A 231,505-nucleotide genomic window follows, 5' to 3' on the forward strand; every position below is an offset into this window, starting at 1 on the left:
TGGGCCAGTAACCGAATGGATGCTGGATCGAATCCCTGAGCTGACAATGTAAAAATATGTAATTCCACCCCCACTGTTGATTGTCGATTAAGGCAGCCCCCTGCACATTTCTGATTCAAATGGTTGGGTTAAATGTGGAAGACCCATTTCAGTTGAAGGCATTCAGTTGCACAACTGACTAGATATCCTCCTTTCCCATTACAACAGTAGATTCAGCTTTCCATTTATCCATTGGTTAGACCTTACGAACTGTATTTTTCAAATTGCTTTGCTGGCTTAGTCTGGAGTCAATGAACAATAGAATAATACACTACTGTAGATGAATATGTTTTTATGTTCTCACTTACGGGCGTAAGGTGTTGAACATGGTGATTTTGTATCCATTGATTTCTGTATCCCCGATAAGCAAAATTAGGATAATCTCTGTTCCCCCAACCATTTGTGCTAACATTTTGTAAATATCAAATCCTCCAATGCACTCTCTCTCTCCCCTTGCCCTTTCTAATCAAAGGGAATTTGTGAATGGATTTTCCTCTCTATTGTTGGCGTGAAGAAGCATAAATCCCAATACTGGATCTCCACTGGGTCCTGCAGGTCTGCCGTCTGTGTTCATCTAATAAATCATATCTTTAACATCTAGGATACAGCTTGCGGCTAACTGTAGACACAAAATACCCCTCTGTATTCATAGTAGGGTAGACCGGGGAACAAAGTAACACTTTTAGGCTTTTTCTTATTATGAAAAGATTATTTAAGTTAGAATAATAATATTTTTATACAAACAAGACACATATTTCAGCTACCATTACACACTGAAATTATGTTTTTAGGACATACCAGTCGTTTACATTTCAAACCCAAAGTGGCGGAAGTTAAATGTTATGTGATGCTGACTGACTTCAGGTATTTTATTATTACTGTCTTCAATTATAAAAATTCACCGTAATTTAAAAAAATTATGATGTTAAAACTTGGATGAAAATACAATAAATTGAAAGGTTTTTCCATTTTTTATTTTAGATGTCATACATATATAGTCTATTTTATATCAGTATTCAAAACTATTAATTTTTCTAAGGCATTAGTTTTACCACTAAACTTTATGTAAAGAAGTTAAATGTGAATGTGTCTAAATACCACATAAAGGTTTGGGTAGTGTGTTACAACTAACCCCCCACATAGGAGCCTATAATAATCTGAATCTTGTGTGAAAATACAACAATAATTATTGTCATCAACTATACAGATGTAGGATCTTAATTTGAGTCAGTTTGCTACAGCAGGGGAAAAAATCCTGTAGTAAATGGCAATGTCCAGACCCTACACTTTTAGTTTTCGAGTTACTAACAGTTCAAATCGAATTAAATCAAATGTCTTTGGTCATATACATGTGTTTAGCAGATGTTATTTGCGGGCGCAGTGAAATGCTTGTGTTTCCAGCTCCGACAGTGCAGTAATATCTAACAATTTCACAACAACACACACAAATCTAAGTAAAGGAATGGAGTTAAGAATATATAAATATATGGACGAGCTATGTCAGAGCGGCATAGACTAAGATACAGTAGAATATAATAGAATACAGAATATAGATGAGTAATGCAAAATATGTAAACATTATTAAAGTGACTAGTGTTCCATTATTAAAGTGACGAGTGATTTCAAGTCTATGTATATAGTCAGCGGCCTCTAATGTGTTAGTAATGGCTATTTAACAGTCTGATGGCCTTGAGATAGAAGCTGTTATTCAGTCTCTCAGTCCCAGCTTTGATGCACCTCTACTGACCTCGCCTTCTGGATGACAGTGGAGTGAACAAGAAGTGGCTCGGGTGATTGTTGTCCTTGATTATCTTTTTGGCCTTGCTGTGACATCGGGTGCTGTAGGTGTCCTGGAGGGCAGGTAGTTTGCCCCCGATGATGCGCTGAGCAGACCGCGCCAGTCTCTGGAGAGCCCTGCGGTTGCGGGCTGTGCAGTTGCCGTACCAGGCGGTGATACAGTCCAACAGGATGCTCTCAATTGTGCATCTGTAAAAGCTGTGAGGTGTTTAGGTGCCAAGCCAAATTTCTTCAGGTTAAATACTTGAGGGTTGTGGGATTTGATCCCCGATGACGGGGCAACACCTAGGCCTTGCGGGTGCCAGGGCTTATGGCGAGTTTGCACCTCGTAGTAGCCCCACTCTGTTCCAGGTCGACCAGACAGGTACCGATGCAATTTCAGAAACCTGCTTTTCGACAACTAGAGATCCGTGGCCTAGACTCTTGAGGAGGATCAGGTTATGTTACCTGTGTGCCGATATTAGGAAACAGACTATTTTGAAGGTGCTGGGTCCTTCACACACACGGTTCTCACCCCATAAAGACAGCCATCCCTTAGGCGACCTCTAGGTCGGTCAGTTTCTCGGGCTGTGGTTCAGCGGGCGGCCATTTTGGGCTGGGCGTCTCAGCTCAGGTGCATCTGGCCATTTGGGACTGGGGATTTTTGGTTCCCATGTCCTTGATGAAAAATACTGGGCCGTCCTTAGCAGGGCTTGAAACGGCCTTCATGGCTGTTTAGGCTAACACTCTACCTGTTGACCCAGCAAGCCATGATGAACATAGAGGGCCTGAGGTAAGCTACGATTCCAATTTAAACTTCCGCGAGCTGAAATTTTGGGCTGGGCTGGGATGGGTGTCCCAGCTCGGGCGCGTGCGACCATTTGGGACCTGGGATTCTGGGTGCCCAGGTGCTGGATAAAAAATACTGTGTCATCCTTAGCGGGGCTTGAACTGGCCTTCATAGATGATTAGCCTTACATGTTTACCCAGCGAGCCGTGTTGAAAGCTGAGGGCACCGTATGATTATTATAATTAATGGACATTTTTGTTGGGGATGATACATTTTTCGTAAGGAATAATCAAGCCTGAAATTTCAAAGTGGAAATAACAAACATTTAATTTTACTAGGCAAGTCAGTTAAGAACAAATTCTTATTTTCAATGATGGCCTAGGAACAGTGGGTTAATTGACTGTTCAGGGGCAGAACAACAGATTTGTACGTTGTCAGCTCGGGGATTTGAACTTGCAACCTTTCGGTTACTAGTCCAACGCTCTAACCACTAGGCTACCCTGCCGCCCCAAAGAGGCATTTTTAAAGCTCAAATAGACTACAGGTTTTACATTTCCTGCATTGCTGGAAAGTTGTCCTGCAACAGGGTGATTAAGATCCAACATCTGTATTCTGTACCAATCAAAAGACCCCATCTTACTGATAGAAATTATAAACAGTGCTCTCCAAAAGTATTGGGACAGTGAATTTTGTTGTTGTTGTTTTGGCTTTGTACAATCATTACGAGGCTAAAGTGCAGACTGTCAGCTTTAGTTTGAGGGTATTTTCAACCATATCGGGTGAACTGTTTAGAAATTGCAGCACTTTTTGTACATAGTCCCCTAATTTTTTGTTATTGTTTTTTTTGTTGGTCCCCTATTTTAAAAAGTATCAGGAAAAATGTACTTACATTACATGACCAAAGTATGTGGACTTCTGCTCATCGAACATCTCATTCAAAAATCATGGGAGTTAATATGGATTTTATCCCCCCCTTTGTTGCTATAACATCCTCCACTCTTCTGGGAAGGCTTTCCACTAGATGTTGCAACATTGCTGCGGGGACTTGCTTCCATTCAGCCACAAGAGCATTAGTGAGGTCCGGCACTGATTTTGGAGCGATTAGGCCTGGCTCGCAGTTGCCGTTCCCATTCATTCCAGAGGTGTTCGATGGGTTTAAGGTCAGGGCTCTGTGTAGGCCAGTCAAGTTCTTCCACACCGATCCCAAATTTCCCATGCTGAAACAGGAAAGGGCCTTCCCCAAACTGTTGCCACAAAGTTGGCAGCACAGAATTGCCTAGAATGTCATTGTATGATGTAGCGTTAAGATTTCCCTTCACACATTAGCACATTTAATAACAGCATTCTAAGTGGTTTCTAATTTGGTTTATTAAGCTCCCTTAGTCCTTTAAAAACTGCCTTGAAAAGGGTTCAAGTAAGTTCAATACCCATTATTGAAAGCTATTCGATTCAAGCCATAATACTTATCCACCCTTTAAAAACATATAAAAGGTTGGTTAGAATTCTCATACTAATTGACTACATACGTGGTACTACATATGTGGTACTACACATGGGTATGTATTCTGCTGAGCAGAGATGCCTTAATCGACATTTACACATTTTAACAGTCATGACAGCCAGCCACAATAGACTGAGAGACCCAGCCAGTGCATACAACTGGGTATTTTTGGAATGAGGAGAGCATCAATCATGCATCAAGGACAAAGTTTAATTCTCAACATATTTCAGAAACCCCTCATAGTCGCTGCCTGGTGAAAGAACGATATGCAATATGAACAATAATGGCCAGAGATTTGAAATACAACATCACAAGGATTTACATAATGTACTCCAAAATGAATCCAGACCTTGGCATGACAGAAATGAATCACTATCTAATAGAAAATTCCATCTTGAAGTATAGTCTACTTCCATATAAACCCCAGTACAGCACTGACTTTTTTGAATATCTCCATTTGAATATTGCCCGTTACATTTTGAGGAGAACAAAGTTGACAGACACACCTGGTTCCCGTGGTGCTCCTTAGTTCAGATTTATTCCAATGTTTCTATGGGAACAGAAGCTCCCTGCCCTGGGGGAATGAAGGGACAGATCACTGCACCCTGTCACATGTCAACAGTGATCCTCTCTAACCCACCATCTATGGCAAGTTTCTCTGATTAAACCCACAAAACAGACTGCTGTCTGAGAGCCTAGTGGTGCCACACCAGAAATGTAAACTGCTACAAACCTAGCCTGTTTGTAAGGATGGGACAAAACACACACAGACAGACAGACAGACAGACAGACAGACAGACAGACAGACAGACAGACAGACAGACAGACAGACAGACAGACAGACAGACAGACAGACAGACAGACAGACAGACAGACAGACAGACAGACAGACAGAGAGAGAGAGAGAGACTAATCCGCAAAACGGAAAATTCCTATGCAGTTGAGTCCTTATAATTACTCCACACACTGACCTAAATGCATTGAATACCTCAATATCACTCTTTTACCCCTTCCCTAATGGATATCCAAAACCACACTACCATGGAAACATTGTAGGATACTGACTAAGTGGATTAATATGATTTTATCTTGAAGATTGGCATCCAATAGGGTTGACCTACTGAAAAAATGTATTTGTAAATTAAGTTATAGTCCTACTTGGCAAGCTCAGACTCCAGCTCCCTCTATTACCCAAAACCTGGCCAAGATGCCTTGTTGTTTTGTGCTGTTAAGTCAGGAACCCTGCTGAATGTTTAGTGTAAAAGTAAAGAATAAGATCCGCTTTAGTCTTTACCTTGGATTAGGAACATAATCATGATGAAACAATTATTTAGCATTGGATTCACGCCGATATTGTACATTAGACAGTACCTTAATAGTGGCTTGAAGACAGATGGACATGAACGGATTATTGGAATTATTTTGACATAGTTGTTTTCGTGTTATACCCATGTGAGGTACACTACCGGTCAAAAGTTGAAGAACACCTACTCATTCAAGGGTTTTTCAACATTTTCAACATTGTAGAATAATAGTGAAGACATCAAAACTATGAAATAGCACACATGGAATCATGTAGTAACCAAAAAAGTGTTGAACAAATCAAAATGTATTTTATATTTGAGATTCGTCAAACAGCCACCCTTTGCATTGATGTCAGCTTTGCTGACCTCCACAATCACCCGACCTTAACCAAATTAAGATGTTTTGGGATGAGTTGGACCGCAGAGTGAAGGAAAAGCAGCCAACAAGTGCTTAGCATATGTGGGACCTCTTTTAAAACAGTTGGGAAAGCATTCCAGGTGAAGCTGGTTGAGAGAATGCCAAGCGTGTGCAAAGCTGTCATCAAGGCAAAAGGTGGCTATTTGAAGAATCTCAAATATAAAATACATTTTGATTTGTTTAACACTTTTTTTGTGTTACTACAAGGTTCCATATGTTTTATTTCATAGTTTTGATGTCTTCACTATTATTCTACAATGTAGAACATAGTACAAATAAAGAAAAACCCTTTAATGAGTAGATGTTCTTAAACTTTTAAACATGAAAACAAGTATGTCAAAATAATTAAATCTGTTCATGTTCTGTCTTCAAACCACTGTTAAGGTACTGTCTAAGGTACAGTATCGGCATGAATCTAATGCTAAATAATTGTTTCATCATGATTATGATAACTGTGGCATAGAGTGCTATCTGATATCCTGATCTCAAAGTGTACAATGTAGTGCAGCTATCATAACAGTTTATTTTTTTTACTGAGTGGGGATGAAAGCCTTGGCTGACATTCTGGATTTATTGTAAATGAGAGTGGTGGAGGAGGAGAGAGAAAGAAAGAGAAAGAGAGCTCAAAGAGCCTGTATGTCCCTGGTGGTGTCAGCAGCAGAGTTGAGCTGAGCTGTGTGCTCAGCAAGGCTATTTATAGAGCATCGGAAACAGGCAAAAGTCGACCAGGAGCACTGCAGATAAGAGAGCAAATTTATGGGGCCTAATCTGCCATTACAATGCGGCTGATTGCTCTCTCTCTCTCTCTCTCTCTCTCTCTCTCTCTCTCTCTCTCGCTCTGCTACTATTTCCCCACTGATAGATGGCTGCACAGTCTGGATTAATGCTACGTTTAATATAAGGATGTCTCTGGGTTTACATAAAATTGCAATCAATAGTGCATTGCAGAATATGCTGCTAAATGGTGCACATTACAGCGACTGGTGTTGCTAGGAAACATTCGCAGTAGCAAAGCAAGTCAACATTACAGACAGAGTTCTAAAACATTAAATTAAAATGGTTATGTAAGGGCTAGGGTTAGGGTAATGCAACGGTTATAGTATGGTTAAGGTTAGGGTAAGGGTAGTAACGTCCCAAGGACCCCAGATAGCACTAACCCTGAAAAAGGGATCTTACGGGTATATTTCAGTTAAATAGGTTTCATCAACAACACAGAAGGTGGTCTGCCCCTTGCACCCAGTTAGACTTTTGACTGTTGACCAGTGATGACTGCAGAATCACCTGATTGTCACCGGAGAGGACAACACACCCGGGAGCAAAATATGACCACAGGACATGGGCTTTAAGGCTATAATTCAGAGCCACAGTGCACTATTTACAGCTGGTTCAGGTAAGCTCTCTCGCTCTCTGATGGCATCCCTGGAGCAATGAAACAGAGTGTCTCTACAAAGTCATTCAGAGAATTTACACTGCATGATAACTGGACCGAGAGGAACTTTGCTGCATCTGTTATCACCGATTATTTTTAGCCTTAGCTTTAGTGGATTACACAACCGCCTCTGTCTGTCTGCTCCAGTGCTCAGGGCTCCCTTTCATTGGCCTGCTGTACTGCCCGCTGTCCTTCTTCTAACTCAGTGGCTACAGCGGACAACCATGGCATAGCAGTCTACAATATAGCTGCTGTCAGACCTCCAGACTACAGCACCCTTTTAAGTTGACTGGATCTTAATTACTCTAAAAATGGCCCAGGGCCAAGAGCATGGTGGTAGACATAACATGTTGGCGTAGACCTCTACTAATTCCCTTTAGAACAGCCCCCGCCCATCCCCCGACTAGTCGGGCCAGTCAGAAGCAATGTTTCCAGAAGTCACTCACCATTTTCAGGTTCAGAGAGCAGGACAGAAGGTGAAAATAGCCCCACGTCATTCATCAAGAGCACACAACTGCACTCAGTGCTCTCCGGCTACACAGGCAACACTGGAGTGGGAAGATGACCACTGTATATATATATATATATATATATACAGTATACAAGCGGTATACTGGGATTGAATACCCATTGGCTCAAAGATGCTTGTATAATTTGTGCTTTTGGTGAGGACAAATTAAAGGCCAACAAAGAGATAAGAAATGTCCTCAGATGTTATTTTTTATATGGTGGCTTTTCTCACCATGGTTGATCAGTTACAGGAGCGGACAGTTAGACGGTGTGAAAAATGACTGTTTCATTACATTATCACTCTGCTGTTGCTCTGGACATTCTAAGTCACACTTGGACTTGCTAATGGATACTCTGGTATTTTACACACTGTCCATCTGCTAGACGTATTTATCATGATGAAACCTAGGTAAAATTCCCATTGATTCACAGAGCAGTGAAATACAGTGCATTCATTATGCAGTTAGATGTCCAGTACAAAGTATGTGGAAATAAATCCAGCTAGTTTCATGCAGCATTCAGCCCTCGGGACCTCAGAGGCCAGTGGATTGCTTCTGGAATATAGCTTTCCAGTTCCTGAGAACCCTAAGATACTGACAGCAATAAATGGCACTAGGAAATCAACGATGGCACGATCTCAAGCTTAAATGGAGGTAAGCCAATGGACGTTTTAGGACAGTGATATGCAGGAACATTGAAGCCATCTGCAAGGTGAGGAAAATAACATTATGATATTGGATGAATAAAATATGATGCTGGAGGAACTCCGCCAAGCTCTGAGATGAAGAAAAATGTCAGGGCAGGATGAAGAAGAGAGCAGCCTACTCAAGCCAAACCCTGAACAATTTACTGCTCTCTAAATCTTCATCCAATATACTTGTATTTTGCAATTCTTTACAAAATAGTTATTTTTTGTTGACTTAAAAAAATTATATGAACATGGTGTTTTCCAAACTGTGTTTGGTTATGATGCATTATGAGTGCATTTTAGTGCTTATGGTGAACTAAGTAGTGGATTATACTGCATTATAGCATGTTATAAGCAGTCATAAACATTTGAAATCGATGTAGAACACTTAGCTTGGATGGACAAACTAGTGTGACTAATCCCATAGAGTTTGTACAAGAAGTATGAAACGGTGCCTGGTGTGTGTGCATATGTATGTGTGTGTGTGTGTGTGTGTGTGTGTGTGTGTGTGTGTGTGCGTGTGTGTGAACATGCATATACTCTATGTGAGAATGAATGTGTGGAGTGAACATTGACATAATAGCATGTGACAGATCCAGGCCATACGCTAGCTATCATAAAAGAACAGTCAGTGCTATTGATCCTAGTATTATCGCTGGGGCTTTTCTGCTCTGGTCGATGAGCAGACATCTACTAAAACTGTGGGAGAAGGAGGCTGCACTGACGCCTGCTCACACACTGTGGGTAATGTAAAGACTTTAAAAAGTGGAATGAAATGAAATAATATCAATCATTGGCATAGTTTTATTAAAATAATGTCAATAACTGGTTATTACAGATGAGGAGTGTTATGCATGACACTAAATGATATAAGCTGCCTGCCATGTTGCTATAACACTGCTAGGTACAGTGCCTTGCGAAAGTATTCGGCCCCCTTGAACTTTGCGACCTTTTGCCACATTTCAGGCTTCAAACATAAAGATATAAAACTGTATTTTTTTGTGAAGAATCAACAACAAGTGGGACACAATCATGAAGTGGAACGACATTTATTGGATATTTCAAACTTTTTTAACAAATCAAAAACTGAAAAATTGGACGTGCAAATTTATTCAGCCCCATTACTTTCAGTGCAGCAAACTCTCTCCAGAAGTTCAGTGAGGATCTCTGAATGATCCAATGTTGACCTAAATGACTAATGATGATAAATACAATCCACCTGTGTGTAATCAAGTCTCCGTATAAATGCACCTGCACTGTGATAGTCTCAGAGGTCCGTTAAAAGCGCAGAGAGCATCATGAAGAACAAGGAACACACCTGGCAGGTCCGACATACTGTTGTGAAGAAGTTTAAAGCCGGATTTGGATACAATAAGATTTCCCAAGCTTTAAACATCCCAAGGAGCACTGTGCAAGCGATAATATTGACATGGAAGGAGTATCAGACCACTGCAAATCTACCAAGACCTGACCGTCCCTCTAAACTTTCAGCTCATACAAGGCGAAGACTGATCAGAGATGCAGCCAAGAGGCCCATGATCACTCTGGATGAACTGCAGAGATCTACAGCTGAGGTGGGAGACTCTGTCCATAGGACAACAATCAGTCGTATATTGCACAAATCTGGCCTTTATGGAAAAGTGGCAAGAAGAAAGCCATTTCTTAAAGATATCCATAAAAAGTGTCATTTAAAGTTTGCCACAAGCCACCTGGGAGACACACCAAACATGTGGAAGAAGGTGCTCTGGTCAGATGAAACCAAAATTGAACTTTTTGGCAACAATGCAAAACATTATGTTTGACGTAAAAGCAACACAGCTCATCACCCTGAACACAACATCCCCACTGTCAAACATGGTGGTGGCAGCATCATGGTTTGGGCCTGCTTTTCTTCAGCAGGAACAGGGAAGATGGTTAAAATTGATGGGAAGATGGATGGAGCCAAATACAGGACCATTCTGGAAGAAAACCTGATGGAGTCTGCAAAAGACCTGAGACTGGGACGGAGATTTGTCTTCCAACAAGACAATGATCCAAAACATAAAGCAAAATCTACAATGGAATGGTTAAAAAATAAACATATCCAGGTGTTAGAATGGCCAAGTCAAAGTCCAGACCTGAATCCAATCGAGAATATGTGGAAAGAACTGAAAACTGCTGATCACAAATGTTCTCCATCCAACCTCACTGAGCTCGAGCTGTTTTGCAAGGAGGAATGGGAAAAAATTTCAGTCTCTCGATGTGCAAAACTGATAGAGACATACCCAAAGCGACTTACAGCTGTAATCGCAGCAAACTTAACTTAAGGGGGCTGAATAATTTTGCACACCCAATTTTTCAGTTTTTGATTTGTTAAAAAAGTTTGAAATATACAAGTGTCCCACTTGTTGTTGATTCTTCACAAAAAAATACAGTTTTATATCTTTATGTTTGAAGCCTGAAATGTGGCAAAAGGTCGCAAAGTTCAAGGGGGCCGAATACTTTCGCAAGGCACTGTATATATTGAGGGCTACTGGCAATGTGGTGATATGATGTTATAATCTATCATCACATGTTATGTCAAGCTCTAAGTCATGTTTATTACAACCATAAGTGGGCATTATGACAGATCATTGAAATAAACAAATCCCTCCAGCATGGGGCCAATAATTACTCTCTGACTATCTGTCTCACCTCCATCAGTGTCACGCCTTGGTCTTAGTATTTTGTGTTTTCTTTATTATTTGTTCAGGCCAGGGTGTGACATGGGGTTATTGTATTGACATATTGAGGTTTTTGTAGGCATTGGGATTGTGGTTGATTAGGGGTGTGTCTAGTATAGGCTTGGCTGCCTGAGGCGGTTCTCAATCAGAGTCAGCTGATTCTTGTTGTCTCTGATGGGGAACTGTATTTAGGTAGCCTGGGTTTCACTTTGTATTTCGTGGGTGATTGTTCCTGTCTCTGTGTAGTGTTCCCCAGATAGGCTGTAATAGGTTTCACGTTCCGTTTGTTGTTTTTGTATTTTTAGTTATTTCATGTATCGTTCTGTTTTTCTTCATTAAAGACATGAGTAACCACCACGCTGCATTTCGGTCCGACTCTCTTTCTACAAATGAAGAACGCCGTTACAATCAGGCCTTTAATTACACTGCTCCAACATTTTATTTGTGTCACTCGTTTATTGCCCATAATGGAGAGATGAAGCTAGTCTAGAATAAATCTGCCAGGCAGTTACCAACAACGCTGCACTCAACACACGACTAATCCCACCATTTCCTTCTCTAAACATTACCTTCGATTGCTGCTTTGATTGTCAAGAGCCCCTCTCCCTCCAGCTGAATCTCTCAGGGAAGTACTTTCGTACAAATTACATTTACGCACCAAATATTTTCATCTGAGAGAGGTCCTTTAAATCTGGGTAATTCCCAAGGGTAATGTTGACAACAAAAATAGCCTATTACTTTCTGAGGGGTGGAGTGGACCCATAGCTGTCCTGCCACTTCACTATGGTAATAACTCTTACACAATCCCCTAATCTGCACACAGGTGACGCAGACTCTATTTTGATTATTACTGAATGATGAAAACAACTCAAACAAGTACATGTATACTGAACAAAAATAATACTGAACATAAGATTTTACTGAGTTACAGTTCATATCAGGAAATCAGTCAATTTAAATAAATAAATTAGGCCCTAATCTACGGATTTCACATGACTGGGCAGGGGAGCAGCCATGTGTGAGCCTGGGAGGGCATAGGCCCAACCACTTAGAAGCCATGCCCACCCACTGGGGAGCCAGGCCCAGCCAATCAGAATGAGTTTTTCCCCACAAAAAGGCTTTATTACAGACAGAAATACTCCTGTTTCATTAGCTGTCCAGGCGGCTGGTCTCAGACGATCCCGCAGGTGAAGAAGCCGGATGTGGAGGTCATGGGCTGGCGTGTGATGTGGTTGTGACGTGGTTGTTACGTGGTCTGCGGTTGTGAGACCAGTTGGACGTACTGGCAAATTCTTTAAAACAACGTTGGAGGCAGTAGAGAAATTAACATTCTCTGGCAACAACTCTGGTGGACATTTCTGCATTCAGCATGCCAATTGCATGCTCCCTCAAATGTTGAGACATCAGGGGGTCTCCCGAGTGGCGCAGTGGTCTAAGGCACTGTATTGCAGTGCTTGCGGCATCACTACTGTGTCGCAGCCAGCAACGACCGGGAAACACATAAGGGGGCGCACAATTGGCCCAGCGTCGTTTGGCCGGCCGGGATGTCCTTGTCCCATCGCATTCTAGTGACTCCTGTGGCAGGCAGGGCACATGCACATTGACATGGTCTCCATTTTTATGGTGTTTCCACCAACAGATTGGTGTAGCTAGCTTCGGGGGGAAATCGAGCAGTAAGTCAAGAAGCAATGTGGCTTGGCAGGGTTGTGTTTCAGAGGACGCATGGCTCTTGACATTTGCTGAGTCCGTACAGGAGTTGCAGCGATGGGACAAGACTGTAACTATCAATTGGGGTAAAAAAAAAAAAGACATTTGTGGTGTAATGATCATGCTGTTGAATCAGATTTTTGAAATGCCACAACTGTCGGATGGATTGATTATCTTGGCATAGGAGAAATGCTCACCAATAGGGATGTAAGCACATTTGTACACAACATTTTGAGCGTAATAATCTTGTATTTTTTATTTCAGCTCATGAAACATGGGTCCAACACTTCACATGTTGCGTTTTTCATTTTGTTCAGTGTAGTACTGGCACTGCTCACAGAGAGATATCCGATTCAAGCCACTTTAAGCCACTGAGGTTACAACCGTGACCTGCATAGAAGCATAAAGGGCAGCTAGCCTTCGGGGACAGCCTAGGCTGTAGATATAAAGCTGTGTAGTATACGACAAAGCAGAGACACTCTGGGGGAGGAAAGTTATTCATTAAATTATGAAAACTACTCAACCCAGAACCTCCCTGTGCATCCATCAGATCTGCTGTTTGTTTGTGAAGAAGAGGGTCTGCACTGGGATGATCATATAGGACAGGCCAAAGGGACTTAAAACCTAAAAAATAATAGATAAAAGACAAGGAAGTGAGAGAGAGTTTACAGATTGCTTACCACTATCCCCCTCTCTCTATCTCTGACTGTCTGTCTCCTCCATGCTTGCTGCAGGGCCAAACTGGTCAGACTGTTTCCTTGAGGTTTAATGGCATTGCTGTTATGTTGCCGTGTCCTTATGTAACGCCCAGTGTTCAGTAGCAATGTCAGCTATAAATACCCTCTCACCACAGGGCTGCCATGACATGCTGAAATGCATCTCCACCACCCGCTGACTAGTGTGGGGTGTACACTGGCTTCTTGCAACTCAAGCTAAGAATAAATCATGAAGCATTTTGTGTCATGATTACAGAAGCCTGCTGAGACCATTAAGTGTCAGTACTTATTTTGTTATCTGGAAAATGCTCAGTATACGGTGTGGAATATGAATATTAGGACTCAGCATTAGCAACCACTGAGCCACAAGAGGAGGAAAGTGGTGTGCTGAGTCTTCCTGTTCATTTGGGAGAGTGCAGAATTAGAGTACTGACATTTTTTATGTGGTAGCGTAGGAAGCCAAAAGAAAGAAGGAATGGTAGGAATGGAGGTTACTGTTGAATATTCAGGAGAAAAAAACATAAGCAATTGAAAAAAATGCACTATGCTTTAGTTCAAATAAATAAAATAAAATAATAAAGTTATATTAATACATTTACAGTGTCTATATTGGGCACAGACGTCAGTTAAAAGTCTAGTTTTGATTGACACTTGATTGATTTTTCAACTAACCTGAATTCAACATGAAATCAACAAAACATGTAATTGGATTTGGGTTAAAAGTTGGGTGAAAAAAATGAAAAAGTTCCCTTACGTTGATTACTTTTTTCAAATCCAATCAGTTTTCCATGTTGACTCACTGTTATCACAAATCAAATTAAATAAGTTATTACGTGGAAACAATGTTGATTCAACTAGTTTTACCCTGTGGGTAGTTACTTGTTCAGACCAAAACACATTGAGCAAAGCACTTCCATCACTCCTGTTTTTTCTCTCTCACACAATTTCAGTCTTCAATAACTTACAATCCTCATTTTGTATTCAGAACACTGTTTGGAGAAGTATTTATTGATCACACAAAAAATCCTGATATGATCTCCTGATTTCCCCCTCACAACATCATATTTCACAGACTGTGTCAAAGCAACCCATGGGTTATTGGTCATGAATTTATAGGCCGCCAGCAGCTAAAAAAAAAGCCTGAAATGCAGTGACATAGATAAGTTCCTCATTAGTAATCACTTGAAATATTAATTAGAGCGGGGCGATGCAGCAGGATGGACAGAATGTTTGAAAATGCCCAGAGGTCAAGTCACTCAGACTGTTTCCTTTTTCCGGCACATTATTATTATTATGTTTTTAATTGTACCTTTATTTAACTAGGCAAGTCAGTTAAGAACAATTTCTTATTTTCAATGACGGCCTAGGAACAGTGGGTTAACTGCCTGTTCAGGGGCAGAACGACACATTTGTACTTTGTCAGCTCGGGAATATGAACTTGCAACCTTTTGGTTACTAGTCCAAATAAATAGTGTATTCATTTTTCATTTGGAAATATATGCTCATCTTCATTTTCACTGTATGGTATTTCTCTGCTCTCTCCTGCCACTCCATAGTCTAGCCTGACATCCGCTCAGTAAATACAGAGACCGCAACCTGGAGACCAGATTCTGCTGGTGCTTCTAAACAGGACCATCTGAACCAGAATCCTGTGTTTGCTATCTGACAGACACAAAGTACTTTTTAATACCGCCACTAATCAGGATCTTTAGTAATGTTTTGGCCTAAGCCTAAGCAGCTGAAAGATTAGTGATATTTGAAGTCAGTCAGTTTCGGTTAGATTATTAAAAAACAATCATGTTTTTTTGTAAAAATGTTTACATTAAATGCATTATATACATAGCCCCCTCAACATGCAACTTTTCAGGGAAGTTAGCAACCAATATACACAGGCGGTTAGGAAAGCAAAGGCTAGCTTTTTCAAACTGAAATTTGCATCCTGTAGCAAAAACTCCAAAAAGTTCTGGGACACTGTAAAGTCCATAGTGAATAAGATAACCTCCTCCCAGCTGCCCACTGCACTGCGGCTAGGAAACACTGTCACCATTGATAAATCCACGATAAGGGAGAATTTCAATAAGCATTTTTCTACGGCTGGCCATGCTTTCTACCTGGCTACCCCTACCCCGGTCAACAGCCCTACACCCTCCACAGCAACTTGCCCAAACCTCCCCCATTTCTCCTTCACCCAAATCCAGATAGCTGATGTTCTGAAAGAGTTGCAAAATCTGGACCCTTACAAATCAGCTGGGCTAGACAATCTGGACCCTCTCTTTCTAAAATTATCCGCCGCAATTGTTGCAACCCCTATTACTAGCCTGTTTAACTTCTCTTTCGTATCGTCTGAGATCCCAAAAGATTGGAAAGCTGCCGTGGTCATCCTCCTCTTCAAAGGGGGAGACATTCTAGACCCAAACTGTTAGCGACAGTCTATCCTACCCTGCCTTTCTAAGGTCTTCGAAAGCCAAGTTAACAAACAGATCACCGACCATTTCGAATCCCACCGTACCTTCTCCGCTATGCAATCTGGTTTCCGAGCAGGTCATGGGTGCACCTCAGCCAAGCTCAAGGTCCTAAACGATATCATAACCGCCATCGATAAAAGACAATACTGTGCAGCCGTATTCATCGACCTGGCCAAGGCATTCGACTCTGTCAATCACCACATTCTTATCGTCAGACTCAACAGCCTTTCTCAAATGACAGCCTCGACTGGTTCACCAACTACAAAAAAAGAGCGATTAAAATGGGCAAAAGAACACAGACACAGGACAGAGGAACTATGCCTAGAAGGCCAGCATCCTGGAGACTTCTTCACTGTTCACATTGAAACTGGTGTTTTGCAGGTACTATTTTATGAAACTGCCAGTTGATTTGTGACGCGTCTGTTTCTCAAACTAGACACTCTAACGTACTTGTTCTCTTGCTCGGTTGTGCAGCGGGGCCTCCCATTCCTTATTCTATTCTGGTTAAAGCCAATTTGAGCTGTTCTGTTAAGGGAGTAGTACACAGCATTGTACGAGATCTTCAGTTTCTTGGCAATTTCTCGCATGGAATATCCTTCACTTCTCAGAACAAGAATAGACTGACGTGTTTCAGAAGAAAGGCTATGTTTCTGGCCATTTTGAGCCTGTAATCAAACCCACAAATGCTGATGCTCCAGATACCCAACTAGTCTAAATAAGGCCAGTTTTATTGCTTCTTTAATCAGCACAACAATTTTCAGCTGTGCTAACATAATTGCAAAAGGGTTTTCTAATGATCAATTAGCCTATTAAAATGATAAACTTGGATTAGCTAACACAACGTGCCATTGGAACACAGGAGTGATGGTTGCTGATAATGGGCCTCTGTACGCTTATGTAGATATTCCATAAAAAATGAGCAATTTCCAGCTACAATAGTCATTTACAACATTAACAATATCTACACTGTATTTCTGATCAATTTGATGTTATTTTAATGGGCAAGAATATGGGGGATTGGAAATGATGCAGACAATTACATTGATGGAAGCAAAACATCTATCTGCAATATAAAAGCTAATCCACCACTTAAAATATATATATATTTTTAAATATAAATAAAATACAAATAAATATATAACATTTAAATAACTACAAAAAATATATATAAGTTTGACATTCTGTCTGTCTGTCTGTCTGTCTGTCTGTCTGTCTGTCTGTCTGTCTGTCTGTCTGTCTGTCTGTCTGTCTGTGTGTGTGTGCGCAAAAGTAATAAAAAAAGGTTGACTCACCCTACTTATAGACTAGTTGAATGTCAATGCCATCCTCCTCTCTTTCATGTTGGCAAAACAGTCTGTGGCTCTGTCATAGAGTACACTATTAGTTTTTGTTGTCATAGGCTACCTAGCAAAAATGCTTGCTAGCCTCACTTCTTCGCATGGGCAACACTGAAACAGCTAAGTCAGCTAGCTAGTTACGTAACGTGAGCCTACTAGGCTACATATTGAACTTCAATTGCCCCAGCCAGTGGCACAACATATGAATTTATGGTTAGATCAGAATCGGCATCATAATCATTGGCCAGTACAGAGAATGAAGTCAAAACCACAAATCCAAATCTCCATCTCCAACCAAAGGAGGCCAAATGCTTGCTGGCACCAATCAATCAAATGCTGCGACGGCAACATGTTTTATCTTTTGGTCCAGACAGCATCATATCCTAAGTGGTGCAGCGGTCTAAGGCACTGCATCACAGTGCTAGAGGTGTCACTATAGACCCGGGCTGTACCACAACCGGCCATGATTGGGAGTCCCAGAGGGCGGCGTACAATTGGCCCAGTGTTGTCCGGCTTAGGGGAGGGTTTAGCTGGGGTAGGCCGTCATCGTAAATAAGAAATTGTTCTTACAGTTTTTCTCAGTCGCTTTGGTGCATTTCTTAGATCAAAAGTGCAATTCTTGATACTACTTGTACAAATTCCAAATCATCTAGTCACTTGTGCACATCATTAAAGCAATTTCTTATTCCTTTGAACAAATTGCAATTGATAATGTACAAGTGTCAGCTTTTTTCCACATTATCTATTGCTCATGTCATGTTGATCAAAATATAGTAGATGGTTCTCTGTTGAATAGTCTTAGCCCTCAAAACATCTAGGCATTAGTTCCTTGCATAAGCCATTACATGCAAAATTGTTGAACTATTTGACATAAACTGTCAAGCATAGTTTTACACATTTCTATTAGACCTTTTGTACAAAAACGTGAATTGATGAATCATGCAGGTGAAATTGACCCTCACTCATGAAGGAATGTAAAGTGTTAGTTCAACCAACAATCAACCAGTTGTCTAAGGTGCATCTCATGAAGAATCAATTGACAAGCATATATAGACAGACCACAACACAGAGTTGCAATTTTCCAATAATGGATGGACCAGGAAACGAACAGGGTCAACAGCCAAGAGGAGGAAGAAGAGGAGCAAGGATGCGTGGTGGAAGGCAAAACAGAGGAAGAGGCAGCAGAGGACATAGGCGCATATCTGATGACATAAGGGCCACTATTGTAGACCATGTTGTCAATCATGGCCTTACAATGGCTGAGGCGGGTCGAAGGGTGCAGCCGAATATTGGGAGCTCAACCGTGTCCTTAATAGTTTAAACATTTCAAAGAGAGAACAGGTATGTCCACCAATGTACTGTATATAAGCAGTATACTGTATACTTCCTACAATGCTTCCTATTACAGTAGTCCACTTGTATTTCACAGCATACAGAAATATACTCAGATACATACTGCACCCACCTGTATGTTTTACAGTAAAATGTGTGTTCGCATAGTTTTTGTCGATGTGAAAGTGTGCGATGCATCACTGCATTTTTCCCCACATAGGACTGCAAGATTACCTCAAACCGGTGGCAGAGGACGCTTTTTCACACCTCAACAGGAGGAGGCTATTTGCACCATGGTCCAAGCAAACAATGCCATGAGAGCAGGGAAATACAAAGGACCATTATAGAAGACAACGATGTCTTTGAAAACATCCATACGGTTAGCATCTCAACCATCGACAGGGTGCTGCATAGAAACCAGATGAGTATGAAACAGCTGTACCGTGTACCATTCCAAAGGAATGAGGACAGAGTTAAGGAGCTACGGTACCAGTATGTACAGGTAAAACATATATCTATGTAACTACTTTACAGCAACATTTTATAGTGATACATAGTACAGTAAGCATAAACTGCACACATTTCCATTGCTGTGGAAGGAACATGCAATATATGTACATTTTATGTCACTCTTCCTTACCAAAACAAATTCAACTGTGTGTTCTGGGATATAGTGTATAATGGACAACTTTGTATACATGGATGAGGCTGGCTTCAACCTGACCAAATGCAGAAGGCGGGTTTCGGAATATCATCGGTCACAGAGCTACTGTGGATTTGCCAGGCCAACGGGGAGGAAATATCACCATGTGTGCTTCTATTTCGGAGCATGGTGTCCTAACCCATATCCCCCTTATAGGGCCATACAACACCCAGCATCTACTCAACTTTTTAGAGACTCTCTACAGGGCTCTCATCCCTGATGATGAGAGGGGTGTGTTTAGAGAGGATTTCCCAAAGTATGTGGTCATTTGTGATAATGTGAGTTTCCATCGATCGAACATCATAAGGCAATGGTTTGTGACCCACCCGAGGATGCTCATAGAATTCCTCCCACCTTATTCACCATTCCTTAACCCAATTGAGGAGTTATTTTCAGCATGGAGGTGGAAGGTGTACGATCGTCAGCCACACACACAGATTACCCTGCTGGCTGCAATGGATGCAGCATGTGAGGACATCACAGTAGATGCCTGCAGAGGATGGATAAGGCATTCCAAAAGATTCTTTCCACGTTGCATTGGAAGGGAAAATATCCGGTGTGATGTGGATGAGAATATGTGGGCCGACAGACAGGTGCCTTAGGGGTGGTTTCCTGTTTCTTTCTCATTTATTTTTTTTTCCTTTGTGCCCCTTGGGTTGTCCAGTCTCTTTCAATCAATAACCCACATACAGTAATATGTAAATAGTACTGTTAAAATTGATATATGCCATAGAAGTGCAGCCTTGTGCATTTTCAATACAGTAACTGTCATCCAAACTGTAGCCTAAGTTTCCATCAGGTAATACTGTCGAAGTACACAATTACATTGACAACATGCCTAAACATTTTGACGACCTTGTTCGTGAACAATGACTCAATGACGTATCCTTCTGATGACACTGACATGATCATTGGCATGAATATTTACTTTTGAGAGATGTACTAAGTATTTGTAGTGACTGACTAGCTTTAGAACAATATCTATTGTATATTGCAGTTTGTACAAATTGTTCTGAGAAATGCACTTATTATTTTGCACATGTGAGGGATGATGTGAAAAATGCACCAAAGCAACTGAGAAAAACGGTAACTGAATTTCCTAGTTAAATAAAAAAAATACATGGGCTACACATACTGAGACAGAGGGGTGTTCATTTCCTCTGCTCTGATGATTTCTTCGGTGAGATTCAGCCACTTGTGAATTGACTGAATATTATGCAAACACAGAGAGATACGAAATATATTATTTTATAATTTATCATTTAAAACATGTATGGGTAAAATATTTGGGGAAACCTGGCTTCCCTTGCCAAGCATGAAAACACAACATTGGTTGGGCTCACCAAAAAAACTAACTAAGTGGAATTCAAGTAATTTAACTGACTTCGGTCAATTAGTTGTTTAATAACTGGGGTAAAATATGATTCCTTCATAGCACAGCACTACTAATATGTGAACATGTTATTATTGGCTTTGTTGATCCAAGGTCCTCGTCATGTCTGGATGTGAATTGGAGTGTTAGGGAGGATGGAGGTACAGACGGAAGGAACACAGTCAGGGGATCAGAGCCACTACCTCAAACGGCACACTGGAACTTCAGGATTTTTTTTTTTTTTTTTTACATTTGTTTCTAGTTCATCTAAAACAAAACACTGTATGATTATGTTACAGTATCTTAGATGCATTCACAGATGTAGGATCTTCATTTTATCCAGTTTGCTACAGCAGGAAAATAGTCCGTCTGAAAAAGGACATGTGAATAATTATGGGGTTATAATTAATGAACATTTTTGTAGGGGATGATGACATGTTTTGTAACGGAGGTTCAAATCTGAAATGTCTAAGTGAAAATTACAAACTTCTCCTTCAACAGGGTGATCAAATTAAGATCCTACATCTGTAAAAGCAAAGCACCAACAGGCTAGCTAATTTGCACAGTTTCGTTCATATCAAACCTGTCTAATCCAGTGTTTGGTAGTGGTGTTACAGGTTTAATAAGGGATGTCCTGAAGGCATTATGGAAAAATACCTCTAATCCCATCAACAATATTCATACATTGCCAGGTTCCATCCTGGGAGTACAATGTCTTTGACCACAACAGGTTTACCCACACTCTGTTATTGTCTCTCTTTAGAGTTGGACAGGGGACTATAAATAGAGTGTTGCTATGTACCGTAGGATCCTAAGAGCTCATGGTGACAGGGAGTGTGTGTGTCTAACAGCATGTTCCAGGAACCAGCGGCTTAGAGGGCTGGCCTGCTTATGGAGGTAACCAGGTTCTGCCCCCAGACCCCAGCCTCACCTCATCTGCTTTATCTCCCTGAACCATCAGTAACAGGGGATCAGAGTTCTATGACCTCCCTTGACATGCTGCAAAGGCCTCATGAGCTACGTGTCAGTAGCCCTTTCCTACAGTCAAATGCCTAGTGGCTTCATGGTTGGAATGTTATTACTATGTTTTATGGTTTCATAATTAATAATCTGGTGTTTCTATGTCAAATGGTTTTGTTATACTTCAGTCTTCTGTGATGTATGTAAAGTGTAATATTGGAATGGAAACTCATCATTTAATACATTTGAACTTTATATATTATTTTTAAACCCCATAACCATGTGTGAGGTGTATACTTCTGTTTCAAAGTAGATTTGTTTAAGACTACCAAGAAATACTCTGTGTGACCCTGATTTAGCCCAAAAGGTTTTAAGGAAAACACAATGGAGTGTATGTTGGGTCAGGCTTAGCAAGGTGATTCAAACACACTGATGCATGTTTGCTGTATAATGAGCTATGGATACACTGGAAGACTGAAATGGGTTTGCACTTGAGATTTGTAATCTGAGGAGTTGTAGCTTTAAAGGTTTAGGGTAACTCTAATCACAGTTGACACACAATAACAAAGGAAAGGTATCCTTGAGATTAGAGGCAGAATTCAATCAATGTGGCACAGTCACATTGTTATTCTTCCCCTGAGCAGATTTACCACAGTGCTGCCAATCATCTTAAAGTTAAACTCACTGCATTGTGAAAGCAGTATGGCCATGCATAACACATGGATTCAATAGTTTGCTCATCATAATATACAACAAAACACATGACACTTCAGTAAATTATCAAATTTTTTAAATAAAAAATAAAAATAAATGTTTTATTTTATTTTACCCCCTTTTTCTCCCCAATTTCGTGGTATCCAATTGTTTTAGTAGCTACTATCTTCGTCTCATCGCTACAAGTCCCATACGGGCTCGGGAGAGACGAAGGTCGAAAGTCATGCGTCCTCCGATACACAACCCAACCAACTGCTTCTTAACACAGAGCGCATCCAACCCGGAAGCCAGCTGCACCAATGTGTTGGAGGAAACACAGTGCACCTGGCAACCTTGGTTAGCGCGCACTGCGCCCAGCCCGCCACAGGAGTCGCTGGTGCGCGATTAGAGTTTTCTCAATATTATAAATTTTCATGTCAGCTCTATGCCCGGAAATGCCCTTATCCAGAGCAAAGAATCTCAATTCAAACTCTCCAAAAGTGTTAAAAAGGATAACAATAATGAATATTAACTGGACAATGATCTTATAACTTCAAAGAATACAGTGTTTCTCTCAAAACTGTTTATTCACTAGAAAGTATTTCATATGGGTACCTTCATGTGTGTAAAAAATATTACTGTTCTCAGATTTTTTATTTATTGAATTTAGATGTGTTTTTTTTGCAAAACGCTATATATCCATTGTTTAGCTGGAATGGAATGTTTGTATTTGACTGACATTTGGTTGTCTGACCTAACAACAGTGGAAGTTGGAGTCAACATTGATGAATACGCTGATTCGGTGAGCGGGTTTATTAGCAAGTGCATCGGCGATGTCGTACCCACAGCGTCTATTAAAACATTCCCAAACCAGAAACCGTGAATTGATGGCAGCATTCGCGCAAAACTGAAAGGGCAAGGTGACCGGAAACATGAATACCGAATACAAACAGTCTAGCTATTCCCTCCGCAAGGCAATCAAGCAAGCTAAGCGTCAGTATAGAGACAAAGTAGAGTCGCAATTCAACGGCTCAGACACGAGAGGTATGTGGCAGGGTCTACAGTCAATCACGGACTATAAAAGGAAAACCAGCCCCGTCGTGGACCAGGATGTTTTGCTCCCAGACAGACTAAACAACTTCTTTGCTTGCTTTGAGGACAATACAGTGCCACTGACACGGCCCGCTACCAAAACCTGTGGGCTCTCCTTCACTGCAGCCGACGTGAGTAAAACATTTAAACGTGTCAACACTGTGTCAACGTGTCAACACTGGGGCCCCAAAATGGTGCGTTCGCAGACCTCTCCTGTACTCCCTGTTCACCCACGACTGCGTGGCTATGCACGCCTCCAACTCAATCATCAAGTTTGCAGCCGATACTACAGTGGTAAGCTTGATTACCAACAACAATGAGACGGCCTACAGGGAGGAAGTGAGGGCCCTCGGAGTGTGGTGTCAGGAAAATAACCTCACACTCAACGTCAACAAAACAAAGGAGATGATCGTAGACTTGAGGAAACAGCAGAGGGAGCACCCCCCTATCCACATCAACGGGACAGTAGTGGAGAGGGTAGAACGTTTTAAGTTCCTCAGGGTACACATCACGGACAAACTGAAATGGTCCACCCACACAGACAGCGTGGTGAAGAAGGCGCAGCAGCACCTCTTCAACTTCAGGAGGCTGAAGAAATTTGGCTTGTCACCAGAAACACTCACAAACATTTACAGATGCACAATCGAGAGCATCCTGTCGGGCTGTATCACCGCCTGGTACGGCTACTGCCGGGGGCAAACTACCTGCCCTCCAGGACACCTACAAGACCCGATGTCACAGGAAGGCCAAAAAGATCATCAAGGACAACAACCACCCGAGCCACTGCCTGTTCACCCCGCTATCATCCAGAAGGCAAGGTCAGTACAGGTGCATCAAAGAAGGGACCGAGAGACTGAAAAACAGCTTCTATCTCAAGGCCATCAGACTGTTAAACAGCCATCACTAACATTGAGTGGCTGCTGCCAACATACTGACTCAACTCTAGCGACTTTAATAATGGAAAAATTGATGTAATAAATGTATCGCTAGCCACTTTAAACAATGCCACTTTCATATGTTTACATACCCTACATTACTCATCTAATGTATATACAGTGCCTTGTGAAAGTATTCGGCCCCCTTGAACTTTGTGACCTTTTGCCACATTTCAGGCTTCAAACATAAAGATATAAAACTGTATTTTTTTTGTGAGGAATCAACAACAAGTGGGACATAATCATGAAGTGGAACGACATTTATTGGATATTTCAAACTTTTTTAACAAATCAAAAACGGAAAAATTGGGCGTGCAAAATTATTCAGCCCCTTTACTTTCAGTTCAGCAAACTCTCTCCGGAAGTTCAGTTAGGATCTCTGAATGATCCAATGTTGACCTAAATGACTAATGATGATAAATACAATCCATCTGTGTGTAATCAAGTCTCCGTATAAATGCACCTGCACTGTGATAGTCTCAGAGGTCCGTTAAAAGCGCAGAGAGCATCATGAAGAACAAGGAACACACCAGGCAGGTCCGAGATACTGTTGTGAAGAAGTTTAAAGCTGGATTTGGATACAAAAAGATTTCCCAAGCTTTAAACATCTCAAGGAGCACTGTGCAAGCGATAATATTGAAATGGAAGGAAGCAGAATGTTTTGCTATTTTATCAGTTTAAAAAAAGTGAAATATCACATTTACCTACGTATTCAGACCCTTTATTTAGTACCATGTTTAAGCACCTTTTACCGATTACAGCATTGAGTCTTCTTGGGAATGACACTACAAGCTTGGCATACCTGTATTTGGGGAGTTCTTCTCTGCAGATCCTCTCAAGCTCTGTCAGGTTGGATGGGGAGTGTTGCTGCACAGCTATTTTCAGGTCTCTCCAGAGATGTTCGATCGGGCTCAAGTCCGGGCTCTGGCTGGGACACTCAAGGACATTCAGAGACTTGTCCCGAAGCCACTCCTGCATTGTCTTGGCTGTGTGCTTAGAGTCGTTGTCCTGCTGGAAGGTGAACCTTTGTCTCAGTCTGAGGTCCTGAGTGCTCTGGAGCAGGTTTTCATCAAGGATCTCTCTGTACTTTGCTCTCTTCATCTTTGCCTCGATCCTGACTAGTCTCCCAGTCCTTGCCGCTGAAAAACATCCCCATAGCATGATGCTGCAACCACCATGCTTCGCCGTAGGGATGGGGCCAGTTATCCTCCAGACGTGACACATGGCATTCAGTCGTAAGAGTTTAATCATGGTTTCATCAGACCAGATAATCTTGTTTCTCATGGTCTTTGAGTATTTAGGTGCCTTTTGGCAAACTCCAAGCGGGCTGTCATGTGCCTTTTACTGAGGAGTGGCTTCCGTCTGGCCACTCTACCATAAAGGCCTGATTGGTGGAGTGCTGCGGAGATGGTTGTCTTTCTGGAAGGTTCTCCCATCTCCACAGTGGAACTCGAGCTCTGTCAGAGTAACTATTGGGTTCTTGGTCACCTCCCTGACCAAGGCCTTTCTCCCTCGATTTCTCAGCTCTAGGAAGAGTCTTGGTGGTTCCAAACTTCTTCCATTTAAAAATGATGGAGGCCACTGTGTTTTTGGGGGTTCTTCAATGCTGCAGAAATGTTTTGGTACCCTTCCCCAGATCTGTGCCTCGACACAATCCTGTCTTGGAGCTCTACGGACAATTCCTTTGACCTCAGGGCTTGGTTTTTGCTCTGACATGCACTGTCAACTGTGGGACCTTATATAGACAGGTGTGTGCCTTTCCAAATCATGTTCAATCAATTGAATTTACCACAAGTGGACTCCAATCAAGTTGTAGAAACATCTCAAGGATGATCAATGGAAACGCACCTGAACTTTCGAGTCGCATAGCAAATGGTCTGAACACTTATGCAAATGGGGTATTCATTTTTTTTATATATATATATACATTTGAAAACATTTTTTTTTTAAACTGTTTTTGCTTTTTCATTATGAGGTACTGTGTGTTCAGATTGAGAAAAAAAATAAGGCAGTAACGTAATGTAAAAATAAGGCAGTAACGTAATGTAAAAATAAGGCAGTAACGTAATGTAAAAATAAGGCAGTAACGTAATGTAAAAATAAGGCAGTAACGTAATGTAAAAATAAGGCTGTAACGTAATGTAAAAATAAGGCAGTAACGTAATGTAAAAATAAGGCTGTAACGTAATGTAAAAATAAGGCTGTAACGTAATGTAAAAATAAGGCTGTAACGTAATGTAAAAATAAGGCAGTAACGTAATGTAAAAATAAGGCAGTAACGTAATGTAAAAATAAGGCTGTAACGTAATGTAAAAATAAGGCAGTAACGTAATGTAAAAATAAGGCAGTAACGTAATGTAAAAATAAGGCAGTAACGTAATGTAAAAATAAGGCAGTAACGTAATGTAAAAATAAGGCTGTAACGTAATGTAAAAATAAGGCAGTAACGTAATGTAAAAATAAGGCTGTAACGTAAAAATAAACGTGGAAAAAGTCAAGGGGTCTGAATACCTTCCAAATGCACTGTAATATTGATGTCACAAATGTATAATTTGTACATTTCTTTACAAAAAAAAATGTAGGTAGGCTATTTGTTATATTTGACTGTGTAAAGCCTTGGAGTATTGCTTATCTTTCTGAGAATGAGGCAGATATATAGTGTTTTGCTTAAAAAAAGTTTTCTTTCAAATAACAACATCAAGTGATAGATTTCAAACAAATACATGTCTGGTCATTTAACAACCCCATTTATTTATTTAACCTTTATTTAACTTGGCAAGTCAGTTAAGATCAAATTGTTATTTACAATGACGGCCTACCCCGGCCAAACCCTAACCCGGACCACTTGTGTGCAGCCCATCGGACTCCCAATCATGGCCAGTTGTGATACAGCCTGGAATCTAACCAGGGTCTTAGAACCAAAGTCTATCACTGAGATGCAGTGCCTTAGGCCGCTGCGCCACTCGGGAGCCCATGCCATGATTAGATAGTGGAAAACACACCAATCTCAGTCATAAGTTCTTTAAAACAATAAAAGATCATTTACCAACATTTCTGAAAATGAATAGATAGCGTTTTGTGATTGTCCTGTCTTTCAAGAATCCCTGAGCTAAAGATGTCTCCAGTATCCTGGTCTTGAGCTGAGCTCAACAATAAGACTCTCCTGTAGACCAATAAAAAAATATATTAAATAAATAAATAAATTGCACCTGTAGTCGACATTCAGTAATCTCAACCTACCCAGCCATGATACCTGTCCTGTGGGCATAGAGAGCAGAGCGAGAGGAGAGGGCTGCTACATGGTGCTCCAGTCTAGTTAATCCTCTGGAGCCTGTGGCCATGGGAGGTGTCACTGGCCCTTTGTAACAAGGACTCTGTATGGGGTGGTGTGGAGGTGGAGGGGAGTAACACGACACAGCACTCCCAACATGGTGACATCCCATTGTGGCATCTCTCCACGGCCAGGGTGTCCCTGAGGGTGATAGCTACCTCACATTACCACCCCTTTTTTCTCTTTCCCCATTTTCCCTCCTTCCCCCTTTTTACAACTTGTCCGGCTTGGCACAGTACAGCATCAAACTGCGGTGCCGACACATAGCCGGAGAACATTCTCGGTCATTAGGGCTTAAATGAAAGAGGTCTGAGACTAGCACCCACACTGGCACAGTACATTGTGTTCCAGCCAGAAAGGTTGGTTTTGGAACAAAGAGTCATGATGGCACATTCATCATTCTGCACACAGCCTCTACGTCAAGCGACCCCTAAGCTATGGCCTTGTTCCCAAAACATTTTATATTTATGCAGAGTGTACGTGCGTTGAGACTACTTAATCTCATCAGATCCAGAGTCAAAACAGAGGACAGTTTTGGCATGTGCCCTGACAAAATAGGTTTATTTCCAGCGTTTTCAAAATCGGTAACAGGTGTGTTACAAAAATCCATAATTATCTGACTATATTACAGAGATGGGAAAGAGCTCATTTACATTGCTCTATGTCTCTTGTGTTGGAAATATCAGACAACTTTATATCCTCATCACAATCAAACCTGATGATAGAACATCCTGCTACTAAACATGTCCCAACCCCATCTGTCACAACCAACGTTCATTATGTCCTTTACCAAATGGCCCTACCCAGTAGTACATTCATTCCCATACTGTTTATAGAGTGGGTTTGGAGGTTTTGGTTTGTTTTGTCAGATGTTCCTGGCATGGTGCAGAATCTGCAGATGTATTCCCACAGCACTGCGAGGCCAGGGTGTTGTTCCACCTGAGGTGACCACTCTGTATCTCGATACTAGCGCTACACCAGCCATCTACAGCAGACCCAGTGTGGTTGTGAGGAGCATTGTTAGCCTGTCCCTGATGCCAACAATCAGAAGGCTGAAGCCAAGCTGCTACTAGAGAACAGACTCCTTGTGTAGGTGCCAGATGCACAAATGGTTCTTGGGGAGTTACTATGCTACGTAAAACAAAACTGAATAACAGTGTTACTGTTAGTCTGCCAGGGAACGATCACTGTTTAACCTCTTGGATTCAAACCTAACTTACAATGGAAATATATACTCTAACGCTACATAATTCACAATGGGCTTGTGAAAATATTTTAACTTAGTAGGCATTAATATCAATGATTAGCCAATTTACTTTACATTTGGGGATGTAATGATTTTTTTCTGAGCATTACATAAGTGCCTTCATTGTGTTCAAACGTGGCTTTCAAATGTTCTCCTGTTACGCATATGCCTCTATGCTATTTTATGGCCTGTCGCTGTGGATAAGAGTATCAACTAAATCAGAGAATGCAAATATTCCCCGGCAGGTTTTTCAGATTCAGGGAGGAGGCAATTTGATTTGCATCTTAGTTCCTATTTCCAGGTGTCCCACTTATAATTCATTGGACTTTCTCTCACCTCCAATATTCATAAAACAACACATCAAGATGGTCACATTTAACATTATACTGCTAACAACTGCTTATCAGACAAAGGTTCTCCAATTATATTTAATATGATAACTCCTCTGCTGTTGATTAAGAAGTAAATTGGGGTAGGCATTATTTGTGGTCGGCTTCTCAAAAGAACACATCTCTGTTAAGAATTTCTGAGTAATTTATAATAATATATAATAATTAGGTTTATATTATTGCTGCTCTTTCCCTTTTCTGAACACAGAACAATCATTCAGGGAAAATAGGTCATTCACAGCAGACCCAAATATGCAATGCACAAACAAATCCACCCTTTGGTTGGAGTAGCACAGAGCTCCAAGAGGAAAATGTCTGGGGCTCCAAAGCACTTCACTTTTCACAGAGATTTGAGGGAGAGGGGCACAGGGCAAGCAAACGTTTGAGAGGACTAACAGCACAATGACAACAATGTGTGTTTATACAAAGAGAAAACAAAATCCTGTGTGGCTACCCCTTCGGGGAGTTATCCAGTCCTACTCTCCTTAGTCACTGATCACCCAAACAAAACATTTGAAGATTATCCGTTTTTTTGGAGCAAGTGACGGAAAAAGGGAGAAGTCTGGCATGAAATATAACCTCTTGTCTCAGGGGTGACTGTAATTCTGGACCCAAGATTGCAACAGAACAATCAATGACGGGTGAAGTGGGTTTCTATGCACCATTCCCATGGCAACCAGTCACATGGCTTCTGGGAAATGGCAGCATGGTCTCTTATTTCATTATGGTGAGACAGACGGCCCCTCCTCCACAGCTCCTCTCTACACTCTCCTTAGCTCTCATTCAATTCTCATATTGATTCACCAACACAAAAAGAGCCACACACGTAAAATGCTCCTTTAATGCAGGAGATCAATTGTAAAGCTCCGTTACTTGAATTCTCTGAAATATACATAAAGATTCTAGACACCTTCCATTCATTATTTACATGAGATAACCCAGGGACATAGTGGTGAGTGAGACCACTATTGATCATACTAGTACATTGTTAATGTAAAAGACCTGAAGAGTGGATTCAAAACAACATGCCTGGTTCATTAACACCTGTGGCCAGTCCAACAAAATAAACACTGAATTAATTAATCATTAACGTAATGTGCTCTACTGAAAACCACTGTCTCGGGGGGCCAGAGCTGGAGACCACTGGGGTGGGAGAGGAAATTGTATAATTGCCTCTGACCTAATAACACATGATATGATTGTTGGTGGAGATGATGGGTGTGTATGTGATGAATGGAAAAGATTATCTCCTCTATAAAGACTATGGTTTTCAGATGTCAAAGCACCCTCATCCCCCAACAACCACCCCCTCCCTTCTGTGAAGCAATCCCCATTTCTCTGTATGGCATAACAACTGGTACTATGACAAAATATTGGAGTCCACAGCTGTGTTCTACTTACTGTTCATTATACAACGCGTGGGTCTGATCCTGAATGCTGATTGGTTAAACTACATTCCAGCCAGTGTCTATTCTTCAAGTTACCACCGGCTAAATCTATGACGTTAAAATAGCTTTTTTCATCTGTTCCATCTGACTATGCAATTCACTGTCTCATCAGCCCAGCGAGGCTACTTATAAACTTGATCTCCACTATAAAAAGCATCTATACATTATCTCACATTTCTTTTAGACTGACATTTAGTTTACAACAGTGGAGATTTGTGTTAACCTTGCTGTCTCTCCGAAATTTGCAACATTGTTTCAATATTCAAATTCGATCTCCAGCTGTCCCATAGTAATGAAGGACGTAAATCGGGACGAGACAGACAGGCAGGCAGCGTTTCTTAGCCAGTCGAAATCATGAATCAACTGACATCATTTTTATTGATATAAACAAAGAAATGTCAATTGAAAAAAGGTTAAACCAAACGAAGTGCAGCTAGTTTTCAGTCTTTCAAGCTTCAGTTTGAAGGGATTGTGTTAGCTGTGTTGTTGGTCAGCTCCTCTGAACAACAGTGCCCAGTGAGCACATTTTCTATGCCAGGTAAAATCACGCCTCATTACCTCATTGTTATGGATGCATCCAAATACACGTCACGAGAAAATAACTTCAACAAATGCACCTACTTTGCTGTTATTTTGGCTGCACTTTTGACATGACTGTAAGTTAGCTGTAGTTGGCTAGCTAGCGAGCAAGAGATAAGAACGTTGCCAGCCAGTATGGCAATGGAATATTTAGAAGGACCGACTGGGTCGCGTCTCTGGCAACCAAACCGATAGAACGAATGACCAGCCGGCTTGGGTAGCAACGCTAGATTTGTTTCGGAATATATCTTGTGGAAGGATGAAATTGTATTAATAAATTCATCAAAATGTTTTGGAAAGAAAATATGTCGATCATTATCTCAATATGTTGGTAACCCGTTGTATCATGTTCATGTTGCTGTCCGAATCATCTCTTGTAATTTATCTCAACTTGCATGTTATTGCCCCTTGCTTCCAGCCTAGCATTTAGTTTGGTACAGAGGGGGGGTGTAATTTAAGCCTCGCTGTCTGCCTGTCCGACCTCGGAAACAATGTTTCACTTTTGAATGTCGATCTAGAGAGTGAACGGTGACCAGATGAAACGAGACAACTTTTTCTGAACTAGGAAAAATCACCCAATAACGTCTATATCATGGAAAAATCAAAATAAATGCCAATGGAAAAAAACTCAAATGAAAATACAGCTAATGTACTGTCTATCCAGGTTCAATGTTTGAAGTGACCGAGGTAGCTGAAGTTGGATAGCTAGCTAGCAAGTGACAAGCCTGTATAGCAACCATTTTGTTTAGAATGGACGAGCAGTCATTTTGCATAGAAACTATGCAAAGAGAATTAAAGACTTGTGTCTGTAGAAACATGACCAAAAGAACAAACAACCCGATTTTAGTCCAGATCAGTGGCGTGTATTCATGAATGCCGAGGGAAGCCAGGCATCTCAAAAAATTGACCAAGAAAAAAACATACATATGTTATCCTTCATCTCTCTGTGTTTTCATAATATTCCTTAAATTCGCAAGAGGCTGAATGTATTTCACTGGAGAAAGCATCCGAGCAAGCAAAATAGCTTTGTATGTGTAGGCCATCTATCTTTGTATGTGTAGGCCATCTATCTTTGTATGTGTAGGCCTCCCTTGATAATGAAAAAAATATATAATAATAGCCTATCAGTATTAAGCTAAACTGAGTGAGCTCAACTGTGAATGGTCCTGGTGCACCAAAAAAAAGTGTCAAGGGAAGTCAGTTTGGATTTGGCTTCACTCCTATCACAGAGAAATATGTCATGATAGAAACATCTTGAATTGTTGCATCTAGTTGTGTTGGTGTTCTCCGGAGGTTAGCTAGTTAGCTAAAACGGGCTCTTTCCTAAATTAGCCATGGATGCAGATAGGGAATTGGACTTGTGGTTTCACTTAATTCTCCGTACTGGCCAATGATTATAACGGCAATTCTGATCCAACCATAAAATACATTGTGCCGCTGGGCTGAGAGGAAGGAAAATCGATATGTTGCTTGATTTAGAGGGATAATGTTAACGAGCTAACATTGCCCATGAAAGGAAGTTAGGATAGGGAGCAAGTATTTTAGCCAGGTGGACTAGGACAACACAAAATAAAAGCATGCACTGTATGACGAGTCATAGACCTTTTTGTCAACATGACGATGGCATTGGCGATTCTCCACGAGTAGGGTGAGTCAACATGTTTTTTCTAGGCTACTTACACTAACTCACACACACAAATCAGAACGATGGACAGCCACATCATATTTAGCTTACTTTGATTGGACTAAATTGTTTTTGGTATTTTTTAGTTGTCATTATATTAGACTAAGCATAGGTGATTCGATATTGAAATGGTGCTGAATATTGGAGGCAGCTCCTGTTTTCTTAGCGAATTGGAGTAACTCTTTGTGGTTCTAAATCAATAGTTGTTAAGTAGTCCAAAAATGTTCGAAACATGAACATTCTTTTATTTTTTTACCCCTTTTTCTCCCCAATTTCATGGTATCCGATTGGTAGTTACAGTGTTGTCCCATCGCTGCAACTCCCATACAGACTCGGAAGAGGGGAAGGTTGAGAGCCGTGCGTCCTCCGAAACACAACACAGCCAAGCTGCTTCTTGACACAAAGCCAACTTAACCTGGAAGCCAGCCGCACCAATGTGTCGGAGGAAACACCGTACACCTGGTGACCGTGTCAGTGCCCGGCCCGCCACAGGAGTCACTAGTGCGTGATGGGACAAGAACATCCCTGCCGGCCAAACCCTCCCCTAACACAGACGACGCGAGGTCAATTGTGCACCACCCCATGGGTCTCCTGGTCACGGCTGGCTGTGACAGAGCCTGGACTCTAACCAGGATCTCTAGTGGCACAGCTAGCACTGTGATGCAGTGCCTTAGACCAATGCGCCACTTGGGAGGCCAACATGAACATTCTTGACCATGCTGTAGGTCATGTAAGTGTTTGTCACTTGCAATATGCTTTGGGGTGGCAGGTAGCTTTGGGCCAGTAACCGAAAGGTTGCTGTATAGAATTCTAGAGCTGACAAGGTAAAAATCTGTCATCCTGCCCCTGAACAAGGCAGTTAACCCACTGTTCCCCGGTAAGCAGTCATTGTAAATAATAATTTGTTCTTAACTGACTTGCCTAGTTAAATACAGGTGACTTATTTGTTTCATTGTGTGCTTCACTGGACAGAGGTTGCTCTCCGGTTTCTGTGATGAAACAAAGGTGTGGTTGAATTCATTCTGCCTCTGTGTCTTCTTATTGTCTCGGCCTTAGGCATATATCATGGTTGCGAGGCATGAACTAACAGATTATAGAGCAAACAAAGTCATTATCAGAACACATATGTTGTAATATGTTTGTTTTTTCTATCTTGGCTACCCCAATGATTTTACTCATGCACTGCTACTGATCCAGACTATATCTTCTGGTGGAAGAATGAAATCGGATGAATTTACTTATCAATATAACGTTTAAATTAAAATGAAATAAAAGCAATAAGGCACACAAGGCAGTGCTTTATTGTGAATACAGTCACAGGTAAATGGGTTGACTAGCCCTCAGCTATTGCGTCAGGCTGAACAACGTCATGTACCTTACTTTAGTTTCCACACACACACACACACACACACACACACACACACACACACACACACACACACACACACACACACACACACACACACACACACACACACACACACACACACACACACACACACATACACACACACACACATCTTTGATAATAGAGCAGGCTTGACTGTGTTGCCATGCCGACAGGGTAGAACAAAGACTGGAGACATAATGCCAGCATTCATGCGAGATGTAACAACTATCGCTGTAGCCACCAGAAATAGAAAAGCAATTCAACCTTTCAATTAGTCTCTTTGCTTCTTAATCTATATTATTTATTTGCTTTGCATAGCCTAGATTGATTTCTCTAATATGTGTATTCTGTATTCGACTGTGACTTGAATGAGATGTCTTCTAATTAGTGAGAAAACCATTAATATGGTGGAGCTGTGAAACACCAAGAGCACGCAAAGAGGAATCGCCAAAGGCCTCGTCTTCCCCCATGCTGTTTTGAACTGGCAAATCCTAACAGGTTTTCCTTTCTTGCCTGATTAGTATTTAGGTCACTCCATTTAGAAGGCGGGGAAAGTGGAAGGGAGCATCGCCCTGCCACCCTCGCTGACGATTCGTTTTTCAGATGCCATTCACATCTCCCTGTGGGATAAGCCTTGTGTCCTCTGTTCTGTTCTGACTGCAGCAGCATCTCATCATCTATCACACGATACCACAGTTAAAGACCAACCCCCATTCAACAGCAACTAACCACTACTTATATATCAAACAATGACGACATGTTCATTACTATCTGAGCATGGCAAGCATGACCATAAAAACATACAGTGGGACCCTTTTAATGCCATACGCTGCAATGAGCACATGGCCTCCAGGGTACATTCTTATGCTCTGTGTAGGAGTCTTCACCGATACATCCTCTGCATGAGAGAGTTTCCGTGTCAAAAGTCCTAGCTATTTTTATTTCTTAGTCTCAGCTAGTTTTTTCAGTCCGGGGGGGATTTGCTGTTGTGATTTTTTATTTTACGCTAAGGCTGTCAGCTGGAAGCGCAGTGCCAATGCTAAACAGTTTGAAGTACAGTGAAGTGGCATGTTTATATAGATGCGGTTGCATGTTGTGTGTGTTTGTCATGGGTTAACAATGCAGCATATTATGTTTGGGTTTCATCCTCATCCATATCCAATCATATTATTTAATGTCCTGTAAATAATATAGTGTCATGAGATTTACTTCAAGCTGATGTGTAACAGTGGTACCAGTTATGCATTGGGCATACCCTCACCAGCTCTAACACAATGGGCCAAACCACACCATAGCAGAGCATGTTGAGTCAGCCACATGCAACCAAGGGAGGGAAGAGGAAGGGAGGGGCCTCTGTGGGTGTCAGAGTATGCCACACCTCCCCATTGGCATCACTGCCACAGTTTCCCTCCCGCTAGACGCTCCTTTACCTGAAAACAGACCCCGGGCCACATATGGTGTAGACAAAGCACTGCCAAGAAGAAAGTTAAACAACCCACATTGCAGCTCTCTGTACTCCCACTCTCTTACACCCCCCCACCCCCCCCACCCCCTGTCTCACACAGACACTCTCTACCTCCTCTGCCTCTCTTGCCCTCTTTCACTCCCTTTTCAGTCATGAGATTCCCCTTAGATGGTGGAGCCACTTGGTTGGTAGGTCGGCTTGCATTAATAAGCAATTGACTTTCCCTAGGCATGATTGTGGCTGGCCTATCTCTAGATTCCAGGCATTTTGGACAGAGGGCTGAGGGCAGGCATGTAAAAAGCAGCCTTATGGGTGTCTGAGAGGGGCCTGGCACTCCCTGCTCTAAGACTCCAAGTCTGAGTCCCTGGCCACGTGGCTCTCCCTTCACACTGCTGCTCCACTCCAACAATCTGACCTACATTCTCTGTAATACAGTACCTCTCACTCCCTCCAAACTGAGCTCTGTAATACAGTACCTCTCGTTCCCTCCAAACTGAGCTCTGTAATACAGTACCTCTCGTTCCCTCCAAACTGAGCTCTGTAATACAGTATCTCTCCCTCCAAACTGAGCTCTGTAATACAGTACCTCTCACTCCCTCCAAACTGAGCTCTGTAATACAGTACCTCTCCCTCCAAACTGAGCTCTGTAATACAGTACCTCTCCCTCCAAACTGAGCTCTGTAATACAGTACCTCTCCCTCCAAACTGAGCTCTGTAATACAGTACCTCTCCCTCCAAACTGTGCTCTGTAATACAGTACCTCTCCCTCTAAACTGAGCTCTGTAATACAGTACCTCTCGCTCCCTCCAAACTGAGCTCTGTAATGCAGTACCTCTCCCTCCAAACTGAGCTCTGTAATGCAGTACCTCTCCCTCCAAACTGAGCTCTGTAATACAGTACCTCTCCCTCCAAACTGATCTCTGTAATACAGTACCTCTCCCTCCAAACTGAGCTCTGTAATACAGTACCTTTCCCTCCAAACTGAGCTCTGTAATACAGTACCTCTCGCTCCAAACTGAGCTCTGTAATACAGTACCTCTCCCTCCAAACTGAGCTCTGTAATACAGTACCTCTCCCTCCAAACTGAGCTCTGTAATACAGTACCTCTCCCTCCAAACTGAGCTCTGTAATACAGTACCTCTCCCTCCAAACTGAGCTCTGTAATACAGTACCTCTCCCTCCAAACTGAGCTCTGTAATACAGTACCTCTCCCTCCAAACTGAGCTCTGTAATACAGTACCTCTCCCTCCCTCCAAACTGAGCTCTGTAATACAGTACCTTTCCCTCCAAACTGAGCTCTGTAATACAGTACCTCTCCCTCCAAACTGAGCTCTGTAATACAGTACCTTTCGCTCCAAACTGAGCTCTGTAATACAGTACCTCTCCCTCCAAAATGAGCTCTGTAATACAGTAGCTCTCGCTCCAAACTGAGCTCTGTAATACAGTACCTCTCTCTCCCTCCAAACTGAGCTCTGTAATACAGTACCTCTCTCTCCCTCCAAACTGAGCTCTGTAATACAGTACCTCTCCCTCCAAACTGAGCTCTGTAATACAGTACTCCAAACTACAGTACCCTCCAAACTGAGCTCTGTAATACAGTACCTCTCCCTCCAAACTGAGCTCTGTAATACAGTACCTCTCCCTCCAAACTGAGCTCTGTAATACAGTACCTCTCCCTCCAAACTGAGCTCTGTAATACAGTACCTCTCCCTCCAAACTGAGCTCTGTAATACAGTACCTCTCCCTCCAAACTGATCTCTGTAATACAGTACCTCTCGCTCCCTCCAAACTGATCTCTGTAATACAGTACCTCTCCCTCCAAACTGATCTCTGTAATACAGTACCTCTCCCTCCAAACTGAGCTCTGTAATACAGTACCTCTCCCTCCAAACTGAGCTCTGTAATACAGTACCTCTCCCTCCAAACTGAGCTCAGCACAACATAACTCAAATGGATCCCCCACAACTACCTCTCATTACTGGTCATGGCATTTGTTCGCTTACACACGGATTATGCTGGTTAGTGCTCTTAAAATGGTCTCCATAATGGCGAATGAATGGATATCTGTTGGGAGTTATCCATTACGGAGTCATTAAAACGTGTGATTCCACTATTCTTATCGTTGTGTTCATTCTTCCAGTGCCAATGTTTGGAGACTTTTATGTGAGTATGACCGCAAAAGAAGCCATTCTCATTTTGCGGTCCAGCTTTCGTGGCCTTGTTTTGATGAAAACAAAAAAACACCTTGAAATCAATGTTCATGGTGTGGTTTTTGAAAATAGAAGGACAAAATCAAGGGAACATTATCCCAAAGAAAAGAAGAGAAAGAGCACTTGAAGAAAACATCAGGCCACTGCTGGAGTTTTTATGTAAAACATCAGGCCACGGCTGGAGTTTTTATGTAAAACATCAGGCCACTGCTGGAGTTTTTATGAAAAACATCAGGCCACGGCTGGAGTTTTTATGTAAAACATCAGGCCACTGCTGGAGTTTTTATGAGAAACATCAGGCCACTGCTGGAGTTTTTATGGGAAACATCAGGTCACTGCTGGAGTTCTTATGTAAAACATCAGGCCACGGCTGGAGTTTTTATGTAAAACATCAGGCCACGGCTGGAGTTTTTATGGGAAACATAAGGCCACTGTTGGAGTTTTTATGGGAAACATCAGGCCACTGCTGGAGTTTTTATGGGAAACATCAGGCCACGGCTGGAGTTTTTATGGAAAACATCAGGCAACTGCTGGAGTTTTTATGGAAAACATCAGGCAACTGCTGGAGTTTTTATGGAAAACATCAGGCAACTGCTGGAGTTTTTATGGAAAACATCAGGCAACTGCTGGAGTTTTTATGGGAAACATCAGGCCACTGCTGGAGTTTTTATGGAAAACATCAGGCAACTGCTGGAGTTTTCATGGAAACAGAGACACCAAATTAAGGCAGCTGAAGCATAAACTGTTCAGAAGGTAGGACAGTAGGTTGTGCTGGAAGAGACAACACTGTAAATAAAGAGAACATATATCAACATACACCGTGAAATGTGCCATGTCAATTGAAGATATAACTGTTATTATGGCAGTGGAAAGAATGCTTCTAATGTAGCTATGTATCATGTGATACAATAAAGCAAATTGTATCTAAAAGCCTGACTTTGCCTTACTTATAAATGTATTAAACTTCAAATTGTATTTTGTTGTGTGCTACTTACATGATTTTTCAAGTTGCTGGTGAAACAGTCACTGGAAGAACAGGTAACCCTCCTGACCTGTATGAATCCATACATCCCCCTAGTGGACAACAATAAAATAACTATACAAAACGTTTTCGTTCCTTTCTTATCAGGTGTCTAACTGCTCCTCCTACTGATGAAAACAGGGCATTGAAGTGTGGTTCTTCATTTCCTGTAGCTCTTACATGATTTACAGCAGTGGAGGCTGCTGAGGGGTGGACACCTCATAATAATGGCTTTGAATGGAGTCAATGGAGTGGTATCAACCACATGGGAACCACATGATTAATGTGTTTGATACCATTCCATCGACTCCATTCCATCCATTATTATGAGCTATCCTCCTCTCAGCAGCCTCCACTGAATTACAAATGTTTAAAACAATAGGCCACCACTATATACACTATATATACAAATGAACGTGGACAACCCTTCATGAGTGGATTTGGCTATTTCCGCCACACCCGTTGCTGACCGTGTATAAAATCAAACACAAGGCCATGCAATCTCCATAGACAAACATTGGCAGTAGAATGGCCTTACTGAAGAGGTCAGGGACTTTCAACGTAGCACTGTCATAGGATAACACCTTTCCAACAAGTCAGGTATTCAAATTTCTGCCCTGCTAGAGCTGCCCCGGTCAACTGTAAGTGCTGTTATTTTGACGTGGAAATATCGAGGAGCATCAACGGCTTAGCCACTAAGTCCTTCTGTAGCTCAGTTGGTAGAGCATGGCGCTTGTAACGCCAGGGTAGTGGGTTCGATTCCCGGGACCACCCATACGTAGAATGTATGCACACATGACTGTAAGTCGCTTTGGATAAAAGCGTCTGCTAAATGGCATATATTTATTTTATTATTAAGTGGTAGGCCACACAAGCTCACAGAACAAAGCTCACAGAATGGGACCACCCAGTACTGAAGTGCTTAAAAATCGTCTGTCCTCAGTTGCAACACTCATTACTACCAACTTCCAAACTGCCTCTGAAGCAATGTCAGCACATGAACCATTCGTTGGGAGCCTCATTAAATGGGTTTCTATGGCTGAGCAGCAGCACACAAGCCTAAGATCACCATGTGCAATGCCATGCGTTGGCTGGAGTGGTGTAAAGCTCACCGCCATTGGACTCTGGAGCTGTGGAAACGCATTCTCTGGTGTGATGAATCACGCTCCACCATCTGGCAGTCCGACGGACCAATCTGGGTTTGGCAGATGCCAGGAGAACACTACCTGCCCCAATGCATGGTGCCAACTGTAAAGTTTGGTGGATGACGAATAATGGTCTGGGTCTGTTTTTCATGGCTCAGGTTAGGCCCCTTAGTTCCAGTAGAAGGGAAATCTTAACACTACAGCATACAATGACATTCTATACAATTATGTGCTTCCAACTTTGTAATAACAGTTTAGGAAAGGCCCTTTCTTGTGTCAGCATGACAATGCCCCTGTGCACAACGCGAGGTCCATACAGAAACTGTTTGTCGAGATCAGTGTGGAAGAACTTGACTGACTTGCACAGAGCCCTGACCTGAACCTCATCGAACACCTTTGGGATGAATTGGAACACCGACTGCGAGACAGGCCTAATTTCCCAACATCAGTGCCTGACCTTACTAATGCTCTTGTGGCTGAATGGAAGCAAGACCCTGCAGCAATGTTCCAACATCTAGTGGAAAGCCTTTCCAGAAGAGTGGAGGGTGTTATAGCAGAAAAGGGGGGACCATACTAATGCCCATGATTTTGGAATTAGATGTTGTCAGGTGTCCACATATGTTTGGTCATGTAGTGTATTTATCGGTATGATCAGTGAATGATTCATGTCAATAAAACAGTCCCAAAGAAACATAATTACACTCCGTTTTAACATGCAAACTGCATCGCTCATGCCTGAATGTAATCATTGAGTTGAAATGGGAGGTAACAGACAGTAAAAAATACAGTAAAAGATGATGCTGTACCAACAATGACAGACAATGGTCAAAGTCCACTGACAAATGCCCACTGGCAAATTTGGCTTGGAATAAAATGTGTTACCATGGCTCTTACTAGCGACCTTCCTGCATTAACGTAAGAACTTCCTCTATTTCTTCCCTCTTGGAAAAAACACTGGAGGCCCTGCCAGAGTACAACGCCATGAAACAAGACAGTTACGCAAGACGACATCAAGGGAGAGTGGGGTGAGCTTATGTCTTTCTTTCTCTATTTAGCCTTTCAGCTTTTGAAGAAATGACTACCCATAGACTTTATCTGTGATTGTGGCTCCTGTTCATTAACTTTTGTTCAGTCTAGCTGTCCTATGTTATTACTCTAGATCAGTGCTTAACAAGAGGGTACTAATAGATTCACAATGAGGACAAACATGATGAGGAATGTAGAAGTTACACTGTAACTTCCATTGTGTAATCACAATTTCATTTAGGACTTTTTATATATTTTATTTCACCTATATTTTAGCAGGGAGTCCCATTGATATTTTGATCTATTTTACAATAGATCATCAATAAGACTGATTTTAGGTGAGTAGACAAAAAACAAGTCGTTTTGAGACTCCAATCACATATACCTGACATACAGCCACTTATGAATCTGGGTTCATGATGATGTTCAGTTCCAGAACAGTGTCCTTCCTGGAGCACAATTGCACTGTCTCCTGTAACTCACAATTGCATTGGTGTACTTCTAACACTAGGTGGCAGTAGAGGAATGAGTGTAGGCATCCTCACATCATACATGGCACTGTGTTTATGCACCTCACAGTATACCCCGTTCAGTGAGTACAGTAGGAAGTTAGAATGTTTGGGATTGCTTAAATACGCTTGTAATTAGATATATTTTCTAACCTCTCTGTTTTATAATGTATGACTAAATCTACATTTCTGCAGTGAAAAAGTGTTTATTAATATTAAACAGATTCCTGACATAAGATCCAAACTAGAAGTCCAAAATATAAACTTGAAGAGACAATATTCAGACGACATTCGTTCTGCCAGATATCCACTCTAAAGACACAGACTCTCTCTCTCTTTCTCACACACACACCAAATAATTTGAAGCATGAGCAAGGGGTAGTCCATTGTGCCTGTCACTCGTATGGCTCTGTAAGGTATGTCAAATATTTTGAGCACACAGGCTTACAACAGGGGTTAGCAGGGCTATGTCACTAATAGCCTACTCCAGAAACTGGCTTCACCAATAGGACATCTGCAGAAAAGTTAAAACAACTGCTGACAGTCTCTCCTGTCCTCAACTTGGTAAGGGATTATCAATAAAAGAAATTTGCGGCAAAATCTGGACGCCTAAAGGTAGGACCTGACAAAGTCTCAGCACCAAAACAAAACACTGTTTCAACTGCCGTCTCCAACTGCTTTGGGGGACTAGATAGATAGATGAAAATTCTCTTAAACTGTTAATTGAATCACTGATAGATATGTAACTGATTTTCCTTCCATCAGCCCAGATTTGTATGATGTATTCTTGTTGTTGCTGCTTTTCCATGAATTGACAATGCCATATTTCATTGTCATTATGTGAGTTTAAATGATTGCTTGAAAGGAGGCAGAGAGAGAGCAAGTATTAATGCCGTTATGTGCATCCATGCAAAATGTTAACAGCCTGGAGATATGAAAGAGCAACTATTTTCCACTTTTTGCCCTCACATTTAGGATTCCTCTTCATCGTTAATTTTACTTAAAGAATACTTTGAAGGTCCCTCCTCTCCTCTGGTCTGCCATTGTCAGACGCTGACTCGACCTCCTGACCCAGAGTGAAGTCACTCGCTGACCTTTAGAATGACAGCGATCCGCCAGGTGCAGCTGTGGCTCTATTTTCAGTCCTCTTATGGTGCTTTCAAGACAACTGGGAACTCGGGAAAAAACTAGATCTAATCATGACGTCAGTGATCTTCAGGTCAGAGAATTCTAGAAAGATGATTGAGTTTCCGACTTAGAATTCCAAGTTGGATGACCATTCAAAACAATTTTCCCAGTCGGCGCTCTTTTTTTCTGGGTTCACAGTTGTCTTGAATGCACTGAAGTCGGATATTTCTGAGTTCCCAGTTGTTTTAAACATGGTATTACTGCACAGTCTGCCCAGATATCCAGAGTGGCACAGCCCATTAGTTCTTAGTACGCGGGGGAGACGCCAGCACTCTCACCACAGACATCATTAACACTCCAATCTGTCACTCCAGCCGGGGAAATGAATGCTTCAGGCAAATACAGCCTATAGAGGAGGTAATGCCTCCTGCCTGCCTGCCTGCCTCTTACTCTAAACTGATTCTGAATGGATTTGTTCGTCTGGGGTTGGTACTGTAGCTCAATTATATTCAGTCATGTGAAGAGTAAATTATATAAAAATGTAATAAAAGCCTGCTGGTGAATAGATGCAGTAATGGTCAAACTACAACCTCTTTTTTTCAAAGCCAAGTTATACTTCTCTTAAGGGTTCTTGATAAAAATCCAAAGATGTTATCACTTTTAATGAATAATGATAAATAATACATGCAAGGAAAAACATGTGTATGCCTGGACGAGAGCAGTCCAAGGAGCGCACCTACACAGCCGTGCTGCTTCATATGTCCCCGATATGCAATACAGCTGTCTGTACTGTCTTCACTGTTACTATTAGGTACAGTTAACTTACCAAATAACTTAAAAAGGTATGTTATTTAACGTATAACACAAAGGAAAGAAGATTGTCTCAAGGCATTTCTGAGTAAACAGTCATGTGCCTGTGCCTGTGCCTGTGCCTGTGCCTGTGCCTGTGCCTGTGCCTGTGCCTGTGCCAACTGCACAGCCAGCAGACAGAAATAGCACTCCAGAAACAGTCAATGACATCAATTCAAATCCAATTTTATTTGTCACATGCACCAAATACAACAGGTGTAGACTTCACCGTGAAATGCTTACTTAAGAGCCCTTTCCCAACAACGCAGAGTTAAAAAGTAAGAACAATGTGCTAAATAACAAAAGGAAATAGTAACACAAAATAACAATAACGAGGCGATATACAAGGAGTACTGGTACCGAGTCATTGTACAGGGGTACGAGGTAGTTGAGGTAATATGTACATGTAGGTAGGATAGACAATAAACAGAGTAGCGTATGTGAAAAGCGGGAAAGATTGGGAAAGTGTGTCTGTGTGAGTGTGTGTATGTAGTGTGTGTGTATGTGTCATTGTAGTATGTGTGAGTGTATGGGTAGAGTCCAGTGAGTTTGCATAGAGTCAGTGCAAAAGAGTCAGTGCAAAAAAAAGGGTGTCAATGCAAAGAGTCTGGGTAGCCATCTTATTAACTGTACAGCAGTTTTATGGCTTGTGGGTAGAAGCTGTTCAGGAGCCTTTTGATCCCAGACTTGGCCCTCCGGTACCGCTTGGAGCAGAGTGCAGGAGCAGAGAAAACAGTCTGACTTGGGTGGCTGGAGTCTAACATTTTTGGGGGACTTCCTCTGACACAGCCTGGTATAGAAGTCCTGGATGGCAGGGAGCTCGGCCCAGTACGCACTACCCTCTTTAGCGCCTTACGGTCGGATGCCAAGCAGTTGCCATACCAAGCGGTGATGCAGCCAGTCAAGATGCTCTCAATGGTGCAGCTGTATAACTTTTTGAGGATCTGAGGCCCCATGCCAAATATTTTCTGCCTCTTGAGGGAGGACCATAATGGGTTTTCTCTGATGGGCATAATGTGGGGGGGGTGATGAACATGTCCACTATGATAGACACACAGTTTTAGCATATGACAACACCTGTCTGTGCAGTGTGCATTCTGTGTGCCACCTGATGCTCAATGTCTTCTCGGAAAGCCCTGGGTTTTATATATCAAAGCGACAAGTGCTGGTGGGTTATTTGTTGTTCTTGTGTTACACAGAGGGGTGTCTTGGTCTCCTGACAGACCTTTTGGCAAAATAATAAGTGCATTCTCCACAGTATACACCCTGCACTGTTAAGAGTCAGCTGCCGCCCGCCATGCTGTGGTTTGGCTCTGCTATGAGGGGAATTCCTGTCCAACATGCAGACCATTTGAGTATTTGCCCACAGAGTAGTGCCGCCATGGCCCAATGGTATTACAGAAAGGCACATGTTGCCAGTGACCTTTTTAAAAGAGGTGAACATCTATTTAAAATAACATCAATCACCAATGAAACCCGATAATATCACGCTATCTGATATAGCTTTTGTGAAAGGCTATACATAGTATTGTTAGATACAATCATTCATTTATGCATTCGTTCACACACTCATTCCACAAACCATTCATTCATGCATTCATTCATGCATTCATTCTGCATTTTTGGAATCTACGGAAGATACTGTGGCATCTTTCCGTAATTGTGATTGCCACTATTTGAGGGATTGGGGTAGTGATTTGAGTGGAAATTTTCTTGGGTAATACAGGGGAAATACTGAACTATATCAAATAGATCTTGTGACAAAAGACAGAGTGGAGTAGATTACTGCTGTGGAGCTCAGAGAGGTTATTAATTGGTGGATGGTGCTTTTAATGATAGAGATTCTGAGAGTGGCTGAGTGGGAGGAGACGTATCTAGGAACAAACCGAAAAAGCAGTTACTTCAAAATAAAAAACTATATACATGGTCATAAAAGAAGAGATGGTGATGAGAAGGTGATGGGATGGTTTGTTTGTGTTCTACCTGTGTTTAGTATTTACTATAAGTGCTGTATGACTAATGGGAAATAGAGGATGGTATAATTGGCTAATTCCTGAGAGAGACTCAGACAAATTACTGTGAATCGGTCATTACGAACTTCTGACAAGCCAAACAAAAGAGCTGCAGTTCAGAACTAAATCAACCAAACTTTTCCAAGAGACGTATTATTCATGTTGCTAATTTGCTTTAGGGCTCTATAAAAAATCTAAATCGTTCATTCAACCTTTGCCTCCATAGAAAACCAGTTGACAAGGACAGTTGAGACAGAGGCAATTGTGCTTCAGAATGTAGTGGAAATAGTGAGGGATATGAGGCTTTCAGGATGCATATTATTGTCCCAGTCGTGATATAAGGTAATTGTCGGAGTGTCATTACCTTGTTGCTGCAGCGGGGCCTCTGTAAATGGGCCTGAAATTAGTGTTATTAGCAGCCTGCGGAGTGAATTCCTGCCTTGAGGCAGTGCCTGAGGAACACCACAACATTCACCAATGGACGGCTGCTGCCGTGCGCCACCTCTCTCCACTCACAACAATATTGACAAATACTCAGACTGCATTCACAAGAGTGGTGTGTAAATCTTGTTGCCAGTCGCTGTCAAATAATATCCTGGCAGACACTGCATGGGAAGTCCCAGTGGTAGTGTAGCAAGCGGCCATGTTGGATAACTCAACTGACCCCTGACTCCCTCTTCCCTCTTCAAATCAAATCAAATCCAATTTTATTTGTCACATACACATGGATAGCAGATGTTAATGCGAGTGTAGCGAAATGCTTGTGCTTCTAGTTCCGACAATGCAGTAATAACCAACGAGTAATCTAAACTAACAATTCCACAACTACTGCCTTATACACACAAGTGTAAAGGGATAAAGAATATGTACATAAAGATATATGAATGAGTGATGGTACAGCATAGGCAAGATGCAGTAGATGGTATCGATTACAGTATATACATATGAGATGAGTAATGTAGGGTATGTAAACATTAAGTGGCATAGTTTAAAGTGGTTAGTGATACATGTATTACATAAAGATGGCAAGATGCAGTAGATGATAGATTACAGTATATACATATGAGATGAGTAATGTAGGGTATGTAAACATTATATTAAGTGTCATTGTTTAATGTGGCTAGTGATACATTTTTTAAAATCAATTTCCATTATTAAAGTGAGCTGGAGTTGAGTCAGTATGTTGGCAGCAGCCACTCAATGTTAGTGGTGGCTGTTTAACAGTCTGATGGCCTTGAGATAGAAGCTGTTTTTCAATCTCTCGGTCCCTGCTTTGATGCACCTGTACTGACCTCGCCTTCTGGATGATAGCGGGGTGAACAGGCAGTGGCTCGGGTGGTTGTTGTCCTTGATGATCTTTTTGGCCTTCCTGTGACATCGGGTGGTGTAGGTGTCCTGGAGGGCAGGTAGTTTGCCCCCGGTGATGCGTTGTGCAGACCTCACTACCCTCTGGAGAGCCTTGCGGTTGTGGGTGGAGCAGTTGCTGTACCAGGCGGTGATACAGCCCGACAGGATGCTCTCGATTGTGCATCTGTAGAAGTTTGTGAGTGCTTTTGGTGACAAACCGAATTTCTTCAGCCTCCTGAGGTTGAAGAGGCGCTGCTGCGCCTTCTTCACAACGGTGTCTGTGTGAGTGGACCAATTCAGTTTGTCCGTGATGTGTACGCCAAGGAACTTAAAACTTTCTACCCTCTCCACTACTATCCCGTCGATATGGATAGGGGGGTGCTCCCTCTGCTGTTTCTTGAAGTCCACAATCATCTTCTTTGTTTTGTTGACGTTGAGTGTGAGGTTACTTTCCTGACACCACACTCCGAGGGCCCTCACCTCCTCCCTGTAGGCCGCCTCGTCATTGTTGGTAATCAAGCCTACCACTGTAGTGTCGTCGGCAAATTTGATGATTGAGTTGGAGGCGTGCATGGCCACACAGTCGTGGGTGAACAGGGAGTACAGGAGAGGGCTCAGAACGCACCCTTGTGGGGCCCCAATGTTGAGGATCAGCGGGGTGGAGATGTTGTTACCTACCCTCACCACCTGGGGGCGTCCCGTCAGGAGGTCCAGCTTTGCACAGGGCAGGGTCGAGACCCAGGGTCAGTGGGCAGTGTGCAGTGTGGTTGCGATTGTGTCGTCTGTGGACCTATTGGGGCAGTAAGACAATTGGAGTGGGTCTAGGATGTCAGGTAGTGTGGAGGTGATATGGTCCTTGACTAGTCTCTCAAAGCACTTCATGATGACGGAAGTGAGTGCTACGGGGCAGTAGTCGTTTAGCTCAGTTACCTTAACTTTCTTGGGAACAGGAACAATGGTGTCCCTCTTGAAGCATGTGGGAACAGCAGACTGGGATAAGGATTGATTGAATATGTCCGTAAACACACCAGCCAGCTGGTCTGCGCATGCTCTGAGGACCCGGCTGGGAATGCCGTCTGGGCCTGCAGCCTTGCGAGGGTTAACACGTTTAAATGTTTTACTCACTTCGGCTGCAGTGAAGGAGAGTCCGCAGGTTTTGGTAGCGGGCCGTGTCAGTGGCACTGTATTGTCCTCAAAGCGAGCAAAGAAGTTATTTAGTCTGTCTGGGAGCAAGACATCCTGGTCCGTGACGGGGCTGGTTTTCTTTTTGTAATCCGTGATTGACTGTAGACCCTGCCACATAACTCTTGTGTCTGAGCAGTTGAATTGCAACTCTACTTTGTCTCTATACTGACGCTTAGCTTGTTTGAGGGAATAGCTACACTGTTTGTATTCGGTCATGTTTCCGGTCACCTTGCCCTGGTTAAAAGCAGTGGTTCGGCTTTCAGTTTCCGCGAATGCTGCCATCAATCCACGGTTTCTGGTTTGGGAATGTTTTAATAGCTGCTGTGGGTATGACATCACCGATGCACCTTCTAATGAACTCGCTCACCGAATCAGCGTATTCATCAATGTTGTTGTTGGACGCAATGCGGAACAAAGGTGAGGTTCAAGCTGTTTCTATACTCAGGGTAGAGTTAGGGCTACCCTCAGTCTGGCTACACTTCTACTGCATGGTTATAAAAGGCTGAAAGCTTGATGAAACAGAACAGACAGGGCTTTACCACGAAGAGCCCGAGTCACCTGAGTGCACTCACCCTCAGACAAATATTTACAATGACCTTGCTTACATTGACCACACTCATTCTTTCAGCAGGTGTGTCTTTCATGATGCATTTATTAATGGAGTTATCGTGCTGTTGAACTGTTCAAAGGTTTCTTTGTTCAATATTTACTCCAACAATTTGACTCCTGTTCCTATTATAGCCAGGTGTGTACAAATGGTCCCAAAAGACCAACCATGATCAATGGGAACCTACTTGTGTTTTAGTCTCATGATGTCACATGATTGTAAATTGGGAGTGATTGTGTACTTTATTCAACATTGAAACAAACAAGGATATGCACTAAAAAAATAAAATTAAGTTAACATTATAGAATATAATCTCTGTGAAGAATCACCAAGCCTTGAGCATGGATGGTCCAGGGTATATGGAGAAGTTGCATGTGTTTGTTGTCTTCTACTTTAACAGTGTCCTGTTTGACCCAAATATTTTAGAAAATTTGTTGAACATCTACTGTCTGTGTTATGACATCCTACAGTATGTGATTCCCCAAAAATGAAATAAAAATATATGAAGAGTTAATTTGAGCTTTATGTATTCTCCCATAAAAAGCAGAGTCCTCATCGTCTTAAATTAACAACATCCCTTCTAGATATAAACAGATGCTATGTGATGTGATCTTTATTCACTCTATGTGCCTCATTACAAAAATAGTAGTGTATAAACTTAATTCCAAAAACAACTACAGTTCTTACCATGATTTCTTACTATAATAAATGCAAGCAAGCATAAATATTGGCACCGGAGGGGATGGCTAATGTTTTAAGAGCTCCTAACCAATTGTGCCATTTTGTGTTTTTTCGCATAGTTTGTAACTTATTTTGTACATAATGTTATTGCTACTGCCTCTTATGATCGAAAAGAACTTCTGGATATCAGAACAGCGATTACTCACCTGGAACTGGAAGAAGATTTTTTATTTAATGAGTCTGACGCGAAGGATATAATGTTGCTCCCAGACAAGGCCCAAATCCCTGTCATTCACATGAAGAAAATAAGGAAATACGGGGGGCAAAGATCGGGGTGCCTTGTGAGAATTAGTCGGCGAGTGGGTAACCTGCTTCTACCATCTGTTCTATTAGCCAACGAACTGGATGAGCGCCATTTGAGACTATCCTACCAACGGGACATTAAAAACTGTAATATCTTACGTTTCACTGAGTCGTGGCTAAATGACGACTCGGATAATATACAGTTGGCTGAGTTTTCCATGCATCGGCCGGACAGAACCGCTATATCTGGTAAGACGAGGGGTGGAGGTGTGTGTCTATTTTTCAATAACAGCTGGTGCGTGATGGCTGGTGCGCAATATTTTCGTAGCCGTCTATTTACCACCACAAACCAATGCTTGCACTTAGATCGCACTCAACGAGCTGTATAATGCCATAAGCAAACAAGAAAATGCTCATCCAGAAGCAGCTTTCCTAGTGGCCAGGGACTTTAATGCAGGCAAACTGAAATCCCTTTACCTAATATCTACCAGCATGTCACATGTGCAGCCAGAGGGAAAACAACTCTTGACCACCTTTCCTCCACACAAAGAGACCAGTACAAAGCTCTCCCTCGCCCTCCATTTGGAAAATCTGACCATAATTCTATCCTCCTGATTCCTGCTTACAAACAAAAGCTAAAGCAGGAAGTACCAGTGACTCGCTCAATACGGAAGTGGTCAGATGGCGTAGATGCTACGCTACAGGAATATTTTTCTAGCACAGACTGGAATATGTTCCGGGATTTATCCGATGGCATTGAGGAGTTCAGCACATCAGTCACCGGCTTCATCAATAAGTGCATCGACGACGTCGTCCCCACAGTGACCATACGTACATATCCCAAACAGAAACATGGATTACAGGCAACATTCGCACCGAACTAAAGGCTAGAGCTGTCGCTTTCAAGGAGCAGGCCACTAATTCGGACACTTGTAAAAAATCCTGTTATGCCCTCAGACGAACCATCAAACAGGCAAAGCGTCAATACAAGACTAAGACTGAATCCTACTACCCACCGGCTCTGACGCTCGTCGGATGTGGTAGGTCTTGCAAACTATTACAGACTACAAAGGGAAACTCAGCTGCAAGCTGCCCAGTGACGCAAGCCTTTTATACTCGCTTCAAGGCAAGCAACACTGAATAATATAATAATAATATATGCCATTTAGCAGACGCTTTTATCCAAAGCGACTTACAGTCATGTGTGCATACATTCTACGTATGGGTGGTCCCGGGAATCGAACCCACTACCCTGGCGTTACAAGCGCCATGCTCTACCAACTGAGCTACAGAAGGACCCATGCATGACTCTCTTTTCTGTATACATCAATGATGTTGCTCTTGCTGTTGGTGATTCTCTGATCCACCTCTACGCAGACAACACCATTCTGTATACTTCTGGCCCCTCCTTGGACACTGTGTTAACTAACCTCCAGACGAGCTTCAATGCCATACAACTCTCCTTCCGTGGCCTCCAACTGCTCTTAAACGCAAGTAAAACTAAGTGCTTGCTATTCAATCGATCACTGCCCGCACCTGCTCGCCCTTCCAGCATCACTACTCTGGACAGCTCTGACTTAGAATACGTGGACAACTATAGATACCTGGGTGTCTGGTTAGACTTGTAAACTCTTCTTCCAGACTCACATTAAGCATCTCCAATCCAAAAATAAATCTGCTGCCATGAGTGAAGGACCATCCTACCGATCGTAAAACTGACCATCCTACCGATCCTCGACTTCGGTGATGTCATCTATAAAATAGCCTCCAACACTCTACTCAACAAACTGGATGCAGTCTATCACAGTGCCATCCGTTTTGTCACCAAAGCCCCATACACTACCCACCATTGTGACCTGTACGCTCTCGTTGTTTGGCCCTCGCTTCATACTCGTCGCCAAACCCACTGGCTACAGGTTATCTACAAGTCTCTGCTAGGTAAAGCCCCGCCTTATCTCAGCTCACTGATCACCATAGCAGCACCCACTCGTAGCACGCGCTCCAGCAGGTATATCTCACTGGTCACCCCCAAAGCCAATTCCTCCTTTGGTCGTCTTTCCTTCCAGTTTTCTGCTGCCCATGGCTGGAACGAATTGCAAAAATCTCTGAAGCTGGAGACTCACATCTCCCTCACTAGCTTTAAGCACCAGCTGTCAGAGCAGCTTACAGATCACTGCACCTGTACATAGCCCATCTATCTACCTACCTCATCCCCATACTGGTATCTATTTATTTATTTATTTTGCTCCTTTGCACCCCAGTATCTCTATCTGCACATTCATCTTCTGCCGATCTACCATTCCAGTTTTTAATTGCTATATTGTAATTACTTCGCCACCATGGCCTATTTATTTCCTTAACTTTCCTCATTTGCACTCACTGTATATAGACTTTTTGTTTTCTTTTGTTCTACTGTATTATTGACTGTATGTTTTGTTTATTCCATGTGTAACTCTGTGTTGTTGTATGTGTCGAATTGCTACGCTTTATCTTGGCCAGTTGCAAATGAGAACTTGTTCTCAACTTGCCTACCTGGTTAAATAAAGGTGAAATAATAAATAAATAAATGAGAGCACCAGCTATTCCAGACAACTGTATGATCATGCTCTCCATAGCCAATGTGAGCAAGACCTTTAAACAGGTCAACATTCACAAGGCCATGGGGCCAGACGGATTACAAGGACCTATACTCAGAGGATGCGTGGAACAACTGGCAAGTGGCTTCACTAACATTTTCAACCTCTTCCTGACTGAGTCTGTAATACCTACATGTTTCAAGCAGACCACCATATTCCCTGTGCCCAAGAAAGCGAAGGTAACCTGCCTAAATGACAACTGCTCCATAGCACTCACTTCGTTAGTCATGAGGTGCTTTGAAAGGCTGGTCATGACTCACATTAACACCATCAACCAGGAAACCCTAGACCAACTCCAATTCGTATACCGCCCCAACGGATCCACAGGTGACACAATCTCAATCGCACTCCACACTATGTGAGAATGCTGTTCATTGACTACAGATCAGCATTCAACACCATAGTGCCCACAAAGCTCATCACTAAGCTAAGGACTCTAGGACTAAACACCTCCCTCTGCAACTGGATCTGGTGATGTAATGGACCGTGTTGAGAGTTTCACGTTCCTTGGTGTCCATATTACCAATACACTATCATCAATCAATCAAATGTATTTATAAAGCCCTTTTTACAACAGCCAATGTCCCAAAGTGCTGTACAGAAACCCAGCCTAAAACCCCAAACAGCAAGCAATGCAGATGTAGAAGCATGGTGGCTAGGAAAAACTCCAGGCCAGAACCTAGGAAGAAACCTAGAAAGGAACCAGGCTTTGAGGGGTGCCCAGTCCTCTTCTGGCTGTGCCGGGTGTAGATTATAACAGAACATGACCAAGATGTTCAAACGTTCATAGATGACCAGCAGGGTCAGACAATAATAATCACAGTGGCTGTAGAGGGCGCAACAGGTCAGCACCTCAGGAGTAAATGTCAGTTGGCTTTTCATAGCCGATCATTCCGAGTTAGAGACAGCAGGTGTGGTAGATAGAGAGGCCTAAAAAGCAGGTCCGGGACAAGGTTGCACGCCCAGTGAACAGGTCAGGGTTCCATAGCCGCAGGCAGAACAGTTGAAACTGGAGCAGCAGCATGACCAGGTGGACTGGGGACAGCAAGGTGTCATCAGGCTAGGGATTTTTGAGGCATGGTCCTAGGGCTCAGGTCCTCCGAGAGAAGAGAGAAAGAGAGAGAAGGAGAAAGGGAGAGAAAAAGAGAGATCGAGAATTAGAGGGAGCATACTTAAAGTCACACAGGACAACGGATAAGACAGGAGAAATACTCCAGATATAACAGACTGATCCTAGCCTCCTGACACAAACTATTGCAGCATAAATACTGGAGGCTGAGACAGGAGGGGTCGGAAGCCACTGTGGCCCTGTCCGACGATACCTCAGGACAGGGACAAACAGGCAGGATATAACCCCACCTGTGCCAAAGCACAGCCTCCACACCACTAGAGGGATATCTTCAAATCAAATCAAATCAAATCAAATTTATTTATATAGCCCTTCGTACATCAGCTGATATCTCAAAGTGCTGTACAGAAACCCAGCCTAAAACCCCAAACAGCAAGCAATGCAGGTGTAGAAGCACGGTGGCTAGGAAAAACTCCCTAGAAAGGCCAAAACCTAGGAAGAAACCTAGAGAGGAACCAGGCTATTTGGGGTGGCCAGTCCTCTTCTGGCTGTGCCGGGTGGAGATTATAACAGAACATGGCCAAGATGTTCAAATGTTCATAAATGACCAGCATGGTCGAATAATAGTAAGACAGAACAGTTCAAACTGGAGCAGCAGCATGGCCAGGTGGACTGGGGACAGCAAGGAGTCATCATGTCAGGTAGTCCTGGGGCATGGTCCTAGGGCTCAGGTCAGTTGAAACTGGAGCAGCAGCATGGCCAGGTGGACTGGGGACAGCAAGTAGTCATCATGTCAGGTAGTCCTGGGGCATGGTCCTAGGGCTCAGGTCCTCCGAGGGAGAGAAAGAAAGAAGGAGAGAATTAGAGAACGCACACTTAGATTCACACAGGACACAGAATTAGGACAGGAGGGGTACTCCAGATATAACAAACTGACCCTAGCCCCCCGACACAAACTACTGCAGCATAAATACTGGAGGCTGAGACAGGAGGGGACAGGAGACACTGTGGCCCCATCCGAGGACACCCCCGGACAGGGCCAAACAGGAAGGATATAACCCCACCCACTTTGCCAAAGCACAGCCCCCACACCACTAGAGGGATATCTTCAACCACCAACTTACCATCCTGAGACAAGGCTGAGTATAGCCCACAAAGATCTCCGCCACGGCACAGCCCAAGTGGGGGGGGCGCCAACCCAGACAGGATGACCACAACAGTGAATCAACCCACTCAGGTGACGCACCCCCTGCAGGGACGGCATGAGAGAGCCCCAGTAAGCCAGTGACTCAGCCCCTGTAATAGGGTTAGAGGCAGAGAATCCCAGTGGAAAGAGGGGAACCGGCCAGGCAGAGACAGCAAGGGCGGTTCGTTGCTCCAGAGCCTTTCCATTCACCCTCCCACTCCTGGGCCAGACTACACTCAATCATATGACCCACTGAAGAGATGAGTCTTCAGTAAAGACTTAAAGGTTGAGACCGAGTTTGCTTCTCTGACATGGGTAGGCAGACCGTTCCATAAAAATGGAGCTCTATAGGAGAAAGCCCTGCCTCCAGCTGTTTGCTTAGAAATTCTAGGGACAATTAGGAGGCCTGCGTCTTGTGACCGTAGCGTACGTGTAGGTATGTACGGCAGGACCAAATCAGAGAGATAGGTAGGAGCAAGCCCATGTAATGCTTTGTAGGTTAGCAGTAAAACCTTAAAATCAGCCCTTGCTTTGACAGGAAGCCAGTGTAGAGAGGCTAGCACTGGAGTAATATGATCAAATTTTTTGGTTCTAGTCAGGATTCTAGCAGCCGTATTTAGTACTAACTGAAGTTTATGTAGTGCTTTATCCGGGTAGCCGGAAAGTAGAGCATTGCAGTAGTCTAACCTAGAAGTGACAAAAGCATGGATTAATTTTTCTACATCATTTTTGGACAGAAAGTTTCTGATTTTTGCAATATTACGTAGATGGAAAAAAGCTGTCCTCGAAATGGTCTTGATATGTTCTTCAAAAGAGAGATCAGGGTCCAGAGTAACGCCGAGGTCCTTCACAGTTTTATTTGAGACGACTGTACAACCATTAAGATTAATTGTCAGATTCAACAGAAGATCTCTTTGTTTCTTGGGACCTAGAACAAGCATCTCTGTTTTGTCTGAGTTTAATAGTAGAAAGTTTGCAGCCATCCACTTCCTTATGTCTGAAACACATGCTTCTAGCGAGGGCAATTTTGGGGCTTCACCATGTTTCATTGAAATGTACAGCTGTGTGTCATCCGCATAGCAGTGAAAGTTAACATTATGTTTTCGAATAACATCCCCAAGAGGTAAAATGTATAGTGAAAACAATAGTGGTCCTAAAACGGAACCTTGAGGAACACCGAAATTTACAGTTGATTTGTCAGAGGACAAACCATTCACAGAGACAAACTGATATCTTTCCGACAGATAAGATCTGAACCAGGCCAGAACATGTCCGTGTAGACCAATTTGGGTTTCCAATCTCTCCAAAAGAATGTGGTGATCGATGGTATCAAAAGCAGCACTGAGGTCTAGGAGCACGAGGACAGATGCAGAGCCTCGGTCCGATGCCATTAAAATGTAATTTACCACCTTCACAAGTGCCGTCTCAGTGCTATGATGGGGTCTAAAACCAGACTGAAGCATTTCGTATACGTTGTTTGTCTTCAGGAAAGCAGTGAGTTGCTGCGCAACAGCCTTCTCTAAAATTTTTGAGAGGAATGGAAGATTCGATATAGGCCGATAGTTTTTATATTTTCTGGGTCAAGGTTTGGCTTTTTCAAGAGAGGCTTTATTACTGCCACTTTTAGTGAGTTTGGTACACATCCAGTGGATAGAGAGACATTTATTATGTTCAACATAGGAGGGCCAAGCACAGGAAGCAGCTCTTTCAGTAGTTTAGTTGGAATAGGGTCCAGTATGCAGCTTGAAGGTTTAGAGGCCATGATTATTTTCATCATTGTGTCAAGAGATATAGTACTAAAACACTTGAGCGTCTCTCTTGATCCTAGGTCCTGGCAGAGTTGTGCAGACTCAGGACAACTGAGGTTTGGAGGAATACGCAGGTTTAAAGAGGAGTCCGTAATTTGCTTTCTAATAATCATAATCTTTTCCTCAAAGAAGTTCATGAATTTATCACTGCTAAAGTGAAAGTCATCCTCTCTTGGGGAGTGCTGCTTTTTAGTTAGCTTTGCGACAGTATCAAAAAGGAATTTCGGATTGTTCTTATTTTCCTCAATTAAGTTAGAAAAATAGGATGATCGAGCAGCAGTAAGGGCTCTTCGGTACTGCACGGTACCATCTTTCCAAGCTAGTCGGAAGACGTCCAGTTTGGTGTGGCGCCATTTCCGTTCCAATTTTCTGGAAGCTTGCTTCAGAGCTCGGGTATTTTCTGTGTACCAGGGAGCTAGTTTCTTATGAGAAAGGTTTTTCGTTTTTAGGGGTGCAACTGCATCTAGGGTATTGCGCAAGATTAAATTGAGATCCTCAGTTAGGTGGTTATTTGATTTTTGTCCTCTGGCGTCCTTGGGTAGGCAGAGGGAGTCTGGAAGGGCATCAAGGAATCTTTGTGTTGTCTGTGAATTTATAGCACGAGCTTTGATGGTCCTTGGTTGGGGTCTGAGCAGATTATTTGTTGCAATTGCAAACGTAATAAAATGGTGGTCCGATAGTCCAGGATTATGAGGAAAAACATTAAGATCCACAACATTTATTCCATGGGACAAAACTAGGTCCAGCGTATGACTGTGACAGTGAGTGGGTCCAGAGACATGTTGGACAAAACCCACTGAGTCGATGATGGCTCCGAAAGCCTTTTGGAGTGGGTCTGTGGACTTTTCCATGTGAATATTAAAGTCACCAAAGATTAGAATATTATCTGCTATGACTACAAGGTCCGATAGGAATTCAGGGAACTCAGTGAGAAATGCTGTATATGGCCCAGGAGGCCTGTAAACAGTAGCTATAAAAAGTGATTGAGTAGGCTGCATAGATTTCATGACTAGAAGCTCAAAAGACAAAAACGTCATTTTTTTTTTGTAAATTGAAATTTGCTATCGTAAATGTTAGCAACACCTCCGCCTTTGCGGGAACCACCAACCTACTACCCTGAGACAAGGCAGAGTATAGCCAACGAAGATCTCCTCCTCGGCACAAACCCGAGCGGGGTGCCAACCCGGACAGGAAGATCACGTCAGTGACTCAACCCACACAAGTGACACACCCCTCCTGGGAACGACATGGAAGAGCACCAGTAAGCCAGTGACTCAGCCCCCGTTATATGGTTAGAGGCAGAGAATCCCAGTGGAGAGAGGGGAACCAGCCAGGCAGATATAGCAAGGACGGTTCGTCGCTCTCGTGCCTTTCCGTTCACCTTCACACCCCGGGGCCAGCCAGACTACACTCAATCATAGGACATACTGAAGAGATGAGTCTTCAATAAAGACTTAAAGGTCGAGACTGAGTCTGCGTCTCTCACATGGATAGGCAGACCATTCCATAAAAATGGAGCTCTATAGGAGAAAGCCCTGCCTCCAGCTATTTGCTTATAAATTCTAGGGACAGTAAGGAGGCCTGCGTCTTGTGACCGTAGCGTACGTGTAGGTATGTACAGCAGGACCAAATCAGAAAGATAGGTAGGAGCAAGCCCATGTAATGCTTTGTAGGTTAGCAGTAAAACCTTGAAGTCAACCCTAGCATTAACAGGAAGCCAGTGTAGAGAAACTAGCACCTGAGTAATATGATCAAATTTGTGGATTCTCGTCAAGATTCTAGCAGCCGTGTTCAGCACTAACTAAAGTTTATTTAGTTCTTTATCCGGGTAGCTAGAAAGTAGAGCATTGCAGTAGTCTAATCTAGAAGTGACAAAAGCATAGATCAATTTTTCTGCATCATTTTTGGACAGAAAGTTTCTTATTTTTGCAATGTTACAAAGATGGAAAAAAGCTGTCCTTGAGATATTCTTGATACGTTCATCAAAAGAGAGATCAGGGTCGCGAGTAATGCTTCACAGTTGTTTTTTTAGATGACTGTACAGCCATCAAGATTAATTGTTAGATTTATTTACATTTTTTTTTACTTTACTTGGCAAGTCAGTTAAGAACAAATTCTTATTTTCAATGACGGCCTAGGAACAGTGGGTTAACTGCCTGTTCAGGGGCAGAACGACAGATTTGTAACATGTCAGCTCGGGGATTTGAACTTGCAACCTTCCGGTTATTAGTAAAACACTCTAACCACTAGGCTACCCTGCCGCCCCAGAAGATCTCTTTGTTTCTTGGGACCTAGAACTAGTATCTCTTTTTTGTCAGAGTTTAAAAGTAAAAAAATTGCCGCCATCTACTTCCTTATGACTGAAACAGTGAGATTGCTAAGGCTAACACCGCCATGTTTAGTTTTGCCCAACCTAGATTGAGGCACAGACACAGTCTCTATGGGGATAGCTGTCACGTTCTGACCATAGTTCTTTTGTGTTTTCCTTGTTTTAGTGTTGGTCAGGACGTGAGCTGGGTGGGCATTCTATGTTTTGTGTGTCTAGTTTTCTGTGTTCGGCCTAGTATGGTTCTCAATCAGAGGCAGGTGTCGTTAGTTGTCTCTGAGTGAGAATCATACTTAGGTAGGCTGGGTTTCATTGTGTTTTTGTGGGTGATTGTTTCCGTGTCTGTGTTTTACACCACATGGTACTGTTTTCGGTTTTTGTTATTCACGGTATGTTTATTGTTTTGTATGGAGTGTTCAGTTTATGTGTTTAAATAAATACCATGGACACTTACCACGCCACATATTGGTCCTCCGATCCTTCTCGCCTCTCCTCTTCAGACGAAGAGGAGGAAAACCATTACAATAGCTGAGCTGATTACACTGACTATGCTAGTGGCAGACTCCACTAAGCTGGCAGGGTGGTCCAAACACACCAAGAAAGTCGTTAAGAGGGCACGACAACAACTTTTCTCCCTCAGGAGACTGAAAGGATTTGGCATGGGTCTCGAGATCCTCAAAAAGTTCTACAGCTGCACATTCGAGAGCATCCTGATCGGTTGCATCACCGCCTGGTATGACAACTGCTTGGCATCCGACCATAAGACGCTACAGAGGGTAGTGCTACTCGCTGTTTATGGTCTATGCATAGTCACTTTACCCCCCCTACACTGTACCCCCACACATTGACTCGGTACCGGTACCCCCTGTATATAGCCTCATTATTGTTATTTAATTGTGTTACTTTTTTACATTTTAGTTTTCATTTCTTACTCAAGTTCATTTAGTAAATATTTTCTTAACTCTATTCTCTTAAAACTGCATTGTTGGTTAAGGGCTTGTAAGTAAGCATTTCACGGTAAGGTCTACTACACCTGTAGTATTCGACACGTGAGAAATAAAATTCCATTTGATTTGAATTACTTCTTGTCGCATACTGTAAGTCCTCATGTCATGCTGTTAGGTTATGTTTAATTAATGTCTTACAGATTTGTCTCTAATTGAGAATGATTGATATCAAAATAACAGAAGGAATAGAAGGATCGTTTTAAGATGCCTCAGAGCAAAAAACACACAATTACAATCATCATCACAAGAAGTAAAAATATGCCCCAATGTACAGACCACAGATAGTACAGAACTTGCCTTTCAAACACACCCCCTCACACAATACTTTGAACTTGACAAACTGGTTATCTGAGAGGGAAAATCCCATACTGGATTCAAGCCATTAGAGTAAGAAAAATGTCAACATTGAGAGAGTAATCTCTTAGTCCAAACTGGCCCCTCGTGCAATAACAGGCAAGCAGACCTACTGTAGTTTAGGTGGACCCAGGGTAATGCTTATTAATATTTAAGCATTGTGGATTTATTTTTATTCGTGAGCACATTAAAGTCTCTCTTTGCGGAAGTTAATGCTTAATTAGAGGCATTTTGCAGGTGCAATGCTTTGGCCAAACTGGAAAGAACTGCAAGGTGACATGGGGCTTTTAGAAATGACAACAAAAACATCTAAATGCAGAAGGATGAGAGAGAGGGCATGGAGAAACCTCCCTCAATTTCCCAGAAAACAGCTTTATTGAAAGCCATAAAACATTCTCAGGGATCCCCATGTTCGGTTATTTTGCTTAAATGGTACAAGTCTGGCAGTTGATACACTTTAAATTCACTGCATGACTCATGCACTTTGGAGGCACTTTGAGTTCTGCTGAGGACACTATGGGAGATATGTTTAAGTCTCCAATATTAGCTAAAGGAAAGTAAAGTCCAAAAGGGACATTTGTTGGTGTTCTTCTTTCTTGGTAACAATTTAGTACCTTACTGTGATTGTTTTTAATTAAAATGGTCAAAAATAAACAAATATTGCTTCTTAGCAAGATAAACTTCTCAAGCAATAATTTTGCTAGGACTGTCTGAGAGTGGTTGAGTGGGAAGGGGGAAATTGAAAACTAGCTGTTATTGGCAGAAAAGTTTAGAACTCTGTTTCTTATTGGTCTATTAACCGATGTCACTAGGCAGGCCAAAACTCCATCCCACCACAACAGGTATGAATTTCAGGCGGTCTTTTCAAACAGCTCTCACACTGAAAGAACATTATCATAATTTTCACAATTTCACAATATTATTCCAACCTCAGTATGGAAATATATATAAAACACAGAAAAATCACATTTTTGACTGTACTGTGCCTTTAAGGTGTTAATTTAAGGACCAATCTGAAAGTCACTGTGTGAGGCATAATGGTGTCCAGGGAGTGTTGTTCAGAAAGCTCTGGAGGAGTTTCACCCAGCTGATCTTTCTGAATGAACAACATGGTTTTTCCACATGATCTTAAGGCTTAACAATGGCTAGTATGGCTAGTATGTGCCTGCATGTCAGCACCATCCGCTGTCTTAAAGCACTGTCCTTTTTTAGTGTGACACCCCCCTGAGTCATTGATGGTGGGCTCTGGCTGATGCCTCCTGGTAGGCCTCTTAAATCAGGGTTGTAAAACACACCTTGGTCATGTGTGTGGTGACACATGTGTTTCCCTATGTGTACCAGACAGCAGAGCTGTTGGCTGCTCTTGTTCCCTCTGCAGCCATCAGCCTCCCCAGATGACCAGATGACCAGCGGTGGATAAAGTTTCCATAATTAAATTCTAATTAGGCTAATAGACCTGAAAAAATGCTCCCATTAAAATATAATTATAATTGCCTGATGATGACAGTAAATGAATAAATGCAGACAGGACTAGGTTTGTTTCATTATTGTGTAAAACTAGTGAAGAGAGCATGACGCACCACAAGCATGTAAATTAAACGTAGTACTAGTGTCACAGCTTCTTTCAATTGATCATTCTCTGTAGAACACATTAAAAAATCTGCTTCCCATATTGCATATGTGCACAGACAGACTATAGTGAGACAGACAAGATAATGAGCAATCACATTCCAGTGAAGCCCCCTAGTGTAATTTATCTGTGATATTACCCAGACTCCTGAATTTTCTGTCACTATTTCATGACACGAGGCACAGACTCAAGATAAAGCAACAGTCTGTGATTTCTCACAATCATCTTCAGTGTAATTGGTATACTGTGAACAGAGATGGAGCTATTTCACAGTAGCCAGAAATACTGTCAGCATCTAAGAAGTGAAAGCACAAATAAATAATAGGTTACAATATCGCTTTATCTCTATGTTTTAATCTCATCAACAATGCTGTCCTATGTTTACCTTCCATGATGTCATTAGTTCTATAATTTCATGCAAGATTAGGCATGTAATTATGTGTTAAATATGAGAGGTGAGCAGATCACAGGGTTAATGAAGTCAGCTTTGCTAATGGGAAACTATGGACACAGCTAATCATGCTGCTGAAATACTAGGAGGCAACAGGTTGCCCCTTTAAAACAGGATGCATTGTTTTCTACATTTGCTCTGAGTCAACAGCAGGTATATAACTTGCCTTGTGGGTACACATTGTCAATGTGTATGTTGGTCTCATGTAACTAACCCCTCTTAATGAACAATCCTCCTTTTATAAAGACAGAGGTCATATGCAGGACTGTCCCAAACGCACTGCTAGAACCTCCTGTGTGCCACATCTGTGGGCCTTTGTGACATCCAGCATGTAGTTAGTTGAGGATAGTGCAATAATCTGTTCTCATTTCAATGTGTCAGTGTTCCAGAAGGCAGTATTATCACGTTTCTTGGCTAAAGACACAGTGACACAAAGGTACGCCCCCTGAATCCTATTGAATGTAGAGACTGTAAGGTGACATGTACTGCTTGGTTTGAAAGTTAACAAACCATGAGCATTCCCAAGGTTTGATAAACATGCAATGTCTCTCGATTTCATATTTATATCAAATTCTCATGAAATAAATTACCTCTATTTAAATTTGTTGAATCGTAACAGTCAAAACAATTGATTGATATTGAACATTTGGTCTGGTACAACAAATATGTTTATAATCCACAGTAAAAACTGCACCAATAATCCAGATGTTGCTAGTACTTTGCAGATGGTTAGAAAGCAGGGTGAGGTGTTGTATTTTCTACAAGGTGACTGGAAGGACAAAGTTCCAGCTTAGCAACCATGCTTTTGTGTAATTGGTATTTCCATCGAAAAGGACTCATGAGCACCAACATGTGAAGTTCATAGGAGCCTATCAAATTGGGTGTCAAATGAAAGCTGAGAATCTATGTGTTGGGGAAATGAAGGCATAGATACATGTTTCAACCATTTTCCATCCCAAAAAATGTGACATGAGTAAAGACTTTGATTTGTGGATAAACAGATGGAAAAGAGGTATTATAAACACCTACCAGAAAGTCTTAAGCGGTATCAGAAATACATCAAAACACAATAATGTTGACATAAAGACCTTTGCCAACTATTATCAACGCTTCTATTCCGTTTTGGATCTTTTTTTTACCTTCTGTACATTTACGAAAGATTGCCTTGTGCCTTTATCTTTAAGATAGTTTAAAATGTCTCTCTCTCATGAGGAGGGAGGATAATGAAGGTTCGCAGACATAAGAAGCAATGGTTGACCTACCAATTAGTTATAGTGATTTTACTGATATCAAATTTGTTTATAAATTAAGTCATTAAAACTCGTAATTCCGTTACCAACAATTGGTAACGGAATAACCCCAAAATATGTAATGGAATTACTGCAACTGAATTGGCTACAAAACCACAGTTGGGTCGACCGCTTGTGTCCTCCCTTCTACTGGCATACTGTTATGACTGTTATAACTGTTTTCTTTCTGTTTGTTGTCTGGTGTTCAAACCAAGAGTCTGGACAACCCCTCTCTCTCTCTCTCTCTCGCTCTGCCTTTCTCTTTCACTTTCCGTTTACTGTAACCAGCATCCTCACCCACTGAGCACCGATCCGACACCAGACGTCCATGGACGTTGAAAAGTAGTTCAAATTTGGTCAGTCCACCCTGGCCTTGATGCTAACATACCCAGACGGACCAGCCTGGCCCAAATCTGGACCTATCATAGATGCATATTTCACAAGTTTGGATAGCACAGTACAATAGAGTACAGTGAGTAGACAACAGTAGAGTACAATACAGTATAATACAGCACAATACAGTACAGTGAGTAGAGCACAATAGAGTAGAGTCTAAGGCAATACAGTAGTAGAGTACAATACAGTACAATACAGCACAGAAAAGTAGAGAATAGTACAGTACTCTACTTTACTGAACTCTACTCTGATGTGCTGTATTGTACTGCACTGTTGTCTGTCATATTATAATAGATACAGTAGAATGTATGCACACATGACTGTAAGTCGCTTTGGATAAAAGCGTCTGCTAAATGGCATATATTATTATTATTATTATCTAGCTGGTCTGTCATATTATAATAGAGACAATTTGTGAAACATGAAGAGAATGACATTCATATCTATAATTATTCATATCCATAGGGCGGCAGGTAGACTGGGGGTTAGAAGCATTGGGCCAGTAACCGAAAGGTTGCTGGAGCGAATCCCCTAGCCGACAAGCTAAAAATCTGTCATTCTGCCCTTGAGCAAGGCAATTAACCCGAATTGCTCCAGGGTTGCCGTAGATAATGGCTAATCCCATGGCTGTGACCCCACTCTCCGAGGGAGTCTTGAGGGGAGTGGGACATGCAAAAAATACATTTCCATTTCACACCATTTCAGTACAGGTTACCCACTTGTACATACAGTGAAACAAGACTATATAAGCACCCCCTGATGATTTATTATGCATTTCTGTGTAGTACAGATCAGAGACCCATTATATAATTCTGCTACCATAATTCCGTTACCCTAATTCCATTGCCGGATGTAAATCCACTCCACCTACTGTAGTTCAATAACCTTTTTTTAAATTATTTTTTTACTCAAGGTGCCATGTCATAGCTGACACCCCATTCTTTCTTCCGACATCTCTGAATCTCACTCAATTCAGAGCAGATATTTAAACAGAGTTTTTGGAATAAGTGTTTGCATAAAAACCTGAGAGAGATTTTACTGTAATTCTGTTACTAAAGTTTGCTTCTGCATAGTTCTTCCATTAAATTAGTTTTTTGTAAATTTTCTGTGGAAATTGTTAAGTATTTCTTGTGCATAGAGTTCTTTGGTTTGTTCAACTTTGAAATCAATAGTTTGTTTGGCATTCATTTTAAAGTGAAAAGTGAAAAAACTGAGTCAAACGTAATTCCTTTACTGTGGATTTGGCCTAGATCTAATCTGTAATAAAAGCCCCAGCAGTTACAGCCTACATCCTTTTGAGTCCCCATTTGTTAAATGGTTTATCATCATGTATAAATATTGCAGATTGCTTTATAGTTTACACATTCTGTAAATGTAAGAGTTCTGAGCCAGACAGATGAAGGCGAGAGAGGCGGTGAAAATCTAGCCGTAAGCTCTACAAGGACTTTAGCCCAACCAGAAGGAATCTACACTGTCAATCACCAGTAAAACCTGTCCACTCTTGAGTTAGATCTACCACGTCTGTCTCTGCAGATGTCTGCTCTACTATTTTATAGACATTGGCGATTCCCCCGCAACGTGGCCAAAAAAGGTATCTCAGATTGTTCTGGCAATAGCTTACTTTTAAACATATGCTTTGGAACAACATACTCTTGAAACACGTACATTTTTCACATTTCATGCACAAAGGGACTCCATCCTTATCTGTGACATCCACCACATTCTCCAGCAGTCTCAGTCCACACTCATTTAATATGGCTTATTAAAACCCCCCTCTCCATTGTGAAAATTCACACAACATTGAATTGCCCTGACACGGTGTGGAAGCAGGGTCATCGCACATGTCAACAAATAACCCAGCCACGGGAGCACACCTCTGGCAAATACAATTACACGCATCTGAAAACAGAATGCATCACTTTGCACTGGCACATGAACTGTTATCTCTCCTAAAAATGCAGCCAGAGATCCCATGTGTGTGTACATGCATGCTTTGACAGACCCAGAGGACTATGGAGGGGTTAATGAAATATTTACCACAGAGTCTTATCCCATGCCTTTAAGTTACAAGACACACACACACACACACACACACACACACACACACACACACACACACACACACACACACACACACATATTTTTTTTAACCTTATCTACATAATGAGTGGATGTTTGTGTATTCTTTTAAATCTCCTAATCTAAGGCAACCAAAAGGGGCTGGGCAATCTTACTACTTTCCTTACTATGCCGAGCAGTTAGACATTTTCCCTGAAAACACCAGTGCAACTACGTTGCTAGGGGGCTCTCCATCAAGGACAATCAACAGAGGGAAGTTGGGGAGGAGGCACAGGGTAGGGCGGCTTTGAATGCCTCTTGCCTCTTACTGCCTGAATAGTCGGAAGGGATCAATGCTGTTGCAGGTCCTCTCTGCCTGGAAACCTCATCATTATTCCACCAGCCTGCCGCTGTAGCTCGGACTATGAATAGTCAATAACAAATGAACAGGCAGGAAATGAAGTGCCAGACGAGTGGGCTTGACGCACACAGGGAGGCGTGTGTGCCATGAACGCTATGCGTGTGCCTCAGGTGCATAAGTGCTGCTGCTGCTCCCGCTCCAACTCTCCACCTCTGTGAACTCCAGCTCTTCAAACAGTCCAAGGATTATTTCTACCTTCACTTATCCCAGTGGGACGGTGATTATCCCAGTGGATGGCGAGTGGCTCTGAACTCTGTGGGAAAGTGGCTTTTCCTTTCTGCAGAAGTTGAATGGAATTGATTTAGTCCTTCAGTGAGAAAACTCTTGTCACTTGGCTGTGGGGTGTCCTGACCAGGCTCTGTGGGGGTGGCACTGTCAAGACAGGCGTGTGGAGACTGAGGGGCATATGGGTCACTGAGTGTGTGTGTCTGTCCTTTGGAAGGTGGTCTCAGCAACCCTGTGTGACGCCCTCTGTGAGTGGTGGCGGGCACAGAGTGTCCTCAGGGAGGATGTTTCTCTGGACAGGAAGTAAAGGAGCACAGGGATCAGGAGGTGAGAGAAGGTACGGTACCCTTAATATTTGACACAACACAAAGCATCATGGGAACAATGTATGAAAGTGAAAAGTTTATATTTTTGAAAGTCAAATAACAGACAACTTAACTTGTGCACTTAGCTTTCAGCAACAATAATTGTGTATAAAAGGGAAAAGCTAGTCAGTTTGTATTTGTAAAAACAGAAAGTGCTTTCTCGTACAAAAGATCTAAGGGAAAATAACAACTATTACCATACTAGCCTCCAGACATCTCATTATCTATAGGTCTACCAGTCATCAGTATTATTAGCTATGACATTTAGACTATTCACATTATTCATGAGGGAAAATGTATCACATGATCAAAGTGAAAAATGTGGAAGATAATTGATTGAAAGCGTTACATGTTCATGCCTAAGAGAAGAGTTAAATACATACCCATAAAGGGCTATTGATTATGCATTGATATGGCTAAGCCATTTGATTACAATTCTGTAATCACTAACTTGGTGTGGGTGTGTGTGTGTATGTGTGGGCCTGTGTGTGTGTGTGTTGTAATGCATGTGTCAGGACTATTTATCAGAAGGTTCGGGAGTATGACGTGCTAGACAAGAGGAAGACAGTGACAGCACTGAAGGCTGGGGAGGACAGAGCTATTCTCCTCGGACTCAGCATGATCCTTTTCTCTGTGATGATGTACTTTGTGCTGGGCATCACCATGGTGCGCTCCTACTCAGACAGGTAATGTGCGCTCACTCACCTAGTCACTCACAACGTCCTGATGTTTGTTTTTGCTTTTGTATCGGCTGTTAGATGCTCATCATATGCCATCATGTGTATTATACTTTTGCTATAAGGATAATGGCTCATATGCCATTTGAACTGTTACTGAACCACACCACTTAGCCAAACTGTGTTAATGTCAGTCAGGCTGTGATGTAAAGTGCATGGGAATCTTCATAATCCCCCTATATTCGCCCCTCCCCAGGAGCTAAAACTCGGGAGCTAAAACTGTGTATTCCAAATGCTGTTGATATGAGCCATGACCAGCCTTTCAAAGCATTTCATGGCTACAGATGTGAGTTATTTGTCATTTAGACAGGTTACCTTGGCATTCTTGGGCACAGGGACTATGGTGGTCTGCTTGAAACACGTAGGTATTACAGACTGGGTCAGGGAAAGGTTGATAATGTCAGTGAAGCCACTTGCCAGCTGCTCAGCACATGCTCTGAGTACGCGTCCTGACAATCAATCTGGCCCTGCGGCCTTGTGAATGTTAACCACATCAGCTACAGAGAGCATGATCACACAGTCCTATGGAGCAGCTGGTGCTCTCATGCATGGTTCAGTGTTGCTAGCCTTGAAGCGAGCATAGAAGGCATTTAGCTCATCTGGTAGGCTTGCGTCACTGGGCAGCTTGCGGCTGGGTTTCCCTTTGTAATCTGTAATAGTTTGCAAGCCCTGCCACATCCGACGAGCGGCAGATCTATTGTAGTAAGATTTGATCTTAGTCCTTTATTGACGTTTTGCTCCTTTGATGGTTCGTTGGAGGGCGTAGCAAGATTTCGTATAAGTGTCCAGATTAGTGTCCCGCTCTCAAGTGAAAATTAAGTCATTCAAAATAGATTACATAGATATTCAAAAGGGACGCACACTGCTGGATTACTAAGATCCATTTCCAAATATCCGTACATACACTATAAAGCATATTGGGCTACTCAAAAGGTTAAGAGACTTTGGAATTCAGCTAAAGATAATCACTATAATCTGATATCTGCTAGTGTGGTCAATAATTTCTCCCCTTTCTACTATTCAACTGATTCACAGTCTGCTTCACATCATGCAGTCCCAACTTCCTACCAAATTCCCCCTTTTCATTAAATCCAATGTTATTCATTGTGTTGTTGGATACAGTTGTTGTCGATGTTGAACTAATCTTGTGTGGCATCCAAACACCAATATTTGGAAAGGCACCTGGGTAGAGCTACAGTTGAAGTCAGAAGTTTACATACACTTAGGTTGTAGTCATTAAAACTCGTTTTTCAACCACTCCACAAATGTCTTGTTAACAAACTATAGTTTTGGTTAGGATTTGTGCATGACACAAGTAATTTCTTCAAAAATTGTTTCCAGACATATTATTTCACTTATAATTCACTGTATCACAATTCCAGTGGGTCAGAAGTTAACATACACTAAGTTGACTGTGCCTTTAAACAGCTTGGTAAATTATGTCATGGCTTTAGAAGCTTCTGATAGGCTAATTGACATAATTTGAGCCAATTGGAGGTGTACCTGTGGATGTATTTCAAGGCCTACCTTCAAACACAGTGCCTCTTTGTTTGACATCATGGGAAAATCAAAAGAAATCAGCCAAGACCTCAGAAAAAGAATGTATACCTCCACAAGTCTGGTTCATCCTTGGGAGCAATTTCCAAATTCCTGAAGGTGCCACATTCATCTGTACAAACAAGTATAAACACCATGGGACCACACAGCTGTCATACCGCTCAGGAAGGAGATGCGTTCTGTCTCCTAGAGATGAACATACTTTGGTGCGAAAAGTGCAAATCAATCCCAGAACAACAGCAAAGGACCTTGTGAAGATGCTGGAGGATACAGGCACAAAAGTATCTATATCCACAGTAAAACGAGTCCTATGTCGACATAACCTGGAAGGCCGCTCAGCAAGGAAAAATCCAATGCTCCAAAACCGCCATAAAAACAGCCAGACTACGGTTTTCAACTGCACATGGGGACAAAGATTGTACCATTTAGAGAAATGTCATCTGGTCTAATGAAAGAAAAATAGAACTGTTTGGCCATAATGACCATCGTTACATTTGGAGGACAAAGGGGGAGGCTTGCAAGCCGAAGAACACCATCCCAACCATGAAGCACGGGGGTGGCAGCATCATGTTGTGGGGATGCTTTGCTGCAGGAGGGACTGGTGCACTTCACAAAATAGATGGCATCACGAGGAGAGAAAATTATGTGGATATTTTGAAACAACATCTCAAGACATCCGTCAGGAAGTTAAAGCTTGGTCTTCCAAATGGACAATGACCCCTAGCATACTTCCAAAGTTGTGGCAAAATGGCTTAAGGACACCAAAGTCATGGTATTGGAGTGGCCATCACAAAGATCGAACCTCAATCCTATAGAAAATGTGTGAGCAGAACTGACTTCTCTGCCACCAGTTACGCACACCCCTTACAATCTGACTCAGTTACACCAGCTCTGTCAGGAGGAATAGGCCAAAATTCACCCAACTTATTGTGGGAAGCTTGTGGAAGGCTACCCAAAATGTTAGACCCAAGTTAAACAATTTAAAGACAATGTTACCAAATACTAATTGAGTGTATGTAAAGAAATACAATCTGAAATAAATCATTCTCTGTACTATTATTCTGACATTTTACATTCTTAAAATAAAGTGGTGATCCTAACTGACCTAAAACAGAGAATTTTGACTAGGACTAAATGTCAAGAATTGTGAAAAACTGAGTTTAAATGTATTTGGCTAAGGTGTATGTAAACTTCCGACTTCAACGGTATATGCAGGTCAGTAACTATTTAATTCTAACCCCTAACCCCATGTCATGTAGTGTGTGGACGGAGGAATCCAGCTGCGCTGTACTCAACTCCACCATCGTGGCGGAGATTAACTGTACCTACAGCTGCGGCTCCGAGTGCTGGAAAAGCTCCAAGTACCCGTGCCTACAGGTGTTTGTCAGTCTCAACACATCTGGGAAGGTTGTCCGACTCTCCCACAACGAGGAGGCACAGGACACCAACCCAAAGGTGAGACAGAGGACATGCTTAAACGTAACATTTCTAATAGTAAGCCTTTATTTCACTGTCCTGTTTCTGCTACAGTAATATATGCCTGGTTTTACAAATTATGTGGTAGCAATGTGCAATCAAATGATTCAACAGAAACAGTAAGTACATAATCACTGCTATAAAATATGTATCTACCATGTAATTAGTGTAACAATGAGAAAACAATATGGTTTAATCCAACCTAATTCACTACAAATAAATAACTTTATCACAATGCACCACATGAAAATAATTCTAATTAAGGTAAATTAATGATTCATTGATGATAAATGATTTGGCCTGTATTTAATTGTGAATCTGCACAACATTAACTTAAGATGACTCCCCCTCAACACATTACATGAGGAGAGGGGAAATGGAGGAAAAATCCTTGCAGCTGAATAACATTTCTAGAAGTAAAATTTCAAGTCAACTCATCCAAGACTCTTAATGAATCTGTCTTTGTTCTCTTAGTGCTTCTATGTGCCCAAATGTCGGAAGGACTACAACGCGATGCACACCGTAATCATGAACATCTCGGAGCGTCTGAAAACACAGCAGCAGGTGTTGTGTTACACGGACCCAGGTGAACAGCAGGACAGTGCTCTACTGACACGCATCTATGGCCGAGTGGCAGTGTTCCATTCACTCTTCTGGCCCACCTGCACCCTCATTGGTGGAACCATCATCATTGCCATGGTGAAGCTCACCCAGTACCTGTCTATCATGTGTGAACAGGTGGGCAGGATCAAAAGGTGAGCGACAGGGCACATAGGACAGGGGCCAGACTACAGTAGCAGCACAGCACTGGTCTTCATTCACTCCCTAGGAACTTTATGAAAACTCTTCATGTTCCATTTGCTCTAAAGAAAGCTGAGAGCTGAGTGATAGAGTGACAGGAGATCTGGGGGGTTATATTCCTCACATGATTCCTCTGGTTCTTCTGAGGAAAGCAATATGACTGATGTGTGCTTCCGGCAGCTGTGGCAAGGCAAGTGAAACTCAATGACTTTGGGGCACACAGATTTGGTCCTTTATGCACCTATACAAGTGGTACAATCATACAAGGTGATTGCTTTAAAGAAGTGGCCAACAATGGACCTGATCTGCCCTTGAACCCAAGTCAGCTTTGGTGATCCATTCACACCGTGACGACAAGGCAGTGACGACAAGGGAGTTTGACCGAGACAACTGTGTCGAAGCCTTCCCCAAAATACATCCAAACTTGGCTCCTCACGGTACTGGTGTTGGGTAGAGGGTTACACAACCCCAGGCGGCTGGGACGAGTCTGGTCCTCTAAGCAAGCTGTTGACTATCTATGTTGTACTCCTGGGTCTGTAGAGACTTCATTCCAAGCTAACAGTTCAAGATCAACACTTTCTTGAAGTATGGTGTAGCAGTAATCACATATCACAATAGGTATTAGTCACTAGGACGCTTAAGTACAATGCAACTTCCCAGGGCAAGTGGTCAATACAAAATGCCTTAATTTCAGGTCCCAACACTGTGGTAGATTGCTCAGAGTTTCAGAAATTAATTCCACAGGACTTTCTCTGAATGGGGTAAACATACTGTGAGGCCAACTACGTTTTCAGGGCCTGGAGCACAAGCCCATAATGGATGTGAGTCATGGTGTGTTTTACCACAAATATTTACAGAATGATGATTGATTGATTGAACACATTCAGACCAAACTAGATAAAAATGTCAATATTTCATTCTTGGTTCCATAATCACTATTATTAGTTTGTTATTATTTTGCTGTCACAATCATCTCATGTTGTCATCAGCAGTTTATCCATGTCTATAATGTTCTACGCTATTGACTGTTTGACTTGCTTTCTTATCAATTAATGCAAACCAATGTAAATGCAATTTTGTCTTGCATTAATAAATTAAAAGGCAAACTCAGCAATTACAGTACTTCACTGGTTTGGATTTAGTGATTGGGTTGGTCAAAGTAGTTAAAAGGTTCGAGATAGGCATAATAAACTTAGCCTTAGTATAAGAGCAATGTTCATCACCTGTGAAACCAAGTAGAATGTACTTGTATAATGCCTTATTTTATGATTGATAGCGTCTAGGTGAACAATTCATGTCTTTCCTCCCTTAACCCTATAGTCTACTTAATAATGCAGGTCAGCTGATGTTCTTTTGAAGCACAGGTCGGTCCTTGGGATTTACTCTCTCCTCAGCTCAGCAGTATTTCCAGACAGACCATTTGATTTGACCATCCCGGAGAGACGGATTTGCTGTGAATGGTACCAGAAGTGTCTTCAAAGGGCACCTTACTTAAAGTGCAATCAGCTGACTAGCTGTGATGAATCTGTAGTTGGGGAGTAATCAGTCACTGGGCCTGTACGTGCCTTCCACAGGGGGTTGGACCCAGCTCTGGTGACAGTAATTCCTCACAAATAGACCCTCTGAAATCTACCTAGCTATGTTGGTCAGAGGGACAATTTTCAGTGTAGTGACTTTAATAGGAATGATTAAGAAAGGGGAAATGCAGCCTAAGTCTGAGTGGTTGGTGGATTGAGAGGGAGAGAGAATGGTGGTATGGTATAATGTCTTTGACAGGGGATAAATGTCCCCTGATGGTCCCCTGATGCAGACGGTGATATGTTCCCGCTTCTTCTACGAGAGAGAGAATGGTAGTAAGGTATAATGACCATGTCATTTCCTTTTCTTTTTTTTGTCACGGGACAGACAGTCCTGCTGAGACCCAGACTGTGCTATGGGGATTATAGAGTCTGTGAAATGAGACACTATTCAAACCAATTTAGACCACATTTTATACTTTCAATCAAAAAGGCCCAAAAAATAACAAGAATACAATGCATTCAAGAAGTATTCAGACAATTTGACTTTTTCCACATATTGTTACATTACAGCCCTATTCTAAAATGTGTTAAATAAAATTACTCATCAATCCATACACAATAACCCATAATGAAAAAGCAAAACATGTTTTTTAGACATTTTCGCTAATTTATATAAAAAAATATAAAAAATGTATTTAAATAAGTATTCAGACCCTTTGCTAAGAGACTCGAAATTGAGCTCAGGTGCATCCTGTTTCCATTGATCCTCCATGAGATGTTTCTACAACTTGATTGGAGTCCACCTGTGCTAAATTCAATTGATTGGACATGATTTGGAAAAGCACACACCTGTCTATATAAGGTCCCACAGTTGACAGTGCATGTCAGAGCAAAAACCAAGCAATGAGGTCGAAGGAATTGTCCGTAGAGCTCAGTGACAGGATTGTGTCGAGGCACAGATCTGGGGAAGGGTACCAAAAAATTCCACAGCATTGAAGGTCCCCAAGAACACTGTGGCCTCCATCATTCTTAAAGACTCTTCCTAGAGCTGGCCGCCCGGCCAAACTGAGAAATCGGGGGAGAAGGGCCTTGGTCAGAGAGGTGACCAAGAACCTGGTGGTCACTCTGACAGAGCTCCAGAGTTCCTCTGTGGAGATGGGAGAAACTTCCAGAAGGATAACCATCTCTGCAGCACTCCACCAATCAGGCCTTTATGGTAGAGTAGCCAGACGGAAGCCCCTCCTCAGTAAAAGGCACATGACAGTACGCTTGGAGTTTGCCAAAAGGCACCTAAAGGACTCTCAGACCATGAGAAACAAGATTTTCTGGTCTGATGAAACCAGGATTGAACTCTATGGCCAGAATGCCAAGCATCACATCTGGAGGAAACCTGGCACCATCCCTACGGTGATGCATGTTGGTGGCAGCATCATGCTGTGGGTATGTTTTTCAGCGGCAGGGACTGGGAGACTAGTCAGGATCGAGGCAAAGATGAACAGAGCAATGTACAGAGATCATTAATGAAAACATGCTCCAGAGTGCTTAGGACCTCTGATAGGGCCGATGGTTCACCTTCCAACAGGACAACGACCCTAAGCACACAGCCAAGACAATGCAGGAGTGGCTTAGGGATAAGTCTCTGAATGTCCTTGAGTGGCCCAGCCAGAGCCCAGACTGAAAATAGCTGTGCAGCGATGCTTCCTATCCAACCTGACAGAGGTTGAGAGGATCTGTAGAGAAGAATGGGAGAAACTCCCCAAATACAGGTGTGCCAAGACTCAAGGCTGTAATCGCTCGCAAAGGTGCTTCAACAAAGTACTGAGTAAAGGGTCTGAATACCTAAGTAAATTAAATATTGAAGTTTTTTTTTTTTTTAATACATCTGCAAAAATGTCTAAAAACCTGTTTTTGCTTTGTCATTATGGTGTATTGTGTGTAGATTGATGTTATTGATGATATTTTTAGAATAAGGCTGTAACGTAACAAATTGTGGAAAAAGTCAAGGGGTCTGAATATTTCCGAATGCACTGTATATCTACTGTCCAAATTAGGCTCTTTCTATGTTAATGATCGTAACATGGCTCTGTCAATTACATATTATCTCAGAAGAGTGAGACTCAAAGGATGAGTTTTGATACATCTGGTATTTGGCTATATTGAACATTTCTTATACGTCACTGTGAATATGGAGTAACATAAAAGCCTTCTAGAAGAGGACCAAATGGCTCTTCAGCGCAGTTTGTTTTGTTGCATTGAAACAGATTAAATATCAATACAGATTTTTATGTTATTCCTGCTTGTTCACCTATCTTTATTTTCTTACTGTAGCTGAAAACAGTGGTGGATAGAGGAGGCTGAAGGGATATGAGGACATGCTATTGAAATAATCCTCATCAGTGGCCATTGTGTCAACTACCAAGGCCAATGCAAACAGCACAGCTCTAGGAAGCTGGAGGAAACTCAGCACTTCCTCTCCTCCCTCCCAATCAGCGGAAGAGAAGTTAAGCCAGTGCGAGACTTGCTTGCAAATGTCCACTTCCTCTGTATTGCCATGGGAACACTGTGTTTACTTGAGCTTTTTTCCTTATCTTTAAAGGAACCTGTTTAAAATCCAGAGTGTTATGCACTTACAGGCCAGGGGGGAATTTAACAGAGGGTAGATAGAGGATAGTGGGGAGGGTTAGCATAACAACAACTCATTTCATATTTCTAATGGTACTTCAGCCTAGAGAACAGAATTATCATGAAAACAAGTCCTCGTCTCTCATCCTAAATTGAACATATGGCACTCTCCAAGCTCAGATACAAACCCTTACACCCCCCTGCATGTCTCTTGGATACAGAGACCTTGGAGCCTGTTGGTTCCGGCTCTTAATGACTTAGTGTTTGTTTTACAGGACCCACTTTGCCTCTGTGTCTTTCCCTTCACCTTGGTGATCAAAAGTTTCCACAGTTAAACAGAACTAGCCGAGAGGTCACGTGTATCACCGGCAGCTGTTTGCAAGTCCGTGACTATGTATACAAATGCCTGCTGATGTATTGTCTGTTGACCAGTGTAGACTAGTGATGGCCCCCTCCTACAAAGGACTCATCAGGTGCATCATGAGGCCTCCATGGAGCTCAACGTGACCATCGGGCACCCTCTGCTGTCCAGACAAGAGTCAGCTATACTTCTTACATAACAATTCACATAGCTAGTTAGATTGCTTATCCATATCTAAAATAACACTGGAAGTAGTTTGGGTGTGAATCCTGCCCATGCATTTAGAACAGTAGTTCTAATATCTGATAAAGAAATGACATTGATGTATTTCCTTTTTATGTTTCACTGACAATATCTCAATAGGCATCCTTGCTCTTTCACCCTCATTCCCCCAACAATCTATATGGTCATTCCCCAACGGGCAACTTTCAGTTTGGGTAAAATCACAAGTATTTTATCCAGACAATAGATATGAAACATCTCTTTGTCAGGTTCCTGAGGTCACCCTTTGCTTCAGTAGGAAAATATTCTAAACTCTATCAGGGCTTTAATCTGACCAGCTGGCACTAGGCCCAGTACCCTCATGCTCTGTCATTTACTTTCCCTTTAAGAAAAAGTTAAACTCTCAGGAGACTTCAAAAGCATTTTTCAACAAGAGAGAATCATATACATTACTAGGAGGTTGCCTGGAACATCTGGGTATCTGAAACTTAAGTTATCTATCGTTCAGGAGTGATTCATCAGTGGTTTTCCATTATGAGTAGGCTATTAGCCAAACTAAATCCACAAGCAGATGGTGAAATGATATACACAGCCCATGTAGATCATGACAAAAGCTTGTTCCAACCTGATTTCCTGGGACTGCAGGTCTGAGGGTTCTTTAGATGGTTGATGGATGACTCTCTATGTAGACAAACACTGGATGGAGAACGATTATGCTTTTGCAGATTTTATGATGAACTGACCACAGCTAGAGCAGCAATGCATTAACTCAACTACTTCCTTTTCTCTTTCAACAAGTAACAAATATCTTACCAATCAGAATAGAGCAAAGTAGTTGCTAGGTAAATAATCAATTAGCACTACAATCTCAAAAAACTGATTCACCACATTATAGAACTAGACAACATTTAGAAAACAATGTATCCCATTAAATAGTCATTTCAATCATCCATTCAGAAAACAATATTTGCCATTCTTTATCTGATCAGTAGAGGGGGTAAAAAACCAAGATATTTGAGGCACATATTTTGGCCTCTAACCAAGTTCAACATTTCACCAGAGAGATGCTTTACTTTTCTCACTGCTGAACATTAGAACGGTTATCATGCCTGCAGGGCACACTCTGTAAACCACTATATTAACAGGGAACACAAGTTGGTCAGCTGACCCTGTCACACAATGTGCCCATACACACATTCTCTCACACACATGCACTCTCCAATGCAACTCCCAATCCCCCACCAAGTCTCTCAAGTAAATATATCCGGGCAAATAACAAGTATAACATTTTTTATTAAATAGTTAGCCAATATTGTACAGTGACTAAAATAAGTGTTCCAATAGTTTCTAAAACAACTGTTTTCATTCTGTTATTCTTCAAATATACATACATTCAATGCGTTATACAATTATTTTCTCTAAAGGGAAGTCAATCCAAATGTTATGAATTGGTGCCTTAGGATCACATATTGTTCATATTGCACCAGCAACGATAATTCTTCCTCCAATGGAAATTAAGTTGATTGTTCTGAAGAATCATGTTTGCGCCCAAGGCAGCCATGATATGAAATTGTGTGGCATTAGAAAGGCACTGCAGCTAACACTTATTTTATTCCCTTATCCCTAGATATAGTTTACTATCTCTGACATTTATAAAAACCATCTATCTTAGAGAGGTGATATTTCTGAGCAGCAGATAAAGAGATAAAACTCAGAGCCAGCCATACGTAGCTGAGGAGAGGAGGATATCCATAATGGCCTGAATACACAGAGCTCCATTTGGAGAGTGTTTGTTGTGCCTGTGTGGATCTCCCTGGGGTAAGTTCCCATGCCGGGTCACCACTTCCTGATAGAGCGGCAAACAGATGTGCTGCTGCAGCACTACACTACGCCCAGCAAGGAATGGCTCCTGACTCACGCCACAGAGGACAGAGCAGAGCCTGCACAGCTACAGCTACTAGCACAGCCAACACAGCCTGCACAGCCTAGTATGGATGGATGTGTAGCAGCAGTCAAACACAACTCCGCTTACTATAACAGAAATAGGGCATTGAATGAGATATGACTACTCACATTAGACTAATGAATTGCACTCAGACCCACAATATACACTCTGAGGAAGTTCCTTGAAGTTTTGGGAGATACACACTCCCATTTTAAGTGGTATGTTACATCATTGTAAACTAGCATAATATTATGACTTCAAAGGTATCATTATGAAAGTGGTTAATTCAGCTGCTGTGCTCGTTCCAAATAGAAAAAGCTTCCTTGCTCTGGGTGGTTAAATTGAGCGATGAACCAGATGAAGTAGATCACTTCATGTGTAACATGGTCAATGCAGCCCATTTAATTACATTGGTTTGAACTCCCAAGAAAAACACAGCCCTGGCTGCAGTCCATCACAAAAGTCATGTTCAGAGGCACTGAATATGTATTAAAGCAGCATTTGAAAAAAGTGGATTTAAGATGACTGGAAGATTACTCTGCATTGTTGGAAAAGGACCCGTAAGTAAGCATTTCACTGTTGTTTACGACGCATGTGAAATTTGATTTGAAGAGTAAGAATAGTAGAATCAGGTGCAATTTAGAAATGTGATTGTGCATCAGACATTTTTCTCTTGTTTATGTCAGTCACTCAATTAGACATGTTAGCTGACAGTTTTTAGATTGGTAGTTAGTTAGCTGACAGTTTTTAGATTGGTAGTTAGTCTAGCCAGCTATCTAAACTTGTAGTAATCATGGCCTAATACCGACTGGGATGCAGGGTACGTGCCCAGGGGCCCTGAACTCCAAGGGGCCCCCATTGATTTTGTTAGTCATTATCACTCAGATATATTAACATGGCACAAGTCATGGCAAAATGTGTAGAATTGCAAGAAATTAGCTTTAAAACAGCTAAACATTCTCTCCACCCCATGGCAAAATGAGTAGAATTGCAGTAAACTTGCTTTAAAACTGCAACATTATCTCTACACCCCATGGCAAAATGTGTAGAATAGCAGGAAATTAACTTTAAAACTTATTTTCTCCACCCTCAAGAGGAGGGCCACTAAAATGTGCAGGCATGAGGTAGGGGGGCCCCCAACCAAATCACGCTTAGGGCCCCTAGACCTGGCCCTGGATGGATCCAACATTAAATGTGATTGACTTCCCTTTAGACCACTCTCTGTAAACATTTGGTATGAATCAGATCGAGACGCATCAATAGAACTTCAACAAATAACATGAATCAAAGCAAATCAGTATAAAACTCCACCATCTCCTCTATAACAACAAGTGCAATACTAATGTAACTCATTCCCATTCAGTACTTTGTGTCCAATATAATGGTCCCGTCTCTATCTCTGGAAAATTGGCCTAGTTCCTACACTCCCACTAGTAGGATATTCTGAATAATTAAATATATGTATATTCTAATAATATCATGCACAAATGTAAATTTCACAAACATAATTTATACAGTGAAATATTATAACATAATAATTTGTGTACAAATAAAGTGATGTTGCACATGAAGCTCAACTACATTAGATAACAGTAGATTTTTTTATACAGCTAATTGTCTGGAAAAACAAACACTCATAAATAGAAAACGATATAAATCATATAAACAATTTAAAAAATATATATAATAATGATAAAAATACACTTCTTAAATTAAAACAAAGAAACTATGGTCAAGAGCAACAAAAAAGGCTATATTAAAATAGTTTACAAGGGAATTTATGATACAGAAAAGCAAATCATCAGAGGCCCAGTGTAACCCAATGATGAATGCCTCGATTTATTTGTTAATGTGCCAATCAGCAGTTGAAACAATAACAAAGTGTTTTCCGGGCCACTGTTTCGGCAATTTGTAAGTCGCTCTGGATAAGAGCGTCTGCTAAATGACTTAAATGTAAATGTAAATGTAAAAACACTGAGGAATGGTGCTAAAAAAATGTAATCTCTCTCAAATTCATGGATGTAAATGATAGTTTCAACAATGTTTTTAGGCTAAAAAGTGTTTGTTAACATTTACATTGTTTACAAACATTGGAGTAAAACAAGCTTATATGTTGGATTGTGATGGAGTACGAAAGCTAAATTAAGCTCATGAAGCTAAGTTATATTCTTCAAGAATCAATGGGTACATACAATTATTTGTAAGTCCAAAGATTGATGTAGCAACTGCTGATTGCCCCTTTAAGGGGCAGATATATAGGAATATGAACTCAAGCTTTGGTTGTGGTTCTCATCTGAACAAATTGGGCTTGTATAAAATCCTAAACTCCCTTTGCTCTAAATGAGACAGAATAGAGGCCTTGTGGAAATAACCCTAAGAACACCCAATTAAAAATAGTCCTGCTCTGTATTCTCCTGAGGTACTCTGCTTTCGGAGAGCAGACCTCCCATAGGGAAGTCAGGAGCTTACAGCAGCTGGCTTTTATAGCATCCAAAAATAATAAGGGACCAGGACAAAAGGCTGAGTTTACTGGGATGTTCAGGATGCTTGGAATCGTACCAAACCCATGTAAACATGCATAAGGAAAGAGAACAGTCAGTCAGATTTAGTAAATAAATAAAAAGTATACATTGTTTGTTTGTGCAAAGCCTGCTGGGGGAAATAATTGTCACCGCAATCACAGTACATTCACCTGGACCCTGTTTCCCAAAAGCATCTTAAGGCTAAGTTCATTGTTTGAACCATAGGATCCTACTGTAGTCACATCCCTGTAGTTCTCTAGAAACTATTGACAACAAGATGTTTTTGGAAAACTGCCTCCTGGTCTGGTAGAAGTCTGGTATATACATTTTCTTTCCTCAACTACAAATGCACTACATGACCAATAGTATGTGGACACCTGCTCGTCGAACATCTCATTCCAAAATCATGGGCATCAATATGTTGGACGATTAGGCCTGGCTCGCAGTCGGTGTTCCAATTCATCCCAAAGGTGTTCAATGGAATTGAGGTCAGGGCTCTGTGGAGGCCAGTCAAGTTCTTCCACATTGATCTCGACAAACCATTTCTGTATGGACCTTGCTTTGTGCACAGGGGCATTGTCATGCTGAAACAGAAAAGGGCCTTCCCCAAACTATTGCCACAAAGTTGGAAGCACAGAATCGTCTCTAACATCATACTATGCTGTAGCGTTAAGATTTCCCTTCCCTAGAACTAAGGGGACTAGCCTGAACCATGATAAACAGCTCCAGACCATATTTCCTCCTCCCACCAAACTTCACAGTTGGCACCATGCATTGGCATCTGCCAAACCCAGATTCGTCCGTCGGACTGCCAGATGGTGAAGCGTGATTAATCACTCCAGAGAAAGTGTTTTCACTGCTCCAAAGTCCAATGGAGGCGAGCTTTACACCACTCCAGCTGACACTTGGCATTGCGCATGATGATCTTAGGCTTGTGTGCAGGTGATCGGCCATGGAAACCAATTTCATGAAGCTCTCGACAAACAGTTATTGTTCTCACATTGCAGTTTGAAACTTCATCGTGTGTTGCAACCAAGGACAGACGATTTTACGAGCTACGCGCCTCAGCACTTTCCGGTACCGTTCTGTGAGCTTGTGTGACCTACCACTTCACGGTTGAGTTTTTGTGGCTCCTAGACGTTTCCACTTCACAATAACAGCACTTGCAGATGACCGGGGCAGCTCAAGCAGGGCAGAAACTTGACGAACTGACTTGTTGGAAAGGTGGCATCCTATGAAGTCACTGAGTTCTTCAGTAAGGGCATTCTACTGTCAATGTTTTTCTATGGAGATTGCAGTGTGCTTGATTTTATACACCTGTCAGCAATGGGTGTGGCTGAAATAGCAGAATCCACTAATTTGAAGGGATGTCCATATACTGTAGTGTAGAGATGTCCAGCTACTGAAACTCAGGTAATAACTAGGGCTGTGACAATACCAGTATAGCAATATTTTTTTAGTGGCAAACATGAAAACACAAAGCAGACCAAACTCTTTGGTCATTTAAAAACCTGCCGTAAATAAAATATGTGCTATAGCTTGGAAATAAATAAATGTGACTCTGGTTGACAACATAATGATGTTTGTTTCCAACATTAGGGTTGTTTTCCTAAAGAAGTTTAACCCACTTCATTTTTTGTTTCCTTGCCAAGCTATTAACAAGTATCGCAATACTGGTATTGTCCCTGGCCCTAGTCATAACAAGGTTTAAACCGGGGGAAAGAAAACCGATTGTGAGATCAAATCTTCACCAATATACCCCACAGCATGGTGGGTTCTTCATGTAGGCCTACTATGGGTCAAATTCAGCGTGAAATATGGACAAATCCCTGGTTTCATCTGAGATGCAAAATGCATGGTAATCACACACAGGCTTGGGTCAGTACAGGCAAACAGAATCCAGCAAGAGTGAAACATCCACAAGTGTACCAGCAGGTGGACATTCTGTGCACACCTTAAAAGATTTCTAGAAATGTCATTCAAATATGTACACTACATTAACAAACTAAAACAGGAACAGAAGATCAATAACTTATACACATTAAGGAAAAGAGTGGAAGAGTGTTTTATGTATATAAATTACATAAATGTACCCTCCTCTTCCACACATTTTAGTTTGCTGCAGAACATAGTCTCTACCCATTCTACTGGCCTCTAGCGTACAGTGCATGATGAAGATAGTCGTTGTCTCCCCCTCCCTCCCCCTCCATCCCCTCTCCTCCCCTGTGCTGCGGCACTGCCCTCCTAAGTGTAGCCCAGATTCTCCATCTCGCTGCGGTAGCGCTGCTCCGACACCTTGCTCTTGTGCTGTTTGCTCTCCAGGTGAAGGCGGAAGTCGGCCTCCTCGCTGGCCCCAGAATTGCACATGGAGCAGTAGAACTGGCCGCTGGGCGTCACACACATGGCCAGGTCCCTGGGGATCCTCTGCCTGGGCCGTGGGTTGTAGTAGGGGCCTGGGACACACACCAAGACATACACACCATCAGAGGAGTGAGCTCATTAAAGGAGTGATCTCCTCATTAAAATGATGGAGAGTGAGTGAGCTGCTGCTCACCAGTGAACACAATTCCAGAAGATGGGAGTGGCAGAAGGATGCCAGGTGCTACAGGGGATGGAACGCTGGCTGTGCATAAATAGGAGAAGCTTTCCACTGCCATGGTCATATGAATGTTACAAGAAGAAATACAAATGTGTCCCTCATAGAGTACCACAGTATGAGTCATAACACCCATAAAATCTAACGGTCAAACAAGGAAATGGTTCCAATCGTTTTCCACCATTCATTTTTCTCATTTTAGAAACACTTATAATAAGGGCTGTACTTTGTGTAGGCTTACGCTGGCGTGACATTTGGATAACCGTGTAAATCTCTCTAGGACAAGGTGACTTTTATCAATATTTGCCTGTATTACCCCCCAAAAATGAAATTATAATTAGCTGCTAAGATGGCTATCATAAAGAACTACAAATGCCATGATGATGTGGACGAGAATACAGAATCGAGGCAAAGGTAAGAATCTTTGGATTAACTATCTAAATGTTAGTTAAATGTAGTAATGAATAAATAGGCTACATTTCTTTAATGGACAATTCTGTAAACTGTCTTGTGCAAGTTTTAAATTGACACAATACCTGTTAGCAAAGTATTCAGCTGGAGATGACGTGCAGGAGCTTTCAGGGATTTGTAGTTTTGCATGTCTAATTTGATGCTAATTAGCCATTTTGAATCTGAGAGTAAACAGCCAAATATACTGATAAAAGTCACCTTGTCTGAGAGAGATTTACATGGTTATCAAAACATCATGCCAGGTTAAGCCTACAGAAAATACATTCCTTATTTGAAGTGTTTCTAAAATCCCCTATTGGAAAAATTAATGGTGGAAAAAACGATTGGAACTTATTCCCTGTTTGACCACTAGGTTTTTGGGGTATTATGACACCTCCACTGTGGTGCTCTCTTAGGAGAAGGGATGCATGTTGGATAGAGAATACATTCTCTGCTGTATCTGCGTGTATGTCTGGAGGGAACCATCACAGGCCTTTGCAGAGTAACTCCGATAGAGAAAATGTAGTTTGTCTCTGAGAGTTTTAAACAACTCTATTTCTGGAATTGTCCATAAAGGACATTTAAATCAGCAAAGTCTCTGAGCCCTGAGGGGAGGCAAGGGAATGGAGGAGAGGGGGTGCAGTTGTGTCCTATGATTCATCCAGAGGGAGCAGGCCATGGTGGAAGGTATGTGGAGTGGGGGATCGGAAGAGGATACTGGGCTGGACAATAGACAGTGAGGGGTCTGTCTAATGGACTCTCGCCACCTGAGCAGGCTGTGTGACGTCTGTGGGGCAGCAAAGCTGACGTGGGTTGCTGTATCGGTTTACATATCCAAAGCCCTGGTGCCGGGCCTGTGCTTAGTGAGTTCACACTGACTGACCAGCCTCAGCCAACCCCTTAACTTTCTTACAGAGCATTTCCCCTTCAAACGTGGTGATGAGAGGCGGCTGTTCACTGCTGCTACGACCGTGGAGAAGAAAACAATAGCCTCCACCAGCTGTCAAAAGCTTCATTGGAATCAATAAATAGGAAATGGGCAACCACCTCTGCTCTCAAACATACAGTAAAGTATACATTCTCAAGACTAGGAATATCCCTGAATCATCTGATCTTTATGAGCCGTTCTGGCTCGGTCAAGCCTTACTTACTTTACTTACATCTGATCTTTACAACAAAATTGTGGATTTACAAAAAGTTTTCCCCTGTAAAGTAATTTGCTGTTTGGTCAAACTTTATTACCGATATGTCTTTGTTTCAGTGTGCTGTACCTGGCACGGCAATAGGCACCTGTGGGGTCCTACGGTTCTTGATAAACCTGTACTCGCTCCCCTCTTTCCTCGGACGCCTCTGGACACACTCAGTCGACTCTCTGAAAAAGTGATGGATCACGTTACTGAGAGCAAAGTCTCCCATAGTTAGTTTATAAATCAAACGGCCAACCTAACAATAATAGTTACTATGATGAACAAAATAATGGAATGCATCTATCACATGCTATGGCATTTTCTCTTTAAACGGAAACATTAAACATACAGTTGAAGTCAGAAGTTTACATACACTTAGGTTGGAGCCATTAACTTGTTTTTCAACCACTCCACAAATGTCTTGTTAACAAAGTATAGTTTTGGCAAGTCAGTTAGGACATCAACTTTGTGCATGACAAGTAATTTCTCCAAAAATTGTTTACAGACAGATTATTTCACTTGTAATTCACTGTATCACAATTCCAGTGGGTCAGAAGGGTGCATACATTGTTGACTGTGCCTTTAAACAGCTTGGAAAATTCCAGAAAATTATGTCATGGGTTTAGAAGCTTCTGATAGGCTAATTGACATAGTTTGAGCCAATTGGAGGTGTACCTATGGATGTATGTCAAGGCCTACCTTCAAACTCAGTGCCTCTTTGCTTGACATCATGGGAAAATCAAAAGAAATCAGCCAAGACCTCAGAAAAAAAATTGTAGACCTTCACAGGTCTGGTTCATCCTTGGGAGAAACTTCCAAACGCCTGAAGGTACCACGTTCATCTGTACAAACAATAGTACGCAAGTATAAACACCATGGGACCACGCAGTCTTCATACTGCTCAGGAAGGAGATGCGTTCTGTCTCCTAGAGATGAACGTGCTTCAATGCAAATCAATTCCAGAACAACAGCAAAGGACCTTGTGATGATGCTGGAGGAAACAGGTACAAAAGTATCTATATCCACAGTAAAACAAGTCCTATATCGACATAACCTGAAAGGCTGCTCAGCAAGGAAGAAGCCACTGCTCCAAAACCGACATAAAAAAGCCAGACTTCGGTTTGCAACTGCACATGGGGACAAAGATCTTACTTTTTGGAGAAATGTCCTCTGGTTTGATGAAACAAAAATAGAACTGTTAGGCCATAATGACCATTGTTATGTTTGGAGGAAAAGGGGGACGCTTGCAAGCCAAAGAACACCATCCCAATCGTGACGCACTGGGGTGGCAGCATCATGTTGTGGGGATGCTTTGCTGCAGGAGGGATTGGTGCACTTCACAAAATAGATGGCATCATGAGGCAGGAAAATTATGTGGATATATTGAAGCAACATCTCAAGACATCAGTCAGGAAGTTAAAGCTTGGTCGCAAATGGGTCTTCCAAATGGACAATGACCCCAAGCATACTTCCAAAGTTGTGGCAAAATGGTTGAAGGACAACAAAGTCAAGGTATTGGAGTGGCCATCACAAAACCCTGACCTCAATCCTGTAGAAAATGTGTAGGCAGATCTGAAAAAGCGTGTGGGAGCAAGGAGGCCTACAAACCTGACTCAGTTACACCAGCTCTGTCAGGAGGAATGGGCCAAAATTCACCCAACTTATTATCGGAAGCTGTTGGAACGCTACCCAAAATGTTTTTGACCCAAGTTAAACAATTAAAGGCAATGCTACCAAATACTAATTGAGTGTATGTAAACTTCTGACCGACTGGGAATGTGATGAAATAAACAAAAGCTGAAACAAATCATTCTCTCTACTATGATTCTGACATTTCACATTCTGGAAATAAAGTGGTGATGCTAACTGACCTAAAACAGGGAATTTTTACAAGGATTAAACGTCAGGAATTGTGAATAACTGAGTTTAAATATATTTGGCTAAAGTGTACGTAAATTTCCGACTTCAACTGTATCTGGATTAAATTTCATATAACAGGGCTGAAGGGGCAGGATTTCTACGTTTGAGTATGGTTTTATTAGCCTTGCGCATGTTGCATCTGTTGTTTGTCTTCCTGCTGTTGGGTGGGGAACCAGTAGTGACACCACAGACTCACAGGATGCTACTGCTTTGCTGGGCCTCAGCCAGCCGCAGTCTCTTGGCATGGTTCTTGCCCTGGTAGTGTGCCTGAGCCACGGCAGGGGAACTGAACGAGGCATCACACAGCTTGCAGTAGTCGTTCTCCGTGGCTAAGATCACCCTGCTGGCACCCATGAATGACACCGGCTGAACAAAGAAAGAAAGAGTGAGTTTTTAAAAAAGGGCTCTTCTTTTCACCAGCCTAAATGATACTCCAGGCAGTTCAAAGCTACATACAGTATCAAAAGAGTTAAAACATACAGTGCTGACAGTTTTCTACAAACCATCATGTTGTTTCTTATGAGCCGATTCTATTTGATTGCAGTTCTCCAGATCAACAACAGAGATCCAAACCGTGAATGTGCTGAAAATTCACAGAACTTGGACTTGTTCATACAGTATTATAGTTTCCTGAACAATAACACATTCATTGCGTGCCAACGCCAAGCTTTACCTGTTTGGGAGTTGCACTGTCAGTTGGTGGAGTCATGAGGAGCTGCTGGGAAAGTGGCTCTATTACCTCCGGAATCCTGATGGCAGGTGGCTGCTGGCTGCCTGCATAGAAATTTCTCAGCTTCTTACTGTGGTTTTTTCCCTGGAAAAGAGACAACGGATGATTCAATCCCACAGCTCAGTCCACTCATTGCACTGTCATCACCATAGCGTCATATTGCGAATTATGAGCATCATCACCATCATCATCAGTGAGCACAACTTTTAGGGTTTTACATTTACACTTACATTCATTAGGGGATATCAGTTTTGGCTGATATGCCAAATAAACAAACATTGACATTTCATGTTTGACACAATGTAGTTGATGCATGATGAGAAGCATTTGCTGCCATCAAAACATACAGTTGAAGTCGGAAGTTTACATACACCTTAGCCAAATACATTTAAACTGTTTTTCACAATTCCTGACATTTAATCCTCGTAAAAATTCCCTGTCTTAGGTCAGTTAGGATCACCACTTTATTTTAAGAATGTGAAATGTCAGAATAATAGTACAGAGATTGATTTATTTCAGCTTTTGTTTCTTTCATCACATTCCCAGTGGGTCAGAAGTTTAATTGTTTAACTTGGGTCAAAAACGTTTTGGGTAGCGTTCCAACAGCTTCCCATAATAAGTTGGGTGAATTTTGGCCCATTCCTCCTGACAGAGCTGGTGTAACTGAGTCAGGTTTGTAGGCCTCCTTGCTCGCACACACTTTTTCAGATCTGCCTACACATTTTCTATGGAGTTGAGGTCAGGGCTTTGTGATGGCCACTCCAATACCTTGACTTTGTTGTCCTTAAGCCATTTTGCCACAACTTTGGAAGCATGCTTGGGGTCATTATCCACTTGAAAGATCCATTTGCAACCAAGCTTTAACTTCCTGACAGAAGTCTTGAGATGTTGCTTCAATATATCCACATACTTTTCCTTCCTCATGAAGCCATCCATTATGTGAAGTGCACCAGTCCCTCCTGCAGCAAAACACCCCCACAACATGATTCTGACACCCCCGTGCTTCACAGTTGTGATGGTGTTCTTCGGCTTGCAAGCATCACCCTTTTTCCTCCAAACATAATGATGGTCATTATGGCCAAACAGTTATATTTTTGTTTCATCAGACCAGAGGACAATTCTCCAACAAGTACGATCTTTGTCCCCATGAGCAGTTGCAAACTGAAGTCTGGCTTTTTTTTGGTGGTTTTGTAGCAGTGGCTTCTTCCTTGCTGAGTCACCTTTCAGGTTATATTGATCTTGGACTAGTTTTTACTGTGGATATAGACTTTTGCACCTGTTTCCTCCAGCATCTTCACAAGGTCCTTTGCTGTTGTTCTGGGATTGATTTGCACTTTGCTCACCGAAGTACGTTCATCTCTAGGAGACAGAACACGTCTCCTTCCTGAGCGGTATGACGGCTGCATGGTCCCATGGTGTTTATACTTGCGTACTATTGTTTGTACAGATGAGCATGGTACCTTCAGGCTTTTGGTAATTGCTCCCAAGGATGAACCAGACTTGTGGAGGTCTACAATTTTTTTCTGAGGTCTTGGCTGATTTCTTTTGATTTTCCCATAATGTCAAGCAAAGAGGCACTGAGTTTGAAGGTAGGCCTTGAAATACATCCACAGGTACACCTCCAATTGACTCAAATGATGATCAGAAGCTTCTAAAGCCATAACATCATTTACGGGAATTTTCCAAGCTGTTTAAAGTCACAGTCAACTTAATGTATGTATACTTCTGACCCACTGGAATTGTGGTATAGTGAATTATTAGTGAAATAATATGTCTGTAAACAATTGTTGGAAAAATTACTTGTGTCATGCACAAAGTAGATTTCCTAACAGACTTATCAAAACTATAGTTTCTTATTAAGACATTTGTGGAGTATTTTTTTTAATGAATCCAACCTAAGTGTATGTAAACTTCTGACTTCAACTGTATGTGTTGGGGTATGCCTACAAGTAAACTACTGCATATAGACAGCGACAGCCTGCTGGTGGATGAGATTACGGTACAAGCTACATGTCCAGTAAACCAGCTCACCTGGTAGTGGGCCTGTGCCTGCTGAGCAGAGTTGAGGGTGACGTTGCACAGTTTGCAGTACAGAGGCTTACACAGCTCCTCCAAGGTAGCGTCCTGGTCTGTGGCCCCGATCTGAGCATCTTTCTCCTGGGGCCTGCTGTTGAGGGTCACCTGGGCAGTGGGGGGTGGGACAGGGCAAGGGGGCCCCTGCACCAGCTGGAGGTGAGTGGGAGGTTTGGCAGACAGAGGACTGGAGAGGGGGAAACGGTGGGGATCTGGGGTCACTACTACTGGTGGAGGGGGTCCGAGGGTCTGTGGAGGGGGTCCAAGGGTCTGTGGAGGGGGTCCGAGGGTCTGTGGAGGGGGTCCGAGGGTCTGTGGAGGGGGTCCGAGGGTCTGTGGAGGGGGTCCAAGGGTATGTGTAGGAGGCATTGGCTGGAACAGTGGCTGCTGCTGGCCAAATAGGCTCAGTGAAGGCTTCAGCATAGACTCTGGTCCTGAGGGCCAATGCAATGATTGCAAAGCATTAGAATCAATCATATACTTTAAAATTTAGGATAGGCATGTAATGGTTATATAACATTTGGAGGATGCAATAACTATAGTAATCAACTGTGTTAATTTCTCCCTGGGGAAACAGACACTAACAAATAAAACAATAGTGGGTTTCACAGCTCTGCTCCTTGCGACAATAAGTTCCTCAAGCATTTCTTGATATGCCGCTGATTCAAACAGACCATTGCCTACTTGACCGGGTACATTTCAGGCACTCATGTGTGGCCAAATGTTTTCTGCATATAACGGAGGGGGTTGGGTCAGCAGCTGCACTCATGTCTGATGTTTCCACTGTATCAACTCCGATTGGAGACCCAACAACAGTGATTCATAGACCTAAAATAACAGTGTAGGATGTTTTGGATTCCAGCAGCCATGCACCAGCAGCCATGCAGTGACACCAAGTGAATGGCATGCTTAAAATGGAACTTTCCGATAACAACAAACCAAAGGATGCTCCGGCAATTGTAGGTCGACAACGTGTATATCAATGTTATTCTGATAAATGTCATAATGTATCCTTAACACCTAATAATACTTCAATATGAGTGTGAATATAAGGATTCAAGAAAATGTCTCACTTTCTAAATATTTTTTCTGGGTATTGCAATGAAGTAGAAAAAAAACACTAATCTGCTTAGCCTTAAAACGCAGTATGCTGTATAACTGCTATTATTTCCCCTTGCGGAGTAATGAGGAGACAAACCTGAATCACATGTTCACTGGAGAATATAGCCTAATCCCAAAAATAGTCCCAGGAACCTACATTGTCATAGCCCAAGGTCAGAGTCGAAGTCCTCTTTTCTCATCCTGGGTACATAACACTCCTCCCGAGGCTTAACCCTGGGATTTCACATAAAATGTAAGTCCTGGGGATATTAATGAGTAGTCATTGGCCATGTATCAAGAGGGATGGGCTTGGGTCTCTGAGTTGGAGAAAAGTATTTTAAGGAAAGGTCTTCTTGGGTCTTAAAGTGGAGGGTTCTAATTCTTTCATTTGGTATGTGTGCAGAAGAAAGAAAGAACCAAAAACCTTCAAAGGTTGAATAGCCCTTCACAAACGTATAGTTATTTCATGCCTTTTACACTGTGGTCCTCTGCCACATCAATTATGGAGCGAAGAGTATATGCCCCATGCACTGGAATGATGTGCATGACTAGTCTTTGAAGGGAGAAAGCTTGAAGGGACCTCATAAAGACTTCCTGTTTAACTCTTATGTTCAATGCCTTGCAGGGACACACGATGGAGACTTGGTTTTAGCATTGAAATCTGTTGAAAAACCCTGAGATTTATGGTATTTTACTAACACTCAGTCATGCAGATAAAACAGATGAATTGAGGCTTAAATATTTACCCATTAGTTAGCCTAGTTAGAAATGGCAACAAAGCAGTTAGGCTATTGACAGCTAGCCATCTGAAAGGACTCATTATTGCCAGTTCAAGAGAGGGATGGTTGATAATTAGACTATACGCAGAGTTCCCCTATAGGCAGCCCACAGGGCAAATTTATTTTATTTGGCCTGCCAAGCTTTCTGAGAAAATATATATATACCTTACATACTTGTTCTTGGACATAAAAGACTGTACGATCACCAGGAAATGAGCTCAAAGTGATTTTAATTTAGGGAATCTGTTCCCAAGTATTCATACACATAAATAGAGAGGCATATGGGCTGAAAGCAATTGGGGACTCTGGTAACAGGCTAAAATTAGTGTGTATCAATAAACAACGCTAAATTATCAATCTATCAATATATATTTTTACCAATAAAGCTACAGCAAATCAGGGTAAAGCACACAATGAGGCTGCTTATCAAACATTTATAACATCACCAAGGATGTAAACCTACCAGACTCAGATCTGTCAACCTATTTCAGTGGACAATGCCATTGTATCTCATTACAACAGACAGAGTATGCAATCTATACCTGGCTTAATTACTTAAGACAACATTGCTGGATAACAAGGTTAACTCAAGTCCAGACCCAAGCTGTTATTCATAATAATTATTATCAGCATCATCAACACCATCATCAAGTTCGCTGACGACATGACAGTAGTAGGCCTGATTACCAACAATGATGAGACGGCCTACAGAGAGGAGTTAGGCCCTCTGACGGTGTGGTGCCAGGTAAACAACCTCTCCACCAATATAAGCAAAACAAAGGAGCTGATTGTGGACTTGGGCACACCCCTATCCTCATCAACAGGGTGGTCAACCGCGTCAATTTTCCCGGTGTACACATCTCAGAGGAGCTGAAATGGTCAAACCACACAGAAACTGTGGTAAAGAAGGCACAAAAGTGACTCTTCAACTTCAGGAGGCTGAAGAAATTTGGCCTGTCCCAGAGGGCCCACACAGTGTTCTACAGGAGCACCATCGAGAGCATACGGTCAGGCTGCATCACAGCCTGGTATGGCAACTCCACCGCCGTTGACTGCAAGGCTCAACAGAGAATTGTACCTACAACACCAAGTGTCACAGGAAGGCCAAGAAGATCATCAAGGACCTCAGCCATCCGAGCCAGGGCCTGTTCTCCCCGCTTTCATCACTCCCCACTTCCCAAACAGACATTCACCCTGCCCCAACCCCCAATGGACATTTGTCATTGTTACAGTTGTAAATATGTATATACATTATTATGGTAGCCTAGTGGTTAGAGAGTTGGACTAGAAACCGGAAGGTTGCAAGTTCAAACCCCTGAGCTGACAAAATCTGTCGTTCTGCCCCTGAACAGGCAGTTAACCCACTGTTCCTAGGCCATCATTGAAAATAAGAATTTGTTCTTAACTGACTTGCCTGGTTAAATAAAGGTTAAATTAAAATTATTATTATATTATTGTTTCATTTATGACCTGCACTGTTGGAGCTCGGAGCTTAAGAATTCCACTGTACCCTGCAATTACATCTGTGACCCTGTGAATTTGATTAATAAACTAATCGAATCATCATCATGTGAATAACGTACACACAGCATGTTGTGTCAAGGAGCTTGTGCAATGACAAGAGTTGACAGAATTCAATTTCAAGATCTGGGAACAGAGACAGTCAAAGACCATGTTCATCCCTCTAAACAAGCAGACCATAATGTACACCCACTGATCTGACCATTATCACTTTGGTTGGTTTTACATGAAACACATGTCCACCGCATCACACCTTCACTGGAAGAAGCACAGAGGGTGCTGTGGATATAACAAATCAACTAACTTAGGTTCGCATATCTTTGGGGTTGAATTGATCGGAAACCTAACCTAGTTTCAGATGTCATTTCAACATGGCTGTTGTTGGTCGAATCTCTTCAAATCAACGAGTAGGCTCTACCTCAACTAAATGTATTTATATCTGTTTAGCCTACTACAACCTATAATACCAAGATGCCGGTTGGATAAACCCCATTCAATCAGCACTGGTTGTTGCACTGTAGCTGAAGGCTGCAAATATGCATCCATCAATTCGCAGTGTCACGGTCGCTGACAGCAATGAATGAGACCCTTTTCTTACCTGGTAATCGGGAAAAATAATAGCTGGTATCCCCATAGTTCAAAGGCTGCGAATTTCTGTAATAATCGGCACTCTGATAATAAGCATCTCTATTGTTGACATGTAACGCCATCATTGCATACTGGCCAACTTCGAACCAGCTGAGAATCCAGCAGCCTACCTTGCTTTCACCAGAGAAGAGGAGGGGTGAGTTTTCAGTGTCACGAGCAGAGAGGTGTGGGGGATATACACTATGCGAAAAAATAAATGGCTACATTTTAGTAGACTAAAGCCTATCATAATCAAACCCCGAGACAATAGTAACAATATATGTAAAACATTTAGGAAAAGGCGGGTCTTTGAAAAACATGTTTGTGAGTGTATTCTTCTCTTGTTGGTACAGTCCATGTACTGCATTCAAGCTATGCGACTCTCGGAAAGCCACGGTCAAGCTATCCGCGTCCGAATTGGTATGCGCCACTACACTACATTTACCGATCTGATATCAGACGGAACTCATTGGATCTGGAGGATATATTTGAATGACGTTTTGGTGTCATTGGAATGCCATATTGACAATGCTTTATACTCAGTATAACGGTAGTATGGGCCTTGGTCTTCAATAATCCACAAAGATTGTCAACTCGACTAGTCTAGCCTATTTGATGTGTCCATTTCGCCATTCATGGAGTAGCAGGCGCACAGATTCAGGCGCGGCTAGCTTGATCATTCAATTCCGGGAGTCGGGTAGCTTGACCGCGTGGTTTATTGCAATGGCTCATCTTCATAATATCTATACAGTTGAACACTTACAAGCTGCAAAATCCTATCGAAACCAAATGTTCATGCAATAAAACATATATTTTTTAAATAACTAACATAGATAATGTTATTAGCTATTTTCTATATTATGGTTTGAGGTTGTAACCTACTCTCGTCAAACTCATCAAAACTCGCGGGACAGCTACTCCTCTAAAACCAATTTGCTACCAAAATCCCCCAGTGCATGATCGTTGCAGCTGGTAGCAAATGTAAATGTTTTACTGACTGGCCGTCATATAATTGAAGCTAATGCATTTGAACAAAACATGATTGGTAGGCTTCATGCCTATGTATCTTGTTTTTGATCATGCAATTTCATTGCAACTGATTGCTATGGTAAAATTGTAGACTGTTTAAAAATAAAACACAAAATTCATCATGGTTGCTATAGCGAAATCTGCTGTCAAGTCGTAGGTAGCCTAAAGTCTGGCGCTGCATGATCGAATGTACACAGCTTGCGCCGCGGAACACCCGCTGGAACACCCTTGGAACCCCGCTGACACATCCGCTGGAACCCCGCTGGAACCAAGCATGAGAAGGTAGTTGGAAGCTAGCTAGCGCGAGCTGTTAGCCAACGAGGTCACATCGTAGACATGTCTTGGTAAGCGTTCTCGCATTTAAATAATAATAGCTACATTCTTAGTAAAATAGCTAGATATATTTAGATTTAAATGATAAATGGCTGACAATAACCAGACCGACAGGAGCCTAGCTAATGTTAGCTAACGTTATGTTGTTGGCTAGTTAATATCAAAACAGATTATGATTTGGAACGTCAGCAAATGTCTTTCTTGTAAATGCCAACTAACGTTAGCTAGAAGCCAGCTATAACGTTACCTAACGAGTGTTTCTTATGTCAATTCTTTACATTTTTATATTAGCTATAAAAACTGACTAAAAATAATAGACGTTTTACAATCGGAGACAATATGGACACTGGACTTCAAATTTAACTAACGTTATTTCTATATGATCTAGCTAGCTATATGGTTAATAGTCATACTGTAATTACAGTCGTGATTATAACGACTATACCAATCACAGTATCTAACTAGCTAACAAAAATGAAATGATGGAAGCTAAACAACTATAGATTACTACACAGCTTTAAGTAACGGTATGCTATAAATTGATTTGCTACAGAAGTATAACAGTCTCATCATGGACCTAACACCAGGGTAGACGTTAGTGAAATTTGCTACATGAATGATTGAAGCGTTATATATCTCCCCTTTGGCTACACACCCACACTCCTTGCTGCATGGGTTTTTTTGCTCGAGCTAGCTACATTTGTTGAGAGGTTGTAATCACATAATTTGGTTTACTGTTGGGCTTTTTGTGATAACGAGTCTCATGCTTCCTCTCTGTCTTCAGAGAATGGCACTGTGCTGATAGGTTACCTACCAATCAGCAGAAAACAACACTGGAGATCAGATGATCTGAAACATGAAGGGTGAGGGTTTTAACACAAGATAAGACCAGCTCTTTTAAGGTAGGAAGCAACACTGATTTGTCAATTTTTCAATCAAATATTCATATTTTTCCCGCTTTTGTTAACTAATCCACATTAGGTAGATAAAGTGTGGTACTGAGTTTCTATATCTTCCGTCTATATCCTCAGCCATACATGTTTCTGTATTCAAATAAACTAGGTTTAGTGTTTCCTTTATCCACATCCTGTTTGAAGAAGCTTCCTCATTTGCCTTACATCCTGATGACAAGACTGGATGCCTTTCATATCGAACAGACCATGGCTGTTTCCCTAGTTGTTATTGTTAGCTGCATGTTTACTGACATTAATGATGTTAGACAGTGATAGCAGAAAAAGTTAAGTGCCTTGTATAGCATAGGGCTACATGTTGTTGCACTCTCTGGTATTTGGTCACAAATGTCATTGGCTCTCATTGGCTCTCGCTGTATGTGGAGGAGAAATAACTTCACTCCCGGAGACAGAAATGCTTCTGTCTGTCATGTGACTGACTGAGTAGGCTAGATCATCATGGACATCGATGGAAATAAACATGATTTATCATCACAGTTATCATAACATCGGCTAGTTTATCATTAGGTGTTGTGTTTTGATGGGTCAGTTTCCACTGGTGAATTGTGGCTAGTTCCTATTCTGTCTAGTAGGGGTGAGGGCAAGAGGGTCTTAGGGTGGCAGGTAGACTAGTAATGGTTAGAGTGTTGGGCCAGTAAGCTAAAGGTCTCAAGTTCAAATCCCCGAGCTGACAAGGTGTCTTGGGGAGAGTGGGATATGCAAAAATAAATAATTACTATTCACATGTGTATTAATACACACTTGTACATGTGTGAAATAGGACAAATATAAGCGCCCACCAAATTATTATAAATTAAAATTAACTACAGTCACACGACAGCAAGAGGTGGGACTGCATATAGTCTACTGTATGATGTTTTTCTTCCATATAATTCTAATGCACTGTTACTCTTTTCCACTTCAGGAGATAAGGAACTATTTTCTATTAACTTTGTGTGGGAGGACTACAGAAATGCCTCCTAGACCTTCTTCTGGTGAATTATGGGGCATCCATTTGATGCCCCCCCGGATCTTTGTGGACTGCTTGTTGCCAAACGGGATGATCCTGACCCTCGAGTGCCTCCGTGAGGCTACGCTCATCACCATCAAACATGAAGTGTTCAAGGAGGCCAGGAAGTACCCCCTGCATCACCTACTACAGGAGGAGACCTCTTACATATTTGTCAGTGTTACGCAGGAGGCAGAGCGAGAGGAGTTCTACGATGAAACTAGGAGACTATGTGATCTCAGGCTCTTTCAGCCTTTTCTGAAGGTCATTGAACCGGTTGGTAACCGAGAGGAGAAAATTCTGAACAGAGAAATTGGTAAGACTTAATTACTACCCTCCTCTTTGTAGAGCGTAATGACATGCTTACATTTTCCTCCAAAACATACAGTATCAGTAAGTGAGTTTCTTTTGTTTTAGGATTCGCAATTGGTATGCCTGTTTGCGAGTTTGATTTAGTAAAGGACCCTGAGGTGCAGGACTTCAGGAGGAATATTCTTAACGTCTGTAAGGATTCAGTAGAACTCCGAGATGCCAATGGACCCCATAGTCGGGCTTTATATGTCTACCCTCCCAATGTTGAATCGACACAAGAACTTCCAAAGCACATCCATGGCAAACTGGACAAAGGTAATTCAAATCAAGCTATGTAATGTCAAGATGCTGCAATATGCCTAAGGCACATTTAGTGGGTGTCAAACAACAACCTTTTCTACTTTGTCAACACATAGGCTGACACTTTAATAGGCAACAAACAAAATGATCCTTATTCCTTTTCATGATAATCTATTTCAAGGCTGTTCTCAGCCTGTGTGGAGTAATATTCTGATTTATTCTCTTTTCTGTGGCTTATTTTATAGGTCAAATCATTGTAGTGATCTGGGTGATTGTCTCACCCAACAATGACAAGCAGAAATACACCCTGAAGATCAACCATGATTGTGTGCCAGAACAGGTGATAGCTGAGGCCATCAGGAAGAAGACCAGGAGCATGCTGTTGTCCCCTGAACAACTCAAGATGTGTGTGCAGGAGTACCAGGGCAAGTACATCCTCAAGGTGTGCGGCTGTGACGAGTACCTCCTGGAGAAATGCCCCCTGAGTCAATATAAGGTTTGTTGGGCCCTAGTGTGCATGTAACCAATGCATACACATTGAAGCCTAACATTAGTTCTGACTCAGGTCTATATTGCTTAATCATGTATCTTAATCCTATTCCTTTTCCCTTTCAGTATGTGAGGAGTTGCATCATGCTTGGCAGGATGCCCAACCTCATGCTGATGGCGAAGGATAGCCTTTATTCTCAGTTACCCATGGACAACTTCACCATGCCCTCGTACGCCCGGCGCATCTCCACCGCCACCCCGTACATGAACGGAGAGTCCTCCACCAAGTCTCTGTGGACCATCAACGGAACCCTGCGGATACGAGTGCTCTGTGCCACATACGTGAATGTGAACATTCGGGATATAGATAAGGTACTTGACAATGGTTATTGTTTTAGATCAACTTTTTCACATTGGTTTTCTATTTCTGTGCTTGGCTAGCCCTCAACTCCTCTTATAGCCACTTTTCAGTAATTCATTTTCTGTAAGACTCCTTGGCGTGAATGTCTGTCATGCTGGTCGTTTTCAGGGGGTTTTGGTGTCTATTCTTCCTGTTGTCCATGTAGATTTATGTGCGAACCGGCATCTACCATGGAGGGGAGCAGATGTGTGACAACGTGAACACGCAGCGTGTGCCATGCTCTAATCCCAGGTATTACAGACACACAACACACATGGTGTCACAAACAGTATCTCGCTCATCAAGAGACATCACCATATTGTGACTATTTATCCCATGGTAATGGGGGAGGAGGGTGTGTATTGATCTGTGATATTAACACTTGTAATGGGTTCAGGGTGATTCATTGTGGCTGTGCTTGTCTCCCAGGTGGAACGAGTGGCTGACCTACGACATGTACATTCCCGACATCCCCCGGGCGGCCCGCCTCTGTCTCTCCATCTGCTCTGTGAAAGGCAGGAAAGGGGCGAAGGAGGTAAGCACTCAATTTACTCGGACACCCCAGACCTTTAATGATATAAATGATACCCACTGGCTAGAACAGTGTTCAAAGGTCTTACCTGAATGGCCTGAGGTGTCCTCTGTGGATGTTGAATTACTTATCGACTTGTGGCATGGAGCGATCGTGGCTGTGTAACGTAGGTATGAAGACTGTAACCGACACCTGGGCTGAGTGATGTCACCTAAAGGTCGGGGAGATGGGTTTTCGTGCCCATGATGAATTAGAGATAAATGCCTCTAAAGGCCGTCCTTTGTGAGCAACCTACTGTACAGCTTGAAGCCAATTAACTGAACTAAAACAAAGTCTGTTTGCTTGCCTACTAATCTTTTCAATTCAATTCAGTACGACTTTTAATCCCCAAGGGGCAATTAGGATGATTGTGTTAGTTACACAAGTACCCCATATAAAATTCCCTCAAGCCTGTATTCACTGTTGTCTGTGGAAGGATGGCCATTCACAATTTGTGTAAATAACCAATGCCACCCTTTGGCTCTGATCCTCTACTCAGGAGCACTGTCCACTGGCGTGGGGGAACGTCAACCTGTTTGACTACACTCACACCCTGGTCTCTGGTAAAATGGCTCTGAACCTGTGGCCTGTACCCCACGGCCTGGAGGACCTACTCAACCCCATCGGAGTCACAGGCTCCAACCCCAACAGGGTAAACATGTTAGTTCGCATGTTAACATGACCAGTCTGTGTTTCTGTAGTCCTTATCATCAGGGTTTACAGTATAATGCCTCTCCTCCACACATACAGGAAACTCCTTGTCTAGAGCTGGAGTTTGACTACTTCAGCAGTCCTGTCAAGTTCCCAGACATGACCACCGTGGAGGGACATGCTAACTGGACCATATCCAGGGAGCTAGGTTTCAGCTACTGCCAATCAGGCCAGGTATTGGCATACATGGATGGATATATATATATATATACATACATACATACATACATACATACATACATACATACATACATACATACATACATACATACATACATACATACATACATACATACATACATACATACATACATACATACATACACACACACACACACAGTTGTAACTCAAATCATTACAAAGTATTTATTGAGACGGTCTAAGGATTCCTTGCTAAATAATGACTCCATATATGGTTGTTGATGTGACGTCTGATCCCCTGCAGAGTAACAGAGTGGCGCGAGACCACGCCTTAACGGACAGTGATAACGAGCAGCTGAAACAGGTGTGCAACCGAGACCCCCTGTCTGAGATCACAGAGCAGGAGAAGGACTTCCTCTGGAGGCACAGGTACAGGTCATTACTAGCTCTGTCACCATCATACTTCAACTTCTAGAGGCCTTAACTAACATGTCTACTGTCTCTCTTACTCACCAGGCACTACTGTGTAAATATACCTGAAATCCTGCCCAAGATCCTGCTGGCTGTGAAGTGGAACTCCAGAGATGAAGTAGCACAGGTGACTTATTTGTTTTTTAATTACTGAGACATTTTTTTCAAGAGAGCATTTTCTGAAACTCTTGTGGGAATTGTATCATTTTCTGCTGCAGCACTGCTGCAGTGGCGACGTGACTGTTGTTTTTCTTGCTCTTAGATGTATTGCCTTCTGAAGGATTGGCCAGCAATAAAACCAGAGCAAGCCATGGAGCTGCTGGATTGTAACTATCCAGACCCAATGATCCGTGACTTTGCTGTTCGGTGCCTTGAGAAGTACTTGACCGATGATAAACTCTCTCAGTACCTCATTCAGTTGGTCCAGGTAGGATTTATTTTGCTTTGGTGTCCAGAAACTGACTTCCTCTCACATTTCTTTGATTGTTTGGACTGTTGTCAAATATAAAATGTCATAATTTCCACTCTTGTCAGGTTCTGAAATATGAGCAGTACCTTGATAACCCACTGGTACGATTTCTACTGAAAAAGGCCTTGACTAACCAAAGGATAGGACACTTCTTTTTCTGGCACTTAAAGTGAGTGACTTAGAGTTACTTTGCAGAGTAAATTCCATTCTTTTCACAGAGTTGACTGACTGCAATTGCCTTTTAACTCATCCACTTTCACCGTTCACTATGTGCCCTAGGTCTGAGATGCACAATAAGACGGTGAGTCAGCGGTTCGGCCTGCTGCTGGAGTCCTACTGCCGGGCGTGTGGCATGTACCTGAAGCACCTGAGCAGACAAGTGGAGGCCATGGAGAAACTCATCAACCTCACCGACATTCTCAAACAGGAGAAGAAGGACGAGACTCAGAAGGTAACCCATCATTCCCTCTCTCTCCAATACACCCATGCTTATTGTGCAACATGATGATCTGTTAGAGAATCTCTGCTGTTTCAGCTTACTGTTCCACGTTTCTGTTTGACTTACGAAACTGATATCAGTGGCTTCGTTTACCTAATGTAGAGAGAACGAGGCTTCACATTTCTATTGGAGGCTTTATCTTCATTACAGCCTGCTCTGTGTGGTCCTGCAGGTGCAGATGAAGTTTCTGGTGGAGCAGATGAGGAGGCCAGACTACATGGATGCCCTGCAGAATTTCACCTCCCCCCTCAACCCTGCACACCAGCTGGGAAACATACGGTGGGCACGCCACATTGGAACTCCTATACCTTACTCACCCAATGCCTGAACATGGACACTATTGAAACTGTAGATGGGACAGTCTGATTCAATGGCTGCAAAGGCCCGCAATCACTCTTTAGTGTCCCTAGTGGTAATTTTACATTCATTTGACCTCAGAGAGTGGAGGTAGAGAGAATGTAAGTATTCTATTTCCCCATCATAACGTTCTGCTCATGCATGAACATGTGAAATGTTATTGTAACCGATTGTCAACTAATGTGCTCAGCCACTGGGCCCCTCAGTGCAGACCACTTGTATTCTAACACTGTTCATACAATTGATCAATGAAACTAATGTAGCTTGCCCCTCGTGATGACTCCCATTGTTGGCATGTATTCCTCATGGTAAAATGCCCAGGCTTGAGGAGTGCAGAATCATGTCATCTGCCAAAAGACCACTGTGGCTCAACTGGGAAAACCCTGACATCATGTCCGAGCTCCTCTTCCAGAATAATGAGATCATATTCAAAAACGGAGACGGTGAGTCTGAGTCGAGTTTTATAATCAAACTGCGTTCTAAACAATAGCTTTACCTTGTAAAGTTCTACTTGATTAGTTTGGACAGATGGAATGTATTTAAATCCTGCCATGTACCACTGAATATGACTTGTTTGTTTCAGACCTGCGACAGGACATGCTAACACTTCAGATCATCAGAATCATGGAGAACATTTGGCAGAACCAGGGTCTAGACCTCAGGATGTTGCCGTACGGCTGCATGTCTTTAGGTGACTGTGTGGGGCTGATCGAGGTGGTGCGGAGCTCTCACACCATCATGCAGATCCAGTGTAAAGGTGGCTTGAAGGGGGCGCTACAGTTCAACAGCTCAACACTACACCAGTGGCTCAAAGACAAGAACAAGGGAGAGATGTGAGTTAACTGTATATGTTGTGTGGGTCCTTTCCTGGTTTGAAAATTGTATATCATAGTGTTTCACAGCTCAGATTTGACGTAACTCTTGCCTGTAGGTATGACCTTGCCGTTGACTTGTTTACGCGATCCTGTGCTGGGTATTGCGTGGCGACTTTCATCCTAGGCATCGGTGACAGACACAACAGTAACATAATGGTGAAGGATGATGGGCAGGTAGGACCTGAGTTAACAACAAGATATTGTCATGATGCATATTTTTTGCAAATGCTATGTGTTATCTTTTCTATGCTAATCTGGGATGTTTTGCAGCTTTTTCACATAGATTTTGGCCATTTTTTGGATCACAAGAAAAAGAAATTTGGCTACAAGCGAGAGCGAGTTCCGTTTGTTCTAACTCAAGACTTCTTGATTGTGATCAGCAAAGGGACCCAGGAGTGCACGAAGACCAGAGAGTTTGAGAGGTAGCCATCTTCCTTTTCCCTTGTGTGAAAGGACACATCTGTGGATGTCTGTCTAGTGTTGAATGTAAAGGTTGTGGAGTTGGCAGACAGCTAGTGTCTACACAGTAGCCAGCTATTATATAACAATGTGTGCTCTGTCTCCCTGGGTGTTTGATAGGCTACTGTCTGCCAATTTTCCAGACCCTCTCCCATACTTCTGCTTTAACAAATGTACTGCTAAATCGACCATGTCCAGCCGAACACTATATATTTCAATGTCCAAATGTATGCTTTCAAAGGCTTATTTTGAGGCTATAGAGAATTCAGAAGGAACAATGGGAATGGTATATACTGATTCTTATGCATTTTGTCCTTCTCCTATTCGGTCTCAGATTTCAGGAGATGTGCTATAAGGCCTACTTGGCCATTCGTCAGCATGCCAACCTCTTCATCAACCTGTTCTCCATGATGCTGGGCTCCGGGATGCCCGAGCTCCAGTCCTTCGATGACATCGCCTACATCCGTAAAACCCTGGCCCTGGACAAGACTGAGCAGGAGGCCCTGGACTACTTCATGAAGCAAATGAATGACGCCCACCATGGCGGCTGGACCACCAAGATGGACTGGATTTTCCACACCATCCGCCAGCACGCGCTTAACTAAGTCCAGGCAGGACATCTGCCAGCCCTGCCCGGCCAAACACACCAGCCAGCTGTGAGTGGAACATCCAAACCTCATGAACTAATGGGTGATGCTTGACTATCCTATCGAGCACTTAACAATCCAGAGTGATTTTCGTTTTTTTTTACTGTATTGGTTTTCCCTGCAGAAACTTACCAACTAACTCGCCTTGTCTAAAACGGTAGTTTTTTTGCCTGTAATATTTTTTTTAACCTTTTGTGTGCTTTTTTTCTTCGAATATAAATCTTCCCTCGTTCCTTTCCTTTTTGTAAAAGAGAAGAGTTTGCCGTCCCCTTTACAGGGTCACGTGTATAGATGTCTTCCTGTAACGTTAATGCCTTTTGAATATGCACGGAACATCCCAGAAAAAAACGGTATGAATTCAGTCATTTTTAGATGTGCAGCCTACTCCACCTGTTGTAAAAAAAAATAAAAAGAAGATAACCCCCTGAAAGGCAGCACCTTGAAGTGTTACATTGTGGCCCAATAGCTCTATTGGCTGGTCATTTCTGGCACCACAGTTTTGAAATCCATTGTCATACTCCTTCCTTTGGCATCATATTTAGTGGTAACAGCAGGTTATATATACAGTATATTTTTAGAAACCTATACATGTATACCTCTGCATGTGTATACACACACACTGTGGGCCCAGCCTGTGATACTATGATAAAGTACAACAGTACAGAAAGTAATGAATGCACTGTCAAGAAAACCTTGCAGTTTAAAAATGAAGCCTTAATGTAGTTGACGTACAATGAGCAAGGGCTGGATTTCTCCCTCTTGTGTCTTGGAGGTCAATGGTAAAATACCTCTGTTGCTCAGTGAGACGTCATCATAATGAATGTTGAGAAGTGCATTAAGCTAGACAGACATAGTCACCTCGTGAAACTGATGCTTTCATCATGCATGTCAGTAGTGCAGTTGGATTGTGAACTATACGAATGTTACAGTGCTATGTGTTGGCATGGGGAGAATCAGCAGTACAGTATGTGAACATAAAACTATTTGTACATGTTGGAAAGTGGATGAAGGCTGTCCCAAGGCAGCTAGTCAGTGTTGTTTGTGTGGGCACCCCTCCCTCTCTCTGTGTGGAGTGGACCCCTCTGATTATTCTTTATTATGAGTAAACCTTTTGATAATTGTTGGACCTAGGCAACTCTGAATAGGAGCTGTGGGAAAGGTTTCTATTCCATAATGGCTTCTCAAAGTCCAAACCCCTTTCAAATGAAGGACATTAATTTTGGGGTAAAAACCCTGTATCCTCATTCTCCAGCGTAACTCTGTGATATATGCTGTTGAGAAATAAGGTGGCATTTTAAAGAAGTGTCTCCTTTATGGCAGATTTTCCCCAACCTAAGAAAATATACGCACTTTCGTTTTCCCTTTTCAAATATTTTTTGTTGATTCAATGAAAGCCAAAGTTAAGTCTCTCTAATGTTGTGTGAATCGCTCAATGGTTATCTGCATTACTATAAAAAGCCTAAGGACTAACGCATGCATATATTTGCCTCTATATGTATCAGTTATGTTATGAGGAAAGGGGCATGTAGTGAACAAGTGTTGTGACCAGAGGTTATAGGATTTTGGTGTTTAGATTGTAAACTGTCTTTTTAAACCACCAGAAAAAAATGAGCGACACTTGTGCCTGCTTAGTATTTCAGAATTCTAACTCTCAAATACAACATGTCACAATTAATATTTCTAATACCCTAGAGGTAATATACTTGACATGGCTTTAAACTGCATTATAAATGCCTATGTTTGCAAATGTTGTCTCAAAAGTAGACCTTTCCTCCTAAAGATATAGCCTGGGAATGAGGTTCTCTAAAGTATACTATTGTGGTGGTATTCCAGACTTCATATGCATTCATGATATGGGAGTAGCCTTCTGAAAACATATTGTTCCCTTATGCAGTAAACCAATCAACTGGTATAGAGATCGACAGTTGCTGATGCAGGTGGATTTTGCACTTTTTTAACGCCTTTGGTCCTACAGTAGTTTGAGTGCAGGTCTTTTTTAAGCATAAGCAATAGTATCCCTTTCTATCTGAGATTTGTCAGATGCATTAGACGCTTATAGTAGTCACCAGCCTTTTGTTAGCTCTTCAAATGCCATTAATTGCATGGTTGTATTAACTTTGTGTGTGTGCATTAATATGGATCTGTACAGGTTATAGATTTTCTTGGGCTGGACCCATTTAAAAGCCCATTCATAATGTCAATGTAATAGAGTGAGTGTGGTAAATGCTTTGTAAACCTTTTCCACTTGCTGAACAGCACCAGGGAAGATATTGTGATGCTGTACTTGAAACATCATTTGTTAGAAAAGATAACTTTTCATATTTCAGCTTCAAAAGTTTTACTTGAAATGTAATTGTTCTGAACCATGTTTGTATGTTGAAAACGAAGCTGTCATAGCCATGTGGTATATAGCACTGAGGGTTAGCACAGGCAAATCCATACCGATTGTGAATGTTAACATTTGGTCATCTTTCAAGTCTCTACAGTTGGAGATTCTAAAATACGTGTTGACTTGGGGCCATACGATGATGTAGAAGGAAATAACCAATTTTAATGTGTAAATGATGTAAACAATTTGTTATTTAAGAAAAGATTCAAGTGTCATTTTTTGTCTTACTGAAACATCTGGAGTGGTTAAATCTCTTCATTTAATACAGGTTTATAGATGTATTGAATTGTATTTTTCATATATTTTGTCATTACTATCAACAAAGCTACTATGATTGTATTATTACACAGCCATCCTGCATGAGTTTGTTAAAATAATATACTTTTATTTATTCTGCTAAGCAGCTATAAAGAAAGTTTGGCACTAGGAACAACTAATAATAATCCAACCTCTAACCCATGACATACTGTACCTGCATTATCAAATACAGTATTCTTTGTTTCTGTTTGCTTCTAAGTTAAATACTTGCATTGTATCCAGACTGACTACAATTATTTGAGTGTTACGTGACAATGTACAAATAAACTTCTCAGTTACAGTAAGTACTTACTTACTTTTGTGGATAGTATGTTGCTTTACAGAATAACACAGCACCTAGCACAATTTCATACATTTAGTTATTTATTTTTAGTATCAAATTGCCAAACAGTTAATATGTACTTTGACAAATTTGAGGAAATGCAAAAGTAAGATTGAACTGCATTGTCAAAAAGAGAATTAAATGATTATTTTTATTTCAAATCAGCAGGTGTGCTTATGATACAAATGCATTATACAGCATTCACTTATTTTTTCCCCAGCAAGTCTAAATCACTAAAGCACCCCTCTACCACTGTCGGGGGTGTTGTGCTTTTCTCCTGTGCAGGGCTGGGGATTGTTAGAGGGACTAAATGCGTCCAGGGCTTGGAGGGGCAGTGGAAAGGGCTCTCTGCAGTAGTGGTGGGGGGCATGGCTGGCTCTGGGTCTCTGCTAGCTGTGGTGACAGCAGTCAGGCTGAGCTCCTGAGAGTCTTCTAAAGACTCCTCTTTGGCTGAAGCAGTTGAGGCTGGAGTTGCTTCGGCAAAATTGTTGAAGTTCCTCAAGGGAGACCATCCAGGAGGCCTTCTTCTAAAGACTTCCTGTGAATGGAAAAATTTTCCTGGTCAAAATACTCCATTTAGCACAAATTTCCAAAATATATAGCTACACATCACTACCCTATTAATGTATCATATTTTCGGAGCATCATTGATATGCTATAGTAGTATAGTTTGCAGAATGTCTCACAAAATTCTGAAGGGGACCTGGTGCACATTCCACATTTGCTTCTGCAGTCTCATGTCTCCAAGGTGCCACATCTACTGTAGAATTGCAGTGAGCAAGTTCCTAGAGAGACGGTACACAGGATGGCAGGGACAAGCATTCATGATACATAGCATTACAATGGAATGTTATGATACCACATTGAATGGTATGGGTTTGTTTCTCTCCAAAAAGTATAACTATTTAATTTCCTTTCAGAAGTATTACAACAGCAGAATCATATTATATATATTGTAGCCTATTCAAAAAATACTATGAGCTCCATTGTGGTTTACCACATCTTCAGCATCTGGATGACATTCATCGTTCAGCTCTTTGTGGTCCGCTTTGGAGCAATTGCTTTTCCTCATATCGAACATCAGTCTATACCTGAATCCAGCAACCACCTAAGAGGAGCATGTGAAAGAAGTTACTCAAAGACATTAGTTTGAGCCGCCCTCCCCCCAGTGGATTCTGGAATGACACTCCTAACGCAAATAAGTACAGTGCAGTCCAAGGGTCACACCCATAGAGGTAAATATAGCCACACCACACCCACTAATTCCAGAGCCAAGGAGATGATTTGGAATATTTCCAGTGGAAAGGATGAGCAAAGACACTTAACTTCAATTATATTTTTTCAAAAGTAGGTAACTTTAAAAGATTTGTGTTGTTGCTAACTGTTCTAGGGCCTAACACCCCTGATCCCAACTGGTCACTCGGTTACCTGATTCACACTTTAGGGCTAGAACTGTACCGTACTGGCTCTGATCTTCTCTTTTCACATGGTCCTTTCCAGTATGGTTCCAGCAGCTATCGTAGATGCGTAACCAGATCAGCCCTGGCCTAGTTCAGCTCAGTTTGGCCCTACAGTGTGAATCAGGTTTGAATTGAACAAGGTATTTAGAGTCTTGCTCAACTTTCCACCAGGTGGCGTAGTCAACTAGCCTTTGTAGCATTCAATAACTCAGAGTGAGATTTGAAACGGATTTACCTGTCTCGTAGCAAAACCAACACTGTTCAGGACGAAGTGATGGCTGGAGTCAGAATCCGCATTGAACCTGGTGATGGAGTATGTCACAGGAGCCTTTAGATCCTCACTGTCCACATCAATCTCCCTCGGACACCCCAGACATGTGGAGCGTTCAGCAACAACAGGGGCCTCCACTGGAGAACAGAGAGGGTTGTCAGTATAGAAATTCATTTTAACCACACATTTCTTTGGTGATTCTAATCTAAATCAACAAATATAAATATTCCTCTACATGAGTCAATCTTTGGTTGACATTTATCTGGTTGTCTGCAAAAACTCTAAGTATAAATAGACTTGTATGTGGTCTTTGGCTTGTCCTACTTTGTGTGAAGTGAAAAACTAACCAACTGGGTCACAGAAAACTGCCAGGACCTCTTTATCCGTCTCTGACATGTGGACTGTTGCATTACAAGGGGTTGGCACCTGATAAATAAACAGAACAATATATTTTTTATTGTTATTTAAAAACCAGATTGCACAGAGATGTCATCTAATAACAATGTACCAGGTAAGTTACCTGGTTCCCAGTTGAGAGGTAGTCACAGTCTCTCCAGACTTTGTTTCCCCCTGCTGGACAGTCAGTGACCCTGCCATTGAATTCCACAAAGTACTGAGTGCCCGAGTCACTCTGAGCCTACAAGAGAGGAAAGCAATAAATACTGTGACTGTGTAGTAATGTTCGTATTTTCTCTTCATCAACACAATGAACTCAAGATGTATACAAAAAGGACTGGATAAATAACTAAGTATAAATAACAATGTTCTCAATATATTATTATTATGTCACCTACCGTTGAGGCCTCCAGAATCTGGTAGAGTGCTAGTTGATTTCCATAAGGAAGCTTCTCATTGTACTTGACAAGGGCCAAGTCCACAGCTGCCTCCACGTCTTTGTCATCACAGAACACAAGGACCTGCTCTGGCTCAAGCTCCTGTCTCTGTCCTAGAGCCCAAAGCTGGAGAGAGATCACCAGCACACATAGCCTCACTCCCAGCTTCATAACAAAGACATGTATGTCCCAGGTCCGGAGAGAAGGAAATGTGAGACCAGATCTCGTTCCTTACTGGACTCCTAACTCTGAAATGATTGGCTGTAGTCTATTCGCCTACACAGACCTGTTCAAATAAAATGAGACAGTGCACAATCAGAAAGGCATCCAGGTAGTCCCAGTGACAACAGAGTAAATGTTTACTTATCTGCTGTCACCACCATGCCTGCATTCTTTGAAAAATCTATATCAGTCTCTGAGTTGTGGAGAGTTTATGGCATGCAAGAAAAATGATGGACATGTTATAAATCATATTATCCTTCTACAGTCACTTGTTGTGACACCAGTTTGTTTTCGTTACCCATCTCAAAAGATCTATCAAGGAGTCAACTGCCTGGGGAGGGTTTATTGTCCTGTCTCCTCTATAATTTATGGAATAAAACCTTGAACGTCTCTGTGAATGTGCTGGTCAAATGAAACATCACAAATTAATTTCCTGTAATAAATAAACTTCATGACTTTATCAAAACTTTTTGGTCTAACCAAAACAAATGATTTATCTCTAAAGTAAACATACATATTACTTTAGTATTAGTGTGTGTCAGAAGGTAATACAATAGTAGAAGTCTGTGTTATTAAGATGTAAATGGAAGGCAATAGGACAACCTCTCTCCCATTATAAAGTACTTGGATGAGTGAACATGACCCTTTCCAAAAATGCTTGTCAGTTTGTCAATCCAAAATGAATCCTGACTTGCATTGACACATTGCTGCAGTAATGTGTATTTTAGGAGATACTTTGTCCCTCCCTACCTTTGACCCTAAATGCATCCAATGCCTGCTAACACACAGTTTGATTTCCCCAGCAGCGCAGCCATTCCCAGAATCCAACCACAGCTCCGGTGCAATAAACATGAACCAATCATAGAATCAGTGTATAAAGGCATCATGGTCCAGGTATGATACAAATACAATCTTTGATAAACCAATAGAAAAAATGTTCCTCATATTTTCAATTTAGAGGCTAAAGCCTGTAACTCAGGATTAATTCAAACAAGTAATTGTCATAGAAACTGCTCAATCAACATGTCCTTTGAACCAACCTACTTTAACGCTATCTTTTTAGATAAAGAGTTGAGTAGACACAAATAACAAGATATCTGACCTGCAACAGCACAAGGTAAAGTTAGTCACATCATATAGGGTATATCAGCCATTTAAAGATAGCTCATAAATCATTTAAAAATAAAACCCTCTTTGCCCCTCCCCCTGAAGGCACTCATCTCTTGAACAAGGCGTTTTGGTCGTCTGGAGATGAATTCCCCATATCACACCTCATACATTTGGTCACAACACAAATACTCAACTGAACACAGAAGATGACAGACAAACTCAGAAAAAACATGCATCGTGAAACAATACTTGTTCTACTGGTTGCGATCATAATGGGTGAGTTGCATGCACCTCTATCTAATAATGTCTAATAATGTCTAATCTATTCGGTGGTAGTGGTAGTCTGATATAAGTTGATACTGCAGGCCATTTGAATCTGAATTTGATTCTTAGATAATGTTAGAAAAGAGTAGAAGTGTACTCTTAAAAAGTCTAAATCATTGCAGGTAAAATTGCATGACATTTTACAGACATAATCATGGCTACTTCAAAACATTTTTACAATTATTTATTTAATTTTATTGTAAAAAATAAGATGAACCTAAGGGGGATCTGTAATTGTGCATGTGAATGTTGCCCTGGGTTTATGGTTTCTGTAAACTGTTTCACTTCACACTTCACACACTACACCGTTTCACAGGAAACAGCCTTATGACTGCTGCATTGGACCAGACCATCATCACCACAGATGAGTCTGGCCTAAACAACCCTGAGCCCACCGAGCAATCAAGCCTCCCTGTTCTTCAGCCCAAAGAGACCACTCCTGTCACCGGAAACTATGTGCTGAATGACACCGCAGGCAAGCCATGCATCAAGGTCTCCATGGGAGTGGAGTACATAGTTATTGAGAAGAAGGTAGGGACAATCACTTTCTCAGCACTTTTTGTTTGTGTTTCAGCACTTCTTTATCAGGGGTGAGACATCATGTGGTTTGTCACCTAAATTGTGAAGGAAAGAAAACGGCCATTCTCATACACATTACTATGTTTGGTCATGAGTTCAACCGTACACTCATTATGATACTATATTATTAAGTAGCTCTAAATCTATAACAATAATTACTTGTTCCTACATCATCACTTGTTTGATATTGCTTTTGTCCTTTTCCAATCCAATGGTATGTTGATCCTTTTTCAGAAAGCTTCCTATTTCAACTTAGACCCTTCCACCACCCTCGCTACGGGTAGATGTGGTCAAAAAGAGGCCGTTCTTTCCCTGGCTATTGTAGGAGAGGGAGGCTATCTGGATCTCACCTTTGCAAAGGTACAAATTCAGAAACTTCCATCTTCTCATGCCACACATGATGTCTAATGCATATGACCACATCCATCACCTTATAACTGGTCAAGTTTTTTCCTCTCCGACTCTGAGATGATAACTAAGAATAATCACAGGTTGACCACAACTGTTCCATATAACGATCAGAAGCAGAGCAATACATTATATCTATATATGGCTCTGAGCAGAAGCAAACTCATTCAAATGCATTTGCATGATGATTTGCATGTTTGGCTTATAATAAAAACAATGATTTATTTATTTAATGCACATCATTAACTATTTTTCCTCCCACAGGAAGGGAACATATCCTATGTGTCAAAGGTCAGAGCTAATTTGGCACCAAGCAAAGGTGAGTTGACCAACATGATCTCACAACTAGACACATTATTTGAAAAAAAATGCATGGATATTTTTCAACTGATTTTTCATTGTTAGAAAAACAAGGCTGAGCATATTCTTTCACCATTAGGAAATAAAAACTATCCTGGGGTGATAGAACATGAAAAGCTGTTCCCAACTGCTGCTGACCACAGCCTCAAGTGTAATTCTCAGACCGAGTTTCATCTGGCTGAAAACCTTCGAGTGAAGCTTGGGCCTCTTCAGTTCCAAGCCTTCAAACTCACCAATGGGAAGTTTGGAGAGGGTATGTCGATTTTTACATTTTGTGGACCTTTTCATTCATGATTTACGAAAGCCTTCTGTTTATTATTTTTCTGTAAGCATATTTATGGTATAATGCTCTTTTAAATGTAATATTGTAACGGTAATGTTTTACCGTTTTGGCCCCTCAGAAACAATTATCCAAGTGTTAAGATCCAGATTAAATACTATTATTTTAAAAAATATTGTAAAATGTAACAGAATCAGTCAAAACAAAATCAATACTGTGCTTCTATTTTTACATTACATTTACTTTACAAAGTTTTAAAAAACTTGCAAAAAAAGTTAACCACATCCTGGGGTCATTTTGAAGTACATTTTGCTGATATATATTTTTTAAATGATCTAGGAAGGGAAAACTCCAACATATGCAGTAAATCTCCTGTATTTATCTTACATCTAAGACATGTGTCAGTTATCTTATTATCAAGTAAATGCAGTCTATGTGGAGTAAAATATGTGTTGTTCAATATATTGAATTGCATCTGTCTATGTTTGGTTGCCATCAAGTAGCTCTGAAAGGTTTCAAGCAAGTCATTCCAGTCTACTGGGTCATAGTTACAGCCTAGGTCTCTTTCTGTCTCATTTGCATGTTAGGTTATTATAAGTAGGACAATTATTATTCCATGTATTATACGTCAGTGAGATCAGACCTCAAGTGATTCCTTTGGAGTATTAGGGAAATGGTATTTTGTCTTTTTTGAACCAGTATTTAAGAAGCTAGTTTCAGGAAGCTAATGCTGGTCTTTGAGTTGTTGAAATTGCAGGATTTTCTTTCCCTTTCAAGTTTCATAAACAATATATGTATTTTTTTTGTCCCCCCTATGGCATTTCAGAGGTTGAGTGCTGGGCTGACTTCAACAAGAGGATCTTCCCCATCATTATTGGTGCCACGGTTGTGGGACTCCTCCTGATTGCTGTCCTGACCTTCCTGATCATCTGGAACAATCGTAGACAAGCTGGCTATGACAGGATCTGAGAAGACTTCATGCAAACATAACATGAATGCTTTTTATAGCCATGTTTTGTATTTCCTAGATGCTTTTTAGTATTTTTATCCATGACTCAATATGAACCTTTTTATTGTTGTTTTTTAATATTTAATTCTGTTTGCAAATAAAATAGAAATAATATTATTACAGTAAAAATATGTGAATGTGGTTAATACTTCTAGGAAAACACTCTGTAAGTTTACAATCATAATCAGCCAATATGGTCAGCAAATTGAATCATGATGCATGCTAATTATATTTTTTTGGGGAAATTATATTTTGTTTAAAGAGTGCTCATATTCCCTTATTAAAAGTGTGGCTTTAACCAGCACGATTGAAATGTATTATTTTCAAGTTCACATATAAGTATAGATTTCTTGCATGCTTTATTATAAAAACACACTGTCCAAAAAGAGCTAATTCTGTAACAGTAGCGTAGCCAGAAATTTGTTGGAGGGTGGGCCTGCAAAAGAATCATCATTATTATTTAAAAAATAAGCGAACTTCCTGTAATTCTACACATCCTGCCATAAAAAATGAGAGAAAATATTTCCGTTCTAAAGCTGATTTACTGCAATTCCTCTCTTCAAATTTTGCCATGGGGCAGACAGGAACATGTGCAGTTTTATAGCTAATCTCTTGCTATTCTACACATTTTGCAATGAGGTCGAGATAAACATTTAGCATTTTTTAAGCTAATTAAAGCTCAAATATACTGACTGAGATAAAGGCCCTGGGTTATGAGCTAAATTGTTTGCTAAATGAACAAATTAAATAGGCAGTAGCATGGTGCATATGTAACCGATGTGAAATGGCTAGCTAGTTAGCGGTGGTGCGCGCTAATAGCGTTTCAATCGGGTGACGTCAAATCGCTCTGAGACCTGAAGTAGTTGTTCCCCTTGCTCTGCAAGGGCCGTGGCTTTTGTGGCGTGATGGTTAACGATGCTTTGTGGGTGTCAGTTGTTGATGTGTACAGAGGGTCCCTGGTTCAAGCCCAGGTAGGGGAGAGGAACGGAAGCTATACTGTTAGCCATAGAAGCACAGTGACATATTCCTCAATGCGCATATGTCACTGATTGGGTGGACCTGTCTCCCCAGTGGGTAGGCCTGGGCCAACCAAGCCCACCCCTGATTGTGGCTGTTCTGCAAGATGGTGGAAATGATGTCTGGAACCTCTCAAACAAATGTACTTCCAAAGTGTCAACACTGTGACCTCTCCTTATTGGATCACCACGCCCCAAGATTAGCTATTATATTGTAACTTTACAATATTCTTTACAATATTGAAAAGATAGCCGATTTACTGATCTAACAATGGAAAAATACATGTCCTCAAAAATGGAAGTCAGGCGGGAGGAGGCTAGATCAGGTGGGATCATTTTAGTCAATGAGAGGGCAGATATGCATGTGACCAACAGACCATAGAGATAGAAGACTCATCTTTGAATCTGTACCATTAAAGGTGTCTGTGACAGCATCGGTAGTGCCATTGAGGCTATCTCCGTTTTAAATTAGGTAATTTCCTTCATCAACATTTAGCTGATTGCCCTTAACTAATAGGAATCCCCAACCCAGTTGACTACTTTAAAATGGTGCAAGCCCTAAACGGCAATGTCCATTTTAAAACGGGTTATATCCATGATGAGTTCTCTATCTATGTATAACAACAGGCGCAACTCTGAAATATTGATTGATGAAATGCCCCGTGCGTCCACTTATATCAATCAGTACATGAGTAACAACCTAACCATTACGAAACTTCTATTATATCAAATAAGCCTCACGTAGTAAATTAGCAATTACTTTTTTTAGTTGTCCAAATTCGACACGCTCATTGACCTCCATACAAAAATGCCTCACTTTGTGTGCTTATTTTTTGTGGACAAACCAAATATGTGTCGTAACTAACGTTGTTCTATCTGTGGCACTACAGTGGTAAACTTGATTACCAACAACGACGAGACGGCCTACAGGGAGGAGGTGAGGGCCCTCGGAGTTTGATGTCAGGAAAATAACCTCAAACTCAATGTCAACAAAACAAAGATGATCGTGGACTTCAGGAAACAGCAGAGGGAGCACCCCACTATCCACATCGACGGGACAGTAGTGAAGAGGGTGGAAAGTTAAGTTCCTCGGCGTACACATCACAGACAAACTGAAATGGTCCACCCACCCAGACAGCATGGTGAAGAAGGCGCAGCACCTCTTCAACCTCAGGAGGCTGAAGAAATTTGGCTTGTCACCAAAAACACTAACAAACTTTTACAGATGCACAATCGAAAGCATCCTGTCGGGCTGTATCACCGCCTGGTACGGCAACTGCCCCGCCCATAACCGTAAGGCTCTCCAGAGGGTAGTGAGGTCTGCATCACCAGGGGCAAACTACCTGGCCTCCAGGACACCGACACCACCCGATGTCACAAGAAGGCCAAAAAGATCATCAAGGACAACCACCACCCGAGCCACTGCCTGTTCACCCCGCTATCATCCAGAAGGCGAGGTCAGTACAGGTGCATTAAAGTGGGGACCGAGACTGAAAAACAGCTTCTATCTCAAGGCCATCCAACTGTTAAACAGCCATCACTAACATTGAGTTGCTGCTGCCAACATACTGACTCAAATCTCTAGCCACTTTAATAATACAAAATTGGATGTAATACATGTATCACTAGTCACTTTAAACAATGGCACTTTATAATGGTTACATACCCTACATTACTCATCCCATATGTATATACTGTACTCTATACCATCTACTGCATCTTGCCTATGACATTCGGCCATCGCTCATTCATATATTTGTATGTACTTATTTCTATGAATTCCTTTACACTTGTGTGTATAAGGTAGTTGTTGTGAAATTGTTAGATTACTTGTTAAATATTACTGCATGATCGGAACTAGAAGCACAAGCATTTCGCTACACTCGCATTAACTTCTGCTAACCATGTGCATGTGACCAATAAAATGTTGCTTTGATTTGGTAAAACGTCTTGCTTTGCCTCTTCCTCTCTGCCCGGCCTCTGTCTCGGCATTTTCTATTGGTTGATCATCCTACGCGTCCACAAGAGAGAAGCACGCAGCAAATTGAATTTAGTCGTTTACGTCACTTTGTAGCGATTTTCACCAAACTAAGCATGTTTCGGCCTATAGTTTCATATAATACCATTTCCACCGATCAACTTTAGTTGATAATACGTATTGTAAAGTGCAGTATCTTAACCAGCTACATTTTAAATGGTAAATCGAAATAATATATTTGAAAGGCAAACTCTTATTCAGCTAACGCGTTAGCCAGCTATTGACTGTTTCACATGGCTTCTGTCCTGAATGTTCAAACCCTACAGGGTTTAAGAATATTTCAACAGTAAGTCGATAATGCGTGTCATATGTTGTGTTACGTTTACGATAACTGCATGTTAGCTATTTTGAATAAATAAACTGCTAAGATTAGAAGATGTCGATAGTTTTCTGTCAAGACAGTTGGCTAGCTAGCTAGTCAGCAAACCCAACGCGCAAGATTGTAGCTCGTTTGCTTCTTGACGCTAGCTAACGTTAGTGTTAAAATGGTTAAACAACCCTAGCACATGTTGGCCAAAACGATTAAGCCATATGTTGTGTGTGTCAACATGGCTAACTAGACTACTTACCCTTCTTAAAAATTATCCACCGATTCTGGTTAAATAAAGGTAGCTGGCTGGCTAACTTAGCATAACAGCTAGGTAGTTAACCAGTTGAACTGTTAAATGTTTTGTTTCCAAAGCGATGGGCAGTTAATTTAATGCATTTAGTTCTATATCAACTAGTTATCATCTTTGAGCAATGATCATTATGAATACGAGTGTTAGCCAGCTGTGGACAAACAAACTGCTCTTCAGTACATGGTACAGTTAGCATGCCCTTGAAAGCCATTCATTGATGTAAACAGCTGTAACAAGGTGCTCTCTTTACATGACCTTTTCAACCATCAAGGTCCGTGTCCTGCAGTGTTCTTTTATTATCTCATTTTAGGAAATTGATATGGACCAAAGGATTTGTGCGGTTTGCCTCAATTGGTAAGTAACATGGAGCAATATTGAATATCTCTTTGTGAAGTTATTAATCGCCATGTAGATTGAACTGCAGAGGAAGCATTGTAGTTGTCTCGATTAGTATGCTTTACATCATCACTCTTTCCCTCTAGGGCAAGGCAGGATAGAAAAAGTCCTCATTGCCAACAGAGGAGAAATCGCCTGCCGTGTGATGCGAACAGCAAAGAAGATGGGTGTGCGCTCTGTGGCAGTATACAGTGCAGTGATGCAGATCGTCATTCCATGCATGTGGCCATGGTATGTCAAGGCTAAAGGTTGAAACTTTGACCCCTCTGTCAGTATAAGTTTGTAGATGCAGCTGTATTTATGGGGCTTCTCATGTTTCTTAGGCAGATGAGGCCTATAACATTGGGCCAGCCGCATCCCAGCAGAGTTACTTGTCCATGGAGAAAGTCATGGAGGTTGCCAAGAGGTCTGGATCACATGTATGTTGTCAAGTGCAGTATTGTATTTACAGTACTCATTCATTATGCAAATCCCCAGTTTCTCAAAGTCACAATTCAGACTATATCTGACGAATACGTTTATGAATGGTGTTTTTGTTATAGGCTGTCCACCCAGGATATGGCTTCCTGTCAGAGAACACAGAGTTTGCTGAGGCATGCAAACAGGAGGGTATCATCTTTATTGGCCCTCCATCATCTGCTATCAGAGACATGGGTATCAAAAGGTATAGTTAAAGGTAGACTCAGCGATATGACATAGATGCAGAAAGTAAATGGCATAGTGGGTCAATTTCCTCAACTAAGAGTGTTGAAGCGCGAGGCACAACGTCTCTGCTGTGTTGGTGCCATGGATACCACGCTGTAACAGTGTGAAGCAAACCTGTGAACATGCACAGATACTGTGTGACTGTGTTGCATCTCGCTCATCTCAATATCTGCGGGGCTGCTTGTGGGAACTTTATTTTGCTGTATCTACCTTTTAAATGACAGTGTCCCCTAGGATATTTTTTAGCAGCAGTTGTGAAGTTAGTGAGGGGGATGTGGTGGGCGTGGCCAATGAATGACTTCTCTTTAAAGTCACTCTTCAGTGTTGTATGTTGTAAGTCTGATTTGAATACTAGTTATTCAAAAGTTACATCTTAGAAATCGATTTATTTTTCCTAGTACATCAAAATACATAATGTCAGCTGCGGGTGTTCCTATCATCGAGGGTTACCACGGAGAGGACCAATCGGATGAGAAGCTCCAAGCTGAGGCTGTCAGGATAGGCTACCCAGTGATGATAAAGGCTGTGCGTGGCGGGGGTGGTAAAGTAAGTAAGATGCACACACAGAAAGGATTGTTTCATGGAATGATAGTGTTTGTGTCTTAAGGCTCCTACGGTTGTGATTGGTTTATCTAGGGAATGCGCATTGCACACACCGCTGAAGACTTCCATGAGCAGCTTGAGTCTGCGAGACGAGAGGCTCGCAAGTCCTTCAATGATGATGTCATGCTAGTGGAGAAATTTGTAGAGGACCCCAGGTATGTAGAAGACACTCTGTATCTATTTATGTTTAAGGTTCAGACTACACCCCTGTTTAGATGTTGTGACAGATCTTCCTTCACTCACCAGACATGTGGAGGTCCAGGTTTTTGGGGACCAGCATGGAAATGCTGTCTACCTGTTTGAGAGGGATTGCAGCGTGCAGAGAAGGCACCAGAAGATCATTGAGGAAGCACCAGGTGTAAGTGCTATGATACAGCTACCTCCATAATTTTGCTCTCAGCACTACAACATGTCTTGGTTTCCTGTGTGAATGGCTGTCTGCTGGATAGGAGGCTTGATGCACTGTGTTTTGCACTCCCTAGTCTGTGTGACTGTATGTGTGTGTTAATGATTTGTAGTGTTTTTGTGTTTGCACCTGTGCTTGCAGCCTGGAATTAGCAAGGACGTGAGGCGGAAACTGGGTGAGGCAGCCGTGAGAGCAGCCAAAGCCGTCAACTATGTGGGAGCAGGTGAACAGAGAATTGACCTCAAACCTTACACAAATAATTAATATTTGCATGCTGAGATGCAGAGTCCTCAATTTCCATTGTTTTTTTGGGGGGCATTGAACACTCGCCCACTAAAGGGTGTGAAAAAAAATATTCTGTTGTAACACCTGTTTGCTTTGCGCCATCCTGTGCACTGGTGTAACAACCACATGTATGTCCCTGTCTATATGCAGGCACTGTGGAGTTCATCATGGATGCACAGCACAACTTCTTCTTCATGGAGATGAACACGCGTCTGCAGGTGGAGCACCCTGTGTCTGAGATGATCACTGGTACTGACCTGGTGGAGTGGCAGCTCAGGGTAAGGAAGAAAGAGGGAGATGAATGCCAACAGAAGGGGGTTGTTGGGGACATCAATGTGTTGTAATATGTTGAGTGTATTTATTAGCTCTTTTAGAGATCCCAGAGATAGCAGGATTTCAATCTGAATATAGATTTGGTTAACAATTTGTAAACGCACCACCCTGACGTTTGTGTACTCTTCTCACTTGTCTCTCAGGTGGCTGCAGGTGAGAGGCTGCCCCTCCTGCAGGAGGAGATAGAACTGATGGGCCATTCGTTTGAGGCCAGGATATACGCTGAGGACCCCAACAACGACTTCCTCCCTGGGGCAGGACCCCTCCTTCATCTGTCTACACCCCTGGCAGACGAGTGCACACGCATCGAGACAGGCGTCAGGGAAGGTACAGTACACCCAGTTCACCTGGACCTACTTACACCTATTTAACACAGCTGTCAGACAGTACTGTTGATATTAGAGGTCGACCGATTATGACTTTTCAACACTGATACCGATACCGATTATTGGAGGACCAAAAAAAAGCAGATACCGATTAATCAGACAATATTGTTATTTTTATATATATATATATATATATTTGTAATAATGACAATTACAACAATACTCAATGAACACTTATTTTAACTTAATGTAATACATAAATAAAAAATGAAACATGCTCAATTTGGTTTAAATAATACAAAACATAGTGTTGGAGAAGGTAAAAGTGCAATGTGCCATGTAAAAAAGCTAACGTTTAAGTTCCTTGCTCAGAACATGAGAACATATGAAAGCTAGTGGTTCAATATTCCCAGTTAAGAAGCTTTAGGTTGTAGTTATTATAGGAATTATGACGCGTCAACTATTTCTCTCTATACCATTAGTATTTCATATACCTTTGACTATTGGATGTTCTAATAGGCACTCTAATATTGCCAGCCTAATATCAGGAGTTGATAGGCTTGAAGTCATAAACAGCGCTGTGAAGCAAGCATTGCTAAGAGCTGCTGGCAAACGCTCAGTCAGACGGCTCTATTGAATCAGACTTAATTATAATATAATAAACACAGAAATGCGAGCCGTTGGTCATTAATATGGTCAAATCCGGAAACTATAATTTCAAAAACAAAACGTTTTTTCTTTCAGAGAAATACGGAACCGTTACGTATTTTATCAAACGGGCAGCAACCCTAAGTCTAAATATTGCTGTTACATTGCACAACCTTCAATGTTATGTCATAATTATGTAAAATTCTGGCAAATTAGTTTGCAACGAGCCAGGCGGCCCAAACTTTTGCATATACCCTGACTCTGCGTGCAATGAACGCAAGAGAAGTGACACAATTTCCCTAGTTAATTAATATTGTCTGCAAATATTAATTTATTTTAACTAAATATGCAGGTTTTAAAAATATATACTTCTGTGTATTGATTTTAAGAAAGGCATTGATATTTATGGTTAGGTACAACAATTGTGTTTTTTCCGAGAATGCGCTTAAATCATTCTCCGTTTGGCGAAGTAGGCAGTGATTCGATGATAAATTAATGCAACGCAGGACAAGCTAGTTAACCTAGTAATATCATCAACCATGTGTAGTTAACTAGTGATTATGTGAAGATTGATTGTTTTTATAAGAGAAGTTTAATGCTAGCTAGCAACTTACCTTGGCTCCTTGCTGCACTCGCGTAACAGGTGGTCAGCCTGCCACACAGTTTCCTCATGGAATGCAATGTAATCGGCAGCCAAAAATGCCAATTACCGATTGTTATGAAAACTTGAAATCGGCCCTAATTAATCAGCCATGCCGGTTAATCGGTCAACCTCTAGTTGATATATCCACATGATTATGTACCTGTCTCTGCTCTCAGGAGATGAAGTGTCAGCCCACTATGACCCCATGATCGCTAAACTGGTGGTGTGGGGAGAGGACCGCTCTGCTGCTCTGAGGAAGCTCAGATACTGCTTACGTCAGTACAACGTAAGAGTATTAACATTATAAACATACTGGGCACATCCCACTGAGTATTTCTGTGTCGGAACTGATGATTGATTGACCACTGATCCCGGCAGATTGTAGGCCTCAACACCAATATTGACTTCCTGCTGAGTCTGTCTGGCCACCCAGAGTTTGAGGCAGGGAATGTGACCACCAGCTTCATCCCCCAGCACTATGAGCAGCTGTTCCCCAAGCCCAGCCCTCCCTCCAGGGCCACACTGTGTCAGGCTGCCCTGGGCCAGCACTCGAACCTTCAGAGACCAGTCCAACGGTGAGGAATAACAACACAGGCCTGTCTACAGATCGCTGAGAACTATACAACAACTGCCTGAAAAAGTGCTGTTGTCTGTTGGAGGATACCTTAAACTGTCTGTTCTTTTCTCCTGTCGCAGATCCCTTCTCTCCTTTTGCCTCCAGTAACGGCAGGAGGGTGAACATCCTATATAGTAGGAATATGACGCTCCAGCTGGGTGAAACTAGTGAGTCCAAACCTCCTTCAATAGCTCAGAGGAAGCAGCCAGTAGACTTTGGTTTGATTGAAATGCTCTTCACTCAGTCTTATGTTGATGAGGAGCCCAGCCAGGCCTCCTAGACCTCATTCTTGTTTCTCCTAGACCTCACGAATGACATTGATTAGTGTGTCTGATTCCGTCCAGACTATAAGTGAACCCATCTTAATACCATCTCCTCACTATAATGAAACATTCAGCAGTCCTTATGGCAAAGTTAGTCTCTCTCATCCTCATGTTTCACTGTTGCTGAAAATATTGATTGAATACAGAGAAAAAAGTACTTTTTGTCCTTTAAGTACTGTTAATCTGCTTTTTGTTTACTTGTGACATGGAATTTATGTCGGAAAAGTTATTCATACATAAAGTAATTTGAACAGGACACATCATATGCATTTTTTATGAAGGCAAGTCTTCCATGAATCAAGTGGCAGAGAAAAAAGACTGTTAAAGTTCTGTGAAATGCTTTTTTTTTCTGTGCAGAAGTGGAATTAACGGTTACATATAATCCAGATGGGACCTACTCTATGGAGGTACATGTTCTGTGGGTGCTGAGTGTTGTAAAATGTCTAATGGAAAAGGTTGAACATACCCAAACATGATTTCCTGCGGCTGATGTGTTTTGTCTCCTTCCTCAGATTGGAGGGGAAGTGTTCCAGGTGTCAGGGGAGGTGGAGGTGGAGACAGAGGGACAGACATCATTCCTGCACTGCTCTGTGAACGGGGTGAAGTCCCGGCCCAAACTGGTCATCCTGGATAACACAGTACACCTCTTCTCTATGGTGAGTCCCCTCCTCTGGAACACATGTTCTCCATATCCAAGCGTTCTCCATATCCAAGCGTGGAAGCTCGCATCCGCTACAAGACCATGGTGCTTGCCTACGGAGCTGTGAGGGGAACGGCACCTCAGTACCTCCAGGCTCTGATCAGGCCCTACACCCAAACAAGGGCACTGCGTTCATCCACCTCTGGCCTGCTCGCCTCCCTACCACTGAGGAAGTACAGTTCCCGCTCAGCCCAGTCAAAACTGTTCGCTGCTCTGGCCCCCCAATGGTGGAACAAACTCCCTCACGACGCCAGGACAGCGGAGTCAATCACCACCTTCCGGAGACACCTGAAACCCCACCTCTTTAAGGAATACCTAGGATAGGATAAGTAATCCTTCTCACCCCCCTAAAAGATTTAGATGCACTATTGTAAAGTGGCTGTTCCACTGGATGTCATAAGGTGAATGCACCAATTTGTAAGTCGCTCTGGATAAGAGCGTCTGCTAAATGACTTAAATGTAAAATATCAGGGTACCTTAGGTCCTCTAAGCCACCCTCTCCTCCCCATCAGGAGGGTAGTGCAGAGGTGAGCATTCCAGTGCCCAAGTTCCTGGCTGGTGTGAGCACAGGAGCACAGGGAGGAGCTGTGGCACCCATGACTGGGACCATTGAGAAGGTAATAAATTACAGATCTCTTCTCATTGCTGTCTCTCTCACCGCCATAATGTATCTGTCTATAAAAGCTGACCCAGCCACTCTGACTGATCTTTAATATGTTGCTGTGGGATGTGGTTTGCTGCCAGATGGTCAGGCATGCTGATTCATGGGATATCTCTCATTAGCTCACTTAGCGGCAAATGTCGGAAAATGATTTAATCTATACCTCCTGTTGATGACATGGTGTGAATCGTTCAGACGTGCCAATTGATAAATGTCAGTTGCAATGGAAAAACAGAATGTGGCCACACGGACTCTTTGTCCTAACATTAACAGGGCCATTTAGAATTGATAGGGAAGATCCTTAATATGATCTCATCTTTATTCCAGGTGCTGGTGAAGGCAGGAGACACCGTGCAGATGGGAGACTCCTTGATGGTGATGAATGCCATGAAAATGGAGGTGAGCTGACATTTCAGGCACTGGGAGGATTCCACTCCCAATACTACACACACACATGGACTTTTCTAACTCTGTAGCCACCCACTTATCACTCACATTGGGCTCTAAATGAACTATGGGTCCTCAGAGTATTCTCTCTTTCTGCAGCACATCATCCGAGCACCCAAAGCTGGAGTCATCAAGAAGGTGTTTTTCAAGGATGGCTCCCAGGCCAACCGACACGCAGCCCTGGTAGAGTTTGAGGAGGCCGCTGAGGAAGAATAATCTTATCCTCATGTGTGAATATTTATTTGTGAACTTTGAGACTAAGTTACTGTAGAAATCAAATGTACAATCCTAAGGGAACACTGTACAGTTGCCAGAAAATTGCCTTCATGTTTTGTGGCAGAAATGTGTCGATATTTAACAATACTGGTATATTTGCTTAGGTTTTTCTTCTAATCCAAATTTTCTGATGGCTGTGTAGAAGTCTGGCTTTTGTGCAGTTCTCTTTGCAGACTGCCATCTTTGAAGTCGTTTGTGGTGTTGTCAAAATGAAGGGTGATGTAAAAAAAAAAAAAAGTCAGTGATTGGTTCTTTTCTAACCAATCATAATTTTCAAAATGCCACTTTACCATCAGTTTCTGGGACCAATTAGATGGTCTAGAATGGATTTCTATTTGGGGAGTTACTCAGATCGAGGGCATGGCGTCGCATTTGGGCAGCCAGGCAATTTTCTTCTAGCTTCAGTTTTGTACATGCTGCCACATCTTCTATAGCCTGGTCCCAGATCTGTTTGTACTCCTTGTCAACTTGGCATATCACAAACAGATTGGCACTCAGGCTACATTTTAGTCTTGGAAATCCCAGACCTAGGGCAACATTGTGGGAGCCTAGCTACATCTCATATGATTCAGATTCAATCCAGGATGTGAAATTACAATAAGGGTTATTCACCGATAACTGCCTCCCCTTACAGGCCTAACTTGTATTGGTTACTTTAGTCCATAAAACTAATACCATGGAAGAGATGACCTATCATTAAACAACCAATTTGAGAGAAGGTTGGTGCTGAAATCAGTCAGGGTTATAAAGTGTTGAATCCCCCCAAGCACACACTCCTGACAACTTGTTTGTGGTAAGTTATGTCTGCTAACCTGTGTGCTGTCATCCATTCAATAGTGAGCCTGATTGTTATTGATGTGTTCCCAAATTAAATTTTTCTAAAAGATAATTTCATAGAGAAACTCAATATCCTGTCTTTTTTGTAGCTGTATAGAGGTATATTACTAATTGGCATGACGTTGGCCTGGGGGATAGATTTGACAGTCATAAATACCTCTTCCTCCTGTTTCCTCTACCCTACATTTAAACCTTTGGTTAAGAGATTCTGGGAACATCAGTAGGTGAGGGGGGTGAACCGAACAATTGAACATATGCGGTGGTACTTAATGTCAGTTCGGTTGTCAGCAGACATTCTCAATGATAAGATGAAACTACAGTGGAAAGTCTACAGTTATCGGATTCACATGAAATTGTGATTTTAGCTTTTCATAAGATAGGGCTGCTCAATCAGTGGCCCGCCTCTGAAGGGACATGTGCGATAAAACACGCCCTCTTCTCCCTTCCTATAAAGCCTTGACGACGGTCCTATGTCAGAATGGTTCAGAACTACAGAATGAAGCCAACATCAGCGTGAGCTTTGGTTGCGAATGGTATGAACTTTGAACTCTTATTCACTACAGAAGTGATACCTCCTAGCCGTTGAGTTAGCAACAGCAGGTTAGGAAGGAACAGACAAGAGTATCCCGTCTACCACACAATGTTACTACAACAGCCATTTGACAACCAGAGGACTCTGGCAACACGCTCTTCCATCTACCACCAACCTACTGAAGTGCAGCTCAGAGTAAATATTTATTGCATTTTCCTTTTTCAAATGGGTGGTAATTTAGAATAGATAAGATACTGTATTTACGATAGCACAGCTTTTTCCCCTTTGTTCCTCAGTCTCCCGCTCTTTCACTCAACCCATCCCCTTTTCCTTTCTGTAACAAGTTGTCATCTGTTCCGCCCGCTAGGGATGTTTTTCTTTGACGTAATTTGTAATCAAGTTGTGAATTGTGTGATTAGTTAGGTATTTAGTAAATAAACACTTGTATTGCGGATTCAACAATTTACAACTTTCAGATGAGACTGAGTTGACGATTGATATCGACTGCTATGGATGTAAAATATTACTAGTATTTGGAAGATAACAGCTCTATAAATATTATTTTGTGGTGCCCGACTCTAGCTAATTACATTTACATGATTAGCTCAATTGGGTAATATTAATTACGGAGAAATTATTTTATAGAATAGCAAGTCATATCACATAATCCGGCATAGCCAAAGACACGACACTATGCTAGTGCTATTGAATGGTCAAGTAGTGTGTGTGAACATTTGTTGCATACACATTCTGCTGGAAAGGACAAAAGTTAATTGCTTTTTAAAAACATTTATTCCATAAATAGAATTTGCTTTAAACATCAACCATTTCACTGACAGGAGTACAATAACATACCTTTTTTCTTCAATGAACATGATCAAGAAAAACAAACAGCTGACTTCACATCAGTGTCCTTGTAGAGATGTATCCATATTGCCTTCATAAATTGATTGAAATTGAAATGTGACAATCTGAACAAGATGCTGCATTTATATCAAAACTGAGTAGCAAACAAGTACAATCCATCAGATATGACCAATGCTGACCATGATCAATAATAGTGCCAGATATAATTACGAATATTGGTACCATGCAAATAAATATCAAGCTCCACTGACTTCTTGGACAAGTGTCTCCCATTTCAAGCTACTGAGAGGTATGTAACGGCTAAAAATAGTAACCATATAAAATCCCATGATTATGTATCTCGGCAATATTCGAATAAATATGTATGCTGATGTGCATAATGTCACTGTCATTGTTAGCAAGTTTAAAATGGTTGGCTCAATGACCCTCTTGACTCAGACATTTCCATTATTGTGGGCTAAAAGGCCCCAAAAGCTAAAGAGAATACAGAGAGCAAAAGCAGTTGCATTCAGTCCGTGAGGTTCTCTCGCCTGCCCTATTACCAGTAATATGATGGAAATAAATACAAACATTAACAAGTGGTTAGTAAGAGGGGGGAAAAGACAAATTAAATAAAAACATGATTCAAATGATAGGCAATGATTAGTGAAAGGCAAACAAAAACAATGTGGCTTTGAAAACAACTAGATTTGAAAGCTATTTTATGTCATCTTGGCAGCTATTATTTCATATCTGGGTTGTTCCACGAAAAGAGTACCTTTTGTGACCTTTTGATATTCTAAGAAATTGTGCACCAATATTAAATTCTAAAGCCTGTAATATTAAATGAAGTGCCCTTTAATATAGACCACATGGAAAATTCAATAAAGACTTAAAGACCAAAAGTAAGCATTTTGACATGTCCCTCTGCACCCTCTAAGATGATTTTAACCCACTTAACCTGAATATTTCTCCCAAGTTTTACCATCATTGTAAAGCCCTACTTATTTAGTTGCTTTGCATTTCTGAAAATAATTTATTTTACGTTATCAGTGATTCATTCAAATAAAAAAGTTTGAGTGAATTTTCCCTTTAATACGGTGAAACCGTTCCTTTATTTTTGGGGGGCCATTATCTGGTGTTTTGTGGTGAGAAGAACACATCAACCCTGTTATCTGTAGAGGCTAGAAATGTTGTTTTTTTTTTATGTATATTCTGTATGAATTTATTTGCAAATTATGGTGGAAACTTTTGTTATTGACCAAATACTTATTTTCCACCATAATTTGCAAATAAATTAATAAACAAATCATACAATGTGATTTTCTGGATTTTTTTTGTCATTTTGTCTGTCATAGTTGAAGTTTACCTATGATGAAAATTACAGGCCTCATCTTTTTAAGTGGGAGAACTTGCACAATTGGAGGCTGACTAAATACTTTTTTGCCCAACTGTATGTGCGTGTGTGAAGCCTGCATTCAATTGCCCTCCCCCCGATACTTTATTCGGCACTTACTATAGTAATTTCTTTATTTTAACCTCTTGATGGGAAAACGTTTTTTATTTTAATAAGTTGAACATATGCTTTTTATGACAAAATGTTAAAATTAGGTGACAATTTTTTGGGGGACCAAGTTACTTCTCAAAAGGCACTGTATTGGTGGAACAACATCTCTCATACGAAACTATTATAGGGACATTCTCCTGTCGACATTTCAGAACAAACACAACGCTAACAAATCTGAGCAGAAAAGGCATTTCAGGGATTTTTATTTTTTAAATGTATTTATTTTTTTAAATACCAGAGTCCTGACCAAACTGCTTTCACATTTTCATACCTTGAAAAACAGGTAGTAAAAATGGAAGGTATGGCTTTAAAAAGGTCCACCTAATTTCCTCAGGAAAGGCGGCAGACCTTTCAGATAGTCAGGTGGTGAAGCAGGAGCAGCACTAACCTACAGGCGCAAAGTAGTAGACCAAGGTTTTTTTTCACTTAAGTCTGACAAATCCTTCTTTGGTCTGATTCCCTTTTATTATTTACAGGAACAGAACAGAGGCAAATGCAGCATCTCTGAAAGTGGTGGTGCAGAGCCTCATGGCTTTCAACGTTCTTCTCTTGAGATATAGTCTGACTGTCCACTGAGGTGGTCAGCCCTGGGCCGTGCAGTGAGTAGTCCCTCTGTTTGGCCATGGGGCAGGGCGGGACGGGGCACCTGGCGGGACAACTGCTCTCTGCTACCTTAGCAATGAGTGGCCTCCATGGGGGAGAGCGTCAAGATGCTCCGGTCGTTGGAATAGAAGGGGTCCGAGTTGCTCCTCGATCTAAAAGCATCAACGACAGAGGAGTGAGGAGTGGCGGTGGGAGAGGACTAAGCTGAAAACCTGCCTTGAGTGCTTCTGTCTGTCTCTGACCTGCCTAAAGATCCTTAATTTACTGTTGGATGGATGGCCATTGTGCCATTACATGGTACAGTAAGGGGATGTCATGGCACAGGAGTGGTTGACCTTATCTGTATTGATATGAGGAGGCCCTGCCTTGGATCTGAAGCCCTGTCATCCTGCTCATCTTCCACTGCCTCCCAACCCGGTCTCCTACACTACACTTCAACCTACAGAGGGAGCAGCACAAGCAAACAAATTCAAACCAAAAAGAGGAGAGAATAAGGTGCGTACAGTGAGGGTTAGTACAGGATGATTTAACATGGATGACTTGAACACAAACAGTCAACGTCTCCCTTCTCTATCTGCATAATGTCATTGTATGAATAATACATCCTATGCATAACCAGGTATTCTAAATACTGTTTATTTTTATAATATGAAGCTCATTTCTTGGCTGTACTATATATGAACTAATTTAGACTGAGCATATACTGCTTATACAAAAATAGGCATAATATCTAAAACAACTTAAATATATATGTGCATATCTATAGTAAAAAAAAAACATTTATCTAATAGCCCTTGAAAAGAAAGCTCAACTCTTACCTTCAAGAAAGGCACAAGGCCTCCCCCCATCTTTCATAGCCTGTATAAGCCAACACCGCCACCAGGGGACATAGAGACTCACCACTTCTCAACAATATTCCTGTAGAATCTCATTCATCATTAAACTATACCCATTATTTTATCTTTGGATGAAAAGTATCAACAACACCCTATACGTGCTATGTGGATTACGTCTTTCAGACAAAGACAACCGTTTAAGCACATGGTGCGGTGTAATTTCAAAAATAAGTATTTCTTGATAAATGTGTATGTTGGTGTGAATTGTCTAGTGACACTCCCTCTTGATATCAAGCTATTAGTCCATTGTCTATGGCCATCTAACAGAACAGAGAACAAGGCAAGCAGCAGAATATTAGATTGAATAGTGACGTCAAGGTGATAACAGCAGCATATAAATAACTTCGATGGGGGAAGTTGAATATTATCTAGATTTTAGACAGTGGCAACGACGAGAGGTTCAGACAAAGTGCAGCAAAGCAAGAGGAGGAGTGACATTATAGAAAAGATCATGGGACACACACACACACACACACAACAACAACGTCTGGTTACTCAGCATACAAAATACCAAAGGCGGTCCCATGCAACAAGAGTTCTCTTCCTCTCAAAAGCACTTATAAGGCTTCAAGTACTTAACTGTATAAAATATATAGCAAAAACACTCCTATTGAGATGACAGTTTTCCAGTATCTTTATGTCAGGGAGTGTGGTCCCAGTGTTTCAGCTGTGGCACACAGACACCAAACACTGCAGCATGTCAAAACACAAGCATCATCACTCGGTGATATTACAGGGTACAGTAAAGTAGGGCTGATATATACCTCCCATGGCAGGGTCTCTTTCTGCCCCTTTGCAGTGGCAGTATCTTAGCATTAAGGCCAGAACAAGTCTCAGTTTAACTTAGATCCTTTTCTTTCCCAGTGCTCGCCTCACCTTACAGTGTTGGGACAGTGAGGGAGTAGAGTACATGTGTGGGCAGACAATGGAGGGGCCGAGAAAGCGACACTGGCATCATGCAGTCATTCTCCATAGATAAACACATACCGTATAAACAGACTTTGGCAAGTCCAAGACCAGGAGTCCAGGTAAAATGCAGAACGAGAATGCTTTAATAATGATCCAATAAATATACCTCGAGTAGCATTCTCTTGAAAAGATCTTTCAGCATAAATACATTGTTGTAGATCAATAGCGACTTGGACTCTGAACCTGGGCTTAGCCTACACTGCAACACACTGACTCGGCAGGCTTTGAAAAAGTTCAAAGAAGCACTAAACTTCAGAAGACGACAAGGTCGATCAGCCACAAAGATAGGTTACAAAAAGCCCACGAGTGAAAGAAGATTTAAAAAGAAATCCATAAGAGTACAGACTTGGAAGGACAGATCGGATTACATAGACACATGGCTACATTGGTGAGCACGTTGTCACACTGAATATGGAAGAAGAATAGACCATAAGAACCCCATGAAGCTGATCATAGTATATAAGATAAACAAGTCTCCATTAATGGTCATTTTAGATCCAGGATCCTGATACTAGTCTCCCTCCATACAAAACCTTTGGCTGTCACTGGGGTGCCTGTCCTACCAGTAAGACCGTAGTCTAGTCTACCTCGCTCTACTAGGCTAGGACCTCCCTCTATTCGGCTACTCCTGGGGAGCAGTGGGCTCGTCATGCTCCAGCTTGTAGGAGATGCGCCTGCAGCAGTAGAGGCTACAGAGCATGGGGTCACACCTGTTAGCGCAGGCAGGGTCGCAGCGGCCCATTACTTGCTCCACCATCCGGCCCAGCCGGGTGCACCCATTCTCCCCCTCCGAGTAGCAGCACATGGAGTCCACGCAGCCGATGCCCTGGTAGTTGGTCTCAATAAGCTGCAGAGGGAGGGGAGATGATAGGTGGCAGAGCACAAGAGAATATTACAATCAGCACATAAAAAGGTCAAACCACTATCCAGAAGGCAACAGTCGAGGGAGCAAGGAGGGGGTGTTGGGGATTCTGAGCTCTTCACAACAATAAGGGTGGGTGATGTACAAGGTGTCAGACACAAATATACACAGTAAAGCTGGGGAGGTGAAAATCAATCAAATAAAGACTTGAATCAATACATTTAAAAGTGATAAACAATGCAGTATTTGCCAAGGCAAGCCTGTCCATGTAATCAAATCACACAGTAGTTACAGAGTTATGTCAGTAACGTGTGCTTAAAAATAAGTCGGCTCAGTTCCACATAATGATATATAATGGCGATTCACTCGCAAACAAAAGACAATCTACAGATGCAAATGAATGGCGAAGGCAGAGAATTTTGCGCATTTAAAATGCATTGCCTTAAGTGTAGGAAAGTCGCTTCATAGACTGCTCTGATCTCTTACAGCAAACTCTTCATTTTCCTGAGTAAGCACTCATTGCGCAGAGCACTGCTGCAGAGGCAGACCTGAACACATCCCAAGACTATCGACACTGGTTTGGGGTTACAACGCTCAATTCCCCCCTCTCCCCACCACTCAGAAACTACTGCATATTTGCAACAGCAGCAGAAACAGTGGTAAGAAGACTAAACCAAATAGGTATTAGGCTACATTGTCATGAATGTATCATTCTACTGTATCTTACATTACACACTGTCCTCCGAATCATAACTGTATGAAAAACTGGCAAGCAAGTTCAGGTGATATATATTCTTCTCATCATCAACACTGTACAAGGCCAATTACACAAAAATCCTTCATGTTTCCACCTTGACCTGTCGCTAGGGAATCCCTCTAACATGGTTGGAGGTGGTGATGATTGACAGTTAAAGTAGCTGTCCAGTGATTCCACATTTATGAAATATGACCTATAATTAAATTACAATATTAATTCATTCCCATTTTTAAAAATAATTTTGGAAGGAAAATTATTTAAGTGTGTTAAAAAAGCTGTTTTTCTATATTTGAATGGTGTGGGCGTATACTGGTCAATACAAATACTCATGACAAGTAAAAAGCTGATCGGCCAACTTAGCCAATGAGCCATCTTGGCCAAAATACATGACATCATCCTCTATGAGGAAATAGCAATACCTTTGAAACAGTCTGTTTGAGATACAAGTAAAGAGTGGGTTTTTTTCTCTGAAATGCATGCTTTGGCCACAAATATGAGAACAGGACGAGTCAACAACATTATTTGGGTAGGAGTTAACAGATGAACTTTTAAAAGTTACATTTTCACTGGACAGTTAGTTTAAATCAGCTGCCCCCCAATCATTTCCTACGTGATTTACCGCCCCTGTAAATTAACACCTTGTGTTAGCACAAACAGGAAAATCATACCAGTCACACAGAACTACACAATTGTCAGCTAGCTAGACCCATCAACAACATAGAAGCCATCAATAACATGTAGAACCCACCAAAAACAGACCAAAAATACTAAATCAGGAATAGATAGGAGTTCGACTAAGGTGATATTGGTAACATTCATGTGAAATACAATGAGATACATTTGATCTATTGACAATCATAATCTTTGTTATTAATGAGGTGAAATAGTAACCTTGCCATTGATTTGATTAAATTAAGTCAGGGATGAGGTATATGAAAGTTAAATGACAGGGAACACCAAATAAGAACAAACAAAAAAATACATTTAATCTAAAGAACAAGCCAAAGAAAAAAAATGACAGAACAATCATTTTGCCATATGCTGGTAGGATTATTACATATTGAAATGAAAAATATGGTTTGTTTGAAACAATGAGCTTCAATCTTTTGCTGGTTTAAAGGCATTTGGGCAAATAAAACATGCATAAACATTATTGCTTACATACACAGACAGAAAGGTGATCAATGACACAAATCATGATTAATTGAGGTTGGGTTTTGTTATCACACAGGGCAGAATGCTGTAGTATCCAGACAGACAGGAGAACGAACGGGGACGACATCGAGAGGACAGTTAAACAAACGTGCCAGCATTCTCCCACCACCCAGGGTGATCATGCCCTGATAGGATCCCAGCTAAAGTCTCTAGGAGGGATGGCTCTGGTCTATATGGGGATGGGTGGACAATGGTAGTTCAGGGGAGGACCCACACACACAGACGCCTGGCTGGGCCAGGGAAGGAGTAGGACTACTACCATGGGGAGCATAGGGCTGGGCCTTGGGCGGGGGGAGGAGAAGCAGCTAGCAGTTGCCAATTGTCCTCCCCTCGGCTACAGCTTTCAGCAGAGTCATATTCTGAGCTGACTGAACTCTTATCCTCTTCCATCTGGAAGCACAAAACAACCCATTAAGTCTCCCGGACAGAAGGAAACAGGAGAGAACAAGATGAATGAGCACAAAAACTACTCCCACATCCATTGGAGGTACGAGGATGGCCATATAGCAGTTACTGATCAATGTGTGTCCAAAACAATGTGTACACACAGCTTTTAATTAGGAGACTGGAAAGAACCAATGAGCCAGTTTATTCATTTCAGTGTACTTTCAATTATGTAAATTGATCAACTATCTGGATGACTGAGGAATTAATTTAGAATTTGGATGATCAATTATTCCGTAAACAAGTCAATCCAATTAGGAAATTGATCACTTGCTTTTGGATGGAGTGGTCATCATTTTCTCTGCTCATTGTGCATATCTTAAGAAACGAATGCTACTGTTTGAGAGCATGCTGTCCAGAATATGATCTTGAGATAGTGAATAAACTCCTATGGAAATAGCATTCACCAGCCAGAAGCTTTGAAGTTCTTGCTAACTATAATTTTGTGCCTCAGAGTTACTGTATTAGCAGCAGCACACAGACTCAAGCTGTGCTCCACATGTCGTTATGGCTGGAGCTTTATATTAGGGCTGCTGCACCATGCTGCAGTGAGGGGCTGCTTTGCCCAATGCAGAGAGCACTGGTCCTTCTATGCTAACCTGAAGTGGCGCACACTTGATAGAGGCTTTCCTAGGGCCAACATGCAGGGGTGCATAACAAAGTGCCTTAGACGTATAATTTCCTCTCTTTTTTTTACCCCCATTTCCTCTTCCCTAGAATGCTGGTTAGTTAGTTTGTCCTCTGCATGCAGACAAGACTTATTAGGCAGCACAGCCCTCCTACTCTACCTAATTTTGCCCAGCTGATTCTTGGCTCTGGAGAGAGGCTGCAGAGCGATGAAGTCGTCACTTATAGCGACTCGGTTGGAGTACATCTACAGAGCAGAGGGAAGGGTGGAACACACAGACAGTCAGTTAGGAGGGAAGAAGACAAACATACACATGTGCGTACACACACACACACACACACACACACACACACACACACACACACACACACACCAGCCAGAGAAAGGAAGAAAGGTGCCTTTATCACAGAGACAGGACATGAGACTCAAGCCTGAGAAAGAAAGAGCTTTTTATCTTCTAAGAACCACCGAGCAGGACTTTACAAAGTGGGGATGCTAGAATTTTTGACTGAACAACTATTTGATGCAAAAAAGGCCAATACGTATAAACAAACAAAAAAACAGGGCATAACAATGTCAACCTTTTAAGCAAAGAGGAAATTGTGACCACAAAAACAGAACAGTTGAAAAGTCTGTTTGAGGAGGCTGTTTAAAAACAAAAACAACTGTGTTCATGTTGAGTAACATGCTCCTACCATCTGGCATCTACAGTCTAGCTCTCCCACCTAGCAGACACACAGACACGCTACAGTAGGTTTAGAGCTGGAACAGAGAACCTGTTGTTTTGAGCGTGCCTTTGTCAGTTGCACAGTGAATTGTTGTTCTTGTGTTGTCTGTGAGGTGAAAAGCCATGCTGTGGTGCGAGTGTCATGCGTTTCCTGTCAGTGTATAGTCTGTTACCACAAACGTTGCTGTGAGGGTGTCCTGTGGGTTAGCAACAAACCGCCCACCCCTCCCCCTCTGTCCTACCTGAGACTTCTGGGTGCTGGTGGGCTGGAGGTGCCTGTAGAACACCTTCTTGATGATGTCAGGGAAAAGGCAGGTGATGATGATGATGATGATTGCGAACCAGGCAGAGCCGCTGGACAGCAACTGGACGAAGACAAAGTACATGTCCTGGGTATGGAGGAAAGGCCTGGAGGGGCGGCAAAGGTCACAGAGAATCACACTGTTAGTCAGCCAACATTTTTTAAGGCTCAACTAACCCTGTGAGTAAAGCCTGGAATGGAACTTGAAGCTTTTTGACTGTCTGAGATGACAATGGAGATAGTGATGCTAGCCACTGTAAAACAGGTGAAAATCTGAGTAGACTGTATGCCACATGCAGTTCAATTACACTTGTTGGTCTTATCACATACTATATACTGGAGTGCCATGTGTACTAGACAAACACAGGTTGTGTGGGAAAGAGATGGCAGCTCAGCTCACCAGATGATTCCCCCATAAAAAAGGGAGAAGATGAAGTAGAAAGCGATGGAGCCCCAGGTAACAAAGTGATTCATCCACGTCCAGAAGTGGGTCTCCAAGGCCAGCTGTTGACAGAGAGGAGAAACGACATGTAGTTTGGTCAGAACAGCATGTGAAACGCCATAGGAGAGCAGAGAGGAGTGAGGTGCCAGTGACAACAATATCAAACATAGATAGATTTCATGTGGGATTGCTTTCAGATTTAAGAATCAAACAATTGCAAAAACTCAAATAACATGATTTACCTTCAGTGTAACAGTGATGACCATTACTGTGAATACCAAAGTGCCAAATGTCCAGTTTCCAAACATCTACAAGACAAATAAAATAAAACTTAAGAATTTTCACATAGAAAATACAATGGCATAACATTATCATAGGAATAATGCATAGGGATGTACACTGAGTATACCTAACACTAGGAGCACCTTCTAATATTGAGTTGCCCCCCCCTCCCCCTTTTGCCCTCAGAACAGCCTCAATTCGTCTGGGAATTGACTCTACAAGGTGTCAAAAGCGTTCCACAGGGATGCTGGCCAATGTTGATGCCAATGCTTTCCACAGTTGTGTCAAGTTGGCTGGATGTCCTTGGGAGTAGTGGACCTTTCTTGATACACACAGGAAACTGTTGAGCGCAAAAAAAAAACGTAGCGTTGCAGTTCTTGACACAAACCAGTGCGCCTGGCACCTACGACCATTCCCATTCAAAGGCACTTAAAAATCAAACTCTGAATGGCACACACACACACACACAATCCATGTCTTAATTGTCTTAAGGCTTACAAATAATTATTTAACCTGTCTTTTCCCCTTCATATACAGTGCCTTGCGAAAGTATTCGGCCCCCTTGAACTTTGCGACCTTTTGCCACATTTCAGGCTTCAAACATAAAGATATAAAACTGTATTTTTTTGTGGAGAATCAACAACAAGTGGGACACAATCATGAAGTGGAACGACATTTATTGGATATTTCAAACTTTAACAAATCAAAAACTGAAAAATTGGGCGTGCAAAATTATTCAGCCCCTTTACTTTCAGTGCAGCAAACTCTCTCCAGAAGTTCAGTGAGGATCTCTGAATGATCCATTGTTGACCTAAATGACTAATGATGATAAATACAATCCACCTGTGTGTAATCAAGTCTCCGTATAAATGCACCTGCACTGTGATAGTCTCAGAGGTCCGTTAAAAGCGCAGAGAGCATCATGAAGAACAAGGAACACACCAGGCAGGTCCGAGATACTGTTGTGAAGAAGTTTAAAGCCGGATTTGGGTACAAAAAGATTTCCCAAGCAGCACTGTGCAAGCGATAATATTGAAATGGAAGGAGTATCAGACCACTGCAAATACCAAGACCTGGCCGTCCCGCTAAACTTTCAGCTCATACAGGGAGAAGACTGATCAGAGATGCAGCCAAGAGGCCCATGATCACTCTGGATGAACTGCAGAGATCTACAGCTGAGGTGGGAGACTCTGTCCATAGGACAACAATCAGTCGTATATTGCACAAATCTGGCCTTTATGGAAGAGTGGCAAGAAGAAAGCCATTTCTTAAAGATATCCATAATAAGTGTTGTTTAAAGTTTGCCACAAGCCACCTGGGAGACACACCAAACATGTGGAAGAAGGTGCTCTGGTCAGATGAAACCAAAATTGAACTTTTTGGCAACAATGCAAAACGTTATGTTTGGCGTAAAAGCAACACAGCTCATCACCCTGAACACACCATCCCCACTGTCAAACATGGTGGTGGCAGCATCATGGTTTGGGCCTGCTTTTCTTCAGCAGGGACAGGGAAGATGGTTAAAATTGATGGGAAGATGGATGGAGCCAAATACAGGACAATTCTGGAAGAAAATCTGATGGAGTCTGCAAAAGACCTGAGACTAGGACGGAGATTTGTCTTCCAACAAGACAATGATCCAAAACATAAAGCAAAATCTACAATGGAATGGTTCAAAAATAAACATATCCAGGTGTTAGAATGGCCAAGTCAAAGTCCAGACCTGAATCCAATCGAGAATCTGTGGAAAGAACTGAAAACTGCTGTTCACAAATGCTCTCCATCCAACCTCACTGAGCTCGAGCTGTTTTGCAAGGAGGAATGGGAAAAATTTCAGTCTCTCAATGTGCAAAACTGATAGAGACATACCCCAAGCGACTTACAGCTGTAATCGCAGCAAAAGGTGGCGCTACAAAGTATTAACTTAAGGGGGCTGAATAATTTTGCACGCCCAATTTTTCAGTTTTTGATTTGTTAAAAAAGTTTGAAATATCCAATAAATGTCGTTCCACTTCATGATTGTGTCCCACTTGTTGTTGATTCTTCACAAAAAAATACCGTTTTATATCTTTATGTTTGAAGCCTGAAATGTGGCAAAAGGTCGCAAAGTTCAAGGGGGCCGAATACTTTCGCAAGGCACTGTACACTAATTGATGTGGATTTAACAAGTGACATCAATAACGGATCATAGTTTTCAGCTGGATTCACCTGGTCAGTCTATGTCATGGAAATAGCAGGTGTTCTTAATGTTTTATTTACTCAATGGAGATCGAGTGATGTGTTATTAGACAGCTTTCCAGAAGACGAGGCCTAACTTGTGGAGACAAAGTTACTGACTCTCCGAAAGCTATTGAAGTGAGCGTCTCCAACTAGCCATCACCACTCACACTGGGAAACATAGCACATCAAACGCATAACCAAGCAGGATGCTGATATAGAATGGACCAATGATAGTAACAGATGATAGGGTATTAACTATGACAGGCATGCATCCACGGTAATTCAGTCAACTCTTACCAGTTGTCTGTTAGCACTCAAAATCTGACGACATGCAGAGCATGAAAAGAGGGAGAAGAGAGGAAAAATAAAGAAAACAAAAAGCAAAAAAGAGCAACATGTTGAGTTCTTTTTCAACAACACGCCACAATCTAGTACAGGTGTGTCAAACTCATTTTGCCCCGGGGGCTGCAGTAGGTCTTCAACGAGGTCCGGAGGGCGGCACTGAAGATCGGATACATTTCCTCGCCGTCAAGATTGGCAAAATAAATAAAAAATAGTCCTCTATACATTATTTTGGGAATTGTCGATGCTCCCTGACTGTCTAGCTCCACATGCCGTTATGGCGATTATTAGTGAGCTGGACAAGAAACTGTATGAATGTAGGTCCTTTATCATTTCTTCACCATTTCAATTTGGTTTGAGTCATTTTAAAGTAAATTGAGTCCGTTCCCACCTCTGCTCTAGTAGAAAGACTGACACAGACAACCACAACAACACAGGCAGCCTCCTGGAACCGTCTAGAACTTACTGCCATCACACTGCCTAACAAACTGAAATATGAGTATTTCATATTACTGTCTTGGTAAAACACCCAATCAATATTCCCAGAGATCTGTACAGAACATTCACAATCAGGTTCAAAGTCAGGTTCCCTGTCAGGCCAATCCAGGTGGATCTCTGGCCCTCCCTCCTCCAAGCAGACCACTACCAGAGGTAGAGCAGATGGTACAGTACAGCCACCCTCACCTGTCCATTCCCCATGAGAGACGTGTCCTCCCCCATCAGGATGTAGGAACCAAAGAAGAAGGCAAATGCATGGCAGAAGCCCAGCAGTGTCCAGTACAAAAAGGTCTTGAAGGAGAGGAGAGAGTTCTTGCTGATGTCTCTGTTGGTGTAGAGGGACAAAAACGGATGGTACTGTACGTTATCAAATGCTTGTTGTGTTTTCAGGTAAATGCATCTAATGGAGGTACAGCCTCATTCTGTATTGGGAAAAAAATGTCAAATAGAACACCATGTCCTACCTGTAGAGCACTGGCTTACTCTGCAGCACATGAGGATGGACCAGTTGCTCAAACAGGCTGTACACCAGTATGGGCAGAGAGGTGAAACAGATGTTGTAGAGTGTCAGGTAGACGCTGTCATACAGAGTCTGGGGAAACAGGGACACAAAAGTGAGGTAGGACAAGGTTGCCACATAACCCCGGGCCATGTACAGCACAGCACATACACCTGCCAAAAAAAATCACTTCCGTTTTTTATCCAGCATCAACTGGTGACGATATTTGGCTAATTTATACTGTATGTTGATGATCCAAAGCTGGACAGTTTGAGTTGTTGATCCCTCAGTGGAGATAAAGCTACACGTGGTACCTTCAGAACAACAAGGATGTTTATCACACAGAACACTGATACAACACTTACAAAGCAACAGTAATAAGGGACCACAAAAAATTAACAAATAGAACTAATGAGACATTGAAAGACACTTACTTGTTGTGAAAACAGACAGAAGAACTGGTATAAAAACTGGGGCGTAATAAAGCACACATTCTAAAAGAAGACAAAAAGGGATTTAGACCTGAGACATCTAGCTCCTGTATTGGTTTTCATTGTATAGGGCACTGCAAAGCATCCTTAAACATCGAACTCACCTTGTAAAAAAAGTACTGTACAAGGGTTGCTATTCTAATGTAGTAGAAGTGGCCATGGACAAGCAGCAATTTGGAAAGGAATTTAAACCTCGCTATTGCATAGTCACTGTTTTGTACTGCTTGTCTTCCCTCCTTGCCCATAATTCCTGAAAAAAATGAAAAAGTCTGTTATTAGCCACCTTGTATTGAAACTACAAACAAAATACAATATTGAGTAATTGATTATTGGGACATTCCATGTCATTTCAGAAAGCCATGACACCCACCATATCAGATTGTTCTGAAATATCTTATGCTTCTAACTACAGAAACTAAGCATTCATGAAACATTTTGTAGAAATAAAATTAGATCTGAGAAATTAAGCTAATTGATTGCACCCAAATTGTCAATTTTAATTTATAGGTATCAGATAATATTCAATCATTATAGTATTTAACATCCAATATGGACCAAATGTTTTTCTATTAATAAGTCATTTTTATTTATTTTATTTTACCTTTATTTAACCAGGCAAGTCAGTTAAGAACATATTCTTATTTTCAATGACGGCCTGGGAACAGTGGGTTAACTGCCTGTTCAGGACGACAGATTTGTACCTTGTCAGCTCGGGGGTTTGAACTCGCAACCTTCCGGTTACTAGTCCAACGCTCTAACCACCAGGCTACGCTGCCACCAGGCTACGCTACCACCAGGCTACGCTACCACCAGGCTACGAATCCAAAGAAGTGGTCAAAAGCCATTAGTTCTCAATGTTTAACAAGTGGTATGAAGCTGCGGCTCGGAGTATTGTTTCTTCATCCTATGTAATGTATTCTCAGTGAATTTGGTTTTTCCCTGTTCACAGAAATGTGTCATTGAAGGTTTATGTTCCATCCTACATCCTGATATTTCCAGGTTCTGACCACTAGATGGTGCTGTTCCTGCTATTAGGCAACAACAAATTTAACCTCTTGAAACTAGGGGGCACTATTTTCATTTTTGGAAAAATAACATTCGCAAAATAAACAGCTATTTTTCAGGACCAGATAATAGAATATGCATAATTGACAGCTTAGGATAGAAAACACTCTCAAGTTTCCAAAACTGTACAAATATTGTCTGTGAGTATAACAGAACTGATATTGCAGGCGAAAGCCTGAGAAAAAACCAATCAGGAAGTGACTCTTATTTAGAAACCTCTGCGTTCCTATTCGTCCCTATTGAGCAGTGAAAGGGAGATCAACCAGATTCCTTTTTCTATGGCTTCCCTAATGTGTCTAGTGTCACAAGACAAAAAAAGAGCGTGAGCGACAACATTGCATCAGTGGTCAGCTGGTGGCTCTCAGAGTGATATGTGCGTAATAGACAAATGCGGCCATTGTTTCTCTGGCGCCTACTAAGAAGCCAACTGACCCGGTTGATATATTATCGAATAGATATTTGAAAAACACCGTGACGATTGATTATAAAAAACATTTGCCATGTTTCTGTTGATATTATGGATCTAATTTCAAATATTTTTCGCCGTTGTCGTGACCGCAATTTCCGGTCGATATCTCAGCCAAACGTGAAGAGCAAACGGAGCTATTTCGGTTACATAAATAATCTTTATGGAAAAAAGGAACATTTGCTATCTAACTGGGAGTCTCATGAGTGAAAACATCCGAAGCTCATCAAAAGTAAACAATTTAATTTGATTGCTTTTCTAATTTGTGACCAAGCTGCCTGCTGCTAGCTAGGCATAATGCTATGCTAGGCTATCAATAAACTTACACAAATGCTTGTCTTGCTTTGGCTGTAAAGCATAATTTCAAAATCTGAGATGACAGGGTGATTAACAAAAGAAGCTATGTTTCAATATGTTTCACTTGTGATTTCATGAATATGAATATTTTCTAGTAATATTTTTTGTCCGTTGCGTTATGCTAATTAGTGTCAGTTGACAATTGTCCCGGATCCGGGAGCAGTAGTTCCAAGAAGTTAAAGAACTCCCCATTGTTAAAGGGACCGTTCATCCCAATTACATATTGTTTTTCTTACCCCGTAAGCAGTCTATGGACCAGGTATGGGAGCAACCCACACTTTAGTTGTTTACCTGGCCACTGTTTCAAAGACTAAATGTTTTGCATTTGTAGCACAAATCCAATGCAAGTCAATGGTACCTATATTAGCATTTCCATGCTTCATATCCAAATCATCTAGAAGTAACATCATTGAGTTACACAATCCATTTTTATATACTTTAAATTTGGACATGATGATATGGACATAAAGCTCGCAAATTATAATATTACGTACCATTGACTTGCACTGTTTACCTTGACCTGGCAAAGCATGAGTTGCTGTCATATGTGGTCCATAGACTGCTTACAGGGTAAAAAAAACAATAATGCAATTTAGTAATTTGGGTGAACGATCCCTTTAACAAGGCAGGGGGGGTTCTTAAACAAATATATCAGCTAATAGCAGGAACAGCACCATCTAGTGGTCAGAACCTGGTAATATCAGGATGTATGATGGGACATAAACCCAACGACTACAATGACTAATTTCTATGAACAGAAAAAAAATCCCCACTGAATACATTACATAATATGAAACAACAATGCTCTGACCCGCAGCGCCATACTACTTGTCAAACAGATAACCGATACATTCTACATACACTTTGTTGGGATGATATTTGTCGTGGGATGTGGGTAGGCCTGTGGGTGGCTTTCGACCATTTCTTTGGATTCCTCATGTCTAATTCATTGTAAGAATAAAGTTTGGTCCAAATCAGATGCTTGGTACTATATTTCTTGAATATTATATGAATCCTATAAATTAAAATGGCCAATTTGGGTGCAGCTTAATTTGTCAGAGACCAAATTATATTTAAACCAAATATTTTTGGGGGAATGCTAATCTTAACAGAAACGATTTTAGAACAATCTGAGATGGTGGGCATCGAAATCCTCTTTCTTGTGCTTTTTGGAGGTGGAATGACCCTATTGTAATTTGATGGGGTGAAGAATTTACCTATGCCAACATGGGCTTCTTGAATCATGCTGACATCATTGGCTCCATCCCCAATAGCTAAAGTGATGGGTTTCTCTGGAGATGTTTTCAGCAATCTCACCACCTGCCAAGCAGCATAAAATACTAATTAATAAGCAGTCCAAATGAGACCAGGAGCAAGTCCACAGAAATTAACCTTTAATGTAACACTGCAGACAAAAATCACAGCACTGGTCAGATAATCTACCCTCCACAGCACTGATCACTAATACAAAAAGCAGAGAAAGCAAAATATAAAACTGAAATAACTTCCTAAGATTAATAGCTAAGACAATTTGTACATGTCATGCAAGAGCGCACACTGTTGTGAGCAGTGTTGGGGGTAATGCTTTACAAGGTAACGGGTTAGAGTACTCAGATTACTTAAATTGAAAAACTAACATGACTTTTTGTGGTAATCAGTTACCTTTTCTAATAAGTAAGTTGTAACTGTAACAATATTATTTAGCTTTTTCTTTCTTATTTCTCCAGCTCCATCTTCACCATAAACATAAAGGAAAGGGCACTAAAGACCTGTTTCCATTGGCACTGAAGTGAATCCGGGTTGGCCTTGGTGGGCTAGTTCGAATTGAGTTTCCACCTCCTCCAGAAATTAGAAATGTCACGTTGTTAAGTAACGTAAACTCACCCCATTCTGTGCAAATGTGCTCAACCGCAACATTCAAACGAGGCTACAAAGAAAACTAATGGGACTGTAGCGACTGTGTTGACTTCAAAATCTGGGGTGTGAACTAGGTTTCTATTCAAGTGTTGATCTAAATGGTAATGGCTCTATAGTATGAGAAAAGTTGAAAAAAACCAGACCCTCCGTTACATTGGGACGTGTCATGTCGTAACGTACAGCACACATAAAGCAACTATTTCTGTCTTACAATCTCATCCCCTACTCTCATCCTTTAAAAACAAGAAATGGACAGTGACGGGGGTAAGGGGGGGATGGGATTTATTTTCATTTCACCTTTATTTAACCAGGTAGGCAAGTTGAGAACACGTTCTCATTTACAATTGCGACCTGGCCAAGATAAAGCAAAGCAGTTCGACACATACAACGACACAGAGTTACACATGGAGTAAAACAAACATACAGTCAATAATACAGTATAAACAAGTCTATATACGATGTGAGCAAATGAGGTGAGAAGGGAGGTAAAGGCAAAAAAAGTCCATGGTGGCAAAGTAATTACAATATAGCAAGTAAAACACTGGAATGGTAGATTTGCAATGGAAGAATGTGCAAAGTAGAAATAAAAATAATGGGGTGCAAAGGAGCTAAATAAATAAATAAATAAAATAAATACATTAGGGAAAGAGGTAGTTGTTTGGGCTAAATTATAGGTGGGCTATCTACAGGTGCAGTCATCTGTGAGCTGCTCTGACAGTTGGTGCTTAAAGCTAGTTAGGGAGATAAGAGTTTCCAGTTTCAAAGATTTTTGTAGTTCGTTCCAGTCATTGGCAGCAGAGAACTGGAAGGAGAGGCGGCCAAAGAAAGAATTGGTTTTGGGGGTGACTAGAGAGATATACCTGCTGGAGCGTGTGCTACAGGTGGGAGATGCTATGGTGACCAGCGAGCTGAGATAAGGGGGGACTTTACCTAGCAGGGTCTTGTAGATGGAGCCAGTGGGTTTGGCGACGAGTATGAAGCGAGGGCCAGCCAACGAGAGCGTACAGGTCGCAATGGTGGGTAGTATATGGGGCTTTGGTGACAAAACGGATTGCACTGTGATAGACTGCATCCAATTTGTTGAGTAGGGTATTGGAGGCTATTTTGTAAATGACATCGCCAATGTCGAGGATTGGTAGGATGGTCAGTTTTACAAGGGTATGTTTGGCAGCATGAGTGAAGGATGCTTTGTTGCGAAATAGGAAGCCAATTTTAGATTTAACTTTGGATTGGAGATGTTTTATATGGGTCTGGAAGGAGAGTTTACAGTCTAACCAGACACCTAAGTATTTGTAGTTGTCCACGTATTCTAAGTCAGAGCCGTCCAGAGTAGTGATGTTGGACAGGCGGGTAGGTGCGGGTAGCGATCGGTTGAAGAGCATGCATTTAGTTTTACTTGTATTTAAGAGCAATTGGAGGCCACGGAAGGAGAGTTGTATGGCATTGAAGTTTGCCTGGAGGGTTGTTAACACAGTGTCCAAAGAAGGGCCAAAAGTATACAGAATGGTGTCGTCTACGTAGAGGTGGATCAGAGACTCACCAGCAGCAAGAGCGACCTCATTGATGTATAGAGAAGAGAGTCGGTCCAAGAATTGAACCCTGTGGCACCCCCATAGAGACTGCCAGAGGTCCGGACAGCAGACCCTCCGATTTGACAGAACTCTGCAGGCTATCTTTGCAGTAGATTGCAACACCGCCCCCTTTGGCAGTTCTATCTTGTCTGAAAATGTTGTAGTTTGGAATTAAAATTTTTGAATTTTTGGTGGTCTTCCTAAGCCAGGATTCAGACACAGCTAGAACATCCGGATTGGCAGAGTGTGCTAAAGCAGTGAATAGAACAAACTTAGGGAGGAGGCTTCTAATGTTAACATGCATGAAACCAAGGCTATTACGGTTACAGAAGTCGTCAAAAGAGAGCGCCTGGGGAATAGGAGTGGAGCTAGGCACTGCAGGGCCTGGATTCACCTCTACATCGGCAGAGGAACAGAGGAGGAGTAGAATAAGGGTGCGGCTAAAAGCAATAAGAATTGGTCGTCTAGAACGTCTGGAACAGAGAGTAAAAGGACGTTTCTGGGGGCGATAAAATAACATCAAGGTATAATGTACAGACAAAGGTATGGTAGGATGTGAATACAGTGGAGGTAAACCTAGGTATTGAGTGATGAAGAGAGAGATATTGTCTCTAGAAACATAATTGAAACCAGCAGATGTCATTGCATGTGTGGGTGGTGGAACTAATAGGTTGGATAAGGTATAGTGAGCAGGACTAGAGGCTTTACAGTGAAATAAGCCAATAAACACTAACCAAAACAGCAATGGACAAGGCATATTGACATTAAGGAGAGGCATGCTTAGTCGAGTGATCAAAAGGGTCCGGTGAGTGGAGAGGTTGGTTGGGGGTCACGGCGATTTAGACAGCTAGCCAGCCATCGGTAGCAAGCTAGCATAGGATGGAGGTCTGTTATTAGCCACCTCTTGCGTTCCGTCAGTAGATTAGTGGGGTTCTTTGTGGTAGAGGGGATTAATCCAAATCACACAACAACAAAAAAATAAAAACAATAGATATATTTATAGAGGCTATAGGTATAGAGTTATAGTTAAATAAATAGTCCAATTGTCTATTCAGATAGCCGTCTTATCGGCTGCTAACGGTTAGCAGGCCGCAGATGGGCGTTCAGGTAACGTTGCAATGGAGGAGTCAGTCGGATAACTCCTTCGGGGAGATTACGTCGGCAGTCCAGTTGTGAAGGCCCGGTGGGGCTCCGCGTAGGCAGTAAAACGGGTCCGGATAGGTGACTGCAGCCCAGGAGTGATTGATGGAACTCTTCAGCTGGCTAGCTCCGGAATAATTGATGTTTGCTCCGGAATCGACGAAAGCCGATAGTCACATGGATAGCAGCTAGCTAGCTGTGAGATCCAGGTATGAATGTCCAGAATTTGCGGTTGAAATCCAGGGACATGGAGAGAAAAATTGGTCCGGTATGTTCCGTTCCGAGCCGCGCTGCACCGTACAAACCTGGCGATCGATTTTCGAGCTAAAGGATAGCTGATGACCACAAACAGTGGTTAGCTGAATATAAACTATTTGCCAGTAAAGAAGCTAACTAGCTTCTGAACTAGCTTCTGGATTAGCTTCTGGCTAGCTCCTGGCTAGTTTCTGGCTAGCTTCTTGGAGTTTCTGGCTAGCTTCTTGGAGGATTACAGATTTTAGGTAAATAATACTTTTTTATAAATATAAATTGATGAGGCGGGTTGCAGGAGAGTGTTTTGAAGATGAGTTTATGGAAAAAAATGTAAATGTATGTGAAAAAAGTTATATATGGGACACGACGAGGACAAAAGACATCTGAACTGCTATGCCATCTTGGATAAAAAAATGTCATTTTAGTCATTCTAGTCATTTTTTTGGAGTCATCATTGCATGCCATCATCCTTCTCAAAGCCGCTGTTTATTTCTAAGATCACTTTAGCACCGCCCTAAAAACCCGATTCAAATTCGACACAAACCTTCAAATAGGTATGTACTGACACATTATATAAACTTTATAGTGTTTTATTTACATTTTAGAGGCGATAAGTTGGACAGATCGAGTGAAAAAAAGCTATTTTCCCCACACATCTCTCCGTCTCACTATCACGCATTAGTTTTGCTTCCCCACCCGCCCCAACAGGGCTCATTGCCTGCTTGAATTATGCAGCAACGGGCAGTGTTTAGGTCATGTAATTGATTATTTTGGAAAGGGGAGCAATTGTGCTTTAAAGGTATTGACATTACAGTTGATCTGGAAGTATTACGTTTTTGGGGGCACTAAAATAAGGGCAATTGTACGGACCAAGGCGATGTACGAGTTTACGCTAGCCAATATGTGACTGTGCAGCTGGCTTCGCTAATGTTGCTAGCTAGCTAGCAAGATGTTGAATATAATAATAGTGACCGTGCTGTAACTGCTGTACACACCTGCCAGGGCAAGCCAGACTGCGATCCATGTATTTAGCTTGCTAATGTTAGCTAGATAGCTGAACTGTTAGCATCATCGCTAGCATAACAGGCTAGCTTAATTCCTACCTTCCTTGCCATGGCATTGGCTATTAGCTAGATAACCAAGCAAACCAGACAACAGGCTTGATATGATGTAGCTCGCTAGCTTAGGTTAAAAGGGCACTAAAAGTTCAATGTAGTCGTACAGGCCTTGTTTTACATATAATTTACATATAACCCAGTTCGTATCAGGTACAACAGATTGGTTGCCAGTTGTCCTTGTTAGCTATTTGAGCTCTCATTTTACATATGTATTTAAGTATTGTAAAGGAGATATTGCGTCTGTCATTGTTACATGAGTTGGTATAGCACAGAGTGATACAGACGTAGTGTGCTAATGTTAACTCTACTGGGCATAAGAATGATCAACACGTCTTCAGAGGGTTTTCTTTTTGGTTACGCAAAAGAAATGTAACAACTAATTAGTTACTTTCCATAGTAAGTAACGTTGCAAGTTACTTTCAATGGCCGTGATGTTGTAAAGTAACAAGTTACTTTAAAAAAGTAACGTTCCCCAACATTGGTTGTGAGTGAGTTGTAAGAGTGCACTGTTTTAATCATACAGTATGTTAACTCTACTAGAATATAAGTTGTAGCCTGTTAGTAGACAATCATCTTTAGACATGTGTTCTTAATTCTTGATAGAGCATGAGAAAAATCTGAATAGCGCCGTTCTCTGTCTCCATTCATAAAGGAGACCCCTAATAGGTTGGTAGTGACATGAAGCAGTGACAGTAAGGGAACTTGCCTTGGCCTTCTGCAGGGGCGCCATCCGGCAGCACAGCACGGCAGAGCAGTTCTTGCACACCTCCATGAAGAGCTTCTCATGCCCCCGCAGTGCCAGAGACAGGCTGGCCCCGTCCACCACCAGGCCATGTTGGATCACATGGTCCTCTTTGATCCTACACACACACACACACCAGATGTTTTTAGACAAACACACATATATACATATTTGGAATCCCAAGTTCCTCTCAAAGATATGAATTACCATCACACCCCTTCCACACACAAACACACACACACAAAAAGGAGAGCAGGTATAAATAACTATACAGCCTACACACACTACATCTCACAAATTGGCCATCACTGGGAGGGTTATGCATCATTTCCGAACATAATCAACCCATTTTAAATGGAATTTAATAAAAACATTAACGGTCTTGATTTCTCATAATCATATCCCTCATTTGTCACCCAGCACGGGTGGTATGTGGGAGGATTCGGGTCGTGACTACCTCTACAAAAAAATCAATATCTTTCAAATTCAGTTCGAGTGCTATGGCAACTCTTCTCCGCTTTCCAAACTGAGTCACCCGCAGCGCATCGTGCCTAATGATAATCTCCCCCCCAGGGGACCTGCACCGAGACTCCCCCTTCACCATTAATAAGCCAAGGACCATTGAAAAAGGGACTGTATCAGTGCTGATACAGAACAGAAAGTTCCAGAGCTGCTCTGACAACATTCTGGCATGTAGAGAATCACTGTGTAGTGTGAACATTGGATCACTGTCCTTAACACTAAATATGACATTAATCTCTGACTTATATACTTATTTATTGCACCCAAACTTGTAGATTACCCTGAATACATCAACCTGCTGATGAGGGCATGTGGACAAGTCAACCCAGGATACAACATGGATCACAGACATAGTGAGTGAGTGACATGAAGATCATGGGGAAACATGGTGGAAGATGTGAGTAAAAGTGTCCTACCTCCTTGCCAGTTGTCGGAGCTGCTCGGCACACTCGTTGTCAGATTTCTGCTGCACCAGCTCCAGGATGTTCATGGTGCGGTGGAAGTGGCCACAGGAGAGGCTGACACTGACCGCTGTCTCGTGCTTGTCCCCGGTCAGCACCCACACCTTGATCCCAGCCAGGCGCAGCGCCTCAATGGTCTCCTGGACCTTCTCCTGCAGCCTGGGGACACAGACATAACACCAGTCACAGCACATTAGCCTCTCTGCCATATAAAAGACTGAACAAGGTAGAACCAGAGGTGGTTCATCTACGTTAAACAGTAGGGAGGGTTTCTGTGAGTGTACGCGCATTGAGTGCAGTACAAGAAACAGAGTTTATTTTTCTTTCAACCTCAATTTTCATCCTTCCACCACAGGAGGCAAACAACTTACAGCTTATAACTTATTGGTGACAGGGGGGCAGTATTGAGTAGCTTGGATGAATAAGGTGCCCAGAGTAAACTGCCTGTTACTCTGTCCCAGATGCTAATATATGCATATTATTAGTACTATTGGATAGAAAACACTGACGTTTCTAAAACTGTTTGAATGATGTCTGCGAGTATGACAGAACTCATATGGCAGGCGAAAACCTGAGAAAAATCCAACCAGGAAGTGGGAAATCTGAGGTTTGTAGTTTTTCAACTCTTTGCCATTCCAATATACAGTGTAAATGGGGTCATATTGCACTTCCTAAGGCTATCACTAGATGTCAAGTCTTTAGAACCTTGTTTGAGGCTTCTACTGTGAAGTGGGGGCAAATGAGAGCTGATTGAGCCAGGTGTCTGGCAGAGTGCCACAGGCTCTGAGGCACGTTTATGAGAGTTGGCTCTCGTTTCATTGCTTTTCTACAGACATAGGAATTCTCCGGTTGGAACATTATTGAACATTTATGATAAAAACATCCTAAAGATTGATTCTATACTTAGTTAGACAAGTTTCTATGGGCTGCAATATCACTTTTTGAACTTTTCGTCCGACGTTCGGCTGGACCTGAACGCGCGTTTGGATTGTTTACCAAACGTGCTAACAAAAGAAGCTATTTGGACATAAATGATGGACATTATCGAACAAATTAAACATTTATCGTGGAACTGGGATTCCTGAGAGTGCATTCTGATGAAGATCAAAGGTAAGTGAAAATGTATAATGATATTTCTGACTAATGTTGACTACACAACATGGCGGATATCTTTTTGGCTGCTGTACACAGATTATTGCTTGGTTTGCTTTTCCGTAAAGTTTATTTGAAATCTGACACAGCGGTTGCATTAAGGAGAAGTATATCTCTAATTCCATTTATAACACTTGTATTTTCATCAACATTTATGACGAGTATTTCTGTGAATTGATGTGGCGCTCTGCACAATCACCGCATGTTTTAGAACTTCTGAATGTAACGCGCCAATGTAAAATGACATTTTTTGATATAAATATGCACTTTATCGAACAAAACATACGTGTATTTTGTAACATGAAGTCCGATGAGTGTCGTCTGATGAAGATCAAAGGTTAGTAATTACTTTGATCTCTATTTGTGCTTTTTGTGACTCCTCTCTTTGGCTGGAAAAATAGCTTTTTCTGTGAGTTGGTGGTGACCTAACAATCGTTTGTAGTGCTTTCACTGTAAAGCATTTTTGAAATCAGACACTTGCTGGATTAACGAGAATTTTATCTTTAAAATTGTGTACAATACTTGTATGCTTGAGGAATTTAAATTATGAGATTTTCAGTTTCTTGGCAATTTCTCGCATGGAATAAGCCTTCATTTCTCAGAACAAGAATAGACTGACGAGTTTCAGAAGAAAGTGCTTTGTTTCTGGCCATTTTGAGCCTGTATTCAAATCCACAAATGCTGATGCTCCAGATACAACTAGTCTAAAGAAGGACCGTTTTATTCCTTCTTTATTGACAACAGTTTTCAGCTGTGCTAACATACAGTGGGGCAAAAAAGTATTTAGTCAGCCACCAATTGTGCAAGTTCTCCCACTTAAAAAGATGAGGCCTGTAATGTTCATCATAGGAACACTTCAACTATGACAGACAAAATGGAGAAAGAAAAAAAAATCCAGAAAATCACATTGTAGGATTCTTTATGAATTTATTTGCAAATTATAGTGGAAAATAAGTATTTGGTCACCTACAAACAAGCAAGATTTCTGGCTCTCACAGACCTGTAACTTCTTCTTTAAGAGGCTCCTCTGTCCTCCACTTGTCACCTGTATTAATGGCACCTGTTTGAACTTGTTATCAGTAGAAAAGACCCCTGTCCACAACCTGAAACAGTCACACTCCAAACTCCACTATGGCCAAGACCAAAGAGCTGTCAAAGGACACCAGAAACAAAATTGTAGACCTGCACCAGGCTGGGAAGACTGAATCTGCAATAGGTAAGCAGCTTGGTTTGAAGAAATCAACTGTGGGAGCAATTATTAGGAAATGGAAGACATACAAGATCACTGATAATCTCCCTCGATCTGGGGCTCCACGCAAGATCTTACCCCTTGGGGTCAAAATGATCACAAGAACGGTGAGCAAAAATCCCAGAACCACATGGGGGGGACCTAGTGAATGACCTGCAGAGAGCTGGGACCAAAGTAACAAAGCCTACCATCAGCAAGGTCATTGAAGATGGAACGTGGCTGGGTCTTTCAGCATGACAATGATCCCAACCACACTGCCCGGGCAACGAAGGAGTGGTTTCGTAGAAGCATTTCAAGGTCCTGGAGTGGCCTAGCCAGTCTCCAGATCTCAACCAAATAGAAAATCTTTGGAGGGAGTTGAAAATCTGTTGTCCAGCAACAGCTGGACAAATAAACATATCCAGGTGTTAGAATGGCCAAGTCAAAGTCCAGACCTGAATCCAATCGAGAATCTGTGGAAAGAACTGAAAACTGCTGTGCACAAATGCTCTCAATCCAACCTCACTGAGCTCGAGCTGTTTTGCAAGGAGGAATGGGAAAACATTTCAGTCTCTCATGCCCCAAGCGACTTACAGCTGTAATCGCAGCAAAAGGTGGCGCTACAAAGTATTAACTTAAGGGGGCTGAATAATTTTGCACGCCCAATTTTTCAGTTTTTGATTTGTTAAGAAAGTTTGAAATATCCAATAAATGTCGTTCCACTTCATGATTGTGTCCCACTTGTTGTTGATTCTTCAAAGAAATACGGTTTTATATCTTTATGTTTGAAGCCTGAAATGTGGCAAAAGGTCACAAAGTTCAAGGGGGAATACTTTCGCAAGGCACTGTACCCTTTGTTGGCAATGACAAAGTATTGAGATAAACTTTTGTTATTGACTGACCAAATACTTATTTTCCACCGTAAATTGCAAATAAATTCACTAAAAATCCTACAACGTGATTTTCTGGATTTTTTTTCTTCTAATTTTGTCTGTTGAAGTGTTCCTATGATGAACATTTCAGGCCTCTCATCTTTTTAAGTGGGAGAACTTGCACAATTGGTGGCTGACTAAATACTTTTTTGCCCCACTGTAACTGCAAAAGGGTTTTCTAATGATCAATTAGCCTTTTAAAATGTATGCACACATGACTGTAAGTCGCTTTGGATAAAAGCGTCTGCTAAATGGCATATATATTATTATATTATATAAAAAGTTAGGTGGTAAAAGCCAGACTGATTAAGAGGCTAAGAGAGGGTGCTTAAGATTGATCATATCCTCAATAATGTAGAGGCTCGTTCCTTTTTTGGGGGTGAGCAGAGCAGCATCCTCCGAGCGAGAAGTTCTATAAGCACCTTGTTCGCCGGAGGGGGAATTAATTAGAGGAGAGAGAAAGAGAGCAGACTGGGCTGCGTCACGGGCAGATGGTATGGTCTGTCTGGGTCTCACTACAGAGCAAGCACACACACACACACACTCAAACGTCAGAGTCTCTCCTGGATTGCCACTGACCAAACCGAGACTGCATCTGCTTCACCAACAATGATGAGACAGCCTATAGGGAAGAGGTCAGAGACCTGGCAGTGTGGTGCCAGGAAAACAACTTCTCCCTCAACGTAAGCAAGACAAAGGAGCTGATCGTGAACTACAGGAAAAGGAGCGCCGAACATGCCCCCATTCACATTGGCGGGGCTGTAGTGGAGCAGGTCGAGAGTTTCAAGTTCCTTGGTGTCCTCACCACCAACAAACGACCATGGTACAAACACACCAAGACAGTCGTAAAGAGGGACGGCCAACACCTTTCCCCCTCAGGAGACTTGGCATGGGTCCTCGGATCCTCAAAAAGTTAAACAGCTCTACCATCGAGAGCATGGTTGCATCAATTCCTGGTATGCCAACTGCTCGGCATCCGACCGTAAGGCGCTACAGAGGGTAGATTGTACTGCCCCAGTACATCACTGGGGCCAAGCTTCCTGTCATCTAGGACCAATATACTAGGTGGTGTCAGAGGAAGGCCCCAAAAATTGTCCAAGACTAGTCACCCATGTCATACTGTTCTCTTTGCTACAACATGACAAACGGTACCGGAGCGCCAAGTCTAGGCCCAAAAGGCTCCTTAACAATTTCTACCCCCAAGCCATAACATTGCTGAACAATTAATCAAATGGCCACTGGATTATTTACACTTCTGCTACTTGCTGTTTATTATCTATGCATAGTCTCTTCACCCCTACCTACATTACCTTGATTAACCTGTACCCCGTACATTAACTTGGTACCGGTACCCCCTGTATATAGCTTCGTTATTGTTATTTTATTGCGTTACTTATTATTTTATTACTTTAGTTTATTTAGTAAATCATTTCTTGAACTTTATTTAACTAGGCAAGTCAGTTAAGAAATGATTTACTAAATAAGAACAAATTCTTATTTACAATGACTGCCTACACTGGCCAAACTCGGACGACGCTGGGACAATTATGCGCCGCCCTATAGGACTCCCAATCACGGCCAGTTGTGATACAGTCTGGATTCGAACCAGGTTGTCTGTAGTGACACCTCTAGCACTGAAATGCAGTGTCTTAGACCACTGCGCCCCTTGGGAGCCTCAAATCTACACCTGTTGTATTGGGCGCATGTGACAAAAAAACTGATTTGATTTTCAGTGTCTCCATGGCCACTGTTCAGCATGTGTGACTGACAGGGAGCTACACCAGTCTGAGGGATTCTATGTAATAAATGTTGTAATCAGCTTAGACATGATTAGTCGCCTTAAGATGTACTCAAAACCAACCCAGATGCAGATGGCAGTTGAGCCTGTTACATTATTGTTTTATTGGAGCATGCGTACGCCCAATCACATTTTATTTTGACAGGTCCCTTAACACAATCACATAAAAACTAGCTTGAATGTTGGATCCTGACCCTTTCTAGAGATCTGCCTCTAACCAATCTTAACAGAGCCTAGATCCCAAAATTCAGAGCACCATCTCATTCCAGCAGCACGTGTGCAATGTCTTTATGCTCAGCAGCACACTAGGTGACTGACACGTTGCAAGGGCTGCATGCAGAAAGGCATGAGTCATGTTTGATTGGCTAAGTGAATTAGGTTCAGGAGGACTGAGCCCAGCCCCCGGCCCAGGGAGGCTCCTGCTGCACGGAGGTGATGAGTCACAATGATCTGTTAAGGTAAACAATCTGTGGAAAAGGAACAGAGGAGGAAGTGATGTGCCTCTAGTGCCATGTTAAATCATTTTTTGATTCCATTGTATTTCTATTGTGAATTCATGCAGCATATCATTTGACCTCATCAGTGCATTTGTTACAATAATAATCCATATAAAGTACAGTAATGAGTTAAATTAGAGGCACGTGTGAAAGAAAAACCATTGTTGAAATACTATAAAAGACAGCTACTGTGAAATCGAATGGGAGGCTGATTTTGCTCTGTTGGAAGATTTGGCACACGCTGCATTTCGCAGAGAGCGCGTTTTTATAGACAGATGCAACTTTTTTTGTAGAAAGTACAGATTGGCTCATCAGATATTGTTTCCCCAAACTAATCTTATAGGATCTTTGCGAGGATTTCAGACCTACTTTAAAATGGCAAACATGACATTCCTGTGCACATCCAAGCGCCATTCACCCTCGTGTTTTTACTAGCACTTTTCACACGGTCCTGGCCGATTGGCATCTCACAGCCCTCAATGAGCTAATGTTTTGGACGCAATCATCAGCAAAACGAACTGTAACATACAATTTCCATACACTATCGCACAACAAGTTGAAGTCAAGAGGGGTTTCTTTGCCATCAATGGGTTCCCAAATACAAACGGAGCAATAGACAGCACCCACATTGCCATAAAAGCACCATCCCAAAACAAGTGCAACTATGTGAACAGAAACAGCTTCCACTCTTAATGTGCATGTGATCGGTTATGTGATGTGCAAAAGACGCTACTGAATATGATGGCAAGGTGGCCATGTGGTACGCACGACTCAATTCATTCTGCAGAACAGCAATGTTGGCCTATAAGGCTACAGGAGGGGGCTGTTGAGGATGGATGCTCACTGGTGAGTGTTGCCTACTTATTTGAAGTACACTGACACTAGCACTTCGATTTCAGTCTCAGAGAATTTCATATTTTTTTTCGTAGCTTTTTTTGCTTGAAATGTATTTCATGGTATAGCGTTGTATATTACACACAGGCTTTAAAGGGATGATTCTGACCCTTATTGGTTAATTAGGGACGTTTAGAAATGCAAATAGCCAAAGTCCTGCATGAGCACCGAGGTTAAGAACAATTGGTATTTATATCAATGGTTGTCTCTTACTGGTGTGTGAATTACTTTTTCTACGCATATGAACATTCTAAATTCCGTTGGAAAGTAGTATTTTAGAACCGTTTCTACGCAATATTGATAAATGATGCTTCAGGTGTGCAAAGCCCTTAGAGACTTAACCAGAAAGACTCACAGCTGTAGTCACTGCCAAAGGTGATTCTAGCATGTATTGATTGACTCAGGGGTGTGAATACTTATTTTAAACAGATATTTCTGTATTTCAAATCTAAAAACATGTTTTCACTTTGTCATTATGGGGTATTATGTGTAGATGGATCAGAAAAAAATTGATTTAATCCATTTTGAATTCAGGCTGTAACAACAAAATAGGGAATCAGTCAAGGGGTGTGAATACTTTCTGAAGGCACTGTATATGTTAAACTCTACTGATCGATTGTTCAAATAGCCCAACCCTTTCAGATAACATTGCTTGGTTTCACAATTAACTAACCCATGACCAGACATACACCACAGTGTTGTTGACATACTTGTCTTCCACCCCAGTGGCTCCCAGCAGCTCCAGGTCCTTCTCTATGAAGCTAAAGACTTCGGCCAGCCTCTCCTCTCTCTGCTGCAGGGCCGTGCGGGCCTTGTGGAGCCGCTGGTCCACCTCCTCATACTCCTCCACACTGAAGTGTCTGCAGGCCACCACCAACGTCCGCAGGCCCTTCTGGAGAGGGGGGAGAAAGAGCGGAAAGAAAGAAATGAGAAGCTGACAGGGACTGGCTCTATATCAAATAACCACACACCTGCCATAAAAAAAACAATCTCTCAGTAGATCCTGATGTCTGGATAAATTGACTGTTAAGATGCAGGATTTATTGATTTTGGTGGGGGAGTCTGGGGGGAAAGGACCAAAAGTAATCTTTACAGTGCAATATATATATATATATATATATATATATATTTATTTTTTATACGCCATCGAGAGCCCACACATGGAAAAATGTGGGGACTTTTTTCAGACTAGTGTGAAATGTATCTCCAATCTTGTGGAATGAAAATGTGGTATGTGAGGGTGTCCATGTGTGCGTGAGCAACCAAGTACCCATGTGTTCATTTCAGACAGAAAGTGTCCCAGCTGCACTGGTGCGCTCTTCAGTACAGATATTAAAAAACAGCATTCAGCATAGTAAAAATCTGCTGCACATAAGGGCTGGAAATAGTTCCTAGTCTAATATGATTTGATGTGGTATACTCACCAAGGCAAATTCATCTACATGTACTCTTGTTTTGTTGATTTCTCCACTTGTAGTAAAAGGAAGAATAGCTGACTCCGCTCCCTTTGTAAATAGTACTTTTTCCCCTACAGCAATAGACCAAATATATTGCAAATGAGTTGTTATAATCAGTCTTGGCCAATATGAAATACAGGGAAATTGACTGAAACCACGTTACAGGGCTAAATCAAAGGTGGGTAACATCGAACTAATTACATGCCATTTTAGCAGATGCTTTTATTCCAAAGCGATTTACAGTCAGTCATGAGTGCATACATTTTTTTGAGTATGGGTAGTCCCGGGAATCAAATCCACTATCCTGACGTTGCAAGAGTCATGTTCTACCAACTGAGCTACAGAGGACCTCCTGTAATGAAATGCTAATACAACATTTATGAATGAGCCATTCAAGTCTAATATGGAGATAAATCACTATACCTGTGGGTGTCTGTAATATGACACTCATTCTCCTTCTGTTTGCATCAAATTCTAGTACATGGAGTAGTTTAAACCTGTGGGACAAGGAATTACATCACTTGTTATGCACAGTACAGGTTCATCATCTACACAAAATGCCATGGAGTCTTCAATCATACAAAATTATACTTACTTTTCTGGCTTTCCAAATGTTTTTATTTCCATAGTTTCTCCGTGGCTACCAATGAAGGTTACCCCCATCCTGCAATTCAATTTGATCATGTGACATTGCTGACCATAAATACTAACATGCAGACTGTTGCCCATACATGATCCTAACTGTAATGCATGGTCAGCTAGGTCTGGAATGTGCTGAACCTTGAAAACCATTTGTCTCAATAAATGTTCATTTGTCTGAATGCTTGTATGTTCAAAAAGATCTGGGAGACCAGCACTGGTCATATCTATAGATATTAATTTTATTCACCAACACCGTACAAATGGGTTGAACAGCACGTCATGACAGCTATCCTCCTGGGTACCTTTTCGTGGCTTCCACCAGTGCTTTCTCGTCCGGCGAGGAGGCATAGTACTCCATCTGGGAGGAGAAGCCATTAGCGTGGGAGAAGGGATCCCCCGGGCCGTCGCCTGGCTGCTCGTAGCTGATCTGTACTGTGTGACACAGCGACACTGCCTTTAGGAACAGCAACTCCTCCCGACTCTGAGAGGTGACAGAGAGAGAGACAAACAGACAGACATGAGTACAGTACCTAGAGTCATCAAACCACTGATGGGCCAAAGCCAGGAGGATAGTCAATGAACACAAGTATAACACATGGGTAGAAATGCAGACATAACCTGTATATTTCATGAATGGACAGACAGTGAATGGATAAATACTGTCACAAGTCACTTGGGCAATATGTTAGGTTTTAATGGTGTTTACCAGAGGAGACACAGATCGGTCAGGCGAGTCATCCGTCATTCCCTCAGGTACAAGCTTTCCATTGATTTCCTGATATTTGATACCGTTGATTGAACATTCACGGAAGAGCATCTCGTTCTCCGTCAGGGTGCCGGTTTTATCCGTAAATACGTATTCTACCTAGAACAGAAATAAACAGAGGCTGATCATTACACACTCACACAAACTAACTCAGCTATGACGGAGACCCACAGCGAATTGCTTGGTGCCCGTACCTGTCCCAGCTCCTCGTTCAGATCGGATGTGTTGACCTGAGCCATCTGGTCACTCTCCTCGTGATAGAGGTCCAAGTCCCAGCCAATGAAAAACGAGCCCAAGAACTTCTGCATCTCCACAGTGACGTAGAGCGAGATGGGGATGATGAAGTTGTAGAGGACCAGAAATGCCAGGAAATCAGAGATGAACTTCAGGATCTGTCAACAAGGAAGTGGGTGGTAGATGAACACACAACAAATGGCTTGAGACCTCATTGGAAAGCAAACAGAGATTTTAGGAGAGCATCTTTCTTATTGACTGTCAGGGTGAGAGGCACTTTCGCTTATATCCTTTCACAATACGTTGAGTCATACCCACTGCTACTGTATGGGAAGCCACACCAAGAGATGTTGAAAATGTAATACATCTTCCCACCTCCTTCAACACATTATCCCCCAAAACCACAAACTATTTGCAAATAACAAGTATCCAAGAATCCTATGAAATCTAAGATCCTCTGTTATAGACCATAACGTATCAGCGTGAATAAAGTCTCAGACAGTGACCTGGCTGCTGTTCCTCTCCTGCTCCGTCTTCTGGTTGTAGAAGGGCTCGTCCCATTTGTTCTCAGCCTGCCAGGCGTACTTCAGGATGGTGCTGAGGATCGCCTCAAACAGCAGGATGCCCAGGTATATGAGCAGAAAGGTGTTCATGGACCTGAGGGAAAAACAGCACAGATACACACTGTCTGGTGTACATAGAGATGAACCTGAAACCTCAGAAGAGGAAACTCAGAAGTGTTCAGAGTTGTTTTAGAGGTGCAAAATGTCCTAATGCGCACTTCTCCACTGCAGAGCGCTTCTGGGATTTGCACTTGTAGTTCAGGGCCATCTTGGACTCCATCCCAGTATAAACTGCCACACCTGCAAATCAAGAGTGGAACTCTACTGAACCCTGCATAGACAACAACCAACTGGGCAACTGAGTTCAACAGAAGATAATTGAGGACCGACAACAATATGGATGGCAACAATGAGAGCCAGAAGCCACTTACCAAAAATTTCTTTGGTATTTTTTAGTCTTGCTCCCCGAAGCAGTAGGTTTTCTGGTCCAAGGGGTCTAATGACACAGAGACAAATAGTGAATGATACAACAGAATAACTTGTTTTTTTTCTCAACAGAAAATAGAAACAATTTGTGCCATTCCACCCATGCAACCCAGATAAAAACTAGAATTGGTGAATTTTTCAATCTCACCTTACAATCTCTTCTCCCTGTTGTGTTACTGTTATTCGCCCGACAAACCTGAAAGTAGAAGTATTTCTGCTGAGTGGGGAGAGTAACAGAGAAACTGCAACACCAACAGTCCTGTCATTCAACCCTAAAAAAAGACCTCCATTCCAGCCAGTAGAAATGTGAATGTGAGAAATAATAAATAGTCCTGTTCAGTTCCGGGGTCAGTGAAAGAAGAGCTAAGCGTTCTGACTGGCGATTGAGTGCAGGGTGACTGTACCTTACCTGTACAGATCTGCATCTGGCTGCTGACACTCCAGCACAGCATGTAGGGCCTCCAGCCTGGACACCGACTGAGACACCAACGTCTCCGGCACAGAGTAGTGGGTCTACAGGACCACAGAGAGCGTAAGGATACAATCAAGGAGAGGGACAAATATATCACTATTTATAGAATAGAAGTATACTTTTTTACAGTGAGACAGTAAGCCTTAAAAGCAAAGAAATAGCAGTGTACATTATAATGATTTAGAAAGGAATGCATCCCTTACAGCGCCAGGCTTTGTCTACTGGTGAACTGGTTAAAGAGGCCACGAGGCTTGTTAGGTTTACATTTATAATTTAACTGAATCACTGACTGCTTGAGAGGCAAAATCCAATCTGGTGCTAAAACCCCCTCAGTGAGAAAGCGATTTCATCCCCCATTGCATTCTAATGTCATTATTGCAAACAGCCATAAAATACAAGTAGCTGGAACTGAAGGCACCCCTAAGATTGCACAAGAAAAAAACATTTCACAAAATTTAAAATTGATAAATAAACTTATTTGGCACAAGCATTTTGATTAGAAGCAGATAATTAGATATATTGCCTCTGGCAAAACCATGAGATGTCTCAGACTGCACAAGTACTATCATGGAGGGGCTCAGAGAGAGAAAGAAAGTGAGAGTGGGGACGGAAGATTAAAAGCGCAACCTTTAGATTAGTCTCTCCGTCCAGGCTGGTGGTGGTGATGTGACATGTCCCCTCAGCTCGGTCTGATGATAAGAGGACCAGGTCCACTGGGAACGTCTCATCTTTGGCCACCCGGACTATGTCCCCCACCTGAGCAGACAGCACAGACAGACATGTCACAACAGATTAATGAGGAGCAAAACTCTCCCATGATATCCACGACCTCAGAATCCAATATTTTCTGAAGACTAGACAGTCTAGTTCAATAGTGAATGCCACCATGTACGGTTTTAAAAAGAGAAAACATTTCCCAATGTGAAAACTGCTACATTGTTTTTCTTTCACAGTTCTGCAGATGCAAACTAAAAGAGCACTTGAAATCACGTATTCTTCTGGCAGTTTAAAGCTAGAATACTTAATGGTGAAACTGCCACGCCCATTTGCGATATTACAACAAAGAAGTTCCTACAAACAAACAGTTTCTCCTCAGACATCACTGCCCGTGCTATACTAGAGCACAATATGTACTGCAATCATTTTTACCATGGGGGGGGGGGTTCCCGTACTGCGGATTCCATCTTTAATGTGTGATTTATTTTACCTTGTGAATTATTAGAGTACATGAGTGGAGAGTGCTGATATTTAACATTGGCTAGCCATCTCTAACACTTGTTAATTGGGAACAAATCATCTTATTCAATAACTACCCAGTGAAGACATTTCACACGGAATAGTGAGTAACAACATTTAAACAAAGAATGTAACGCCTGAGACTGTGGGTGGTACATTGGTTTTACATTCCTGGCTTTCTGACAAATCTTTAACACAGTGGTACAAAGCACCAGCCAAAAGTGGGAGTTACGTGAAATGTAGCCGTTTGTCTGAAATGTGGGTGTAGGGTATGGTAAGTGTTAAGGCAGGACTCATTATGACACCACGGTGACTCACTCGGATGTTCTTTGAGCGGGTCTGCACGAGGCTGCCACTGCGCACCACAAACACAGGCGCCCCGTTCACCTCGTTGTCCGCCTTGTGCCTCAGCCAGTCCTCATAGCCCTGAGTGATGGATGAAGGAATGAGATTTGAGATAACCATCTAGACATTCTGACATCCAGACAAAGTACAGTATGTTTGATAAGTAACCACATTCAATTTATTGGATCTACTGTTGATAAGAAAAGAGGAATTAAACCGGTTACTGCTCTCACCTGTTTGATGGCAGTTACTGTGATGACAAAGAACAGAGGAAGTCCGCTGGTGACAGGGGAAGTGGGGGTGTCTATCATTAGCTGCAAAATAAAGAGATTATGCCAAAGGAGAAAACAGTTGGCAATAGTGTTATTTCCTAATTTAACATAAAAGCACATTGGCCATTCGTAAGCTTAAGCCATTCTTATTGCAGAAAATGCTTCATGAATATTGACTAAGTATAACGAAACAACAAATTTAGAATTGGACACAGTGGCGGCCACAGAAAGCAGAAACCAAAGTGTGGCTTCTAAGAGTAGCCCGATGAATACCGAAGGTTAGCTGTTAGGGACCTCCGGGCACAGTATGCTCAAGAGCACACAGCAATATTTTTAGCACAATATTTAGTAATAGTATAGTATTTAGGCCAGTAACAGTTATAAATATGGTAGACTGGGTGCTGAGGCAAGCTCTTACCTGAACCAGGAATATGATGAGAAAATAAAAATTGGCTATTCTTCTGAACTGTTCAAACAGGTTTTTGGGAACAAAATTCCAAACGGTGTACTAAAGCGGGGATTGGGGGCCGGAAGGGGAGGAAAGAACAAGAACATCAAAGTGTGAGTTGTTTGGCACTGAAATAAAATGGTTGCGTAACTTGAACATTTGTTGTTGCTCTTGACACTAAAAATTAGGTGTTCAACACCACTGCCTTACCTTGGATGATATGATTCTGTTGTCTGCAAACCGCTGAGGGACATAATGGCCATGTTGAGGAAAGCGGTTTGCGATGTAAACCGTTCTGGTGTCACTTTGATGGGGAGGGTCAAAGCCCTGGAGGAGAGAGAGAGGAGGGGGTAAGGAACAGGTCAAACTTCTACCACTCACTCAGAACCAATATGGGCAACTTTTATCTAGAGACTGGTCAGAAAAATTATACACTGTTTTTTAATAGTTAGGGTGTTCACACTTTGTCCCTTTCAGACAATCTTTGTGAACTTAGTGCGGTTTGCTTTATTTTTTGTGCAGTGTGAACACTAAAGGAACTCAGACCAGTCAAAAAAGAGCCTCCAAAGCTAACCAAACTGAGACCATCAAGTGGTGGTCCGAGTTCGGTTTGCTTGAATTCCGTGGTCCGTTACCCTTTTTTAGAGCAATGTGAACACAAAGCTCCCCAGGTTCCATTGCCATTCTTCCCATACCACACACTAGACTACTGCAACACTGTTCCCCTGCTTAAAACTATCTCACATTGGTGCCACAAGACAGAGAAGATGTGCAGTTTCCTGGGTAAAAATTGGGTGCTGTTTTGGGGTAGGCCTATTGATTAGCAATTGTCAAGGATGCACAGAAATTCTAAAATATGTTTTTAAATTCAGAATATTTGTTTGCAATATGTGATCTATAAGCTAAGAGAGCTTCATAAGCTGTTTTTTCAATTGTGTGGTTTGAATAGTGTGAGAAGACGCCAACATACTTGGTGAGAATCACAACATAGGGTGCAAAATATATTCTAGGGGCAGTAGACTACATTGGGTGTACAATTTTCAATTACAGTATTATTTAATCTGCAGTTTTCTGATATTTATTATGTTAACAATATTTACATGTTAATAGTATCTTCTGATTACAATTATTATGGATCATCTTTTAAAGCTGCAATATATAACTTATTTGGTGACCTGACCAAATTCACATATAAATGAAAGTTATAGATCTGTCATTCATTGAAAACAAGTCTATGCGGCAGATCTGTTCTATGCGATATTTCTATGTCTCCCAGGCTGAAAACACAATATTTTTGGTTATGGGAAAGATATTTCACAGGGGTTTAGATGGTACAATGATTATCTACACTATACTTGCTTGGTCACAAACTGAAATTAGGCAAACTATTAGAATTTTAGCAACCAGGAAATGGCGGTGCGAAAGTTCATCTAACTAAATGCAATCTATTATCTTCCTAAATGTAAGTAGGTACATCTAGCTCTCCAATAACACATTCTGATGGAAAAACCCAGAGTGCATGGAGTGAATATTGGAAAAAGATCTTGGGTCCTTTCTAAATATAGCCATGTGAATGTAAAGAGGCCTCGGACCACAAAATAGGTGAAGTGAACTGGCAAAAGAGTTGAGTCCTCATTCAAAGGCAAGGGCAGTGTGCATACAAAGAGAACATAGTTCTTCTGCTTTTTTTACCCCATAGTTCACTTTAAAAAGAGGACTGAGATCAGTTATTTTAAGAGGACGATATGTGAAAACACCCTACTCTATATTTAAATAGCCAAACACATTGATTGCAAACACTATTTTGCACCCTGATTATCTGTCAGAAAAACACCTAGGCTAGATTATTATAGCCTGCAGCCAGAGACCAAGCACTGTACTGAACAGAATATGTTAAACAAAATTAGCCTATTTAAGTCAATGACACTTCTCTAGTGGGCTGGTCAATAACTCCCTTTTCGTGGTATCAAATTGTTAGTAGTTACTATCTTGTCTCATCGCTACAACTCCCGTACGGGCTCGGGAGAGACGAAGGTCGAAAGCCATGCGTCCTCTGAAACACAACCCAACCAAGCCGCACTGCTTCTTAACACAGAGCGCATTCAACCCGGAAGCCAGCCGCACCAGTGTCGGAGGAAACACCGTGCACCCGGCGACCTGGTTAGCGTGCACTGCGCCCGGCCCGCCACAGGAGTCGCTAGTGCACGATGAGACAAGGATATCCCTACCGGCCAAACCCTCCCTAATCCGGACGACGCTAGGCCAATTGTGCCTGTCAGTTGCGGCCGGCTGCGATAGAGCCTGGGTGCTAACCCAGAGTCTCTGGTGGCACAGCTAGCACTGCGATATAGTGCCCTAGACCACTGCGCCACCCGGGAGGCCCAAACTCTAGAATACTAATCCTAGAATGTTATAGGCTGGCCCTATCTTGAAATTACATTTATGTACTCAAGAGGGGCGGCAGGTAGCCTAGTGGTTAGAGCATTGGGCCAGTAACTGAAAGGTTGCTAGATCGACTCACCGAGCTAACAAGGTAAAAATCTGTCGTTCTGCCCCTGAACAAGGCAGTTAACCCACTGTTCCTAGGCCGTCATTGTAAATAATAATTAGTTCTTAACTGACTTGCCTAGTTAAATAAAGGTTAAAAATAGTAAATTAATCTGGGGCACATGATGGGTAATAACAATAAAGACTGTTTGTCTGTCCATTGCATCATATTCATAAGTAGTGGGCCTATAGGGTGGTGCTTACTGACTCCTTGCCTGCACTGTGTGAGAATGAGTTGGCCACGTCACTAAGGCCAGACAGCAACACATGTATTCAATTACTGTCACAGCCTGCCCTCCTCAATGGGCTTTTGTGTTTGCACAACACTCTTACACACACACCATCTTGGTCATGTTCACTGCACCCAGGCAAAAGCTCTCATCTCATGATCTGCCTCTGCTGTTAACCCCCAAGCACATTTAAAAGTACAGTCTTTGTTCTCCTTGGTGAGCAAACATCTGTTATCATAGGTGATGTATACAGTATGTGCTGCTGTCTAGAATTTTAGAGGGAGTGAGCTGACGATGTCACAGAGAGTTATATTTTTCACCAGGCAGGCATGTTGAGAGAGTTTCTGGAAATTATTGTGTGACCACTAAGCAGTATTCTGAGAGACAAGTGTCAATATGGCTGTCTGGGCCAGGGAATTACTAACTCATTGCATACAGTAACTCCTTGTTCTGCGAAAAAAATTAAAGTTTGGACACACCTACTCATTCAAGGGTTTTTCTATATGTTTACTATTTTCTACATCGTAGAATAATAGTGAAGACATCAAAACTATGACATAACACATTTGGGATCATATAGTAATCAAAACAGTGGTAAACAAAATGTATTTAGTATGGTTAGGCTTGCCTACTTCCTGTGACAAGTTACAACTTCGATGAAATGTATTTTGTCACCTGGTTTGACATGACCCTCCTATGCCTAGAAAGAAATATCAAGTTAATTAATGCGCTAACAAAGCCTGAAACTACCAGCATGAAGGAAACCCAGAGCCCAGCTGCATGGAGGGGATAATGAATGACGAGCTGTAATAATTCAAAATAACAAACCACAACATGAAGAAGCTCATTAAAAACTAATGGCAACTTAATAGGATGCCAAATTGCACACTTTCTCTCCCTCTGCAATGCTCAAGGCTGCCTTGAGACGTATGTAAACCACAGGTTGTTTCACAGAGTGTTGTAAGATACGGTTTCCTTTGCCCATTTCAGTATGCTCTGAGTTGAGCAGTCAGTAAACAGACACTCCTACGGTAGCATTATCATCATTACTGACTGTTTGACTTCTGTTGACACCAAAACAAAGCGGATAATTGGTTCCTGCATTTGAAAATCTTTCAAATCCGACATAGGTTACATCCTGGGGCTCAGTCTGATGGCACAGCTGTGAGTGGCACCCCATCAGTGTGAAGCTAATGAAGTGAGGACTGGGATTGAGTGTGGTGCAGGTAACAGCAGCTGGGATAGGATTGGCCACCCCCCTCCCCATACTATCCAAATCTATAGCTCCAAAAGGTCAGCTCAGACTGGGCATTCCCTGCAAGAAAATTACCTCATGTCATATTATTCCGATTTACAGTGGATTAGGCTGGTTGGTGATAGTGACAGTTACTGTGTGTAGCCTGAGCATTCTATGATAACATTCAGCCCATTCTATGAAAAATAAATGTTCCGTGGTGTATTAAATCAGCGTTTCCAAACCCTGGTCCTCGAGTAAACGCAATAGTATACATTTTTACTGTAACCTTGGACAAGCACATTTGGTTCAACTAGTCATCAAGCCCTTGATGAGTTGAATGAGGAATGTTGTTCCAGGGCTACAAAAAAAGGTGTACTGTTGGATGTTCTAAAGGACTGGAGTTGGAAAACACTTATATCAATGAAATCACTCATATCTACTACCCTCAGCTGCTTGTTTTTCCTGAAAGCAAACATTCACATGAGATCAAGGTCACTGCGCAGTCACTTGCATTATAATCTTCTCAAATTCTGTATTCATTAAGAACTGTAAGCTAAGCAGTTGGCTGAATTCCACTTACTGCAGGTGGCAGACAGTATGTTAGTATATGTTAGTCCATAAGTAACTACTAGGGCTAGGTCATCAAGCGGGCTGTTTTTTTTAGTTCTGCACCACAACTAAAAAAATAATTCATTCATTATTCATGACAAAAAGGGGAGAGTTGGTTTTGATTGTTTCTGTACACTAGCTATGTATTTAACAATTGAGTTTAGGGTCAATTCAGGACGTTTAATTGAAATTCAATGAATTAAATGAAAAATGCTAAATGAAGACTCGGTTAGTGCCACATTAATACAAATTTCAATGAATCTCTAGAACTGATTTAAATTCATCTTGAATTGAATCTTCACCCTGATTCATTGAGAGAAAATAGTAGATGTTCTAGCGAGCCGTAGCCTTCTAGAATCTGATTTAGTTAGCTAATGCTGCTGTAGACAATTAGGTAGCTAGGCGTTGAGGCTAAGATTTAGGCAAACTACGTGATACAACGACAATGCTGGGCTAGTTCTAAACATATACCTGCGTGTCTGGCTTTTCAATGCAGCGGCTAAAATGAATGTCTTCCTAGTTAGTTAGTTGGTAGCAAGTTAACCATTGATAACGACTCGTTACATATCTGTGGCTAAACTGTCCAATGCCAAATATATAGTTAACTACACTAGCTGGCTGGTTAGTTTTTAGCATAACTATTACTGTCAAAACAGCTTAACTACTACTAGCTAGATCATCAGACACACCAGCGAACAAACTTGCCAGCCAAAATAAGTTTGAGTAGAATGTATAAGTGGGCCTGGCTGGCGTCATGTACGTACTACTAGTTCGCTGCTAGCCACGCCAATGTTTGGTAAACAAACAAGCTAGCTAGCTTGCTAACTAACGTTATCTACTAAGCGAACTTAGGTACTAGCACCCAGTTCTGGTTGGATGTTTAACTCTTCAAAAACAACCACATCATATTGTTTTATGTGCATCAACGTCTTTCTCAATAGCAAAGTAACGTTACACTTACTAGCAAATATAGCAAGTTAGCAAAGAGGCTCACTTACCAGCTGTTGCCTTATCCACCGTAGCATCCTTGCAAAATGTCCTCCGACGAGCCAGCAAAGTTGCTAGCTAGCTACTCCCATAAAACCTTCCCAAACCATAAATAATTCCTTTTACAGGCACGTCTTCTTGTGTCCGTTACACAAAACATCCAGGCTGTGTGATTATATGATCAAATATGATCTCTCTCATGACGTGAAGTAATATTTCTGATTTGACTGACACACTGAGCTATATTCTGACAGCTACGAAGTATGTCTAGTGAGTGTCCTGTACTGTGCGCTTCCTGCCCAGCTACATCCCTCTCTGCGAAGCTCGAGCAATCGGTTTTCAGCTCTGTGGCTCTCCTGTCGACGTAGCAGCACCGATTGGCACCACATCGTCCCAGTTGTAAAGGGACAAACACACAATCTGTATTATTTTCTACAGTCCAAATTTGCGCAATTTAACATAAATACAGTTAGTCAATACATTTCCAAACTGCATCCTTCCAAATAGTGATTTCTATTTTTCTATTTTAAATATTTTAATGTTCATTACATTCATATACATAGACGCCAACCATTTCTCAATGTGCTCCAAATAATAATATTATTTCTCTTATAAAAAGTAAGACCACTCTTGAGTTTATATTTTCCCCAGATGTAGTTATATTTTTGTATCACAATGCACTATGACTATAATGCACACATTATGGCTGACCCTGTAAAAGAACACATTTCACTGCACCTATCCGGTGTATGTGACAATAAAAACTTAAAATCATGCACGATGCAAAATTGCAAACAAATATTGATTCGTATCATACGCATAGCGTTTTACTTCGGGCTTTTATTTTGAAAGCACAAAACTAAAGTCCTAATATTGCCAACTGTGGTGAGGCCTAGATATACACAATTGGGTGAGGTGTGTATATATAAATCATTGTGTGTGGCCCATATAATTAGGAATTAGAACAACCTATATTAATAATTTAATAGGATCTATATGCTGTGACCACGGGTTGCAGACGTGGCGATAATTCCCCAAAGTTTTAAAACGTCTAGCTAGAGGACCTTTCGTACTTCATAACCAAGCGTTCATGATTTAAACTACCATTTCCGGGTCAAAAGTGAATACACTTCATTGTAAAAGTCCTTGTTCAAAAGATGAAATGGTGGGGGGAAAGTGATTGATATGGAATTTTACATTTCTTGAATTTAAAATGAGTGATGATTGCTATAATATTTGTTTAGCTAATTAATCCACTTATTGCACCATGTGTTTCAAACAATGATGTATATATGAATAGTATCAAATAAGGTCTTTTATTTTGGTAGTACGTGAAAACCTTGACCTGGAGGTGGTTCTTTGTCCTGTCAGAGCAACAGCTGAGTTGGTGATACAGAATGTCAAGCAAGCCTCTTATCGAGCTAATTTTGTGTTGATACTGTACGAATAGACTACTGTAAACACTACTACTTCTAAGTATGAACTGAAGTGTTTGTCTGCTTACTTGCTTTGGATAAATTAATGGCAAACATAGATGTTGGGAATGCAGGGGATCTTCAATCTCAAGTAAGTCCCTACTGTTGAACAGAACTCAGGGCTGGGCATGACTGAAGTTCACATTAGTGGAGAGTATGACCCATTTTGTACTTTGATTCATATGTTTATATATTTGACTCAACTATAAAAACAGACATGAGAGAATGCTTGTAGATAATTTGCTTTTGGATGACTACATTATTATTATTAGAACACAATATTACGCTATTTTCTTCATCAGATTGAAGAGGTCGAGGCACTTTCCTCCATATACGGTGACGAATGGTGTGTTATTGATGAAGCAGCAAGAATATTTTGCATCAAAATAACGGATGATATAGACTATCCAAAACTGAAAGCATGTTTACAGGTAATTGTTTCATTACATTTTTGTGTGTTTAAAAAGTTTCCGAGCAGTGTATGATAGCAATAACTCAAGAGTTTAATTTCCATAATTAGATCATTCTCCCACATGATTACCCGAGTGCAGCACCACCTGTCTACCAAATAAAGTAAGTCTACATGTTGGGTTTTACAGTACAGTACACTTACACTACCTCTGATAAACATGTATCAGGCATTAAAAAAAGCAAATTATTAAGACTAACATTTGAGACATATTCTGCCTTCTCTCCTCATGCAGTGCAGCATGGTTGCGAGGCCCTGATAGAAAGACCCTGTCCAACAGCCTTGAGGAGCTCTATGTGTGAGTGGATTTCATAATCACTGACTACTGTACATGAAGCACAGAATAGTTACCCCTGAACATGGAGGGGATTCCATCATAATGCTAACCTAAAGATGGATTTCCTGATGGTGAAGCCATGTTAGCTTGCGGTATTGATGATTTACAGTCCATTACCCTGTCTCACCCATGTCTCTTAGTAGATATGTCTCCACTGACATCAAACTAACCAGTGGTGTCTTTCCTAACAGGGAGAACACTGGGGAAAGCATCCTCTACCTCTGGGTAGAGAAGGTCCGGGAGTTCCTCCTGGAGAAATCCCAAAGCACAGACACGGGTGAGAATCGCATGTCACGTCTGATTGATAGTATGCTTTATTTTTTCACTAGAGGGCAGTAAATAAATCATTTTTTCCAACTCCAGAAATCCAATTATGAAAGTGTGCACCCATTGCCTTCCTCATAAAGGTATATATTAATGCCAATGAGCTCAGACAGAAAAAACAATTGAGAAAGCTTGATTTCAATCTCTTTCCTTTCTTGGAGATGACAGTCTGAATTCTTGGGGTCTTTCATTCAGGTCTTTGATGTGCTCCCATGCATCATTGTGATAAGATGAACACAAGACTTGGTGGGTGTTATATGAAAAGCCCTCTTTCCTGTTTCTGTAATTTAACTGAATGAAGATCAGTATCTGAGTAACGGCTTTCAGTGCTGTGAGCCTGTGACGAAACCTTTGTCAAATATTTTTTTAAAGAGGCAGAGGAAAGGGATTTCCTCATTTGGTTGTTTGTTGTATTGTCTTTGAAAATGGTTTTCTATGAATGGATGAGTTTTAATGCCTTTTATTCCCCTTTTTGAACACTAAGAAAAACAGGATACCATATTATTCTAACTCTTCACTGTTTTCTAACGCCGTCAAACTTGTTAGCTAATTAAGCACAGTGCTTTAATTTAGTACTATTTAAATTAATAACTATGGAATCCATCAATATGGATGCAGTCCTATCATTGTAATTATGTTCTTTCTCTCTGTACAGTTGTTATGATCAACTGAAATGGGAGAAAGCAGAGAATGTGTATGCTGTGAAAATGAGATGCTGGGTATAGGTCACAGAGCATCCTTGCTTTAGAGGAAATCATTCAGTTTGGAGCACATTCATAAAAGTATAAAAGGCAAGTTGAAAATTGTATTTTGTATTCAAATTGTATCTTGTGTCCTCTTCCATAACGAGCAACTGATTTGGGAAATGGTTTGGTGTTAATACCCTCTGAACCTTCATTTAAATGTATTCTCATTGCAAAGTTTTCCCCTTTTTAATGAACTCCTACTATTCTAAACGCAATCATTTTACTTGTGGAAGCATCCTTATCTAGATAAAAAAAAACTGTCAGAGAAGTGATTTGAGATTATTTGATGAAAAGGCCTATACAGTGGGGTCTGAAATGATTGACACCCTTGATAAAGATGAGCAAAAATGCTTAAAATAAATAATTCAAATACTGAGCTACATTGTGTCCACCACCATATTTTACAGTAGGTATGGGGTTAATTTCTGTTCATGCATTCTCATTTCAATACCAATCCCACCACTGGTGTGCGTGGCCAAAAACCTACATTATTATTTCATCTAACATATGTAAATGTCTGGAGTTTGCTAAACGGCATTGGCACTCGAACTGGTACTTTGGTCAGATGGCATGAAAGTTGAGTTCTTTGGCCACACACACCAGTGGTGGGTTTGGTGTTGAAATGACAATGCATAAGCAGAAAATAACCCCTTACTGTAAAATATGATGGAGGATCTTTGATGTTATGGCATTATTTTGCTTCCACTGGTCCTGAGGCCCTTGTTAAGGTCAATGGCATCATGAACTTGACCTAGTACCAGGACATTTTCGAGAATAAACCTGGTTGCCTCTGCCAGGGGCTGAAACTTGGCCGCAAGTGGATCTTCCAGAAAGACAATAACCACAAACGCATATTAATCCACATTGAAATGGGGATTAATCTGAATGTAACCGGTACCGTTTTAAAACATGATTGTGCCTACCCAAAAAAATGGGTTAAATATGCTTCTACTGTCTATTATCTATCCTATCTAGTCACTTTACCTCTACCTATATATATAGTACATAGCTACCTCAATAAACTCGTACCCCTGCACATCGACTTGGCTATATACTGGAAGTACCAGTACCATGTTATTTTTACTCTTTGTTTTTTTTCATTATTCACTGTGTATTTATTCCTTGTGTCACTATTTCTATTTTTTTATGTTTATCTTTAACTCTGCATTGTTGGAAACTGACCCGTAAGTAACCAGTCGTTAGTCTACATCTGTTGTCTAGAAAGCATGTGAAACCCATTGAAAACCTGTGGTTTGAATTGAAGAGGGCATTCCATAACCGCAGATGTGGAATATCAAGGATCTGGAAGGATTTTGTATGGATTGAATGGTCTAAGATCCCTCCCAATGTGTTATCCAACTCATTAAACATTTTAGAAAAAGGATCAGTGCCATTTTCCTCTCAATGTAAGGTATTAAAAACAAGGGTGTCAGTAATTTTGACCCATACCTTTTTGAGAAAAAAAGAGATTACTTGAAAAACTAAATCTCTTTCTCTCAGCAATTGTATTGGTATAAAAAATATATCATTTCCCCAATTTTTGGAGCATACAGTATAGCTCAGTATTTGAATGATTGTTAGTCATATTTGCTCATCTTTATCAAGGGTGTCATTAATTTGAGACCCCACTGTAGATGTTCATGGACTCCATAATCATTATAGCACCATAAAGTTCAACGGCATAATTTGGTTATGCGTTGTATATTTAATATAGTAGTTGTACAGTGCCTTCAAGAAAGTATTAACACCACTGATCTACACACAATACCCCATAATGTCAAAGTGGATTATGTTTTTAGAAATGTTTACAAATTATTCAAAAATTAAAAGCTGAAATATCTTGACTAAATAAGTTCAGGAATAAATATTAGCTTAATAAGGCACATAAATTGCCTGAACTCTTTGTGCAAAAATAGTGTTTAACGTGATTTTTAAATGACTACCCAATCTCTGTAATCCACACGTAAAATTATCTGTAAGCTCCCTCAGTCGAGCAGTGAATTTCAAACACAGATTCAACAACAAAGACCAGGGAGGTTTTCCACTAGTTCGCGAAGAAGGGCACGTATTGATCGATAGATAAAAAATATATTTAATAATGCTGAATATCCATTTGAGCATGGTGCAGTTATTAATTACACCTTAGATGATGTATTAATACACCCGGTCACTACAAAAATACAGGCGCTCTTCCTAACTCAGTTGCCGGAGAGGAAGGAAACCATTCAGGGATTTCACCATGAGGCCAATGGTGATTTTTTTTACAGAGTGTTACAGAGTGATAGGAGAAAACTGAGGATGGATCAACAACATTGTAGTTACTCCACAATAGTAACATAAATGACAATGTGAGAAGAAGGAAGCTTTCAAAACTGCATCCTGCTTGCAGTAAGGCACTAAAATAATACTGCAAAAAAATTGTACTGAATACAATAGTGTTATGTTTGGGGCAAATACAATACATCACTGAGTACCACTTTTCATATTTTCAAGCATGGTGGTGGCTCCATCATGTTATGGGTATGCTTGTAATCTTTATGGGCTTGGTAGTTTCTTTCTGAAGGCACTGTATGTACTTTTTAGTATAATTTTCTCCCCGAAATATCAGTATATTAACATTCATAGTAACCCTCGTTCTACTTATCCCTCTTAATTGGCTTTATCTGTCTTGTTAGAACATTTTTTTATTATTATTTTTTGAATATTTACCCCTTTTTCTCCCCAATTTCGTGGTATCCAATTGTTTAGTAGCTACTATCATGTCTCATCGCTACAACTCCCGTACGGGCTCGGGAGAGACAAAGGTTGAAAGTTATGCGTCCTCCGATACACAACCCAACCAAGCCGCACTGCTTCTTAACACAGCGCGCATCCAACCCGGAAGCCAGCCGCACCAATGTGTCGGAGGAAACACCGTGCACTGCGCCAGGCCCACCACAGGAGTCGCTGGTGCGCGATGAGACAAGGATATCCCTACCGGCCAAACCCTCCCTAACCCGAACAGCGCTAGGCCAATTGTGCGTCGCCCCACGGACCTCCCGGTCGCGGCCGGTTACGACAGAGCCTGGGCGTGAACCCAGAGTCTCTGGTGGCACAGCTAGCGCTGCAGTACAGCGCCCTTAACCACTGCGCCACCCGGGAGGCCCATTGTTAGAACATTTAGTTCATTTTACGGTCATGCAATGGTAATTATCTGAAGATGGGACCTGTGTGGTAGGTGTCCATGTAAATTAGGCATAGGGTCAAGGCAGAAAGGACCTTCAAAGTCACTCAAACGCATCATGGGACACAAAGATACACAATCACAAATACACATTGAATTCATTTCACAGCCTGTCCATCTTTCTACTTCTCTCACAGTGGAGCAACCAGAGGTGAGAAATATGACAACAGAGGAGGAGGAAGTGGCGGATGATGTAGAAATGCCTGATTACCGCAATCTGAAGCTGAACAAAGAGAATGTACACCTCTTCGAAAATCACTCAAGTGGTATGGCACTGACTGCACATTCTTGAATAGAGAAAGAATAAAAAAACAAGTCATTTCTAAGCCTTAATTATAATCGCATCTGAAAGGAAAGAACAGTTTACATTTTGTATATAAACTGAATTGTGCTTGCTGCCCACGTGTTAATCCACTGTTAATTGGTTCTTACTTGTGCCTTTTATTTTTGTGTTTATAAATCTTTGTAGATGAGGAACTACCTCCTATAAAACTGGGGGAGACGATAACAGAAAGACGCAGCACCTTCCAACCACACTTAGCCCCTGTGGTAACACCGAGACAGGTACTGTGTAGGCCCTCTCCTGTCTCCCTCCTCTTTCTGACTATAAAACATTAATATTCTCACATCCATCACAGAACAAGTTAGGGAAGTAAATCACAAGCCTTAAAATCTTCAAAATCATGCTAGACAATGCTACCCTGTTGGGAGAGAGAAGAAGCTGTGAGTTAAAGCTCATGTGGAGAGGATGTAGTTTCAATGCTAATGTACTTCCAATATGGAAAACCAAACATCCTCAGGCTGTGCTCCTGCTGCTAAATATTTGCAGGATGAAAACGGAAAGAGCTGCTTTAAACATATCTAACCTGCCATCAATTGCAATTTAGACAGTGATAATTATGTAATTTCCTGGAGAGTACATGAACTGTGTAGATGTAATTACAGTGCACATTGTACCATAAGCATTAACAGTTAACTATTACACAACTGTATGGTTCTCTTTTTACATGCTGTACATTTTCAGTATTACGATTACCCACCCAATATACAAGTAGGCATTTTTTAATAAGAAAACTGTTTATACAAACTTTTGAAATAAAGTTACCTAATATATTGTCAAGAGTAGGAGTCAACCGAACCTGTTTGGGGTTTTATCTTAGTCTTTCTGTTGGATATGCCATCTGTTTGAAGAGGAATCAATGATTACCCTCATCTTTATGCACCACACAGGAGTTCTCAGATGAGTGGGCTACCGTTCTGTCTTTAATGCAGAAGTTGTACTTTAGGGATGGACGTACCCACTATACTTCTAATGTTAAGAGTATGATTAGAGGAAAGGAGGCAATTCAAACAGATTTGTTTTTGTGTTTCAGGTTAGAATGGTTCTTGACAAGCTGTTTGAAAACAAGAAGATTGCAAGCGCCACTCACAATATTTATGCATACAGGTAGAGCATCCAGTTTTGAATAAACATAACAAGTTGTAATATTCACAGTGGGTTTATATCTCTCTAATCACACAGTTGATCAATTGTTATTTGACAATGTGTGTGCTGTAAGTAGGCTAGGTTTATTGAGTTACATTGAGCCTTTATAAGATGCTTGATGCTTTCTAGGTGGTCATTAACCCAATAGGAGATGCCGACATTCAGATAATTGAAAAGTTTCCTTCAAGGAGACATGCAGTTTAAGTACATTCTCATACTAAAAGTCTCAACCAACTACAACCTATATTCTCTGTAGGATATACTGTGAAGAAAAGCAGAGTTTCCTGCAGGACTGTGAGGATGATGGAGAGACCGCAGCGGGAGGACGACTGCTTCACTTACTACAGGTGCTTTGCTCTATGTCCACTTTGCTCCGTACCCTCTAGTGCTTCATTCAGTATTCACACGGTTGCCTTATGCCTCAAGGACCCATTTTACGTTTTCAAACCAACCCTCTGTGGTCTTGAGGTTCACTGACCCTCTCCTGTTTATAACTTAAATATAATCTTAAGTCCAAGGTAATGTACAATATATCCTATTTAAGATTCACTTTGATAAGTAGCCATGCACAAGCCTTGAATTTGACCTTTACTACTAAAGCCCAGAGAAACGCATTGAATAACATTAATAATTGGCAAAAAAGACAGTCAAAAAAATAAATCATAAGAATTAAGGTTTTGCAGTGTTTGTCCTATATCTTGGAGATAAGAAAGATGAGAAAACACAGTGCATTCGGAAAGTATTCAGACCCCTTGACTTTTTCCACATTTTGTTGCATTACAGCTTTATTCTAAAAAGGATTATTGTTTTTTTTGCCCAAATCCATCTACACACAATACCCCATAATGACAAAGCAAAAACATTTTTTTTAGAAGTTTAGGCAAATTTATTTAAAAAAAATACAAAGCCACTCCTGCATTGTCTTGGCTGTGTGCTTAGGGTCGTTGTCCTGTTGGAAGGTGAACCTTCGCCCCACTGAGGTCCTGAGCGCTCTGGGTTTTATTTTATTTCATTTCATTTGGATCTCTTTTAGTCCCAATTTGGACTAATCTTCCAAGAGTCCTGCTCTGGAGCAGGTTTTCATCAAGGATCACTCTGTACTTTGCTCCGTTCATCTTTCCCTTGATCCTGACTAGTTTCCCAGTCTCTGCCTCTGAAAAACATCCCTTAGGAGTGGCTTCTTTCTGGCCAGTCTACCATAAAGGCCTGCTTGGTGGAGTGCTGCAGAGATGGTTGTCCTTCTGTAAGGTTCTCCCATCTCCACAGAGAAACTCTGGATCTCTGTCAGAGTGAACATCGGATTCTTGGTCACCTCCCTGGCCAAGGCCCTTCTCACGCAATTGCTCAGTTTGGCAGGGCGGCCAGCACTAGGAAGAGCCTTGGTGGTTCCAAACTTCTTACATTTAAGAATGATGGAGGCCACTGTGTTCTTGGGGACCTTCAATGCTGCAGAATTCTTTTGGTACCTTTCCCCAGATCTCTGCCTCTACACAATCCTGTCTACTTACTTATTATTTTGCTGCACTTGACTTATTCAAGCAGTCCTTTTGCATAGACAGAGAGAAGTCCTTACATGACAAGTCAAAGTTCACAGATATTTGAAGTTCATTTTTGATCAGCTCTGTGCTGCATCTGTTTCTTGAGTCTGATCATTTAATGGTCATCAGAGAGAAAATCCTCTACAAAAGCATTTGAGCCTGGCACACTGAGGACAAATGAGACAATCCTGAACATGTTGATCAAGTTGGCTTTCCCTAGGTTTTGGAAAAGTGCCATCCACTTTTCACTGGTGGATTTTGTCGTATCCTGTCTGGCTTTCTGTATTTCCTCCCGGCTAGCACAACACTCTTCATAGAGTTGGTCCATACTGACAGTCTCTGTCATTTTGAGGGCAACCACCACCTGCTCCAGGTCAGTGAAGGAGAGCTCTTCATAGAGTCTGGTCAGTGGTGGAGAGCTCCTCATAGAGGCTGGTCAGTGGTGGAGAGCTCCTCATAGAGGCTGGTCAGTGGTGGAGAGCTCCTCATAGAGGCTGGTCAGTGGTGGAGAGCTCCTCATAGAGGCTGGTCAGTGGTGGAGAGCTCCTCATAGAGGCTGGTCAGTGGTGGAGAGCTCCTCATAGAGGCTGGTCAGTGGTGGAGAGCTCCTCATAGAGGCTGGTCAGTGAAGGAGAGCTCCTCATAGAGGCTGGTCAGTGGTAGAGAGCTCCTCATAGAGGCTGGTCAGTGGTGGAGAGCTCCTCATAGAGGCTGGTCAGTGGTGGAGAGCTCCTCATAGAGGCTGGTCAGTGGTGGAGAGCTCCTCATAGAGGCTGGTCAGTGGTGGAGAGCTCCTCATAGAGGCTGGTCAGTGGTGGAGAGCTCCTCATAGAGGAGAGGATTTCCGGTGAGAAATCAAACCACTTGTCAATGTATGTAATGACAGCGTCATAGAACTTCAAAGTCCTGTTGCTGCTTGGACCTTTGATGACAATTGTTTGTCCATCAGCTGCTTGGTCTGGTATCCAAAAACGCTGTCCTGTTTCCGCTGAAGCATCTTCATTTTAAACTTTTGGACTTCCTCGTAAACATCTGTGATGCAGAGCGTTGTTTCCTCCAGCTTTTTTACGAGTTGGTCATAAACACCCCCCGCATTGTGGAAAAAGCGCAGATACATCTCAGCTACTTCTGTTTTTTTCTTCATACTCAAAAATACTCTTCAGTGCCAGAGGACAGGTCTCCTCAAGGGACCTAAAGTATGAAGTAAGACCTGGCCAGCTTTGCAGGAGACAATCGAAAGCTGGATGAAGAGCGAGCCATCGTGTGCAAACATGTCGCAGAATTTCACGCCACTCAATGTGAACAAAGGTGAAAAATGCATGCAGTTCCTCTCTTCGGGAAGCAGATACTGATACGTGGCGGTAGCTCATTAAAACAATTGTCTCAATATCCACTGACAGCTGAACGCAAGCGTGCTTGCAGGCATTATAAGCTATGTGTGCAGGCATTATAAGCTATGTATTAGCTTTCAGAATGCAATTGTTGGCACTGCTCAATAACTGGTAAATGGAGTGGTGCTTTCCAATTCTGTTAGTTTCCGCAGTAGACGTCAAGAAGAATGCACCGATATTGCTAGCACCTTTAGCTAGGGGGCCTTCTTGTGCATTTCTGTGGATGCATGTTGAGTTAGGTCATTCTCCCCTCCATGGCCAATTGATAATTCCCGATGACATGCAGTACAGAAAGCTTTCGTCGAGTCACCACTGACGGGCTTAACCAACATCTTTTTTACTTCACATTGTTTGTTGTAGCTGCACAGTCTTTTCTTTTTTGGAGGTTTGTCCATATTTCCTTGATATGCCAAACCGACCGAACAACAACAGAAATGACTTTGCAGGAATTGGCGCGTTTAAACTATACTGTGATTGGATAAATATACAGGACAAGAGGGGTCCCGTATGGGACAAACCAATTTAGCGCAATATAAGGAACATCCCGGCTAATACGGGACAGTTGGCAAGCCTAGGACTCATCAGTTACATACTTTTTTATAGCCATTTATTTGTGTAGGCCTATCGGGAGCTTGTGTGCGTAGGGAGTGGCTGGAATGCAATTGAGTGAACGAGACACGGAGGGGAAAGGGAATTTAGGGAGAAGAATGGTGTGATGCTTGGCTTGAAGTTGGTTTCGTTTTTGTTGTGACCCGCAAATGCACATGTACAAATTAACATTGACTTTAAGAAAAAAATGTACTTGCCCGTTCGGGCAGCCACAAAGCACATTCCACCAAATCGTTTTATAGTATTTGATTTTTTAAATTTTTTATAGCTTGTTAAAGATTGATCTTTGATGTCCATTCGAGTACTCATGCCTATACATAATTCAAGCAAGCATTCATTCCTGTTTCAGTCAATATTAGTGGGTACAGACTGAGGCTCTAACAATCAAATAGTTTTCATGCATTCGTATTCATCCATAACATCAGCTTGCAAGAATGCCAAATGTCAGACTATGAGTGCACCACAGTGAAATGTCTCATTGGATTTCTCTGCTGGAGTCCAGAGTCTTGTTTACACGTTTCTCAGATTAATCTGCCTTTGATGGTAGCCCCTTTTCAAAAACAATAGCACTGTCTGAGTGGGATAAGACCTCTTGAGAGGAATTCGTACTGAGCTGAACGGTTCATCCTGAACCCCACAGGACGTTGTTCTATCTATGCTCTGGACGATCTGATTTTGGATTATAGGTTGCACTGAGTCTGTTCAATGGAGACCGATTTATGACCATAGCACATGTTCCAATCCAAGTGCCAATGCCGTTTAACAAACTCCAGACGGTGCTAGGTTCAGATGACATGAGCCCTTTGGCCACAAACACCAGTGGTGTCGAAAAACAGAAGTATACAGAAAGTACCTCATACCTACTGTAAAATATGTGGGCGGATCTTTGTTCTAGGGCTATTTTGCCCTGGTGCTTTGGCCCTTGTTAAGGTCAACGACAACATGAACTTTACCAAGTAGCAGGACATTTTAGCCAAGAGGCTGACACTTGGCTGCAAGTGGATCTTCCAGCAAGACAATAACCCCAAGCACAAATCCAAATCCACAAAGAAATGGTTAATTAAGCATTATAAACTGGGTGGTTCGATCCCTGAATGCTGATTGGCTGACAGCCGTGGTATATCAGACTATATATCACAGGTATGACAAAATATTCATTTGTATTGCTCTAATTACATTGGTAACCAGTTTATAATAGCAATAAGACACCTTGGGGGTTTGAGGTATATGGCTAATATACCACGGCTAAGGGCTGTATCCAGGCACTCCTTGTTACGTTGTGCGTAAGAATAGCCCTTAGCCGTGGTATATTGGCCATATACCACACCTCCTTGTGCCTTATTGCGTAAATAGCATTCAGGGCTTGAACCACCCAATTTATAATTTACATTTTGCAATGGCCATCTCAGTCTTCGGACTTGAACCCCATTGAAAACCTGTGGTTTGAATTGAAGAGGACAGTCCATAACCGCAGACAAAGGATATCAAGGATCTGGAAAGATTCTGTATGGAGGAATGGTCTAAGATCCTTCCCAATATGTTCTCCAACTCATAAAACATTTTAGAAATGTATTAAAAGGTATTGATAAACGGGGTGTCAATCATTTTGGACCCTACCTTTTTGAGTAAAAAAATATTACTTGTTAAACAAAATCTCTTTCTTTGAGCAATTTTATTAGTATAAAAACAAAAATCCCCATTTATTGAGCATACAATATAGCTCAGTATTTGAATTATTTTATAGTATTTTTCGTTCATCTTTCTCAAGGGTGCCAATAATTTTGGACCTGACTGTATGTCATCATTCTTCCATTGTCACTGAATCTGACCTAACAAGTGAAGAGAAGAGCCTTCAGCCTAATGCTCACCCCCACCACTACCACCCAGGTGCTTTTGGGTAAGATTCTGATTAATGTTCTACTTGAACCTCTCAACACTGACAGGCAATTTACTTTGAGGGCTGATTCTTAATCTGTTTTTCTCTCATATATTTTCCTCTCAGACCCCTTCTTCGTTTTGAATTTAGCATTTACTCATTTTGGCAGTACGAATTTGAAGTGCGGAGCAGAGAATAAAGGGAGACGTTTATTATTACAGTAAATAGACAGATGGCATTGGCGTGGTCTCCCATAGCCAAATTCTCCCCTGCTGCGTAGAGGGCTGTTAATTGACAGCGGAGAGACTGAGGCAGATATTCTTCTGGATAAAGGCTTATTCTTTATGATGCATCCTGTGTCAGCTGCAAAGGTGAAATCAGGCTTCCAGGGGGTGTTCACTAGTCATCCCCTGTCACATGTGGTCTTTCAATCGTCTTGCTAATCGTCACATCCTCTTTGATATGACACATGAGGAGGTGCTTGGGTACATGGACCAGTGACCAGAATGTTGCTCATCCAAATCTCCAAGCACACTTGTTGACATAAATCATCTGTTAAGGGAAGGTGCCAGCTATTAAGTCTATTTTGCCGTGGGAGCAATCCTTGCACAACAATTTTCTCTGTATGCTGATGTCTTTATCTTGGGAGAGGAAAACATGTCTGTATGCCTCTCTTTATTGCTTAACATCGGTTTTATAATCATTCCCAAACAGCCATTATTTGTGATTCATATCTGTCATGTGATTTGAGTCTATGCCAAACCGATCATCAACATCCACATATATAGTAGCTACCACATCCATCATGTGCCTCTGTGTCAACACCACTCTGTTGTTCTACCTCAGATCCTGGATGTGCGGAATGTGCTGGTGGTTGTGTCTCGCTGGTATGGAGGGATCCTGCTGGGTCCAGACCGTTTCAAACATATCAACAACTCTGCCAGGAACATCCTGGTCCAGGAGGGATACACATCCTCTGCGGTGAGACCCTCTCTCCCTATTAGTAATGTGTCCAAGTTTGGCATAAGTCCACACTAAAGTATATACATTTAGTGACTTTAGTCTGAATATTGAACAAGACCTTGGATGTAATTCAAAATGAATACTGTGTGCAAAATGTATCTTCCATCTATATATAAGTTTAAATGTTTGTTTGTAATATCAAGCTTGATGGGGAATTGTTTTTACGTTTCTCGTTGTTGGACACTTTTGACATAAGCAGGCATATACATAGACTCTAATCTGAAAGTCTAATGGAAACTTTCTCCTCTACTTATCTGAAACAAATGTTATTTATTTATGGAAAGTGGGACAAGGTCAGAGCGGATTCAGTTAAACTGAATGATGTTTAACTGCAAAACAGCAGTTTCAACGTCAACAGTGAAGAGGCGACTCCGGGATGCAGTTCCTCTGTCCAGTGTCTGTTCTTTTGCCCATCTTAATCTTTTCTTGTTATTGGCTTTTTCTTTGCAACTCTGCCTAGAACGCCAGCATCCCAGACTTGCCTCTTCACTGTTGATGTTGAGACTGGTGTTTTGCGGGTACTATTTAATGAAGCTACCAGTTGAGGACTTGTGAGGTGTCTGTTTCTCAAACTAGACACTCTAATGTACTTGTCCTCTTGCTCAGTTGTGCACCGGGGCCTCCCACTCTTTTTATTCTAGTTAGAGCCAGATTGCGCTGTTCTGTGAAGGGAGTAGTACACAGCGTTGTATGAGATTTTCAGTTTCTTGGCAATTTCTCGCATGGAATAGCCTTCATTTCTCAGAACAAGAATAGACTGATGAGTTTCAGAAAAAAGTACTTTGTTTCTGGCCATTTTGAGCCTGTAATCAAACCCACAAATGCTGATGCTCCAGATACTCGACTAGTCTAAAGAAGGCCAGTTTTATTGCTTCTTTAATCAGAACAACAGTTTTTAGCTGTGCTAACAAAATTGCAAAGGGTTTTCTAATGATCAATTAGCCTATTAAAATGATAAACTTGGATTAGCTAACACAACGTGCCATTGGAACACAGGAGTGATGGTTGCTGATAATGGGCATCTGTACGCCTATGTAGATATTCCATAAAAAATCTGCCACTTCCAGCTACAATAGTCATTTACAACATTTATAATGTCTACACTGTATTTCTGATCAATTTGGTGTTATTTTAATGGATGAAAAATGTGCTTTTCTTTCAAAAACAAGGAAATGTCTAAGTGATCCCAAACTTTTGAACGTGTGCGTGTGTGTGTGCGTGCGTGCGTGCGTGTGTGCGTGCGTGCGTGCGTGCGTGCGTGCGTGCGTGTGTGTGTGTGTGTGTGTGTGTGTGTGTGTGTGTGTGAAAGTATTTAGACCCGTTGACTTTTTCCACATTTGTGATACGTTCCTAAAATTAATTCAATTGTTTTTTTTCCCTACACACAATACGCCATAATGACAAAGCAAAAACAGTTTTTTAGAAATGTTTCCTAATTTCTATTTAAAGAAAAAACTGAAATATCACATTTACATATGTATTCAGACCCTTTACTCAGTACTTTGTTGAAGCACCTTTGGCAGCGATTACAGCCTCGAGTCTTCATGGGTATGACACTACAAGCTTGGCACACCTGATTTGGAAAGTTTCTCCCTTTCTTCTCTGCAGATCCTCTCAAGCTCTGTCAGGTTGGACGGGGAGTGTTGCTGCACAGCTATTTTCAGGTCTCTCTAGAGATGTTCGATTGGGTTCAGGTCTGGACATTCAGAGACTTGTCCCGAAGGCACTCCTGCTTTATCTTGGCTGTGTGCTTAGGGTCGTTGTCCTGTTGGAAGGTGAACCTTTGCCCCATTCTGAGGTCCTGAGCACTCTGGAGCAGGTTACTTAGCTCCGTTAATCTTTGTCTCGTTCCTGGCAAGTCTGCCAGTCCCTGCCTCTGAAAAACATCCCCACAGCATGATGCTGCTACAACAATGCTTCACCGTAGGGATGGTTCCAGGTTTCCTCCAGGCGTGACGCTTGGCATTCAGACCAAAGAGTTTAATCTTGGTTTCATCAGACCAGAGAATCTTGTTTCTCATGGTCTGAGTGTCCTTGAGGTGCCTTTTGGCGAACTTCAAGCGGGCTGTCATGTGCCTTTTACTGAGGAGTGGCTTGCGTCTGGCCAGTCTACCATAAAGGCCTGATTGGCGGAGTGCTTCAGAGATGGTTGTCCTTCTGGAAGGTTCTCCCATCTCCACAGAGTAACTCTAGAGCTCTGTCAGAGTGACCATTGGGTTCTTGGTCAACTCCCTGACCAAGGCCCTTCTCCCCTGATTGCTTAGTTTGGCTGGGAGGCAAGTTCTAGGAAGAGTGTTGGTGGTTCCAAACGTATTATATTTAAGAATGATGGAGGGCACTGTGTTCTTGGGGATCTTAAATGCTGCAAAAATTCTTTGGTACCCTTCCCCAGATATGTGCCTCGACAACAATCCTGTCAAAGTGCTCTACGGACAATTCCTTTGACCTCATTGCTTGGTTTTTGCTCTGACATACACTGTCAGCTGTGGGAACTTATATAGACAGGTATGTGCCTTTCCAAATCATGTCCAATCAATAGAATTTACCACAGGTGGACTCTAATCAAGTTGTTGAAACATGTCAAGAATAATCAATGGAAACAGGATGAACCTGAGCTCAATTTCGAGTCTCATAGCAAAGGGTCTGAATAATGTAAATAAGGTATTTCTGTGTAACTCTTTTATAAATTTGCAGAAATGTCAAATAACCTGTTTTCGCGTTGTCATTGTGGGGTATTGTGTGTAGATTGCTCATGATTTTATTTATTTAATCCATTTTAGAATAAGCCTGTATTGTAACAAAATGTGGGAAACGTCAAGGGGTCTGAATACTTTCCTAAGGCACTATATATTTTAATACATTTTTTTACCCCTTTTTCTTCCCGATTACGTGATATCCAATTGGTAGTTAGTCTTGTCTCATCGCTGCAACTTCCCTATAGACTAGGGAGAGGCGACGGTCAAAAGCCATGCGTCCTCCGAAACACAACCCTGCCAAGCCGCACTGCTTCTTGACGCGCTACTCGCTTATCCCGAAAGCCCTCATAATCAATGTGTCAGAGGAAACACAGTCCAACTAACGCCCAAATTCAGTTAGCAGGCACCCGGCTCGCCACAAGGAGTCGCTAGAGCACGATGAGATAAGGAAATGCTGTCCGGCCAAACCCTCCCCTAACCCGGACGACGCTGGTCCAATTGTACGCCGCCTCATGGGTCTCACGGTCATGGCCGGCTGTGACACTTTTTCAATAGAACACTTCTTCAGACTTTCAAAGCTTTCCAAAACAACAAACCAAGCTCTCCCTCGTTCAGCGAGTTGTCTGGCCAATGTGGTCTTGTGGAATAATGAATGCAACATGATGGTCACATCTCATTTCCTGATTCAGATCAGGGGAATATGCGTATTAAGGTGAAACATTGGTAGTCATTTGCTATGTATACGCCTTCAGTGTAGTTACATCTAATACGCTGATTATAAGGTAAACAACTCACTGGTTGAGGATAATTACTGTATGTTTTCCAGCTTTGTCATGAAGTGGTACTCTTCGTCTTTTCTATTTTCCTTCTTTTATTCAATGTTCTTTTATTGTTTTGCAGGATGAGGCATCCAAAGCTGGAGGGAAGAATAAAAAGTCAAAAAGCAAGAAGACAAAGTAAAGTGATATACTCTCAATGCTAGTCATTGGCAATGCTATCTGTAATATTGTTGAAAGGTTTACAGAAACGAACAGACATTTCTGACCTCTATGAGGACTTCAATCTCAAAAAGGTTTTGTTGTGCCTTAAACTGAAAATGGGAATTTGATGGCAACTATGTAATGTTAGTTTCGAACATTCAGGCTTAAGGGAAAGTAAGCCCATCTCCTCATAACCATAATGAAAACTGATTATGTGAGTAATTTATATTAATTCAAAAAGGGCTGCATACATGACTAGGAAAATGCATTAATTTGTTGTAAATCTGATTTTCCTTCTAAGAGCATAGCTGTAATTTTCAGGAATGTCTGAAATTATAACCAAAATGTCTTAATTTCCAAAAAGTCTCTTTCTTTCTCTCACCCTCCCTTCTGTCACGCCTGTATTTAGATGCTTTGATATTTGAGTTCTGCTGTGGTTGAATCTCCACAGCTTCTGTCATCCAAAGTACTGTTGAATCAGTCTGAGAGTTCAGTGGACACATCATCTGGGTTTCACAGACAATAAAATCTCATTTCCAAATTCCCTGTACATCATGCTGAAACAGAGACAGTTTTGCTTTCAAAGCCTTGATGTCATTATTACCATGGCAACTGCAGTGCCTTCGGAAAGTTTTCAGACCCATTGACTTTTTCCACATTGTTACGTTACATACAGCCTTATTCTAAAATGGATTTTAAAATTAATAATCACACAATACCCCATAAAAACAAAGCAAAAACAGGTTTTGAGAAATGTTTGCAAATGTATTAAAAACAGAAATACCTTATTTACATAGGTATTCAGACCCTTTTCTATGAGACACACAGCTGTCTATATAAGGACCCACAGTTGATAGTGCATGTAAGAATAAAAACCAAGCCGTGAAGTCGAAGGAATTTTCAGTAGAGCGCCGAGACAGCATTGTGTCGACTCTTGTGTCAACTCTTCCTAGAGCTGGCCGCCCAGCCAAACTGAGCAATCGGAGGAGAAGGGCCTTGGTCAGGGAGGTGACCAAGAACCCTATGGTCACTCTGAAAGAGCTCTAGAGTTCCTCTGGAGATGGGGGAACCTTCCAGAAGGACAGCCGTCTCTGCAGGACTCCATCAATCTGGCCTTTATGGTAGACTGGCCAGATGGAAGCCACTCCTCAGTAAAAGGCACATGACAGACTCTCAGACTATGTGAAACAAGATCCTCTGGTCTGATGAAACCAAAATTAAACAATTTGGTCTGAATGGCAAGCATCACGTCTGGAGGAAACCTGGCACCATCCCTACGGTGAAGGATGATGGTGGCAGCATCATAGTGTGGGGGTGTTTTTCTGTGGCAAGGACTGGGAGACTAGTCAGGATCGAGACAAAGATGAACGGAGCTAAGTACAGAGAGATCCTTGATGACAACATGCTCAGTACTTCAGACTAGGGCAAAGGTTCACCTTCCAACAGGACAACGACCCTAAGCACACAGCCAAATACAGGTGTGCCAAGCTTGTAGTGTCATACCCAAGAACACTCGAGGCTGTAATTGCTGCCAAAGTTGTTTCAACAAAGTACTTAGTAAAGGGTCTGAATACTTATGTAAACGTGATTATAAATTAGCAAACTTTTTTTTTTTTAAGAGTGTTTTAGCTTTGTCATTATGGGGTATTGTGTGGGGAAAAAAATAATTTAATCAATTTTAAAATAAGGCTGTAACCTAACAAAATGTGGAAAAAGTCAATGGGTCTGTAGATGTCGAAAAGAGGTGCATCAGCGGCTTGTATGTGTGGAGGCCTGGAGATGCTAAACGTGTTTATGTTAATTAACGGTAAATTACCGTGGACCGGCAGTCTTTTGCATGACAATAACCGGCTGACAAAATGTCATGACCACCACAGCCCTACTTGTGACTGTGACCCATTCTTGCTGCCAAAAAGGTTTTGGATATAGATTGGTTTTAAGCCATCTCTTTCTCTCTCACACACACACACACACACACACACACACACACACACACACACACACGCACATGCACACCTTTCTCCCTGCTTTTGTCATCCACCATCACACCTGTTGAATATCAATTCAACTTTTCACTGCTGCTTCTATTCTTTAAGATTTTTTCGCACCTCTCCTGTCAATATTGTTGCTCTTCTCTGACTTTTGGTGTGTCAATCAACCCTCAGGCTACAAGACATTGGGTGGCCTCCATACACATTACATGTAGGCCACCATAGGAGAAGTGTTTAAGGTAGTATGTACATCCAACAGATTTCATAGGTGTAGATTTTCATAGGTGCATAAAAGTTTCTGACCAAAGAACAATATTAATATCAAAACATTTTCAAACACTAAGAAACATGTAATTATCTCATGTTATCTCATTTTTGTACATAATAATAGTTTCTTACATTTCTCCATCAGGGTTATCACTTAATAACTGTCATTACATTATATTACTATGATACTTAAACTGATCGTCTCTTTTGGCTGAATCACTGACAGCGAAATGCACACTAGAGAGCATAATGGCTTTTTGCAAAAACCTAGTGATCCGAAAATGATTTTCAAATACAGTGTTCCATCCACACACACAACTGTGGTGTGTACAGTGTACATGCTAATGTGTTTCCTGTTTGACTAAGTGCCTTCTAGGAGAACAGATATTTTTCTTGTTGGTGATGGTGTTTGCCTGAGTGAAGCCTACTTCCAAGGCCTTCAGCAGCAAGAACATTATTATTCTCAGGGTATAGATCGTTTTCATTTCCTGACTCAAAAGTAAATTATTATAAGAGTGGACCTTTAAATTAACTGACAGTACACATTACTGTCAGTTTTACGATACATACATATGTTTGAGTGTATTTCTTACTAATAGGATGTTTGAGTGTATGTCTCCCATAGCACACACACACACATAAACACACCACCTGGTTGATGGACTGCTGAATCATATAACATTGGATGGTCAATTGTAATAGTCAAGTCATATTGACAAAGTTGTTGTGCGGAGGGGCATGTCTGTTATAAAAAAGATGTTCTGCTTATTTTACACAAATCAACTGTACGAGTTGTTAAGTCTCTGTTCTTGCCCTAATTTTGATTACTGTCTGGTAATATGGTACAGTGCAGCAAAGAAAGACCTAGCAAAGCTGCAGCTGGCTCAAACAGAGCAGCACACACAGAACTAACATCAACAAAAAGCATGCCAGTCTCTCCTGGTTGAGGGTTAACAAGAGAGGAACTGCTTCGCTTCTAGTTTTTATGAGAAGTATTACTGTGAGGAAAAATCCAGATTGTCTGCATAATGAAATAACATTCAGCTCAGACACCCATACATATGCCACCAGGGATTTCTTCACAGTCCCCAAGTCCAAACGAATTCACTGCAAAGCACAGTATTTTACAGAGCAATGATGCCATGGAACTCCCTTCTATCTCCAATTACTCAGGCAAATAGCAAAATTACCTTTAAAAATGTTTTATTAAACAATATTTCATGGATTGACGGGGACTGTGAGGGGTTAAACACACACATACACAGACACACTAACAAAAAAATGTTTTTGTCGTTGTTGTATTGTTTATACATTTATTATAGATTTTTTCTTGTTGTATTGCTGGTATATTGTTGTATTTTAAGTTAGTGTGACTGTCCTTGTCTATCAGTGAATCAGTGTTTTGTTCCATGTCCTGTTTTGTGTTTTTTTGTGGACACCAGGAAGAATAGCTGCTACTTCGGCAAAAGCTAATAGGGATCTGAATAAACCAATAAACCAAGAGTAGTAACACATTAGATATATTCAATTGGGAAGTGTCAATAGGATGGGAGGCATTTTGCATGAAAATGCTTGATTTGAATTTCATATCCAACATGCCTTTCATATGGTGATTCACAATGATGTAAAAACAATCTCCATAATTGGGGCAAGGAAATCAAATCAGTATTTTACTTTTGCATGAAGAAACCTGGAGTAAAAGAATAAAGGGATGGTAATGCATCAGTTATTTTTCATCTCTTTGAAGTGGACCAATGAGGCTCAAACATCATAAGGGTCTTTAGGAAGGAAGTGTTAGTAGAGAGCATAGAGAGAGTCTATAGTACTACACAGAGAGACCATAGAAGCACATACAGGGCCGGGGAAAGAAATATGCCTTTTAAACCACAAATCGCAAATTTAGACTCATCAGACCAAAGGACAGATTTTCACCGGTCTGATGTCCATTGCTTGTGTTTCTTGGCCCAAGCAAGTCTGTTCTTATTATTGGTGTCCTTTAGTAGTGGTTTCATGGCAGCAATTCAACCATGAAGGCCTGATTCATGCAGTCTCCTCTGAACAGTTGATGCTGAGATGTGTCTGTTACTTGAACTCCGTGAAGCATTTATTTGGGCTGCAAACTGAGGTGCAACTCTAATGAACTTATCCTCTGCAGCAGAGGTAACTCTGGGTCTTCCTTTCATGTGGCGGTCTTCATGAGAGCCCGTTTTATTATAGCGCTTGATGGTTTTTGCGACTGCACTTGAAAAAACGTTCAGTTATTGAAATGTTCGGGATTGACTGACCTTCATGTCTTAAAGTAATGATGGATTGTCATTTCTCTTTGCTTATTTAAGCTGTTCTTGACATAATATGGACTTAGTTTTTTATCAAATAGGGCTATCCCCAAAGACAGGTATGCCAAGTTTGTAGCGTCATACCCAAGAAGACTCGTGGCTGTAATCGCTGCTAAAGGTGTTTCAACAAAGTACTGAGTAGAGGGTCTGAATACTTATGTAAATGTTATATTTAAGTTTTTATTTTTAATAGATTTGCAAAAATGCCTTAACCTGTTTTTGCTTTGTTATTATGGGGTATTGTGTGTAGATTGATGAGGGAGAATAAATAACTTAATACATTTTAGAATAAGTGTTTAACGTAACAAAATGTGGGAAAAGTAAAGGGGTCTGAATACTTTCCGAATGCACTGTATGTCATAGGCTACAGTAGGATACTAAATAACATTTCCAGTGGCACACTGACTCAACTAATGATGAAGATGAAACCATACGCTACTTATTGTGATGGCTGATGCACTCGTTGTGGCAATAGCCTATTTTAAGATGATCTACTTTGAAAAACGGTGCTGCTGTTAGCTACAAATTGGGAGTTGTGGAGGCATTTTTTCCTATTGGTTCTACAGACAGATTCGTGTTCTCTTTTCAGCAGTAGGTATTTTCTTTCTATACGTTTTTCCCTCGATTGTATTTTGAAATCTGCAAAAGGCAAACCGACAGCCGAAACCAACCATAGAAATAAAATCCATAAATGGTAGTTCCCATTCAAGTCAGGACTGACATCCTTTGATAGCGTAACCATGAGTTTAACAGTCAAATTATCAGGGTAACGTCGTGCGTACACTACACGATTTCGGCCCCGAAGTTTAGCTTTCCCAGACAAGTTTTTGAGATCGGAGACAAAAATCCACGTTTTTTGCCTACTCGGGGCGCGCGGCCGTCACCAACGCACGTTTAATGTAAAGCAGTTCAGAGACGCAATCTGAGGGCTACGGAGATCATATTTGAGCAGTCCCAGAGGTCCCAATATTATATGTTTGATTTTATCCGCACAAAATCTACAATGTTCTTGTAGTGTGAGATGTGCAACGACATGTTTTGAGCTCACATGAGAAGAAGCCAGTGAGATGATTACGTTGTTTCACATCACCCAAAATGTGTGGACTCGAAATGGAGCGATGACTACTACTGGTATGCGTTTGTACATGCCTTTAATCAAAGTCAAAGTGTCAAATCGTTACAGCTCTGTAGTTCACAATGTTATTCAATTCAACATTTTGGCTAGATGTTTCAACTCTATATGGCAAGCGTGAATATATGATTAAAACATCTGAGGCTTCTTTCAGCCACAGCTCGTTGTAGCTACGTTAAATTGAATCAGATCATTGTTTTCTTGAGACAATATGGTATCTAGAATCCTCAAGACCAAGTGAAGAATCTTGTAGTGTGTGACCCTTGTCTGTACCACATCGTTTAGTGTGCGCACCACTACGTTAGCAATACAAAAAAATACAGGAAATAGTTTAGCAACGTTCAGATTTTGAAAGTCAGTTTAAGAGGTTACAAAACTCTTCTATGGATTATATATCTATGGCTGTCCAAACGGCAGCCTTCCTGACTGTAGGCATACCGATACCTGGCAAAATAAAGGAAATACTTGGGTAAACAAATTATACATTTTATGGTATGGGGTGCTTTTTCCTTGGATGGTTTAAGTCCACTTGTAGATTTTATGCTAAGGCGCATTGAAGCTGTTCAGCAACACCCTTTTAAGACCATTTCTGTTGGTGTTTCCTTAATTTTGGCAGATACCACTATGTGCTTGTCATAACCACATTTTTTATATAAACTATTGATCCCCTGTGGCTAAATTATGCTCTCTGCTGAATTGTGAACATTGAGAGCGGGCTCCTGTGGTTGGATTTAAAATTTAAATAAAAGCACGTAACTACGGGCTTGGGCCCAGCCCCTGACTAACACAACTGACAAGTCAGATTTATTTATTATGCAGTTTCTTTATTTTAATTGTATTAATCAGTCACCCAATCAACGCAGGGCCCCACAGTTACCCACATGGACCCCCTACCTACTCCTCCTCCCATCTGATTAGCAGAGTGGAAGCAGCAGGCTGTCTACACTCACTGAAAGTGGACTCCTGAGCCTTCCTGTGGTTGTATATATGGGAAAGGGGGATACCTAGTCAGTTGTACAACTGAATGCCTTCAACTGAAATGTGTCTTTCACATTTAACCCTATCCCTCTGAATCAGAGAGGTGCGGAGGGCTGCCTTATTCGACATCCACGCCTTCGGAGCACAGGGAACAGTGGGTTAACTGCCTTGCTCAGGGGCAGAACTACAGATTTGTACCTTGTCAGCTCGTATATGCTGTATGTATATGTGTGTGTGTGTGAGTGTGTATATACAGTTGAAGTCGGGAGTTTACATACACTTACAGTGCCTTGCGAAAGTATTCGGCCCCCTTGAACTTTGCGACCTTTTGCCACATTTCAGGCTTCAAACATAAAGATATAAAACTGTATTTTTTTGTGAAGAATCAACAACAAGTGGGACACAATCATGAAGTGGAACGACATTTATTGGATATTTCAAACTTTTTAACAAATCAAAAACTGAAAAATTGGGCGTGCAAAATTATTGAGCCCCTTTACTTTCAGTGCAGCAAACTCTCTCCAGAAGTTCAGTGAGGATCTCTGAATGATCCAATGTTGACCTACATGACTAATGATGATAAATACAATCCACCTGTGTGTAATCAAGTCTCCGTATAAATGCACCTGCACTGTGATAGTCTCAGAGGTCCGTTAAAAGTGCAGAGAGCATCATGAAGAACAAGGAACACACCAGGCAGGTCCGAGATACTGTTGTGAAGAAGTTTAAAGCCGGATTTGGATACAAAAAGATTTCCCAAGCTTTAAACATCCCAAGGAGCACTGTGCAAGCGATAATGTCGTTCCACTTCATGATTGTATCCCACTTGTTGTTGATTCTTCACAAAAAATACAGTTTTATGGCATATATTATTATATCTTTATGTTTGAAGCCTGAAATGTGGCAAAAGGTCGCAAAGTTCAAGGGGGCCGAATACTTTCGCAAGGCACTGTAGATTGAAGTCAATAAAACTAATTTTTCAACCACTCCACAAATTTCTTGTTAAGAAAATATAGTTTTGGCAAGTTGGTTAGGACATCTAATTTGTGCATGACACAAGTGATTTTTCCAACAATTGTTTACAGACAGATTATTTCCCATATAATTCACTGTATCACAATTCCAGTGGGTCAGAAGTTTACATATACTAAGTTGACTGTGCCTTTAAACAGCTTGGAAAATTCCAGAAAATGATGTCATGGCTTTAGAAGCTTCTGTTAGGCTAATTGACATAATTTGAGTCAATTGGAGTCTACAGTCAATCACGGACTACAAGATGAAATCCAGCCCAGTCACGGACCAGGATGTCTTGCTCCCAGGCAGACTAAATAACTTTTTTGCCCGCTTTGAGGACAATACAGTGCCACTGACACGGCCTGCAACGGAAACATGCGGTCTCTCCTTCACTGCAGCCGAGGTGAGTAAGACATTTAAACGTGTTAACCCTCGCAAGGCTGCAGGCCCAGACGGCATCCCCAGCCGCGCCCTCAGAGCATGCGCAGACCAGCTGGCCGGTGTGTTTACGGACATATTCAATCAATCCCTATACCAGTCTGCTGTTCCCACATGCTTCAAGAGGGCCACCATTGTTCCTGTTCCCAAGAAAGCTAAGGTAACTGAGCTAAACGACTACCGCCCGTAGCACTCACTTCCGTCATCATGAAGTGCTTTGAGAGACTAGTCAAGGACCATATCACCTCCACCCTACCTGACACCCTAGACCCACTCCAATTTGCTTACCGCCCAAATAGGTCCACAGACGATGCAATCTCAACCACACTGCACACTGCCCTAACCCACCTGGACAAGAGGAATACCTATGTGAGAATGCTGTTCATCGACTACAGCTCGGCATTCAACACCATAGTACCCTCCAAGCTCGTCATCAAGCTCGAGACCCTGGGTCTCGACCCCGCCCTGTGCAACTGGGTACTGGACTTCCTGACGGGCCGCCCCCAGGTGGTGAGGGTAGGCAACAACATCTCCTCCCCGCTGATCCTCAACACGGGGGCCCCACAAGGGTGCGTTCTGAGCCCTCTCCTGTACTCCCTGTTCACCCACGACTGCGTGGCCACGCACGCCTCCAACTCAATCATCAAGTTTGCGGACGACACAACAGTGGTAGGCTTGATTACCAACAACGACGAGACGGCCTACAGGGAGGAGGTGAGGGCCCTCGGAGTGTGGTGTCAGGAAAATAACCTCACACTCAACGTCAACAAAACTAAGGAGATGATTGTGGACTTCAGGAAACAGCAGTGGGAACACCCGCCTATCCACATCGATGGAACAGTAGTGGAGAGGGTAGCTAGTTTTAAGTTCCTCGGCATACACATCACAGACAAACTGAATTGGTCCACTCACACTGACAGCGTCGTGAAGAAGGCGCAGCAGCGCCTATTCAACCTCAGGAGGCTGAAGAAATTCGGCTTGTCACCAAAAGCACTCACAAACTTCTACAGATGCACAATCGAGAGCATCCTGGCGGGCTGTATCACCGCCTGGTACGGCAACTGCTCCGCCCTCAACCGTAAGGCTCTCCAGAGGGTAGTGAGGACTGCACAACGCATCACCGGGGGCAAACTACCTGCCCTCCAGGACACCTACACCACCCGTTGTTACAGGAAGGCCATAAAGATCATCAAGGACATCAACCACCCGAACCACTGCCTGTTCACCCCGCTATCATCCAGAAGGCGAGGTCAGTACAGGTGCATCAAAGCTGGGACCGAGAGACTGAAAAACAGCTTCTATCTCAAGGCCATCAGACTGTTAAACAGCCACCACTAACAGTGAGTGGCTGCTGCCAACACACTGTCATTGACACTGACCCAACTCCAGCCATTTTAATAATGGGAATTGATGGGAATTATGTAAATATATCACTAGCCACTTTAAACAATGCTACCTTATATAATGTTACTTACCCTACATTATTCATCTCATATGCATATGTATATACTGTACTCTACATCATCGACTGCATCCTTATGTAACACATGTATCACTAGCCACTTTAACTATGCCACTTTGTTTACTTTGTCTACACACTCATCTCATATGTATATACTGTACTCGATACCATCTACTGTATGCTGCTCTGTACCATCACTCATTCATATATCCTTATGTACATATTCCTTATCCCCTTACACTGTGTATAAGACAGTAGTTTTGGAATTGTTAGTTAGATTACTTGTTGGTTATCACTGCATTGTCGGAACTAGAAGCACAAGCATTTCGCTACACTCGCATTTAACATCTGCTAACCATGTGTATGTGACAAATAAAATTTGATTTGATTTGATTTGGAGGTGCACCTGTGGATGTATTTCAAGGCCTACCTTCAAACTCAGTGCCTGTTGCTTGACATCATGGGAAAATAAAAAGAAATCAGCCAAGACCCCAGAAAAGATGTAGTTCTCCACAAGTCTGGTTCATCCTTGGGAGCAATTTTCAAACACCTGAAGGTCCCAAGTTCATCTGGACAAATAATAGTATGCAAGTATAAACACCATGGGACCACGCAGCCGTCACGCCGCTCAGGAAGGAGATGCGTTCGGTCTCCTAGAGATTAACGTACTTTGGTGCGAAAAGTGCAAATCAATCCCAGAACAACAGCAAAGGACCTTGTGAAGATGCTGAAGGATACAGGTACAAAAGTATCTATATCCACAGTAAAACGAGTCCTATATTGACATAACCTGAAAGGCCGCTCAGCAAGGAAGAAGCCACTGCTCCAAAACTGCCATAAAAAAGCCAGACACGGTTTGCAACTGCCCATGTGGACAAAGATCATACTTTTTAGATAAATGTCCTCTGGTATGATGAAACAAAAATAGAACTATTTGGCCATAATGACCATTGTTATGTTTGGAGGAAAAAAGGGGAGGCTTGCAAGCCGAAGAACACCATCCCAACAGTGGACCACGGGGGTGGAAGCATCATGTTGTGGGGGTGCTTTGCTGCAGGAGGGACTGGTGCACTTCACAAAATAGATGGCATTATGAAATAATAATAAAATAAAGTGATGATCTTAACTGACCTAAAACAGGGAATTTTTACTTGGATTAAATGTCAGGAATTGTGAAAAACTGAGCTTAAATGTATTTGGCTGAGGTGTATGTAAACTTCCAACTTCAACTGTACATACAGTTGAAGTCGGAAGTTTACATACACCATAGCCAAATACATTTAAGATCAGTTTTTCACAATTCCTGACATTTAATCAAAGTCAAAATTCCATACCAGGCAGTGATGCAACCAGTCAGGATGCTCTTGATCGTGCAGCGGTAAAACCTTTTGAGGATCTGAGGACCCATTCCAAATCTTTTCAGTCTCCTGACGGGGAAGAGTAAGCGTGGGATGCCCTTTTCACGACTGTCTTGATGTGTTTGGACCATGACAGTTTCGTTAGTGATGTGGACTCCAAGGAACTTGAATCTCTCAATCTACTCCACTACAGCCCTGTCAATGAGAATGGTGGTGTACTCACCCTTCCTTTTCCTATAGTCCACAATCATCTCCTTTTCTTGATCACGTTGAGGGAGAGGTTGTTATCCTGGCACCACACTGCCAGGTCTCTGACCTCCTCCCTATATGATGTCTCATATTTGTTGGTGATCAGGCCTACCACTGTTGTGTCATTGGGAAACGTAATGATGGTGTTTGAGTCGTGCTTGGCCATGCAGTCATGGGTGAACAGGGAGTACAGGAGGGGACAGAGCACGCACCCCTGAGGGAACCCCGTGTTGAGGATCAGTGTGGCATATGTGTTGTTACCTACCCTTACCACCTGGGGGCGGTCCGTTAGGAAGTCCATTGATCCAGTTGCAAAGGGAGGTATTTAGTCCCAGGGTCCTTAGCTTAGTTATGAGCTTTGAAGGCTCTATGGTGTTGAACGCTGAACTGTAGTCAATGAATAGCATTCTCACGTAGGTGTTCCTTTTGTCCAGGTGGGAAAGGGCAGTGTGTGGTGCAATAGAGATTGCATCATCTGTGGATCTCTTGGGACGGTATGCAAATTGGACTGGGTCTAGGGTTTCTGGGATAATGATGTTGTGAGCCATGACCAGCCTTTCAAATTGCTCATTTTAAAATGGCTTTTTACTGTCCCCAGCACAAGGTGCACCTGTGCAATGACCATGCTGTTTAATCACCTTCTTGATATGCCACACCTGTCAGGTGGCTCGATTATCATGGCAGGAGAAATTCTCACTAACAGGGATATAAACAAATTTGTGCACAAAATTTGAGAGAAATAAGCTTTTTTGTGCATAGAACATTTTTTTAATATTTTATTTCAGCTCATGAAACATGGGACCAACACATGTTGCATTTATATTTTTGTTCAGTATATTATATATTTCCTTTCCTCTTGGGCCCCCACGGGCCTGGGCCCATGGGCTTCAGCCCCGGTAAGCCCCTGCATTAAACTGGCCCTGAGTACACAGAGAGACCAGAGTTTCCTAATAGGCAGTCTGCGGACCAAATTCGGCACTTTTTATTTTATTGAACAATGGTACATTTAAGCCACTCCACCTGGGAACAGGTGCATTTCATTGCAGTATTGATGCACTAGTATTTAACCATAACCGTGGTCAAGCAAACTTGCAGAATGGTTTTGGCCACAGTTTAATTTACTTCCCTTACAGAGTTAGCGTGGGATGCTTCCAGCTGTCCGGGGACATAGGCCTATACTCAGACAGGAACCATGTGTCAAGTGCACCTGTTTTTTGTGTGTTTTATTCTAGGTTGAAAATCTACACAAAAACAAAGCTTCATGAAACCACCTTATTTTACACTCTCAATCCGTGTTAGATTTCTTTTCTCAGGCTACCTCGATATAAAAAAATCCAGCCATCATTATATTCAATGGTTTTATTCCAAGTGGAATACTTTTTCAATCAGAATATTCTGTTTCGTTTTCCATGCACATCAAGTCTACACTCTTCAGTGACAATTCTTGCTCCCGTGCAGGGCAGCGAACAGTAAATGCGCTACAAAGAACCTACTAGATATACCGTTGCGCGCTGTAGGTTAATTTAGTTTTCCATAATACCATAGACGCACCCTTCTCCATTGCAGACTGAATTCAAAGCGCTCGCGTCGCTCACTAAAAAGTAGCACAAGAACCTATGCTCCAGTAACCCGCCCGGTCACCTTTGAGGACAGGATAAATCACGTCATCCTGCACGACAGCAGACACTGACAAATATTGTTTTAAATCTGTCGGAAGAAATTCCTTTTATTCAGAAGTCAGCTTTCATTTTCAAGACGACTTTCGTATTCGCTTTTCTGCGTCTCTTTTAACATATCTATGGAAATCACATTGATTAGTAGTTTCATAACGAAGGCAAGTGTAATGGTTTTATTATAAGATTAACTATGGGTGCTAATATCCTGGAATCTAATATAAGCACCAACTTCACTCCCGGCGGCTACACGGGGACAGTCCACGAAACTGGAGGGGCTCACCCGGGCTATATGATGGTGATTCTTGCCGTGCTTATGATTATTCTGGTAGTCGTGGTTGTGGCTGGCAACGCACTTGTTATCCTGGCTTTCATTGTTGACAAGAGCCTACGAAATCAAAGCAACTACTTCTTCCTCAACCTTGCCATTTCTGATTTTCTTGTTGGTGAGTAGTCTATTCTATTTATCTATTTTATATATCCTGTCTGTGGGTCTGCTATCTAATCTATTTGTCTGTCTAGTATGGCTCAGGTGGGATAATGCCATTTTTTTGTTCATTAAGCTATATAAGACACTGTCAAGTGCCATCATAATGGACAATAATTGTGGAAAGTAAAGAAATGTTTTTTTTGCATTAACTTTTTAAAAGAATCTTAGCAAAAGGTTTTCCACAAGGACATTTCTAACAGATTTATAGAGCTCTTGAATAATTGATGGTTCATGAATGCAAATTAAAACCCAACACACCTTTGGTAATCATTTTTCACACACAATGCTGCCAATACTTTTTCACACATAATGCTGCCACTTGCCAGCAGGCTTGTTTAGAAATTAATTTGCTGTGAAAATGAATTCTGGCGTTGATTATGGAGCTATGGACACATTGTTCGGGGTTCAGTCTATACACAGTGTGTCCTTGCAGGTGCATTCTGCATCCCTGTATACATCCCCTACAACCTGACAGGCCGCTGGGTGCTGGGCAGAGGTCTCTGTAAGCTGTGGCTCCTCATGGACTACTTGCTCTGCACTGCCTCTGTCTTCAACATAGTCCTCATCAGCTATGACCGGTTCCTCTCCGTCACCAGAGCAGTGAGTATAGAGAGCTACTGTGCCACATGCAGGCATGCATGCACAATGTGCACACATGCACCCACATGCACAGTAACATTTGAAATGCTGTTTCAAATGCAGGTACTGCATGTTTTACTGTTCATATGGCCCTCCTGCCACTACGCAACTGCTTTACAAGGCCCATTACCAATACAGAGGTACTGCAGAATGGTTTGACAGTCACTGCCAGTAGGACTAAAGGTTGACTCAGCGACGTGACATAGATGCAGAAAGTAAACGGCATGGGTCAATTTCCGCAAAAACTGAGAGCGTTGAACCACGAGGATCAAATTCTCCACTGAAGCAAACCCGTGCACATGTAAAGATACTGTGTGTGACCCTGTGAGAGCCAAGTATTGCATGTCTCATCTCATCTGAGTCTACCTTTAATACGTGTCTTGATAGGATGCACCGTGTTGCGGTGGCACTGACTCTGAATGAGCTCTGTTGGAAGTCCAGACAAAGTGGCTCGGTCCTTGTCGACCAGCTTGCTACTCTTTGATCTTCAACTGCTTTTGGGATGCAATCCCTGGATACTCTGGTCTGAATACTAAACTGGACATTGCTTTATCAATCGTATTCAGGTCTCCCTTGTAAAATACCTCAACGTCCTGAATAAATAAAAAATATTATACCCCCAATGTTTTTGGGGGGGGTCAGTGAAGCTAAAACTTTTCATTTGTCTGTATACTCCAGCATTTTGGATTTGAGATCAAATGTTTTATATGATGCGACAGTACAGAATGTCACATTTTATTTGAAGGTATTTTCATACACATCTGTTTTACTGTTTCGAAACCAATGCACTTGTATCTAGTCCCCCTATTTGAAAGTGTCAAATATTTGGACAAATTCACTTGTAGTGTATACATTTAGTCAAAAATGTAGTATTTGGTCCCATATTCCTAGAACACGATGACTACATCAAGCTTGTGACTCTACACATTTGTTGGATGTATTTGCAGTTTGTTTTGGTTGTGTTTCGGATTATGTTGTGCCCAGTAGAAATGAATGGTAAATATTGTATTGTCATTTTGGAGTCACTTTTATTGCATAGAATGTTTTTGAACAAAATGAATGTGGATGCTACCATAATTATGGATGGACACGAATGAAACGTGAATAATGATGATTGAGAAAGTTACGGATGCACAAAGATCATACCCGCAAAACATGCTAACCTCACACCATTACCAATAATGGGAGATTATCATTTTTTGGTGGGTGTATGATATTTATGCCTCTGTAACTTTCTCACTCATCATTATTCAGGATCTGTTATCATGGTAGCAGCCGCAGGAAGTAGGGGAGCTGCCGCATCGCCTGGAAAATCAGAGTAAACAAATAATAATAATAAATTAATAAAAATCACATGACTGCCTAGGGCCTAGGGTTGCAAAGAGTCGGAAACTTTCCAGTAATTTTCTGGAAATTTTCCATGGGAAGTTATGTTCGGGAACTTTGGAAATTTTGCTTAAATTCATCAAAAAGTTTGTTTATAAGAGTGAACCTTTTTTGTGGGATAAACAAGGCAATTCTAGGTCTTCTGGCATATTTTGGTTAAACTGTCCCCAATTCAATGGAATTGCAACCCTCTGCAGGCACAGTGCATTCTTCCATCACATGTACAGCTGATTCTCAAGATCTTTCACACTAATGAGATGCTATTGAGCCCACATTACTACACTGTCTGAGCCAAGGACTACATGCTTTCTGATAAGTTTTGATTACAATACTGGGTGGGGTGAATATATTGTACATGACATACATCGTTTTTTTGTTATTTAGTAAATAGTAGCCTACAGCAAAGTGTGTTTAAATAATTTCTAACAATTTCTGTTACTTAGTTTTTGCTACCATGTGGGTTTTAGCTTGATTAAGCCTGCTAACTGAGGAGTGTTAACTCACCTGTTTCATTTTAAAACATTTATCTTACAAAGGAGTTGTTTCATCTAACTGCTTAACTATTTATCTGATCATGGAATTGTATTGGTTGTTTTTTTTACTATTATTTTCCTAATCTTTACAGGAGAATGTGTCGTGGAAAATCCGTTCAAATATGACACTTGCAAGAACTTGTGAAATCAAAATAGGCTTTTTAATACAAGGTATAGCAAGCCGGAGTGGTCCGCGGAACACACACCTTCCCAAAGCCCCGGCTCCCGTATTTATACACATATAGCATATGGGTCCAACCCATATGCAAATAAACATACTTCCCCTATCCTTCTGCCACCATTATCTTTTTAGTTCAGGCTTCTTGCTTGTTCACGCCCAATAACGCCCATATCTGCTTTCAGTTAGATTATAATGGTGGCAGGACCCTTTCTTTGTCCTAAAAATAATATACGTTCCCTTTATTCTACCGGCCTATTCTTTGGCCCTGTATTTAGCTTATGGTTCTTTTGTATGTATACTCTTATCTAGTGTCAGCCGACTATGTCTCTCCTCTTACTTTAGTGTATCCAGTTCTCCAAGGTGTAGTGTTTCTTTTGTATGTGGATCAATAGACTATGTGTCTCCTCTTACTTTAGTGTATCCAATTCCCCATGGCACCTGTGTGTCTCATTTACTCCCACAAATGCCATATCTGATGTGTGGAGACATTTCACTGCAGCTAATGTAGAAGGAAAAGCTGTGTACATTTGCAAATACTGTGCCAAATCATATGTGAAGAATGCAACAAAGATGCAGACTCATCTGGCCAAGTGCATAACATTCCTTCAGCTCTCACAACAAGCAACCTCTGACAAAAGTCCCTCTACTTCTATTTGAGGTGAAAATGATGAATCAGACACCTTATCGATAGCAACAGCTCATGGTCCTTCTGGAATCAGAAGTTTTTTGACTCAATGGAGGAACGTAGTCAGAGAAATGATGAATGTCTTGCTCAAGCTGTGTATGCAACTGTTTAACCTCTGATGCTCACAGGCAATGTGTGTTGGAAGAGATTTCTGAATGTTCTTCGCCCAGCATACACCCCTCCAACCAGACATGCTTTATCTACTCATTTGCTGGATGCAGAGTTCAACAGAGGTCAAGTGAAGGTCAAGCAAATCAGAGAAAGCAACCTGTATTACAATAATCTCTGATGGGTGGTCAAATGTTCGCGAGCAAGTAATAATTAACTACACCATCTCCACCCCTCAACCGGTATTCTCAAGAGCACAGACAAAAGGAACAACAGGCACACAGGTCTCTACATTGCAGATTAGCTGAAGACAGTCATCAATGACCTTCGACCACAGAAGATATTTGCACTGGTGACAAACAATGCTGCGAACATGAAGGCTGCTTGGTCTAAAGTGGAGGAGTCCTACCCTCACATCACACCCATTGGCTGTGCTGCTCATGCATTGAATCTGCTCCTCAAGGACATCATGGCACTGAAAACAATGGATACACTCTACAAGAGTGCCAAGGAAATGGTTAGGTATGTGAAGGGTCATCAAGTTATAGCAGCAATCTACCTCACCAAGCAAAGGGAGAAGAATAAGATCACCACATTGAAGCTGCCCAGCAACACCCGCTGGGGTGGTGTTGTCATGTTTGACAGTCTCCTGGAGGGGAAGGAGTCTCCCCAGGAAATGGCCATATCACAGTCTGCCAATATGGACAGCCTCATCAAGAAGATCCTCCTGGAGGATGTATTTTGGGAGAGAGTGGTAAGCAGCCTGAAACTCCTGAAACCTATAGCAGTAGCTATTGCACGGATTGAGGGAGACAATGCCATCCCGTCTGATGTTTAGACTCTGCTTGCAGATGTAAGAGAAGAAATCCATACTGCCCTGCCCACTTCACTGTTGCTCCAAGCAGAGGAAACTACAGTTCTGAAATACATCAAAAAGCGTGAAGACATCTGCCTGAAGCCCATCCATGCTGCAGCGTACATGTTGGACCCCAAGTATGCTGGCAAGAGCATCCTGTCTGGTGCAGAGATCAACAAGGCCTATGGTGTCATCACCACCGTGTCTCGCCACCTCAGCCTGGATGAGGGCAAGGTTCTTGGCAGTCTGGCGAAGTACACTTCCAAGCAAGGGCTTTGGGATGGAGATGCAATATGGCAGTTGTGCCAATATATCTCATCAGCCACCTGGTGGAAGGGACTTTGTGGATCTGAGGGTCTTTCCCCTGTTGCCTCCATCATCCTCCAAATCCCACCAACATCAGCCACCTCAGAGTGCAACTGGTCCTTGTTTGGGAACACACACACACCAAAGCGCGCAACAGGCTGACCAATACAAGGGTTCAAATATTGGTGGCCATCCGGGCAAATTTGAGGCTTTTTGAGCCTGACAATGAGCCACCCTCAACAAGGTTGGAAAGTGACATTGAAGATGAGGCTTCAGAGTCTGATGTTCAAGAGGTGGACATTGAGGAGGTCCAGGGCGAAGACATGGAAGCCTGAGAGGAAGACAACTAAAGTTTTAGTTTCTAGACTATCATTTTACAGATGTATGTTGAAAATGTTTTTGGGAGATGCGATGGATCATTGGGGATCATTCAATATTCCCTTTCTTTTGTTGTTCAGTGAAATCATCTCATGTGGATAGTCAACTAATTTAATTAAGGTTAAATTTGTAACTAAATCGTTTTTTTATTTCTATTGGAAGGATTTCATCATTTGCAATTGTCTACTTGTGATTTTTTTAAATATTTTTTTTTATTTCACCTTCATTTAACCAGGTAGGCAAGTTGAGAACAAGTTCTCATTTACAATTGCGACCTGGCCAAGATAAAGCAAAGCAGTTCGACACATACAACGACACAGAGTTACACATGGAGTAAAACAAACATACAGTCAATAATACAGTATAAACAAGTAAACATATGATGTGAGCAAATGAGGTGAGATAAGGGAGTTAAAGGCCAAAAAAGTCCATGGTGGCAAAGTAAATACAATATAGCAAGTAAAACACTGGAATGGTAGATTTGCAATGGAAGAATGTGCAAAGTAGAAATAAAAATAATGGGGTGCAAAGGAGCAAAATAAATAAATAAATAAAATAAATACATTAGGGAAAGAGGTAGTTGTTTGGGCTAAATTATAGGTGGGCTATGTACAGGTGCAGTAATCTGTGAGCTGCTCTGACAGTTGGTTCTTAAAGCTAGTGAGGGAGATAAGTGTTTCCAGTTTCAGAGATTTTGTAGTTCGTTCCAGTCATTGGCAGCAGAGAACTGGAAGGAGAGGCGGCCAAAGAAAGAATTGGTTTTGGGGGTGAATAGAGAGATATACCTGCTGGAGCGTGTGCTACAGGTGGGAGATGCTATGGTGACCAGCGAGCTGAGATAAGGGGGGACTTTACCTAGCAGGGTCTTGTAGATGACATGGAGCCAGTGGGTTTGGCGATGAGTATGAAGCGAGGGCCAGCCAACGAGAGCGTACAGGTTGCAAAGGTGGGTAGTATATGGGGCTTTGGTGACAAAACGGATTGCACTGTGATAGACTGCATCCAATTTGTTGAGTAGGGTATTGGAGGCTATTTTGTAAATGACATCGCCAAAGTCGAGGATTGGTAGAATGGTCAGTTTTACAAGGGTATGTTTGGCAGCATGAGTGAAGGATGCTTTGTTGCAAAATAGGAAGCCAATTCTAGATTTAACTTTGGATTGGAGATGTTTTATATGGGTCTGGAAGGAGAGTTTACAGTCTAACCAGACACCTAAGTATTTGTAGTTGTCCACGTATTCTAAGTCAGAGCCGTCCAGAGTAGTGATGTTGGACAGGCGGGCAGGTGCAGGTAGCGATCGGTTGAAGAGCATGCATTTAGTTTTACTTGTATTTGAGAGCAATTGGAGGCCACGGAAGGAGAGTTGTATGGCATTGAAGCTTGCCTGGAGGGTTGTTAACACAGTGTCCAAAGAAGGGCCAGAAGTATACAGAATGGTAGTGAGAGGAATGGTAGTGAGAGGCGTAGAAGTGGATCATGATAAGGTAAAATGTTTTTGTTTCTGTCTCCATATTATATGGTAAATATATAAAATGCAAAAAACATCTACATTTAAATGGTATTAATATTAATATGCACATATATCCGTTAATTCCCATATATTCCCACGGAAAGTTTCCACCGCTGAATATTCCCCAAAATGTGCAACCCTAATTGGTCCTTTACTAGTATTAGTGGACCGATATAGACATCTGTAGCGTAGGCGCAAATATATATTTTTTCAGCATCTTCACTTTGCCACAAAAGGTAGTTGTATCATTAAGCAATAAGGTCCGAGGTGTTGTGGAATATGGCCAATATAACCACAGCTAAGGGCTGTTCTTAGGCACGATGCAACGTGGTAAATTGGCCATATGCTACAAACCCCCGAGGTGCCTTATTGCTATTATGAACTGGTTACCAATGTAATTAGACAGGTAAAAAATGTATGTTTTGTCATACCTGTGGTATTATTATATATATTATTATTATTATTATTATTATTATTATTATTATTATTATTCTTATTATTATGATTATATTATTATTATATTATTATTATATTGTATACGGTATGACAAATCAGCCAATCAGCATTCAGGGCTCGAACCAGCCAGTTTATAATTAAGAACATTATCTGGCAGGATTCAATAGTTGGAATTGTAAGAGTTGTTGCCCTGTCCATTTCTCTGTGATTATCATTCTAATGGAATCCAGAAAGAACAAACCCTTTCCTCAAACATCCACATCAAACGGTGCAAAGCTATGGGCAAAGACACAAAACCTGCATCAAATTCAATATTTTTCTTCATCAAATAACAGTATTTGTGCAGTATTAATATACCATCCTTACAAACCACTTAATGGAAAATGGAAAAGGAATGAGTAGACCTTTTCAGTTTTCACGTTGAAATAAGTTGCATTTCAATGTGTTTCATGAAACTGGAAAACAAATATCAAGCAAGTATTTCTATATTCCACAAGTAATATCAGATTAACTGTTTAGTACAGATAATTATCAGACTCAAGTTGCAAATGCTGGTAAACACTCAAATACTGTACATTTAGTTTAAATATTTTAACAAAAGTTGTGCACTTGGCCTTTACTAGTCCTGTATTAGCAGACCAGATATAGACATCTTCAGTGCAAGCATTGTTTTCTCAGTGAACACCCCTCCCCCCTCCATCATAAAAAAAAATGCAGCACCCCCACCCCCTAAACAACTTCCCGCGGCTATGGTAGCATCCACATTAATGTAGAAGTGTTCAGAATGACACAATACATGATTTACCATTCATGTATTATGGGCACAACCATAATCTGAAACACAAACAAAACAAACTGCAAATGCATCCAACATTTGAGTCCCAAGCTTGACGTAGTCATTGCATGCTAGTAATACGGGACCAAAAACTAAAATTTGGACTAAATTTAATACACTATAAATTAATTTGTCCAAATACTTATGACACCTTCAAATTGGGGACTAGATACATAAAGTGCTTTAATTTCTAGACGATAAAACAGACATGTATGAAAATACCCTCAAATAAAAGGTGACATTCTGTACTGTCACCTCATATAAAACATTTGGTGTCAAATCCAAAATGCTGGAGTACAGCTTTACTGTCCAAATATATACATAGGGGTGTGTACTTTATATATATTCCATGTGACTATGCAGAGCATTCAGAAATGTAATGTTAACTAAATAGTTTTGTTGCCCTATGAAGGGGCACTGATATCATAGCCCAATCTCTCTCAACCATTCATCTTAAATGCTAGTTTTGGCCAATCAATATTGTTCATGACAATACAAATATTGATATTTCTTACACAGCACCACAGCACAAGACTGCCACCTTATTGTGACCCTAGAGGGGTTTTGTCACTTTGTAACTGCTGTAGTTAATTTCCTTGTGGAATTGAATATGAACTATTATGTACGCACTCACCCACCTAGACAGAAGACACTGATTAATGAACCCAAGGGTTCATGCAACAGGCAGTCTTTACAAACAGTTTACTGAAGGACATGGAAACAACAACGAGGAGAAACTTTGATGAACATACTCAGGGAGGCATGCTCAGGGAGGCATGCTCAGGGAGGCATGCTCAGGGAGGCATGCTCAGGGAGGCATGCTCAGGGAGGCATGCTCAGGGAGGCATGCTCAGGGAGGCATGCTCAGGGAGGCATACTCAGGGAGGCATACTCAGGGAGGCATGCTCAGGGAGGCATGCTCAGGGAGGCATGCTCAGGGAGGCATGCTCAGGGAGGCATACTCAGGGAGGCATGCTCAGGGAGGCATGCTCAGGGAGGCATGCTCAGGGAGGCATGCTCAGGGAGGCATGCTCAGGGAGGCATGCTCAGGGAGGCATACTCAGGGAGGCATGCTCAGGGAGGCATGCTCAGGGAGGCATACTCAGGGAGGCATGCTCAGGGAGGCATGCTCAGGGAGGCATGCTCAGGGAGGCATACTCAGGGAGGCATCAGGACATCAGGGAGGCATGCTCAGGGAGGGGAGGCAGGATACTCAGGGAGGCATGCTCAGGGAGGCATGCTCAGGGAGGCATAGGAGGCATGCTCAGGAGGCATACTCAGGGAGTCAGGAGGCATGCTCAGGGAGGCATGTCCAGGAATGTAAGGGAGGCATGCTCAGGTAGGCTTTCACAAGTTAAACAAAGCACATTTGAATCAATGCTCTTTGTAGTTTTCACATTTACATAATTTATCTGACACTTTTATCCAGAGCAATTAGGGTAAAGTGCATTGCTCAAAGGCACATCAACAGATGTTTTTACCTAGTCAGCTCAGGGATTCGAACCAGTGACCTTTCGGTTACTGGCCCAATGCTCTCAATGGCTAGGTCACTTGAATTTGTTTGACTTTGTTTGATTTGAAGACTATTTAATGCAAAATAGTCAATTGTTTTGGTGGAAAATTGATTGTTCGATGTACTTTCTTAGAATATGTCTCCAATCTATTTTCTGTTTCAGCACAATGGCTTCCTGAGAGAGGAATGAAATGCAGATAGTATTAAAGCTATGTTTATGTAGTATGTTGATGTAGATATTCAAAGTCTCTACATGTATAGTAAAGAACATGCAGAACATCTGTGACTGGTAGGTATCAGTAGGTTCTCGATTTTGGGTATGTAAAGGGTCACTATACTTTATCTGGAGCTGCATGTCACGCCCTGGTCGAAGTATTTTGTGTTTTTCTTTATGTATTTGGTCAGGCCAGGGTGTGACATGGGTTTTTGTATGTGGTGTGTAGCTTAGTGGGATTGTAGCTTTAGTGGGGTGTTCTAGGAGAGTCTATGGCTGTCTGAAGTGGTTCTCAATCAGAGGCAGGTGTTTATCGTTGTCTCTGATTGGGAGCCATATTTAGGCAGCCATATTCTTTGGTTGTATTGTGGGTGATTGTCCTTAGTGTCTTGATGTCCTTAGTCTGTGTTAGTTTGCACCAGTTAAGGCTGTTTCGGTTTTCACTACGTTTATTGTTTTGTAGAGTTTGTGTTTTGGATTCGTGTTACGTTGTGTGATTAAACATGGATCGCAATATACACGCTGCAGTTTGGTCCGACTCTCCTTCACCACATGAAAACCGTGACAGAATCACCCACCGTAAACGGACCAAGCAGCGTGTCAACAGGCAGGAGCATCCCAAAGAGGAGCTGTGTATTAAGGATTTCTGGACATGGGAGGAAATCCTTGACGGGAGAGGACCCTGGGCTACACCAGGGGAGTGTAGCCGCCCAAAGGTGCAGCGGGAGAAGAGGAAACAGGAGCAGCCCAAAGAGGAGTACAGTATGGACTATACTTCTTGGGAGGAGATAGACAGGTGGGCGGTCGACCCAGGGAGAGTGCCGGAGCCCGCCTGGGATTTGATGGAGCAGTGCGCGGAAGGTTACAGGAGAATGAGGTTGGCGAAGCAAGCACGACGGCGCGGACGGAAGCCCGGGAATCAGCCCCAAAAATTTATTGGGGGCTTACAGGGAGTATGGCAACGCCAGGTAGGAGACCTGCGCAAACTCCCTGTGCTTACCGGGGGCTAGAGAGACCGGGCAGGCACCGTGTTATGCAGTGGTGCGCACGGTGTCTGTCCCCAGTGCGGGTGCATAGCCCGGTGCGGTATATTCCAGCTCCGCGTATCGGCCGGGCTAGATTGAGCGTCGAGCCAAATGCCATGAAGCCGGCTCTACGCATCGGGTCCCCAGTGCGTCTCCTTGGGCCGGCTTACATGGCACCAGCCTTGCGCTTGGTGTCTCCGGTTCGCCTACATAGCCCAGTACGGGCTATTCCACCTCGCCGCACTGGCAGGGCGACCGAGAGTATTCAACCAGGTAAGGTTGGGCAGGCTCGGTGCTCAAGAGCTCCAGTGCGCCTGCACAGTCCGGTCTATCCAGTACCACCTCCACACCCCAGCCCTCCGGTAGCAGCTCCCCGCACCAGGCTTCCTGTGCGTGTCCTCGGCCCAGTACCACCAGTGCCAGCACCACGCATCAGGCCTACAGTGCGCCTCGCCTCTCCTGCGCTGTCGGAGCCTTTCTCCTCTCCTGCGCTGCCGGAGTCTCCCGCCTGTCCGGCGCCGCTGCCGGAGTCTACCGCCTGTCCGGCGCCGCTGCCGGAGTCTACCGCCTGTCCGGCGCCGCTGCCGGAGTCTACCGCCTGTCCGGCGCCGCTGCCGGAGTCTACCGCCTGTCCGGCCGCCTGTCCGGCGCCAGAGCCCCTCAGCCCAGAGGCGCCAGAGCCCGTCAGCCAGGATCCGCCAGGATCTGCCAGTCGGCCAGGATCTGCCAGTCGGCCAGGATCTGCCAGTCGCCCAGGATCTGCCAGTCGCCCAGGATCTGCCAGTCGGCCAGGATCTGCCAGTCGGCCAGGATCTGCCAGTCGGCCAGGATCTGCCAGTCGGCCAGGATCTGCCAGTCGACCAGGATCCGCCAGTCAGCCAGGATCCGCCAGTCAGCCAGGATCTCCAGATCTGCAGTCAGCCAGGATCCGAGTCAGCCAGATCTGCCAGTCAGCCAGGATCCGCCAGAGGATCCGCCAGTCAGCCAGGATCTGCCAGATCTGCTAGTCAGCCAGGATCCGCCAGTCAGCCAGGATCTGCCAGATCTGCTAGTCAGCCAGGGTCAGCCAGGATCTGCCAGATCTGCTAGTCAGCCAGGATCCACCAGTCAGCCAGGATCTGCCGGAACCACCAGCAAGCCAGGATCTGGTAGATCCATCAACCTGCCTGAGCTTCCTCTCACTCTCGAGCTTTCTCTCAATTCAATTCAATTCAATTCAATTCAAGGGGCTTTATTGGCATGGGAAACATGTGTTAACATTGCCAAAGCAAGTGAGGTAGACAACATACAAAGTGAATATATAAAGTGAAAAACAACAAAAATTAACAGTAAACATTACACATACAGAAGTTTAAAAACAGTAAAGACATTACAAATGTCATATTATATATATATATATATATATATATATATATATATATATATATATATATATATACAATGTACAAATAGTTAAAGGACACAAGATAAAATGAATAAGCATAAATATGGGTTGTATTTACAATGGTGTTTGTTCTTCACTGGTTGCCCTTTTCTCGTGGCAACAGGTCACAAATCTTGCTGCTGTGATGGCACACTGTGGAATTTCACCCAAAAGATATGGGAGTTTTTCAAAATTGGATTTGTTTTCGAATTCTTTGTGGATCTGTGTAATCTGGGGAAATATGTCTCTCTAATATGGTCATACATTGGGCAGGAGGTTAGGAAGTGCAGCTCAGTTTCCCCTCATTTTGTGGGCAGTGAGCACATAGCCTGTCTTCTCTTGAGAGCCATGTCTGCCACGGCGGCCTTTCTCAATAGCAAGGCTATGCTCACTGAGTCTGTACATAGTCAAAGCTTTCCTTAATTTTGGGTCCCAGTGGTCAGGTATTCTGCCGCTGTGTACTCTCTGTGTCAAATAGCATTCTAGTTTGCTCTGTTTTTTTGTTAATTCTTTCCAATGTGTTAAGTAATTATCTTTTTGTTTTCTCATGATTTGGTTGGGTCTAATTGTGCTGTTGTCCTGGGGCTCTGTAGGGTGTGTTTGTGAACAGAGCCCCAGGACCTTGCTTAGGGGACTCTTCTCCAGGTTCATCTCTCTGTAGGTGATAGCTTTGTTATGGAAGGTTTGTGAATCGCTTCCTTTTAGGTGGTTGTAGTAACGGCTCTTTTCTGGATTTTGATAATTAGTGGGTATCGGCCTAATTCTGCTCTGATCTGTTTTACTCACAGAGGATATTTTTGCAGTCCAGAGTCTCAATTTGGTGTTTGGTGAAGTCTTGGGTGAGACCCCAGACCTCACAACCATAAAGGGCAATGGGCTCATGACTGATTCAAGTATTTTTAGCCAAATCCTAATTGGTATGTTGAAATTTATGTTTCTTTTGATGGCATAGAATGCCCTTCTTGCCTTGTCTCTCAGATCGTTCACAGGAAGTTACCTGTGGCGCTGATGTTTAGGCCAAGGTATGTATAGTTTTTGTGTGCTCTAGGGCAACAGTGTCTAGATGGAATTTGTATTTGTGGTCCTGATGACTGGACCTTTTTTGGAACACCATTATTTTGGTCTTACTGAGATTTACTGTCAGGGCCCAGGTCTGACAGAATCTGTGCATAAGATCTAGGTGCTGCTGTAGGCCCTCCTTGGTTGGTGACAGAAGCACCAGATCATCAGCAAACAGCAGACATTTGACTTCGGATCCTAGCAGGGGAGGCCGGGTGCTGCAGACTTTTCTAGTGCCCCGCCAATTCGTTGATAAATATTTGAAGAGGGTGGGGCTTAAGCTGCATCCCTGTCTAACCCCATGACCCTGTGTGAAGAAATGTGTGTTTTTTGCCCGCACACTTGTTGTTTGTGTACATGGATTTTATAATGTCGTATGTTTTACCCCCAACACCACTTTCCATCAGTTTGTATAGCAGACCCTCATGCCAGATTGAGTCGAAGGCTTTTTTGAAATCAACAAAGCATGAGAAGACTTTGCCTTTGTTTTGGTTTGTTTGGTTGTCAATTAGGGTGTGCAGGGTGAATACATGGTCTGTTGTACGGTAATTTGGTAAAAAGCCAATTTGACATTTGCTCAGTACATTGTTTTCATTGAGGAAATGTACGAGTCTGCTGTTAATAATAATGCAGAGGATTTTCTCTCACTCCCGAGCTTTCTCTCACTCCTGAGCTTTTTTTTTTTTTTAGCTTAGTGGGATTGTAGCTTAGTGGGGTGTTCTAGGAGAGTCTATGGCTGTCTGAAGTGGTTCTCAATCAGAGGCAGGTGTTTATCGTTGTCTCTGATTGGGAGCCATATTTAGGCAGCCATATTCTTTGGTTGTATTGTGGGTGATTGTCCTTAGTGTCTTGATGTCCTTAGTCTGTGTTAGTTTGCACCAGTTAAGGCTGTTTCGGTTTTCACTACGTTTATTGTTTTGTAGAGTTTGTGTTTTGGATTCGTGTTACGTTGTGTGATTAAACATGGATCGCAATATACACGCTGCAGTTTGGTCCGACTCTCCTTCACCACATGAAAACCGTGACACTGCATAAGTGAATGTGTCATACAATATTTTATCATAATAAAATATCATTTTTTACATTCAAACATTATACAGGTTAAAAGGTTATTTTACAGTAGTTGTAAAGTTTTCTAGCGGAATATCTTTCTGGTTCCCTGATTAACAATGAGTACATATTAATACATAATAAAACAAGTACAGTACAGTGCTGCATGTAGTGTTTGATAATGAGTTACAATGATGGAAAATAACCCCTGTCTGTAGAGTGTATGTTTGATCTTGTTATTGCTCCCAGTGCTCACAGTCTCCATGATTGACAGCAAAGTCAGTATACCTAGACGCAGCCATGACAAACAACAAAGTCAAGTTGTTCAGTTTGATGACATTGATTTTGATGACATCTCAGCAATTGTTGTTTATTTGATCGCCAGGAAAAAGACTGCGAGAGACAGAGGTAGGTGGGTAATCGGGGACAGAGAAAGGGAGGTGAAGATGAACAAAGCAAACAGAGAGATAAGGTGAAATGGAAATGGAAGGTGAAAAGCTCATTCCTGGGTGAAGAGAATGGTGAAGAGGAGAGGGAGAGAGCAGACAGACAGATGTGCCTCCACACTCTCCTGTATTATTATTCAGTATCACACTCAGCCTAAAGCTCTCCTGCTCTTCTGGCTTCACTGACATACCATGGAGGAGGGGCTCTTGAACCCTATCACCCAAGGAAATAATACCTCCCCCATAGGTCCAAATAAGGCCTTAAAGTAATGGATCCAATACACCTTTACAAATGTTTATATTTATTTTACCTTTATTTAACTAGGCAAGTCAGTTAAGAACAAATTCTTATTTTCAATGACGGCCTAGGAACAGTGGGTTAACTGCCTTGTTCAGGAGCAGAACGGCAGGTTTTTATCTTGTCAGCTCAGGGATTCAATCTTGCAACCTTTCTGTTACAAGTCCAACGCTCTAACCACTAGGCTACCTGTATTGAGAGACATGGAATTGATTATGCAGTTTATTACATCTGTATTTTGAAAAAATATGGTGATATTAAATGTTACTGTGAGGTTTTGTATGCTATTTTTCTCACTTCACTTCTCTACTTCCAGGTGAAATATAGAGCTCAGCGGAGCATGACCCACCATGCTGTGGTGAAGATGGTGGCTGTGTGGGTGTTGGCCTTCCTTCTCTATGGCCCTGCCATTATCTTCTGGGAGCTGGTTGTGGGTAAAAGCATCGTCCCTGCGGACGAGTGTTTCGCTGAGTTCTACTGCACCTGGTACTTCCTACTCAGTGCGTCTACGTTTGAGTTCTTCACCCCCTTTATCTCTGTGACCTTCTTCAACCTGAGCATCTACCTGAACATCCAGAGGAGGAACAAGAGCAGGGCTATCCGTAAGGAGGACACCAAGGCACACAGGGACAGGGGCAGTCTCGGGGACGGGGGTGCTACCTTGTCTGTGTTTTTTGTCAAGACTCGCAAGGTATCATCGAGTGAGCCAACTGCTGTTTCAGAGGTGATAGAGGAGGACGAGGAGCTGTCGCCATCCTCCAGTGGGGAGCCCAGCAGCGGACACACCTTCATTCAGAGAAACAAGGGCCCTTCCTGCAGGAAAACTTCCAGGCTCCTCCATTTCCAGGCCCCCATCGTGCCATCCAGCAGGAGCTCAGAGGGCTCCCGCCTCTCCCGCGACAAGAAGATTGCCAAGTCGCTGGCCATTATAGTGTGCATTTTCGGGATCTGCTGGGCACCTTACACCCTAACGATGATAATACGAGCGGCCTGTAGCGGGCGATGTGTGGAGCACTACTGGTACGAGGTGACGTTTTGGCTCTTGTGGCTGAACTCTGGTATTAACCCTTTCCTTTACCCTCTATGCCACAGCAGCTTCCGAAGGGCTTTTGCTAAGATACTGTGCCCCAAGCGTCAGTCTGTCCAACCTCACATTGAGACCCAGTCTTGCTAGTGATGCAACGTATGGCTGGCTGGGAGTCACTGGAGTGAGAAGACTACTGCAAATGGATATGGATTTTTTTCCTCAGGCATTGTGGAATGTTGTGTACATAGCTCAGCCATGAATAGGAGTGTGAAACACTTTTTTAGATACTCACTTTGGTCTTTGTTATTCAAATATGATAGAAAAATGTTTATTACTGATATCCCTGTTTTTTCGTTTCAGACACATCAAATCCTTCTATGTGCCAAGTTTGAAATTTGCACTTAGAGGGTAAAACCAAGTGTTTGTATTTACATTTCAGAAGTAAATCTACATATACTGTAATATTGAAATACTAGTTGTTGTAGATATATTTGTTGTGTTGTTGCTAATGCATTCGGGTGTGAATAGTGTAGGTGCAGATGCTCCTAGGACTTGGAGGAAATCTCAAATCTTATCAGTGCTTCGTGTCTCTGCCAGTTATAGATCTGAATGGTACTGGTATACTTGTAAATGTGCTATGTAGAAAAATATTTTCACTGTTATTTTCAGTGAAATGTGAAAGAATAGTTCAGTGTAATACCAAATCAAGTGTTCCTTGGTGTGTGTGTGATTTTCATGTGTTTACCCCTACTTCTACATCACTTTGTTGCGAACATGGTGATGACACAGAGGTAATATACAGATGTAGGATCTTAATTTGAGACAGTTTGCTAGAGCAGGAAAATAATAATGCAGCAACAGGAAATGTGAATGATGATGCAAATTATAATTAATGGACATTTTGGTAGGGGTTCATACATTTTTCATGAGGGTAAATCAAGTCTCAAGTTTCAATGTGGAAATTACAAACTTCAGAAGCCTTTTTAAACCTTTTTTAATAGTAGGTTCTGTACTAATGTTAAAGAAAGGCTGAGGCAGTGATACTTTATGAATAAATATATTAACTAAATAATAAAAAGTCTAAGGATGGTGCTACACCATCTGGCATAAAAATAAAAGGGGACAGTTAGATGCAAAATCTTTAAATAAAGGTTAGAATCTAATAACAATAAAGGTTTAAAAAAAAATAAGGGTTAGAAAATCTACACATAATACCCCATAATGACAAAGTGAAAACAGGTTTTTAGAAATTGTTGCAAATGTATTACAACTCAGAAATACCTTATTTACATAAGTATTCAGACCCTTTTCTATGAGACTCGAAATTGAGCTCAGGTGCATCCTGTTTCCATTGATCATCCTTGAGATATTTATACAACTTGGAGTCCACCTGTGGTAAATTCAATTGATTGGACATGACTTGGAAAGGCACACACCTGTCTATGTAAGGTCCCACAGTTGACAGTGCATGTCAGAGCAAAAACCAAGCCATGAGGTTGAAGGAATTGTCCGTAGAGCTCCAAGACAGGATTGTGTTGAGGCACAGATCTGGGGAAGGGTACCAAAACATTTCTGCAGCACTGAAGGTCCCCAAGAACTCAGTGTGGCCTCCATCATTCTTAAATGGAAGAAGCTTGGAACCACCAAGACTCTTCCTAGAGCTGGCCGCCCGGCCAAACTGGGCAATCAGAGGAGAAGGGCCGTGGTCACTCTGACAGAGCTCCAGAGTTCCTCTGTGGAGATGGGAGAACCTTCCAGGACAACCATCTCCGCAGCACTCCACCAATCAGGCCTTTATGGTATAGTGACCAGACGGAAGCCACTCCTCAGTAAAAGGCATATGACAGCCCGCTTGGAGTGTGCCAAAAGGCAATGAGAAAAAAGATTCTCTGATCTGATGAAATCAAGATTTAACTCTTTGGCCTGAATGCCAAGTGTCACATCTGGAAGAAACCTTGCATGGTGGTGGCAGATATTTTTCTGCGGCAGGGACTGGGAGACTAGCCAGGATTGAGGCAAAGATGAACAGAGCAAAGTACAGAGAGATCCTTGATGAAAACCTGCTCCAGAGCGCTCAGGACCTCAGACTGGGGTGAAGGTTCACCTTCCAACAGGACAACAACCCTAAGCACACAGCTAAGAGAATGTAGGAGTCTCTGAAAATCCTTGAGTGGCACAGCCAGAGCCCGGACTTGAACCTGATTGAACATCTCTGGAGTGACCTGAAAATAGCTGTGCAGCAACACTCCCCATCCAACCTGACAAAGCTTGAGAGGATCTGCAGAGAAGAATGGGGGAAACTTCCCAAATACAGTTGTGCCAAGCTTGAAGTGTCATACTCAGGAAGACTCGAGGCTGTAAGCGCTGCCGAAGCTGCTTCAACAAAGTACTGAGTAAAGGGTCTGAATACTTATGTACATTTTATATCAGTTTTTTTATTTTAATACATTTTAAATAATTTCTAAAAACATGTTTTGCTTAGTGATAGTGTGTGTAGATTGATAAGGTGAAAAAAATATTTCATCCATTTTAGAATAAGGCCGTAATGTAACAAAATGTGGAAAAAGTCAAGGGGTCTGAATACTTTCCGAATGCAATGTATATAACAGTCTTTTTACTATAGGCAAGATCAACACTGATAGCAGCAAACATGTATGGCAGCAAGACTTTGGGGTGACCATCGCTAATTGTGAATAGGAAGCTATTCTTGCCAATGCAAAGAAAATATGTTGTTCCTATACAACTCATCAGCTACAGTTTAAGATGTAAATATGACCCTGCATGTTTTGGGGTATGTCCCAAATGTATGCAGCAGAAAGGTACTCATGCACATCTCATCTGGTACTGTCCTATTGTTAAAGATTTCTGAAAAGAGGTGAAAAGGGCAATTTCAAATACTTTGGGCTCTCCAATTGGTTTACAGCCTCTCCAATATCTTCTGCATCTACACTCAGCTAACCCTGCACTGAAATGTCATAAAAACTATTTGATCTAATGTGCTACGCTGCTAGATTAACAATTCTTCAATCATGGATAGATGACACTAAACCAAAACAATTCCTGGTGACTCAGAAATCTGTTATGGTTGTTTCCCCTGGAAAGACTGACTTTTGTCCTGAAATGACGTTGAACCAAGGTGGAATAGATGTTGAATTGACATCTGTGCCTATTGAGTTGATGAGATTTTTGCATATCTGGAGTCCTGTAGGTTCAATTTATAGGAGAACAGTTTGTGAATATATTTTTGAAGGGGATTGCCAACCCATAACCCACCAAGCCTCTGAGTGTTGCTGTTTTGGTACCATTGGAAATCAGTACTTTTAATAATTTGTTTGGGTGGGAAGTGGAATAGGGAGAGGGGTGGGAAATTATTAGGACATTGAAATAAGCTGTTTCTTTATCATGGAAGCACATTTGTCAAAAATAAAAATGGTAGATTACAGTGACACTGCTATTTTTTTTCAGTTTTTTTGTCCCCCGCGATAAAATCGGGGTGGGGACCGTGCATCTTTCGCCATCTTTTTTAAAAATGTGTCTGTATTTTGTATATGTCGATTGCTCCGTGTTATTGTTGGTTTTGTCTGTAAGGAAAACATTAAATAAAATGATTGAAAGCCTTGTGTCCTAAACACAGGGCCCTACTCATGAGGTCCAGTGGTAGCCAGGTGCTAGGTGTGGATACACAAGGCTAGATAGAGAGGGTGAAATCTGTATAGATGGCTATTTTCTGCAACAATATTGTCATAAACAGAATTAGCAGCATTTTCCATAACATAAACAACCAGAAACAGCAGGGCTTTTCACATATACCCATCAAAACATGTTCTGTTCATTTGGAAATAAGAATTGGAGTCTGCCAGTGTGAATGGCTTTTTGAAGGGATGAGAAAGTCAATAAGATTTTGGGGCACTTTTAAAAGGTTAGCAGATGTTGGGGAAAAATCGACTGAGGTTTTAGTAACCTGGACAGAGACGGCGGTGGACTTGCAAATGGAAAACAAATTGAGCAGTAGCACCATTGACATTTGTTTCTGTTCACAGCAGGAGACCTGAAAATCCAATACTGTCAGGCTCTCAAAATAGTGTGAATTGAGAGTACATGGTCTAGCTACACCCGTGCATATTCTACATCCAACTTACTATTGTAACCAACTGAACTAGTGGGTCCTTTTAACTTTTAACCTCAAGTGTTGGACCATAGCATTTTTTGTTAATTTATGAGAATTTCACAGGAAATACACTATATATACAAAAGTATGTGGACACCTCTTCAAATTAGTGGATTTGGCTATTTCAGCCACCGACAGTGTATAAAATCGAGCACACCGCCATGCAATCTCCATAGACAAACATTGACAGTAGAATTGCCCTTACTGAAGAGCTCAGTGACTTTCAACGTGGCACCGTTATAGGATGCCACCTTTCCAACAAGTCAGTTCGTCAAATTTCTAACCTGCTTGAGCTGCCCCGGTCAACTCTAAGTGCTGTTATTGTTAAGTGGAATGTCTAGGAGCAACAACAGCTCAGCCGCGAAGTGGTAGGCCACACAAACTCACATAACGGGACCGTCGAGTGCTGAAGCACGTAGCTACACTCACTACCGAGTTCCAAACGGTCTCTGGAAGCAACGTCAGCACAATAAATGTTCGTCGGGAGCTTCATGAAATGGGTTTCAATGGCTGAGCAGCCGCACACACAAGCATAAGGTCACCATGCAAAATGCCAAGTGTCAGCTGGAGTGGTGTAAAGCTCGCTGCCATTGGACTCTGGAGCAGTGGAAACTCGTTCTTTGGAGTGATGAATCACGTTTCACCATCTGGCAGTCCGATGAATGAATCATACTTTTGGTCATGTAGTGTAGTTAAGTGATGATAATGATAATGCTGTGTAATCACACTCACACATAATTTGTGAATCCTTCTTTGTGTGTGTGCATGCGTGTTGTGTTACCATGGCAATTATACTCCCATATCACAATAAGAGCTGTGATCTGAGGACGGACATTAGTACTTTGCTGGCAGAGAAGGTTTGTGTCTCCCACAACCTACATTCTAAAGGGTGAACAGTCAATTCTGAGTGAGTGACAATTGCTGGTAAAAAAGTGGAGATCTTTATATTTTGTGTTCTTGATGACTCAGGTAAGTAATATAACAACACTTAGTCATAGTAATGATATTGTGTTATATAAAGTCATAAAATAGGAGTTATTGTAATGTCTGAAATTGTCTTTCAACAAAAAATGGGGGCCAAATGGACATTTGTCTTCCTGCTGAATGTCTACCACACCAGTGTTAGAATCTCAGGGAGAAGGTAGTACAATATATAATAATTTTCAATAGTTTTACTATATTTAGTTAATTTCTAATGTTACACTATCATCAAGTCTACCCTTTTTTCAGTCTGCCCACAGGGACTGAAGGCTGATGTTGCTATACTTATGGAGGACTCTTTTAGCATACCACCAAAAGGCTTTATGATTATGAAGAAGTTTCTGGATACCGTGGTTCGTGCTTTTTTTTCGGGCACCGACCATATTAGAATTGGCCTGATAAAGTGTAGTAACTCACCACACGTTGTGTTCAGGCTCAATGACCATACGACCAGAAGGGAAATCCTGAAGGGTATACACTGTATAGACCGCAAGGCCTTTCCAGTATATGTGTTACCTCCCAGTTGTAGAACGGTGTATACTGTATACCGTTCTACAACTGGGAGGTAACACATATACTGGAAAGGCCTTGCGGTCTATGGTGGCTCTCTTTCAGAAGGGTAAAGGCAGCAGGGCAAGTGAGGGTGTTCCCCAGATTGGAATGGTCATCACAGATGGACAAGCCACGGATCCCTTTGACATGGAAAGGTCAGCAAAGCTGCTGGGGAAACATGGTGTTTCTCTCATGGCCATTGGTATTGAAATCCCTTCAAAGCAAGATCTGTTCAAGATCACTGGCACCTGGCAGAGAAGGTGTCCAACACCCCAACAGGTACTTACAGTCACTAGTGAAAGTCTACAGACCCCTTCCACAGTCTTCACATTTTGCTGCCTTAAAATTATATCCAAAAAGGGAATAAATTAGATGTTTTTCCTACCGATCTACACAACGTACTAAATGTTCAAAGTAAAAAAATGTAACTAAAACTAAATTAATACAAAATAAAACAACAATGATGTCTTTATTGCGCACACCCCAGGGTTAATACTTGGTGGAAGCACTTGACAGCCATTACAACTGTGAATCATTTTGAATGAGATTCTACTAACTTTGCACAAAACCTATGGCAACATTTATCCATTGTTTTTATCAAACTTACTCAAGCTCAGTACGTTTGGTTGGGAATTATTGACGAACAGCAATATTCAAAGCTTGTCTCTGAATTTCTCATGAATACGAAACCGCTCTTAGAAATCCATGATGGTGTGTCTTTGGCATTTACTTTTGTCTACTATCCCAGGGTTTACAAAAGACAGGTGGGATTTCCTATAACTTTTTTACCTGGGCTTTGCTCCTTTCATATTTATTTTGATCCTGACAAACTCCCCAGTCCCTGCTACTGACAAGCATACCCATAACATGATGCTGCCACCAAAATACTTGAAAATACATTGGATTTCACTCCGTGTTGTGTAGTAAAAGGACATTTCTTTACCATGTTGTCTTGCAGTATTACTTACGGCCTTGTTGCAAACAGAATGGATGATTTATTAACACACGCCTGTGTGCATATACATGTGTGGGTGTGTGCCTGTGTGTGTCTCTTCACAGTCCGCGTTGTTCCATAAGTAGTGTAGTAGTGTAGTTTTATCTGTTTTTTAAAATCAGATTTTACTGCCTTCTACATCTTAAGTTACATGTTACATGGCTCTTTGTAGTACTATGCGTTTCCCAGAGTCTGTTCTTGACATGGGGACGGTGTGAAGACATGCGGAATCAAGACATCTTCGTTAAATGTAAGAAAAAATATATATATATAATAATAAAATAAAATAAATATACTTTTAAAGAGCGGCGTAGGAAAAAAATATAATTTAATCAAAGTTTTGTTTTATTTATATGGCAACAAAATGTGAAGACTGTGCAAGGAGTGTGTTGACTTTCACTTGGTACTGTACACCAGCCTGGATTGTGAATGAGTAGGATTTTTACCCAGGTTTCCTTCCCCTAAAATTAATGTTGATGACAATTTGAAAGCTATGGTCCCTTATTGATGTCACTTGTTAAATCCTGAAAAACCTATAAATTATATTTTAAACAATTAGGTAGACTTGCAATTCATGTTTGTTCTGTTAGTCTGTTCCCAGGGAGCTGCCATCAATATCATGATTGTTCTAGAAGACAGATCCCAGAGCATCAGCTCTCAGGAGCTTGAGCGTATCAAGGACTTCCTCAGATCACTGCTCCTACCTGGGGCAGTCCAGGTTTGGGTGGGCCTGGTTCCATACAGTCGACATAGTGATGTGGCTGCGTTCACTGTCAGCACTTCCCTGAACAACAGGGAGATCCTACAGTACATCTGGGATCTGAAAGTCACACAAATGCTTCTGCCACAGAGATTTACCCACACCGGGAAATTATGAGTGGGACTGACGACGGTGTGAGAGGAGTGAGAGGAGAGGAGAACAAATGACTAAGGTTGGGTTGGTAATCATGGGCAGCGAGCGCCATGAGAAAAGTGTCTCTTTAGAGGAGCTGAAGAATCTTAGTGTCTCTCTATGCCATCGGGGGTTCCAATTTATCAGTGATGGGTCTGATTAAAATAACTGGTTGTCCCAAAAATGTGTTCTTCGTCCAGAACTTCTCAGGCCTGCAGGAGATCTCTGAACATATCAGCCAGGAGATCTGTAGCTCAGCAGAGGACAGTAGACAACAGGTTGTCTACGTGCCACCACGAGGTAACCTGCTTAGTCCTGCATGAACACTGCCCTTCTTATTATCTCATCTTTGTCCAAAGCAATCCAAGTCTTTATCACAATTACTTCCATTGAAGAGCTGAATCTCATCATTATGTCTCCCATGAGTAACGTTAGTAACGTTAGTAAACCCATGTGGATTTTGATTGTCACCCTTCTGGTTCTTAATGATTTTTCATAATCATAATGTGTTCATTACAGAAGACCACAGCCAGGTGCATGCCAAAAATACCAGGCCAACAGCAACTTTCAGCAGAATATCCAGATATCTCTCCCAGTCCCAGCTAGAAAACATCAAAACATTTCCCCAAATTAGCCTCATTGTTACAGTATATCTACACTAATACAAAATAATGGTTTCATCTTCACCTTGGGTTATTATCATCCGTTTCTCTCAGTCAAGACCAAAGTTCATGTTTGGAGGAGATATTGTTGTAAAAGGAAAGGAAAAGTACTTCATTAGATTTCGACAGCAAGCACCACATGCTGGACACTTGTAAATGAAATACAAACAAGTAAGACTATTATTCTCTTCTTTCAATAGATTTCTCTTGAAAATGAAATATTTAAAAAGTACAATGGTTTTTCAACTGCATTATTTGTCATCTGAAGGGGACGACAAAGCCTGATATGTGATAGACCATCACAGATTCACTATCAGCTGACACGCGTTGAATGCATTGAGGACCGAGGTGTACACCGGGATATGCTGGTCTCCTGCTATGCATCAGTACCCGTCTGTGTCGTTCATCTCCAGGTGTCTCATTGTCACAGTGAAGGTGTGATTCTCCCTATCGATAAGCAGGTTGACGCGGTCCTGAGACACTTGTTCTCCCTATGCAGTGAGGTAGGAGCTTCAGCTGTCCCGTTCTTACACAACATCTTCTCACTCTCTTCCAGGATATTGCTATCGAGACACTTAGCTGTGATGCTGTCCCCATTCTTACCAGACACCATGTTGCTCCTTACTGACACACCTGGGAAGCCTGGAGTATGGAAACACAGAAACGATACACACAAAGCAAGCGTACTCTTGAGGATCACACAGAGGTGTTAATGATATCTTATTCTAAGTGTATCCAAGATGGTGTAATGGATGTGAAACGGCTAGCTTAGTTAGCGGTGTGCGCTAAATAGCGTTTCAATCGGTGACGTCACTTGCTCTGAGACCTTGAAGTAGTAGTTCCCCTTGCTCTGCAAGGGCCGCGGCTTTCGTGGAGCGATGGGTAACGATGCTTCGAGGGTGACTGTTGTCGATGTGTGCAGAGGGTCCCTGGTTCGCGCCCGGGTATGGGCGAGGGGACGGACGTAAAGTTATTCTGTTACAATGGCGTAGCAGTAAGTCGTCCTGTCATATCGTCTCTTTTTCGTTTTAGATATTTTTCTTCGCATATCTTTAAAAACATTTTGCTAAACCTAAGCTTCCAAATACTCTCCTGCAATCCGCCTCACCCAATGTAGCTACTTTTCCTAAAGTATTTATATTTACTTCGGAACCGGAACCCCTCAACTGAAGCTAGCCAGCTAACCACCAGCTATGCTAGCGGTCTTCAGCTAACCGGTCATCAGCTAACCTTTAGCTCGGAAAGCTCTCGCCAGTACGAACAACGCAACGCTAACCAGAGCATAACGGACCTATTTATTTTTTATCCCCGGAATCCCTCCGCAAACGGAACATTTTTTTCAGCTGAATCTTCACAACTAGCTATCGAGCTAAACCGCAACCCTGGTTGATTACTCCTGGCTAGCGTTTCCACCCACGTAGCTTGAAGCTAGCCCGGCCAGAGCTCCTGTGTTCCTAGCATACTCCTGGGCTTCTATACCCGGATCCACGACCGGTCTATCAATGTCACTGCATGAAGAGGAATAAACAGACTCACCCCATCGTGACGTCCCCCAAAGGCTAACTCTCTAGCCCTCGCTAACTGCTAGCTTGTTTAGCCCAGGTCCGCTAACTACTACCTTGTTTACCCCGGCCTGCTAATCTATTAGCTTGTTAGCACAGGCCTGCTAACCGTCTGCATCGCAGTGGCCCACATGTACTTTCTATCTCTTCCCGATTTTTAAAATGTGTTACCTTCCGGAAACCTGCCTCACCCAATGTGATACGGAATCGCTATTATTTTTAATTTTTAGAACACACTCCAGAACCTCCAGAATCGAACCAGCTAACTAGCTACAAGCTACTTAGTCATTGTTAGTTTTTTAAAACCTGGATAACACTCGCCAGTCCAGCCCCCCTGCCCCATCCACCGCTGCCCCTGGACTCTGATCACTTGGCTACATAGCTGATGCACGCTGGACTGTCCATTAATCACGGTACTCCATTCTGCTTGTTTGATTTATCTGTCGGCCCCGTTGCCTAGTCAATGCCATTTTACCTGCTGTTGTTATGCTAGCTGATTAGCTGTTGTCTCACCCACTGTTTTAGCTAGCTTTCCCAATTCAACACCTGTGATTACTGTATGCCTCGCTGTATGTCTCTCTCAAATGTCAATATGCCTTGTATACTGTTGCTCAGGTTAGTTATCATTGTTTTAGCTCACAATGGAGCCCCTAGTCCCACTCCTCATACCCCTGATACCTCCTTTGTCCCACCTCCCACATATGCCGTGACCTCACCCATTACAACCAGCATGTCCAGAGATAAAACCTCTCTCATCATGACCCAGTGCCTGGGCTTACCTCCGCCGTACCCGCACCTCACCATACCCCTGTCTGCACATTATGCCCTGAATATATTCTACCATGCCCAGAAACCTGCTCCTCTTATTCTCTGTCCCCAACGCTCTAGGCGACCAGTTTTGATAGCCTTTAGCCGCACCCTCATACTACTCCTTCTCTGTTCCGCGGGTGATGTGGAGGTAAACCCAGGCCCTGCATGTCCCCAGGCACCCTCATTTGTTGACTTCTGTGATCGAAAAAGCCTTGGTTTCATGCATGTCAACATCAGAAGCCTCCTCCCTAAGTTTGTTTTACTCACTGCTTTAGCACACTCTGCTAACCCTGATGTCCTTGCCGTGTCTGAATCCTGGCTCAGGAAGGCCACCAAAAATTCAGAGATTTCCATACCCAACTATAACATCTTCCGTCAAGATAGAAGGAGTTGCAGTCTACTGCAGAGATAGCCTGCAAAGTAATGTCATACTTTCCAGGTCCATACCCAAACAGTTCGAACTACTAATTCTGAAAATTACTCTCTCCAGAAATAAGTCTCTCACTGTTGCCGCCTGCTACCGACCCCCCTCAGCTCCCAGCTGTGCCCTGGACACCATTTGTGAATTGATTGCCCCCCATCTAGCTTCAGAGTTTGTTCTGTTAGGTGACCTAAACTGGGAAATGCTTAACACCCCGGCAGTCCTACAATCTAAGCTAGATGCCCTCAATCTCACACAAATCATCAAGGAACCCACCAGGTACAACCCTAACTCTGTAAGCAAGGGCACCCTCATAGACGTCATCCTGACCAACTGGCCCTCCAAATACACCTCCGCTGTCTTCAACCAGGATCTCAGCGACCACTGCCTCATTGCCTGTATCCGCTACGGTGCCACAGTCAAACGACCATCCCTCATCACTGTCAAACGCTCCCTAAAACACTTCTGTGAGCAGGCCTTTCTAATCGACCTGGCCCGGGTATCCTGGAAGGACATTGACCTCATCCCGTCAGTTGTGGATGCCTGGTCATTCTTTAAGAGTAACTTCCTCACCATTTTAGATAAGCATGCTCTGTTCAAAAAATGCAGAACTAAGAACAGATACAGCCCTTGGTTCACTCCAGACCTGACTGCCCTCGACCAGCACAAAAACATCCTGTGGCGGACTGCAATAGCATCGAACAGTCCCCGCAATATGCAACTGTTCAGGGAAGTCAGGAACCAATACACGCAGTCAGTCAGGAAAGCTAAGGCCAGCTTCTTCAGGCAGAAGTTTGCATCCTGTAGCTCCAACTCCAAAAAGTTCTGGGACACTGTGAAGTCCATGGAGAACAAGAGCACCTCCTCCCAGCTGCCCACTGCACTGAGGCTAGGGAACACAGTCACCACCGACAAATCCATGATTATCGAAAACTTCAACAAGCATTTCTCAACGGCTGGCCATGCCTTCCACCTGGCCACTCCTACCTCGGCCAACAGCTCCGGCCCCCCTGCAGCTCCTCGCCCAAGCCTCTCCAGGTTCTCCTTTACCCAAATCCAGATAACAGATGTTCTGAAAGAGCTGCAAAACCTGGACCCGTATAAATCAGCTGGGCTTGACAATCTGGACCCTCTATTTCTGAAACTATCCGCCGCCATTGTCGCAACCCCTATTACCAGCCTGTTCAACCTCTCTTTCATATCATCTGAGATCCCCAAGGATTGGAAAGCTGCTGCAGTCATCCCCCTCTTCAAAGGGGGAGACACCCTGGACCCAAACTGTTACAGACCTATATCCATTCTGCCCTGCCTATCTAAGGTCTTCGAAAGCCAAGTCAACAAACAGGTCACTGACCATCTCGAATCCCAACGTACCTTCTCCGCTATGCAATCTGGTTTCCGAGCCGGTCACGGGTGCACCTCAGTCACACTCAAGGTACTAAGCGGCATCATAACCGCCATCGATAAAAGACAGTACTGTGCAGCCGTCTTCATCGACCTTGCCAAGGCTTTCGACTCTGTCAATCACCAGATTCTTATCGGCAGACTCAGTAGCCTCGGTTTTTCGGATGACTGCCTTGCCTGGTTCACCAATTACTTTGCAGACAGAGTTCAGTGTGTCAAATCGGAGGGCATGCTGCCCGGTCCTCTGGCAGTCTCTATGGGGGTGCCACAGGGTTCAAATCTCGGGCCGACTCTTTTCTCTGTATATATCAATGATGTTGGTCTTGCTGCGGGCGATTCCCTGATCCACCTCTACGCAGACGACACCATTCTATATACTTTCGGCCCGTCGTTGGACACTGTGCTATCTAACCTCCAAACGAGCTTCAATGCCATACAACACTCCTTCCGTGGCATCCAACTGCTCTTAAACGCTAGTAAAACCAAATGCATGCTTTTCAACCGATCCCTGCCTGCACCCGCATGCCCGACTAGCATCACCACACTGGATGGTTCCGACCTTGAATATGTGGACACCTATAAGTACCTAGGTGTCTGGCTAGACTGCAAACTCTCCTTCCAGACCCATATCAAACATCTCCAATCGAAAATCAAATCAAGAGTCGGCTTTCTATTCCGCAACAAAGCCTCTTTCACTCACGTTGCCAAGCTTACCCTAGTAAAACTGACTATCCTACCGATCCTCGACTTCGGCGATGTCATCTACAAAATTGCTTCCAACACTCTACTCAGCAAACTGGATGCAGTTTATCACAGTGCCATCCGTTTTGTCACTAAAGCACCTTATACTACCCACCACTGCGACTTGTATGCTCTAGTCGGCTGGCCCTCGCTACATATTCGTCGCCAGACCCACTGGCTCCAGGTCATCTACAAGGTCATGCTAGGTAAAGCTCCGCCTTATCTCAGTTCACTGGTCACGATGGCAACACCCATCCGTAGCACGCGCTCCAGCAGGTGTATCTCACTGATCATCCCTAAAGCCAACACCTCATTCGGCCGCCTTTCGTTCCAGTACTCTGCTGCCTGTGACTGGAACGAATTGCAAAAATCGCTGAAGTTGGAGACTTTTATCTCCCTCACCAACTTCAAACATCAGATATCTGAGCAGCTAACCGATCGCTGCAGCTGTACATAATCTATTGGTAAATAGCCCACCCATTTTCACCTACCTCATCCCCACAGTTTTTATTTATTTACTTTTCTGCTCTTTTGCACACCAATATCTCTACCTGTACATGATCATCTGATCATTTATCACTCCAGTGTTAATCTGCAATATTGTAATTATGCGCCTACCTCCTCATGCCTTTTGCACACATTGTATAGACTCCCCTTTTTTTCTACTGTGTTATTGACTTGTTAATTGTTTACTCCATGTGTAACTCTGTGTTGTCTGTTCACACTGCTATGCTTTATCTTGGCCAGGTCGCAGTTGCAAATGAGAACTTGTTCTCAACTAGCCTACCTGGTTAAATAAAGGTGAAATAAAAAATAAAATAAAAAATAAATACAATTCTGAAAGAGGAACTAAAATCTGTAGATTAACTAGACATATAGCTGCGAGAAGCAATGAACAGGGTTCACAGGATGACAGAAAGGACAAGATTTGTTGGACAACAAAGCAAGCACTCTATCATGTAGGAACCAAGATTTGCATATCAAATCTCATAGCCCCATGTCCATTGGTTCAGTTCTTATAGCCCTGGTGTGATATGGTGCCATCTAGTGGTGTAGTGTGTCGGTCTTTGAATAGCGCAGCTAATCATTCTCAAATTCATTAGAGACTAATTCATTGAGTCTATATACCAAATCTGGAGTCAATATGACTTATGGTTGATGAGAAGAAGAATTTGAAAGTATTTTTAGCATTAGCATATGTACTAATGTGCATCTATTGGTACAGTGTGGCTATATTTGAATGCAGCAACAATCCAACATCTGGAGTGAATCTGATGTATGGTTCAT

The 231,505-nt window shown here is 42.0% G+C and overlaps 9 protein-coding genes across 21 annotated transcripts; 6 read left to right on the plus strand and 3 right to left on the minus strand.

Moving 5' to 3' along the window:
• The first annotated feature begins 31,340 nt into the window (after positions 1-31,340).
• Positions 31,341-72,926, plus strand: si:ch211-247n2.1 (calcium-activated potassium channel subunit beta-2). Of its 3 annotated transcripts, XM_035782922.2 has the most exons (6): positions 31,341-31,421; positions 41,338-41,402; positions 67,098-67,217; positions 67,761-67,931; positions 70,799-70,994; positions 71,490-72,926. In XM_035782922.2, exons 2-6 carry the CDS (start codon positions 41,359-41,361, stop codon positions 71,772-71,774), a joined length of 816 nt encoding a protein of 271 aa, XP_035638815.1. In that variant the 5' UTR covers positions 31,341-31,421; positions 41,338-41,358; the 3' UTR covers positions 71,775-72,926. The 3 variants fall into 3 exon arrangements, with proteins under 3 accessions (XP_035638815.1, XP_035638833.1, XP_035638824.1); XM_035782940.2 differs by lacking the exons at positions 31,341-31,421; positions 41,338-41,402 and adding an exon at positions 42,339-42,476; XM_035782931.2 differs by lacking the exons at positions 31,341-31,421; positions 41,338-41,402 and adding an exon at positions 42,349-42,527.
• Positions 72,927-77,814: 4,888 nt separating this feature from the next.
• Positions 77,815-94,735, minus strand: LOC118368094 (zinc finger matrin-type protein 3-like). Of its 4 annotated transcripts, none has more exons than XM_035752292.2 (6): positions 94,124-94,735; positions 89,923-90,398; positions 87,835-87,975; positions 87,358-87,527; positions 85,326-85,426; positions 77,815-83,461 (listed from the first exon to the last, which is right to left on the minus strand). In XM_035752292.2, the coding sequence occupies exons 2-6, from the start codon at positions 90,385-90,387 to the stop codon at positions 83,253-83,255; spliced, it is 1,086 nt and encodes a 361-aa protein (XP_035608185.2). In that variant the 5' UTR covers positions 90,388-90,398; positions 94,124-94,735; the 3' UTR covers positions 77,815-83,252. The 4 variants fall into 4 exon arrangements, with proteins under 4 accessions (XP_035608185.2, XP_052314455.1, XP_052314472.1 ...); XM_052458495.1 differs by lacking the exon at positions 94,124-94,735 and adding an exon at positions 93,964-94,117; XM_052458512.1 differs by lacking the exon at positions 94,124-94,735 and adding an exon at positions 93,964-94,117 and having other exon boundaries at positions 83,254-83,461; positions 85,345-85,426.
• A 251-nt stretch (positions 94,736-94,986) lies between these two features.
• pik3ca (phosphatidylinositol-4,5-bisphosphate 3-kinase, catalytic subunit alpha) lies at positions 94,987-107,001 on the plus strand. Of its 5 annotated transcripts, none has more exons than XM_035783006.2 (21): positions 94,987-95,365; positions 96,139-96,256; positions 97,230-97,629; positions 97,731-97,940; positions 98,171-98,367; positions 98,541-98,786; positions 98,981-99,066; positions 99,244-99,349; positions 99,885-100,037; positions 100,136-100,270; positions 100,542-100,666; positions 100,754-100,835; positions 100,971-101,135; positions 101,243-101,346; positions 101,457-101,628; positions 101,849-101,955; positions 102,355-102,476; positions 102,617-102,866; positions 102,965-103,082; positions 103,179-103,330; positions 103,702-107,001. In XM_035783006.2, exons 3-21 carry the CDS (start codon positions 97,278-97,280, stop codon positions 103,970-103,972), a joined length of 3,153 nt encoding a protein of 1,050 aa, XP_035638899.1. In that variant the 5' UTR covers positions 94,987-95,365; positions 96,139-96,256; positions 97,230-97,277; the 3' UTR covers positions 103,973-107,001. The 5 variants fall into 5 exon arrangements, with proteins under 5 accessions (XP_035638899.1, XP_035638856.1, XP_035638865.1 ...); XM_035782963.2 differs by having other exon boundaries at positions 94,989-95,365; positions 98,171-98,421; XM_035782972.2 differs by having other exon boundaries at positions 94,989-95,303; positions 98,171-98,421.
• Positions 107,002-107,175: 174 nt separating this feature from the next.
• Positions 107,176-109,893, minus strand: LOC118391540 (kininogen-like). Its single transcript, XM_035783037.2, has 7 exons — positions 109,569-109,893; positions 109,295-109,411; positions 109,122-109,200; positions 108,739-108,911; positions 108,041-108,151; positions 107,730-107,828; positions 107,176-107,581 (listed from the first exon to the last, which is right to left on the minus strand). The coding sequence occupies exons 1-7, from the start codon at positions 109,776-109,778 to the stop codon at positions 107,249-107,251; spliced, it is 1,122 nt and encodes a 373-aa protein (XP_035638930.1). The 5' UTR covers positions 109,779-109,893; the 3' UTR covers positions 107,176-107,248.
• Positions 109,894-111,048: 1,155 nt separating this feature from the next.
• Positions 111,049-114,201, plus strand: LOC118391549 (lysosome-associated membrane glycoprotein 3-like). Its single transcript, XM_035783046.2, has 6 exons — positions 111,049-111,215; positions 111,580-111,794; positions 112,077-112,202; positions 112,515-112,569; positions 112,690-112,863; positions 113,717-114,201. Exons 1-6 carry the CDS (start codon positions 111,146-111,148, stop codon positions 113,857-113,859), a joined length of 783 nt encoding a protein of 260 aa, XP_035638939.1. The 5' UTR covers positions 111,049-111,145; the 3' UTR covers positions 113,860-114,201.
• Positions 114,202-116,922: 2,721 nt separating this feature from the next.
• Positions 116,923-125,830, plus strand: LOC118391532 (methylcrotonoyl-CoA carboxylase subunit alpha, mitochondrial-like). The gene is given in 21 exon segments (XM_035783025.2): positions 116,923-117,239; positions 117,884-117,927; positions 118,056-118,159; positions 118,162-118,200; positions 118,293-118,388; positions 118,512-118,633; positions 119,073-119,220; positions 119,311-119,432; positions 119,524-119,635; positions 119,825-119,906; positions 120,119-120,246; positions 120,445-120,628; positions 122,095-122,204; positions 122,297-122,460; positions 122,462-122,493; positions 122,615-122,701; positions 123,215-123,264; positions 123,370-123,513; positions 124,070-124,174; positions 124,546-124,617; positions 124,765-125,830. Coding segments are annotated over 21 exon segments (2,115 nt in total). The 5' UTR covers positions 116,923-117,186; the 3' UTR covers positions 124,882-125,830.
• A 1,253-nt stretch (positions 125,831-127,083) lies between these two features.
• LOC118391557 (phospholipid-transporting ATPase IF-like) lies at positions 127,084-169,936 on the minus strand. Of its 4 annotated transcripts, none has more exons than XM_052458452.1 (31): positions 169,554-169,936; positions 164,143-164,259; positions 163,903-163,992; positions 163,446-163,526; positions 163,186-163,293; positions 162,259-162,387; positions 161,569-161,672; positions 161,308-161,355; positions 161,105-161,169; positions 160,892-160,973; positions 160,617-160,767; positions 160,071-160,268; positions 159,817-159,975; positions 159,413-159,591; positions 159,064-159,132; positions 158,892-158,965; positions 158,436-158,539; positions 157,722-157,903; positions 150,466-150,669; positions 149,492-149,645; positions 144,005-144,107; positions 141,004-141,149; positions 140,843-140,902; positions 140,374-140,501; positions 140,096-140,234; positions 136,810-136,875; positions 136,526-136,629; positions 136,067-136,232; positions 134,285-134,415; positions 131,902-132,038; positions 127,084-129,478 (listed from the first exon to the last, which is right to left on the minus strand). In XM_052458452.1, exons 1-30 carry the CDS (start codon positions 169,578-169,580, stop codon positions 131,933-131,935), a joined length of 3,474 nt encoding a protein of 1,157 aa, XP_052314412.1. In that variant the 5' UTR covers positions 169,581-169,936; the 3' UTR covers positions 127,084-129,478; positions 131,902-131,932. The 4 variants fall into 4 exon arrangements, with proteins under 4 accessions (XP_052314412.1, XP_035638957.1, XP_035638950.1 ...); XM_035783064.2 differs by lacking the exon at positions 134,285-134,415 and adding an exon at positions 135,258-135,343; XM_035783074.2 differs by lacking the exon at positions 127,084-129,478 and adding an exon at positions 135,258-135,343.
• A 966-nt stretch (positions 169,937-170,902) lies between these two features.
• Positions 170,903-191,668, plus strand: impact (impact RWD domain protein). Its single transcript, XM_035783094.2, has 11 exons — positions 170,903-171,108; positions 171,320-171,448; positions 171,538-171,590; positions 171,722-171,784; positions 172,015-172,100; positions 176,254-176,382; positions 176,586-176,680; positions 177,490-177,563; positions 177,859-177,949; positions 183,863-183,997; positions 187,636-191,668. Exons 1-11 carry the CDS (start codon positions 171,064-171,066, stop codon positions 187,693-187,695), a joined length of 960 nt encoding a protein of 319 aa, XP_035638987.1. The 5' UTR covers positions 170,903-171,063; the 3' UTR covers positions 187,696-191,668.
• Positions 191,669-200,431: 8,763 nt separating this feature from the next.
• Positions 200,432-220,648, plus strand: LOC118391585 (histamine H3 receptor). The gene is made up of 3 exons (XM_035783104.2): positions 200,432-201,059; positions 201,537-201,703; positions 216,321-220,648. The coding sequence occupies exons 1-3, from the start codon at positions 200,807-200,809 to the stop codon at positions 217,176-217,178; spliced, it is 1,278 nt and encodes a 425-aa protein (XP_035638997.1). The 5' UTR covers positions 200,432-200,806; the 3' UTR covers positions 217,179-220,648.
• The last annotated feature ends 10,857 nt before the right edge of the window (positions 220,649-231,505 follow it).

This window comes from Oncorhynchus keta, chromosome 1 (assembly GCF_023373465.1).
Source record: "Oncorhynchus keta strain PuntledgeMale-10-30-2019 chromosome 1, Oket_V2, whole genome shotgun sequence".
Taxonomy (NCBI): domain Eukaryota; kingdom Metazoa; phylum Chordata; class Actinopteri; order Salmoniformes; family Salmonidae; genus Oncorhynchus; species Oncorhynchus keta.

What these genes read in the sequence shown, in the direction of transcription:
- pik3ca (XM_035782963.2), top strand. Translation starts at nt 97,278, where the DNA reads ATGCCTCCTAGACCTTCTTCTGGTGAATTATGGGGCATCCATTTGATG. An exon ending in GCTACTGCCAATCAGGCCAG is followed by an intron (nt 100,271 to 100,541) that starts GTATTGGCATAC and finishes GATCCCCTGCAG; the next exon opens with AGTAACAGAGTGGCGCGAGA. An exon ending in GACTTCCTCTGGAGGCACAG is followed by an intron (nt 100,667 to 100,753) that starts GTACAGGTCATT and finishes CTTACTCACCAG; the next exon opens with GCACTACTGTGTAAATATAC.
- LOC118368094 (XM_052458495.1), bottom strand. Translation starts at nt 94,078, where the DNA reads ATGATGGCGTTACATGTCAACAATAGAGATGCTTATTATCAGAGTGCC. An exon ending in TTATTTTTCCCGATTACCAG is followed by an intron (nt 90,399 to 93,963) that starts GTAAGAAAAGGG and finishes ATTGGCCCTCAG; the next exon opens with GACCAGAGTCTATGCTGAAG. An exon ending in AGGCACAGGCCCACTACCAG is followed by an intron (nt 87,976 to 89,922) that starts GTGAGCTGGTTT and finishes TCTCTTTTCCAG; the next exon opens with GGAAAAAACCACAGTAAGAA.
- LOC118391540 (XM_035783037.2), bottom strand. Translation starts at nt 109,778, where the DNA reads ATGAAGCTGGGAGTGAGGCTATGTGTGCTGGTGATCTCTCTCCAGCTT. An exon ending in TTGGTTTTGCTACGAGACAG is followed by an intron (nt 108,152 to 108,738) that starts GTAAATCCGTTT and finishes TGCTCCTCTTAG; the next exon opens with GTGGTTGCTGGATTCAGGTA. An exon ending in ATCCAGATGCTGAAGATGTG is followed by an intron (nt 107,829 to 108,040) that starts GTAAACCACAAT and finishes CCGTCTCTCTAG; the next exon opens with GAACTTGCTCACTGCAATTC.
- impact (XM_035783094.2), top strand. Translation starts at nt 171,064, where the DNA reads ATGGCAAACATAGATGTTGGGAATGCAGGGGATCTTCAATCTCAA. An exon ending in AACTGAAAGCATGTTTACAG is followed by an intron (nt 171,449 to 171,537) that starts GTAATTGTTTCA and finishes TTCCATAATTAG; the next exon opens with ATCATTCTCCCACATGATTA. An exon ending in CACAATATTTATGCATACAG is followed by an intron (nt 177,564 to 177,858) that starts GTAGAGCATCCA and finishes TATTCTCTGTAG; the next exon opens with GATATACTGTGAAGAAAAGC.
- LOC118391557 (XM_052458452.1), bottom strand. Translation starts at nt 169,580, where the DNA reads ATGCTACGGTGGATAAGGCAACAGCTG. An exon ending in CAGTAACTGCCATCAAACAG is followed by an intron (nt 163,294 to 163,445) that starts GTGAGAGCAGTA and finishes TCCATCACTCAG; the next exon opens with GGCTATGAGGACTGGCTGAG. An exon ending in CAGGGAGAAGAGATTGTAAG is followed by an intron (nt 161,170 to 161,307) that starts GTGAGATTGAAA and finishes CTGTGTCATTAG; the next exon opens with ACCCCTTGGACCAGAAAACC.
- LOC118391585 (XM_035783104.2), top strand. Translation starts at nt 200,807, where the DNA reads ATGGGTGCTAATATCCTGGAATCTAATATAAGCACCAACTTCACTCCC. An exon ending in CATTTCTGATTTTCTTGTTG is followed by an intron (nt 201,060 to 201,536) that starts GTGAGTAGTCTA and finishes GTGTCCTTGCAG; the next exon opens with GTGCATTCTGCATCCCTGTA. An exon ending in TCCTCTCCGTCACCAGAGCA is followed by an intron (nt 201,704 to 216,320) that starts GTGAGTATAGAG and finishes CTCTACTTCCAG; the next exon opens with GTGAAATATAGAGCTCAGCG.
- LOC118391549 (XM_035783046.2), top strand. Translation starts at nt 111,146, where the DNA reads ATGACAGACAAACTCAGAAAAAACATGCATCGTGAAACAATACTTGTT. An exon ending in ACTGGTTGCGATCATAATGG is followed by an intron (nt 111,216 to 111,579) that starts GTGAGTTGCATG and finishes ACCGTTTCACAG; the next exon opens with GAAACAGCCTTATGACTGCT. An exon ending in TAATTTGGCACCAAGCAAAG is followed by an intron (nt 112,570 to 112,689) that starts GTGAGTTGACCA and finishes TTTCACCATTAG; the next exon opens with GAAATAAAAACTATCCTGGG.
- si:ch211-247n2.1 (XM_035782922.2), top strand. Translation starts at nt 41,359, where the DNA reads ATGAAACAAGACAGTTACGCAAGACGACATCAAGGGAGAGTGGG. An exon ending in CGACATCAAGGGAGAGTGGG is followed by an intron (nt 41,403 to 67,097) that starts GTGAGCTTATGT and finishes GTCCTTTGGAAG; the next exon opens with GTGGTCTCAGCAACCCTGTG. An exon ending in CACAGGACACCAACCCAAAG is followed by an intron (nt 70,995 to 71,489) that starts GTGAGACAGAGG and finishes TTGTTCTCTTAG; the next exon opens with TGCTTCTATGTGCCCAAATG.